Source organism: Betta splendens, chromosome 2 (genome assembly GCF_900634795.4).
Source record: "Betta splendens chromosome 2, fBetSpl5.4, whole genome shotgun sequence".
Taxonomy (NCBI): domain Eukaryota; kingdom Metazoa; phylum Chordata; class Actinopteri; order Anabantiformes; family Osphronemidae; genus Betta; species Betta splendens.
The window spans coordinates 11,127,722-11,413,031 of record NC_040882.2 but is presented as its reverse complement, the minus strand read 5'-3'; the positions used below and the strand labels follow the sequence as shown (position 1 = coordinate 11,413,031).

Sequence of the window (285,310 nt, the reverse complement as noted above, 5' to 3'; positions counted from 1 at the left end):
GTTGTTTAGCTGCAGTGCCAGCAGGTGGCAGGCAAGTCTGCTGGTTTCTGCACTAGATAAATAAATGATGAATACATACATTTTGTGTTTATAACTGTAGCCTAATAATTATGTGAATATTTTAAGACTAATTATTACATATGTTAAGATATTTCCAGATGTTGCCCCTCTAGTAATTCCCTGAACCTGGCACCAAACCAACTATTTTATTTTTTTATTTTATTAGTTTATACTTGTGTGTGTCCTGGGTCCAACCTGAACACTGTCTGGCTGGAAATCGTCTATTCAGTTGGACTCGTCTCTGTCCTGTGTTTTTTATTTTATTTTTGTCTGTCATGCCAAAAAATGCCTCCAGCTTCCCCAGAAAGACACGGAAGGCCGGGAGATAATCCAGAGGAGCAGTAAAGCTCCCTCTAGGCTCGTTGTTTCACGCAGAGGAGCGGGTGGAGGTGTGAGTGTCTGTGAGCATCTCAGGTCAAACTACAGGTGGTGTGTTGGCTACCAAACATTGTGGACAATCAGTGACATGCTATAGTTAATGTAGAACAGGAGCTTTGTTCTTCCAGCTGGTGTTGAGATGTTGAGTTCTGAACCTGGACCTCTTTCAGGTTTCAGACATAGGATGCACTGTTCTGTATATACTGTACCACGACCCAGTAGTTTAGCTGTGAGTCTGTATGATTCTGTTGTTATAGTGGACTAATGTTGTATGAATATTAGCTTGTATTCTCCAGACTTTCCTCCTATGCCATAACCTATAAACTGACTAAGCTCCTCCTGTAATTACAGCAACGTTGAGTCTCTGTAGATCAGTAGGTACAGAACTCCACACAGTACTGAGACAGAAAACACGAGCAGAGGCACATTTGTGTTGGCTGATCTTTACTCCATTTCCATCTCACTGCTTCAAGAGGACAAACTCAGTTAAGCTGTAGAGTTTTCATTGACAAATAATTTGCCATTTTTTGCCAGTAAAACAGCCAAAAATCAGAAGAGCCAATGCCATGACATCAGTAGCATTAGCAGCACAGGACCGTCCCTCATTAAGCTTTTCTTTCATTGTTCTTCACTATAATAACTAAATAAATCTGCATTTCATTTTATACTCTGAGACAAACAGTCAACCACTACAACAGGAGCCCTCAAAAATATTTAGGAAAGTTAAATACAATAAACATCTTTTTGCATCTAATGAAGTACAGCTTACATGATTGAAACAACTGTAGCAAAGTGCTTGATTCTTAAGGTGATGCTGTTAAGCAGCACTGAGCGCCTGAAGGCCCAGGGCTCATGGGAAATGGTGTTTTAAAGGGCTGCTACAAACCGAAATACTGGATTTCTGATGCACGAACTGTGTTACTTCTCTGAAGTGCTGTGATCCCAGGCTTTTGTTTATTTGATATTGGTGATGTTGTACGTATTAGTGTTTTCTTAGTTTTTGGTCACAACCAGAATTTTAAGATTCCACATGTCTTCAGAGATCTGTTTGTTTATTTCTTGCTTTACTAGAAAAAATTGGATAAACCCACGTGTTGGATGAAGCATGATACTAGGAAACAAAACGTTCATATTTCCATTGTGTAGTTATGGTTTGTTACGTGACAAAATGAATTAAAAGTCATCAGCAGTAGTAGGCGTTTACCGCCTTAAGGTCCTTTGGTGTATAAACTCATTCAGTGAAATGTATTGAACCCATTGCTGAAAGCCTTTTGAAACCCAGTCTTTCACCATGCTCACGTTTGCTGTGTTTGTTTATGTTTGATGACGAAGGGATTTCCTACCATTTACTCCAGCTGCCATCTTTAACTTTTTGCCTGATGCTGTACCTCTAATGGAGTTTGTCCTTATAAATAGAAGTGTCTCACCTCTGAGTTCATAACCACACTAATAACACAGAGCTGTTTATCTACTTATTGAGTGAGCAGCTGAACCACATGTTGGATGGTAGCATTAATTTATACTTTTTTTTTCTCACCCTTCTCGTGTATTTATCATTTAACTGCAGTCTGAGCTGCATGTTCTGGCCTTGCTGTATTAAATTTCCATTATTCTCAGCATCTCCAATTTCAGCTCATGCAAAGAAATACAGTTTGCCATAATAAACCAATGTAGTTGAGTTTGTAACCTAACTGTACTATGAACCTACGTATAGTCTGTAAGTACTAGTGCTGTAATGTGATTGTTATGTGTATACTATGTGACTGACTGATGACAAGGTGAAAACACAACCTGAACACTTTCTTTACCTATAGTTCATCTATACCAGACCCAGATGTTCTGTTTAGTGCCATGTTGGGTTTTATAACCCTGTGGTTAGGCACCACTGTGTCTGTATATTGTCATAACTCAAGTTACATTGTGGGTCATCTGTGATTTTAAAGCACTTAAAGGCTGTAGTGTTTAGTTTTGTATTGCAAACTGTTGGTGATTTGATAAAAAACGAGTCTAAACCGAATCATGGATCTAAATATTGGCTACACAGCTGCTGAAGAGCATCAAAAGATTCAGCAGTTAGTTTGAGGCTGAAGGCAAAAAATCTATATATAGGTATGTATCTGTGTAACTCAATATCATGTACAGTAATTGGTGTGCTTATGTACATATATACAGTACATATTTTTCTCGACTAAACACATCTGAATAGATAAAATAAATATGAGTGTTATGGTTTAATTATAACTAGGGCCTCTGTGTGTATGTGTGGTGTTGCCATTTGATGAGTTGTGTGTGTTTGACTTATTGAGATGATCTGTTAAAGCTTGGCAACTGTGTGAGCATGTGCTCATTCTTTGTTGAAAACAAAAAGGAACCAACAATAACAATGTGTGTGTGTATGTGTGTGCGTGTGCTTGTGCTGCTCGTGCCTTATTCGTTTTCCCCAGGGACCTTGTGATCAGCCATCAAAGCCTAAGATGGTGTCCGGTGTCTTTGGTGTTGTATATCTATAGCCAGTGTTTAACCTGTATGTTAGCAGCCTGAAGGTTCAACAGAAAACACAAAGGGAGCAGTCGACTCAGCATCCAAACAAGCATGTCAACATAGTTCAGGTGTGAGAGGCAGGAGTAACTTCATAAAACTAAGCTTCATAAAACCCTGAATTCTGTAACTGATCGTGAATTCCAGTTTACTGTATTTTAATTATTTTTAATAACATTATTGGGTTCAACTAAGTTTCCCTATATATATTTTTTGCACTGTACATTTAACCCAATAACAACCATGTGGCCTGGTAGCTCAGTAGGGAGACCATGGTTTGATTATTTTTAATTAATATTATTATATTCTGTATATACAGTAGATTGTGGCTATAACCATCATTGTCCAACCAGGATTTGGTGTTTTAGACATAATGAGATGCATCTTATTTCTCTATGATGTTGGCTGTTTCCATTAACCAGTACATTTGCTGTTTATTGAATTTAAATCACAGTTTCCCTGATGCTGCTGATCAATTACATCAATGTCTAATCTATGGGTTTCTGTACTGTAGCTGTTGTCATGGTGACAGTGAACAATGTTAGTGTGACAACTGGTTCATTGATAAGTAGTGATTCTATTTATTTATCCTTATTTTTATATGCTCTGAATCCTGTCTCATATGTACAGTATCATATATTGGTAACGTCCTGTAATATCAATGTCTCCCAACAATAAAAGCAGTCAAGAATGAAAGCTTGCCGTTTTGAATATCAATATCAAAATATTTTATTGTAATTATGTTTTTAATAATATTAGAAGTATAAACCGCTATGAGGGCAATGTTTGGGTCTGGTAGCTGAGTTGTGTTACACTGATTTAAGTTCTAAACACATCTGATCAAGTAATTCACTTGATTCAAGGGACAGTTGGAAAACCAGCTGTTGCGGTATGTTCGTATAGGGAACCTGGTGCATCTCTGATCACCAGAGGACGCCAACATCCATCATCGCGTGTCAGCATAAAGGTCCCAGTTAATGTGGCTTTCCTGTCATGTCGGAGGCTTAGACCTAAAACACACCAGGATTTCACTTTAGTGACTAGATGAGAGAACCTGCAACTTGAAAATCAGAATCAAAGTTTGCACAGGACCTCCAAGGAATTAGATGTGGTCTGATTTAATCTTTTTGTTCCCTTGTGTGGCGTGAACATTAATTATTTACATATTTATTATAGTTATTTTCATAAATTTACAGCACACTATATCACATTAATGGTTATTGCATTGACTCATTGATCTATGTGAGGAGCATTTCAGCTCAGACACAGCCTAGGGAAGGAAGCTGACTCTGTGTCTGCTGGTTCTGGTGGCCATTGCTCTGTGACGCCTGACAGAGGGGAGGAGTTTAAACAGTTTGTGTACAGGGTGTGTGGGGTCAGCAGTGACGCTTGATGCTTGTTTTTTGAGTCTGGCCCAGTACAGATGCTCAATAGATGGAAGCTCAGTCCCAATGATCTTTTCTGCTGACCGGACCCCTCTCTGCAGTCTGTGTCTGTCCTGCTTGGTGGCTGAACCAAACCACACAGTGATGGAGGTGCAGAGGACAGACTGGATGATGGCCGTGTAGAAGATGGTCAGCAGCTCCTGGGGCAGATTGAACTTCCTGAGCTGTCTCAGGAAGTACATCCTCTACTGGGCCTGTTTGCAGACTGTGTCTATGTAGGGACAACTTCAGGTCCTGTGAATGACCCACTACTGCTCTCCTCTTTAGTTCAGGTGGATCCAGTGGTTCTGGTCTAAATCTTTTGTAGTTTCAGGGTCCAGTTCCACAGTTTCCACCTGTTTGCTACCATGGTGACAGGTTTTTCTTTACAGTTTAAATTCATGTAGCTACTTTATGGTTCCTTTTGTCATGATGTTTGTTTTCATTAGTCATACAACCAGTTCAGTCAGGTCCACATTCCAGTCAGTTGGTCTCAGTTCATCTCCAAAAGTTAAAAGCCAAAAAATCCAGAGAATGTTTATTCTACTGAAGTGAACATTCAGGTTTGACCAAAGTGACACAGAGAAAAACAGGAAGCAGCAGGAAGTTTGAAGGTCGTGATCTCAGTGAGTCGGTACCAGTGTTCCCAGTAGCAGTGACCCATCTCCGGCTTCTTCAGCGCCACTGACTGGACTCTTTAATCTGTGAGGAGAACCAGGACCCAGAGTGTCTGTTGTCAGTGCCACTGCTGTAAGTCTATGATGATTCACTTAATTTTGGAGCTTTGTGCTTTATTCTAAGTGGTTGATGCTGGTCCCAGTTGGACATTATGATCCTCCTGTGATCACCAGTATGATGCTGCAGCTAAAGTTCATTTTACTGGATGTTTTGGGAGATGTGGGGGCGCTGGGTTAAACCGACACTGACTGAGACACGTATGGCCTACTTCTTAGTATATTCTGTATAAATAATGTTTATACTTTCATATTTTAATCACGAGAACTTTACTCACCTAAGTCTTTCCAGTCACACTGCATATTTTATGATGAAAGTCTGTCTATTGTTACCAGCTCTGGTTTTGTTTTGTTTTGTCTGTGATTCTGTTCATTTCCTGGTTTGTGACTCATCGCTCATCTTGCTCCCTTTGAACATTATTTTCCTTGTTTTTCTTCTGTTTCCCTCCACTTCAGTATCTACCATTTACTGAACTGTATTTCAGTTACATTATGCAGTAAGTGGATTTCTCACGTTATCACCCTTTGTCAGTTTGTTGTGATCCTGTCAGGTTCTATTTCACGTACTTCTTGTTTTATGCAGGTGTACATTTGTTTGCCTGTGCTTTTGACCTTTGTCTATGTTTCTTATGTGTTCTTCGTTTCCTGCTTTTTTGTCCAACTTGCCTTATTTGTTTTACTTAGCATTTTCTCATTTTGCAGATTTTGCAGTGACTTTTCAGTCAATTTTCAGATTGTAGTTTTTGTTTTCTGCTACTGCAGTGACCTTGTGTTATAGATATAGTATACGTTTGTTGCATACTTTGTAATTGTTTCTTTCTTTCTGCTTTGTTCGCTCCTGCTAGTGCTTTACACAGAGTAGTGTTATTTCCAGTTCAGACAATGATTTCTATATATACTTTATTCATCACTAAGGCAAATTCACAAAGGTGGAGCCACACTGACGGAACCCGACTGAACCCAGTTCAGTCTGAAGCTGTGGACTTAGTTGTTTTTTAGTTGAACTTTAGAACCACAAACGCACAAAGCAAATGCTGTTCCTCTCTATAGTTCAGATGGGTCCCGTGGTTCTGGTCTTAATCTTGTCTAGTTTCAGGCTCCAGTTCCACGGTTTCCACTTGTTTGTTATCATGGTGAGAATAATGTTTTTACTTAGGTTTCTTTACAGTGTTTAGAGTTTGAACACATGTAGCTGTGGCTCCTCTGTCATGATGTTTGACATCATTAGTCATTAAACCAGTTGAGTCAGGTCCAAATTTTAGTCAGTCGGTCTCAGTTCACTCAGTTCAACAGTTAAAAGCCTAAATGGCTATGGAGTTAAATTAGGATCACACTAAATTTGTGCATGTGTAACCTGATTTGTGCACATTAAGAAATCAAAGTACAGGAATGTAGGTTTTTCTTTACAGTTTAAATTCATGTAGCTACTTTATGGTTCCTTTTGTCATGATGTTTGTTTTCATTAGTCATACAACCAGTTCAGTCAGGTCCACATTCCAGTCAGTTGGTCTCTGTTCATCTCCAAAAGTTAAAAGCCAAAAATCCAGAGAATGTTTATTCTACTGAAGTGAACATTCAGGTTTGACCAAAGTGACACAGAGAAAAACAGGAAGCAGCTAAGTTTGAAGGTCGTGATCTCAGTGAGTCAGTACCAGTGTTCCCAGTAGCAGCCACTGACTGGACTCTTTAATCTGTGAAGAGAAATCAAAGTACAGGAATGTACTTTGAATAAGGAATGCACTTGGGAACCTTCTTGCACTGACCTCCTCTGTTTGTAAAAAGGTATGCAAGCTTTGCCATGCTTCCTTATGAGGTGCAAAGGTATGACACAGACCGTTTGTAAAGGTACTCTACAAAATCTTTCCCTACAGTCAGTAAAGGTACAGATAAGGTACATCAGTCTTATATGTAATTCAGTTATTAGACAGATAGTTTTCCATCATTTCAATATGTTTGTCTACAAGGTTACAGTGTTGCTGCAGAATCTCTCATGATGAAAGCTTGGTCTCAGAAGGTGTGAATGTTTATTTAGTTTGCATCATGACGCAGACTTGAACAATCACCACCAGCTCAGACCGGCACTACTGGTCACTTCACTTTCTTTTGGAGCTTTATGCTTTATTCCAGTGCTTCTCAATTTTTTTTCTGTTACGTCACCCCAGGAACAAGTAAGCATTTTGTGCGCCCCCTTAAATAATTTGGTAAAAACAAAATACTTTCAGCTTCTTACATTGCAGGTCATATTTAAACCTACAACCTTGACGTCAACAACGTAACACAATAACCACTGCACCAAACAGTTAATACGTTCTCACAATGTAGTACGCTCCCCTACATAATTTTAACAAAAAAGGGAGATCAAGAACTCTGTTACCACTTAAAGTAAATGTAAAAGTATTAACACTGTAATACCTTTTATATGTTTATGTTTGATATGTATGCATCTGGTGCAAGCTCAGGGTGTCTGTCAAATTTTCAGTCAGTGCCTGTCAAAGTCAACCCTGAGGCAAAAGGTTTGCCCCTGGTAGAGACTGTGTCTTCCTCCAAAACCCAAACTAGATCTGGTTCCTACTCTACATTTACAAACTAGGAACCAGTAAGTAACCAGGCCTGATCTGTTGTAACAACTGTTTGTTACTGTCATTTTCTACATGTGCTTGGGAAGCAGGCTCAAACCCACCAGGGCTCCAGGTGTGTCTTTGAGTAAGACATTTCGCCCCACTTTGCATTGCAAGAAAAGGCTTTCTTTCTTAATGTGCAGATGAATGACTTGTGTTTCTTCTCCACATGAAGGTAAGAAGTGTGACTTCAGCAGCATGGATCAGTGTGAGGAGATAGAGGAAGAAGCCCCTCCCTCCAAAACCAAACAAAAGAGGTGAGATGGAGACCATCTGACTGATTCTGTTGCCAAGTCACAGACACTATTTAATATTTATTGTTATTGGTTATTTATTGGTTATTTAAATAAGACATTTTGACTAAATATGTTAGAATCACAATGTTTTTTTATCAGGTCCTATCAGAGACAAGATTCTGCTGAACCTGAATCTGGACCCAACTGTGTGTCCTTAAAGAGCAATGACTCAATGGATATTGTTACTAATCTTAAACAACAGCAACAACCGCAACATGTATCAGAGTCAAAGTGAGTTGTTGTTAGTTTGAATAATGTTGAACAATCCAATGTAAATTTTACATGTTGACAAGTAGTTGTGTTCTCTAGAGTGAACAGTAATTTTTTTGAAGTGTTAATGTGAAGTTTATTTACTGTTCACTTCTAGCAAAAACTCTGATCTCCATCCAGCCAGGCAGCTAGATGGATGGAGATTGGACCTTGACCTTGTGTGTGTTTCTGTGTGGACTCACATTATGTGACTCATACTTCATGGTTCCTCCACAGAGTCGACCAGCAGAGCTCAGAGGTTCCCAGTGCTCAGTCTGTCCAGCAGCACCAAACACACTTGGACTCCATATTTATGGTCTGTACATGTACAACTACTACTGTTCATCTGTTGTGTTCACAATAATCTCATGCTGCACTTTTTAGACCAGTGGATTGTCAGTGTGTCCAACATGAATCTGAGGTTTAACTCCCTGGGTCTAGCTGGAATGTGTCATTCATGTAGTTTCTGTTCTATTTGCTGGGGGAAAACATTGTCACATTTGTGAAGAAGGAGCTGAAGAACATTCAACAGGTTCTGAGTCCAGATTACCCAGAATGTCAGAGGGAGGAAGAGGAGTTGGATGATGAAGATGAAGAGCACAGGAGGAGCAGCAAAGACGCATTTCTGAAGATTACAGTTAACTTCCTGAGGAGGATGAAGCAGGAGGAGCTGGCTGACTGTCTGCAGAGCAGTAAGAGGATTTATAACATTTAACATCACAGACACAATCACACATTTACTGATGTGTCAGATTCTTTTCTTAAATTCTTAGATTCTTTTTCTTAAATTTTAACATATTGATTACATTTATTTATTCAGGAACTGATGCTGTAGTTTGTCAGCATCAACTCAAATCTCAGCTGAAAAAAAAGTTCCAGTGTGTGTTTGAAGGCATCGCTAAATCAGGAAACCCAACCCCTCTGAACCAGATCTACACAGAGCTCTACATCACAGAGGGAGAGACTGGAGAAGTTAAAAATGAACATGAGGTCAGACAGATTGAAACAGCCTCCAGGAAGCGATACAGAGCAGACACACCCATCAGAACAGAAGACATCTTTAAAGGCTCAACTGGAAGAGATGGAGCCATCAGAACAGTGATGACAAAGGGAGTGGCTGGCATTGGAAAAACAGTCCTAACACAGAAGTTCACTCTGGACTGGGCTGAAGACAAAGCCAACCAGGACATGGACTTCATATTTCCATTAACCTTCAGAGAGCTAAATGTGCTGAAAGAGCAAAAGTTCAGCTTGGTGGAACTTGTTCATCACTTTTTCATTGAAATCAAAGCAGCAGGAATCTGCAGCATTGAACAGTTCCAGGCTGTTTTCATCTTGGACGGTCTGGATGAGTGTCGACTTCCTCTGGACTTCAACAACACTAAAACCCTGACTGATGTCACAGAGTCCACCTCAGTGGATGTGCTGCTGACAAACCTGATCAGGGGGAACCTGCTTCCCTCTGCTCGCCTCTGGATCACCACACGACCTGCAGCAGCCAATCAGATCCCTCCTGGCTGTGTTGACCTGGTGACAGAGGTCAGAGGGTTCACTGACCCACAGAAGGACGGGTACTTCAGGAAGAGGTTCACAGATGAGCAGCAGTTCACAACCATCATCTCCCACATCAAGACGTCACGAAGCCTCCACATCATGTGTCACATCCCAGTCTTCTGCTGGATCACTGCTACGGTTCTGGAGGATGTGATGAAAACCAGAGAGGGAGGAGAGCTGCCCAGGACCCTGACTGAGATGTACATCCACTTCCTGGTGGTTCAGACCAAAGTGAAGAACATCAAGTATGATGGTGGAGCTGAGATAGATCCACACTGGAGTCCAGAGAACAGGAAGATGATTGAGTCTCTGGGAAAACTGGCTTTTGAGCAGCTGCAGAAAGGAAACCTGATCTTCTATGAGTCAGACCTGACGGAGTGTGGCATCGATATCACAGCAGCCTCAGTTTACTCAGGAGTGTTCACACAAATCTTTAAGGAGGAGAGAGGACTGTACCAGCACAAGGTGTTCTGCTTCATCCATCTGAGTGTTCAGGAGTTTCTGGCTGCTCTTCATGTCCATCTGACCTTCATCAACTCTGGAGTCAATCTGCTGTCACAACAATCAACATCCTGGTGGTTTAAATGGATTGAAAACCAATCAACATTGTTCTATCAAAGTGCTGTGGACGAGGCCTTACAAAGTCCAAATGGACACTTGGACTTGCTCCTCCGTTTTCTCTTGGGACTTTCACAGGAATCTAATAAGACTCTTCTACATGACCTAATAAGAAAAACAGAAAGCAGCTCCTTGACCAATCATGAAACAGTTCAGTACATCAGGAAGAAGATCTCAGAGTCTCCCTCTGCAGAGAAAAGCATCAACCTGTTCCACTGTCTGAATGAAATGAATGATTGCTCTCTAGTCGAGGAGATGCAACAGTACCTGAGATCAGGACATCTCCCCACAGATGAACTGTCTCCTGCACATTGGTCTGCGCTGGTCTTTATCTTACTGTCATCAGACGAAGACATTGATGTGTTTGATTTAAAGAAATATACCGCATCAGAGGAGGCTCTACTAAATTTGCTGCCAGTGGTTAAAGTTTCCAACAAAGCTCTGTATGTACTATATAGATGTTTGATGTGTTCTTTAGTAAACAATAGTCTATTGTTGTTTACACATGGGAGATAACAAAGTGACATTTGTTTTCTATTTAGATTGAGTTTGTGTAACCTGTCAGAGAGAAGCTGTGAAGCTCTGTCCTCAGTTGTCATTTCTCAGCCCTCTGGTCTGACAGAACTGGACCTGAGTAACAACAATCTGCAGGATTCAGGAGTGGAGAAACTGTCTGTCGGACTAAAGAGCCCTCATTGTAAACTGAAGAGTCTCAGGTCAGAACATTTCAGAATAGTTTGATTTGATAAATGTAGGAAATTAAAGGGGGTTATTATAGAGAAATGTGTTTTTGAGACCTTGTTATCTGACTAATGTTGCGGATTGGCGGGAGCGAACAGGAGTGAAGGACCCAAATGCAAAGCTAGGGACACAGGACTCAAAACAAACAGGGTTTAATAGAATAAACCAAACAACAGGCAAAAACGTGGTCAAGCAGGCAGTAGTCAAAACCAGGAGTTGTTTAAACAGAGATGAATATTTGCAGAAGAAGCTGAAGCGGTTGAATTTCAAATTGAGGAAAATTGAAAAAGATTTGCTAATACTGAAGAAATGCTGTGTGTAAAGGTTAGCCGAATCTACTTTTGTTGAAATATAGCAGAATGTTTCAAAATAGCCAAATAGTTTTTAGTTGGAGCATTAGAGGAAGCATGTGGAGGTAATTGCTAAACAGTAAAATAGTCTCATCAAAGTAAAAAAAAGTGCTAAGTTTAAAACACTCTCATTAACTATTCATAAACCAGTTGAAAGCAGAAGTATTGCTATTTTTAGCAAAAAATCTAGATTGGTTCTTTTATTTTGAAAGCATATGGAGGTAGCCAGTACAGGTAATTGCTCAACAGTAAAATTGTCTCATTACCTACTCATAGTAAAACAAGTTGAAAGCAGAAATATTGCTATTTTTAACTAAAGGTCTGTCTAAAGGTTTGTGCTGTTATTTTGAAAGGGTATGGAGGAAGCGTGTGTGGATAATTGCTTAATTATAAAATAGACTCATTACCTACTCATAATTACCCATTCAAAAGCAAATATAGTGCTATTAAAACTAAAATTGGACTTGGTGCTTTTATTTTAAAAAGATTTAGAGCACGTGTGTGTGTGAGTGAAAATGATTGCTTTGCAGCATTCACTGTGAATATTAACACTGTGTCCAATGATGTCTCATCAGACTTGATAAATGTGAACTCACAGAGAAAAGCTGTGAAGCTCTGTCCTCAGTTCTCAGCTCTGAGTCCTCTAGTCTGATTGAACTGGACCTGAGTAACATGGACCTGCAGGATTCAGGAGTGGAGCTACTTTCTGATGGACTAAAGAGTCGTCATTGTGAACTGGAGACTCTCAGGTCAGGTGAAATTAATGTTTGATTGAATAATCGTAAAAAATTAGAAGAGCTTTATTGTCGAGTATTTTAACATGCAAGTATTTTTTAAAGTTTAAGATCATTATCTTTTTCTGATTGACTTATGTAGTTTTTGTACTTTAGAGTCAACAGTCAAGAGGATGAAAATGTAACTCAAATATTAACTTCTTGTCTCATCAGAATGAGTAACTGTGGCCTCACAGGCAAAAGTTGTCAAACTCAAATCTTAGTTCTCAGCTCTCAGTCCTCTAGTCTGAGAGAACTGGACATGAGTAACAACGACCTGCAGGATTCAGGAGTGAAGCTACTGTGTGATGAACTGAACTGAGTCCACACTGTAAACTGGAGACTCTCAGGTTAGAATTCACAATTCATCTTCCATCTAGCTTTTTCTCTTTGAGACTTTTATTACTCTTTCTGTTGATTATGTCTAATATATTTAATCAATACTATAATAATACTATTTTTTTATATTTAACCCAACCCACTTGATTGTAAATTTTAATCTTACTCAATTTCACTTAACCCGTTCTTCCTATATTAAACAATTCATAATGGCTAATTTTCCAATTTCCATTTTCTTTTTTGAATGTAATCCAATGCATAATGAGCAAATAGAAATACTTACAGTACATGACATATTTGATTCATGTTTTTTTTATCTGCGTTACTCAGAAAAACCTTTTCTTATTCAGTTAACCAGTTTCGTATGGGCCCCATGCCTGTTTTCTGGCGTCTTCTGGGAGAATGGTACACTGTATCTACATTCAAAAAAATTTATCTCTGCAACCACAAAGTCTAGTTGAATGCATCATACTATGGGAGACACTTGTGTGCTGTGATGAGGTGTAAGGTCCGTGTAAGTGTTACTAATGTGATGTTTATTAGTCATGCTGCTTTTATAGAAGCTAAAATAGCAATAGAATTGGTTGATATATTTAGTCAGGAGGGTGGGGTTGGCGGTCGAATCTCTGCCTAGCAACAACTGACTGTGATCAGTGAGGTGTCATTTCACTCTTTAGAAGCTATGAAATTGACCTAGAAACACCAACCCAGGACTGACAGAACTCCAAGCCAGTGAGAGTCACCCAACACGTTTTATGGTCTACAGTCATAGCACTTGAAGGTGTCAGCCTCTACGCAATCTGTTTGCATTTGCAGCGCGGTATCAACGGGTTTTTAGCGAGTTGGAGCTGTGTTACGTTTTTTTGGCCTATAGGTGGCGATCAGCCCCCACACTGGCCTTTATGACGCAGTACGCCCTATACTCTTGTTATATAGGCCCATGTACAAATATGTATTAACACTGTTGTGGTGTAGTGGTTTGTTTATTGTTTAACAGCCTTGATGTGTCAATTTTTTACACCGGGTTCGAATTCCGGTGGAAGCAGAAGTTGATCAGCTGCTTTCAGAATCAGTATCGTTTTTATTCCCCAGGTTTGAACAGGGCAAATATTCTTTTTATCTACAAAAAAAAATCCCATACGGTTTGCACTGTAACGTCACCAAAAATTATGAAAAAACGACAGTACACCCATCTAGTTTTAACAAATGTGCAATAAAAAACTTAATCAGAAAATGCTTGAAAGCGTTTCTGTTTAAATTTCCGTTTATTTCATTATTTTCCCTTTCACCTGTACCACATAAAGTCACTGCAGAGCTACAGCCATGTTCCCAAGAGGTTCACCAGCCGCTTTCAGCGTGACACACGCATGGACGTTGTTCTGCCCGCTTTCATGTAGACACAAAACTCATCAAAGCAAAAGAGCTCTGTGCAGCATTTGCAATTACATTTATAAGAATAATGAAATAAACGGAATGTAAAGTAAAATGCTTTATAGAGTTTTGTGTCTACATGAAAGCGGCTGGTCAACTTTGTCATGTGGAACAGGTAAGTGGGGGAATAACGGCCCAAAGCAACAGGCTAAAGGGGAGGCTGTAGCAGAGGAACACAGGGGTTTGTCCTGTATGTTGATGCGCCCACCCCCACAGTCAGCGCTTACCTTTGCTACGGGACTGATAGCCCCGCCCACTTTTATTTATCAGACAGATATGAAAGTGGGAATAACGAAATAAACGGGATGTAATGTAAAACGCTTTGAAGAGTTTTGTCTAAATCAAAGCGGGCAAATCGCATGTGAACGTTGTAATTTTTTTGTAAACATGTTTGGGGTCATTGTCCTGGAAAAAACAATGCCGTGTTTCAATATACTTTTTAATATATGGCCCCACTGCGCGTTTGATTATGGACTCCTCGAAAAACTGTCTTTCCATAATCCCCTCGAAAATAATTATCGGTCCTGGTCCCCACCTAGAAATCATTCCCAAAACGTGAAGTTTCAGGGGATGCTTAGGTCGCGGTTTGGAAACTAAGTGTCCTTTCTTTGCAAAGCTCATTCTGGCAAAATGCTCCAATGCCACAGTCGATTCGTTTTTTTGCATGCACTCTGACAGGTGATCTAGATGGTAAGCTCAGAACAGGTGGATAGAAAGAGCTGGAGGAAGTGTCCAGGGAGAAGGAATTCTGGAACTCTCTGCTCAGACTGCTGCCCTGGATAAGCGGATGAAAATGGATGGATGGATGGAAGACAAACAATGTTTTTTTACTACACTTTCCACCACCATGCAGAGTATGCAGCAGAAAGATTTTGGAAAACCTCAGGTTGTTTGTAAACCAGCCACGATGGAGGCTGACATTGTGACAAATCAACAACATAGTGAGGCTGCTCCACAGGGTATCAATCTAAAGTTACTGTAAAGAGCAGGCTTTCTGTAAGTACAGCGGCAAGTTTGGCTCCCTGAAGGTTCTGATGATGGAGGTGAAGCCACTCAATTGTGGCTGCACTCGTTGTCCAGCCTCCCTCCTAGTCACCATGGACAAGGACAAAAATTCATCCCTTGTCCTCCTTGTTCTTTTTCTCCTCCTCCTCCTCTATGACCTCTTCAACTTATTCTTTATGTTACGAATGCTCATGATACAGTAGTTATTCAGTGATTAGATAAGAGTCATACAGTAGGTTTCAGTGTTTAAAACAGCTTTTTGAAAAAAAGCATGCAAAAGTAAGTTGACTGGAAAAGTAAAAATACTAGTTTTACCAAGTCCCTTCTTTTTATACACATTTATACTGTAGTAAAACAGTATTAATTAAACTAATTGTTTTAGTAAAAAATATTTCATGAACTTAGATCAAAAGGGCAAAATCACTGAAATATACAGTATAGCATGTTATCACATCCTACACTGACCTGTTCTCCAGCTGCACCATAAGTAGCACAATCCTAAACCTGCGTGTATTAGAGCCATGTGATGTCCATGTCTGCATGTGCTGCTCTGACTCTCTCTTCCTTTCAGGGTGGAACCTGGTCGAGTCCAATGGTTAAGACCAGGTCTGAGGAAGTGTAAGTGTGTTTTTAATGAGGTTGATGAAAACAAAGCAGCAGCATTTAACCATCTTCAAACTGTCATGAGTCCTCATCAAACTGATGATAGATCAATAACTGCAGCTGGATTGTGTCTTCTTCTCTCCATCAGATTTCTGTCAACTTACAATCGACACAAACACAGTGAACAGAAAACTACAACTGTCTGACAACAACAGGAAGGTGACACATATGAAGGATGATCAGTCTTATCCTGGCATAATAATGAGGCAATACACATCTCCTCCTCCTCTGTGTCTAACAGAGTATCAGTGTATGTGGACTGTACTGCTGGTTCTCTCTCCTTCTACAGAGTCTCCTCTGATGAACTGATACACCTTCACACCTTCAACACCACATTCACTGAACCTCTTTATCCTGGGTTTGGGTTTAGGTCCTGGTCTTATGATTCGTCAGTGTCTCTATGTGATTTGTAGACTTAGGATAGGATAGGACTAGACAGGATGATCCTGTGTGAGAAATGTTGTCACGGTTGAGGGGAATTGCTTCGCCCACTTATCTTAATCAGTTCTAAATGAACTTACAAACTTCTTCCTCTTCCTTTAATGATGGATTCTCTGATTATACCAGGTTGGAAATGTTAATGATTTGTTGTAAAGTTGTTTTTTAGTGAATATAAGGATGCTTCTCTTTCTCTGAAGCTCAGCTCAACATGTGACAAACTGTGAAATCAGAGAAGAATCACTGAGCTGAATTAGTGAGAAGCTTCCAGATGTTCACAGATGATTGTTAAATAAAAAATGTCTGATTGAATATATTTTTATCAGTTGCTCAATAAGTCAGCCAGTTGTGTTTGAAGCTGACATTACGACATGTCCGTGAACCCAAATCTTTTTGGGTTCACTCCTATTACAGTTTTTCTCAATGTACAGTATAAAACACTATAACCATGGTTTTACCAGTCATGATGGAATGTCTTCAGGCTGCTCTGTAAATTGTGTTTCTCTTTTTTTATTCTTATAGCATATAATTTTATGTCAGCACAATAAGAGCTTTGTCAAGTTGTTGTCATAACAACCCTTTTCACTTGAAACATTAAAATGTGTCAACATGATCGTTGCAGCCAGTTGGGCTTGTGCATGCATTAAGCTGATTGTCATCATGTTTCTGTGACTGTGACAAGGTGCATTCTGGAGAATTTGTGGTAGAGGACTTTTCTTTTGCAGTGGAAGTTGATAAAACTAAAGATGATATATGGGTCAGGATGAGGTTTATTTTTTGGATACTGTTGGCCCAAGGAAGTGGCCGTTTAGCCCGCTGCTGGTCCTGGAGAGGAGGCTACTCTGTCCTGTTTTGGTTCCAGCGAAGCGACCATTTGGTCCTGTTTTGGCTTCAGGAGTCTCTGGGGGTCCAGGCTGCGTCCCACCGGCCTGTGGTCCCGGGTCTTGTGTTCTTTTCTGTACAGGGGTCTTCCCTGGAGTGCCTGGAGGTGCATGGATAAGCACGGCTGTCCTCGTCCCTGGAAGACCAGTCTCCGGGGGCCAAGTGTAACTGCGCTACTCCTGGTTCCAGGGTGGTGCAGCCTCTGCCGTCACCGGCCGCCTCGGCCCCTCGGCCTCCTAGAGCGCCGCCCGCCAGCTGGACGTCGTCGCTCGTGGTGGGCCACGAAGGTGTCTTGCTCAGATGCCGTCCTCCTTGGACTCCCGCCTGGTTCTTGGGCACTGGGTGTGCCACTTCGGCCCAGCAACTGTTGGGCGGTGACTCTGCTCATCACCACCCTTAATGAGAGGAGGATTGGGACCCTGTGTTACTCAGGTTGTGGACTTTGTGTTGCTTTCCTGTCTTGGTCTTGCCTTATGGACACTTGTATTGATTTGCTGCCTTTGTTGTTGTCCTCCTGTCCTCCCTCCTCCCTCCCTGTTAGTGTTTACTGGGTTAGTTTGGGTGTCTGGGAATCCGCCCTTGAGCAGGGGGTTCTGTCACAGTTTGTTCACTCACCCGTTCAACTCTCTAGCACTCATGTGACGTAGGTCCTGCCATGTGCTGTTTGTGGATCGTGTTTTGACCTAGTCTTGCCTGCTCCCCGTCTGTGCCGTTGCCTTTATCTTGTTAATCTGTGTGCTGACTTTTGCCTGCCTGACCACGAGCCTGAATAAACCTTTGCTAACTAGAGTTCATGCAAGCTGTGCGTGTGGGTCCTTCTTCTTGAACCCTGACAGTTACAGAACCTGCTGTACTACAACAGCACCCACTGGGAGGAGACCCTGTTATGCAACAGAAGTGTAGTACAGTACCACTAAGACGATTAAAACTACAATGTGTTTTACTGACCTAGATAAGGCAGGTGGGGAGAAGTGCAGCTTCTGCTGCAAGCACATGACCTAGAGTAACCTGACCTTGGGAAAGTTAAGGTTTGGAGGGGAGCTGCCCCGCCCTGGGAGAAAAGGGCAGAGCAATAAGTGTCTTCACTTTGTTTGGCATTATGATAGGGTAAAAGTATAATAAAATAATGGTAAAAAACACCCTAAAAAGTTAAGATGATGATCTAACGTCCGGGGAGCTGAATCCCACCCTGTGAGCAACAGGTATATAAGGTGATGTTGTGACCAGAAATTCCCAGTCTGTCTTGTCTTCTGTAATTTTTCTGTGGAATAAACGCTTTGTCGACCCTGGATCTTACTGCTCTGGACTTATTTTCCTCACTTTGGGAGTTTACTAATTTTATGGAACCTTATCTTATTACTATGGATTAAATTATCTTTTTACCTCTTTGGGAAGTTACAAATTTTCTGGAACCTTAATACTGTGGATTTAGTTCATTTTTCTTCTTTTTGGGATTCATCATTTAATCTCTGGAATTTATATATTTAGAATTTCATCATCTCTAAAAAAGAATAATTTTCACCTATTGGATTTATAAAAGCTCAGTCAGATTGGAATACAATATTTAAAGGCTTTAGTGTCAGCAGAAGATCTTCAACAATTAGACAGTTCTGTTAACAGACAGTAGAGTATTTACTGTAGGACGACAGCTTAGTGCCAAAAAGAGACACATTGCACCCTCTCAAGTGGAGGCAATTGTAAAAGCTCCAAAACCACTAACTGTGGGACAAATGTTGTCTTTCTTGGGCATGGCTGGATACAGCAGACCCTGGATGTGTGATTATGCCATAAAAGCAGCTCTTTTAAGAAATATGATACCTGCAGCTGAACAAAATAATCGTTCAGCACCTCTGGTGTGGACAGAGGAAGCTGAAGGAGCATTTCAAATTCTAAAAAGAGACCTGCACACTGCCCCAGCATTAGATAATCCTGATTATAAGAAATCATTTCAGCTTTATGTGGCTGAGAGACGGGGCTATGCATGTGCTGTCTTAATGCAAAATTCCCCTACAGGAAAACAACCGATAGCCTACTAAAGCACCAAGCTTGATAACATTGAAGAAGGGCTGCCGCCTTGCTATCAGGGCTTGGCTGCAGCTGCGTTTGCTTACAAAAAAGCATCAGTTCCAACATAAGGACACCCAGTGACACTGTATACATCACATCAATTACATGCAATGCTAACCAGCCCTCGATTTGTAGTTACACAGGCCAGAAAGACTGGCTATGAAGTTTTACTGTCAGGAAAAGAATTAACAATTCAACGGTGCACCACAATAAATCCAGCAACTAGAATGGTGCAGTCGGCATCGGTTCCTGCGTCCAAGTCTGCGTCGATTTCTGCGTCCCAGTCTGCGTCGGTTTCTGCGTCCCAGTCTACGCCTCAGTCTGTGCCTCCGTCTGCACCCAGCCCTGTCTTGGCCTCAGCACAGCCACCTGGCCCAGCTGAAGCTCCAACTCAGTCACGTCACGCTCCAGCTCCCGCTTTGGGCCGTTCTAGTTCCTGTCGACCCTGAAGAGGTCGTCCAGTCCCTGTCGACCTCCCTGAAGAGGTTGTTCCAGTCCCTGTCAACCTCCCTGAAGAGGTCGTGCCTGCTCTTGTCCACCTCCCTGAAGAGGTCGTTCCTGCTCTTGTTGGCTCTCGTCTCTGGCTGTCCATTCTCCGGTGGTGACCGCTCTGCTTATGGTTCCAGTGTTTTCTGCTTCACTGTGTGCAGGTGCAGCCCCTAGTGGTCGGGTCCCAACCGCGTCCGCCTCGACTCTTGGTGGTCCGGTACCGACCACATCCGCTTCAGTTCCTGGTGGTCCTGGATCCGGCGTCTCGTCTGTCCTCGTCTCTGGTTCCGGCTCTGACACCGCGTCTGTCCTCGTCTCCGGTTCTGGTCCCACGTCTGGCTTCATCTTCGGTTTTGGCTTTGGCACCACGTTTACCCTCGTCCCTGGTCCTGGCGTCCCGCCGGCTCTCGTCTCGTCTGCCTAATGGGTGGTCTGGCCCTTGGCGCATCCTGTGGCAGGGATGGCGCTGCCTCCTGCGTCGTCGGCCACCTCGGCTCTCCAGTTCCGGGTGCGACTCCCTGCCCGGAGGTCGTTGTTTCCTGCTCGGCGGTGACGCTGCCCCGCCTCCTCAGTCTCTTGGTGCGTTGCCCGTCTGGAGAGCACCGTCACGTGCGTTGGGCCACTGTTCAGACGCCGGCCTCCTAAGACTCCAGCCTTGTCCGCGGGCATGGAATGAGCCGTTCCAGCCTGGCGGCTGCGGGGCCGAGGCTCTCCGCACCACCACCCTCCCTGAGGGAGTATATGGACTTTGCACTTCCCGGCATGGTCTCACTCTCATGGACTCTGTCCTCCGCAACTCAATTCTTGTGTTTTAATTCTCTTGTGTTTTGTTCTGGCCGTCACCCATCTTGCTTGGTTGTGTTTTTTGTTTTTCTTGATTTTTGGTTGTCTAGGAATGCTTCCAGCATTCACTGTATTGTTTTTCTAATATTTATATTATAATTCTTCCGTCTGCATCTAACTAGTCCTGCATACTTTAAGCTACAGAAACCATTCAAATATCAAAATTTTTAGCTTCTTAAGGATAAGTGTGCTATTATTTTTCTCATTCCTATGTTTCATATTTTTCAAGTTATTAAGATTTTTTTTTTTTTGAGGGATTCTCAGCTTTTCTATTAGTATGTATTGCGTGAGCTTTAGTGTGTGATGTCACAGCAAGAGTGTAAGAGCACAATTTTTTTAAGACAGAACTTTTCTCTTTAACTCATCACTACAGCCACAGTTTTCCTTCTATGAACATATTTTTTCTCTAAGTCGTAGTACTTCTCTTCTTTCTAATGATGTGTCTGGTTAAGCCCTCAGAGCTATACTTTAGTCTGTAGCTGCCTCAAAGAGAGTTCCAGAAATCCTCCCATAAACTTCAATGGACATGTTTGCCGACTTCTGATGAGAGTTGGCAAACATGAGACTGGCATTTTTAAATTGTGACTGTGGATACAATTTTCACTCCTCAAACATAAAACCCACACTAAAACCATGAGGCTTTTCATAAAACAAAACTCCACTTTATGAATCCCAAGCCTGAATGAGTTTCTAGTTCTGTAAAGTGCACTCTACAGGACCTGGCAATAAAAGTCTTTCTGATTCTAAAGACATCATTTGAACTTTAAATTATTCTTCAACTGTTCAACTATTAATCTTCCAGAAATTTTAAACTGACGGACTGCATTCTCTTGACCACTCACAGAACCAGCTTCGGCCACGACAAGACAAACCTAGACCCCTAAATGTACCTGCAACATTTTGTTTCAGTCACTCACTTCAGTCACAGACAAAAGAAAAAAAAGTCACTCACTGTGACATGAACTGACATGGGGCCATTAGCCAACCAGCATCGCAACCTTTTTATTTTACCGGCGGAGCGAGAAAGAAGAACTTTATGGATTAATTTTATTGTAAATGGACCAGTGCTAGCATTAGCGGCTAGCGCTAGCCTCCACATGACGTTCAGTACAACTTGGGATTGGCTGCAATAGTAAGTTGTGAGAGTCAGCTGTGTTTCTAATTACTACCAAGCCTGTCGTGTGTATGTCGTAGCCCAAGTAGATCTGTGAATTTGGGTTATGGCAAGTTCTATCTAAGTCATACATGTATATTGTTGCTGTCTACATGTGAAATGTAAATGTGACAATATATATATATATATATATATATATATACATACTCTATTCTCACCCTCCGCGGGTGGTCTCCTCCACTTTCCAAGCTCGGGTCCTTTACCAGAGGCCAGGGAGCTTGAGGGTTCTGCGCAGTCTCCTTGCTGTTCCTAGGACTGCACTTTTCTGGACTGAGATGTCGGATGTTTTTCTAGGGATCTGTTGTAGCCACTCCTCCAGTTTGGGGGTCACTGCCCCCAGTGCTCCAATCACCACAGGCACCACTGTGGCCTTCACCTTCCAAGCCTTCTCCAGTGCTTCTCTGAGCCCTTGGTATTTCTCTAGTTTCTCATGTTCCTTTTTCCTGATGTTGCCATCGCTTGGTATTGCCACATCCACCACTACGGCTTTCCTCTGCTCTTTATCCACCACCACAATGTCTGGTTGGTTCGCCATTACCATTCTGTCAGTCTGGATCTGGAAGTCCCACAGGATCTTGGCTCGCTCGTTCTCTACCACCTTGGGAGGTGTTTCCCACTTTGACCTTGGGGTTTCCAGTCCATACTCTGCGCAGATGTTCCTGTATACTATGCCAGCCACTTGGTTATGGCGTTCCATGTATGCTTTCCCTGCCAGCATCTTTCACCCTGCAGTTATGTGCTGGATCGTCTCAGGGGCCTCTTTGCACAGTCTACACCTTGGGTCTTGTCTGGTGTGGTAGATCTGGGCCTCTATGGCTCTGGTGCTCAGGGCCTGCTCCTGTGCGGCCAGGATGAGTGCCTCTGTGCTGTCCTTCAGCCCAGCCCTTTCAAGCCATTGGTAGGATTTGTTGAGATCAGCCACTTCAGTTATGTTCCGGTGGTACATCCCGTGCAAGGGCTTGTCCTCCCATGATGGACCCTCTTCCAGCATCTGATCCTCTGTTCTCCACTGCCTGAGACATTCACTCAGCACGTCATCTGTCGGGGCCTTATCCTTGATGTACTTATGGATCTTGGATGTTTCATCCCGGATAGTGGCTCTCACGCTCACTAGTCCTTGTCCTCCTTCTTGCGGCTAGCGTACAGTCTCAGGGTGCTGGATTTGGGTGGAACCCTCCATGCATGGTGAGGAGCTTTCATGTCCTAACATCTGTGGTCTGTATCTCTTCCTTTGGCCACCTTATTATTCCCGCAGGGTATCTGATCACTGGCAGGACGTAGCTGTTTATTGCCCGAGATTTGTTCTTGCCGTTGAGCTGGCTTCTTAGGACTTGCCTTACTCGTTGGAGGTATTTGGCTGTTGCCGCATTCCTTGTTGCCTGTTCAAGGTTGCCGTTTGCCTGTGGTATTCCAAGGTACTTGTAATTGTCCTCAATGTCTGCTATAGTTCCTTCTGGGGGTGAGACCCCTTCTGTGTGGATTACCTTGCCTCTCTTTGTCACCATCCTCCCACATTTCTCGAGCCCGAATGACAATGTCTGAGCTGTAGATCCTTGTGGTGTGGATCAGCGAGTCGATGTCTCGCTCATTCTTAGCGTACAGCTTGATGTCATCCATGTAGAGGAGGTGACTTATGGTGGCCCCGTTCCGGAGTCGGTATCCATAGCCAGTCTTGTTTATAATTTGGCTGAGGGGGTTCAGACCTATGCAGAACAGCAGTGGGGACAGTGCATCTCCTTGGTATATGCCACATTTGATGGATACTTGGGTGAGTGACTTCCCATTGGCTTCAAGGGTGGTTCTCCACAACCTCATCGAATTTGCAATGAAGGCCCTTAGAGTTCTGTTGATGTTGTACAGCTCCAAGCATTCATTGATCCATGTGTGTGGCATTGAATCATAGGCTTTCTTGTAGTCGATCCAGGCTGTGCACTGGTTGGTGTGTTGCACTCTGCAGTCTTGGGCGACTGTTCTGTCTACCAGGAGTTGGTGTTTGGCTCCTCTGGTATTCTTACCAATGCCCTTCTTTGCTTCGCTCATGTATTGACTCATGTGCCCACTTATCTTAGCTGCGACGATGCCTGACATGAGCTTCCATGTTGTGGAGAGACAGGTTATTGGCCGGTAGTTGGATGGGACTGTACCCTTTGAGGGATCCTTCATTATCAGGATCGTTCGCCCTTCGGTTAGCCATTCAGGGTGAGTCCCATCCCTTAGCAGCTGGTTCATTTGTGCTGCCAGGCGCTCATGGATTGCAGTGAGCTTCTTTAGCCAGTAGGCGTGGATTATGTCAGGGCCAGGTGCTGTCCAGTTTTTCATACCTGAGACTCTTTGTTGGATGTCTGCCACCGTGATAGTCACTGGATTCTGTTCAGGGAGGTTGCTGTGATCTTCCCTCAGATCCACCAGCCACTGTGCATCGCTGTTGTGTGATGCCTCCCTCTCCCATATCCCTTTCCAGTACTGTTCAGTTTCAAGCCTTGGTGGGTCTGCTCTGCTGTTATTACCCTGGCATTGAGAGTACACTTTCGCAGGTTGTGTTGCGAACAGCTGGTTTATTCGTCTGGCTTCGTTGTCTCTGGTATATCTCTTTAGGCGGCTGGCCAAGGCTTGTAGCCTTTGCTTGGCAGTTTCGAGTGCTTCAGGTGTGGGCATCTGGCTGTACCTCTTGGGCATCGGTCTTTTCATTGCACCTCTCTGGGCCTCTGTCATTTGGCTCACTTCCCTCCGAGCTGCCTTGATTTTTGCCTCCAACCTTCGTTTCCACGGTGGATATTGTTTCTCATGAGAAACAATTGTTCCTCATGAGAAAAAAATCAAGGCAGCTCGGAGTGGCTACAACAGATCCCTGGAAAAACATCCGAAATCTCAGTCCAGAAAAGTGCAGTCCTAGGAACAGCAAGGATACTGCGCAGAACCAGTATATATATATATATATATATATATATATATATATATATATAGTATATATATATATATATATATATATACACACACACACACACACACATATATATATACACACACACACACACACACACACACACACACACACACACATATATATATATATATATATATATATATATATATTTAACAGTAGTTGTAGTATTCATAATCTGATCTATGTTATTGTCTATATTTCTATATATTTACTCTGTATGCATTTGGTCAACTTATTTTGACCTTTTAGTCTGTTGACGGGTAATGTGTAATTCTTGTGTTATGGTGCAGATTACAGATGGAGCGGTTCATTTTTGCTGATTTCAGTCGACTGTCAGTCACCTTTCTGACGCTGATCACACACTTATCACACCCTCATCAGCCGACTGTCAGCAGCCCCCCTCCTTGGTCTGTCTGGGGAAGGTGTTAAAAATGTTAATGAGGCCACCCCCATTTTAGCACCAAAGACGCAATTCCAGGGTAAAACCAAAAGGTGGAGCTTTAGTATCTGACCTGTAGAGTTAGGGTCAAACAGCAAGTATAGGCACAGTTCTGAGAACAGGACATAGATCTGATAATGTCAGTTCTACACTGTTTGCTAGGGCATACAGACAAACAGACAGACAGACAATAGTCTGTCTAAACAGTCAACTAAAAAGTTGAGAAAACTTGAAAAGTTGACTTCATTTCAGAATTGAATTTTGTACTAACTTTTTTTTAATCATAGATAAGCATCGGCAGCTCACGCTGCCACAGCTGCCAAACTACCTTCTGGAGGTTTATCAGTTACTGGCTGTATTAGGTTGAGTTGGACTTCACAAATGAAATTAATAAATTCTCATTCTATATATTATTCTTATTCACTTGAATGTAGTGTGTGTCAGTCTGCCTGCTTCAGGAGCTGTTTTAAATTAAAAAAAGAACATTTCAATGTTCTAATCAAGCTTAGATGAACATAACAATAGAGAGCCCCTTTTCAGACAGAACGACCATCAACAGCACCAGTTAGACTGGTTTCACACCACCCCCTTCTCCCCAAAGCACCAGAGTCCTGCAGTGCTGTTACCTGATGTAACCAGATACATTTGTGAACTACTTCATCCATCCATCACTTATAAGAGCCTAGTGGTTAAAGCACACAACTTCTCACCCACAGTTTTTAATTAAACTGTTTTTGTTAGTTGGTGGTTTAAAATAAGAAACTTTTATATCCTAAAGCCATAGACTTAACACTTTCTTTTTAACAAGTTTTATTCACAGATTTTATAAACGTCCAGTTCATTTGACCATTTTCTAAACCAAGTTGTCTGAAAGTTGGGTCACTACATTCTTTTAGAGCAGAAATGTTTCTTAAGGAGCTTCTACATTATATGTCCTTCATGGGGGGCATGGTCTTCACACCTTCTCACAGTCCTTTGTTCAACTGATGAGCCAGTTCTTTACAGGTGTGAAGTGAAGCCTATTGTAAATAGAGGATAGTGCCTAACTTTACTCAGACTGAAGGTTCCTGCACTTTTGGTAATGTTTCTGCTTTAAGAAAAGTCTGTAAGTTAACTTGAAAATGATTGAGCAGTCACAATCAGCCGATTGCAGTGACATTTGGCAGTAAAAGGTGACTGAAATGACACGGAACTGAAAGAATATCAGCTGGCATAACTCATAACACATATGTATGCAGATCTCTGTATTTTGTGTCACTTGAATTTGTGTGGTAAACAAAATACACCAGAGGCAAGTTTACACCAGGAGTCTCTATCTGGGAGCTTCTGTGCCTTAACCACCAGGCTGTTGGTCCTCTGAGGCAGACGTACTGTATGGCCAGTAACTAAATTCCTTCATACAGCATTATGTTAACAGAGCCTTGATTTCAGTGGAACCTTTAAAGTTATGGATCCATGAAGAATTTTCTTTTTAAGCACTTTACAAATATATCTGGTTTTTATGGCTCAGGTGAAGTTGTGTTGAAGTTGAGTCATGTCAACTCTTTCAGTCTGGTGTCCTTCTTGGGGGAGGGTTCATCACACCTACTCCCTTTTGTGTCTTTTGTTCACGTAACGAGCCAGTTCTTTGCAAGTGTGAAGTGAAGCCAAACTGGAGGATAATATGGAACTTCCCTAGGACTGAGGAAGCTTTTGGTCTTTGTCAGTTGTAAAAAAATGCCAGTAAATTTACAGCTAAACAATACAATACAGTAATACATACAATACAGTATAATTAAAACAAATAAAATATCCATGTGGATGTTGACTGAATGTTTGACTAAAGGGCATTGTATTCATAACAGCTGTAATTTTCTACTTCTTGCTTAGACATAAATAACTTTAAGTTCAGTTATAAACTACGCTCATTTCTGTTTTTCTGTCACCAATATATAGTACACAAACCTCATGCACTTCCAATCTGCCTATGGGCCTGCATTACACATCACTGCTCCACCTGGTGCATGAATGTGCAATTGCAGGTCATTTCTTAAAAAAGGTTTAGGGGGCGTTAACAAGGCAGCCACGCATTAAGTACATCACAGTGGGGGGTCATGACTGGTGTAGGGGGGCTTGGTGGAATGATACCTAAGTCATGCTAATGTCATGACAAGATCAGTGTGAAATCCTGCAGCAACGAGGCAACGAAAATTTGCCGCTCCATCTGTATGTGGAAAATTTGATGGAGACCATATTCAATTAAGTCCTGCTGGACCCAGGTCGTTATATGGAAGACCTTGTGAACATCCCTGTCCCACCGGCCCTCTGAGTAGAATTTGAGCAACCTGACAGTAAGGAGGTCATTAATGTCATGCCAAGTTTTACAAACCAGCACTATAAAAGCTAAGTCTAATCTTTCTAACCCAATCAAATTACATGCACCATCTCCTCCCTGTCGCAGTGTGTGTGAAGATATTTACATTCTCACACCTGCATTGCTGACGTTCAACTATCTGTGAGAAAGGAGCACCAAGTCAGAGACACATCTCCCTGACCTTGGGTTTGGGAGCTAGAGTTGAGAGGCAGAGACAACCATTGAACAATCTAGGTGAAATGTCAAATGCATACAGTAAGACAAAACATAAGATATTAATTGCAGAACATAAGTCATTAATCATATAATAACTGCATAGAAATAAGGAAGAAACAAATTTTCCCATAACGCTCCCCCCTTTTGATTACACATTAATCAAACACTAAAAGAATAAAAATTGTCAACATCACATTCTGTAATAATAAAAGACCCTTGCAAATGAAACAATAAGGGTATCAACTCATCAAGATTTAAAATACACCATCACATAAAATGCAAGTAACTTAGGGACAAAAGGTAGTTATACAAGAATAACCTCTCTATTGGCATGTGAAGAAAATAAGCCAATAATCATATTTGTATCAGATTTTATGTTTTGATCCGATAGCCTAAGACCATCGTCAAAGTCATTAAGTGAATTAGAGTTGGGGTTTTTGAACATTGTGTCATTTGATACGAGAGTGTTGCTGAGGTCGCACGCATGATGAGACCTCTAACCAGTGGGATAACGCAAAAACCAAACAAGAGAATCACAGCCATCTCAATGATAAAGGAAACAGCTGCGGACATGAGAACAGATTTCCATTTTCCAGACATTTCGTATAGCCAATTCCAAGGGAAAGAACCTATACCAGAGTTAGCTGAGATTCTGAAGGCCGTGGAGCGCCTTCGCCACAATACCATCAGAATCAGTGTTATTCAGGATGTAAGTACAACATGCCTCGCCAAACATAACACAAACACCTCTTTTCTCTGCTAACAACGTGTCTACGGCCATTCAATTGTAATGTAATAAAGACAATTAATGTATGATAGCCATAGGTTTACGATGGGGTTCTGTTTCAAATAATCTTAAATTAGATTTCATGCTTTCGGATCTTTAATTGTACATTTGCGTCTAGAGCGAATAGGAGATTCAGGGATTTAACCAGAATGATGATGCGTTTTGTCTCATAACCATAAGGAAAAAAGTAATTGTAACAGTGACTAAAGTGACTGTGAGGAAATTAAACACCAAATCAACTTTAGGATATTTAAACTCAGTGTTGTGAATTATGTGAAATTTTCTCATTCCAAAGTAGTGTGTAAAGTTACATAGAAACATTATATGATAAAGGCAACAATCCAAGTAACATAAAATGAAGTCTAACAAAGCATAGTTACAATTGATGTCTCGTAACAATCTGCTTCGTCCTGTTGAACAGTAGCGTTAGATTGTTTTCAACCTGTGTGTTGATGTATTGACAGTTCGTTCGGGTTCTTCAGGTTGTGATCAGTTAGTCATAGAGACACTTGGGATTTGTTACCACCGCCAGGTTTCCTCCCAATGTCATCTGAGTCAATGTCACTTCTCTGATGTGAAGAGTCTACACGTCGTCCAGCGTTGGCAACTCAAGGCTGCTCGTGTGTGTGTTTTCTCAGGAGCATGTGTGTAGATGTATGGTCTGATAGTGTGATTCACCGGCGCAGCTTCAGGCGGCGCTTGGCTCACACCTTTAGCTGAACGGTCAACGCAGCCTCGCCTCAGTGTGTGTGTGAGCACAGCGAGGGTCGTCCTTCTCAGCTCTTTTCGTTAGTGGTGAATTCTCCATGTGGTGTAGATGGAGGGTCGTCTGTTGGATCCGGGACATTCCTGGAGTGGATGGAGTAGATCCAAGTCGCTCTCTCTGCGATCTTTCACAGCCGTGTGGGTCGTCAGCAGGACCTGGAAGGGGCCTCGCCATCGTTTGGAGTCCCAGTGCTTCCTCCTGAACTCCTTAACGATCGCCCAGTGCCCTGGTTGGATGGTGTAATGGTCCTGTCGCCTGTTTTCTCCTGTTGGGAAATCTGAATTGTGGGGAAAAAGTGTATGGGCGGGACGGCTGCCATCAGGCCCAAACCAGACTCCATGGCTACAGGTGGAACCATTTGTCTGCCAGAGTCTGCGTTCCTGTGAGGTAGAAAATGTTTGAAGCACAGGGAGAGATGAGGAAGGAGAGGATATATAGATTTGGAGAGAGGAAATGAGGATGAGGAGAGGAAATGATTGTCGGGCAGCGACCTTCGCAGCAGCGTCTGCAGCTGCATGTCGGCAGAAACAAAGTTGTCACTGTGTCACGGCGCTCTAGGTAGCGGACCCACATGCACGGCGGAGACAAAGCTCGGTGAATAACAAGGGTTTATTTGTACTCGTGGTCAGGCAGGCAAGGGTCGGTACACAAGGGCGGCGGTTACAGTACAGACAGGGATTAGACAGTCGGTGGTCAGAAGGCAGGCTTAGGTCAGACTTACGGCAAGGCGGTATCACAGGTGAGGCGGATGGCAAGGCCAGGAAAACAGGATCGAAAACAAGACATGAGGTAACGCTGGATGCTGGCAATGACACACAAAGACAATCTGGCAACTGGGCAGGGCTAGAGCTGGTGCTTAAATGCGGACTCATGATGACTAGATGGGTGACAGGTGAGTTGATTAGAACCGGAAGTAAGGCTGGCTGACACTAACAATGACTGAGACAGGAAGTGGTGACAAAATAAAACCGGAAATGAGTAATTGCAGTGACTAAATGACATGAGCTGTGACACACTGATGTTGTGAGTCGGACGGTTACAAACAGCATTAGCTGTAGCAAGCAAGACAGCGTCCAGCAAAGCGGCAAACTTATCATCATGTACTGTAAGATAGGTTTGCAATCAGACTTCAAGGGTCAGATCAGGAAGACCCAAAGTAGGAGCCTGAGGTCAGTGAACGTTGTTCAGCCTCAGACGTCCACGTGAGACAAGAAGTGGACGATGAAGACGTCTGCATCAGAACCCTGAGTGGGGCCTCAAAGACAGTAACGTTAGGAATGAAGTCCCTACAATAAAAACAAATACCTAGAAAAGACATAAGCTGTTTATACGTGCACGGTTTAGGCAGGTTTCAAATTGCTTTAACTCTGTTGGGTGAGATGGATTTGCCATCAGCTGTAATTACAATGACCCAGAAAATAACCTTAATTTGAACTAACTGTAATTTAGACAGGCTCTTTGTGGCCTGTAGCATCCAGTGTTTCAGTAGCTTAGTGGTGTCTGTAGTAACACCATCTATGGCTTCCTTTCAGACGGTGTTGTTGTTTACATGGTCTGTGGTCAGATTTAGGTGTGATGACCACTGGTTCACATCCTCTGATCAAACCTACATCATGCCTGTGTGTGAGCCACAGGGAAGCAGGGCTTCCTGTGAGGCTGAGTGTTGGGTCAGAGCGTCCTCTGAAAAATAAAAATAAAAGCATGTAGTGTGTGTCATTAGAATAAGGAGGTACCAAGTTCACTGTTTGTTGCACATGACAGGCAGAATAAAAAAAAAAGTTTTCAAAAAGTATGCGAAGTAGGTGAATATGTCACATGGGGTCGGAAGTCGTTCACCAGTCTCCACCCCGTTGACATCTGTTGACGAAAGGAGCCACGTCCTGCATCTGTCTCCATCATGTTTTCACAGAGGGACGTGTGGAACTGTAGAATAAACATCAAAAATCTTCTTGTTCGTTAGTAAAAGAAATCGCAAGCGCAGACCTGTGTTCATCCCAAAAGAGGGAAGTTGAGGTCAGTTTGTGTGTGTGTGTGTGAAATCATAACTCTTCAAACCTCTCATCAGGACCAGAAGACACATGTGCTGTACAGGACAGGTCAGTGCGTCTCTGGAGGTCGTATCACATGGGAAACAAGCTGTGATACAGCCTGTGTGAGGGCCTCAGTTACAGCCCCCCCTCAGCAGCCAATGATAAGAACACAGCTGAGCTGAAGTTAACACCAACAAAAGAGGGAATATTTAAAATGTCTGTAGATGTAACCTGCACTTCATCTGGAGTGGAAATCAATCAAATACCTAAACTACACATCTCTTCCTAAGAATTTAACTGGGCATAAGTTTGAAAGCAAAAATGAATGTTAAGGTGTCTTGCTGTCAGATGTTGCACAAGACAGTGAAAGAATAAGTTTTTCTTTAATAGTCTGGTACGTACAGTAATTATTATTACTTCTCTCTAATAGTCGTCTTCCCTTTAATAGTCATTAATAGTCTGTTTCAGTCGGTCTCAGTCTTCCTATAGTCTGGTTTTGTTTTTCTATAGTCTGGTTTTGTTTTGTTTTGTTATAGTCTGGCCAGACAAACCTATATTGTGCACAAATCTTTTTAGAAACATGGAGGATTTTATTACTGAATTTGTTGCAAGTTCTTGCAAGGAGATCAGTGCACACACCACGAAGGTGTGATGCAAAGAGCCCACGATCCTCAAGTTGCTTCTGCCTTTTAGCTTCTCTGTCCAACTAGGGTGGAATGTCTTTCTAACCCAATCAAATTACATGCACCATCTCCTCCCTGTCGCAGTGTGTGTGAAGATATTTACATTCTCACACCTGCATTGCTGACGTCCAACTATCTGTGAGAAAGGAGCACCAAGTCTCAACAGACAGAGACACAACTCCCTGACCTTGGGTTTGGGAGCTAGAGTTGAGAGTCTATCAGGCAGAGATAACCATTGAACAATCTAGGTGAAATGTCAAATGCATACAGTAAGACAAAACATAAGATATTAATTGCAGAACATAAGTCATAAATCATATAATAACTGCATAGAAATAAGGAAGAAACAAATTTTCCCATAACAGGAAAACAGCTGCATCCTCCATCTGTACAGCAGCTGCACTGCTTCCGATGTCTTCCAAAACGTGAAGACAAAAAAAAAACCTTAAAAAGAAAAAAAAAGACAAAAAGATCTCCCCAGCCAACTGCCCATGACTGTACCTGTATCACTCCAAAAATAATGCTTTCAACATAACCATGAATCCTACCCATTCATTTTGTGGTCTGCACATTGAGCTGTGAAGGTAACTTATCCAGCATTATAGTACTGGTGCATTGATTGACAATAAAGTTGGCTTTGGCTATTGCTGTTTCACTGAACTATTTTTATGAGGGAAAACAATATTATATATTTATAATATTTCAACTTTTATTGAAGTATTGCCAAGAAAAAAATAATTTAGGTATTTTACAGGTGGTCTAAGTCCAACATAGGTGCCTTGTCCCTCAGGAAACACTGCCCTGAGCCAGACCGGGGAAGATGGGATGACATCTTGGACTCTTCAACCTAGAAGTCCCCAGCACCAGCTGACAAGACTTCTCTAGACTAGATACCTGCAACGACTTGAGATACACACAGACATAGTACTGTCAAATTTGTCACGCCCTCTTCTGTTTTGGTTTTGTGGTTTTGTTCCTCTAGCTGCCTGCAGACAGGAAGTGGTCATCAGAGCAGAGGGGTGGCACCTGGTTAGGTTGCTGAGGCGACAAATACCTCTGCTTCAGTGATTGCAGGCCCCTCCTGCACTTCCCAGTACCTGCGTGGTATGGTTTGTCTATTCTTTTTATTGCATACAATACACACATCTCATTTGTCACTCATCCAAGCACATCATTCACTACTGATATTGAAGCTACTTACATGTTATATTTATGTTATGTTTGCCGGTTACATTTATTGCCTTACAATAAATTTGAGTTAATGAAACCTAACTTGTGTCCCCTCTTTGTCACAAATGTGGAGCCAGTTTGTGACAAATGGGGGCTCATCCGGGATCTAAGGTTTGCCCTTTGAGGTTTGAGGTTGTTGTTGGAGGGGTACTGTCAGGTCTTTGGTTTGTCATGGTTGCTGAGTAGCTGCAGGAGTGGCTAGTTGTGTCCCTGTTCATTTGTTAGATTGGGATTTTTTTCTGGGCTAATTGGACTTGATTTTGGACAGGAGTGCCTTTTTCCCTGTTAGCTTTGGCAGCGGGTTCTAATAAGGAATCTGTGGCGATTTCATGTAGGTGGGAGTGAACGTGGGTAGAGCTTTTGCTCAGGAGCACCTCCACGATTGTGAGAGGGTCGCCATTTTTTTTGTGGTTGCCTTTGTCACATCATTGGTTTCGAGTGCATAAGAACCTCCCATATGTGACTGCATGAAGACTAGGATTGAGTTTTTTAGTTAGTTTCTTCCCTCTAGTCAGATTAGGGAAGGGGAGTGGTTCACCTGTTCAATCTAAAAGTATTCAAGGATGGTTTCTCTGGTGGAGAGTTTTATCCAAAGCCCTTCAGAGTCTCTACTAAAGCAGTGTACCAAAGAGCAACTTCTTAAGATTGCGGAAGCAAACAACAGCTTTAACTGGAACACCTGCGATATGAAGAAGTAGAAACTGAAACTGTAAAACATAAAACTCAGCGTGCCACATTAGATATGCAGCAGTATCGCTTAGAGTTAGTGAAGGAGGGTGAGTTACCAGGTGATGCTGAGGGGATTGAGGGCCAGGTAGATAAAGCAGTGAGGGATGTACATTCTGGTAATGCAGTTTAATGGTGTATCGCTTCTAAGTTTAGCACCTACAGTATGAAGATCTCTGTAACCTTGTGGTTTTAGAACAGTTTAAAAATTCAGTGCCAGACCTTGTTGCAATGTTCATTAACGAACGTAAGGTTCAAACATCAAGTGAGGCAGCAGTTTTGGCAGATGAATTTGCTCTGACACATAAGAGGGCATATGATGTAAAGAACGAAGCTCGCCGTGCATACGACTCTGGTCACAGAGCTTTTAGACAAAAAGCAGTGGCCGATCCGGTTTCCCTGAAAACCGGTGATGGTGGTCGAGGTGTTGGGGCCGGTTCAAATACATGATGAAGGGCCATTGGAAAAATTAATGTCGGGTACTTCAAGCTAAGAAGACTGGTTTAGTTAACTCTGTTGTAATGGCTGCTCCAGCAGTGGCATTGCAAGACCACGGGGGGTTAGCTTGGCAACCACCTGGTCCTGATTTTGTAGAACCTCTGCCCGACTTTTCCGCTTTTATATCAGATGGGTTGGTGTCTTTGGAGGGTAGTAGGACCCAACGACCTATAAAAATCTTGAGAGACACTGGGGCTGTGAACTTGTTTATTCTCGAGTCAGTGCTGCCATTTTCAAAGGAAACCAGTACCGGTCAGTGCATCATTGTTTTAGGCATGGGACTGGTATCCTTATCCGTTCCAGTGCACAAAGTAAGTCTTACCTCTGGTCTGGTGCAGGGTAATGTTAGTGGGTGTCTGTCCACAGTTGCCAGTGTAAGGGGTACACTTGATTCTGGGGAATGACTTGGCTGGAAGTAAAGTGTGGCCGGATGAGGGGTTCCCGCTAGAGAAGAACTGGACTCCTTCTGATGACATCACAGTAAGACCATCTGTACCTGATAAGGTTTTATCAGTCTGTGCGGTTACACGAGCTGCTAGTCGTGCAGTGCAAGTCATAGATGAACAACCGTGTCTAGAGTTACCAAGCAATTTGTTGTTGAATCGGTTAACAGTTTCTCCGGCTGATTTAGCTCAACAACAAAAAGCTGATCCTTCCTTGACGGAGTTGTTTGATAAAACTACTACTAACAGACGTGCGAAACTCCGCAGTGTTTCTTACTGGTAGTCTAGTACTGGTAGCGGGCCCCACCATCACTCATCCCAGTCAAGCTGACATGGATGGTGAGGAGGGGGAGTTGGTGGCTGAGGACTGCTGGTTACAAGGTCGGTTGAAAATTTCAGAAACGTTGAAAAGACTCAATGCCCTTGTCAGCCATTTGGATAGCACAAAGCGTGAAGAACTGGTTAAGTTAAGAGTTATTCATCTCTCTTTTCAGACACTCCAAGTCAAACGCATTTAATAGAGCATGACATAGATGTTCGTAATGCAGAGCCCATCCAGCAGCGTTTTATCGGGTGTCTGCTAAGAAGAGGTCACAACTGGAGAATGAAGTTCAGTATATGCTTGACAATGGCATCGCAGAACCATGTTCACCGAACTGGGCTTCGCCATTGGTTCTGGTTAAAAAAGCAGATTCCAGTTTGAGGCTGTGTACTGACTATCGCTAAGTAAATAATCTCACACAACCTGACTCATATCCGCTTCCGAGAATGGAAGATTGTATTGATCAGGTAGGGTCAGCTAAGTTTGTGAGTAAGTTTGACCTCCTTAAAGGGTATTGGCAGGTTCCGCTCTCAAAAAGCTTTCAGCTTTTATTACTCCTTTTGGTTTGTTCTCCTATACGGTTATGCCATTTGGCTTACGTAATGCACCTTCAACTTTACAGCGATTAATTAATGGTGTGGTGGCTGGCCTCAGGGGTTGCGCTGTGTACTTGGATGATGTGGTGATATTTTCAAACACCTGGGAAGCGCATGTCCAGGATATTCAAGCTCTGTTTGACCAGTTGGTGTGGGTATGACTGACCATCAATCTTGCTAAATGCGACTTTGCTAAAGCTACTGTGACCTATCTGGGAAAGGTCGTACCACAGTTTTTGTAAGAACTTTTCATCCGTTGTGGCACCTTTGACTGATATGCTTAAAAAAAAAGCTTAAAAGTAAATCACCCTTCATTTGGTCCTCACAATGTGAGAAGGCATTTGAGGGGGTGAAGGCATTGTTGTGTTCTGAACCTGTGTTAACAGCCCCTTGTTTTGACCAACCTTTTAAGCTCCAGGTGGATGCCAGCCAGGTTGGTGCTGGAGCAGTGTTATTACAGGAGAACAACGGAGGAGTGGACTGTCCAGTAAGTTTCTTTTCACGAAAATTTAATAAGCATCAACTAAAATACTCAGTAATTGAGAAGGAGGCCTTACCACTGGTTTGGTCTCTGCAACATTTCGATGTCTATGTCAGTGCTGAAGTATAGTTGACTGTTTATACGGATCATAACCCTTTGACTTTTCTGAAGTCAAAGGGTTTTCAGAATCATAATCCCAATCACAGGCTGATGAGGTGGGCGTTGGTTTTACAGCCCTATGACCTCGACATTCGTCTTATTAAGGGCTCAGATAATGTCATCACTGATGCATTATCCCGTGCCCCTGTAGGAACTTAAACCCATGTAACTTCATGTTAACTTCTCAGTTTTCCTTGGCCAGCTTGTCTCCCATCTTAAATTGCTCCTTTGGTACCGATGTTGCTGACGGGATATGACTGAGTGGTGTTTTGGAAGTGTCACCTGAGAGAAGTATCTGCATGGATTGGGGGGGATCACCTTTGTCCAATAAAGGGGGTTGTTGAGTTTCCATTCTTGGCATGTAGGGCCATGTTATGTTTGAGGTTCAGGGTAGAACCTCCCGTTTTATGGGAGAGGGTGTCACGCCATCTTCTGTTTTGGTTTTGTGGTTTTGTTCCTTTAGCTGCCTGCAGACAGGAAGTGGTCATCAGAGCAGAGGGGTGGCACCTGGTTAGGTTGCTGAGGTGATAAATACCTCTGCCTCAGTGACTGCATCAATAAATTAAATTAAATGTGAAATTGCCAGTTAGACGTACCTTGCGCCAGTCGAAGTGTGACAACTTCAATAGCCTCCCATTCGGCTGCAGAGTCAGATTTTGGATCAAACGTATGGTTGAACTTCACTACGAGGACGAAGTAGCCAGTTTCGCTGTTACAATGAATTCGGTGACCGTGACTTTTGATCCCCGCGGCGGATCACTGCTATGTGCTTCCTCAAAGGGGTGTGGCGATCAACTTCACTTGCGACACACCGCTAAAACAGAGCATTGTGGACGAGAGCTTAAAACACACATTTTCAGATGGGCCGTGTGGGCGATCTTACTGAGACATCAAGGTCCAATTCTTTAGCATTGTGTAGCATGAAAAAAGCATATGCATGGACCTTTTAAGACAGAACCTCTGTCTTTAACTTGGCAGCAAGAGTGTTTAATCTATGGAAATATTTTTTTCACTCGTTTGTAGTCATACTTGTCTTCGTTCTAATGGTGTGTCTGGTTAAGACTTTAGACCTACTGTACATTTTAGTCTGTAGCTGACTCAAAGCACAGAGTTTGAGCCTGATTCTCCAGCTTTCGTCTCTGTGACAACAGCGCAGCTGCACCTTTGACTGACAGGTCCAACTTCTGATGCTTAGTGTAGCAACCCTATGCATATTACTGATTAGTTCATTACGCTGTTTGAATTTTTAGTAATTAATCACACATTTCCTCAGAATCCAAATCCAAATTTTAGGTTTTAGCACCAGAATAGCACTTTTTTTTTGAATGGGTAATTGTGACTAGTTAATGAGACTATTTTACAGCTACAGTATTACGCACACAGAACTTTTCCAAATCCTTTCTAAATAAAAGCCCTGATCCATCTTATCCAGATCTTTATTTAAAAATAGCAATGTTTCTGTTTTCAACTGATTTATTACTATTTTATAATATAGCAATTACATACGCACAATTCTTCCCTATCCTTTCAAAATAAAAGGAACAATTCAATTTATTAGCTTTTAATTCATTTTTATTCCTTGTAATCTGTAATGACTGCTAATTAATAAGAATGTTTTATAGTCTAGCAGTTGCTCACACCTTCTCCAATACTTTCGAAATAAAACCACCAATCCGAACCTTTAGCTTTAATAGCACAATTTCTGCTTCTGACTGGTTAATTATGACCAATTAATGAGACTAATTTACTGTTTAGGAATCTTTTGCAAATGCTTCTGTCACGGACCAACGGAACGCAATCGTGATGCAGGACCCAAATGCACAGCCGGTGACCAAACTCAGTCTGGTAATTCGTTTAATAGACAGACTGCACGGTCAGGCACCGGGAATAAAGAACTCTGACAGAGGTACAGACAAAGAGCGAGTAACACAGGTAAGTACAAAGCAAAACAGAAGCTTACTAGGCTGGCGATAAAATGTGGCACGACGGTGTTCTCACAAAACGATCTGACAAAGGAATGAGGTGCATACTGAGGCTAAATAGGGTGACTATTGATTAACACAAAACAGCTGATGATCACATGACTAAACACAGCTGGTGAAACTTTTGACAGAGTGGTAAAACAGAACCTAGAACAGACAGGAAACCAAACAAGGAGTGTCAAAATAAAACCGGAAAGCAAGGTAGAAAATAACAGTGACGACCAGATGCTGATCCATGACAGCACAATTTCCACAACTTTGAGCTATTGTTTCAGCTTTTGAACTCAAAACTATTAAATTATAATAACGTTTTGATACATTAAGCTATATTCCATCAAACTAAACAAACCTTTAAACACTTCCTTGATATTCAGCAGTTCTTTTTGTAGCAATCCATGTCTGGACCTAGGTAACTTAACACAACGTGTGAGCTTCCTTCCCTTCCACAGAGACAAAGCTGCAATTGACCAGAAGATAAGAATACACAGAATTCTTGTCTATTCCACAGGGCACTGTTTCCTCTCACAACAGAACTGTGAGTTTAACATAGACAACATACATATGGCTAAGTGCACATCAAAAGACCATGAATACTTTTAGGTGACACCACCTAAATCTCACCAGGGTCCTCCACCACCTTATCAGTAACCAGACCAAGACTTGTCTCATAATCTCTCTACCAAGACTCACTTCATGGACTCTCCCACTCGCCCAGGAGATCTGGATCATAAACCAGGAATGTGAAGTAATAAAAAGGAAAACTCTTAATTTGGACACAAGTTCTGGTTCAGATGTAGCAGAACTTTCAACTGTCATGAAACCGATACCATGGTATTCTGTGGACAAAATGTTATCATTTGATATTAGATTGGTTTCTGTGTGATGTTTAATGCCTGATCTACAGATTTGCCAGGAAATTCCTCAAGTTACAAAGGGACTTCAACTTATCACCATGCTACCTTTTGTGTGAATGTATAAAGTTGAAATAAAGATACTCACCTTCTTTAGTTCTTTTAATCTGTGCAACATGCCTATAGGCTATGTCCACCAGCTACAATTAGGTATCCTCATTATTGTATTGCATTTCAAGTGTTACAATCATTTAATTAGTAATGTCTAGATTAAGCCATCTATAATTTGATTTTGCTTGCATTTATTATTTGTATATGTTTTAGTGTTTACTTGGTGTTACATAAGACAAGACCAGTCATCATGAATAACATTTCATTTGTTACTGTACAGCGTTTTAAGGGACAACGTATAAAACCTTAATATTCTATACATTTAATATTGCTGTTAACCATTCTGACTTCCCTTCTTATTTGAGTTTCAGTGATCATTACATGTGTACTATATTTGTCAGGGCGGTGTAGATGGCGGACCCACATGCACAGCACAATACAAGGTTCTGGTGTTAAGAGTGCAGTTTATTCCAGTATGCAGCGTCAAATCCAAGCAGGGTCATACACAGGAGATTAAGCAGGTTGAACGGGATCAGGCAGAGGCGTAGTCAGGAGCAGGCACAGGTCATAAACGAGAGGTGAGTACAGTACCAAAACATCAGGCGTTGAATCGTGGTCGGGCAGGCAAGGTCGGCAACGGGCAGTAACAAGCAATCAAGGCAGACAAGGCAGACAAGGATCAAGCAGGCTCAGGCCGGCGGGTCGTTGGTGGGACGGTTTATGCGTCGAGCATGTGGGGCACCCGGCCACGTACTCCTGGACGTCCGATTTCATTGACGGCCACCAGAACCCTTTGCCCACCCTGAACGCGGTGCGGGGTGCCCCGGGGTGGCAGCTGATGGCAGACGCGTGGGCCCAATGGATCACCTCCCCTCTAAGACCTGGGGGAACAAACAGGCGGTTGGGGGGACATGCAGGAGGTCTGGGGAGGCCCTGGGTGGCCTCCTGGACCCGTCTCTCCACCGGCCACGTAACTGCCCCCACCAGGCACCCTGCCGGTAGGATGTGCTCCGGTTCCACCGGGGCGTCTAGATGGTCATGGAGCCGGGAGAGAGCGTCCGGTTTCGTGTTCTTCGAGCCTGGGCGGTATGACAGGTGAAAATGGAAGCGGCTGAAGAACAGCGCCCAGCGGGCCTGGCGGGAGTTCAGCCTCTTTGCGGTCTTTATGTATTCTAGGTTTTTGTGGTCTGTGTAGACCAAGAAAGGCTGCGCCGTCCCCTCCAGCCAGTGCCTCCACTCCTCCAGCGCTGTCTTAACAGTTAGCAGCTCCCGGTTCCCGATATCATAGTTCCGTTCCGCGGGAGATAATTTGCGGGACATAAATGCACAGGGATGTAGCCTACCTTCGGCTGGGTCGCGCTGGGAGAGCACCGCTCCTACCCCCAAATCCGAGGCGTCGACCTCCACCACGAACTGGCACTCTGGATCCGGCATGCGAAGCACGGGAGCGGTGGTGAAACTCCGCTTAAGGTGCTGGAAGGCCGACTCTGCCTCTTCTGACCACTGGAACGGAGCCTTCGGCGAGGTGAGTCTGTGCAGTGGGGCTACGATGCTGCTGAACCGTCTGATGAAGCGGCGGTAGAAGTTGGCAAACCCGAGGAAGCGCTGCACGTCCCTCCGACATTGGGGCGTCGGCCAATCTTCTACCGCCTTGGTTTTTGCCGGGGCCAATTGGATCCGGCCCTGTGACACGATGAAGCCCAAAAATGACACGGTGCTGACGTGAAACTCACGTTTTTCGGCTTTTACGAAGAGTCGATGTTCTAGAAGTTTCTTTAGAACCTGGCGGACGTGGCTCTTGTGTTCCTCCTCGGTACTAGAAAAAATCAAGATGTCATCAAGATACACAAATGCGAATCTGTTAATCATTGGGCCTAATACTTTGTTAACAAACGACTGGAAGACGGCGGGAGCGTTCGGGGTGTTGAATGCCGTCTTCCACTCGTCCCCTTCTCTGATGCGAACCAAGTGGTATGCGTTCCGTAGATCCAGTTTTGTGAACCACTTAGCTCCCGACAGTAGCTCAAACACAGAGTGGAGGAGGGGAAGAGGGTACGAATCCCGAATAGTGATGTCGTTGAGGCCTCGATAGTCAATGCATGGGCGGAGGGTGCCATCCTTCTTTCCCACGAAGAAAAACCCGGCCCCCGCTGGGGAGGAAGATGGCCGGATGATGCCTGTGGCCAATGCTGAGTCCAGATACTCCTTCATCGCCTGTCTTTCGGCTGGAGCCAGCTGGAACAGTCTCCCCTTGGGGGGGTTGGAACCAGGCCGTAGGTTTATGGCACAGTCGTGGGCCCTGTGGGGTGGCAGGGACATGGCCTTGGACTTACTGAATACCGCGGCGAGGTCATGGTAGCAGGCCGGCACTCCGGTCAGGTCCACTTTTTCCTGACCAGTCCCGATCGGTGGTTCCTCCGCCTTCACCAAGGGCTGAAAACAAGTGCTCCTACAGTCCATGTCCCACTCGCTTACCTCACCGCTTCTCCAGTCAAGCCTGGGGTTGTGCCGGCGCAGCCACGTGTGACCCAACACCACCGGGTGGTAGCATGCCTCCACCACCAAGAAATGGATGTGTTCCGTGTGGCCGTCTGCAAACTCCATGGTGACGGCCTCTGTGTGGTGGGTCACCTTCCATAGTTTGCGGCCGTCCAGTGCTGTGGTTTCCACCGGCGCCGCGAGCGGGGAGATGACAACGCCCATCCTCTCCACCAACCTGGCGTCCATCAGGCTGGCATCGGCCCCTGAATCGATGAGGACCGCCTGCTGGAGAGAATGAGAGCTGGACGAGAGCGTGACTGTAGGCAATGAACGGGCGGAGGCGCTACCAAACATGGTTCGGCTCACCACGATCCTCCGTGCTCGTGGTGAGCCAGGTCTTTTAGCAGACATTTATTGGCGAAATGTCCGTGCTGTCCACAATACAAACATAACCCCTGGGAGCGGCGGCGCCGCTTCTCTGACTCGGTGAGACGCGCGCGTCCCAGCTGCATGGATTCCTCTGGTGGTGGCGGCGTACCTGATCCCGGGAGGGGGAACCTCCGTCGGTGAAACACTGACCTCTGGTGGAGACTTCCGCCTTACCGCGGTGCTCACGTTCGCTGCTTCCCAGTCGTCGGTCAATCTGGATGGCCAGTGATATCAATGCGTTCAGGTCGCTCGGCAGATCCCGAGCCGCTAGACAGTCCTTCACGCGCCGCGAGAGGCCGCGGATGAACACGTCGCCCAAGGCGGTTGCGTCCCATCCGGCCTCCGCCGCCAGGGTCCTAAACTCGATCGCGTACTTGGCCGTGGTCCTCCCTCCTTGTCGAATGTTCACGAGTCTCTGCGCCGCTTCCCTTCCAGGCGTGATCTCCTGGAAGATCTGCTTCAACGCCGTTGAAAAAGCTCTAAAAGACGACATGCAGGTTGAACTGTTCTGCCATTCTGCCGTTGCCCATGCCTCCGCTTCCCCGGTCAGGTGCGAGACCGCGTACGCCACCTTAGCCCTCTCGGTGGGAAACGTGGGAGCGTGTAGTTCATAGTGAATCTCACATTGTGTGAGAAATGCCCGGCAGTCGCCCGACTCACCGGAAAAACGGGTAGGCGCACCGAGGCGTGCGTCGGGTGCCGGAGGGAGAGTCGGCGGAGTCGCCGCGGGTGCACTTGCCGCTGCGATCGCTGAAACCTGGATCGGCGCGGTGCCATCGGAGTTTTCTGACGCGAGGCGACCCACCGCCTCCACGAGTCCCGCCACTGCGTTCTCCTGACGGCGGGCGCACTCCGCCAGATTCTGGAGCGCGGAGTTGGTCCTTTCCTCCTGCTCGCTGAGCCGTTGCTCCTGGGCGGAGAGCGCAGCGCGGAGGTTCTCGATGCTGGCTGGGTCCATTTCTGGCCAGATTGTTCAGTCAGGGCGGCGTAGATGGCGGACCCACATGCACAGCACAATACAAGGTTCTGGTGTTAAGAGTGCAGTTTATTCCAGTATGCAGCGTCAAATCCAAGCAGGGTCATACACAGGAGATCAAGCAGGTTAAACGGGATCAGGCAGAGGCGTAGTCAGGAGCAGGCACAGGTCATAAATGAGAGGTGAGTACAGTACCAAAACGTCAGGCGTTGAATCGTGGTCGGGCAGGCAAGGTCGGCAACGGGCAGTAACAAGCAATCAAGGCAGACAAGGCAGACAAGGATCAAGCAGGCTCAGAAACGGAGGTCAGAACGGGAAACACGATACACAACAAGGCTAATCTAGGAACGCTGGAAAGTGGTGATCTCACGCAACAATCTGGCGGCTAACAGGTGTGAAAGGTGGATCTTAAGTACTGAGTGGTCTAATGGCAAATGAGCTACAGGTGTGGGTAATGGTTGCCGGTAAGTGGTGTGTAACAGGAAGTCCTTTCAGAGTAAAAGGGTGGCTGTCAAGCCCGGACGTGACAGTATTATGGTGTGATGGAACTTTGAGCTTAATGAAAAGAGGAAAGCTTAGTTATTCCAGACTTAAGAATTAAATCCAAACAGACAGACCTTAATTGACTCCCTATTTTTGATCGAACTATTAAATTAGATTCCAGCCCAATTCCCTTTTGGGCTAGTTTAATTAGCGCTGACATTTTGAAACACCTTGGAAAGTCCACCCTGGCTGACATCATCACCGCAGATGACGATTCCTGGCCCAGAGGCCGTGGCACCTGGACCAGAGAGGGCACGCCTGCTCAACCAAGCCGGTAACGGGAGACGCTGCACAGTGGCCTACAGCTCCAAACTAAGGCAAGACGAACATCTCTAATCCTCTGAGAAGAATGTTTTTTCTCAAAGCGCTAAAATTGAACATTCCAAATTCATTAGTTGTCCTAATATTTGAATAAGTTAGAAACAAGTACTCTTTTCGCTTGATCAAAGCCATCACACACTTAGGTCTTGATCATTTCTTGTCCTTTCACATGGTTGTTTCACATTGATTCATTCACTGCTGATCATCTCCTTCTGAATGTTTTCTCATTTTCTGTTCTGTTTAATTGAGTATTTCCATATTATGTTATACATATATCCAGTAGTGGTAGATTAATAAAACGTTAAACATTTGGTGTCTGTGATGGGCAGCTGCGGATCCAACCATCCTGCCTGTGGTCTGTTGTTGCTGTGCTTTTCTCCCTCTCTATCCCCTCACCCCAACCGGTCGAGGCAGATGGCCGCCCACATCCAGCCTGGTTCTGCTTGAGGTTTCTTCCTCGTTAGAGAGGGAATCTTTCCTCTCCACTGTTGCTGTCAAATTAAATGCTTGCTGTATGTGGGATTTGTTGGGTTTAGTTGTGTAAGGTCTTAAACCTTACTTTGTAAAGTGCCTTGAGATAACTTTGTTGTGATTTGGCGCTATATAAATAAAATTGAATTGAATTAAAAGGAATCTGGTTTTGTGTGCATTGTTCTTCAGATTTAAGCAGAAGTCACTGAACCGTGACGAGAATTCACAGCATAAGAGACTGATTTGGTTTTATCACAATAAAAGTTGTTAGTGTTGTTCATAACTAAAAACTCACTGAATTGACATCTGGCGTTGACTAGATTAATACAAGTGTGGTTTCAGCTTTAAAACAAACCTGATGCCCTAACTTCGAACAATATTAATGTTTCTGCATTAACATCAAACTATTAATAATTTGAATCTGCTATATTTTATTTTAACTAATCTTTTAAAGTTTCCTGCATTTGAAATTCAACTACTTCAACTTCTTTTGCAAATATTCAGCTCTGTTTAAACAACTCCTAATTCTCTTCAGACATATTTACAGTATCTATGATTTAAATGCTTCAGTTCTTTTCAGCTACTGTTTCAAGTGTTTCAGCTACTTTCAGCAGTTCTTCAGAAATACATTCAGCATGGAAGCATTCACTGCATTTTCTTTAATGCTATCCATCCATCCATCCATCCATCCATCCATCCATCCATTTTCATCCGCTTATCCGGGGCCGGGTCGCGGGGGCAGCAGTCTAAGCAGAGAGTTCCAGACTTCCCTCTCCCCGGACACTTCCTCCAGCTCTTCCGGTGGGACCCCAAGACGTTCCCAGGCCAGCCGAGAGACGTAGTCTCTCCAGCGAGTCCTAGGTCTTCCTCGGGGTCTCCTACCGGTGGGACATGCCCGGAACACCTCCCCAGGGAGGCGTCCAGGAGGCATCCGAACTAGATGCCCGAGCCACCTCAGCTGGCTCCTCTCGATGTGGAGGAGCAGCGACTCTACTCCGAGCTCCTCCCGGGTGACAGAGCTCCTCACCTTATCTCTAAGGGAGCGCCCAGCCACCCTGCGGAGGAAGCTCATTTCAGCCGCTTGTATCCGTGACCTTGCCCTTTCGGTCATGACCCAAAGCTCATGACCATAGGTGAGGGTAGGAACGTAGATTGACCGGTAAATTGAGAGCTTTGCCTTTCGGCTCAGCTCCCTCTTCACCACGACGGACCGATACACCGACCGCATTACTGCAGCCGCCGCACCGATCCGTCTGTCAAACTCACGCTCCTTCCTTCCCTCACTCGTGAACAAGACCCCAAGATACTAAACTCCTCCACTTGAGGCAGGAACTCTTCTCCAACCTGGAGGGAGCAAACCACCTTTTTCCGGTCGAGAACCATGGCCTCAGATTTGGAGGAACTGATTCTCATCCCAGCCGCTTCACACTCAGCTGCAAACTGCACCAGCGCACGCTGGAGGTCCTGTCCTGATGAAGCCAACAGGACAACATCATCTGCAAAAAGCAGAGATGCTATCCTGTGGTCCCCAAACCAGACCCCCTCTGGCCCCTGGCTGCGCCTAGAAATTCTGTCCATAAAAATAATGAACAGAACCGGTGACAAAGGGCAGCCCTGCCGAAGTCCAACATGCACCGGGAACAGGTCTGACTTATTGCTGGCAATGCGAACCAAGCTCCTGCTCCGGTTGTACAGAGACCGAACAGCCCTTAGCAAAGGGCCCTGGACTCCATACTCCCGGAGCACCCCCCACAGGATGTCACGAGGGACGCGGTCGAATGCCTTCTCCAGATCCACAAAGCACATGTAGACTGGTTGGGCAAACTCCCACAAACCCTCAAGCACCCTGCTGAGGGTATAAAGCTGGTCCAGCGTTCCACGACCAGGCCGAAAACCACATTGTTCCTCCTGTATCCGAGGTTCGACTATCGGCCGAATTCTCCTCTCCAGTACCCTGGCATAGACTTTCCCAGGGAGGCTGAGAAGTGTGATCCCCCTATAGTTGGAACACACTCTCCTGTCCCCCTTTTTGTAAAGAGGGACAACCACCCCGGTTGTCCAGTCCAGAGGAACTGTCCCCCTCCTCCACGCGATGTTGCAGAGGCGTGTCACCCAAGACAGCCCCACAACATCCAGAGACTTGAGGTACTCAGGACGGATCTCATCCACCCCCGCTGCTCTGCCACCGAGGAGCTTACTAACTACCTCGGTGACCTCAGCCTGGGTGATGGGCGAGTCCGCCTCTGAGTCCCCTGCCTCTGCTTCCTCAGCAGAAGGCATGTCGGAGGGGTTGAGGAGATCCTCAAAGTACTCCTTCCACCGTCCGATAACATCCCCAGTTGAGGTCAACAGCTCCCCACCTCCACTGAAAACAGAGTTGGTAAAGAACTGCTTCCCCCTCCTGAGGCGCCGGACGGTTTGCCAGAATCTCTTTGAGGCTGAGCGATAGTCCTCCTCCATGGCCTCCCCGAACTCCTCCCAAGCCCGAGTTTTTGCCTCCGCAACGGCACGGGCTGCAGCACGCTTGGCCTGCCGGTACCCATCAGCTGCCTCAGGAGTCCCACAGGTCAACCAGACCTGGTAGGACTCCTTCTTCAGCTTGATGGCGTCCCTTACCTCCGGCGTCCACCACCGGGTTCGTGGATTACCACCACGACAGGCACCGGAGACCCTGCATCCACAGCTCCGAACGGCCGCGTTGACAATGGAGACGGAGAACATGGTCCACTCGGACTCTATGTCTCCCACCTCCCTCGGAATCTGGTCGAAGCTCTCCCGGAGGTGTGAGTTAAAGATCCGTCTGACAGAGGGTTCAGCCAGGCGTTCCCAACAGACCCTCACAATACGTTTGGGCCTGCCAAGTCGTTCCAGCCTCCTTCTCTGCCAGCGGATCCTACTCACCACCAGGTGGTGATCAGTTGACAGCTCAGCCCCTCTCTTCACCCGAGTGTCCAAAACATATGGCCGAAGGTCAGGTGAAACGACTACAAAGTCTATCATCGACCTCCGGCCTAGGGTGTCCTGGTGCCATGTGCACCGATGGACACCCTTATGTTCGAACATGGTGTTAGTTATGGCCAAACTGTGCCTAGCACAGAAGTCCAATAACATAACACCATTCGGGTTCAGATCAGGGAGGCCGTTCCTCCCAATCACGCCTCTCCAGGTATCACTGTCGTTACCTACGTGGGCATTGAAATCTCCCAGAAGAACGATGGGGTCCCCAGTTGGAGCGCTTTCCAACACTTCCTCCAGAGACCCCAAGAAGGCCGGGTACTCCACACTGCCATTCGGCCCGTAAGCACAAATGACGGTGAGTGACCTATCCCCCACCCGAAGGCGCAGGGAAGCGACCCTCTCGTCCACCGGGGAAAACTCCAACACATGGCGACTAAGCTGGGGAGCTATGAGCAAGCCCACACCAGCCCGCCGCCTCTCACCGCAGGCAACTCCAGAGTAGAAAAGGGTCCAGCCCCTCTCAAGGAGTTGGGTTCCAGAGCCCAGGCTGTGTGTGGAGGTGAGCCCGACTATTTCTAGCCGGTACCGCTCGACCTCCTGCACAAGCTCAGGCTCCTTTCCCCCCAGTGACGTGACATTCCATGTCCCAATAACCAGATTGGTTATCCAGGGATTGGGGCGCCCAGGCTCCCGCCTTCGACTGCTGCCCAATCCACTCTGCACCGGCCCCCTACGGTTCCTCCCGCGGATGGTGGGTCCACTTGAGGACGGCCCCACGTCGCTCTTTCGGGCTGTGCCCGGCCGGGCCCCGTGGGAATAGGCCCGGCCACCAGGCGCTCGCATACGAGCCCCAACCCCGGGCCTGGCTCCAGGGTGGGGCCCCGGCTGCGCCATACCGGGCGACGTCTCTGGCCTTGGTGGTTTGTCTTTCATAGGGGGGTTGTGAACCGCTCTTAGTCTGGCCCGTCACCCAGGACCTGTTTGCCTTGGGAGACCCTACCAGGGGCATTTAGCCCCCGACAACATAGCTCCCGGGGTCATTCGGGCACACAAACTCCTCCACCACGGTAAGGCGGCGGTTCAGGGAGGAGCTTTAATGCTATATGTAGTTCAAATATCAGGCATCCTTGCTGAAGGTGATGCAGATGTTTGCATACAATAGATAAAGGAACCAAACTTTCTCCTTTTAAAAACATTAAATAAATAAACAAAGACTGCAGTGGTCACAACCCACAGCTACATTGAACTCGAATTAAATAGTTTAAAGCTTCTTTTGATTAAAACTTTGTCTCTGACTTTAATATAATTCATGAAATTTAAAGCAACATTTTACATTATTCTTGTTACATATGCATTGTTTGTTACAGTATGTTTATATAGGGAATCTGGTGTAGTCAATATTTCTGATCACCAGAGGGCATTAACATCCATCATCACATGTCAGCGTTAACGTCCCAGTTAATAATATGATTTTCTTTTCGGTTTGGAAGTTGGAAGTTTAGACCTAAAACATACCAGGATTTGACTTTAGTGACTAAATGAGAGAACCTGCAGCACAAATAACAGTATGGGAATACAGAACGGGCGGCACGGTGGTGCGGTGGGTAGCACTGTCGCCTCACAGCAAGAAGGTACTGGGTTCGATGCCCGGAGGCGACCCTGGTGCCTTCCTGTGTGGAGTTTGCACGTTCTCCCGCGTGGGTTCTCTCCGGCTTTCTCCCACAGTCCAAAGACGTGCATTAGGTTGATTGGCTTCTATCCATTGCCCGTAGGTGTGAGTGTGTGTGTGAATGGTTGTATGTCTCTGTGTTGCCCTGCGATGGACTGGAGACCCGTCCATGGTGTACCCTGCCTCTCGCCCATAGCCAGCTGGGTTCAGCTCCAGCACCCTCGTGACCGCGCATATGAGATTCAGCGGCTTGGAAAATGGATGGATGGAATACAGAACGAGAATCAGAATCAACTTTTTTTGCCAAGTTTGCACAGGACAACCAAGGAATTAGATGCGTTCTGACTCTGTCTTCCCTCGTGTGGCCTGAACATGTGGAGGAAAATTTGCATGGGAGAGCCATTTGCTCCTCAGGATAGTAGGGCAAACAAAAGGGCTTTGATATTTCCACGGGAAAGACAGAACAAGGAATGTAAGCAAGCATGTGTTGGAGAAAATATATTTTCATCTATTATTCATCTCATTTATATTTGTTGTTTATGGTTTGCATTTGCTGTGCCTTATAACCACATTGACAGTTGCACAGACGTCTAACCACATGCTTAAGTTCTTATACAAGTATTGTCATATACGAAGAACAATTTTGTCACCTTTGCTTTGTGCTTCTATTCAGGCGTAGGTGTTCAAAACCACAAGAGGGGACCTGTTAGTATTGCTATGACTACTTGGTTGTTTCCGCATGTTAACAAGTGCACCAATGATGTGATATTAAAGGTGTGTACAAGCATCAATAAAGTGTTGTGCTTTGGGGAAGTTCGTTGGAGTTGGTAGTCTCTGAGTGAAACGCTTACAATGCTAAGATCTCAGACGAGCTCCCCTTGGCCAAGTAAAAAGTGGTTGGACCTCAGTTGTGCTTTATTGATGTAGTAAGATGTGCCTTACGTCTTACTGTATCACGTACTGTGATTGTGATCCACTCCGTGTCGACATGAAAGTAAACTTTGAGATGGTTTATCACACTGACATTCTCCTGTAGATTTCTTAAAAACAAAGATTTCCATGACAAACATGAATTATTCACATATTTATTATTGGTCTTTACATAAATTTACAGAGCACTATATCACATTAAGGGTTATTGCACTGACTTGTTTTTGTATGTGAGTGGTATGTTCAGTTCTGACACAGCCTAGGGGAGGAAGCTGACTCTGTGGCTTTATGGAACCAGGTTTTTGACTCACCACTGAATATAAACTCACTGAGCATGAACCCAGTTCAGTCTGATTCTCTGGACTGAGCTGGCTTCAGTTGGATTGTGGAACCACAAACTTATAAGCAGACGCTGCTCTCCTCTATAGTTCAGGACAGATCAGTTCAGTCAGTTCATCTCCAACAGTTAAAAGCCAAAAATCCAGAAAATGTTTGTTCTACTGAACTGAACAATCAGGTTTGACTAAAGTGATGCAGAGTAAACCTGAAACCAGGAAGCAGCTCAGTCTAAGGGATCTCAGTGGATCGGTACCAGTGTTCCAGCAGCAGTGACCCAGCTCAGACACCTTCAGCTCCACTGACTGGACTCTTTAATCTGTGAGGAGAACCAGGACCCAGAGTGTCTGCTGTCAGCATCACTGCTGTAAGTCTATGATGCTTCACTTCCCGTTGGAGCTTTATGCTTTATTCTAAGTGTTTGTTGCTTGCCTCAGTTGGACATTATGATCCCACTGTCGTCACCAGTGTAACTGCTAATGTCTCTGTCAACAGCAACAATGCTGCATCTAAAGATAGTTTAATGGAAGTGTTGGGAGAGATGGAGGTTATGGTTCAAACTAACTACACTGACTGAGACATATATACTCTATTTAAATATGTGGCCTCTTTCTTAGTATACTCTGTATAAATGTTTATATTTTCATGTTTTTTCATTACATGGTGACTTGCTTTAATCAGGTTTCTCTACAGCGTTTAGAGTTTAAATTCATGTAGCTACTCTATGGTCCCTCTGACATGATGTTTGTTTTCATTAGTCATACAACCAGTTCAGCCAGGTCCACACTCCAGTCAGTTGGTGTTAGTTCATCTCCAACAGTTAAAAGACAAAAATCTAGAGAATGGAAGTGTTGAGAGATGGAGTTTATTGTTCAAACTAACTACATTGACTGAGACATATATGCTCTAGTTAAATATAATGCCTCTTTCTTAGTATATACTGTATGAATAATATTTATATTTTCAATATGTGAACTTTGCTCTGACTGAGAATCAGTTTGACCAGTCACACTGCATATTTCATAATAAAGGTGTGTCTACTGTTACAAGCTCAATGTTCATTTCCTGGTTTGTTGACTCATGTCGGTCCCCTTAAACATCCAGTTCGTTGTTTAGTTTGCACCATGAAATAGACTTCTACATTCCCTTTGATCCAGACCTGAATCAGACCTGCACTAATGCTCACTTCACTTCCTGTTGGTGTTTTATGCTTTATTCTAACTGGCTTTTGTATGTTCTAGTTGGACATGATCTCACTGTGTAACTGCTGACATCTCTGCTGCTGAAAAAAAAGAAAAAGACACAAAGATATGTTGTACAGTATATGGTGGAAAGTAAGTAAATAGAATATATATAAAAAACCTCCCTTCTCACCCCACGCAGGTGGTCTCATCCACTTTCCAAGCTCGGGTCCTCTACCAGAGGCCAGGAAGCTTGAGGGTTCTGCGCAGTATCCTTGCTGTTCCTAGGACTGCACTTTTCTGGACTGAGATGTCGGATTCGAACCGGAATCTCTCTCTCTCTCGCACCACTGTGGCCTTCACCTTCCAAGCCTTCTCCAGTTCTTCGCTGAGCCCTTGGTATTTCTCTAGTTTCTCATGTTCCTTTTTCCTGATGTTGCCATCGCTTGGTATTGCCACATCCACCACTACGGCTTTCCTCTGCTCTTTGTCCACCATCACAATGTCTGGTTGGTTCGCCATTACCATTCTGTCAGTCTGGATCTGGAAGTCCCACAGGATCTTGGCTCGCTCGTTCTCTACCACCTTGGGAGGTGTTTCCCACTTTGATCTTGGGGTTTCCAGTCCATACTCCGCGCAGATGTTCCTGTATACTATGCCAGCCACTTGGTTATGGCGTTCCATGTATGCTTTCCCTGCCAGCATCTTACACCCTGCAGTTATGTGCTGGACCGTCTCAGGGGCCTCTTTGCACAGTCTACACCTTGGGTCTTGTCTGGTGTGGTAGATCTGGGCCTCTATGGCTCTGGTGCTCAGGGCCTGCTCCTGTGCAGCCAGGATGAGTGCCTCTGTGCTGTCCTTCAGCCCAGCCCTTTCAAGCCATTGGTAGGATTTGTTGAGATCAGCCACTTCAGTTATGTTCCGGTGGTACATCCCATGCAAGGGCTTGTCCTCCCATGATGGTCCCTCTTCCAGCATCTCATCCTCTGTTCTCCACTGCCTGAGACATTCACTCAGCACGTCATCTGTCGGGGCCTTATCCTTGATGTACTTATGGATCTTGGATGTTTCATCCCGGATAGTGGCTCTCACGCTCACTAGTCCTCTGCCTCCTTCCTTGCGGCTGGCGTACAGTCTCAGGGTGCTGGATTTGGGGTGGAACCCTCCATGCATGGTGAGGAGCTTTCGTGTCTTAACATCTGTGGTCTGTATCTCTTCCTTTGGCCACCTTATTATTCCAGCAGGGTATCTGATCACTGGCAGAGCGTAGCTGTTTATTGCCCGGGATTTGTTCTTGCCATTGAGCTGGCTTCTCAGGACTTTCCTTAATCATTGGAGATATTTGGCTGTTGCCGCATTCCTTGTTGCCTGTTCAAGGTTGCCGTTTGCCTGTGGTATTCCAAGGTACTTGTAATTGTCCTCAATGTCTGCTATTGTTCCTTCTGGGAGTGAGACCCCTTCTGTGTGGATTACCTTGCCTCTCTTTGTCACCATCCTCCCACATTTCTCGAACCCGAATGACATCCCAATGTCCGAGCTGTAGATTCTGGTGGTGTGGATCAGCGAGTCGATGTCTCGCTCACTCTTGGCGTACAGCTTGATGTCATCCATGTAGAGGAGGTGACTTATGGTGGCCCTGTTCCGGAGTCGGTATCCATAGCCAGTCTTGTTTATTATTTGGCTGAGGGGGTTCAGACCTATGCAGAACAGCAGTGGGGACAGTGCATCTCCTTGGTATATGCCACATTTGATGGATACTTGGGCAAGTGGCTTCCCATTGGCTTCAACCTCCAACCTCCAACCTCATCGAGTTTGCAATGAAGGCCCTTAGAGTTCTGTTGATGTTGTACAGGTCCAAGCATTCAGTGATCCATGTGTGTGGCATTGAGTCATAGGCTTTCTTGTAGTCGATCCAGGCTGTGCACAGGTTGGTGTGTCGCACTCTGCAGTCTTGGGCGACTGTTCTGTCAACCAGGAGTTGGTGTTTGGCTCTTCTGGTATCCTTACCAATGCCCTTCTGTGCTTCGCTCATGTATTGACCCATGTGCCCACTTATCTTAGCTGCGATGATGCCTGACATGAGCTTCCATGTTGTGGAGAGACAGGTTATTGGCCGGTAGTTGGATGGGACTGTACCCTTTGAGGGATCCTTCATTATCAGGATTGTTCCTCCTTCGGTTAGCCATTCAGGGTGAGTCCCATCCCTTAGCAGCTGGTTCATTTGTGCTGCCAGGCGCTCATGGATTGCAGTGAGCTTCTTTAGCCAGTAGGCGTGGATCATGTCAGGGCCAGGTGCTGTCCAGTTTTTCATACCTGAGTCTCTTTGTTGGATGTCCGCCACTGTGATAGTCACTGGATTCTGTTCAGGGAGGTTGCTGTGGTCTTCCCTCAGATCCACCAGCCACTGTGCATCACTGTTGTGTGATGCCTCCCTCTCCAATATACCTTTCCAGTACTGTTCAGTTTCCAGCCTTGGTGGGTCTGCTCTGCTGTTATTACCCTGCCATTGAGAGTACACTTTCGCAGGTTGTGTTGCGAACAGCCGGTTTATTCGTCTGGCTTCGTTGTCTCTGGTGTATCTCTTTAGGCGGCTGGCCAAGGCTTGTAGCCTTTGCTTGGCAGTTTCGAGTGCTTCAGGTATGGTCATCTGGCTGTACCTCTTGGGCATCGGTCTTTTCATTGCACCTCTCTGGGCCTCTGTCATTTGGCTCACTTCCCTCCGAGCTGCCTTGATTTTTGCCTCCAACCTTCGTTTCCATGGTGGGTATTGTTTCTCATGGCTGTCATGGTTGCTCTTATAGCCAAGCACCTCTAGGATCACTGATGCTGAAGCGTATATCAGCTCATTGGTTTCTGTGATTGTTGTGGTAGGGAGGACCTGAGCTTAGAAAGTGGATGAGACCACCCGCGGAGGGTGAGAATAGAGTGTGTGTGTGTGTGTGTGTGTGTATATATATATATATATATATATATATATATATATATATATATATATATATAATGTCCCTGTGATGGACTGGCGACACACACTCACACACTATAGAAATCATAGTTGTCATATTATGGTTGAATGACCATTGGATTATGTGTTTATTTTGAAAAGACAAATTAACATTGATGGGGCATCGTTCATTTATCGATCAATTGTTGTTTGATGTGTGAATGATCAGCAGATTGTGACAACTTACAGTATGACTCAGGGTATTTTTGGAGTTAAAATGTTTGAATTCACAACACAGTCAATTTTGTCTTCATGCCTCCATCTAGTAACTGATTGACTGCATCCAGCTGACACTGATATGAACCAGAGGAGAAGAGACATTCAGTAGGAGTTGGTGATATTGTTACAGGACTAATGAAGAAAGGATTTTTTCTCGATTTGCAGATGAATAATTTGTGTTTCTTCTCCACATAAAGGTAGAAATTGTGTGTGAGCTGATGTGGATGTGAATTCAGCCGCATGGATCAGTTTGAGGATAGAGAAAAGACAGCACCTCTCCCTAAAGCCGGAACAGAGCAACACAGGTGAGATGACTGAGATCATGTGACTGATTCTGTCTCCAAGTCACAGACACCGTTTTATATTTCTTCCTCACATATTTACTATTATTGATTGGAATTTTTATTTCTGTTAGGTCCCATCGGAGACAAAAATCTGCTAAACATGGACCTTTACCTTTAATGACACACACCTGGTGTGTAAAGTACAACGACTCTATGGATTTTGGCATACATTTTAAAGACCAACCGGTGTCACACCCAGAGTAAGTTGTTGTCGGTTTGAATCATGTTGAATACGCTCATGTAAGATTTGTATGATGATAAACAGTTATAATATTTACATTTTTTTATTTTTCTGAAGTGTGTGAGTACATTTTGTTTGAAGTGTTAATCATCATTATCAAAGTCAAACTTTATTGACAGACTCAAGGTCCACGTAAGCAATAAAACAACAAAGAAGACAGGGGTTATATACACACTCTATTCTCACCCTCCGCGGGTGGTCTTATTCACTTACCAAGCTCGGCTCCTCTACCAGAGGCCAGGGAGCTTGAGGGTTCTGCGCAGTATCCTTGCTGTTCCTAGGACTGCACTTTTCTGGACTGAGATTTCGGATGTTTTTCCAAGCATCTGTTGTATCCACTCCTCCAGTTTCGGGGTCACTGCCCCCAGTGCTCCGATCACCACAGGCACCACTGTGGCCTTCACCTTCCAAGCCTTCTCCAGTTCTTCTCTGAGCCCTTGGTATTTCTCTAGTTTCTCATGTTCCTTTTTCCTGGCTCTGGTGCTCAGGGCCTGCTCCTGTGCAGCCAGGATGAGTGCCTCTGTGCTGTCCTTCAGCCCGGCCCTTTCAAGCCATTGGTAGGATTTGTTGAGATCAGCCACTTCAGTTATGTTCCGGTGGTACATCCCGTGTAAGGGCTTGTCCTCCCATGATGGTCCCTCTTCCAGCATCTCATCCTCTGTTCTCCACTGGCTGAGACATTCACTCAACACGTCATCTGTCGGGGCCTTATCCTTGATGTACTTATGGATCTTGGATGTTTCATCCCGGATAGTGGCTCTCACACTCACTAGTCCTCAGCCTCGTTCCTTGCGGCTAGCGAACAGTCTCAGTGCTGGATTTGGGGTGGAACCCTCCATGCATGGTGAGGAGCTTTCGTGTCTTAACATCTGTGGTCTTTATCTCTTTCTTTGGCCACCTTATTATTCCCGCAGGGTATCTGATCACTGGCAGGGCGTAGCTGTTTATTGCCCGGGATTTGTTCTTGCCATTGAGCTGGCTTCTCAGGACTTTCCTTAATCATTGGAGATATTTGGCTGTTGCCGCATTCCTTGTTGCCTGTTCAAGGTTCTCGTTCGCCTGTGGTATTCCAAGGTACTTGTAATTGTCCTCAATGTCTGCTATTGTTCCTTCTGGGAGTGAGATCCCTTCTGTGTGGATTACCTTGCCTCTCTTTGTCACCATCCTCCCACATTTCTCGAGCCCGAATGACAATGTCTGAGCTGTAGATCCTTGTGGTGTGGATCAGCGAGTCGATGTCTCGCTCATTCTTCACTCGTGCCCGAATGACATCTCAATGTCAATTAGGAGTTGGTGTTTAGCTCCTGTGGTATCCTTACCAATGCCCTTCTGTGCTTCGCTCATGTATTGACCCATGTGCCCACTTATCTTCGATGATGCCTGACATGAGCTTCCATGTTGTGGAGAGACAGGTTATTGGCCGGTACAGTAGTTGGATGGGACTGTACCCTTTGAGGGATCCTTCATTATCAGGATCGTTCGCCCTTTGGTTAGCCATTCAGGGTGGGTCCCATCCCTTAGAAGCTGGTTCATTTGTGCTGCCCGGCGCTCATGGATTGCAGTGAGCTTCTTTAGCCAGTAGACGTGGATCATGTCAGGGCCGGGTGCTGTCCAGTTTTTCATACCTGAGACTCTTTATTGGATGTCTGCCACTGTGATAGTCACTGGATATTTGGGGCTCACCAAGAGCAGACAGGGATGAAGGACCCAAACGCACAGCTCGGGAGACAAACTTAGAATGAGCCAGGTTTATTTGGCATAAAGACGGCAGGCAAAACAAGAATCGGGCAGGCAATTGTCAGAACCAGAAACTCAGGGTTCATGCAACAGTACAGGCAAGGACAAGGCAAGCAGAGTCAAAAAACAGGCACAGGTCAAAACCGTCGACTTACTTTGAGTTGGCTGGGAGACAGACAAACCGGGTGCTCGACAAAGACTAACTGACAGAGAACAAAGGGATGTGCAGGTGCTTAAATGCAGGGAGGTGATTACTGATGGAACACAGCTGGTGATCACATAACGCGCCACAAAGGTAAACTAAGCATGACAGGACAGAACCTTAAGTGCATGAAAATAAAACAGGAAGTAAACACATGACTAAGTGAACCAAACTGAAGCACACAGGAACCAAGACCGGGAACACAAGAATAAAACAGGAAATGAACATGACAAACCAGAAAACACAGAAACAGCCCAGGTTCATGACAGATTCTGTTCAGGGAGGTTGCTGTGGTCTTCCCTCAGATCCACCAGCCACTGTGCATCGCTGTTGTGTGATGCCTCCCTCTCCCATATACCCTTCCAGTACTGTTCAGCTTCCAGCCTCTGTAGGTCTGCTCTGGTGTTATTACCCTGCCATTGAGAGTACACTTTCGCAGGTTGTGTTGCGAACAGCCGGTTTATTTGTCTGACTTCGTTGTCTCTGGTGTATCTCTTTAGGCGGCTGGCCAAGGCTTGTAGCCTTTGCTTGGCAGTTTCAAGTGCTTCAGGTATGGGCATCTGGCTGTAGCTCTTGGGCATTGGTCTTTTCATTGCACCTCTCTGGGCCTCTGTCATTTGGCTCACTTCCCTCCGAGCTGCCTTGATTTTTGCCTCCAACCTTCGTTTCCATGGTGGGTATTGTTTCTCATGGCTCCCATGGTTGCTCTTATAGCCAAGCACCTCTAGGATCACTGATGCTGAAGCGTATATCAGCTCATTGGTTTCTGCGATTGTTGTGGTATGGATCGCTCTCAATGCTGCATTCACATCTTCCATGAGACTGTCTGATGGTACTTCACTTAGTCGTTGTAGTTGGCTTCGGGGTTGTCTGTTCAATCTCGCCATGATCTTATCTTTCAGGTCAGTCGCTGCCTCACTCAGCGTATCTGTGCTCATTGGGGCTTTGTACCCAATTTCCGGTTGGGGAGATGGTGAAACCTCCCCTCTGACCTGGCGTCCTGGCTCCCCCTTGCCGTAGCATTTGTGTTGTACCTCATCAATCTCAAGTTGTGATAGCAGTTGCCATTTGTGGATGTTGGAACACTGAGCTACTAGTTGCTTCGCCGTCAGCCTTGAATGTGGGTTTCTCCGTTCCCATTCACCGCACATTCTTTGCATGTAACCCCTCTGACTAGGGTTTCTTGAGTAGTAGCATTCCAACAGAGCCTTGTTCTCGCACCTCAGCCATCTCTTTCTTGTTCCAGTAGCCCACTTCTCGCCAAGGTGCTCTGGTTCCCCAGCGCCTGACGCAGACCTTGTTAGACCGGACGACGTCTGTGCCAGTATCTCATGTGGTTCATTGTCTCTCATCATGTGAGGTAGGCGGTAGCTTGAAGGGTCTTGCTCAAGGACCCACACTGGATGCCTATTCACTTATTCGCCCTAGAGACTGATTTTAACAGGGTCTAAACAGATGACATTTTCTAACCAACATGTTATCTAGAGCATATAACTCACGACACTGCCTTTCCATATTATTGTCGTCTGCCAGCTGATCAGTAAGTAGGTGCCCCAGATATTTAATTTTGCTACAGACCTGCAATGATTTCCCAGACAGATAGAACTCAAGAAAACTTTCCTGAACAAAGAATCTTTGTCTTCCTTTGTCCTAAATATCATCACCAATCATCACTTCTTAGCATTATATACAACATCATATTTTCAACTCATACTCATATATATGCACTGCTCCATAATTCCTCATTATCAGCTCTCATTGCTTTTTCGTTTTTACAGATGTACCGGACCTAATATTTGTAGCAGCATTTATATCACTGACCACATACAGTACACACTAGTGAAGTGATTAGCTAATATACAGTAAAAGCATTAATAAAAGCAAGCCTATTCATATACATATCTTTGAGCACCTACAGGGAGTATAAAAGTCTAGATTGATGAATTCCTTGTTCTTAGTTCTCAGCTGTAGTGCAACACACCAATCTTCTGAAGTGTGCAGGTCGATCTCTCCCAGTGCTGGTCCGAACTTCGGTCTTTGCATGCCTTTCTTCACCACATAACTCCGTGTTGGGGATTCCGGTGCTACAGCCTCACTCAAACACCCCCTGTCATTCATCATGGACTCCACCCACCTCCTCCATCCCTGGCACCAAAAGGATTGGTTGTGTACACAATCCTAGCACCACCGTGGTACCAGATGCTCTCCAATCATTAGTAGAGATGCCATGGCTGTCGCAGGCTGCTACCTCGGCTTCCCCCTCATGGGAAACCACCGATATACATTCACGACCCACCATTGCTTCACCCAGGGTGGCCGTTCCGCTTGACCTATTTCTGCCATTAGGTAGAAGATGCCATTCCACTGTGGCAACTCGTACAATAGCAGTAGTAATATCGCAAAAATCATCAGACATCAGCCTGACAATTTACTGCATGTCTCAATGTACATTCTTCACTGTACATATACTCCATCTTCCCCAGTAAACTGGTGGTAGTTCATCCAAATAATGCAAAACAAAGCGAGGAATATTCTCTCCAAGCTCATTTCACACTTTTAGGCAGTCAAAGGCTATCTTTTTGATTGCCTTTAAAGGTAACAAAACACTTGATTTTGATCGTCAGGAAGTAGAGAAGCTCATTCCTCAACAACTTTCCCATCCACAGTCTTATAGATTACCGGTTTTGAACAAGGTAAACTCTGACCCAAGCTCTGCTGCCATGTTGAATTTAACATTAATGTGATAATAGAGACGTTTGTTCACTTTTCCAGCAAAAACTCTGATCATTGTTTTAAGTTGTTTTTCTATTACATCCCATCAGAAAATATGTAATGAATCTATCATACTCCACATCAAACATCACAGAGCAGAGCTCAGAGGTTCCCAGTGCTCAGTCTGTCCAGCAGCACCAAACACACCTGGACTCCATATTTATGGTCTGTACAACTACTACTGTTGATCTGTTGTGTTCACAATATTCTCATGCTGCACTTTTTAGACCAGTGGATTGTCAGTGTGTCCAACATGGATTTGAAGTTTGGCTCCATGGTTTTAGTTGGAATATGTCATTCATATAGTTTCTGTTCTAGTTGCTGGAGGAAAACATTGTCACATTTGTGAAGAAGGAGCTGAAGAAGATCCATCAGGTTCTGAGTCCAGATTACCAAGAATGCTTAGAGAGTCAGAGGGAGGATGAGGAGGGGTTGGATGGTGAGAATGAAGAGCAGAGGAGGAGCAGCAGAGACGCATTTCTGAAGATCACAGTGAACTTTCTGAGGAGGATGAAGCAGGAGGAGATGGCTGACTTTCTGCAAAGCAGTAAGAGGATTTATCGACATTTAACATCCCAGATACAATCACACATTTACTGATGTGTCAGAAACTTTTCTCTAATTTTAACACATAACATATTGATTACATTTATTTATTCAGGAACTGATGCTGTAGTTTGTCAGCATCAACTCAAATCTCAGCTGAAGCAGAAGTTCCAGTGTGTCTTTGAAGGCATCGCTAAAGCAGGAAACCCAGTCCCTCTGAACCAGATCTACACAGAGCTCTACATCACAGAGGGAGAGACTGGAGAGGTCAACAATCAACATGAGGTCAGACAAATTGAGTCAGCCTCCAGGAAACGAGCTGTCAGAGCAGACAAAACCATCAGACATGAAGACATGTTTAAAGGCTCAGCTGGAAGAGATGGAGCCATCAGAACAGTAATGACAAAGGGAGTGGCTGGCATTGGGAAAAAACTCCTAACACAGAAGTTCACTCTGGACTGGGCTGAAGACAAAGCCAACCAGGACATACACTTCATATTTCCATTCACCTTCAGAGAGCTGAATGTGCTGAAAGAGCAAAGGTTCAGCTTTGTGGAACTTGTTCATTACTTCTTCATTGAAACCAAAGCAGCAGGAATCTCCCGCTTTGACCAGTTCCAGCTTGTTTTCATCTTGGACGGTCTGGATGAGTGTCGACTTCCTCTGGACTTCAACAACACTAAAACCCTGACTGATGTCACAGAGTCCACCTCAGTGGATGTGCTGCTGACAAACCTGATCAGGGGGAACCTGCTTCCCTCTGCTCACCTCTGGATCACCACACGACCTGCAGCAGCCAATCAGATCCCTCCTCGTTTTGTTGCTATGGTGACAGAGGTCAGAGGGTTCACTGACCCACAGAAGGACGAGTACTTCAGGAAGAGGTTCACAGATGAGCAGCAGGCCACAACAATCATCTCCCACATCAAGACGTCACGAAGCCTCTACATCATGTGTCACATCCCAGTCTTCTGCTGGATCACTGCTACGGCTCTGGAGCATGTGTTGAAAACCAGAGAGGGAGGAGAGCTGCCCAAGACCCTGACTGAGATGTACATCCACTTCCTGGTGGTTCAGACCAAAGTGAAGAACATCAAGTATGATGGTGGAGCTGAGATAGATCCACACTGGAGTCCAGAGAGCAAGAAGATGATTGAGTCTCTGGGAAAACTGGCTTTTGAGCAGCTGCAGAAAGGAAACCTGATCTTCTATGAGTCAGACCTGACAGAGTGTGGCATCGATATCACAGCAGCCTCAGTTTACTCAGGAGTGTTCACACAGATCTTTAAGGAGGAGAGAGGACTGTATCAGGACAAGGTGTTCTGCTTCATCCATCTGAGTGTTCAGGAGTTTCTGGCTGCTCTTTATGTCCATCTGACCTTCATCAACTCTGGAGTCAATCTGCTGTCACAACAATCAACATCCTGGTGGTTTAAATGGATTGAAAACCAATCAACATTGTTCTATCAAAGTGCTGTGGACGAGGCCTTACAGAGTCCAAATGGACACTTGGACTTGCTCCTCCGTTTTCTCTTGGGACTTTCACAGGAATCTAATAAGACTCTTCTACATGACCTAATAAGAAAAACAGAAAGCAGCTCCTTGACCAATCATGAAACAGTTCAGTACATCAGGAAGAAGATCTCAGAGTCTCCCTCTGCAGAGAAAAGCATCAACCTGTTCCACTGTCTGAATGAAATGAATGATTGCTCTCTAGTCGAGGAGATGCAACAGTACCTAAGATCAGGACATCTCCCCACAGATGAACTGTCTCCTGCACATTGGTCTGCGCTGGTCTTTATCTTACTGTCATCAGACGAAGACATTGATGTGTTTGATTTAAAGAAATATACTGCATCAGAGGAGGCTCTACTAAATTTGCTGCCAGTGGTTAAAGTTTCCAACAAAGCTCTGTATGTACTATATAGATGTTTGATGTGTTCTTTAGTAAACAATAGTCTATTGTTGTTTACACATGGGAGATAACAAAGTGAAATTTGTTTTCTATTTAGATTGAGTTTGTGTAACCTGTCAGAGAGAAGCTGTGAAGCTCTGTCCTCAGTTGTCATTTCTCAGCCCTCTGGTCTGACAGAACTGGACCTGAGTAACAACAACCTGCAGGATTCAGGAGTGGAGAAACTGTCTGTCGGACTAAAGAGCCCTCATTGTAAACTGAAGAGTCTCAGGTCAGAACATTTCAGAATTGTTTGATTTGATAAATGTAGGAAATTAAAGGGGGTTATTATAGAGAAGTGTTTTTTTTACAATACATGAGACCTTGTTATCTGACTAATGTCACGGCTTAGCAGGAGCGAACAGGAGTGAAGGACCCAAATGCAAAGCTCGGGAGACAGGACTCAAAACAAACAGGGTTTAATAGAATAAACCAAACAACAGACAAAAACGTGGTCAAGCAGGCAATAGTCAAAACCAGTAATACACACTCAGCAGAGGTACAGGCAGGGACAAGGAAAAAGCACGGTCAACAGACAGGCATGAGTCAAAAAAACAAATTTACTGAGATCGCTGGAAGGCTGACAAACAGGGTAACTGACTAATTAATGACTAATGGAGTGCCGGTGGTAAAATCATGACAGGCTGAACAGGCTGGAACTAAGCAGAACAGAACTAAACCGGAAGTGATACCAAAATAAAACAGGAAGTGTGATACATGACTAGGTAAGTAAACAAGAACTAAGGTAGACGGGAAACAAGACAGGAAATACCAAAATAAAACCGGAAACTAAGCACAACACAAGATCAAAAAGCTGGATCTATGACAACTAATTTATGTAGTTTTTGTATTTAGAGTCAAGATTAAAGGAATCAAAATCTAACCCTGAAAATCTGAAACATTTAAAAAATAGCAGAAAGCGGCCTACACACTTAAAGCATAGATTAATGTATCTATAATAATTGGGGGTTGTTTAAACGAAGATGAATATTTGCAGAAGAAGCTGAAGCGGTTGAATTTCAAATTGAGGAAATTTGAAAAAGATTTGCTAATACTGAAGAAATGCTGAAAATGAAGGAAGTGTGTAAAGGTTAGCCGAATCTATTTTTGTTGAAATATAGCAGAAAGTTTCAAAATAGCCAAATAGTTTTGAGTTGGAGCATTAGAGGAAGCATGTGCAGGTAATTGCTAAACAGTAAAATAGTCTCATCAAAAGTAAAAAAAAAGTGCTAAATTTAAAACTGTCTCATTAACTACTCATAATAAACCAGTTGAAAGCAGAACCAATCCAAAAATCTGGATTCGTTTATTTTGAAAGCATACAGAAGTACTACCTACTCATAATTACCCATTCAAAAGCAAAAACAATGCTATTAAAACTAAAATTGGACTTGGTGCTTTTATTTTAAAACGATTTAGAGGACGTGTTTGTGTGAGTGAAAATGATTGCTTTGCAGCATTTACTGTGATTAACACTGTGTCCATTGACGTCTCATCAGACTCGATAAATGTGAACTCACAGAGAAAAGCTGTGAAGCTCTGTCCTCAGTTCTCAGCTCTGAGTCCTCTAGTCTGATTGAACTGGACCTGAGTAACAACGACCTGCAGGATTCAGGAGTGGAGCTACTTTCTGATGGACTAAAGAGTCGTCATTGTGAACTGGAGACTCTCAGGTCAGGTGAAATTAATGTTTGATTGAATAATCGTAGAAAATTAGAAGAGCTTTATTATCGAGTATTTTAACATGCAAGTATTTTTACAGTTTAAGATCATTATCTTTTTCTGACTAACTTATGTAGTTCTTGTACTTTAGAGTCAACAGCAAAGGGGATGAAAATGTAACTCAAATATAAACTTCTTTTCTCATCAGAATGAGTAACTGTGGCCTCACAGGCAAAAGTTGTCAAACTCAAATCTTAGTTCTCAGCTCTCAGTCCTCTAGTCTAAGAGAACTGGACATGAGTAACAACGACCTGCAGGATTCAGGAGTAAAGCTACTGTGTGATGGACTGAAGAGTCCACACTGTAAACTGGAGACTCTCAGGTTAGAATTCACAATTTATCTTCCATCTAGCTTTTTCTCATTGAGACTTTATTACTCTTTCTGTTGATTATGTCTAATATATTTAATTAATACTATAATAATACTATTTTTTATATTTAACCCAACCCACTTGATTGTAAATTTTAATCTTACTCAATTTCACTTAACCTGTTCTTCCTATATTAAACAATTCATAATGGCTAATTTTCCAATTTCCATTTTCTTTTTTCAATGTAATCCAATGTATAATGAGCAAATAACAATACTTACAGTACATGACATATTTAATTCATGTTTTTTTTATCTGTGTTACTCAGAAAAACCTTTACTTATTCAGTTAACCAGTTTAGTATGGGCCCCATGCCTGTTTTCAGGCGTCTTCTGGAAGAATGGTATACTGTATCTACATTCAAATAAATTTATTTCTGCAACCACAAAGTCTAGTTGAATGCATCATACTATGGGAGACACTTATGGTGTGCTGTGATGAGGTGTAAAGATCAATGTAAGTGTTACTAATGTAATGTTTATTAGTCATAAAAAATGAAATCTTTCAGTTCTGTCTGAAAAAAATGCACTTTCAGGATGAATATCTCTGAGGCCTCAGCAACTTCTAGCCTCTATATATTCATAGCACAATTAGTGAACATTATAACTCATCAAAAAGATGGTTGTGCTGAAGTGAAGCAGGACAGGGTTATAACAATTCTTATGGAAACAGTCAGATGAGGTTATGAGATGACTACAATAGTGTGGATGTGCAATGCCTGCTTTTATAGAAGCAAAAAATAGCAATAGAATTGGTTGATATGTTTAGTCAGAAGGGTGGGGGGGGGGGGGCTTTGTAACATTTTTCCAAAAATATAATTTACTTGAAGACAAACAATGTTTTTTTTTTTTCGACTACACTTTCCACCGCCATGCAGAGAGATGTTGGAAAACCTCAGGTTGTTTGTAAACCAGCCACGATGGAGGCTGACATTGTGACAAATCAACAACATAGTGAGGCTGCTCCACAGGGTATCAATATAAAGTTACTGTAAAAAGCAGGCTTTCTGTAAGTACAGCGGCAAGTTTGCCTCCCTGAAGGTTCTGATGATGGAGGTGAAGCCACTCAATTGTGGCTGCACTCGTTGTCCAGCCTCCCTCCTAGTCACCATGGACAAGGACACGGTACAACTACAGTGGCTCCAAATTCATCCCAGACTGCTTGTCTCCTTGTCCTTCCTTGTTCTTCTCCTCCTCCTTCTCCTCCTCTATGACCTCTTCAACTTATTCTTTATGTTACGAATGTTCATGATAGTTATTCAGTGATTAGATAAGAGTCATGCAGTAGGTTTCAGTGTTTAAAAAAGCTTTTTGAAAAAAAGCATGCAAAAGTGAGTTGACTTGAAAAGTAAAAATACTAGTGTTACCAAGTCCTTTCTTTTTATACACATTTATACTGTAGTAAAACAGTATTAATTAAACTGATTGTTTAAGTAAAAAATATTTCATGAACTTAGATCAAAAGGGCAAAATCACTGTTGTGTTGAAATATACAGTATGTCATGTTATCACATCCTACACTGACCTGTTCTCCAGCTGCACCATAAGTAGTACAATCCTAAACCTGCGTGTATTAGAGCCATGTGATGTCCATGTCTGCATGTGCTGCTCTGACTCTCTCTTCCTTTCAGGGTGGAACCTGGTCGAGTCCAATGGTTAAGACCAGGTCTGAGGAAGTGTAAGTGTGTTTTTAATGAGGTTGATGAAAACAAAGCAGCAGCATTTAACCATCTTCAAACTGTCATGAGTCGTCATCAAACTGATGATAGATCAATAACTGCAGCTGGATTGTGTCTTGTTCTCTCCATCAGATTTCTGTCAACTCACCATCGACACAAACACAGTGAACAGAGAACTACAACTGTCTGACAACAACAGGAAGGTGACACATGTGAAAGAGGATCAGTCATATCCTGATCATCCAGACAGATTTGACTACTGGCCTCAGCTGCTGTGTAGTGATGGTCTGACTGGTCGCTGTTACTGGGAGGTTGAGTGGAAAGGAAATGTTAAAATATCAGTCAGTTACAGAAGTATAAGAAGAACATATTGCAATGATGACTGTAGATTTGGATACAATGATCAGTCCTGGAGTCTAAACTGCTCTGAGGGTGTTTACACTGTCTGGCATAATAATGAGGCAATACGCATCTCCTCCTCCTCTGTGTCTAACAGAGTATCAGTGTATGTGGACTGTACTGCTGGTTCTCTCTCCTTCTACAGAGTCTCCTCTGATGAACTGATACACCTTCACACCTTCAACACCACATTCACTGAACCTCTTTATCCTGGGTTTGGGTTTAGGTCCTGGTCTTATGATTCGTCAGTGTCTCTATGTGATTTGTAGACTTAGGATAGGATAGGACTAGACAGGATGATCCTGTGTGAGAAATGTTGTCACGGTTGAGGGGAATTGCTTCGCCCACTTATCTTAATCAGTTCTAAATGATCCCTTACAAACTTCTTCCTCTTCCTTTAATGATGGATGCTCTGATTATACCAGCCAGTTGTGTTTGAAGCTGACATTACAACATGTCCGTGAATCCAAATTTCTTCATACTTTTACTGTAGTTCAGCTGACACACAGGGAAATTCTGCTCTTATTACAGCTTTTCTCAATATACAGTATAAAACACTATAATCACGCTTTTACCAGTCATGATGGAATGTCTTCAGGCTGCTCTGTAAATTGTGTTTCTCTTCTTTTATTCTAATAGCATATAATTTTATGTCAGCACAATAAGAGCTTTGTCAAGTTGTTGTCATAACAACCCTTTTCACTTGAAACATTAAAATGTGTCAACATGATCGTTGCAGCCAGTTGGGCTTGTGCATGCATTAAGCTGATTGTCATCATGTTTCTGTGACTGTGACAAGGTGCATTCTGGAGAATTCGTGATTACACATTAATCAAACTAAACTAAAAGAATAAAAATTGTCAAACATTGCATCTTGTAATAATAATGGCCCTTACAAATGAAACAGTGAGTGTATTAACTCATCAAGATTCAAAAATACACCTTCACATAAAATGCAAGTGACTTAGGGATAAAAGGTTGGGAGCCGTCTTTGTGGGTAGTTACACAGGAATAAACTTAAAATTATAATTATAAGAAAATATAAACAATGTACTTACCTGGAAGGGGCCTCGCCACCGTTTGGAGTTCCAGTGCTTCCTCCTGAACTCCTTAATGATCACCCAGTCCCCTGGTTAGATGGTGTGCAGTGGTCCTGTCGCCTGTTTTCACCTGTTAGGAAATCTGAATTGTCGGAAAAAGGTATTTGGGCGGCACAGCTTGTCATCAGGCCCAAACCAGACTCCATGGCTACAGGTGGAACCAGTCGTCTGCCAGAGTCTGCGTTCCTGTGAGGTAGAAAATGTTTAAAGCACAGGGAGAGAGAGGAGGAGAGGGTAGAGACAGTTGGAGAGGGAGCGAGGATCAGGAGAGGGAGGGGTTGTCGGGCAGTGACCTTCGCAGCAGCGTCTGCAGCTGCATGTCAGCAGAAACAAAGTTGTCAATGATGTTGTGAGTCGGACAGTTACAAACAGCATTAGCTGTAGGCAGCAGGACAGCGTCCAGCAAAGCAGCAACCTTATCATGATGTGAGATAGGTTTGCAATCAGACTTCAAAAGCTTCCTATGTTTCCACAGAGCACCAAAGTGTCACAAGCATCTGTGGAGTCTGTGTAGATGGTAACAGACTCTCCTTTTGCTAGTTTACTAGCTTCAGTCAACGCGATCAACTCTGCAGCCTGAGCAGAGTAGTGTCTTAGCAAAGAGCCAGACTTCAAGACGGCCTCTTGATAGTAACGTTCAGCATGTTGAGCAAGGTGGTGTTGTATCTAAGCCATCGGGCTGTAGAAAGATGGGATGTTTTCTATTCCAAAAGAATCAAAGACAGCATGAGGAACCAACAAGGTGACGTCAGTGTAGCCAACAGTGTCACATGATGCCAGCACGGCTCTCTCTGCTGCAGCCACTGCTCATAGACACCGTGGACGTTCAGCATCAGCTGGATAAGGCTTAAAAATAGGCTACAGGACAAAATAACAGAAGTCGTACAACCTGATTTCTCATTCACTGTTTGAGTGAAAGATCGCGTAGGGTCAGATCAGGAAGACCCAAAGTAGGAGTCGACTGAAGAGCAAGCATGAGGTCAGTGAACGTTGTTTAGCCTCAGACGTCCACGTAAGACAAGAAGTGGACGATGAAGACGTCTGCATCAGAACCTGAGTGGGGCCTCAAAGACAGTAAAGTTAGGTATGAAGTTGCTACAATAAGAACAAAGACCTAGAAAAGACATCAGCTGTTTATACGTGCACGGTTTAGGCAGGTTTCAAATTGCTTTAACTCTGTTGGGTGAGATGGATTTGCCATCAGCTGTAATTACAATGACCCAGAAAAGCCTTTGTTCAGACCTTAGTCTGAACAAACTGTAATTTAGACAGGCTCTTTGTGGCCTGTAGCATCCAGTGTTTCAGTAGCTTAGTGGTGTCTGCAGTAACACCATCTATGGCTTTCTTCCAGAGGGTGCTGTTGTTTACATGGTCTGTGGTCAGATTTAGGTGTGATGACCACTGGTTCATCTCTGATCAAACCTACATCATGTCTGTGTGTGAGCCACAGGGAAGCAGGGCTTCCTGTGAGGCTGAGTGTTGGGTCAGAGCGTCCTCTGAAAAATAAAAATAAAAACAAAAGCATGTAATGTGTCATTAGAATGTGGGGGTATCAAGTTCACTGTTTGCCGGCGCATGACAGGCGTAATTAAAAACATTATAAAGTATGCAAAGTAGGTAAATACGTCCCATGGGGTCGGAAGTCGTTCACCAGTCTCCACCCCGTTGACATCTGTTCACAAAAGGATCCACGTCCTGCATCTGTCTCCATCATGTTTTCACAGAGGGACGTGTGGAACTGTAGAATAAACATCAAAAATCTTCTTGTTCGTTAGTAAAAGAAATCGCAAGCGCAGACCTGTGTTCATCCCAAAAGGGGGAGGTTGAGGTCAATTTGTGTGTGTGTGTGTGTGTGTGTGTGTGTGTGTGTGTGTGTGTGTGTGTGTGTGTGTGTGTGTGTGTGTGTGTGTGTGTGTGTGTGTGTGAAATCATAACTCTTCAAACCTCTCATCAGGACCAGAGGACACATGTGCTGTACAGGATAGGTCAGATGCGTCTCTGGAGGTCGTATCACATGGAAACAAGCTGTGATGCAGCCTGTGTGAGGGCCTCAGTTACAGCCCCCCCTCAGCAGCCAATGATAAGAGCACAGCTGAGCTGAAGTTAACACCAACAAAAGAGGGATTATTTAGAATGTCTGTCTGTAACCTGCACTCCATCTGGAGTGGAAATACATCAAATACCTAAACTACACGAGACCTCGTCCTAAAAAATTAATTGGGCATAAGTTTGAAAGCAAAAATGAAGGTTAAGGTGTCTGATGTTGCATAAGACAGTGGACAGTAAGTTTTTCTTTAATAGTCTGGTACGTACAGTAATTATTATTAATTCTCTCTAATAGTCATTAATAGTCTGTTTCAGTCGGTTTCAGTCTTCCTATAGTCTGGTTTTATTTTGTTTTTCTGCAGTCTGGCCAGACAAACCTATATTGTGCACAAATCTTTTTAGAAACATGGAGGATTTTATTACTGAATTTCTTGCAAGTTAAAATAGTTTAAAACCATCAGACTGTAAAGTCATGCAGCAGTTGTCATTTAGCTGTTTGTCATCATTTAAAAATATCTCTGTGGGATTTTTTTGAGCAAAAAGCGAATTTTCATTGCGAGCAGATAAGCATGAACATGAATTTGAGCGTGTATCAGCTGTAAGCGTGTTTCTTCATTGCGTGTGTGGAAATGTGTGTGTGTGTGTGTTTGCGGTACCGTCTTCTGTGTCACGTGAAAAGGAACCATCACCTTCCCCCTTCCCCAACCATCAGTTTGGGGCCTTTCGAAGGGACAGTTGTTCCTCGACAGACCTTTCCTCGGTTGCAGCTCTTTTGGGCCAATCACGTCTGAAGCCTCTCCTGTTGTTTCAACCAGTGTCTGTGTCAGAGCACGTCTTCTCACTCTGCTGTTGCTCTGTCCTTGTTTTCCTTTGCTGATTATCATAAGCAGGTGTCTGTGTCAGACACACATGCTTGTAGTAGCTGGTTCATCTGATGAGCCCAGAACGTGATGGCCGCAGACGTTGTGGGAGTTGGTGAGACCTCCATGCTGTGGTCTGTGTCCTCCAGCTGCTGTGGTGTCAGAGCTTCCACCCCGTTCTGGTTGTTGGCGGATCCAGATCCGGATTTACCCTCATCGCGCTCAGTTCTGCATTAGGATAATGAGCAGAAACAATGAGAGCATTTGCTCTTGACATTATGATACCGTGTGTGTGTGGTGTGTGTGTGGCAGAGTGCAAACAATTCTTCCCCAGAGTTGTTATCTCCTTTTTTTCCCGTTACTCTCATTTTTCTTTTGTTTCTTTTAGGGGTTTAGTTTCAATAGTTTTGCTTTTTTCAAGTCTCATCTTTTGTCTCTATTTTTTTCTTTTAAGGTGCAAATGAATGAATGAAAGAATGCTAACTGATTCTCCTTTTGAACCCATAACCAGTTTCCCAGTCATGGAAACATGAAACTCACTAATAACCATATTTACTCATCATTAATGTAAGGTTGCAGTCTGGTGGTGAAGACTCAGATTGCCCCGAACCCGTCATTCAGAGTTCAGCGGTTTCCTGCCTTAGATTTTTTGTGTGTTCTGGCCGGAACCTTCCCAAAATGCCTTTTTATCGGACGTCTCCGTAAAAAGGGAACCAACCTGATCTGGCAACAGAGCCTTTCTCAAAGTATTTAATCAACGTTAGGCCCCTCTAGGCCTATGGGGTGCCAAATGTAAAAGGAGCACCTATAACTAGTTTTCTCACATTTAACTAAATGACACAACATGTTTTCTCACATTTAGTTAAATGTGCAAAAGTCTAAATGTAAATGTTAAATGTTAAATGTAAATGTTAAATGTTAAATGTAAATGTTAAATGTAAATGTTAAATGTTAAATGTAAATGTTAAATGTAAATGTTAAATGCTAAATGTTAAATGTAAATGTTAAATGTTAAATGTAAATGTTAAATGTAAATGTTAAATGTAAATGTTAAATGTTAAATGTTAAATGTTAAATGTTAAATGTAAATGTTAAATGTTGGCCGAGAGTAAAACTGAATATTCATGAATGGACTTTCTCACAAACAGGCCTCAGTTTGTGAGAGCCAGGGACTGTGTGTCTGACACTCTGACCTGCAGTGTGGGGGCCCCACAGGGGACTGTACTGGCCCCCTTCCTTTTCACCCTCTACACGTCAGACTTCAGACACAACACGGACAGCTGTGTTCTGCAGAAGTTCTCTGATGACTCTGCGATCGTCGGACTGATCACCGATGATGACGATGCAGAGTACAGAGGACTCACTCAGAACTTTGTGGACTGGTGCCAGCGGAACCACCTCCTGATCAATGCAGGGAAAACGAAGGAGATGGTGGTGGATTTCCGCAGACAGCAGCCTGCTGTCATACCACCGATGCACATCCAGGGAAGGGACATTGAGAGAGTGGACTCTTACAAGTACCTGGGAGTGCATCTGAACAATAAACTGGACTGGACTCATAACACGGATGCACTGTACAGGAAGGGTCAGAGCAGACTCTACCTGCTGAGGAGACTGCGGTCTTTTGGAGTGAGGGGGCCACTCCTGAAGACCTTCTATGACTCTGTGGTGGCATCGGCCATCCTGTACGGTGTGGTCTGCTGGGGCAGCAGCATCACAGCGAGGGACAGGAAGAGACTGGACAGGATCATCAGAAAGTCCAGCTCTGTCCTGGGCTGCACTCTGGACACGGTGCAGGAGGTGGGTGAGAGAAGGGTCCTGGCTAAACTGACATCCATCATGGACCAGGTCTCTCACCCACTGGAGGACTCACTGTCTGCTCTGGAGAGCAGCTTCAGTAGCAGACTGATCCACCCTCGCTGTGTGAAGGAGAGATATCGTAGATCCTTCCTACCTGCTGCTGTCAGACTGTACAATCAGAACTGTTGACCACATCCCACCACAGTCACTCACCCACTGCATCAGTGGTTTATATAGCAACCTGCTCTGCACAATATTTGTGTAAATCTGTGAACAATCATGTATATTGTTACCGGTACAAATCTTATACCCATTACTGTGCAATAACCCTGCAATGACCTCATACTCACTCTAACTGTACTGTACTGCTTTGTACTGTGCCAACACAAACTGTTCTGTACCTGTATTCTTGCTCATCTGTACTGCTGTTGTGAGAGGTAATTTCCCCACTGCGGGACTATTAAAGGTTTTCTTATTCTTATTCTTATGAATGGGCAAGTAGACTCCATCCCTACCCTCAAACAGCGCTGGTCTCAGATCAGAGACGCGAACTCAATCACCTCAAACAGTGCGCGCAAACCCCGCCCACATCTGATCTGGAAACTTTTGTTTTTAGCCTGGACGTAACTTCGACTAGCTAGTATAGTTAGCCACATAATTCTCCACCGGCGCCACAGAAATATTCTTTTTAAACCTACTTGACTACTCATTAATGGTGTTTACGACAGAACGGCAGTTTGAAGCGGAGCCTCAGCCCGCACACCTGCCGTTACAGCCCGTTCAATCTCCCCCAACGGGAGGGAGTCGGAGCTGGCGGCCATGATGGCTTCGACTTCAAGCTTCTCTCCAGTATTTTCGTGCACCGATCCAGAGTCAGATGTGGGCGGAGCTATGCGTACTGTTTGACGTGTTTGAGTTCGCGTCTCTGATTTGAGACCAGCGCTGTTTGAGGGTAGGGATGGAGTCTTGCCCATTCATGAATATTCAGTTTTACACTCGGCCAACATTTAACATTTACATTTAACATTTAACATTTACATTTAACATTTAACATTTAACATTTAGATTTAACATTTAACATTTAACATTTACATTTAACATTTAACATTTACATTTAACATTTAACATTTATATTTAACATTTAACATTTAGATTTAACATTTAACATTTACATTTAACATTTAACATTTAGATTTAACATTTAACATTTAGATTTAACATTTAACATTTACATTTATATTTAACATTTACATTTATATTTAACATTTACATTTAGACTTTTGCACATTTAACTAAATATGAGAAAACATGTTGTGTCATTTAGTTAAATGTGAGAAAACTAGTTATAGGTTCTACTTTTACATTTGGCACCCCATATAGGCCTGGGTCCCTCGTATCTTGAAAATACTTTGCTCTGCAAACGCGCTCCATCTTTCAGAAGCCGTCCTTTATACTCAGTCCCCCACATGTTGACCACGCACAGATAAAAAAAAACATGTCTGTACCCTCAGTACTGACGAAAGCTCGGTTCCACGAGCCAACCCTTAGCAACCGACGTCTCACCACCCAGAGCAGACTTTGACCTAATTAAGAATATGTATTATTGGGATTATTATTATTATTATTTTTTCGATCGAATTAATTTTTCTATTCAAATTTAGTGTTTCAACCAAACATAAGATTTCTTCTTTCTTTTTTTTTCAACCAATTGAAATGTTTCAGCTAAATTAAAATAAAAGTTCCAATCTTTTGTTTTTTCCCAATCAAATCAATCACCACAAAGAAATCTCTCTCACCGGGCCGAGCCAAGTTAAAATTTGAGTTTGAATTTGAGCTTGTGGATCTCGTCAGAGGTGAATCGGACGGTTGAGCAGTCCTCCCAGCTCTGAATGTCTGTATACAGTAGGTTTGGAGGCTGAGCGACCCTTGTCCTCAGGACTATCGTAGACGACCTGCAGCGAATCCTGTTCGTAGATGCCAAAATTGTGGTGGAAATTTCCCATAAAGAGGCAGATGAGAGAGTTGTCTTTTGTGAGCTTTATTGAAATAATAAAGAAAATAAAAATAATGGGCAAAGCAAATAAAAAGCATGGATGTTGATCGTGCACATCAACAAACCAAAAACCAGCTGGGGAGATCAGTGCACACACCACGAAGGTGTGATGCAAAGAGCCCACGATCCTCAAGTTGTTTCTGCCTTTTAACCCTTCTGTCCGTGTACGTTGGAACGCCTGTGTAGCCCAATCAGACTGCATGCAAACTGCATCTCATCACACATTCTCACACTTGCATTGCTGATGTCCAACTATCTGTGAGAAAGGAGCACCAAGTCTCAACAGACAGAGACACAACTCCCCGGCCTTGGGTTTGGGAGCTAGAGTTGAGAGTCTATCAGGCAGAGACAACCATTGAACAATGTAGGTGAAATGTCAAATACATACAGTAAGACAAAACATAAGCTATTAATTGCAGAGCATAAGTCATAAATCATATAATAACTGCATAGAATGAGGAAGAAACTATTTTTCCCATAACACTGAACAAAGCCGGTATAATGGTCCATGACCACCAGAATGTATTCACAACCGCCTTTACATTGCTTTAGGTGTAGGAAGTCTATTGGCTTTCTTTTCTTTAAACATTCATAAAGATTCCTGACAAAGTGTTCAATGTCTCTTTGCATTTTTGGCCAATAGAAGCGGTCCCTAATGAGATTTAGCGTCCTTTCTGAGCCCAAGTGACTCATATGTTTGTGCAGTTCATTTAAGACAATGGGGTGGTACACTGCAGAGAGAACCAGTTGTTTTTTGTATTGGGTTTCTCTGTACATAGTCCCATCCTCCTTAATTTAAGCGTGATTGTTGGAAAAATACTGCATTTAATCATTGAAACAATGTTGGAATTTATTTTGCTGATCTGCTCAAGCCTCATTAGCTGTGCTATAGCCTTGAAGTTTTCTCCCTTCTGCTCTGCAAGAAATAGGGAGTACCTTATCTGATGTGCCCAATGCTTGCTTTGTGCAGAGAATATTTCCCACGTTCTGTGTGACTACAGTATGCACCTCCCAGAATGCAATACATACTGTATTATGAGCTGAATCCTTTTCTTCTCTTCAGTGAGAGGAAGTTGCCTTTGTTGTAAACTGCTCACTCCTTGCAAGTAAAATCCTGAAGAAGGTCTCAACTAATTGTGTCTGCTCTATTTAAGATTTACAATGGGAACTAACAATTTCCCTAACAGTGATATGCTTGCGGAGGGTTTGAATACAGCCTACATCATTCTCATCCTGAGCAAAACCTTTACTCTCCTCCCTAAGCATTTTTCTTACTGCAGACTGCTGTTCGTTAGTTAAGTGGTCTAAGGCTACAGGAGGTTCCCATGCCTCGCGAATGACCCTTTCTGGAGATGAGACTTTAACATCTGCATCAGTTTCCGCTTCATTGGCTTTTTGTATTTAAGGTTGTAGTCTGCCAGATATATTGTTTTGACTGTCTCCAAGTGTCACAAGATGACACGTGGACCCAGAGTAATACTATGTGTATAGTGTTAGTGACAGATACGGGAACATTGGACTTGTCCGTGCCTCTCTCTCCCCGGTCTCCTCTCGGTCCTGTACCTCTCCGGCACAGCCTGAGGCGTTCAGGGGAAACGTGTAAAATATAATCCTATTTTGACTAATAATGAACGTTGCAGTACGTGACATGAACAAATCTATTGAACACCCTTAGTGCACGCAGTGTAGTCTCTCACATCTGTTTTGATGAGGTGATAATGAGGACAGCTACAGCTTCCATCTGGTAGAGGACTGCTATGCTCATTCTTCCAAATAGTGATAAGAACAAGTATCACTACATCTCCCTGGTCATCTGTCTACAACTATACCTGTCCTGCTGCAGAAACAAATCTCCAACATAACCAAGTTTACCCCTACCCAGGACATGGACTGTTTACCCTACTTCCATCAAGCATTTCATCTGCAAGGCCCTGCAAAAGCTTCTGTCCTCAAACCCCCAGACTTAATTAATTCAGTAACCTATACATTGCACATTGGAGTGTGAAGGTAACAGTTTGTTCTAGCTTTGGAGTAGTGGTGCATTTTTTTTGGTTGACAATAAAATTGGCTTTAACTATTAACTAAAAAAGAAATCTTAATGGAGTATTGCACACACAAAAACTCATTTCTACTCAAATGGTAAAGGCGTTATTCCACAGGTGGTCTACATCAAACATACAGTGAGTGTTTTAGTGTTTTATCCATCAGGAAACTCTGCCTTCATCTACAACCCACACATGAAGAGATGGCAACTCAGATTCTTCACCCCAGGAATCCTCAGCACCAGCTCACTAGCCTCTGTAGAGTAGATACCTGTAACAACTTCAGATACAGAGACATATTACTGTCAGATTTATCAAGAATGATCAAAAAACACAATTAAAAGCAGTAAAAATACATCAGGTCAATATATAATTTGAACCAATGCTTTTTGTTCCCAGGAAGGTCATGCAGTGATTGCTCTGAATATTAATGCACATTTAAAAAATATATATGTTAGAGCAGCAGCACAAGTAAGACAAAAACAGTGAAATGTGTAAATGTAAAATGTATTTATATTATTTCAGCTATGCTCTCAAACTTATTTATTTGTATAATGTAAGCTAAAGTAATGTTTTCTATTAACAAGAGTTTTCCAGGTAAGTCGTGTTGTGAATATTCAAGCTGCACAGGCCATTTAGCATACGCATTAGCAACCGCTAGTCGCTTTGCAAATTACATAAATCAAATAAATTGAAGTAAATGCGACATTACCAATGAGACACATATTGCATCAGCCGAAATGTGGTGACTTCAACAGTCCCTCTTCAGCTTCAGGGTCAGATTCGGGATCGTATAGACGTATGGTTGTACTACGCTACGAACCAGCTGGCTATTGTCGTCTTCTTCTTTTGTGGAGGATTGCATTCTCAATGTCGTACTACTGCCACCTATTGTATCCTAACCATGTGGTGGTTCGTATCCATGGAGCCAATTTTAAAAAAAAAACAACAAAAAAGGTATGCACTTCCGCACAGAGGTGTGGTGAGCAGCTTCGCTTGCGACACACCCAGAAAACACAGTGTTTACTGATGGGAAGTGAAAACCACACACTGACAGGGGCAGTGTGGACGATCTAAAGGGTTTTATGGAATGAAAATTTACCTTACTGAGACATTCAAGTCCAATATTCTTTAGAGTGAAAAGCTGTATGATCAGGCAGCTTTAAATTTATTTTATCCGAATGCAGACTAAAACGCCCATACTTTAGAGTTCCCAATTCTTTGCCTGCCTCAAGTTAAACCTACGTAACTTCTAGAGGTTAAAAGCCCATGTCATTTTTCCCCAAGAATAAGATAGCACACACAAATCAGTTGATTATGCAAAGCAGTTATTTACAGCAATGTAAGCACAGGTTAATTCTCCACAGCCTCTCTTCGTCTCTCCCACACAGATATTTTTCCCAATGCCCACTTTTTAAAGCTCCATGTTTACGCAAGCAGCGAGTGCCTACTAGCCATCGAAAGTTCATGTTTACAGCAGTTTATTTGTTTTGGTGGCCAACCTGACACTCTGACTGTGCACCCAAGTCCACTTGACATTAGTTGCATCTCAAAAACCACCTAATTTCCCAGTCACTAAGGACAGACATAAGAGGATCAGAATTTACCAGATGATGTCAGATGAATCGTCATCTCATACATTCTGGGAGAGCCTCGACCAGATTTCGAGGGCTGGAGACATAGAGTCTGAGTGGACTATGTTCCCCACCTCCATTGTTAATGCGGTCGTTCAGATCTGTGGATGGAAGGTCTCCGGTGCCTGTCGTGGTAGCAATGCCCGAACCTGGTGGTGGACGACGGAAGAAAGGGATGCCATCAAGCTGAAGAAGGAGTCCTATCAGGTCTGAATGACCTGTGGGATTCCTGGGGCGCTGCAGCCGGGTTTTTGTGGAGGCAAAAATTCTGGCCAAGGAGAAGGTCGGGGAGGCCGGGGAGGAGGACTATCAACGCTCTTTGCTAAGGGCTGTCCGATCTCTGTACGTCAGACCTGTTCCCGGTGCATGTTGGACTTTGGCAGGGCTGCGCTTTGTAGCAATCCACGTCTGGACTGAGGTAACCTGACCTACATGTGAACTTAACTCCCTCCTTTGAAGAGCCCCTACGTCCCTTTCAGTCCCCAGAGATAAGGGACCCTGAATCTTTTTCCACAACAGGAGACTGGCTTCTATCACCACAGGCACCAATTGACGCCAACATCTCAAATGTCCATATCAAAGAACCATGAGTCCACTTTGTTGATCTACCTGTAAATCCCTCAGGATTCCACCTCTGCTTATCATGCCAAAAGGAGAGGCTGTCACATTTATCACCAAGAAGCTGTCCCTCCCAGAACTAGGACCACCAGCCATAAAATGTGGAATGTGCTCATCAAAGAGAACGAGAGACTTCATTTGGACACAGGTTCTGGTTCAGATGCACCAGAACTTTCAACTTCCATGAAACTGATGCCATTGTATTCTGTGGACAAAATGTTTTCATTTGGTATTAGATTGGTTTCTGTGCGACGTTTAATGCCTGATCTACAGATTTGCCAGGAAATTCCTAAAGTTACAAAGGGACTTCAACTCATCACCCTGCTTTCCTTTGTGTGTAGGCACAAAGTTGAAATAGAGAGACTCAACTTCTTTACTTCTTTTAATCTGTGCAACATACGCATAGACTATGTCCACCAGCTACGATTAGGTATCCTCAATATTGCATGACATTTTTAAGTGTTACAATTGTTTAATTAGTAATGTCCATATTAGGTCATTTATAATTTGATTTTGCTTTCATTTATTATTTGTGTATGTTTAGTGTTTACTGGCTGTTACATAAGACAAGACTAGTCATGATGAATAACATTTCTGTTGTGAGTCTCCTCCCAACCTCAGAGGGCGGCACTGAGTAACTGTTTCCTTCCGGAACATCATTAACTGGGGGACTATTTAAATGGAGGATGGAGACTCCTCCAGTTGTCAGTGTGTTATGGTGGACTCTCAGTTTGCATCTGGCTTCCTGTATGTAGAGATGGCGAAATCGAAGCCTCATGAATCACTGAGCAACTATGATACAGTTGGGCTGAAATCGACACATTGCTCGACACCATCACGACACAGTTACAACAGCGACATCTGCTGGTTGTGCGTGAGAACTGCTTGAGCAGACTGACCATCAAACCCTCGCTGATACGTGGTTGTTCAGGATCACAGTCTATGTTTTATTGTCAAATAAAAGTTATTTAATCAAAGGTCTGTAATTGTGTTTCTCTCTGGATAATAATGTATAAGTAGCCTTGATGTGGCAAACATGTTTGATGTCCGATGTTATTAGAGCTGTATTTGTTCTTCTGCAACTCTGTTTATTACTACATTGAGGAGACATGTTTTTCAGTTAGTTTAATCAAAGACCTTTTATTTCATTTTATTTTTCCACAGAACATGACTTTAATCACATTCTCACCACCTCTCCAGCTTTGGAGAAGAGCCGTTTGTGCGGCACTGACGTCTGACTAATAAAGATATTTTTTTTGGAATTGCGACTTGTCAAAATGTAGTTTTAGTCTTTAATTACATTTTGAACTTATTATAAATACATTGCAGATATCTTTAATGTCAAACTTGTCTGTCTTATAGATCGTCTATCATCTTATAGATCATCTCCGGACCGCTTGCCACGTCTATAAAGCTCTGACATATTAAAACAACCGTCCGTTCGAACTGCACTTGAGTCCGTCGGCAGTCACGTGACGCATCGACACCTCTCGCTCTCATTGGTCACGTGATTCGGAACGCGCTGAGATTCTGCTCGACGACACTTCCGCTTCAAAAGATCGATGCTGAGTCGAGTGGGAGGTCTCGAGTTGGACATCTCTACCTGTATGACGGTTGGTTTTGTGTTTAGTTTGGATCGTGAACAGCCCTGTTACTTCTTATTTGGCTACTCAGTGCAGCGATATATTGTGTCCTAGTTTTGTTTGATAGTGGCTTTTGTTTTGTATTATTCCTCTGCCTAGTTTGTTTGGTCCTGCTTCACAGTGCGCCTCAGTTTAGTTTATGTACCCTTTGCCTACTCTGTAGTGACCCTTTGTTTTGTGTAGTATAATAAATATATCGTTTTGTATTCTGCCATCCTCGCCTGTTTACTGCTTTTGGGTTCTGTCCTGTCTGGTCTTGGTGTTTGTAACAGTACACACTGACCAAACATGGACCCAGCAGCAGGAGAGGAGGCCTGGCAGGTTCCGAGCCTGAGCAGTGCTCGTTTGTTACTAGACAGCCCACGCACTACAGCCCGAGCTGAGGCCTTGCGTACTCTGCGGGAGATCGGCAGTGAACCAGCGTCTTTAGAGACGATTCCGTCTTCCCAGGTTAGATTAGCCCCTCCCGACAAGTTTTACGGGGATGCCTCTCGTTGCCAGAGTTTCATTACCGCGTTGCGGCTAAAATTTAGAGTAGAAGCGGGGCTGTTCCGATCCGAAGGGGAGAAGGTGGCGTACTGCATCTCGCTGCTAAGAGGAAAAGCGCTAGAGTGGGGTGCGGCGGAATACGAGAACAACGCAGCCTGTGTCGCCACTTTCGAGGGATTCGCAGAGGAACTCACTTCCCTGTTTAACCCCGTCGCGCATCGCCGAGTGGCGGCAGCCAAACTGTTCCACCTGTTTCAAGGACGTTCCTCATTAATGGATTACGTGGTACAGTTCCGCACGCTGGCGGCTGGGTTGGATTGGAGACAAGAGACCTTGTGCGATCGTTTTTATGACGGTCTCGCGGAGGAGATCAAAGATGAGTTGGCGGGGCACGTACTTACGGATAGACTGAGAGATCTTGTGGCGCTGGCGGTGGCGATCGGCCAGCGTTTCGCACAACGCGAGGCGGAGCGGGGAGCGCTGCGTCGCAGCATCAGCCGACCTCCATCGGCAGCAGGGTTTTCACACCACAGCGGAACCGGGCAGGTTCAGCCATTCATTCCAGGACGACGAGCGACGAGCGCAGGGGCCCAATCTGCAGCCGACGCGGGGGAATTCCCTACGTCACGTCCACGTCATCCGTCCCCGCCCACCCGCCAGGTGCCGGGGGCTTTTCCCCAGGGCGCTCTCATGACAGAAAGGGAGGAGCCAATGGAGATCGGACGAGGTCACCTATCGACGGAGGAGAGACAGCGCCGTTTCAACTGCGGACTGTGTTTGTACTGTGGGGGTCCGGGTCATCGCGCTAACCAGTGCGCGTTAAACGGCAACGCTCGTCAGCCGGTGGAGAGGCGCTGACGAGCTCCACCGTGAATTTAATCTCCTTCTCCAAACCATTGTTTCCAGCCACTCTGTCAGGACCTCTGTCGGCGCGAGAGCTTCCCGTGTTTGTGGATTCCGGAGCTGAGGGAAGCTTCATAGACAGGCAATTTGCTCAGGAGCTGGGGCTCAGGCTGATTCCAGTACAGGACCCCGTGGTGGTCCAAGCGCTGGACAAACAGATCATTCACCGCATCACCCATCGCACGGCGCCGGTGAGTTTGACTGTGTCGGGAAATCACAAGGAGGAACTTTCTCTCCATGTTTATGATTGTAAGGAGGTACCTGTTCTGCTGGGCATGCCGTGGTTACGGACACACAACCCACACATTGACTGGGCAGCGGGGAGAATTGTGGGGTGGAGTTCTTTCTGTTTGGCTAATTGTTTGCGGGCGGCGGGGCGGCTTATTAAGAAGCCTGAGGTTGAAACTAATGCAGAGATCGACTTGACCCGGGTTCCTGCATGTTACCATGACGTGGGGGCCGTCTTTGATAAGGCTCGCGCTACTTCGCTTCCGCCTCATCGTCCGTATGACTGTGCGATTGACCTCCTGCCGGGTTCCACGCCGCCGAGGGGGAGAATCTTCTCACTGACTAAACCGGAGCGGGAGGCTATGGACCAGTACATCGCGGAGGCGCTTCGCACGGGGCTCATCCGTCCGTCATCATCACCCGCGGGAGCGGGGTTCTTTTTTTGTAGGGAAGAAGGATGGCGGTCTCCGTCCCTGCATAGACTATAGGGGCCTAAATAAGATTACTGTACGTAATCGCTATCAGCTTCCCCTCATTGCATCCGCTTTTGAACTTTTAGAAGGTGCTACTATTTTTACTAAGTTGGACTTACGTAACGCCTATCATCTGGTCCGTATAAGGGAGGGAGATGAGTGGAAGACGGCATTTAATACTCCCACGGGGCATTACGAGTATTTGGTCATGCCTTTTGGTTTGACAAATGCACCTGCGGTTTTTCAGGCCCTTGTAAATGATGTCCTGCGGGACATGGTCAACAGGTTTGTCTTCGTCTATTTAGATGATATTCTCATTTTTTCCAAAGACCCGCGACAACATGAGGTGCACGTGAGAGCAGTTTTGATGAGACTCTTGGAAAACCAGCTATTTGTGAAGGCTGAGAAATGTGAATTTCACACAGCTAAGACTTCGTTCTTAGGGTTTTGTTTGGAACCAGGGAAGCTGGCGATGGATCCAGGAAAGGTGGCGGCTGTGGCAGATTGGCTGGAGCCAAGGGATCGTAAGCAGCTGCAGCGGTTTCTGGGGTTTGCCAATTTTTACAGACGCTTCATAAGGAACTTCAGCAAGGTGGCAGCTCCTCTCCACGCCCTCACCTCCTCTAAGGCTCCGTTCGTTTGGTCGGCGACCGCTAAGGGAGCCTTTGAGCTACTGAAGTCCCGGTTTACGTCTGCCCCCATCCTCTGTCTCCCCGATCCTCAGAGGCAGTTCATAGTGGAGACGGATGCCTCCAGCACCGGAGTGGGGGCCGTGCTGTCACAACGCAGCGAACAGTTTGGTAAGGTGCATCCATGTGCATTCTTCTCCCGCAAGCTGAACTGCGCAAAGGGGAACTATGACGTAGGCAACCGGGAGCTGCTGGCAGTTAAGCTGGCGTTGGAGGAGTGGAGACATTGGTTGGAGGGGGCAGAACAACCTTTTATGGTTTGGACGGACCACAGGAACCTGGAATATATCAAGACGGCCAGGCGGCTTAATGCGAGACAGTCCAGGTGGGCTTTGTTTTTTGCTCGGTTCAATTTCACCCTATCGTATAGGCCCGGCTCCCAAAACGGGAAGCCGGATGCTCTGTCTCGGACGTTTGAGGAGGTCACAGAGGAGGAGCCGAGGGCAGAGGAGGACCGTATCCTGCGCCCGCTGACAGTGGCCCGCGGATACCTGGGACCTTGAGACGAGGGTGAGATCCTACAAACACGCTGTCCTCCTCGTTGCTTGTTTGTCCCGCCTCCTCTGCGCACCCAGGTTCTACGCTGGGGCCATGATTCGCGGCTGGCATGTCATCCGGGGGGGTCCCGGACGCTGGTGCTGGTCTTGCAGCGTTACTGGTGGCCTTCAATGAGACTGGACGTTCGACGTTATGTGGCAGCGTGCGGCGTGTGCGCGAGGAACAAGACGCCACATCGTGCACCCGCAGGGCTGTTGCGTCCACTGCCAGTGCCGTACCGGCCGTGGTCACACATCTCAATTGACTTTGTGTCAGGTTTGCCACCGTCTGAGGGTAAGACCGTCATACTTACCATTGTGGATCGCTTCTCCAAGCTCATCCACCTCGTTCCACTGACCAAGTTGCCCACGGCCAAGGAGACGGCAGAGCTACTAATTGTCCATGTGTTCCGTGTACATGGCATTCCAGAGGACATTCTGTCTGATCGCGGTCCGCAGTTTGTCGCAGCTGTTTGGCGGGATTTTTGTGCAGCGCTGGGTGTCTCCGCCAGCTTGTCTTCTGGTTTCCATCCTCAAACTAATGGACAGATGGAGCGCAAGAATCAGGACGTGGAGACTATGCTGCGGTGTATGTCGTCCACCAGGCCGGCCTCTTGGGTCCGGCAGCTTCCTTGGGTCGAATATGCTCATAATACCCTTCCTTCCCAGGCGCTGGGATGTTCTCCTTTTGAGGCTGGCTATGGCTATCAGCCCCCGTTGTTTCCCTCTCAGCAGGTCCAAGGGCTGGACGGGTCGGTGGGAGCCTTCATCCGGCGGTGCAAGGCGGTTTGGACCAGGACCCGGGACTTCCTTCTCCGCGGCCAGACGAGAGCGGCCATATGGGCTAACCGCCGTCGGTCTCCAGCTCCGGAGTATCGAGTCGGGGACAAGGTCTGGCTTTCCACCTCGAACCTGCAGCTGAAGGGTGCGAAGCGGAAATTGGCCCCCAGGTTCATAGGGCCGTTTGAGGTGACCAGGGTGGTCAACCCTGCGGCGATGAGACTCGCCCTCCCTCCCTCTCTGCGCGTGCATCCGGTCTTTCATGTGTCTTGTTTGAAGCCGGTGGTGGACTGTGATCTGGCGCCCGCCTCCGACCGCCCTCCGCCCGCCCGGGTTATCGACGGGGGTTTGGCTTATACGGTGCAGGAGTTGCTGCGCTCCAGACGGCGGGGCAGGGGGCTCCAGTACCTGGTGGAGTGGGAGGGCTATGGCCCCGAACACCGGCAGTGGGTGGCGCCGAGGTTCATCTTGGACAAGGATCTCATCAGGGACTTTCATCGGAACCATCCTGCGGAACCTTCCTAGGTCGCCGGGGGACGACCGTTGGGGGAGGGGCTCTGTTGTGAGTCTCCTCCCAACCTCAGAGGGCGGCACTGAGTAACTGTTTCCTTCCGGAACATCATTAACTGGGGGACTATTTAAATGGAGGATGGAGACCCCTCCAGTTGTCAGTGTGTTATGGTGGACTCTCAGTTTGCATCTGGCTTCCTGTATGACGGTTGGTTTTGTGTTTAGTTTGGATCGTGAACAGCCCTGTTACTTCTTATTTGGCTACTCAGTGCAGCGATATATTGTGTCCTAGTTTTGTTTGATAGTGGCTTTTGTTTTGTATTATTCCTCTGCCTAGTTTGTTTGGTCCTGCTTCACAGTGCGCCTCAGTTTAGTTTATGTACCTTTTGCCTACTCTGTAGTGACCCTTTGTTTTGTGTAGTATAATAAATATATCGTTTTGTATTCTGCCATCCTCACCTGTTTACTGCTTTTGGGTTCTGTCCTGTCTGGTCTTGGTGTTTGTAACAATTTCATTTGTTACAGCATTTTAAGGGACCACGTAAAAGACCTTAATATTCTAGGCATTTAATATTGATGTTTAACCATTCTGACTTCTCTGCTTATTTGAGTGTCAAAGTGATCGTTACACGTGTATTGTGTTATGGTGTGATGGAACTCTGAGCTTGATGAAAAGAGGAAAGCTTAGTAATCCCAGATTTAGGAGCGATCCAAATCAAATAGTTTGATTCCTGATCCGAAGAGGAGGAGCTCTTCACCACTGGTTGAGCTCATTTCTCCGCCCTGCAGTGACCACTGCCCCAGGGGTATTTAAACCAGTGACACCCTAGGCGAAATCGGATTTCCCTCTATCTTCAAACTTCTTGGTTGGCTGCGATAGTAAGTTGTGAGAGTCAGCTGTGTTTCTAATTACTACCGAGTCTGTCGTGTGTATGTCGTAGCCCAAGTAGACCTATGAATTTGGGTTATGGCCAGTTCTATCTAAGTCTAACATGTATGTTATTGCTGTCTTCTCATATGTGTTGCTTATCTAGTCAGCTACTGTAGCTGTAACTGTGACAATGTTTTTTTTTATATTTTATACAGGCTGACACATGCCAGCTACCGAAACGCGAGGAGGTTTTTTCTCAAACTAACTCCACTGCAGGCTGTGGGCACACATCTTGTAGAAGAGTTGTTGCTCACCTCAGGAGCAAAGGTATGTACATTTAACAGCAGTATGATAATTTGTTGGCCAATAGGCAGTTTTATTTGACAGATTTTGCATTTCACATTTCAATAGTATTCATATTCTGATCTATACTATTGTCTATATATTTACTCTGTATGCACTTGGTCAACTTATTTTGATATTTTAGTCTTTTGACAGGTAATTTGTAATTCTATGGTGCAGATTATGTGGAAAAGCTGATGGAGAGAATCTTCAATAAAGTCCTGCTGGACTCAGGTTGTTCTATGGAGGACCTTGTAAACATCCCTGTCCTACCAGCCCTCTGAGCATAATTTGAGCAACCTGACAGTAAGGAGGTCATTAATGTCATGCCAAGATTTAACAAACCAGCACTATAAAAGCTAAGTTGAAAACGTGTTTGCTCCAAACACCATTACAACTGATCTAACTACCTCTATATATTGTTTACGTTTGTGAAGGTTGTGAGATAAATAGGAAATACTGGACATTTAATTAATCTGCTATTCTATTCTTTATACCTTCTCGAGTGGTGTCAAGGAAAACAGCTGCATCCTCCATCTGTACAGCAGCTGCACTGCTTCCGATGTCTTCCAAAATGTGATGAATACAAAAAAGATCCTCACATCTCCCCAGCCAACTGCCCATGACTATACCTGTTCCACTCCAGAAACTATGCTTTCAACATAACTATGAATCCTACCCGTTCATTTTGTGGTCTGCACATTGAACTGTGAAGATAACTTATCCAGCATTATAGTGCTGGTGCATTGTTGACAATGAAGTTGGCTTTGACTATTGCTGTTTCACAGAACTATTTTCATGAGGGAAAACAAACAAATGTATAAAATGTATTTATAATATTTCAACTTTTTGTTGAGGTAAACAATAATTTAGTTGGTCTAAGTCCAACATAGGTGCCTGGTCCCTCAAGAAACACTGCCCTGGTCAAGACCAGGGAAGGTGGGATGACTTGGACTCTTCGCCCTAGAAGTCCCCAGCACCAGCTGACAAGACTTCTAGGCTAGATACCTGCAACAACTTGAGATACACACAGACATAGTACTGTCAAATTTATGAAGAAAAAAACAATAACTACATTTCTATTAGTTATATATTAGCACTTGATATATCATACACCGTACTAAAAGCAATTAAAAATATATTAGGTCAATATGTATTTAGAACCAAAACTATGTTTGTAAACGAGAGTTCCCAGGCACGTTATGATTAATCTGTAAATAGTAAAATCTATCTGTTCTAAAATTGTTTAATTTCGGAGACACAGATTAATTCCACGCATGTGTAATTGTCTGATATACTGTATATGAAATGTGTTCTGTAATGAATACACATTCAATCATACTGGCTCCAGTCCTGGATCATCATCCATACATGACAGTAGGTTTGGCAACTGGTTCAGGCGTCTTGAGGTAAGAATGATCAAAATTTTAATTTAATTTAATTAATAAAAGTAATAAACACATGCAAAATCTTGACAGCAACAGTTGCTGTCCCACCATGCCTCTGTAGGCATTCACCGTTCCCACATTGGCACCTAATTACAGACAAATACGGCAAAATATAAGATGCAGCTGAAGACCCTGTTATGGAAAAATTATTTTGACACAGCAGCAGAACGAGAAAGAAAAAAACATGTAAAAATGAGTTTATATTAGCAGTTTAACAAGCAGCATATATTACGCTGAATGCCATATTGTGATGGACAGCTTTGCTTTAACAAGAGGGGTATATATAAAAAATATATACTTTTCTTGATTAATAGTTTATTTAAGGTTTTTTTTAGCTAATCCAAAATATGTGTGATGTTGCTGTGTTGGTGGACAGGTTACGTTTCTGCTTCGGGGTGTGTGTGCGGGAGGGAGGGTAGGGGTGCAACCAGCTGCTGAAACCAAGCTAATCTGTTAAGTAAACAATTGGTGCAAAATAAATAAGAAGCAGGGATGTACCTTAGGCTAACACATTCATAACTAAACAACTGTTGTACTGTGGTTTAACTTGGAGATTAATACTAATACCAATAATAGTGTTAAGGTATGTGCACTTACTCATACAAACCTATACAGTCGTAGCACTTAAAGGTGTCAGCCTTTACGGCAAACTGCCTTCATTTGCAGCGCGGTATCACCTGGTTTTTAGCGCGTTGGAGTTGTGTTACGTCTTTTTGGCCTATAGGTGGCGATCAGCCCCTACACTGGCCTTTATGACGCTGTTCTATACTCATGTGTCAGGCTTCGGCAGGAAGCCTGACACATGGGCTGATGGGGGCAGACGTGTAACGGACACGGTGATGAATTATCAAACAGTCTTTATTTTACACGTAGTCAGGGCAATCCAGGTCATACATGATAGTTCTCAGGCTAAGGCACAAAAGGAGCAGGCAAAACTCTGTTCCGGGGGCAGGCAATGGTTCGGCAACTAGTGAGCTCGGCAGAGGTACAGACAAGGAGTAGACTAGATCGAGGTAGAGGTGTCCAACTCGAGACCTCCCACTCGACTCAGCGTCGATCTTTTGAAACGGAAGTGTCGTCAAGCAGAATCTCGAGCGCGTTCCGAATCACGTGACCAAAGGAGAGCGAGAGGTGTCGATACGTCACGTGACTGCCGAGCGGCTTAAGTGCAGTTTGAACGGACGGTTGTTTTAATATGTCAGAGCTTTATAAACGTGGCAAGCGGTCCGGAGGTGATCTATAAGATGATAGATATATAAGGTAGACACGTTTTACCTTACAGATATCTGTATTTATGACAAGTTCAAAATGTAATTAAAAACTAAAACTACATTTTGACAAGTCGCAATTCTAATATCATATATTTATTAGTCAGACATCAGTGTCGTGCAAACGGCTCTTCTCCAAAGCTGGAGAGGTGGTGAGAATGTGATTAAAGTCATGTTCTGTAGAAAAATAAAATGAAATAAAAGGTCTTTGATTAAACTAACTGACAAACATGTCTCCTCAATGTAGTAATAAACAGAGTTGCAGAAGCACCAAATACAGCTCTAATAACATCGGACATCAAACATGTTTGCCACATCAAGGCTACTTATACATTATTATCCAGAGAGAAACACAATTACACACCTTTGATTAAATAAGTTTTATTTTACAATAAAACACAGACTGTGATCCTGAACAACCACGTATCAGCGAGGGTTTGATGGTCAGTCTGCTCAAGCAGTTCTCACACACAACCAGCAGATGTCGTTGTACTGACTGTGTCATGATGGTTTCGGGTAATGTGTCGATTTCAGCCCAACTGTGTCATAGTTGCTCAGTGATTCATAAGGCTTCGATTTCGCCATCTCTAGATCGAGGTCAGACGGTCAAACACTTAAGTAAAATCTCCAGGCGTAGGTCAAGCAGTCAAGGTGCAGGCAGTTATCGGCGGTCAGGTACAAACGGGAACTATAAACAAGGAAAGCATTACTGGAAACGCTGGAAAGTGGTACGGAAACGCAACAATCTGGCGTCTGACTGCTGGTTGAGGTGGTGCTTAAATACTGGATGTGATTACTAACTACTGACAGGTGTGCTTGATAAACCGGAGATAACAGGAAACATATGTGATCTGGATGAAACAGGAACTAGGACCGGATCATGACATTATGTAGAATTAGGTAACAACGCCCCCGTGGTGTAATGGTTTGTTTATTGTTAACAGCCTTGATGTGTCAATTTTTTACCCTAGGTTCGAATCCCGGTGGAAGCAGAAGTTGTAATTACTGAACATTTTTATATTTTCGCATACATGATAGGCTGCCTGTATTATTTATCAGAGCTACAGCCATGTTCCCAAAAGGTTCACCAGCCACTTTCGGCAGTGAGTCATAGACGGATGTTGTTCTGCCCGCTTTCATGTAGACACGGAACTCTTCACAGTTTTTTCAAACGTAGATTTTGTTAATTTCGTTATCCATATACAACATGTAAATGCAAATGCTAAAAATTACAAGAAAGATAACAAATGTGCAGAAAAAATATAAACAGAAAACGCTTGAAAGCGTTTCCGTTTTATATTTCGTTATTACTCCTTTCACTTGTACCACAAGTCATTGCAAACCTACAGCCATGTTCCTATGAAGTTAAGCAGCTGTTTATTTCGTTATTCCCTCTTTCATGTTCGTCTACATAAAAGCGGGCAAATCACATGTGAACGTTTTAATTTTTTTTGTATAAAATAAAAATAATGTTTGCCCTGTTCAAACCTGGGGAATAAAAACGATTCTGATTCTGAAAGCAGCTGATCTACTTTGTAGGAACACATTTCATATGGTACAGGTGAAAGGGAGACTAACAACCCAACGCAGCGAGGCTGTAGCAGCAGAGAAACGCAGATCTTTGTCCTGCGTGTTGATGCGCGTTCCACCTTCCCCCAGTGTCCCTGCTCTGGGACGTGGATGGCCCCGCCCACTTCCATTCACCAGACGGACATGAAAGAGGGAATAATGAAATAAACAGCTGGTTAACTTTGTAGGAACACGGCTGTAGCTCTGCAATGACTTTATGTGGTACAGGTGAAAGGAGTAATAACGAAATAAACGGAATATAAAACGGAAATGCTTTCAAACGTTTTCTGTTTATATTTTTATTGAACATTTGTTAAAATTTGATGGGTGTCTCTCTTTTGAGTTTTGTCTTCGGCTGAATAAGTGTAAAACAGTCCTTATTACTCATGCAGAATCAGTATATGCAGAACAATCTGCTGACTCCTGGCGTTCTGGCATACCACAGAGAGAGTTTATTACAATTTATTTTTATTATATAATATTCTCTACAAGTGTGAAATACCATAAGAAGAGCGTTTAAAAAAAATCAAGTAAAAGGTTTTGGCGTCTCACAGCTACGTAGGTGCAGTGATCACGCTGCCCGATCTCCCATGGAGCTTTTTCTTTGTCTCGGAGCTAAAGTATTTTACACCTATTGACCTAGTGGAGACAATATGTTAATGTCTCTGTGCCAATACGTAGTAGGGGATGGGATGTGAAGTTTGCTTATCGACTGAATCAACATCAGACGCCGTGTTTACGGCGCAGAGCGAGTTCCAAATCCACTGTGTTGCCTGTGTAATAAAATTTTGTTTTTCTGCAGATATTGTGGTAAATGTCATTACGGTAAAGTATAACGTTGCAGCTTCCGTTTAAAGAACACATTGACTATGTCTTACTGGTTTACAGTAACTGTTTAATTTGACCACCTTAGAAGTGGTCAAAGTGGTTTATGTGTTATGAGTTATTTTCGTTTTCATTCAGTAAAAAACGTTAACATTTATCGTGAGTAATAAGCACATGTAAAACCAACAAGCTGATGCATTAATGCGTTGTTGATCTGCTGACTCCTGATGTTGTAATGGAAAAATTGTGTCTTTGTGCTATTTCTTATCCAACACAGTCGTTATGTGCTGGTTAAGAGCAATACTGAACATTCTTACACAAACAACTAATCTCTTGCGCCCTGTCATACATCAAGTCTAAACATCTAAATGTTCCATTTGACTGACTAATTATTTATGATATATGTTTGTCTTTTACACCCGGACTCTGGCTCCATCCTATCTGACTCCCCACCAGACCCAAGGCTGTTCAAGCGAATGCATCTCGTCTTGGAAGCTCGTGGGCTCTTTGCATCACACCTTCGTGGTGTGTGCACTGATCTCCCAGCTGGTTTTTGGTTTGTTGATGTGCACGATGGACATCCATGCTTTTCATTTGCTTTCCCCAATATTTTATTTTCTTTATTATTTCAATAAATCGCACAAAAGGCCAACTCTCTCTCAGCAGAAGAACCGAAGGAGAAGAAGCACCTGACCAACAACCAGAACAGGGTGGAAGCTCTGACACCACAGCAGCTGGAGGACACAGACCACAGCATGGAGGTCTCACCAACTCCCACAACGTCTGCAGCCATCACGTTCTGGGCTCATCAGATGAACCAGCTACTACAAGCATGTGTGTCTGACACAGACACCTGCTTATGACAATCAGCAAAGGAAAACAAGGACAGAGCAACAGCAGAGTGAGAAGACGTGCTCTGATACAGACACTGGTTGAAACAACAGGAGAGGCTTCAGACGTGATTGATCCAAAAGAGCTGCATCTGAGGATCCAGGAAAGGCCTGTTATCGAGGAACAACTGTCCCATTGAAAGGCTTCACCCACTGGCGCTCACATCAGACTGATGGTTGGGGAAGGAGGAAGGTGACGGTTCCTTTTCATGTGACGTACAAGGCGGTACCGCAAACACACACACACATTCATACACGCAATGAAGAAACACGCTTACAGCTGATACACGCTCAAATTCATGTTCATGCTTATCTGCTCGCAATGAAGAATCGCTTTTTGTTAAAAAAAATCCCACAGAGTGATTTTAAAATGATGACAAACAGCTAAATGACAACTGCTGCATGACTTTGCAGTCTGATGGGTTTAAACTATTTCAATTTACAACAACTTCAGTAATAAAATCCTCCTTCTAAAAAGATTTGTGCACAATATAGGTTTGTCTGGCCAGACTGTAGAAAAAAAAACAAAAAAAAAACAAAACCAAAACCAGACTATAGGAAAACAAAACAAAAACAAAACCAGACTATAGGAAGACTGAAACAGACTATCAATGACTATTAAAGGGAAGACGACTATTAGAGAGAAGTAATAATAATTACTGTACATACCAGACTATTAAATAAAAACTTATTCTTTCACTGTCTTGTGCAACATCTGACAGCAAGACACCTTGAGATTTATTTTTGCTTTCAAACTTAGGCCCAGTTAAATTTCTAGGAAGAGATCTCGTGTAGTTTAGGTATTTGATTGATTTCCACTCCAGACAGAGTGCAGGTCACATCTACAGACATTCTAAATAATCCCTCTTTTGTTAATGTAACTTCAGCTCAGCTGTGCTCTTATCATTGGCTGCTGAGGGGGGGCTGTAACTGAGGCCCTCACACAGGCTGCATCACAGCTTGTTTCCATGTGATACGACCTCCAGAGACGCATCTGACCTGTCCTGTACAGCACATGTGTCCTCTGGTCCTGATGAAAAGTTTGAAGAGTTATGATTTCACATGATTTATTTGGGTCATTGTAATTACAGCTGATGGCAAATCCATCTCACCCAACAGAGTTAAAGCAATTTGAAACCTGCCTAAACCGTGCACGTATAAACAGCTCATGTCTTTTCTAGATCTTTGTTCTTATTGTAGGAACTTGATTCCTAACTTTACTGTTTTAAGGCCCCACTCAGGGTTCTGATGCAGACATATTCATCATCCAATTCTTCTCTCACGTGGATGTCTGAGGCTGAACAACGTTCACCTACCTCAAGCTTGCTCTTCAGTCTGCTCCTACTTTGGGTCTTCCTGATCTGAACCTATGTGACCTTTCACTCAAACAGTGGATGAGAAATCAGGTTGTACGACTTCTGTTCTTTTGTCCTCATGCTGTGACTTTGATTCTTTTCGAATAGAAAACATCACATCTTTCCACAGCCCGATGGTTTAGATGCAACACCATCTTGCTCAACATGCTGAACGTTACTATCAAGAGGCCGTCTTGAAGTCTGGCTCTTTGCTAAGACACTATTCTGCTCAGGCTGCAGAGTTGATCGCGTTGACTGAAGGTAGTAAACTAGCAGAAGGAGAGTCTATTACCATCCACACAGACTCCACAGACGCTCTGTGGAAGCATAGGAAGCTTTTACAGTCTGATTGTAAACCTATCTTACATCATGATAAGGTTACTGCTTTGCTGGACGCTGTCCTGCTGCCTACAGCTAATGCTGTTTGTAACTGTCCGACTCACATCATCAGTGACAACATTGTTTGTGCCGACATGTAGCTGCAGACACTGCTGCGAAAGTCGCTGCCCGACAACCCCTCCCTCTCCTGATCCTCATTTCCTCTCTCTAACTCTCTCTATCCTCTCCTTCCTCATGTTCCTGTGCTTTAAACATTTTCTACCTCACAGGAACGCAGACTCTGGCAGACGAATGGTTCCACCTGTAGCCATGGAGTCTGGTTTGGGCCTGATGGCAGCTGTGCCGCCCAAACACTTTTTCTCCCCACAATTCAGATTTCCCAACAGGAGAAAACAGGCGACAGGACCACTACACCATCCAACCAGGGCACTGGGTGATCGTTAAGGAGTTCAGGAGGAAGCACTGGGACTCCAAACGATGGCGAGGCCCCTTCCAGGTCCCTCTGACGACCCACATGGCTGTGAAGATCGCAGAGAGAGCAACTTGGATCCACTCCATCTACTTCAGGAAGGTCCCGGACCCAACAGACGACCCTCCATCTACATCCCACGGAGAAAACCACCACTAAAGAAAAGAACTGAGAAGGACGACCCTCGCTGTGCTCACACACGCACTGAGGCGAGGCTGCGTTGACCGTTCAGCTAAAGGTGCGAGCCAAGCGCCGCCTGAAGCTGCGCCGGTGAATCACACTATCAGACCATACATCTACACACACGCTCCTGAGAAAACACACACACGAGCAGCCTTGAGTTGCCGACGCTGGACGACGTGTAGACTCTTCACATCACGGAGTGACAGTGACTCAGACGACATTGGGAGGAAACCTGGCGGTGATAACAAATCCCAAGTGTCTCTGTGATCAGCTGATCACAACCTGAAGAACCCCAAAGAACTGTCAATACTTCAACACACAGGTTGGAAACAATCTAACACTACTGTTCAACAGGAAGAAGCAGATTGTTACAGACATCGATTGTAACCTTGTTGTGCTAAACTTAATTTTATGTTACTTGGATTATTGCCTTTTATTGCCTTTATTGATGTTTCCATGTAACTTTACACACTATTTTTGAATGAGACATTTTCACAACAACACTGAGTTTAAATATCCTAAAGTTGACTTGGTGTTTAATTTGGTCACAATCACTTTATTCACTGCTACAATTAGTTTTTATCCTTCATCTACAGATGAAAGACAACACAAGCGGAAATATGCATCATCATTCTGGTTAAATCCCTGATTCTCTTATTCATTCTAGACGCAAATCTACAATTAAAGATCTGAAAGTTATCCTACTGGTTAAAGGTCTAATCATGCGTGCGACCTCAGCAACTCTCTTGTATCAAATGACACAATGCACTATGTTCAGAAACCCCGACTCTAATTCACTTAATGACTTTGACGATGGCCTTAGGCTATCGGATCACAAAATATAATCTGCTACAAATATGATTATTGGCTTATTTTCTTCACATGCTTATACTGTACAGAGGTTATTCTAGTACAATTACCCACCAAAAACAGCTCCCAACCTTTTGTCCCTAAGTTACTTGTGTTGTGACTCGGCTTCCACGCCACCAGGGGCAGCCTGGTTTCACCCTTTTGGTTTTGTGTCCTTGTTTCCTGTCTTGTGTTTCCTGTATTAAGTTTGATTGGGTTCACCTGTCTTGTCTTGTATTTAAGGTCTCAGTTTGTGCACAGTCTTTGTTGGTGCATTACGTGTTACTCGTTATGTGTTACTTGTTAATCGTTACCGTGCCATCGTGCTCTGTCCAGGTTTGTGTGTTTGTTCGCTGATTACGTTAAATACTGTTGTTTGCATGTTTTGTGTTTTAGGATAGTTATTTAGTTTCCTGCTCTGCAGCGATCTTTAGTTTACCTGTGAGTTTTATGTGTTAGTTTGCATGTTTTGTTTTCTGGCTTATCCTGCATACGCAGCGTCCTTAGTTCGTATTGTCCTCTGTCTGTATGTTTAATATATTAAATCATTATTTGTCAGTCCTGTCTATGGGTCGTGCATTTGGGTCCTCCCAGTTCAGTTTGGTGGCCATTGTAGCCTGTTTCCCACTCGTGGTGAGTGTGTGTGTGGTGGAAATTTTCCATAAAGAAGTAGATGAGAGAGAGTTGTCCTTTTTGTGCGATTTATTGAAATAATAAAGAAAATAAAAATAATGGGGAAAGCAAAAAAAAGCATGGATGTTGATCGTGCACATCAACAAACCAAAAACCAGCTGGGGAGATCAGTGCACACACCACGAAGGTGTGATGCAAAGAGCCCACGATCCTAAAGTTGCTTCTGCCTTTTAGCTTCTCTGTCCGACTAAGGTGGAATGTCTTTCTAACCCAATCAAATTACATGCACCATCTCCTCCCTGTCGCAGTGTGTGTGAAGATTTTTTACTTTCTCACACCTACATTGCTGACGTCCAACTATCTGTGAGAAAGGAGCACCAAGTCTCAACAGACAGAGACACAACTCCCCGACCTTGGGTTTGGGAGCTAGAGTTGAGAGTCTATCAGGCAGAGACAACCATTGAACAATCTAGGTGAAATGTCAAATGCATACAGTAAGACAAAACATAAGATATTAATTGCAGAACATAAGTCATAAATCGTATAATAACTGCATAGAAATGCATAGAAATAAGGAAGACACATAAAAATAAGGAAGAGACAATTTTTCCCATAACAGTGTGTTAGAATATTGTCCAGTCCAGTTTGACCCTTGTCTGTAACAACTTGCATTTTATTTGAAGGTGTATTTGTGAATCTTGATGACTTAATACACTCACTGTTTCATTTGTAAGGGCCGTTATTATTACAAAATGCAATGTTGGACAATTTTTATTATTTTAGTGTTTGATTATTGTGTAATCAAAAGGGGGGAATGTAATGGAAAAATTTTGCCTTTGTGCTATTTCTTATCCAACAAAGTCGTCATGTGCTGGTTAGGTGCAATACTTAACTGAACATTCTTACACAAACTTATGTTTGAAAAATTAGAAAATAAAATAATAATAATAATAATCTGTGTGCGTTTTATACTCTACGCAGGTTGTTGTTTTTGTTGTTGTCAGTGTAGTAACACTATTTACAAACAAATTTTAATATGTAAAAGAAAAATAATTAATAAATTTAAGCAAAGCATTTGAATTTGGGTATTTTGTCTTTCTTGAATCATCTCGGGACCGGTCCCCAGTTCATCCAACTTCCTCCAACCTGGGAATTTCTCTGGGAAATCTTCCAACTTGGAAACAACAACGTCAGGGCTTTGTAATCACACACACACACACACACACATGCATGCACACACACCAACCTGGGAATTCCCCATCCTCCAACCTTTGGACCCGCTTACATCCGGTGTCCTCCTGGGGTCTTGCTTGACCCCCACCCCCCTCCTCCTAACCTGCACGTTAAGTGTCCTCCTGGTGTCGAACATGACCCCCTCCTCCCCTCGGTGTCCCACTTATGTTCGGTGTCCTCCTGTTGTGCTTCTCCCCTGCTCTCTCACTCTCCCCCACTCTGTCCTCACCTACAGGTATCATCGGACTCAGAGCTATGTGTCTGTGATGGGCAGCTGCGGATCCAACCATCCTGCCAGTGCTCTGTTGTTGCTTGTTGTTGTTGTTGTGCTATTCTCTCTCTCTATCGGTCCCCTTTAAGCTCCAGTACTCACCTCAGTGTCAGTTGCCAGATTGTCTTGTATACATGAACTAACATTTACAGCATTTGTGGGACCAAGACATAATTAAACCTCTGACTTTTTACATTTTACATTGGGTCCTTCCCATGGGCGCCTGGTGACACAAATGAATAAGCAGATGGAACTCACCCTGAATGGAAGGACGAACAGTCCTGCTCCTTAAGGCGCCCCCAGAAGGGAGCAGTCCCATCCCACTACCTCCCAGGCTTGTGGTAGAGGACCCGAATTTGTAGGAATAAGACCACTTTAAGGAAAAGGTTGTGTAGTGTTTTCTGTTCTGTTCTGTTTCTGTTCTGTTGAATTTAAATATTATTTGTTTCCTTATTAGCTCAGGCGTTCCTGCTGACTTGCAGTCACTTTGGTTTTTTTTCATTGTTTGGTTTCAATATTCTGTCCTGCTTGCTGTAATCCTTAGTTCCTTGTGTTAGTAATCCTGTGCATGTCACAAATATAGCCTGTGTAAATGTTGCCTGCTGTCACTTGCATTTGGGTTCAATACTAGTCTGATTCAGTTGGGTCTAACACTATAAATCACTATAAATTAAAGTTTAAACATAAGTGGTTTCAGACTGTCACTCAATTCTCAATCCAAGCCATAATCTACTGGTTGATTGCAATTGATGTATCAGCCACCTCTATTTTAATGTTTACAGTTTAAATACATGCAGCTGTGGCTTTTTTGTCATGATGTTTGGTTCATTAGTCATTAAATCAGTTCAGCCAGGTCCACATTCCAGTGAGTTGGTCACAGCTCATCTCCAACAATTAAAAGCCAAAAATCCAGAGAACGTTTGTTCTACTGAAGTGAACATTCAGGTTTAACCATATGAAGCAAAAGAAAATATGAATATTCATTTTCTTGTTCTTCACAAAGAGGTGCTTCAGAATAACATGAGCTCTGACTATAAACTAGATAGTCCGCTTCAGTTGGATGTAACACTATAAGCCACTATGAATCCAGAAGTTTAAACATGGTTTCAGACTGTCATTCAATCCTTAACTGTATTGTAAGCAAACCAGGTGATAATCTAAATCAGATTTTTTTAAGACACAAGATCAACCCTCACTACAGTCGTAATCTACTGGTTGATTGCAACTGATGTATCAGCCACCTCTATTTTGTAATGTTTAGAATTTGAATACATGTAGCTGTGGCTTCACTGTCATGATGTTCGGTTTCCTTAGTCATGAAACCAGTTTAGTCAGGTCCACATTCCAGTCAGTTGGTTTCAGTTCATCTCCAACAGTTAAGAGACAAAAACCCAGAGAACACTTGTTCTACTGAAGTGAACCTTCAGGTTTTACCAAAGTGACACAGCTCACTCCTGATCTTAGTGGGTTGGTACCAGTGTTCCCAGCAGCAGTGACCCAGCTCACCTTCAGCTCCACTGACTCTTTAATCTGTGAGAAGAACCAGGATCCAGAGTGTCTGTTGTCAGCACCACTGCTGTAAGTTATATTTACATTTGGAATCATTATTTACTGTTCAATGACTAAATATGGAAGTTTACGTAACTTCATCTTAGAAATAATTTTTTGAAATAGAACAGTTATTAAATAAGTAAAGTTGTTTACATCATACAGTTATTCAAAATAACAACATAGTGTGTTCATCTACCTTAGTATTAAACTTAGTATTAAACACTTATTACTGCTTTTTATAATTATTTAATATCTTATTTGACTTTATTGTATTTATATTCTACATAATGTGTATACAATGAATTGTTTTGTTCTTTATTTTATAATAATTACAGTAACACCCTGAAGACTTTATACAATGTCAGAGTTTCTTGGTTTAAATTGACCACTGTGCATTTAAAATACAACAGCTTTGAAGGTTTCGCAGAAATGACCAGGAAATAAAGCTGTGCAACACTGAGACTCAGTCCAACCAGTCACACTACATATTTTCATAGACACAAAAAAACAGAAGAAGCTGCAGTGTGAAGACGTGGATGGGGAAAAAGCTGAGTTATTGCAGCTTGACTGGTTTGATGAGTCTCAAGTGGGATTTGTTGTAGCTGCAGAAACATTTGTTGTGTTTTCTAGTTGGATTTGGTTTAAATCCTGATGTGTTTTAATTAGTCGTTGTTTCAAAGCCACATACACTATCAGTTTTGTAAACTTGTAAAAAAGTAAAGATGGCATTGCCTTCTCATGTGTGCATCAGCAGCAACACAAACTGTGAAGAATCATAGTGTTAAAGGTTAATCTCCATCTACTGTTAAACAGTACAGTAGATGGAGAGTTGATCTGAATGATATATGATGTTGATGAAGAGAGAAGAGCAATATATATGTCTCTGTCACATCCTCTTAATTCTGTCTGTTGCCCTGCTTACACTTCTGTGTTTTCTGTTGTTTGTGAATGACATCCAGATAATATAATAAGAAAACATATTTGTTCATACATCTCTCAATCTGTTTGTTAAAAGAGCTGTAAAATGTCAGATTAGAGACAAATAAATGTATATATATTATACATTATGTATCTATAACTATTAGTTGTTATTATATAGTTTGGTTATATAGTTATTTTAGTCTTGATAAGAATTGAATTAGAAATTAACCTATAACTAAAAAAATAACCTACATTTCTTATCTTGTTTACAGAGTACACAGAGAAATTATTGGGAAAATCTGTTCCTGCTTGCTTTCCAGCCGTAGCCTTTGGTTTATTTTGCTGTGTCGTTATTTTATGTTTTGATAATATTAACAATAACTGTTGTTAGTTATTGTCTGTCCAATTAAACCCAACTAACTGTTACTGTAGCAGTGTATGCAAATAAAATGCATGCAAATAAAACATAAAATTTAGGGGTAGCCCTGTTTTTAGTCACTATTCTTAACAGTATACGGACATGATGAAAAATATCATGGCTGTGGTGGGTTATAGAAAAGCTCCTTTACTTGTAACTGGATTGTCATCGTAAAAGATTGTAAACACTACATTACAAGTCAGAATGCTGTAATGCTGAAAAAAAATTGAATAATAACAACAACAACAACAACAACTTATTACTTGTTATTGTACGATTTATCTCTGGATACTGGATACCTTGGTATGATACTGTATGACCTTAGGTTTGGTCAGGACAGGTTTAAATAACTTATTACATAATAAAGGTTCTAAGAATAACACTTTCTTCATACATGTATCTCCATCTAGTGACCTAGTCTAGTTCCTCTGCCTCCCAGTGAATGCATCCAGCTGAACCTGATATGAACCATAGAAAAAGAGACAATCAGTGGAGGAGCAGCTGATACTGGTACAGGACTAATGAAGAAGGGAGGATTTGAATTGATATACAGATGAATGCTTTTTGTTTCTTCTCCCGATGAAGGTAGAAAGAGTGAATTCAGCAGCATGGATCAGTGTGAGGACAGAGAGGAGGAAACCCCTCCTTCTAAAACCAGTCTGTGTGGGGACCATGAGAGCCAGAACAAAGCTCAGAGGTGAGATGACTGAGACCACTTGACCGATTATGTCTCCAAATCACAGACACTATTTATCATTTCATCATCACATATTTTCTATTATTGGTCATTTATGAAAGAAACTTTTACTGAAAATGTTCACGTCACCTAAGTCACCTTTTTTTATCAGGTCCCAACAGAGACAAAAATCTGCTGAAAATGGATCTGAACCTGAACCCAGCTGTGTGTCCTTGAAGAGCAATGACTTTATGGATTTTGACATAAGTTTTAGGCTTCTGTCAGACCCAGAGTGAGTTGTTGTCAGTTTCAATCAATCTGATGTAATGTGAAGAAGCGTCATTCACTGTTTTTCCTGCAAACACTTTGATCATCAATGAAATTTCCATCACCAGTAGCTAAGGCTTTGATCTTATAGAAGGTCAGGGGTTGCTCCTCCTCGAATGAAGTGCTGACTCAAATGATGCACCTGATACAAATGTTTAACTGTGATCATTCAGTTCTGTTTATTGACGTACCTACATTATACTTTTGGTCAAATGTCTTAAAGCATCTTCATTCCAGTAGAAAGTATTACTACTGGGAGGAATTTAATTGTGATGTTGTTGATGTAGACGACTGTTGATCCCAGTGTTGGCACCACAGCCACAATGAATGAATGTAGAAAGTAGGTAAATGTTCCTAATGTGAGCAGCAGTTCTGCTTCATACTCACAGTCCAACATATCTACACTGGGAGCTGCCCAGTGCAACCAGTCTGATCCCAGCAGACTCTGTACCTCACTGTTCCAACACTGCAGCCTTTTCAGTGATGGAGACAGAGATTTATGTTCAGAGCTGCTGAGACTGAACCAACTGACTATGACAGTGAACCTTCACCACTACAGAGAGTCTCTGACTCACTGCTCACATCCAACATCACTTCATGGACCTTGACCTTGTGTGTGTCTCTGTGTGTGGACTCACATCATGTGACTCATTCTTTAAGGTTCCTCCACAGAGTGGACCTGCAGAGTTTAGAGGTTTCCAGTGCTCAGTCTGTCCAGCAGCACCAAACACACCTGGACTCCATATTTATGGTATGTACATGTAAAACTACTACTGTTGATAGGTACACAATAGGTGTTCACAATAATCTTGTGCTGCACCTTTTAAACCACTGGACTGTCAGTGTGTCCAACATGGATCTGAAGTTTGGCTCCATGGTTTTAGTTGGATTGTGTCATTTATATAGTTTATGTTCCAGCTCCTGGAGAAAAACATTGCCATGTTTGTGAAGAAGGAGCTGAAGAAGATGCAAAAGGTTCTGAGTCCAGATTACCCAGAATGCTTAGAGAGTCAGAGGGAGGATGAGGAGGATGATGAGGATGAAGAGCAGAGGAGGAGCAGCAGAGACGCATTTCTGAAGATCACACTGAACTTCCTGAGGAGGATGAAGGAGGAGGAGCTGGCTGACTGTCTGCAGAGCAGTAAGAGGATTTATTACATTTAACATCACAGATACAGTCACACATTTAATAAACTGTTGGTGAATTCAGTTGTTAAATGTGGAGCAGACTTAAAATGTCATGAATCATATATTTATTATTATCATTCAGGATCTTTTACTTCAGCTTCTCAGCGTCAACTTAAATCTCAACTGAAGCAGAAGTTCCAGTGTGTGTTTGAAGGCATCACTAAAGCAGGAAACCCAACCCCTCTGAACCAGATCTACACAGAGCTCTTCATCACAGAGGGAGAGATTGGAGAGGTCAACAATGAACATAAGGCCAGACAGATTGAAACAGCCTCCAGGAAACAAGTCAGAGCAGAAACAACCATCAGACCAGAAGACATCTTTAAAGGCTCAGCTGGAAGAGATGGAGCCATCAGGACAGTGATGACAAAGGGAGTGGCTGGAATTGGGAAAACAGTCCTAACACAGAAGTTCACTCTGGACTGGGCTGAAGACAAAGCCAACCAGGAAATACACTTCATATTTCCATTCACCTTCAGAGAGCTGAATGTGCTGAAAGAGCAAAAGTTCAGCTTGGTGGAACTTGTTCATCACTTCTTCACTGAAACCAAAGCAGCAGGAATCTGCAGCTTTGAACAGTTCCAGGTTGTTTTCATCTTGGACGGTCTGGATGAGTGTCGACTTCCTCTGGACTTCAACAAGACTAAAACCCTGACTGATGTCACAGAGTCCACCTCAGTGGATGTGCTGCTGACAAACCTGATCAGGGGGAACCTGCTTCCCTCTGCTCGCCTCTGGATCACCACACGACCTGCAGCAGCCAATCAGATCCCTCCTGGCTGTGTTGACCTGGTGACAGAGGTCAGAGGGTTCACTGACCCACAGAAGGACGAGTACTTCAGGAAGAGGTTCACAGATGAGCAGCAGGCAACAACAATCATCTCCCACATCAAGACGTTGCGAAGCCTCCACATCATGTGCCACATCCCAGTCTTCTGCTGGATCACTGCTACGGTTCTGGAGGATGTGTTGAAAACCAGAGAGGGAGGAGAGCTGCCCAGGACCCTGACTGAGATGTACATCCACTTCCTGGTGGTTCAGACCAAAGTGAAGAACATCAAGTATGATGGAGGAGCTGAGACAGATCCACACTGGAGTCCAGAGAGCAGGATGATGATTGAGTCTCTGGGAAAACTGGCTTTTGAGCAGCTGCAGAAAGGAAACCTGATCTTCTATGAGTCAGACCTGACAGAGTGTGGCATCGATATCAGAGCAGCCTCAGTTTACTCAGAAGTGTTCACACAGATCTTTAAAGAGGAGAGAGGACTGTACCAGCACAAGGTGTTCTGCTTCATCCATCTGAGTGTTCAGGAGTTTCTGGCTGCTCTTCATGTCCATCTAACCTTCATCAGCTCTGGAGTCAATCTGCTGTCACAGAAACAATTAAAGTCGTGGTTTTCTAAATGGTTAGGAAACCAATCAACATTGTTCTACCAAAGTGTTGTGGACAAGGCCTTACAGAGTCCAAATGAACACTTAGACTTATTTCTTTATTTTTTCCTCGGACTTTCACTAGGGACTAATCAGACTCTACTTCAAGGTCTGATGAGAAACACAGGAAGTATCTCCTGGACCAATCAGGAAACAGTTCAGTACATCAAAGAGAAGATCTCAGAGTCTCCCTCTGTAGAGAAAAGCTTCAACCTGTTCCACTGTCTGAATGAAATGAATGATTGTTCTCTAGTGGAGGAGATCCAACAGTACCTAAGATCTGGACATCGCTCCAGATATAAACTGTCTCCTGCACATTGGTCTGCTCTGGTCTTCATCTTACTGTCATCAGACGAAGATCTGGATGTGTTTGATTTAAAGAAATATACTGCATCATATACTGCATCAGAGGAGGCTCTACTAAAACTGCTGCCTGTGGTTAAGGCTTCTAAAAAAACACTGTATGTACTATATGGATGTTTGATGTGTTCTTTATTAAACAATAGTCTATTGTTTTTTACACAGGGGTGATAAATAACAAAGTGACATTTGTTTTCTATTCAGACTGAGTGACTGTAACCTGTCAGAGAGAAGCTGTGAAGCTCTGTCCTCAGTTCTCAGCTCTCAGTCTTCTAGTCTGATTGAACTGGACCTGAGTAACAACAATTTGCAGTATTCAGGAGTCAAGCTACTGTGTGATGGACTGAGGAGTCCTCATTGTAAACTGAAGACTCTCAGGTCAGGACGAGTTCATTTGATTTCATACATGTAGAAAATAAGAATAGCTTTATTTTTTTTACAATACATGAGATCATTTTGTTGTTCTGACTGATTTATGTAGTTTTTGTACTTTAGAGTCAACAATAAGAGGGATAAAAAGGAAACTCAAAATCTCAACATCATGTCGATTTTTGTTTCATCAGACTGGATAACTGTGAACTCACAGAGAGAAGCTGTGAAGCTCTGTCCTCAGTTCTCAGCTCTCAGTCCTCTAGTGTGAGAGAACTGGACCTGAGTAAGAACAACCTGCAGGATTCAGGAGTGAAGCTACTGTGTGATGGACTGAAGAGTCCTCACTGTCAACTGGAGACTCTCAGGTTGTACAAAGTAGTACATTATGGTTTGTTTTCTTGATACATTTCATGTCATTATACACTGTAACACATGTTGGTTTCTACATTACTGCCTCATCAGACTGAGTGGCTGTAACCTGTCAGAGAGAAGCTGTGAATTTCTGTCCTCAGTTCTCAGCTCTCAGTCCTCTAGTCTAAGAGAACTGGACCTGAGTAACAACAACCTGCAGGATTCAGGAGTGAAGCTACTGTCTGATGGACTAAACAGCCCTCACTGTAAACTGGAGACTCTCAGGTCAGGATTCATTAATCTACGTACAATACTTATCTATTATAGTAAATAATTTATACTCCTTATAATTATTGTTCCTAAGTTACTTTTTTTCAACCAGCAAGTTGTTTTGACAAGAATTGACACAGGCTTCTCTCAAAAGACAATAAGACGATGTATAAGAGACATTACTGTGAAAAGAAACATTAGTTATCTTTTATTCAGGAGACCCTCCAACCTGAATTCTGGTGTTAAAAGATGAATGGGCAAAAATACTAGTGGAGACATACAAAAGGCTGGTCAGCAATTATAGGATAACAAAGGCTTTTCTATTGATTATTGAGAAGACAACACTCTTCAGCTTATCCTGTCAGGGTTCTCTCTCCCTCCTCTGGGGGGATTGAATGTGCAACCTGGGCGACAGGAGCGTGACGCGCTAACCTTTGCACCAAATGGATTATTGAGAAAGGTATGAATAATTTGGAATGTGCCACCTTTTATTCAAATATAATAATAATAATAATAATAATAATAATAATAATAATAATAATAATAATAATAATAATAATAATAATAATAATAATAGATAAGTAACAATTTTTTCCTCAATGATGCCTCGTACATTATCTTATCTTTTGGGGAAAGCCTGCAAAGAAAGCCTTGCTGGTTGACTGAAAGTAACTAGGTCAGAATGTGACAAGGGTATGAAGAATTCTGGGCTCGACTCAATAGACGTTTGTTTTTTTATATTAAACCCAACAACAAAGATATTAAAGCACAAACCACTTGATTTTTCCAGTATATGGGGACCCCAAATGATGGGGTGAAACTATAGGTTCTAGGTTCACAACAGGAATTCTTAGGGATGAGGTGGTCAACTACTCAATAAATCAGATGAGATAAAATCTATTTAAGTTAATCAGCTTAATATAACTAGACCCCCCCCCTCAACTTCGTGCTCCTCTGCTTTTTCCTCATCTTCTCTTTTACATTACTATATACAGTACTATGCAGCCTTCTGCCTTTGCACTTCATGCCCCACTCTTCTTGGCATTCTTTCAAAATATTCATCCAAACTATACCTTTCCCCATCTCCTTTCGATATTTTGATACTTCCTTCAATATTGTCCATTGCTTTATTTTGCCACCCTATCCACCCACTCATTACCTGCAACACCCACATGTCATGGATCCCATTAGCCTCATCTCCATATCATTTAACCTACGGTACTACTGTAAATCTAAACATCAAACAACTACCAAACACTTGTCAATGAGTCTGAGTCACTGTTAGACATTTCTGTAATTTAAACAGTATTTTACCCTATATGTCATGGATCAGCACGGTGAAGGACCCAAACGCACGGCACACTCAGACTTCGGGTTTATGTACATTTAAGCTTGTGGTCAAACAAGCGCAAGTTGGCATGAGGATAGCAGCACAGACAGTCTAATCTCCAGGCAGGGTTCAAAAAAACAAGGCTGAGTCCAAAAGCCAGAATCAAAGTAACAGGCAACGAGGCGGTCGAAACACAATCCAGATCTGGTACATGAGAAGGACTCACTGGGTATGAAACGCTGGAGAGACAGGAACGTGATCAAACAATCTGGCAACAAGTGTGGTGAGTTCCGGGTGTTTAAATGCTTGACTTGATTACTGATTGACAACGGCTGGTAAATTACATGATGGGGAAAGCAAAACAGGAGAAAACTAGGGCAGACCAAGAACTAAACAGGAAGTTAACAAAAATAAAACAGGAAACTACTAAGAAAAAACATATCCTGAGTTGTGACACTATATCACAGAGAGATTGTCTTTTCAGTATATAACTAGTTTTCAGTGCATCATGGGATTTTTAGATAACATTACCGTTGTATACAGTGATTTACCTAATTATTTTTAAATTATAGCGTGCCACTGTATTTACTTTTGGCGCTAGTAGGTGGTTTTTTTTTCAAAGGTTAGCAGTAACCTTTGAAAGTGACAGGCTCTACGGGACAATTAGCAACTTGCAGACTGATTGAATTATTACCCAGGAGTAGGAATAACAGAAAATGTGATTGGTTCACCAGTAAAATAAACAAAATATTGAAGAAATGTTGAGCTACATCAAGTGAAAGTGTACAGTGAGTGTTGTTCTCTCCACCTGTACTGTCTACATTTTTTGCATGAAGTATCGTAGTGGAGGAACCAAAAAAGCGTCATGTGTGCTAAATTAGGTGGCGCTAGAGAGAATCAGTTGTTGTATCATGTTTTTGATGCGTCTTAAATATATTTATAAAACATTGTAGCCCAGACTCTGCTGTTTAATTTGATGTTGAGCATGTCTGTATTCCTTCATATTTAACACATTCTGGCTTTGTTTAATGTGTGCCAGGTGTCTACCCCTTTTTACTCTCTTTTTGCTTCTCGTCTTTAATTGGAGTCTCTCTCCTCCTCTTCTCTCTCCACTACCATCACAGCGTCGAAAAGAGATATATTCTTAATTTTCTTTCACCCACTGAACCCTGGCTTCCCTGTTTAGGGTAGAAAATACAGTAATTTCAGTGAAAATAAAAAAATAAGTCTATTACAAATATTACGCACCTATATATAAAGTATCTCTTTACAACAGCCCTCACTAATCACAGGGAGAGTTTCAAAACCCGCAGCTAAACTTGTATTCTTTCCACCTCAACTCTTCATGTTAGTTATTCATTGTTTAGTTATGAGTTGACTGTTCACTCTAAGCTGCGCGCGTGCGCAATGCTGACTCAGTTGACGCGTACAGAAAATCTGACTGCGCACACAAAGAACTCCAACCTGAATTGAAAATAAAATAAACACATCACAATTAATTCTGTTATTTTGCAAAGTAAGTCAGTGAGTGACTGGCTGCTCCGGCCAATGATGTCATTTAAAGACGTATTTTCGCAGTTGATCAACGTAAATGACATCCGCTGTCAAATGAGCCGCTGTTCGCTTTTCTGTGGTCAAATCAGCGTGACTGGATGAAGGACACTTAGGGTGCTTTCACACCTTAATTCGCTTTCTTTGGTCCATTTGTCAGTTGATGAGTTTGTAAACTTGTAGCAATTTCTCCTTGGTTCGGTTCAGTTTCACACAGAAAAATCCAAGCAAACCAAAACGCTTCACTTCAAACCAAATATGTGTCTCTCTGCCGTGGGAGCAGAAAAGTAAATACTGTACTGTATAGGAAGAAGGTCTCGTGTTGTGGAGTACTTCACATTGGCAAGAGAGACAGTTTTACGATGGAGGTCAGCCTACGTGGATTGGTCCTCGCCCTGCTGATTTTTTTCATTACATTCCTTGCATTTACCACTTAACGCAAATCTTACAGTTCTCTGACAGAGGCAGAGAGTGCCCAGGAAGAAGCGATGAGGGGGAGGGGTTGCCATTTTTATTAACAATAAGTGGTGCCATCCTGGACATTTGACGGTCAAAGAGCAAACCTGCAGCCCTGACATCGAACTGCTGGCTGTGGGCATCCATCCATATTATTTACAAATATCCAATATTTATATTGGAGAGTTTCCACACGTTATCCTCATCGCTGTTTACACACCCCCCCCTCAGCAAACGCTGCCGCGACAGGCGGTCATCTCAAACCTGCAGTCCAGACATTCTGACACTTTCTTTATGATCTCCGGTGACTTTAATCACACCAGCCTCGACAAGTCACTTCCTACATTCACCCAGTTTGTGAGCTGTTCCACCAGAGGTGGGAAGACACTGATCTGATGTATGCTAACACTAAGGATGTCTACTCTTTCACTGCCCTTACCCCTCTGGGAAAGTCAAATCACAATTTGATTCATCTGCTGCCACAATACACACCTCAGGTTCAAAGGCAGTCGGCCACAATTAAAACTCTTAAAAGGTGGACAGATGAGGTGTTGCTCTGCAAAGCTGCTTTGAAGACACTGACTGGGAGACTCTCTGTGAAACTCAAGGGGAGGACATTGATGGACTGACTGATTGCATCACAGATTATATAATTATCTGCGTGGACACCCATGTACCTGATATAACTGCTTTCCTAACAACAAGCCATGGGTTACTCAATCATGAGCCACCCTGAATGAAAAGAAGAAAGCATTAAGGCTTGGGGACAGGGAGGCAGCTAGGAGTGTCCAGCGTGAAACCACGCTTGTATCAATCTAGTCAACGCCAGATGTCAATTTAATGAGTTACTAGTTATGAACAACAATAACTTTCTTGCGATAAAACCAAATCTCTCTAATATCGTGAATTTTCGCAGTTCAGTGACCTCTGCTTAAATCTGAAGAACAATGCACACAAAACCAGATTCCTATAATCGTTTTAATCTAATACTATTCAATTCAATTCAATTCAATTCAATTTTATTTATATAGCGCCAAATCACAACAAAGTTATTTCAAGGCAAGGCTTCAAGGCTGTACAAAGTAAGGTTTAAAACCTCACACAACTAAACCCAACAAATCCCACATACAGCAAGCATTTAATTTGACAGAAACAGTGGAGAGGAAAAACTCCCTCTCTAACGAGGAAGAAACCTCCAGCAGAACCAGACTGGATGTGGGCGGCCATCTGCCTCGACTGGTTGGGTTGAGAGGATAGAGAGAGAGAAAAGCACAGCAACAGCAACAAGCAACAACAAGCAACGACAGAGCACAGGCAGGATGGTAGGACCAGGGACTGGATGCAGGCAGGATGGTTGGATCCGCAGCTGCCCATCACAGACACCAAACTTTGAGTCCAATGATACCTGTAGGTGAGGACAGAGAGGGAGAGAGAGTGGGGGGGAGAGAGAGAGAGAGAAAGGGAGAGAAGCACAACTACTGGAGAGAAAGAGACAAGGTTAGTTAAACATGGGACAATGATGGGAGGTTATTGGACAGAGGAGGTAGAAGGAAACAGAGGAGCTCAGTGTATAAATTAAGTCCCCCAGCAGTCTATGTCTATTGCAGCTTAACTAAGAGATGGTTCCTGTGACTAACAATAATTGCCAGTGACCTGAACCATCTCTAACTATAAGCTTTATCAAAAAGGAAGGTTTTAAGCCTGGTCTTAAAGGTGGAGAGTGTGTCAGCTTCTCAAACCAGAAGAGGGAGATGGTTCCAGAGGAGAGGAGCTTGGTAGCTAAAAGCTCTGCCCCCTGTTCTACATTTAAACACTCTAGGAACCACAAGTAGCCCTCTGAGAACGAAGTTTTCTGCTGGGAGCATAAAGAACTATGAGGTCTTTAAGATAAGAAGGAGCTTTATCATTGAGTACTTTGTAGGTGAGTAGGAGAATTTTAAATTCTATCCTACATTTTACAGGCAGCCAGTGCAAAGAAGCTAATGTAGGAGAAATGTGATCTCTCTTTCTAAGTCCTGTCAGAACTCTGGCTGCAGCATTTTGAATAAGATGTAGGCTTTTTAAGGAGCTGTTAGGACATCCTATGAGTAAGGAGTTACAGTAGTCCAGCCTAGAGGTAACAAATGCATGGATCAGTTTCTCTGCATCGCTCTGAGAGAGGATGCTTCTGATTTTAACTATATTTATATCCATAGCTAATCCTTGTGCATGTGGAGAATTCATCATTAACATGAACAAACTGGAATCTATTCAACAAAAAGGATTTAAATCATCCCAATGCTGTTCCTTTAATCCCGATTCTATGTTCTAGTGTCTGTAATAGAATGTTATGATCAATTGTATCAAATGCAGCACTAAGATCTAACAGGACAAGGACAGAAACTAGACCATTGTCCGAAGCTAATAGAAGATCATTAGTGACTCTAACCAGAACTGTTTCTGTGCTATGATGTTTTCTAAATCCTGACTGAAAATCTTCGTACAGGTTATTCCCACTCAGGTGGTCAGATAATTGTTTAGCCACGATTTTTTCCAGAATCTTGGAAATAAAGGGTAAATTTGAAATGGGCCTATAGTTGGCTAGTTGTCCAGGGTCAAGGGTTGGTTTTTTCAATAGAGGTTTGACCACAGCCACCTTAAAAGCCTGTGGTACATAGCCTAGTTGTAAAGATTGGTTGATTTGATTTAATATGGACGAGCTGATTAAAGGTAGAACTTCTTTGAGTAATCTGGTTGGGATTGGATCTAAAAGACAAGTGGATGACTTGGAAGAGTTAATTATTGAGGTTAACTCCATAAGAGTTATGGGGAAGAAGAAGCTGTCTAGGTAAGACAGAGGATTTCATAAATTTAAAGTTGATGGATCTCCGGGTTCTCCGGCTTCCTCCCACAGTCCAAAGACGTGCATTAGGTTGATTGGCTTCTCTCCATTGCCCGTAGGTGTGAGTGTGTGTGTGAATGGTTGTGTGTCTATGTGTTGCCCTGCGATGGACTGGCGACCCATCCAGGGTGTACCCTGCCTCTCGCCCATAGCCAGCTGGGATAGGCTCCAGCACCCCCGTGACCCCGCACTAGGGAGTAAGCGGACAAGAAAATGGATGGATGGATGGATCTAGACAGTGCTTTCTGTCATTTGGAAGAAGTTGCTGCTGAATGTTTTTTCTAATGATGATAATTTTATTAGTAAAGTAGTTCATAAAGTCATTGCTGCTGAGATTTAAGGGGATAGAAGACTCAACACAGCTATGACTCTTAGTCAGCCTGGCTACAGTGCTGAAAAGAAACCTGGGGTTGTTTTTGTTTTCCTCAATTAGGGAGGAATAATATGTTTTTCTAGCAGCACAAAGTGCTTTTTTATATTTCATTACTACTCCTACTACTGGATATAGGAATAAAATAATATGAAATTACTCAAATAAACAGAACAGGAAATGAGCAATCAATCAGAATGAAATCATCAGCAATGGATGAACATTGAGTATTGATGAACGAGGACCTGTGTGTGTTGAAAGTATGACATATAATGTTAACGGCAATTAATGGAACAGCAATAAATGAATCATTGAGTGAAAGGACAAGGAATGGTCACGATCTAAGTGTGTGATGGACCAACATTTAGACATAGTTTGACATGGCTGCTAACAACATGGCTGCTGTAATGAAGTGCTAAGCAGGAGAGAGAGAGAGAGGGAGGAGCTTGTCAGGGCTTTTACACTTTAGCCTTCAGGTGACACCAATGGGCCAAGAAAACAGGAAGAAGTCAGTCCAGGTCACCTGCAAATCGCCATTCAAAAATATTTGATGAAATCAGACTAAAAGGGCAAAATCACTGCTATCTGTTGCAATATACAGCATATTGTCACCTCCTACCCTGACCTGTTATCCAGCAGCAACATAAGTAGCACAATCCTAAACCTGCGTGTATTAGAGCCATGTAATGTCCATGTCTGCATGTCGCTGACCCCCTCCTCCTTTTAGGTTGGAGCCTGATGGAGTCCGATGGTTGAGACCAGGTCTGAGAAAGTGTAAGTGTGTTTTTACTGAGATCAGCAACATTCAACCATCTTCAAACTGTCACGAGTCATCATTAAACTGATGATAGATCAATAACTGCAGCTGAATTGTGTCTTGTTCTCTCCATCAGATTTCTGTCAACTCACAATTGACACAAACACAGTGAACAGAAAACTACAACTGTCTGACAACAACAGAAAGGTGACACATGTGGAGGAGGACCAGTCATATCCTGATCATCCAGACAGATTTGACCACTGGCCTCAGGTGCTGTGTAGTAATGGTCTGACTGGTCGCTGTTACTGGGAAGTTAGGTATAATGGAAAGGTTGAAATATCAGTGAGTTACAGAGGAATCAGAAGGAAAGGAGAGAGTGATGACTGTGTATTTGGATACAATGATCAGTCTTGGAGTCTGAGCTGCTCTGAGACTACTTACACTGTCTGGCATAACAACAAAGCAAAACGCATCTCCTCGAAAATTATCCCCCAGGTTAGTAGGTCTTACAGATCAGCATTCTTTTTACCCCCTGTGTCTAACAGAATAGCAGTGTTTGTGGACTGCTCTGCTGGTTCTCTGTCCTTCTACAGCGTCTCCTATGAAGAACTGATACACCTTCACACCTTCTACACCACATTCACTGAACCTCTTTTTCCTGGGTTTAGGTTCTGGTCTCCTGCTTCCTCAGTGTCTGTGTGTAAAGATGCAATTCAGGTCTTGCCTTTTCATCCTCGGGTCTTGTTTCGTAAGAGAAGAAAAACATTGATCCAGAAATAGATTCAGAATAATCGGTCCTATTTTTACCCATTAATGATTATTTACTGTGAAGTATTGTTTTTCGCAGCATGGGTAATGCACCCTAACAGTGTGTGAATGAGTTATCCTTGCAAAGATTGATACAACATTTTCTTCATTTTTTACATTTACATCAAAACTGTAGCTTGTTGAGTGTTGCAACATTCAGCTTTTTGTTCAGTTACCACTATCTTGATTATGTTAATGATATTAAACATTTACATAAATTACTTATTAATCCAGAAAAGGCTCTTAACCTTCGCCTTTTTACTTTTATAGATATATCCAGGAGTTCCATTTTGTATTAACCACTTTCAGCTATTCTTCAAACTGTTAAATTGTTGTTTCTTGAGAAATAAAGTCAACATTAAAGCATTCAGTATTGTGTGCAAATTAGATCGCAATGCATTATGGTTCGTGAATTGTGAACAATTGTGGCACCCTAATAGAAACCTGTGTGAGAAAGAGTGACCCTTCCAATGATTGACATTGAAGTTTTTATGTTTCGCAAGTCTACTTTTGTGAGCTGCATCCTGTGATAATTGCATTTTCACATTGTTTTATGAGAATTAAACCTTACTTTGTAAAGTGCCTTGAGATAATCTTGTTGTGATTTGGCGCTATATAAATAAAATTGAATTGAATTGAATATGGTGGTGTTTGAGCTTACCAATCTTAAATTTTCTGATGCCTGTAATAAATATGCATAATCGCTTTTAAACTTTATGCTTAAAGCTGTTCATTTTAGAGAAGGCTCTTTACCTTTCATCTTACTTACTGTATAGATACAATGATTGACACATGATTTTGTACTAAAACATTGACATTTGACTTAAAGGGCTCATATCATGCAAAATCCACTTTTTAGACATTTTGGAGCGTTCCTATGACTCTATGGGTCACATATACACACACTGAGCACGGTAGAAATGCATTTCCTGCTTTTTTCACATTTTGAAAACGTAAATTTTCTCATCCAATGGAGAGAGATATCTACTACTCTGAGGCCGTTCCCCAGGTTTCGTCACAGTGGTTGAAAGTTCTCCTTGCAAATCCTGAACCACCACCCCCACAATGATCCCGAACCAAAACTGGACTTCCGCCATTTCCCCCTCTCACTCACCGTGAACAGACGAACACGGCAGCGCCCAAGTCCTCCCATAGAAATAGTTCAGTTTTTGGGCGTTCTAACCAACACTAAAGTCTATTCACTTTACCAAGGGATCAACAAGTGAGGACTTTGTGAGTCACTTTTATTTTTAACGGACCGGTGCCAGAAACACTGCCTCAGCATTTTTACGTATGTGCATTTCAAACAGGGTGCGTACAATGCTGGATTTGTTTCACGGCTCATGTTGTAAAAAAAGGATCTATTCCTACAGTCCGTCATCCACTCACTGAAGTAAGTACATGCTCGATATTTATAATGTTTTAAAATGTTAGTTTGTCCGTTTAAAATGTAGTAACCCATGTGTGAAGCAAGTTAGTAGCTGGCTATGCTAACGGCTACAGCCAGTCGACCGAGCTTTGGTCCCCTTCAAATGTGCTCATGTGGGCTCCTGCAGCCACACACCTGTGTGGAGAAAAGCTAATGGCTAACGGCATCGAGCGGCTACAGGCAGGGAGCGATGGGTCCAGCTTTTGGTCTTTTCTGTAATCGCATACACCTGCGGGGAACAGCTGATAGCTCTCAGCCTTCGAGCGGCTACAGCCAGGGAGCGGTGGGTCTAGCGTCTGTCCTTTTTCTGTAATCTCATACACCTGGGGGGAACAGCTGATCGTTATCGCCCTTCCAGCGGCGACAGGCAGGAAGCGGTGGATCTAGCTTGCTGTAGTAAGTTTGTGCTTGATACTTGTGATATCTAAATAAGTTAGTTGGGTCTGTTTAAAATGCAGTAACCCACATGTGAGACAAGCTAATCGCTAGCGTTGCTAACGGATACAGTGAGTCAACCGAGCCTTTGTCCATTTCAAATGTGCTACTCTGAGTTGGTGCAACCACACACCTGTGTGGGGAACAGCTAATAGCGATGGGCCTTCGATCAGCGACAGACAGGGAGCGGTGGATCGAGCTTTTGTCCTGTTGACGTGCTGCCGCTCCTGTTTGTGTGTTATGTTAGCCGTTAGCATGCCTTTAGGCCTTTGCACTTTAGAGCTACAGCTGGTCGATTGCTACAAAAAGAAACTGCAGATGAACGCGGTTATGTTTGTTATTACCCCGTCCTGTGTCACAGCCTAAATCAACTTGTGATTTGGGGTTATGTCATTGTTCTATCAAATTCTAACATGATTAGTTGGAATGATTACTGTCTTGTGTTGCAAGCTTAGTTGCTAATTAGTCACATCTCTACAATACCTGCTGATTATCTGGTCAGTTACCTATAGCTTGTACCATAGCCATTATATTTGTAGGACCAATACAATTTACAGTAAATGTAACAGTCTTTTCTATACTGTAGGGAGCCACATCCCAGTTACCCACATGCAAGGAGGCTGTCAAACAAAGAAATCACTGCAGACTGTTGGTACACGGACATCTGCTGCCCAGCTCAGGAGTAAAGGTATGTTAGTTTGTATGTACCAACAGTAAGATAGGCAATAGAAGATTTTAATTGGTATATACTGTTTAGATTTTATATTTGAATTGTAACAACTGTTTATCTGTTTGTAGCATGTGAACTACGATGTTTTATATTTCACCAATTATCCATCCATTGTTTTTTGTTTTATGTCATATTTTTGTATTATGTGCATGGTTTATGTGATTTTTATTTTGAGGGAAATTTTATTTATTTATTATTTTTTGAATTTATTTTCTTTGTGACCTCTGCCCTTTTGGCTATGTAATTTCCGGTCAAGTCGCGCTTCTTTCCTCAGTCGGCTTCAAGCCTCGTTGAGGTAAGGCGAATTTATGCGGGTGCTCCTGTATATATGTTAACACATGTCGTTGATAAACGATAATTCTAAACTTGCATTTCGAAGTTAATTAAATTATTTTCGTTTTAAGCGTCAGTATTTATTTATATGTATTTTGTAAGACTGTACAGCACTGAAATGAAATGCTAAAGTTAGCTGTTCGTAAGCTAGGTTTGGGGAGCATGTGGTCGGTCTTTCATGCGATGATTCTGTGTTTTTTTGAAGGGTGTGTATGTGAGAGACCGGTTGATGGAGTCGCTGTACTGTTTATTTTATTTTACACAGGTATGTTTATTCCCTCATTGTCCTTTTTATCTTTGTTTTCATTAAGAGTTTTATTTCTTTTTTGTATTTACTGTTAACATTTGGTGTTGTCCAATGGAAACATATTATAAAAGTTGCCACTGGTATGTTAAAGAGTAATAGTAGATTGTTTGAAATAAGTATATGTATATTAAGCTATATGATCACCCTGTGATTTATTTTTGTTCATTTTAATTTAGTAAAATGTATAAACGGTGTGATGCTTCTTGCCTCAGTCGGCTTCGAGCCTCGTTGAGGGTGTGTATGTGAGAGACCGGTTGATGGAGTCGCTGTACTGTTTATTTTATTTTACACAGATTTGCAAATAAACCAGTCGGCAAGGCAGCAGTCGTCCTGTTCTCAATATAAGAAAACACAACGCAGAAGATCTTTTCGGCCAAGACTAAGAGTCAGGATAGGCCGGCTACATGTTGTTTTAGCACAGACAGGCCTGTCCTCTTGTTCGGTTTAATTTTTTGTCTGGTATTGTGTATTCTTACATTAGAGAAGGTTTTGACCTACATAATACTGAACATTTCACTAATCTACAATTCTGATTGCAGTACCTTTTTGTTTGATGAGGTGATGGTGAGGACAGCCACAGCTTCCATCTGGTAGAGGACTGCTTCCGCTCAGTCTTCCAAATAGTGATGAGAACAAGGATCACCACATCTCCCTGTTTACCCTACTTTCATGCATTTCATCTGCAAGGCCCTGCAAAAGCTTCTGTCCTCAAACCCCCAGACTTCTTAATTAACTCAGTAACCTGTACATTGCACATTGGAGTGTGAAGGTAACAGTTTGTTCTAGCTTTGGAGTAGTGGTGCATTTTTTTGGTTTACAATAAAGTTGGCTTTAACTATTATGTATTTCACTGAACTCTGTTTCTGAAGGGAAAACACTTTTTATTCAGGAAATCATAGTATTGAAATTACATGTTTTTCTCTTTCTAATATGGTAAGCTATAAAGTTGAAGCGGCCATAAATAAAAAGCATATAAATTATATATAAAAAAAAAAATTCTTAATGAGTATTGCACTCACAAAAAACACATTTTTACTCAAATGGTAAAGGAGTTTTTCCACAGGTGGTCTACATCCATCATACAATGACTGTTTTAGTGTTTTATCCATCAGGAAACTCTGCCTTCATCTACAACCCAAGCATGAAGAGATGGCAACTCAGATTCTTCACCCAAGGAATTCTCAGCACCAGCTCACTAGCCTCTGTAGACTAGATACCTGTAACAACTTCAGATACAGAGACATATTACTGTGAGATTTATCAAGAATGACAAAAAACATAATTAAAAGCAGTCAGGTCAATATATATAATTTGAACCAATGCTTTTTGTTCCCAGGTAGGTCATGCAGTGATTGCTCTAAATATTAATGCACATTTTTTAAATAAAATTATGTCAGAGCAGCAGCAAAAGTAAAACAGTGAAATGTGTAAATGTAAAATGTATTTATATTTCAGCTATGCTCTCAAACTTATTTATTTGTATAACGTGAGCTAAAGTAGTGTTATCTATTAACGAGAGTTTTCCAGGTAAGTCGTGTTGTGAATATTCAAGCTGCACAGGCCATTTAGAATACGCATTAGCAACCGCTAGTCGCTTTGCAAATTACATAAATCAATTAAATTGAAGTAAATGCGACATTACCAATGAGACACATCTTGCATCAGCCGAAATGTGGCGACTTCAACAGCCTCCTCTTCAGCTTCAGGGTCAGATTCGGGATTGTAGACGTATGGTTCTACTACGCTACGAACTAGCTGGCTGGCTAATGTTGTGCAGTCCTGTAGTGGGTCTTCTTCTTTTGTGGAGGATTGCGGTGGATTGTATTCTCAATGTCGTACTACTGCCACCTATTGTATCCTAACCGTGCGGTGGCTCGTATCCATGGAGCCAATTAAAAAAAAAAAAAACAACAACAACAAAAAAGGTATGCGCTTCCGCACAGAGGTGTGGCGAGCAGCTTCGCTTGCGACACGCCCAGAAAACACAGCGTTTGCTGATGGGGAGTGAAAACAACATATTGACAGGGGCAGTGTGGACGATCTAAAGGGTTTTATGGGATGAAAATTTACAGAGACCTTACTGAGACATTAAAGTCTAATATTTTTTTGAATGAGAAGTATGATATGTCTCCTTTAAGTTAACACCTTTGAGACTGTTGCAACATTCAAGTCTTTGTTTAATAAAGTAAACATCATAACAGTACTTTTAGACACAACAAGTGATTGACTCTTTTCCTCACTCCCTCAGCAGATTGCAAATCCTATTCATTTTTCACACATCTAATATATCACTGCGCCCTAAGGGTCACTCACGCGCAAATTCTCCTCCCTTAGAGTGCAGCACACAAAAAACAAGAACACAATACACATGAACAAAATGCTAAATTAATTTAACCAAAGTTATAACATTACTTAAATCCTAACTTTAAGTATAACACTACAAACACAAGAACGATTACTTTACCCATAGGCCTTAGCGGTTCAGGACAGGAATAGCCCCCCTGGGCTACTACAACATGTAAAAGTGTTTTTCTCCATGTATAGAAAGCTCTTCAGCTTTGTCCTTCCCTGCATTGTTATCCTGTGGCTCAATTGCTTAAGTCCATGACTTTGGTGTGGGAGACCTGGGTTCAACTTTCGTCTAAGACATGTTAATGCTACAACAATAAAAGTATAAATATACATACAGTATATCCCAAAAAAATGACTTATATCATAATGCATCATCAATATTCAACTATATTATTGATGTTTTAAGAGATTTTCAGTTTTTCAAATATATGTGCTGCTGTGGTGGAAATTTCCTATAAAGAGGCAGATGAGAGAGTTGTCTTTTGTGAGATTTATTATAAAAATAAAGGAACATAAAAATAATGGGGAAAGCAAATCAAAGACATGGATATTGATCGTGCACATCAATAAACTAAAAACCAGCTGGGGAGATCAGTGCACACACCACGAAGGTGTGATGCAAAGAGCCCACGATCCTCAAGTTGCTTCTGCCTTTTAACCCCTTTCTCTGGCTCTGGTGGAATGTCTCTCTGCACCAATAGAATTGTTTGTGCCACTTTATCTCGCTGTGCATCATCGTGTCTTGTTATCCAAAGGTAGGAACACCAAGCTTCCAAGACAAGATGCATTCGCTTTAACAGCCTTGGGTCTGGTGGGGAGTCAGATAGGATGGAGCCAGAGTCCGGGTGTAAAAGACAAACATATATCATAAATTATTAGTCAGTCAAATGGAACATCAGATGTTTAGACTTGATGTACGACAGGGCGCAAGAGATTACTATTACAAGATTACTATTGTAATCAAAGAACTGGGACAACTTTCTTGTTCATTAGCCAATCAGAGCGTGGAGGCAAATTAAGGTCACAATATTTTACTTGTAAATGTAGCCGTGATTTGTCCATAATTTTAACGCCTCAAAGTAAGCATGGTATAGCCCCACTAAGTCTACAAGTACAAATCTGGTTACGCACGCACAGATAAGTTTACGCACGCACAAATCTAATGTGACCCTAATTTGACTTCATAGATGCTGTCATTCATATAGTTTCTGTTGCAGCTTCTAGAGGAAAACATTGTCACCTTTGTGAAAAAGGAGCTAAAGAAGATGAAAAAGGTTCTGAGTGTAGAATACCCAGAATGCTTAAAAAAATCTAAGGGAGGATGAGGAGCTGTTGGATGGTGAGGATGAAGAGCAGAGGAGCAGCAGCGATGCTTTTCTGAAGATCACAGTCAACCTTCTGGGGAAGATGAAGCAGGAGGAGCTGGCTGACTTTCTGCAGATCAGTAAGAGGATTTCTATAAACTTTTGCAATCAAACATTTATTAATATGCTTTATATTTTGTCCGTTTTAACATATTGCTTATCAATAGGATTTATTGTTTTATTTAGGAAGTCATGCTGCAGTTTGTCAGGCTCAACTTAAATCTCAGCTGAAGCAGACGTTCCAGTGTGTGTTTGAAGGCATAATTAAAGCAGGAAACCCAGTCCCTCTGAACCAGATCTACTCAGAGCTCTACATCACAGAGGGAGAGACTGGAGAGGTCAACATTGAACATGAGGTCAAACAGATTGAAACAGTGTCCAGGAAACAATACAAAGTAGAAACAACCATCAGACCAGAAGACATCTTTAAAGGCTCAGCTGGAAGAGACGGAGCCATCAGAATAGTGATGACAAAGGGAGTGGCTGGCATTGGGAAAACAGTCCTAACACAGAAGTTCACTCTGGACTGGGGTGAAGACAAAGCCAACCAGGAAATGCAGTTCACGTTTCCATTCACCTTCAGAGAGCTGAATGTGCTTAAAGAGCAAAAGTTCAGCTTGGTGGAACTTGTTCATCACTTCTCTACTGAAACCAAAGCAGCAGGAATCTGCAGGTTTGACCAGTTCCAGCTTGTTTTCATCTTGGACGGTCTGGATGAGTGTTGACTTCCTCTGGACTTCAACAAGACTAAAACCCTGACTGATGTCACAGAGTCCACCTCAGTGGATGTGCTGCTGACAAACCTGATCAGGGGGAACCTGCTTCCCTCTGCTCGCCTCTGGATCACCACACGACCTGCAGCAGCCAGTCAGATCCCTCCTCGGTGTGTTGCCATGGTGACAGAGGTCAGAGGGTTCACTGACCCACAGAAGGAGGAGTACTTCAGGAAGAGGTTCACAGATGAGCAGCAGGCCACAACAATCATCTCCCACATCAAGACGTCCCGAAGCCTCAACATCATGTGCCACATCCCAGTCTTCTGCTGGATCACTGCTACGGTTCTGGAGGATGTGATGAAAACCAGAGAGGGAGGAGAGCTGCCCAAGACCCTGACTGAGATGTACATCCACTTCCTGGTGGTTCAGACCAAAGTGAAGAACATCAAGTATGATGGAGGAGCTGAGACAGATCCACACTGGAGTCCAGAGAGCAAGATGATGATTGAGTCACTGGGAAAACTGGCTTTTGAGCAGCTGCAGAAAGGAAACCTGATCTTCTATGAGTCAGACCTGACAGAGTGTGGCATTGATATCAGAGCAGCCTCAGTTTACTCAGGAGTGTTCACACAGATCTTTAAGGAGGAGAGAGGACTGTACCAGGACAAGGTGTTCTGCTTCATCCATCTGAGTGTTCAGGAGTTTCTGGCCGCTCTTCATGTCCATCTGACCTTTATCAACTCTGGAGTAAACCTGCTGTCACAACAACAATCAACATCCTGGTGGTTTAAATGGATTGAAAACCAATCAACATTGTTCTATCAAAGTGCTGTGGACAAGGCCTTACAGAGTCCAAATGGACACTTGGATTTGCTCCTCCGTTTTCTCTTCGGACTTTCATTGGAATCTAATCAGAGTCTCCTACACAACCTAATGACAAAGACAGGAAGTAGCTCCCTGACCTATCAGAAAACAGTTCAGTACATCAAAGAGAAGATCTCAGAGCCTCTCCCTGCAGAGAAAAGCTTCAACCTCTTCCACTGTCTGAATGAAATGAATGATTGCTCTCTAGTCGAGGAGTTGCAACATTACCTGAGATCAGGACATCTCCTGTGGTGGAAATTTTCCATAAAGAAGTAGATGAGAGAGAGTTGTCCTTTTGTGCGATTTATTGAAATAATAAAGAAAATAAAAATAATGGGGAAAGCAAATAAAAAGCATGGATGTTGATCGTGCACATCAACAAACCAAAAAACCAGCTGGGGAGATCAGTGCACACACCACGAAGGTGTGATGCAAAGAGCCCACGATCCTCAAGTTGTCTCTGCCTTTTAACCCCTTTCTCTGGCTCTGGTGGAATGTCTCTCTGCAGCAATGGAATTGTTTGCGCCACCTTATCTCGCTGTGAGTGAGAATGTTTGCTTTCTCACTTCTGCATCGTCATGTCTTGTTATCCAAAGGAAGGAACACTGAGCTTCCAAGACAAGATGCATTTGCTTTAACAGCCTTGGGTCTGGTGGGGAGTCAGATAGGATGGAGCCAGAGTCCGGGTGTAAAAGACAAACATATATCAGAAATTATTAGTCAGTCAAATGGAGCATCAGATGTTTAGACTTGATGTACGTCAGGGCACAAGAGATTATTTGTTTGTGTAAGAATGTTCAGTATTGCACCTAACCAGCACATGACGAGTGTGTTGGATAAGAAACAGCACAAGGCAAAATTTTTCCATTACACTCCCCACAGATGAACTGTCTCCTGCACATTGGTCTGCGCTGGTCTTCATCTTACTGTCATCAGACGAAGATATTGATGTGTTTTACTTAAAGAAATATACTGCATCAGAGGAGGCTCTACTAAATTTGCTGCCAGTGGTTAAAGTTTCCAACAAAGCTCTGTATGTACTATGTGGACATTTGATGTGTTCTTTAGTAAACAATAGTCTGTTGTTTACACATGGGAGATAACAAAGTGACATTTGTTTTCTATTTAGATTGGGTTTGTGTAACCTGTCAGAGAGAAGCTGTGAAGCTCTGTCCTCAGTTGTCATTTCTCAGCCCTCTGGTCTGACAGAACTGGACCTGAGTAACAACAATCTGCAAGATTCAGGAGTGGAGAAATGGTCTGTCGGACTAAAGAGCCCTCATTGTAAACGGAAGAGTCTCAGGTCAGAACATTTCAGAATTGTTTGATTTGATAAATGTAGGAAATTAAATGTGGTTATTATAGAGAAGTGTTTTTTTTACAATACATGAGACCTTGTCATCTGACTAATGTCACGGCTTAGCAGGAGCGAACAGGAGTGAAGGACCCAAATGCAAAGCTCGGGAGACAGGACTCAAAACAAACAGGGTTAAATAGAATAAACCAAACAACAGGCAAAAACGTGGTCAAGCAGGCAGTAGTCAAAACCAGTAATCCAAACTTAGCAGAGGTACAGGCAGGGACAAAGCAAAAGCACGGTCAACAGACAGGCATAAGTCAAAAAAACATAAACTTAATGAGATTGCTGGAAGGCTAACAAACAGAGTGCTTGAACTAAACAATCTGGCAAAGCAAGGGGGTAAGTGCAGGAGTATAAGTAACTAACTAATGACTAATGGAGTGCAGGTGGTAAAATCATGACAGGCTGAACAGGCTGGAACTAAGCAGAACAGAACAAAACCGGAAGTGATACCAAAATAAAACAGGAAGTGTGACACATGACTGGGTAAGTAAACAGGAACTAAGGCAGACTGGAAACAACAGGAAATACCAAAATAAAACCGGAAACTAAGCACAACACAAGACCAAAAAGCTGGATCTATGACAACTAATTTGTGTAGTTCTTGTATTTGAGTCAAGATTAAAGGAATCAAAACCTAACCCTGAAAATCTGAAACATTTAAAAAATAACAGAAAGCAGCCTACACACTTAAAGCATAGATGAATGTACCTTAAATATTTTGTTTCTTTAAATGAAGATGAATATTTGCAGAAGAAGCTGAAGTGGTTGAATTTCAAATTGAGGAAATAAAAATGATTTGCTAATACTGAAGAAATGGTTAAATAAATAAATAAAGGTTAGCCAAATCTATTTTTGTTGAAATATAGCATAATGTTTCAAAATAGCCAAATAGTTTTGAGTGGAAGCGTTGGAGGAAGCATGTGCAGGTAATTGCTAAACAGTAATATAGTCTCATGAAAAGTAAAAAAAAAGTTGGCTTAAAAGTTTGGCTAAAAATATGGATTTATTTTGAAAGCATATGGAGGAAGTCTCAACAATAAAATTGTCTCATTAACTAACCATAATAAAAACAGTTGAAAGCAAAAATATTGTTTTTCTTAACTAAAGGTCTGGATTTGTGCTTTTATTTTGAAAGTGTATGGAGGAAGCGTGTGTGGGCAATTGCTAAATTATAAAATAGACTCATTACCTACTCATAAATACCCACCGTATTAACACCGTGTCCATTGTTGTCTCATCAGACTCAATAAATGTGAACTCACAGAGAAAAGCTGTGAAGCTCTGTCCTCAGTTCTCAGCTGAGTCCTCTAGTCTGATTGAACTGGACCTGAGCAACAACGACCTGCAGGATTCAGGAGTGGAGCTACTTTCTGATGGACTATAGAGTTGTCATTGTGAACTGGAGACTCTCAGGTCGGGTCAAATTTGTGTTTGATTGAATAATTGTAGAAAATTAGAAGAGCTTTATTATCAAATATTTTAACATTCAAGTATTTTTTACAGTTTGAGATCATTGTCTTTTTCTGACTGACTTATGTAGTTTTTGTACTTTAGGGTCAACACTAAAGGGCATGAAAATGTGACTCAAATATTAACTTGTTGTCTCATCAGAATGAGTAACTGTGGCCTCATAGGCAAAAGTTGTCAAACTCAATTCTTAGTTCTCAGCTCTCAGTCCTCTAGTCTGAGAGAACTGGACCTGAGTAACAACAACCTGCAGGATTCAGGAGTGAAGCTACTGTGTGATGGACTGAGGAGCCCTCACTGTAAACTGGAGACTCTTAGGTTAGAATTCACAATTTATCTTCCATCTAGCTTTTTCTCTTTGAGACTTTATTACTCTTTTTGTTGATTATGTCTAATATATTTAATCATTACTATAATAATAATACTATACTATACTATTTGTTTTATTATATTTAACACAACAATCAGAAACCCAACCCACTTGATTGTAAATTTTAATCTTACTCAATTTCACTTAACCTGTTCTTCCTATATTAAACAATGCATAATGGCTAATTTTCCAATCTTCATTTTATTTCTTCAATATAATCCAATGTATAATGAGCAAATAACAAAACTTACTGTACATGACATATTTGATTCATGTTGTTTTTATCTGTGTTACTCAGAAAAACCTTTACTTATTCAGTTAACCAGTTTAGTATGGGCCCCATGCCTGTTTTCTGTCATCTTCTGGAAGAAAAGTATACTGCATTTACTGTACATTCAAATAAATTTATCACTGCAACCACAAAGTCTAGTTGAATGCATCACAATATGGGAGACACTTGTGTGCTGTGATGACAAGGTTATAGCAATTCTTAAGGAAACAGTCAGATGAGGTCATGAGACGACTACAGTACTGTGGATGTGTAATGCTTTTATAGAAGCTAAAATAGCAATAGAATTGGTTGATATATTTAGTCAGAAGGGTGAGGGGGGGGGCTGAATCTCTGCCTAGCAACGACTGACTGTTATCAGTGAGGTCATTTTATTCATTAGAAGCTATGCAATTGACCTAGAAACACCAAACCAGGACTGACAGGACTCCAAGCTAGTGAGAGTCACCCAACACGTTTTATGGCCTAGGTGCAATAAAAAACATGACCAGATGGGGGACCAATAAATCACTTCAGACAAGCTCTGTGGGAGGGCTAGAAAGTCACAGAGTGATTGGCTTTCAGAATGTAGGAATAAAATTGGCGTTGGTTGACCAGTAATATGGACTTTATATGACAATATTTTAATGTTTATGTTGTTTATTTAGCTCGCAATTAGCATTTATCGTTCTTGGCCAGGTAGCATGCTTTGGTGCATGGCCTTGGATTGGATAGATTCTTAGCTTTCATGTGAGCCACAGATTAATAGGTTTGGGTCTAGGTCTTGTTTCTTATTGAGGCTGTGTTAGATACACGTAAAATACATTTATATAGCACTATAGCCCCGACTTTACTATTCAATTTAATGTTAAGCATGTCCTTTTGCCTTCACATTCAGTGAAGTTGTGATGCATTCAAACCACTGAAGATCATCATTCGAGCCTAGAAAGTCATCAAGAAACTCTGTGAAACTGAAACTATCACAACCAGTCCTTAATTGACTCGCTATTTTTGATCGAACTAGTTAAATTAGATTCCAGCCCGTTTCCTTTTTGGGCTGGTTTAAGTAGCGCTGACGCTTTGAAACACCTTGGAAAGTCCAGCCTGGCTGACTGTTACTTCGCTGAACCCGAGCCGTCATCATCACCGCGGGCGACGATTCCTGGCCCAGAGGCCGTGGCACCTGGACCAGAGAGGGCACGTCTACTCAACCGAACCGGTAACGGGAGACGCTGCACAGCGCTACAGCTCCAAACTAAGGCAAGACGAACATCTCTGATCCTCTGAGAATTCTGGTGTTTCTCAAAGCTCTGAAATTGAACATTCCAAATTGATTAGCTATCCTTAGATTCGAATTAGTTAGAGACAAATACTCTTTTCGCTTGATCAAAGCCATCACACACTCAGGTCTTGACCATTCTTTGGGTTTTCACTCATTGATTCATTCACTGTTCATCATTTCATTCTGATCGTTCTCTTCTTCTCCCCTCCTCCTCCTCTTTCTATTCTGTTTATTTGAGTATTTCCATATTATGTTATTCATATATCCAGTAGTGTTAGATTAATAAGACGTTAAAAGGAATCTGGTTTTGTGTGCATTGCTCTTCAGATTTAAGCAGAGGTCACTGAACCGCGAGAATTCACGGCATAAGAGACTGATTTGGTTTTATCACAAGAAAGTTGTTATTGTTTTTAATAACTGGTAACTTATTGAATTGACATCTGGCGTTGGCTAGATTGATACAAGCGTGGTTTCAGCTTTAAAACAAACCTGGTGCCCCAACTTCGAGGTATATTAATGTTTCTGCATTAATATCAAACTATTAATAATTTGAATCCGCTACATATAATTGGTGCCTCGTGTGAGGCGCTATTTCATACCTTTGCCTGTCTGAGAACGTTGTGAACCATAGGTCGGTTGAGTAGAATCAGTTGTTGGTGCATTTCTTGTTTGACTTTCGAAAAAGCTTGATCTGAAGCTTAGTTGGTTTACAATAAAACGAGTGTACACGGCCGTGCGCTGTGGAGTGTAGTTGTTTAAGTCCGCGCCGAGAGGGGCGCGCAGATAGTAAAGCGTTGCTGACGAAGTCAGAAATACGTAGAAGAGGAATATTGTTTTGATTGAAGTGTGTTTGCAAACATTGTTATAACTGAGCGTCGCCGTACGCTTGTGTGAAATTAAAGGCCTTGTTGGCGAGTTCCTTGGTTGCTACGTGTTCCAGAACTAAGGGCTGCGCCCTGGATTAAGTCGATTCTCTGCGTGTTCCAGTTAATTCACCTCTGATCCAGACCTTCCCTTTAGAGCAGCTGGATTAGCTACCCAGCTCCCGATAAACTGTTAAAACGAACTGTTTGACAGGGGAAGAGTGACGTTTATTGCGCATTATCTTGGTGATTCATACAGACTCCTTGTTGTTACTGAAAAAAAAACGGTTAAATAGTGAAAACGTTGAAGTTGCCCACTGTGCAATGTTGGCGAGTTCCTTGGTTGCTACGTGTTCCAGAACTAAGGGCTGCGCCCTGGATTAAGTCGATTCTCTGCGTGTTCCAGTTAATTCACCTCTGATCCAGACCTTCCCTTTAGAGCAGCTGGATTAGCTACCCAGCTCCCGATAAACTGTTAAAACGAACTGTTTGACAGGGGAAGAGTGACGTTTATTGCGCATTATCTTGGTGATTCATACAGACTCCTTGTTGTTACTGAAAAAAAAACGGTTAAATAGTGAAAACGTTGAAGTTGCCCACTGTGCAATGCCAAGTGGGAAATAAATGATCCGAAGTTGTTAAGACTTGGTACTGTTGAGTTCAAACGTTGAACTGTTGCTAGGCCTTGGAGCCCAAAGCGTGTAGCCGCCGTGCTAAACTTAAGTGTATGAACTAAGTGCTCTGACCCGCAGCCAGAGCGCAACTGACCTAAAACTTTACCTGCAGCGAGCGCCTTTCAAGGGGCGTGCCCAAAAGTTGTCGGTGCTGACGTCACCGTCTTACAGCGCCTCCCAGTCGAGAGCACCCTGTCGTCCTTAAACGGAATTAAAATCTGAGTGATTACTCTCTGCCTCCACCCAGTGGCCGATTTGGTTAACTGAGTCAGAAAGCAGGCATTCCAGCAGAGTAGGCCCCAGTGCATTTCATAGTTGGATTTAAATAGCCTTCATTGTTAATAAACGTTGTTTTTCTTATGACTAGTCACATTTAATCCTATTTACCCACCTTTGATTAAATCATACATTGTATGACTTTAATGAGTTCTCCTTTTTTTAAAGTTAAAATTAATTCATAGGTAACTGCTGATCTTTGAATATAGACTGCAAATACTTTGATATTGCAAACTATTATTGAATTTTTTTTTTTGAGTGGGCTAAATTACCTTTGCAATTTTTTTTTTTTGCTTATTCTATTTGATTGATTTTTACCTGTTATCTTTGATTGCCATATTGTGTATAGAACTTTTAGGAAAAAAAAAAAAACTTCCATAAAGAATTTAATTCCACTCCAGTTAAAGAAGCGTTTGAATTTAAATAACTGAACTTCTTCCACGGAAGAAGCATTAAATGAGCTGACCCAAGCTTTTATTCCTGGATACATGACAGAAATCCAGGGATCTACGGTGAAGGAACTTGACAACCTGTTAATAGACTTCACTGCTGACGCCCTAACCCAGTCCTTGAACGAAAAGGATAAGATAACAATGCTGGAACGGATGGCCATGATAATGTGCATCCAGTTAAAACAAACACACCTACTACTAGAGGAAGTAGGAAGGAACAACTAATCCAACACTTGCACCATCAATTGGTTGTTGCTAAAAACAAAACATGCGAAATGAAACGCCTCCAAGAAAAACATGAGAAAGAGTTAGCTAAGGTTAGAAAAGATCCTGATTATTCCTTTGAAATAGGGAAGACACACACTTCCCATGATGCCTCCTACCAACAAACAAAAAGGGAAGCAATCCCTCCCAAGAAGGAGGAGCCGCCACCTGCCGTGCTCCACTCCTACCTCCCACCTGAACCACTGAGAGCACAATACTCGCACAGAAGCTCCTCACCAGTGGTTGCAAACGCATTGCCTTCTTCCCCTCTAGGTCAAAACGCATCACAAAGACCTTCTATGAGAGATTTGGATAAGATAGCACGCAACATCAGTTGTCCTGGTGGTTCTCATGATACCACCGGCTACTTAAAGGACATCAGCTTTTACCTGCAAAGGTATCCACAGTCTACAACCTATGATAAGTTATATCTTATCAAATTAACCTCGAGTCGTGATGTTAGCAATTTCATTGAACGACAACCCAGCATAATCAGAGATGATTATGACCTGCTATGCGATGCTCTAGAGCGGGAATACAGTGATACTGTCTCCCAATCTGGACTAATTGCAGCTGTTGCTATCAAGCAAGCCCGACAGGAAGACCCACAGGCGTACTACCGACGCCTTCTTCGAGCCTACTTCGGCTCTAGAAATGAACCAGGAATGGAGGAAGACTTAAACTTCAAAACACTTTTTATCAAAAACCTCCATCTTGCTACTAGCAGTCATCTTGGCATTTTGGCCAATCCGCGCAACTCCACTAGCCAACACCTACGTGAACTGGCATCTTTGGGGTTCGCAAAACACAAGGAGATTCATCCAAAGAATCCTGAACCTAACGCTGTGTTTACCATTAACGCTAAGCATTTACCTCTAACACTAGAAGGAGCACATAACGGTGAATCGAAGAACACTGAGAAAAGCTCTAAGCCCCCTCTAACCCAAGACAGCCGGAAGCCATCGAGGTTTCCTAAGACAAAGTTACAGCAAGATTTATCCGGACCCTATGAGCCTGATAGAAGACCCAATTACGAAAGGCATGAAGGGAAATGTCCTCCCTCCGCTTCTTTTCAAACTCAACACCGCACTGACTTCAGGGGGAATAGATGGGACACGAGGGCAAGACCACACTCACACAACCACCGCCCTCGTGATCAGAGGGTTCCGGGTTCCTTCCAACGAAAACCTTTTAACCAGAATAGCAAACGCCATCGCTCTGATAACAATAACCCACGTCAGCCCACCGTCAACACCTCAGGCCTTGATGAACAGGACCTGGAGACACTTGAACAAATGGCCCAAGGCCTCAGAAAGAAAAGGAATGCAACAGCCGATGTCGTTGCGGTGAAGGCTGTAAAACTAAGCTCTTCACCTGATTTGATTAGGGAAGAAGCACCATACCTAGGCCCATCAGAACCCAAGCGGCATGACCACCCACTGAGCTTCTGACCCAGCGAGACACCTTCTTATGCACCCTGGCCAACCCCACTTTTCCTCAAAGAGTCCTCAAAGGCGTGAAGCTTGAAAGTCATCAGGTCGATGATGTAGCTCTTGCTCTTTGGGTAGACAAGTCCGCCATCAGCGCAGACCTATATGACTCTCTCTCACACACAAATCAAAACATCCTGTTTGTAACCAAAGCCAGTCGTTTCCCCATCGATCCTACTCCAAAGGTGGTGAAATCAGAGTCTGTGCACTCAAAATACAACGGAACAGGCGTGACCTGACAGACTCCTTTCTGGTCATACCTAATCCTCCACACTCCATCTATGTTGGTAGCGATCTGCTTGTCCGCATGGATGTCCAGGTAGATACCGTCAATAACATCTTTTGGTCGCTTACCGGTGTGAACACCTCTGCAACCATTGATGACCCAGATGGTCTGAAATCAGGACAAATCCAGAAGCATGTCAAGTAGCTACAGCACAACCAGTAGTGATACCAGCTCATACTAAATACAAGTCCATACGGATTACCATGAAACCCGGACAACACGTAAATCATTCCCAAGCATTCTTTCAACCTTCTAACTTGTTCTTTGCCCTAGGACTCAGCCTAGATGCCACTCATTTGTTGGAAGTACAAAACAGAGCTACAGTTATGACTCTGTTGGTGCAAAACGATGGGACAGAAGATGTCCTGATGTCCTCATGCGAAGCCCCACCCTTAACTCCCACCTGGAAGAACTTGACCAATGTGCTCTGTCAGTTGACGACTGCAGGTGCAAAGGTCTCTCTGTCCAAATGTCAATGGTGCAGGACCAAACAAAGTAAACTACGTAGGCCTCCTTGTAGGCCCCACCGGAGTGGAACCCCAAGTTAGTTGCGTACAGGGAGATCTCACATCAAAGCATCGGAAAACGTTTCGCAACTTCGCAGCTTCCTAGGTATGTGCAATTACTCCCGTCAGTTCATAGAAGACTATGCAGACCTAGCTAAACCTCTAACAGAGCTCCTTAAGAAGGAAACCCCTTTTGTCTGGGGTGTAAAACAGGAAAGAGCGATGCAAGCCCTGACAGCACTAAAGAATTCCACCTGCAGGTGGGGTTCTCAACACATTGCCTAAGTGCTGGTCTCTACCAAGCTCATGGCCAAGACAAACATGTGGTAGCCTACGCTAGCAAACACTGGCACCTCCAGAACTTAAGTATTCAGACTGTGAAAAAGCCCTTTTAGCTACAGTGTGGGCTATAAAACACTTCTCTAACTATTTGGGTGGACAGAAGATAATCATTGAAACGAACCCCCAACCTGTCTCTTTTCTGAACAGCCAGCGGATTAGAGAAGGCGTTGTGACAAACGCACGTGTGGCCGCCTGGTTAATGTCGTTGCAGAGTTTTAATGTGGAGGTGCGTTATGCTCAAAACCGTCTGTCCCCTCTGGGAATGGATCTTGCCGCATGTCAACGTTGCACCTCTGAACCCTTGACTGATGTGCCTCCAATCATCAACCCATTGGTTCCTGAACCTACGCGCCACCACTACTTTGATCAAAATGCGTGTTTAAATATGATCACTGCTTATGTGGCTGGTTGCTCATTCCATCACCAAACCCAAGTCCGTGCTGGGGTTGGTGTGGTGTGGACCAATGATGAGCCCAGTGATCCTCAGACCTTCCTCTTAGGTGCTCAGTCATCTCAATATGCAGAAATTGCAGGTATTGTAATCATGCTGCAACTAGCTGCTGAACATCAGATCCACCAGCTGGTCATATGCACTGACTCCAACTACACGCGTCTCAGCTTCGCATGCCACCTAGCATCGTGGAAGCGCAAGGACTTCACAAGCTCGAAGAGGAAACCAGTCAAACATAAAGAGCTCTTCATCGCTTGTGACCATTTGATTGACACCCAAGACATACAGGTGTACGGGAAGAAAGTTAAAGGCCACTCCCGTGTCCCAGGACTCGACAAACAACTCAATGACCAGGCTGATGCTTTAGCCAAACGTGGGGCCACCCCTTCGAGCCACAAGGCACCTCCCATCCTAATGCCCATAGCCTCTGTGCCATCACCCGGGCATGATCCGCTTTATCTAAACCGGTGATTCTGGCCTCTGCTGCCTCCACGCCGGATTTTATGTACAATGATCTACTGTCTCTCCAATCTTTGGATCCAGCTATCCAGGCTGTGATCCTCTTCCTGACCGATCCTTTAGCTCACCCTATCTCGGATGATGACCTTGATTCTATCCCTGAATTGAAACCTCTTTACCGGGTACGCGAACACCTGCTGGTTATCAAGGGCCTGCTCATGTATGTCTCCAAGGCCCTCACTCCGCCTCTGCTTGTGGTGCCTTGTAGCCACAGGGGGGTGATGATAATGCAGGCCCGTGACACTCCATGTGCCGGACACAGAGGAGTCAAAGCTACATGTAGCATACTCCAACAGGTGGCATACTGGCCACACATGAAGAAAGATGTAGTAGACAATATCAAAGGCTGCTTAGTTTGCTGTCAGTTCCAACCAGCAAACCCAATCCACAGAGCCCCTCTACAACGAAGAGGCATCTCCTTTCCCTGGTCAGATCTTCAAATTGTCTGGGTTGGACCACTCACCAGATCTACCAGAGGTAACAAATACTTCCTCACAGTGACATGTGCATTCACCGAGTGGGTTGAGTGCTTACCAGCCCCTAACAATACGGCACAGACAACTGCCTGCTTGCTCATGAATCATGTCTTCTCACGGTTTGGCTTGCCGACCTCTGTCAACTCAGACAGAGGAACACACTTCACAGCAGAAGTAACACAACAGCTATGGCAGACTTTAGGCGTGAAAGCCAACCTCCGTCACCACCCTCGAGCCTCAGGCCAGGTGGAACAAGCCAATCGGACTGTTGTTGAAATCCTCAAGAAATATGTAGCTACCAATCACAAAGACTGGGATGTCAAACTGCCATTGGTCTTGATGGCCATCAGAGCCACACCTCATGAATCCACGGGGGTCTCCCCTTTTGAGATGATGACAGGCAGACAAATGACACTGCCTTTACACTTGCTCTACCAGCCAGGAGAGGCTGGCCTCATAACCTCATACACTACACATCAATATATAGAGGATCTGAACAAACACCTCAAAGCAACATTTGCTTTTGCCCAAAAACACCTGGAGAAAAGTGTAGAAGGGCGCAAAGCCTACTATGACCAAAAAGCTTCCCACCAAGAGTTCCAAGTGGGGGACAAGGTGTGGTACTACATCTTTACCCAGCCAACACAGGAAAAGAATAAAGGTACAGGGAAACTCAGTTGGAAACTCCTGCCCCACTGGTCAGGCCCATACCTGATCACAGACAAACTGTCCCCTGTGACCTACCAGATAAAAGTCACTAAAGGTCAGAAGGAACCTACGCTCAAATGGGTTCACCGAAACCAAATCAAGCTACACAAACTCTCCATGAGACTTGTAAAGCACCGATCTGAATCCAACTAATAGCGCAAAACCTAGCACAAGGAACATCCACAAAGAGTGGAGTCCTCACATGTGCTGTGGTCATCGGTTCAATCAGGACCTTCCCAATATAGCAATCATTGAACCTAAACCCGGCTTGTTCGTTTGCTCTTATAAAATGCTTACCCATGAGGGACCAACAAAGATTCCCTAAGACAGTGAATCATAAAGTACTAATTATACTGACCAATGCCGTGCCATAAACTAAGTCTAATTAAAGTGTCTCTCTCTTCCCAGGATGTTGTGGCCACTCATCTTAACGCTAGAGTCTCTACGGGCGGGTACAACCTGAAATCGTCTAGCCCCTAGGATCTCTGTTCAGCCTGGGGGTATCATCAGTTAATGCCATAAATATGGCCACAGTGAAACGACACATTTCAGAGTTACAGAACGAAATCCCTGAGATACAGACTAAGATGGAGCAACAACAGAGACAATTGCAAACAATTGGCAAAACCGTTCGGGAGACTTTCCTAGTACTCAACACCCAGAACAACGCCCTGATGAAAACTATAGCCGCAGTTAACACTTTGTTGTCGGCCGTGCAAGGAGACTACGCCCATGTGCAAATTACGAGTATGCTGATGTCGGACCTCATACGAGATGTAGGATAATCAATAGACAGTTTAGCCATAGGTAGAATCCCGCCTTATCTCATTCCTCTCTCCCTAGTCCAGGACATCTTGGCCGCAGCTACAAAGGACTTAGTCACACCCCTCCAGGCACATTTGGCTTACACTTTGGGCAGTGCAGTACCCATACATGTTAACCCTGAAGCTAGAGAGCTAGCGTTTCTTGTCAATCTTCCAATAATCTCCCCACAGAACATCTATAGACTGAAAGATGTAGTAAACTTAGGAACTTGGCAGGGGGAGATACACGTGAAGATCAACACCCCTCCTGTTGTAGCCTACCATGATAATAATCCTGAGTTATACCTGACCCCTAACTTACGGATGTGTTCCCTAACTAAAGATATCCACTACTTGTGCCCCAGTAAACCGTTTGTTAGAGACAATACTGCAGGCATCTGTGGTCTTCATGCCATGACTAAAGACTCACAGTGCCCCGCTACGGTAACTCCCCGTCGCCAGGTAACCACTACTCAAGCAGAGATAGTGGGCAACAGATGGCTGTTAAACACTCCAAAGAGCTTTGCCACCTTAACCTATGACCAACACGATACTTCCTCTCGTATCGAATTGCCCAGCCAAACTCTATAGGTAGATGTACCGGTATAAGACCAGTCATTGATGATATGATAAAAGCAGGCATTATTATAGAATCCCCAGATGCTCAGTGTAACACTCCGATTTTTCCTGTTAAGAAAGCAGAATCAGGGGCATGGAGAATGGTTCAAGATCTAAGAGCAGTGAACCAAGCAGTTGAGAGCCGTGCTCCGTGTGTGCCCGATCCCCACACATTACTTAATTAGCTAAAACCAGATAAGCAATGGTTCACAGTTGTGGATCTGAGCAATGCATTCTTTTCCATACCATTAGCTAAAGAATCACAGGGATGGTTTGGGTTCACTTATCAGGGAAAGAAATACACCTACACCAGGTTACCACAGGGATATTGTGACAGCCCAACCATCTTTTCTACAGAAATACAGAATTGTCTTTCAGACTTTGAAATGCCAGGCCATAGTCAGTTATTAGTTTACGTGGATGACATTTTAATTGCTTCTGATACTAAGCAAAACAACGAGATTGCTGCACTTGCATTATTCCGTCATTTAGCAAAGACGGGAAACAAAGCTTCGCTTTCAAAGTTGCAGTGGGTCAAACAGACAGTGACCTTTTTAGGACATGAACTGTCACCTTGCGGTCGCAGCTTGACGGTCGTCAGAAAAGCGTCTATTTTAAATGCTCCTAAACCGCAAACGAAACAGCAGATGATGCAGTTTCTAGGGTTATGCAACTACTGCAGATTATGGTTGCCGAGCTATGCACAAATAACACAACCGTTGTTAGATGTGATCTACTCCCAACCCATGTCCATGAAACAGAATATAGAGTGGACTTCAGAAGCTGAAGAAGCTTTCACTTCACTGAAACAAGCTCTTACTGGTGCTACAGTATTGAGTTTACCAGACTATTCAAAACCGTTTGTTCAAACAGTTGATCGTAAAGGCCATTTCATGACTTCTATGTTGGCCCAACAAACAGGAGGCCGCTACAAGCCTGTAGCTTACTATTCCAAGCGTTTAGACACTGTTGCATGCGCTTTACCATCCTGTGTACGAGCAGTGTGTACAGCTGCCCTTGCAGTGCACTGCTCAGCGGAAGTGGTGTTGTTTCACACCCTCGAGCTGCTAGTACCACACGCTGTAGACATGCTGTTGACGCAGACCAAGATGTCCTTCCTGTCACCTGCACGACACCTTTCGATTTTGTCAACACTTATGTCACAGTCGCATATCACCATCAAGCGGTGTAACACACTAAACCCTTCTACACTAATTCCAACACAAGAGGAAGGGGAACAACACAGCTGCGCAGAAACCACTGAACAGCAGTGTAAACCACGGGCAGACCTGAGAGACACAGCTTTGACATCGGGTGAGGTCTGGTTCGTTGATGGTTCGTGTTCACGGACATCTACTGGACAGACTTAGACAGGTTTCTCAGTCGTGACCCAAGAAAGTGTGATTCGCGCAGGAAAGCTTCCGTCACATTTTTCAGCTCAAGCTGCTGAGATAGTAGCTTTGACTGAAGCATGCAAAGCAGGCCGAGATGTTGATGTAACAATTTATACTGACAGCCAATATGCATTTTCCACACTCCACTATTTCGCAGCTCAATGGGCCCGTAGAGGGATGACGACCTCTACTGGCAAGCCAGTGGAGCATGCGGATTTGTTGAAAGACTTGCTACAAGCCGTGTTATTACCTAAGTCTATTGCTGTGTGCAAATGCGCTGCACACACCAAATGGAAAGACCCTGTTTCACAGGGCAATGCTTTTGCTGACAAGATAGCTAAAGAGGCTGCGGAAGGCAAACATGGTGTTTTGACCTTAACGGCTATTTCACAAAGTCCTTGTGGTGGAAATTTTCCATAAAGAAGTAGATGAGAGAGTTGTCCTTTTGTGCGATTTATTGAAATAATAAAGAAAGGATAAAATAAAAATAATGGGGAAAGCAAATCAAAAAAAAAGAAAACCAGCTGGGGAGATCAGTGCACACACCACGAAGGTGTGATGCAAAGAGCCCACGATCCTCAAGTTGCTTCTGCCTTTTAACCTTTTTCCCTGGACCTGGTGGAATCTCCTTATCACACTGTGGGTGAAGTTGTTCATATTACACAGGGAATACACAAGGCTACAGCCTTGGGTCTGGTGAGGCATCAGACAGAAAGGAGCCAGAGCCAAGGGTTAAAAGGCAGTCTCAGGCCATGAACCATCGGTCACCTTGAGAGGGAGATAGATTGTCTGTCTGAGAATGTTCAGTTCTGGGTCTAATCAACAAGTACAGAATGCATGGTCACTATACAGAGTCAGAAATGAACACAAAAGCATTAAAGTACAATTTTTCCATTACATTTCCCCCCTTTTGATTACCCATTAATCAAACATTAAAAGAAAAAAATTGTCAATCGTGGCATTCATTCTATAGTAATAATGAGTGAATCGGTGTCCGGATTCCTGAATGTAGTGCATTGTGTCATTTGGTACGAAAGCGCCGCTGATATCGCGCGCATGATGAGACCCCTAATTAGAGGAATAACACAACAACCAAGCAACATGATCACGGCCATGAAGATGATAAGCGAGACTATTGCCGACATAAAAACTGATTTCCATTTTCCAAAAGTTTGGTCTAGCCAGCGCCAAGGGGACGGATCTATGCCGGAGTTTCTCTAAGACTCTCAAGGCCCTCGATAGCCTTTGTCACAGTACCATTAGAATCAGTGTTGTTGGGGATAAAAGTACAGCACGCTTCTCCAAACATAACGCAGACACCTCCTTTCTCCGCTAGCAACATGTCCAGGGCCATTCTATTCTGCCAAGTCATCTGAGACGTGGGAGCCAGCTGCCCAGACATGCCTCTCATACCGCCCGCAGTTTTGTTGATGAAACGCTGTTGATTGTAATAAAGGTAGTTGATCCAGGCCGAATTCTTGTTAACCTCTATTATGGGGCCCATAAAGGGTATAGCACTCGTCCACCCCACCGCATGCTCGTTGCGAGCCTTAAACTCCTCCGGCACCCCTCGTGGTACGCCTATTGCATCTATGTAAAGGTCAGGATCCAAGGAACCTCCTGGAGCCCTGCGCCTGATGCGTGAGTGTTTTTGTGGAGCTGAGGACAAAAGGTGTATTCCCCCTGTGAGGAACACTACCTGAGTACAGGTGCCGGTCCAATTGGTTGGTAAGGTGGCCCTGGGGTGATCCCCACAGAGCCACCACATGTCGGACAAGGGCTTCCTTTGCTGGACAAAGTCGGGTTAGGATGGGGCAACGTGTGAGACATTATTGATCCTATATGTATATGAGGGTAAAGGGGCAGCATCGGTGTGAGTTGGAATCGCAAACCGGATTACATGGTCTTCAGGGTTAAGCCCGTGTGCGTTGGAGACGTCCCACGTCAGGTGACAATTGGGAAAGTGGCCTACATCTATTCCTCCGTCGAGGCTGGAGGTGAGCATTCAAACTGACATGTGGTACACACCGTGTAATACAAGGGAGCCGCGGGCTCCTTTTTCGTTACCTTGATGTCGGCCACCTCTACTTTCTTATGTGTGACGGGACTGTACATCTCCATACCCTTGCCCAGATTGTGCAAGGCGCGCATTTTGCAAGACGGATCACATCTTGGAATGCTGGGGTCCGCAGTGTACAGTATCTACACCCGGTGTCTTTATTGTGCAGTTGTCGCTCGTTGTAACACTCACTGCTGTTAAAGGGAGTGGGCACAGCCATGAGATCGGGTCTGGCGACAGCACATGCTACACATGAATTGTTTGTGAGGGTTTTAGAAGTGTACTTGAGGTACGCTAACCATAAGTTCCCTGTGGGGTTCTGATTTACGTAGTTTTGGGCAAGCTGCCAGGCTTTAGGGTCCTTAATGTCGCGTTTGGATCTATAGTGAACAAATGTGTGAGTTCTCCAGAAGTACGGGAAGGTCACACATGTCACCGCAATGGTTGATATGACAATCATTTTTATCGTGTTTCGTTTGGTGAATGTCATTTTGTGTCAGTGGAAGATAAAAATTTGTGTGTAAGTGTGAATCAAGTGAAAGCATAAAATGCTTTGTTTAAGAATAGTGGATGAAATCACAGAGAGGTATACATGTAAATCAATCACATAATTTAGAGCAAATATTAAAGTAACATATCAAAAACAACAGGGTCACAATCAATGTCTTCTTCCTGTTGAACAGTAGCGTTAGATTTCCAACCTGTGTGTTGAAGTATTGACAGTTCGTTGGGGTTCTTCAGGTTGTGATCAGCTGATCACAGGGACACCTGGGATTCGTTATCACCTCCAGGTTTCCTCCCAATGTCGTCTGAGTCACTGTCACTCCCGTGATGTGAAGAGTCTACAGGTCGTCCAGCGTCGGCAACTCAAGGCTGCTCGTGTGTGTGTTTTCTCAGGAGCGTGTGTGTAGATGTATGGTCTGATAGTGTGATTCACCGGCGCAGCTTCAGGCGGCGCTTGGCTCACACCTTTAGCTGAACAGTCAACGCAGCCTCGCCTCAGTGCGTGTGTGAGCACAGCGAGGGTCGTCCTTCTCAGTTCTTTTCGTCAGTGGTGGTTTTCTCGTGTGGTGTAGATGTAGATGGAGGGTCGTCTGTCGGATCCGGGACCTTCCTGCAGTGGCTGGAGTGGATCCAAGTCGCTCTTTCTGCGATCTTCACAGCCGTGTTGGTCGTCAGAAGGACTTGGAAGGGACCTTGCCACCGTTTTGAGTTCCAGTGCTTCCTGCGAAGCTCCTTAATGATCACCCAGTCTCCTGGTTGAATGATGTGCAGTGGTTCTGTCGCCTGTTTGGGCAGAGCCGCTTTCACCTGTTTGGAGATTTGGGACAGAACAGAGGATAAGTTCTTACAGTACTGTAGCATTGCGTCTTCGCACATTTCAGTAGGTGGTAAAATCCTAGTCTCGGTCTCAGGGTGGAGTCCCATCATAGGAGGTCTACCAAATAGGATCTCATACGGGCTGAGGTTTGTTCTCATCCTTCTCCTCATTCTCATGTATGAGAGCACAATGGGAAGAGCCTGAGTCCACTTGAGACCAGTCTCTGAGCAGCATTTAGCCAGTTTGTTTTTCAAAGTGCCATTCTCTCTCTCTACCGCCCCTCCGCTTTGGGGGTGGTAAGAGCAGTGCTTTCTGATGTCGATGTTCAGAAACTTTCCCACTTCCTCTAGGGCTTGGTTTGCAAAGTGTGAGCCATTGTCACTGCTGATTTTAGATGGAATCCCCCATCTGGGAATTATTTCTGTCAGCAAGGCTTTGGTAACTGCATGGCTGTTAGCATGTTTAGCTGGGAAGGCCTCCACCCATTTTGACCACATATCAACAATCACTAAACAATACTTTTTACCTTCTGCTGGCGTTAGTTCGATGAAGTCCAGCATTAAATGGTCAAACGCCTGTTCCGGTGGTGGGTGAGCTGCCAGTGGTTTGGCAGTCGTCTTACCTGGGTTGTGTTGGGCGCATGTCATACATGCTTCACAGTATTTTTGTGCATAAATTGAAAATCCCTTAGTGTACCAATGTTTTGTGAGATCATCTAACATTCCCCCCTTTGATACATGGTCTAATCCATGTGTCAACTTCGCGAAATGAGGGAAAAAGTGTTTAGGTAGGCAAGGTTTGCCGTCGGGCCCATACCAAACGCCATGGCTACTGGTGGCGCCATTCGTCATCCAGAGCTTGCGTTCCTGTGGGGTAGAGAATGTCTGAAGATCAGGCAGAGCAGAGGGAGGAGAGGGAGGTTGGGTAGAGGTGGAGGATAAGAGGCAGGGAACAAAGGGAAGGGGAAGTCGGGCAGCTGCCTTTGCAGCAGCATCAGCGCGTGCGTTTCCAGCAGAGATGGGATCAGCGCCCCCAGTGTGTGCAGGGCACTTACATACAGCAATTGCAGCTGGTAACAGAATTGCGTCGAGCAGATCAGCAACCTTATCATGATGCAAGATAGGTTTGCCATCAGATTTTAAAAACTTTCTGTGTTTCCACAGAGCACCAGAGTCGTGTGTGACGCCAAAAGCGTATCTGGAGTCTGTATAGATAGTAACAGACTTCCCTTCAGCCAATTTACAGGCTTTGGTCAGTGCAATCAACTCCGCAGCCTGAGCAGAGTAATGTCCTGGCAAATGGCCAGACTGTAAAACAGTATGAGAGGTGCAGACTGCATATCCAACCTGACAGTGGCCCGAAGCAGGGTCTCTAGAGGCGGAGCCATCAACAAAAAAAAACGAGGTCACAGTTAGGAATTGGCACCTCCGATAGATCTGGGCGCGGAGTGCAAACCTGGTTCCAGACCGAAACACAGTTGTGAGGCTCACCATCGTCAGGGCCTGGAAACAAAGTGGCTGGGTTAAGCACATTGCACCTTTTGACAGTGATGTTTGGCATTTCCAGTAGGATGGTGTTGTATCTAAGCCATCGGGCTGTAGAAAGATGTGATGTTTTTTGTTCCAAAAGGATCAAAGACACGGCATGAGGAACCAGCAGGGTGACATCAGAATAGCCAACAATGTCACGTGATGCCAACACGGCTTTCTCTGCCGCAGCCACTGCTCGGAGGCATCGTGGGAGCCCCGCAGCGACTGGGTCAAGCTTAGCAGAGAAATAGGCTACAGGGCGTGGACGCCCTCCTTGATCCTGTAGAAGGACAGAGGTCATACAACCTGATTTCTCATCCACTGTTTGGGTGAAAGGTCGCGTAGGGTCAGGCAGACCCAAAGTAGGAGCTGACTGAAGAGCTAGTTTGAGGTCGGTGAACGCCTGTTCAGCCTCAGACGTCCACATGAGGCGGGTGGTGGATGCAGAAGACGTCTGCATCAGAGCTCTAAGCGGAGCCTCCAAGACGGCGCAGTTAGGAATGAAATTCCTGCAATAAGAGCACATACCTAAAAAGGACATAAGCTGTTTGTATGTGCACGGTTTAGGCAGGTTCTGAATAGCTTCAGCTCTTTTAGGTGAAATGGATTTTCCTTCAGCGGTGATGATGTGACCTAGGAAGGTAACTTCAGTCTGAACAAACTGTAATTTAGACAGACTTGCTTTGTGGCCTGCAGCATGCAGGTGTTTCAGCAGCTTGATCGTGTCTGCTGCGCAAGTTTCCTGATCCTCACTGCAGATCATCAAGTCGTCAACGTACTGCAGCAGGGCGGTGCCTGGAGACAAGACAAGATCATCCAGGCTGTCTTTCAGTGCCATATTTTAGATTGTAGGGCTTTCTGAATACCCCTGGCACAGTCTGGTAAAGGTGTATGACTTTCCGTTGAATTCAAAAGCAAACCAGAATTGACTGTCTTTGTGGACGGGCACGCTGAAAAAAGCATTGGCCAAATCAATTACTGAAAAAAATTTAGCCTTGGGCGGAACCTGAGAAAGAATGGTGTAGGGGTTCGGTACTGTAGGCGCGCGTGGTTGGACCGCCGCATTTACTGCTTGCAGATCCTGGACAAACCTCCATTCTGTTGGCTGTCCTTTGTCTCTGATTTTCTTAACTGGGAAGAGTGGAGTCCTCACTGGAGAGTTGTCACATGGGACAACGACTCCTGCTTTCAAAAGAGAGTTAAACACCGGTGTTATTCCTTCAATTGCTTCTCTCTTTAAAGGGTATTGCTGTTTGCATGGTCTGTAGTCAGATTTCTGCGTGATGACCACTGGGTCACACCCTTTGATCAAACCTACATCATATTTGTGTGTGGCCCACAGGGAAGCTGGAACTTCCTGTAAGGCTGGATACTGCGTCAGAGCGTCCTCTGACAAAAACACGTGGTGTGGAGTGTGTGTGGAATGTTGAGGTACCAAGTGCACTGTACGCTGCGCATGAAAGTTAGACTGAAAAAGTTTTTTGTAAGCATGCAAAGTAGGTGAATACATCACATTCGGGTCGGAAGTAGTTTGCCAGTCTCCTTCCCGTTGACATCTATCCACGAAAGGACCCAAGTCCTGCCATCTGTCTCCGTCATGTTTTGACAGAAGGACATGTGGATCTGTAGAATAAGCATCAACAAATCTCTCTTGTTCGTTAGTGAGAGAAATCGCAAGCGCAGACCTATGTTCATCCCAAAAAAGAGAGGTTGAGGTCAGTTTGTCCGCATGTGTGCGTAACCATGATTTTTCAAACTCCTCATCAGGACCAGTGGAGACATGTGCTGTACAAGACAGGTCAGATGCGTCTCTAAAGGTCGTATTCTGTGAGGAAACAAGCTGTCGAGCAGCCTGTATGAGGGCCTCAGTTACAGCCTCTCCCTTCAGCAGCCACTGATAAGAGTAGAGCAGCGGCTCTGAGCTGAAATTAACACAAACAAAGGAATAATTATTCACATTGTCCGTGGTTGTGACCTGCACTCCCTCAGTGGAAATCAGTGAAATACCTAAACTACACATGAGATCTCTTCCTAATAAATTAACTGGGCATAAGTTTGAAAGCAAAAATGAATGTTTGAGTGTCTTGCCGTCTGATGTTGTGCAAGACAGAGGCACAGTAAGTTTTTCTTTTATTGTCTGGCCAGACGAACCTATAGTGTGCACAAATCGTCCACTCATTTTAGGTGGATTGGAAAACATGGACGATTTTATTACCAAATTTGTTGCTCCTGAGTCTACTAAAAACACCATACGTTCACCTAGAACCGTCAGAGCAAACTCAGGAAATTGTTTGAAACCATTTGACTGTAAAGTCATGCAGCAGTTGTCATTTAGCTGTTTGTTATTCTTTTCAAAATCACTCTGTAGGATGTTTTGAGCAGAAAGCAAGTCTTCATTGCAAGCAGGCAAGCATGAATTTGAATCAGTTGAGCATGTATCAAGTGTGAGCGAGTGTGTGTGTGTCTGTGCGGTACCGTCTACGTCATCATGTGAACGGAAACCTTCGCTGGGCTCCTCCTCTAGTCAGTCTGACGAGAGTGCCCGGGAGGGTGGAACCTGACGTAGCCAGGGGCAGTGCTTCTTCCAGTGTCCCATCTCGCCGCAGATGTTGCAAGCGTTTCCTGGATCTCCAGATGCGCCTCCTGTGTCTCTGTTGGGCCAATTCCGTCTGAAGTCTCTTCTTCCTCGCCCGCGAAACCTGCCTGCTCCTCTGTTGTTGTTATGCATTGCAGAGAACATCTCCAAGGATGGCAGATACAATTCGCTCTGTTGTTTTTCCTTCTTTGCCATCTTCCTCTGCTGGAGAGTGTCATAAGCATGGCGTGCGTGTCTTGTGAGGTCAGACAGACGTGCTTCTTCTTTCCATCCGATGTATGACTGCTTCACGGCGTCAAAAACTTCAGGGAGTAAGCCTTTCATCACCAGTTCACACAGGTGACTCTCGTATGTTGAACAGATGAGTCCTCCCACTCCTTCAGGGGGAGGATGAACTCCTCCGTGTGTGTTGTATGCGGTGGTGAGGCGGTGAACAAAGTCATCAACTGATTCCTCTGGTTGTTGTTTGCATGTGGTGACTTTAATCATACAGACTTTGTCAGGGAACGCAGTTTCGAGGTGGGAAACAAGCGTCCTCACTGCGGTAACGAATCCATCATTTAAGTTGTTTGTCCAGTCTTTGTGTTTGAGAGCAAGTGTCACATCAGGCAATTGTCTAGCCAGCTTTTGGTATTCACAAGGTGCAAGACATTTGGCCAGGATGCGACGGATCTCAGCTCCAGTGGGTCTGTACTCCTGGCAGAAAGCTAGAAGATTGGCACCAAATGTCTTTCCTGATACAGTGATGTCTGGGAGATTTTGAGCAAAGTCAGCTATGTCAGCACTAGTCCATGGTCTGTGCACTAACATGCTTCCTTCAGGGCCGGCCACTTCCACCATGGGCAAGCTGATTTCTGGAGCTACTGGTGTGTTGCTCCTCAGGGTACGAACGCTGGTAGTTGCAGAGGCAGCACTCGTAGTGGCGGTTGGTGCATGGGCACAGCTTGTGGCAGTGGATGATGTAGGAATGAAGTCGATAGGTGAATTGGCCCAGAACGTCCGTGCCTCCATTCCAGGAGTTGGTGTGAGATTTACACTGTCCTCCACATGCTCTGACTGCTCTGCAGCTGATGTTACAGCTCCTGATGACAGAGGTTGGCCAGGCTGTTGCTGTGGGTCAGGCTGTTGTTGTTGGTCAGGCTGCTGGTGTGGTGCAGGCTGTTGCTGTTGGTCAGGCTGTTGGTCCTGCTGTGCGGGCTTCCACAGAGTTGTTATCTTTTCTGCCAGCTACGTCACCACTCTCGTCCTTTCTCCCTCCTTTCGCATTTCTCTTTTTGGCATTTCAGTCTTTCCCTGCGTTCTGATTCTTTAACCCAAATTTCAAGGCAAGGCAAGGCATCTGTTGTTTAATTCAATTTCTTGTAAAGTTTTAACTTTGATCGTTCTACTTTTACGGAGCTGTTTCTCCTTCTCTTCTAATTTTTCTTTTAAAGCGTGTATGTCCTTCACATTGAGTGAACCACCTTCTTGAAATCCGTAATGTTTTGTCCAGTCGTGAAGACATGACACGCACTCATCACCATATTTACATCTCATTAATTTTGTAATGCTGCAGTCTGGTGGTGGAGACTTAGATCGCCCCGAACCCATCTTTCAGAGTCCCGGCGGTTTTCTGCCTTAGACTTTTTTGTGTTCCGGCCGGAACCTTTTTTCGAAATTTCTCTTCCACGGACGTCTCCGTAGAAAGGGAACCGCTCAGATCAGCGACAGGGTTCTCGGAAGTGGTCCCTCACCGTCAGGCCCCTCTAAGACCCGGGTCCCTCGTATCTCAAAACCACTTCCCCCTGCAAACGCGCTCCGTATTTCAGAAGCCGTCTTTTATTTCCTTGTCCACTCCCTTTGGACTGCGCTCAGATCTGCACACTGGTCTGTATCCTCAGTACAGACAAAACAAGCTCGGTCCCAGGAGCCAACCCTTAGCAACCACCGTCTCGGCCACCAGGGCAGACTTTGACCTAATTAATTTTACCCGAATATTAAATTAAAAAAAATTAAAAATTTTGTTTGGTCCTAATTATTATATTTTAGATGGTTTTCAGCCACATAGTCGTTTTAGAAATATTATTATCTCTAGTCCTAATTATATTTTTCTTTTGTCGTTGTTTGTTTTAGTCTAGTTGGGGATGTTTTAGAATTAATTGTTACTGTACTTGCCTTACTTTCCCTAAACCAAATGATCAGAGCCAAGTACCCCGAATACCTGAAACCAATTTCAACCCGTTTCTCTTTTTTTTTTTTTTTTTTTTTTTTCTTCAACAAGTTGCAACAAAACGGAATCTCTCTCACCGGGCCGAGTAGAGGTTGGATTTTGTGTTCGTTGGATTTTGTGTTCGTTGGATCTCGTCAGAGGCGATCCAGACGGGTGAGCAGTCCTCCCACTCAGAACAGCTGTAGAGGTTTGGAGGCTGAGCGAACCTAGTCCTCAGGATCGCCGTCCCTGATCACACCGTCCAGACGACCTGCAGCGGATCCTGTTCGTAGACGCCAATTTCTGTGGTGGAAATTTTCCATAAAGAAGTAGATGAGAGAGTTGTCCTTTTGTGCGATTTATTGAAATAATAAAGAAAGGATAAAATAAAAATAATGGGGAAAGCAAATCAAAAAAAAAGAAAACCAGCTGGGGAGATCAGTGCACACACCACGAAGGTGTGATGCAAAGAGCCCACGATCCTCAAGTTGCTTCTGCCTTTTAACCTTTTTCCCTGGACCTGGTGGAATCTCCTTATCACACTGTGGGTGAAGTTGTTCATATTACACAGGGAATACACAAGGCTACAGCCTTGGGTCTGGTGAGGCATCAGACAGAAAGGAGCCAGAGCCAAGGGTTAAAAGGCAGTCTCAGGCCATGAACCATCGGTCACCTTGAGAGGGAGATAGATTGTCTGTCTGAGAATGTTCAGTTCTGGGTCTAATCAACAAGTACAGAATGCATGGTCACTATACAGAGTCAGAAATGAACACAAAAGCATTAAAGTACAATTTTTCCATTACATCCTAAAGAACCTTTAGACATCCAGGTGATTAAGGATATGCAATGCCAATCACCGACTTCTGAACAGAAACGATGGATTAAGCTGGGCGCAGCTTTAATTGATGGAATTTACAAAGTAAATTCCAAACCGGTTTTACCACGAAACCTGTTCCACACCGTTGCCGTGCTGAGCCATGGCCCTTGCCACGTCTCGACAGGGGGAATGATGAGAACGGTGGAACAGCACTTTTTCACACATGGGTTTAATTCCTTTGCCAAACAGTTTTGCAGAGCGTGTTTAACATGTTGTAAACATAATGCACAAGGGAATGAGAGGCCTAAGAGAGGACAGTTTCCTGAGGCTTCTCACCCTTTTCAGTTCCTGCATATGGACTTCATTGAGTTGAACAAGTGCAACAACTACAAATACTGCCTTGTGTTGATATGTCAGTTTTCCTAGTGGGTTGAGATTGTGCCAAGCAAGAATGCTGATGCACTGACAGTTGCTAAAGCATTGTGCAAAATCATTATTCCTGTACATGGCATTCCACAGGTCATCTACAGTGATAATGGGCCACACTTCGTGAACGAAGTGATAAGACAAGTGGCCACCCACTTAGGCATCACGTTGAAAAATCACTGTTCTTACCACCCACAGAGTGCAGGGCTGGTAGAACGCACAAATGGTACATTTAAACTTAGACTGAAGAAAACTATGGAACAGACTGGGAGGTCCTGGCCAGAGTGCCTGGACCTAGTAAAACTGTACATGAGAATCACTCCAACAGGGAATGGTTTAACACCTTTTGAGATCATTTATGGTAGACCGTTTGTGTTACCTACAGTATAATGACTGATGTCAAAGAAAAGAAGGAGAGCCAGACACTAGCAGAGTGGATGGCTAACCTGTTGAAGGAAAAAGAGATTGTGAATGCAAATAAGCTGCCAGACGCTGCTTCGTCTCAGCAGGAGGAGAAGATCAAGCCAGGTGACCAGATCCTCATCAAGGCCATCAAACGAAAGACGTGGTCAAGTCCGCGGTGGGAGGGGCTATACACTGTGGTACTCACTACACCGACGGCTGTAAAGATCGAGGAGAGAGCTACGTGGATCCATCAAAACCACTGCAAGAGGGTGATTCCCCTGGTTGGCACTGAGTAGGGGTGGAAGTCAACCGGTATCAAGACCTTTGGTCGCCGAAGAAACCAACTGATCCTCGCTCCCAGCTATGGCACCAGTGGGTAAGCTCCGGGTAGTGGTCTGTGTCACAATCTTCATGATTGGTTTGTTTGCTCTCAATGTACTGTGGGATAGCCAGATGCTGAATCTGTTTAGAGTGAAGAAATGGACTGGTACGCCAGTGGACGACTGGAACTGGAAGAACTTGGACCCCAACCACAAGCATCCGTTCGAGACCAACATGTGGTATCGTTATGTCAAGGTGTTAGCTAAAGCATACAATAAATCGAATTGTTTTGTGTGTTCTCACATGCCGCATTCATCTTCTCACCTGACTCTCTATGCTACACCCATGCCTTACCATGCAGCATTGTGTTTCTACCGAATGTCTGTTTATGGTCGTTTACAGAATTCATACTTTTACGAGCCATACACTACTGAACTTCTCCAGAAGATGTTTCAGAGAACGTATGAGTACAACTTTACCGCTGAGGGATGTTGTGTAAAAATTCATAAAGTTTATAAAGTAAATACTGTTGAGATTTCAGGAGACAATGTTACAAAATAATACGGCACCTGCTGTACTACAACAGCACCCAACAGCACCCACTGTGGCAGGTGTGGATAATAGCACTCACGGGGTCATGTGTGTAAGGAGGAGACCCTGTTATGCAACAGAAGTGTAGTAGCACCAAGACCATTAAAACTACAGTGTGTTTTACTGACCTAGATAAGGCAGGTGGGAGGAGGGCAGCTTCTGCTGCAAGCTCCTGACCTACAGTAACCTGACCTTGGGAAAGTGAAGGTTTGGAGGGGAGCTGCCCCGCCCGGGGAGAAAAGGGCAGAGCAAGTGTCTTCACTTTGTTTGGGATTATGATTGGGTAAAAATATAATAAAATAATGGTCAAAAACACCCTAAAAGGTCAAGATGATGATCTAACGTCCGGGGAGCTGAATCCCACACCGTGAGCAACAGGTATATAAGGTGATGTTGTGACCAAAAATCCTCAGTCTGTCTTGTCTTCTGTCACTTTTCTGTGGAATAAACGCTTTGTCGACCCTGGATCTTACTGCTCTGGACTTAGTCATTTTTTGAGACCCTGCGGTTGGGACTTGGGAATAATTTTGGGATCTGGCTACTGGGACTTAGAATAATTTTAGGATCTTGCTTTGGACTTAGTTTATTTTCCACACTTTGGGAGTTTTATTTCTTCACCTCTTTGGGAAGTTACTAATTTTCTGGAACCTTACTACTGTGCATTTAGTTCATTTTTCTTCTTTTTGGGATTTACCATCTAATCTCTGGAATTTATATATTTAGAATTTTATTATCTCAATAAAGGATAATTTACACCTATTGGATTTATAAAAAGCTCAGTCAGATTGGAATACAAAATTTAAAGGCTTTAGTGTCGCACACGACAGGGAACTGATGTTTCTTGTGCTGATGTTCAAGTGTCTTCACTGAACTGGACTCCGAAAGGACCTGTTGCCAGTGACAAAGTGATCATCCCTCGAGCCTTACCTAGTTGTGCACACGGCCCTGGTACCGGCTTCCCTTGGTGCTTAGAGAAGCGAGCGAGGAGGGGGGCCGAACCCATAGGGATTTTACCTGTTAACGTGTTGTGTTGTTCTCATAGCTCTCGACGAGGGAAAAAGCAATCCTTTTGTCGTAGTCGATGGAGGCTGGTGGCTCTGTGGCACTAAGGTTTACATGTCACTGTCACTGGTCAGGTCGATGTGCGCCAGTTAAAGTGTCTGACCACACCTTTTTTGCAGAGGCCCACGAGATTGTAGCTAAAGTGCGTGCTAGACAAAGCGTCTTCCCAACCTTTAAACCACATGACGATATGACGGGTTCGGACATTCCGCAAGAATTCAAACATTGGAACACCGCTTCCAAGATTGCTCTTTGTCTTGTCCTACACACTGTGTGTGGGTAAGAATATGCTAAGGTTAGAAACCGTTGATTACCGTTTCCAGGTTTGGGTTAACGCATCTATCACTGTGAATGAGGGACAGAACCGTGAGATCGATGCCCTGAGAATTTTTGACATGCAGAATAGGATGGTGTTAGATTTGCTCACAGCTGGTGAGGGAGGTGTGTGTGTGAAGATTGGTACTGCATGTTGCACTTATATTCCAGACGAAGTTAACACCAATGTTACAGCAGCCATGGAAGTGATGAAGAACCTGAGGAAGACCATGTCACAGGATGCACATCCAGAATCTCGTGATCCCGACTGGTTGAATTGGCTCCTCTCAGGAGAATGGTGGCATAAATTGTTGATGGTTTTTGCATTGATAATTGGTATATTCTCCCTTTTCTTCCTTTTTCTGATCTGCTGCATTCCATGCCTGAGAGCGATGGTCTCTTCAGTTGTTTTAGACAGGATGTATGCAAATTTAACTGCTATGACTGAACTCGACTTTGACTTTGAATTTGATTCTAGACTTTAAAGGTTTTTACAAAAGCTCTTACAAGGTTGATACAATGTTTTGACGTTCACATTAAAAACTGTTTCAGAGAGATGTGATACTGATGTTTAATTGTCCTTGTAATGACAAACAGGGGGGAATGTTGGAGAAAATATTTTTTCTCTATAATTAATCTCATTTATCTTTGGTGTTTATTCTATATCATTTAACCCATATAATCATATATATTCATTTCATTTATATTCATTTATGTATTATTTACCTTTTTACATTTTCCATTTATGGTTTGCATTTGCTGTGCCTTATAACCCCATTGACAGGTGCACAGACTTCTAACCACAGGTTTTCAAGTATTGTCATATACGAAGAACAATTTTGTCACATTTGCCATTTGCTCTGTGCTCCTACGCAGGCGTAGGGGTTCAAAACCACAAGAGGGGTTGGAGGAGTACTGCTATGCCTAATGTGTGTGTTTCTGCATGTTCAGCAATGATGTGATGATGTGATGATGGAGGCGTGTACAAGCTTCAATAAAATGTTGTGCTTTGGGGAAGTTCGTTGGAGTTGGTTCGTCTCTGAGTGAAGCGCTTACAACGCTAAGATCTCAGGCGAACTCCTCTTGGCCAAGTAAAATCTCTGGTTGGCTCTCAGTGTGCTATATTGTTCTCATCTCTGTGTGTATCAGTGCTGTTGTGGTATTTTTAGACCCAACAACCACCTGTCCTTAACTGACTCGCTATTTTTGATCGAACTAATTAAATTAGACTCCAGCCCGTTTCCTTTTTGGGCTAGTTTAGTAGCGCTGATGCTTTGAAACACCTTGGAAAGTCCAGCTTGGCTGACTTCGCTGAACCCGAGCCGTCATCATCACCGCGGGCGACGATTCCTGGCCCAGAGGCCGTGACTCATTGATTCATTCACTGTTCATCATTTCATTCTGATCGTTCTCTCATTTTCTATTCTGTTTATTTGAGTATTTCCATATTATGTTATTCACATATCCAGTAGTGTTAGATTAATAAAACGTTAAAAGGAATCTGTTTTTTTGTGCATTGCTCTTCAGATTTAAGCAGAGGTCACTGAACCGCGACAAGAATTCACGGCATACAGTAAGAGACTGATTTGGTTTTATCACAAGAAAGTTGTTATTGTTGTTAATAACTAGTAACTTATTGAATTGACATCTGGCGTTAGCTAGATTGATACAAGCGTGGTTTCAGCTTTAAAACAAACCTGGTGCCCCAACTTCGAGGTATATTAATGTTTCTGCATTAATATCAAACTATTAATAATTTGAATCCGCTACATCTACTTCACTGTGTCCAGGTGCAGCTCCTGGTGGTCCGGACCGGACCATGTCTGCCTCAGTCCCTGGTGGTCCGGCCCCGACCACGTCTGCATCGGTTCCTGGTGGTCTGGCTCCGTCCACGTCTCTGGCTCTGGATCACCCAGCAACGTCCATGTCAGTCATGGCTCCACGTTTGGGTTTGTCTATGGTTCTGGTTCTGGCTCCTCGCCGGGCCTCATCTCATCCACCAGACTGGTGGGCTCACTCTTGGCGCACCCGGCTGCAGGGGTAGTCCAGCCTCTGCCGTCGCGGGCCGCCTCGGCCTCCTGGAGCGCCGCCCGCCGGCTGGACGTCGTCGCTCGTGGTGGGCCACAGGAGGCGTCTTGCTCAGATGCCATTCTCCTTGGACTCCCGCCTCGTTCTTGGGCACTGGGTGTGCCACTTCGGCCCAGCAACTGTTGGGTGGAGACTCTCCTCGTCACCACCCTTCATGAGAGGGGGATTGAGACCCTGTTTTACTCAGGTTGTGGACTTTGTGTTGCTTTCCTGTCTTGGTCTTGCCTTATGGACACTTGTATTGAATTGCTGCCTTTGTTGTTGTCCTCCTGTCCTCCCTCCCTGTTAGTGTTTCCTGGGTTAGTTTGGGTCTCTGGAAATCCGCCCTTGAGCAGAGGGTTCTGTCACAGTCTCAGCATTGTGTCTGTTTTCCGGTTTTATTTTGATAAGTTCCTGTTTAGTTCACCTGTGTTTTTCTGCCTCGTGACCACCAGCTGTTTCCGTTTAAAAGAATTAACAATTCAACGGTGCACCACAATAAATCCAGCAACTAGGATGGTGCTACCAAGTGAAGGAATCCCACATGACTGCATTCAGGAGACAGACAGATTTATGTAAGTACGAGAAGATTTGCATAATCAACCGATCCCATCAGAATTAACATTATTTGTTGATGGGTCTTGTATACAAATGAATTTGGCTATGGTGTTGTTCAGTTAAAACCTGATGGCACATGTTTGTAACATTCAGCCGCGCGCCGTTAGAGGCGCTCTTGTGTTTTGTTGTGGGTAAACACCTGAGTTTTATTTCCTGTCTGTGTAATGAGTTGATGATACCCACCTGCGTTTATGAGTATTTAAGTAATGTCTCTGTTTTGACACATCGTTGGTGTGTATCCAGCCACCGGTGGTGGCTGGATGCTACGCCAATGTTACAGTTAAAGAGAGTTTTCGATGCAGTGGAGCTTTCGTTTTTTTTGGATGTCTTGTTCCCTGTCAAGGTTTGTGAGTGTCTTGTGTTCATGTTTAGGTTTTGCCCGTAGTGTTACGGAGCGTTTTAGATTTATGTAAGTGATAGTGTTTTCCTGCATTGCAGTGTTTTTCAGTTCTTTCGTTTTGTGTTGGAGCTGAGTGCTGCTTTGCAGTGGTTTTGTGTTTAATAAACTGACTTATGTAAACTGTTAATTCTGTGTTTTGGCCATGCACTTGGGGTCTACCTCTTGTTTCCCTGCTACCTGGTCAGCCAGTTGTGACCATTAAAACAACCACCCCACATGCAGATTTATAGAGGAGTAGTCAGGGACCTTTTGTGTTGCCTTTGTCACTCTTACCTTTTGCTATTAGGAAAATGCCAGAACATTCTTCACGAGGCCAAGTGTTGAAGAAATTACAAACTGTGTGGTGGTCACCTTATATGGCACCAATGGTAGATAGACAACTGGCTTTCTGTCCACAGTGTCCTAAATATAATGTGAGAAAAACCTTCACCCACCCAATAACTCACATACCAGTTCCTGAAGGGCCTTTCAGACATCTGATGATGGATTATGTGGACATGATAGACAGAGTGAGAGGTAAGAGGTACCTCTTTGTGGTGGTCTGTCGATTCAGCAGGTGGATAGAAGCTTGTCCAACAGCCAATCCAGACCACAAAGCAGCAGCTAAGTTCTTGTGGACAAAAGTCTTTCCTAGGTTTGGCATGCCAATATATCTTCTGATAATGGTCCTCACTTTGTGTCAAAAGTTATAAGAGAGATGTTTCACATCTTAGGAGTTCAGCAGAAGTTTGGATGTGTCGACCCTCAGTCGCAGGGTTCAGTAGAACGAGCGAATGGAGCGCTTAAAGCTAAAATCTGTAAAACAATGGCAGACAGTAAAAACAAGCTAACATAGGCCGATGCATTATCACTGGCATTAATGTATATGCACTTACAAACTAACAACACGTCATGAAAGGCTTACTGGCCGACAAATGCCTCTTACACAGTATCGTGGTCCGATAGAGGGACCAACACTGCACCAGGTTGGAAAAGGATTGGGGGATTATTTAAGGGGTTTGACTAAAATCCACAGACTTATCTACCAACAGGTGAAAGAGGCCAACGGTTCAGGAGAGAACAGAATACCACTGGATGTGAGAAACATCCAAGTAGGAGACCAGGTGTTCATGCGCGTGTTCAAAAGACAGTGGAATCAGCCTCGCAGAGAGGGGCCGTTCAAGGTTGTGTTAACCACACCCACTGCTTTAAAAGTAGAAGCTAAGGACTTCTGGTACCACCTTAATCACTGCACACGTCAGCGACCACCTAACCCACCGGGGAACCTACCAGCCCCAGTGCATGCTGAAGGGGATGCAGACAGCACCCCACAAAGTAGAATACCAGCTTTACTTCCTTATAATGGGAAAAGACGCTCAGACGCTCAGACGCTTTGCTAACCCTTTTAGGCTTAGCAAAGTGGGAGCTACCACTGCTACAGTACATGACACTGCATCTGAGCTACTCAACACTGAAAAAGCCCAACACCCACTAGCTGCTTGTGTGCTGGCCATGATTACACTAGCCATTCATAAAGGCATAATAGAACCACAGAGTAACCACCACTACGCATATTTAAAGTCTAGTGCATATGAGTTCAAGAATACCCCAAATTAAACCACTGCCAGGAAGTGAAATAGGAAACTGTCCTGATTTGTCAGTATGTTTTGCACACTGTGCATTACACATGGCAGGAGATTTGCAGCAATGGAGTGATGTACTAGCAGTTTGCCCATCTAGGTATAGCCGAAAGTACAGAGAGTTTGACCATAATAACTCCAACTGTAAGAAAACCTGATTCCATGACCTTTCCTATCTGTATAGTACAGGGGGAGGAATTGGAGCAGGTGACAGGCAGAAGATTACCAGAGATGGAGGATGCAGCAGGATAGGTGAAATGCAGCAAGGAAATATGGTACCCAGGAAGAGCAACAGGTAATGTGACAGCCACCATCAAAATGTGCACCACCAGCCCAAAAGCCCGCTTGAACTGCGCCCAAGTAGTTTCAAACTACATGTAATATATGAGAAAAACCTCACTACAATCTCTCAATGTACACGATTAGATTTTGCTAAAGGCACAGCTCCATTAGGAGACATCTTCTGGACCTGCGAAAACAATGCCACAATAATGCCCCAATTACCAAGAAATTGGATGGGCATATGTGACCCAGTAATGCTGATTGGACAACTGATGCTAATCACCCAGAAAAATGCACCAGCTAGTACCCGACCAAAAAGAAATGTACCACAGCAGTACACCCTAGGCAATTGGACATGGACATACCAGCCAGCAGAAGTATATATCCCATGGGACCAGGTACCAAGTGGAATCCCAGGTGAATATGAGGCAATAGGCTCAGATTGGATACAGTCATGTAGAGTGGCAGGAAGCATCCCGCTCACTGGTCAAATACCCAATGGTCAATACATAGCAAGAAATAGTCGATGGGTTAATTACTTATTGTACAATCAATAGAGGTTAATATATTTCATCCTGTTAGGTTTTGAACTGGTAAAAGACCAACTGTATCCCACATCAGTTATGCGATTTGTGATTGAATCCATAATGGCTACAGATCAAGGAGTATGTGAAGAGTTTGGAAAAGAGTGTTGTACCGTAATACCTCTCCACACATCAAAGGAGGGTGACTTGACACGAGTATTTAAATGCAATGAACAAAGTGCGGGACGAACATGTTAATAACTCAAACTGGAACACAAGATTGGCAAGTCTGTGGCACTGGCTTAGCAAAATGAGCTGGCTGAGGTGGCTTAAAATGATAGGACTGATAGGAACAGAATAGGGAGATTCTTTTTGTCGATTTTAATAATAATCTGCTGCATCTTGCCACTGCTGCGCATCCTGATCTCCAGAGTGTTGCAATGTGTGAAAGGCCAGGTCCCATTACAGGTAAGAGATAATGATGAATTTGCTTTGACGGAATTTGATGACAGCATTAGGGACTTCAGTAACAGCACAAGGGATATAGATAATAAAAACTAAAAACTACAGTAAGAAGGTCATCATCCCTCTCTATGAAGGTATGTACAATGTTCAAAATCAGTATAAAGAACAAGAACAACACAAAAGTAACATATGTATGGACATATGTAAATACACAACTATAACCATTTTATCCATTCTCCATAAAGACTATACAATGGCTGAAGCTTTCTGGACCTGGCAGGCAGCCATGGCGTCTGGCAGTCAGGTTGATGGCAATAACAGACCAGGCCCATCACACATGTTGTGAGCACCTTATCACATAGCCACATCATCCAGGGAAACACCTATTGTGACCACCATGATACCGTGAGGGAGGCCCTCACTGTAGAACTTACATATCAACATACCAACATATAATCCTATGTTTTGTTTTTTAATTGCATGTATGTTAATAATGGATGGTCCTTTAGGACCAAAGGGGGAAAATTATGTGTAAAGATTCATGAAGTTTATGAAGTAATTACTGTTGAGATTCAAGAAGACAATGTTACGGCATGTGCTGTACTACAACAGCACTCACGTGTGTAAGGAAGAGACCCTGTTATGCAACAGAAGTGTAGTACAGTACCACTAAGACGATTATAACTACAGTGTGTTTTACTGAGCTAGATAAGGCAGGTGGGGAGGAGTGCAGCTTCTGCTGCAAGCACCTGACCTACAGTAACCTGACCTTGGGAAAGTGAAGGTTTGGAGGGGAGCTGCCCTGCCCTGGGAGAAAAAGGCAGAGCAACAAGTGTCTTCACTTTGTTTGGGATTATGATTGGGTAAAAATATGATAAAATAATGGTAAAAAACACCCTAAAAGGTCAAGATGATGATCTAACGTCCGAGCTGAATCCCACCCCATGAGCAACAGGTATATAAGGTGATGTTGTGACCAGATATTCCCAGTCTGTCTTGTCTTTTCTGGAACTCAATAAAGAATGATTTACACCTATTGAATTTATAAAAGCTCAGTCAGATTGGAATACAAAATTTAAAGGCTTTAGTGTCGGACACGACAATGACCACACCAGGTTTACTTGAAGAGAAGGTCTTCTTTTATTAGTCACTTACGTTGTGCAAGCAGTAACCAGATAACATCCATCTGCGCATGCTCTGACTACGGCAGCCCTCAAGGGAACAGCACCTAGTGCTACTGTAATATCATTACAAAGTCTACTGTCATCCACAGTCTTGAGTGTGTTGAGCTCCAGCTGGTTTGGACTGGCCACTAAACCAGCTGCTCCACCTTCCATCTGTATGCCGACTCATCACTGTCCTGGATAAGCTTAATTACGATCATGTCATCTGCATACTTCAGGAGTTTTGCAGTCGGGTTCCCTGAGGTGCAGTTGTTAGTATAGGGAAAATAGCAGTGGGGAGAGGACGCACTCCTGTGGTGCGCCGGTGCTGATGGTGCGAGTGCCGGATGTGATGCTGCCCAGCCTCACCTGCTGCCTCCGGTCAGTCAAGAGGCTCCTGATCCACTGCCACGTGGGGTTGGGGTCGGTGAGCTGGGTCAGCTTGTGGTGGAGTATTCCAGGGGTGATTGTATTGAAGGCAGAGCTGAAGTCCACGAATAGGATCCTGGCATATGTGCCAGGGAGATCTCAGGTTTACTGCATCAGCTGCTGACCTGTTTTCCAGCAAGCGAAATGCAGGGGGGCAAATAGGGGGTCTCTGATGTCCTTCAGATGCTTCAGCACTAGCCTCTCAAACGACTTTATGATCACAGACGTTGGGGCGACAGGTCTGTAGTCGTTCAGGGTGGTGATGGTAAACTGTCTGAAGCAGGTGGGCACTCTAGGCAGTGGCAGAGAACAGTTAAATTACTGTATGAAGATCGGCGCCAGCTGGTCAGCACAGACTCTTGTCAGGATCCTGGGCTGGCTCTGCCAGCCATTCTGTTTGTTTTCTTTTTTCACCCTGGACCACGCCTTCTCCCTCACTATGCCACGCCTCAGCTCTGGACCATTCCCACTCCCTCTCCTTCCCTCTGTAGACATAGTAATCAGTTCAACTTGCCACACCTGCACTTGCCCTCTGGATCCCTTCAAAGACACCTGCAGCACAGCACTCTGTGCTGGGTCATTGTCATACGCCACTCTGTCCTTGTTTGACCATTGCTTCATGTCAGGTTGGTCCATGTGTTAGTTCATTTTTGTTGCCATGTCTTAGTTAGCCTTGTTGCCATGTCTTACTTAGCCTTGTTGCCAGGAATGAGATGATGAACAGTGAATGAATCAATGAGTGAAAGCACAAGGAACGGTCAAGACATGAATGTGTGATGGTGTTGATCAAGCGAAGAGTATTTGTTCCTAACTTATACAAATCTAAGGACAACTTAGAATGAATATTAAATTTTAGCGCTTTGAAAAAAACACCAAACTTCTCAGAGGATTAGAGATGTTTGTCTTGCCTTAGTTTGTGTGACAACTGTGGTGTGCTGCCACGCCACGAGGCGTCGCTGCTGCATGTTCCTGTCGGCAAGCTCTGTTTTCCTGTTGCAACAGGTGGACTGCATTAAGGGGTTTTGTATTAAAGGAGCAAATTGACATTAGCCTAGTCGCTGGTGTGTTTGCGTAAGCTGAAGAGGTCCTCAGTGATTCCTAGCCATCTTACGAACCTGACCGTGTATTGTACGAGTTGTTCTCTGTAGGTATTCTGCCATGCTCCACGCGTTGCATGTGTTTTTGCTGTTATTCGTACTCCGCTAATCGTTACGTTGAATGTATTCCTGCCATTTGAGCAGCATTTTGGTTCATTCCTGTCCTGCCGTTTGAGCAGCGTTTTGGTTCATACCTGTCCTGCCGTTTGAGCAGCGTTTTTGTTTATACCTGTACTGCCGTTTAAGCAGCGTTTTTGGTTTATATCTGTCCTGCCTTATGTGCAGCAGGTTTTGTTTTCCTACAGTTATTCCTGCCAGTGTTGCTGCGGGTTTACAGTAGTTTGTAGTAGTTTGTCTACTTTGGTGTGTACATTAAATCCCCATAACTGTGTATATTGTCCTGCTTTTGGGTACCAGTCTCAGTAGCCCGACCGCCCGGGCGTAACAGTCTGGAGCTGTAGGCCGCTGTGTAATGTCTCCCGTTACCGGCTTGGTTGAGCATAGCGTGATCCAGGTGTCACGGCCTCTGGGCCAGGAATCGTCGCCCGCAGTGATGATGATGGCTCAGGGTCAGCAAAGTTACAATCAGTCAGGCTGGACTTTCCAAGGTGTTTCAAAACGTCAGCGCTACTTAAACTAGCCCAAAAAGGAAGCGGGCTGGAATCTAATTTAAATACTTAGATCAAAAATAGCGAGTCAATTAAGGACTGTTTGTGATAGTTTCAGTTTCGCAGAGTTTCTTCATGACTTTCTAACGTAACAAAATTTGTTGCTCGTTCGTATTTCTAAGTTTAATATAAGTTTACAAAATTTAAGAACAAAGGAAAATTAAAGGAGTCATATCATGCTTTTCATTCTAAAAAATATTAGACTTTAATGTCTCAGTAAGGTCTCTGTAAATTTTCATCCCATAAAACCCTTTAGATCGTCCACACTGCCCCTGTCAATGTGTGGTTTTCACTCCCCATTAGCAAACGCTGTGTTTTCTGGGCGTGTCGCAAGCGAAGCTGCTCACCACACCTCTGTGCGGAAGCGCATACCTTTTTTGTTGTTGTTTTTTTAAATTGGCTCCATGGATACGAGCCACCGCACGGTTACGATACAATAGGTGGCAGTAGTGCGACGTTGAGAATACAATCCACCGCAAACCTCCACAGAAGAAGAAGACCCGCTACAGAACTGCACGACATTAGTCAGCTGGTTCGTAGCGTAGTAGAACCATACGTCTACGATCCCGAATCTGACCCTGAAGCTGAAGAGGAGGCTGTTGAAGTCGCCACATTTCGGCTGATGCAAGACGTGTCTCATTGGTAATGTCGCATTTACTTCAATTTAATTGATTTATGTAATTTGCAAAGTGACTAGCGGTTGCTAATGCGTATGCTAAATGGCCTGTGCAGCTTGAATATTCACAACACGACTTACCTGGAAAACTCTCGTTAATAGAAAACACTACTTTAGCTTACATTATACAAATAAATAAGTTTGAGAGCATAGCTGAAATAATATAAATACATTTTACATTTACACATTTCACTGTTTTGTCTTACTTGTGCTGCTGCTCTGACATAATTTTATTTAAAAATGTGCATTAATATTTAGAGCAATCACTGCATGACCTACCTGGGAACAAAAAGCATTGGTTCAAATTATATATTGACCTAACGTATTTTTACTGCTTTTAATTATGTTTTTTGTCATTCATGATAAATTTGACAGTAATATGTCTCTGTATCTGAAGTTGTTACAGGTATCTAGTCTACAGAGGCTAGTGAGCTGGTGCTGAGGATTCCTGGGGTGAAGAATCTGAGTTGCCATCTCTTCATGCTTGGGTTGTAGATGAAGGCAGTTTCCTGATGGATAAAACACTAAAACACTCATAGTATGATTGATGTAGACCACCTGTAGAATAACTCCTTTACCGTTTGAGTAAAAATGTGTTTTTTGTGAGTGCAACACTCATTAAGAATTTTTTTTAACTTTATTTATATATAATTTATATGTGTTTTATTTATGGCCGCTTCAACTTTATAGCTTACCATATTAGAAAGAGAAAAACATGTAATTTCAATACTATGATTTCCTAAATAAAAGTGTTTTCCCTTCAGAAACAGAGTTCAGTGAAATACATAATAGTTAAAGCCAACTTTATTGTAAACCAAAAAAATACACCACTACTCCAAAGCTAGAACAAACTGTTACCTTCACACTCCAATGTGCAATGTATAGGTTACTGAGTTAATTAAGAAGTCTGGGGGTTTGAGGACGAAGGAGAAGCTTTTGCAGGGCCTTGCAGACGAAATGCATGAAAGTAGGGTAAACAGGGAGATGTGGTGATCCTTGTTCTCATCACTATTTGGAAGACTGAGCGGAAGCAGTCCTCTACCAGATGGAAGCTGTGGCTGTCCTCACCATCACCTCATCAAAACAAAAGGTAGTGCAATCAGAATTGTAGATTAGTGAAATGTTAATTATTATGTAGGTCAAAACCTTCTCTAATGTAAGAACACACAATACCAGACAAAAAATTAAACCAAACAAGAGGACAGGCCTGTCTGTGCTAAAACAACAGATAAACAGTTGTTACAATTCAAATATAAAATCTAAACAGTATATACCAATTAAAATCTTCCATTACCTATCTTACTGTTGGTACATACAAACTTACATACCTTCACTCCTGAGCTGGGCAGCAGATGTCCGTGTACCAACAGTCTGCAGTGTTTTCTCTGTTTGACAGCCTCCTTGCATGTGGGCAACTGGGATTTGCCCTCCTACAGTATAGAAAAGACTGTTACATTTACTGTAAATTGTATTGGTCCTACAAATATAATGGCTATGGTACAAGCTACCGGTAACTGACCAGATAAGCAGCAGGTATTGTAGAGATGTGACTAATTAGCAACTAAGCTTGCAACACAACACAGTAATCATTCCAACTAAACATGTTGGAATTTGATAGAACAATGACATAACCCCAAATCACAAGTTGATTTAGGCTGGACAGGACGGGTTAATAACAAACACAACCGCGTTCTTCTGCAGGTTCTTTTTGTAGCGATCGACCAACTGTAGCTCTAAAGTGCAAAGGCCTAAAGACATGCTAACGGCTAACGCAACACACAAACAGGAGCGGCAGCACGTCAACAGGACAAAAGCTCGATCCACCGCTTCCTGCCTGTCGCCGATCGAAGGCCATTGCTATTAGCTGTTCCCCACACAGGTGTGTGGTTGCACCAACTCAGAGTAGCACATTTGAAAGGGACAAAGGCTCAGTTGACTCACTGTAGCCGTTAGCGACGCTAGCGATTAGCTTGTCTCACATGTGGGTTACTGCATTTTAAACAGACCCAACTATCATATTTAGATATCACAAGTATCAAGCACAAACTTACTACAGCGAGCTAGATGCACCGCTTCCTGTCTGTCGCCGCTGGAAGGGCGATAACGATCAGCTGTTCCCCGCAGGTGTATGTGATTACAGAAAAAGGACAGACGCTAGACCCACTGCTCCCTGCCTGTAGCCGCTCGATGCCGTTACGATAATCATTAGCTTTTCTCCACACAGGTGTGTGGCTGCACGAGCCCACATGAGCACATTTGAAGGGGACAAAGGCTCGACTGGCTGTAGCCGTTAGCATAGCTAGCTAGTAACTTGACTCACACATAGGTTACTACATTTTAAACGGACAAACTAACATTTTAAAACATTATAAATATCAAGCATGTACTTACTTCAGTGAGTGGATGACGGACTTTAGGAATAGGTCCTTTTTTTCCAACAGGAGCCGTGAAACAAATCCAGCATTGTACGCACCCTCGTTTGAAATGCACATACGTATAAATGCTAAGGCAGTGTTTCTGGCACCGGTCCGTTAAAAATAAAAGTGACCCACAAATCCTCACTTGTTGATCCCTTGGTAAAGTGAATAGACTTTGGTGTTGGTTAGAACACCTAAGAACTGAACTATTTCTATGGGAGGACTTGGGCGCTGCCGTGCTCGTCTGTTCACGGTGAGTGAGAGGGGGGACATGGCGGAAGTCCAGTTTTGGTTCGGGATCATTGTAGGGGTGGTGGTTCAGGATTTGCAAGGAGAACTTTCAACCAGTGTGACGACAACTGGGACACGGCCTCAGAGTAGGTCGTGGCTGTTTTCATTGGATGAGAAAATTTACGTTTTCAAAATGTGAAAAAAGCAGGAAATGCATTTCTACCGTGCTCAGTGTGTGTATATGTGACCCATAGAGTCATAGGGACGCTCCAAAATGTCTAAAAAGTGGATTTTGCATGATATGGGCCCTTTAAAGAAAAGTAATGCGACGCAAAAAGAAAAGGTAAAAGAAGTTGAAAGATAGAGGGAAATCCGATTTCACTAGGGTGTCACTGGTTTAAATACCCCTGGGGCAGTGGTCACTGCAGGGCGGAGAAATTAGTTCAATCAGTGGTGAAAAGTTCCATCTCTTCAGATCAGGTGTCAAACTATTTGATTTGGATTGCTCCTAAATCTGGGATAACTAAGCTTTCCTCTTTTCATCAAGCTCAGAGTACCATCACACCATAACACAATACACATGTAACGATCACTTTGGCACTCAAATAAGCGGGGAAGTCAGAATGGTTAACAGCAATATTACAGTAAATGCATTGACTATTAAGGTTTTATACGTGTTTTTTTAAAATGCTGTAACAAATGAAATGTTATTAATGATGACTGGTCTTGTCCCTATGTAACACCAAGTAAACACTAAAACATACACAAATAAGAAATGCAAGCAAAATCTAATTTTAAATGGCTTAATCTAGACATTACTAATTAAACAATTGTAACACTTAAAAATGCTTAATACAATAATGAGGATAGCCTATATGCATGTTGCACAGATTAAAAGAAGTAAAGCAGGTGAGTATCTGTATTTCAACTTTGTACGTTTACACAAAGGAAAGCATGGTGATAAGTTGAAGTCCCTTTGTAACTTGAGGAATTTCCTGGTAAATCTGTAGATCAGGCATTAAACATCACACAGAAACCAATCTAATATCAGATTTTGGGCATTTTGTTCTCAGAATACAATGGCATCAGTTTCATGGAAGTTGAAAGTTCTGGTGCATCGGAACCAGAACGTGTGTCCAAATGAAGAGTTTTCCTTTTTATTACTTCACATTCTGGTTTATGATCCGGATCTCCTGGGCTAGTGGGAGAGTCCATGAACTGAGTCTTGGTAGAGAAATTATGAGACAAGTCTTGGTCTGGTTACTGATAAGGTGGTGAAGGACCCTGGTGAGATTTAGGTCGTGTCACCTAAAAGTATCCATAAACCTAAAAGGTCTTTTGATGTTCACTTAGCCATATACAGTATGTGTTGTTTATGTTAAACTCACAGTTCAGTTGTGACAGCAAACAGTGTCCTGTGGAATAGACAAGAATTCTGATTTTTGCAAATCTGACCCTATTGAACCTGTTTTCAGACAAAACTGATCCAAATGTGAAAAAAATCAAACCAATGATCAAATCAAATAAATTAAAAATCAAATCAATGATGCTTCCAGCATTCACTGTATTGTTTTTCTAATCTCTATATTATAGTTCTTATTTTTCTCATTCCTATGTTTCATATTTTTCAAGTTATTAAGATTTTTTAATTTTTATTTGAGGGATTCTCAGCTTTTCTATTAGTATGTATTGCGCTAGAGTGCGCGATGTCACAGCTAGAGTGTGAGAGCACGTTTTTTAAGACAGTACTATTCTCTTTAACTCGTCACTACAGCCACAGTTTTCCTTCTATGAACATATTTTTTCACTAAGTCGTAGTACTTGTCTTCTTTCTAATGGTGTGTCTGGTTAAGCCCACAGAGCTATACTTTAGTCTGTAGCCGCCTCACAGTGTAGAGAGTTCCAGAAATCCTCCCATAGACTTCAATGGACATGTTTGCTGACTTCTGGCGAGAGCTAGAGTGCGTGATGTCACCGCTAGAGTGCGTGATGTCACCGCTAGAGTGCGTGATGTCACCGCTAGAGTGCGTGATGTCACCGCTAGAGTGCGTGATGTCACCGCTAGAGTGCGTGATGTCACCGCTAGAGTGCGTGATGTCACCGCTAGAGTGTGAGGGCTCGATTTTTAAACACAGAACTTCTGTCTTTAACTTTCACTACGGCGAGAGTTTTTAATCTATGGTAATATTTTCTTCACTCGTTTGTAGTCATACCTGTCTTCTTTCTAATGATGTGTCTGGTTAATACCTCAGACCTACATTTTAGTCTGTAGCTGAGAGTTTGAGCATGATTTTCCCGCCTTTCGTCTCCGTGACAACGGCGCAGCTGCACCTTTGACTTACAGGTCAAACTTCTGATGCTTAGTGTAGCAACTCTATGCTTATTACTGCCTTGTAATGGGTACCGACTGCTAATTAATAAGAATGTTTTATAGTCTAGCAGTTGCCCACACCTTCTCCAAATACTTTTGAAATAAAAACACCAATCCGAACCTTTAGCTTTAATAGCACAATTTCTGCTTCTCACTGGTTAATTATGACCAATTAATGAGACTATTTTACTGTTTAGGAATTTTTTGCAAATGCTTCCACCAAAGCGCCAACTTTTTTTTATAATTTAAAACTTAACTACTTCCTCTGCAGCTAATTTCAGCTATATTGAAAATTTCCACACCTGTGAGCTTCTTTCAGCTCTGGAACTCAAAACTATTTAAGATATTGTTTTAATACATTAAGCTGTATTCCATCAAACTAAACAAATCTTTAAACACTTCCTTGATTTTCAGCAGTTAAATTCTTCAGAAATACATTTAGCATGGAAGCATTAACTGTGCATTTTCTTATAGAAATGCTTTATCTAGTTCAAATACCAGGCTTCCTTGTTGAAGGTGATGCAGATGTTTGCATACAATAGATAACGGAACCAAACTTTCTCCTTTTTAAAAACATTAAATAAGCAAAGACTTGAGGTTGTAAAACTCAGTAATTCTGCAGTGTTCACAACCCACAGCTACAGTACACTGAACTCAAATCAAATTCTGAGCTTCTTTTGATTAAAACTTTGTCTCTGACTTTATTATGGTTCATGAAATTTAACGCAACATTTTACGTTATTCTTGTTATATATGCATTGTTCGTTACAGTATGTTCATATAGGGAATCTGGTGTAGTCAATATCTCTGATCACCAGAGGGCATCAACATCCATCATCACGTGTCAGCATTAACGTCCCACTTGATAATGTGATTTTCTTGTCAAGTTGGAAGTTTAGACCTAAAACATACCAGGATTTCACTTTAGTGACTAAATGAGAGAACCTGCAGCACAAATAACAGTATGGGAATACAGAACTAGAATCAGAAGCGAGAATCAGAATCAGCTTCATTTGCCAAGTTTCCACAGGACAACCAAGGAATTAGATGCGTTCTGACTTTGTCTTCCCTCGTGTGGCATGAACATAAATTATTCACATATTTATTATTGGTCTTTACATAAATTTACAGAGCATTATATCACATTAATGGTTATTGCACTGACTCATTTTTGTATGTGAGTGGTGTGTTCTGTTCAGACACAGCCTAGGGGAGGAAGCTGACTCTGTGTCTTTATGGAACCAGGTTTTTGACTCACCACTGAATCCAAACTCACTGAGCATGAACCCAGTTCAGTCTGATTCTGTGGACTTCAGTTGGACTGTGGAACCGCAAACCTATGAGCAGACGCCGCTCTCCTTTTATAGTTCAGGTGGATCCAGTGGTTTATGGTCTTAATCTTTTACAGTTTCACAGTTTCCACCTGTTTGTTACCATGTTTTATTCAGGTTTTCTACAGTGTTCAGAGTTTAAATCATGTAGCTACTGTATGGTTCCTTTGTCATAATGTTTGACATTAGTCATTAAACCAGTTCAGTTAGTTCATCTCCAACAGTTAAAAGCCAAAAATCCAGAGAATGTTTGCTCTACTGAAGTGAACATTCAGGTTTGACGAAAGTGATGCAGAGTAAACCTGAAACCAAGAAGCAGATCAGTCTGAAGGCTGTGATCTCAGTGAGTCGGTACCAGTGTTCCCAGTAGCAGTGACCCATCTCCGGCATCTTCAGCTCCACTGACTGGACTCTTTAATTTGTGAGGAGAACCAGGACCCAGAGTGTCTGTTGTCAGCGCTACTGCTGTAAGTCTATGATGCTTCACTTACTTTTGGAGCTTTGTGCTTTATTCTAAGTTGTTGATGCTGGTCCCAGTTGGACATTATGATCTTCCTGTGATCACCAGTATAATGCTGCAGCTAAAGTTCATTTTACTGGATATTTTGGGAGATGTGGAGGCGCTGGGTTAAACCAACACTGACTGAGACATATACAGCCTATTTCGTAGTAAATTCTGTAAAAATAATGTTTATACTTTCATATTTACATCATGTTAACTTTACTCTGACTGAGAATCAGTCTGACCGGATGATTCAGATGGGTCTCGTTGTTCTGGTTTTAATCTTCTAGTTTCAGGCTCCAGTTCCACAGTTTCCACCTGTTTGTTATTGTGGTGAACATAATGTTTTTACTTAGGTTTCTTTACAGTGTTTAGAGTTTGAACACATGTAGCTGTGGCTCCTCTGTCATGTTGTTTGACGTCATTAGTCATTAAACCAGTTGAGTCAGGTCCACATTCCAGTCAATGGGTCTCAGTTCACTCAATTCAACAGTTAAAAGCCTAAATTGCTATGGAGTTAAATCAGGGTCACACTAAAATTGTGCATGTGTAACCTGATTTGTGCACATTAAGAAATCAAAGTACAGGAATGTACTTTGAATAAGGAATGCACTTGGGAACCTTCTTGCACTGACCTCCTCTGTAAAAGGGTATGCAAGCTTTGCCATGCTTCCTTATGAGGTGCAAAGGTATGGCACAGACTGTTTGTAAAGGTACAGTACAAAATCTTTGCCTTCAGTCAGCAAAGGTACAGATACGGTACATCAGCCTAATATGTAATTCAGTTGAAGCTGCAGAATCTCTCACGATGAAAGCTTGGTCTCAGAAGGCGTGATTGTTTATTTAGTTTGCATCATGACGCAGACTTGAACAATCACCACCAGCTTAGACCTGCACCGCTGGTCGCTTCACTTCCATTTGGAGCTTTATGCTTTATTCCAGTGCTTCTCAATCATTTTCTGTAACACCCCCCACGAATAAGTAAGCATTTCAACAACGTAACACACTAACCACTGCACCAAACAGTTAATATGTTCTCACAATGTGCTACGCTCCCCTACATAATTTTAACAAAAAAGGGCGATCAAGAACTCTGTTCCCACTTAAAGTGAATGTAAAAGTATTAACACTGTAATACCTTTTTATATGTTTATGTTTGATATGTATGCATCTGGTGCAAGCTCAGGCTGTCTGTCAAATTTTCAGTCAGTGCCTGTCAAAGTCAACCCTGAGGCAAAAAGTTTGCCTCTGGTAGAGACTGTGTCTTCCTCCTGAAGTAACCAGGCCTGATCTGTTGTAACAACTGTTTGTTACTGTCATTTTCTATATGTTTTGATTTTTATAGTTTGTGAGCAACATTTTATAATTTCACTGATGAAATGAGCTTAAGAGTTTCTTATGTCTCCTGTTCAGAACTCTACTTTTTTCTAGTATGTTAAGTTTGGTAAAAATGTCTACTGACAAACAGGCAGTGTTTAAGCCGTTTAGCTGCAAATGTTTGTAGCAGTTGTTCAAATTTTTTTTACCTAAAAGATTCAATATATGATTGACTGTAATCAAAGTGTCTGATTGTTAGATTATGATGATTTATGACTCAAGATACAAGTCGATTTTTGGAGTTAAAATGATGTTTTCCTACTGTAAACTCAGTGATTCACTGACAGTGAATGTATATGTTGCTCCATCATCTGTTCGCTGGGCTGCAGCTTCATGTCTCCATCTAGTGTCTAATAGTAGAAGTAGAGCAGCTGGTGGCAGCTTTCTCTGCCTCCCACTCTATGAATGCATCCAGTTGACACTGATATAAACCAGAGAAGATGATGAGTGAGAGTATGATGAGAGAGTAAACAATGAGTGGAGGAGCCGCTTTTGTTACAGAACTAATGGCAGCCCATTGCTCCCCCAGAGATGGGTTAAATGCAGATGACCATATTTTTGTCACATTGAAATCAAGGCTTTCTTTCTTAATGTGCAGATGGATGACTTGTGTTTCTTCTCCACATGAAGGTAGAAAGTGTGAATTCAGCAGCATGGATCAGTGTGAGGAGAGAGAGGAAGAAGCCCCTCCCTCCAAAACCAAACAAAAGAACAATGCTCAGAGGTGAGATGGAGAGCATCTGACTGATTCTGTTGCCAAGTCACAGACAGTATTTAATATTTATTGTTATTGGTTATATAAATAAGACATTTTCACTGAATATGTTAGAATCACACACATTGTTTTTCTATCAGGTCCTATCAGAGACAAGAGTCTGTTGAACCTGGACCCTGCTGTTTGTCCTTAACGAGCAATGTCTCAATGGATATTGTTACTAATGTTAAACAACAGCAACAACATGTATCAGAGTCAAAGTGAGTTGTTGTTGTTGTTGTTGTTGTTGGTTTAAATTATGTTAACCAATCCAATGTAAATGTTACATGTTGATAAGTAGTTGTGTTCTTTAGAGTGAACAGTGTTTTTTTTGAAGTGCTAATGTGAAGTTTACAGTATTCACTGTTCACTTCTAGCAAAAACTCTGATCTCTTTCCAGCCAGGCAGCTAGGTGGATGGAGATTGGACCTTTACCTTGTGTGTGTGTCTCTGTGTGGACTCATGTGACTCATTCTTCATGGTTCCTCCACAGAGTAGACCAGCAGATCTCAGAGGTTCCCAGTGCTCATTCTGTCCAGCAGCACCAAACACACCTTGACTCCATATTTATGGTCTGTACATGTACAGCTACTACTATTCATCTGTCCTGTTCACAATAATCTCATGCTGCACTTTTTAGCTCAGTGTGTCCGACGTGGATCTGAGGTTTGACTCCATGGGTCTAGCTGGAATGTGTCATTCATGTAGTTTCTGTTCTAGTTGCTGGGGGAAAACATTGTCACATTTGTGAAGAAGGAGCTGAAGAACATTCAACAGGTTCTGAGTCCAGATTACCCAGAATGTCAGAGGGAGGAAGAGGAGTTGGATGATGAAGATGAAGAGCACAGGAGGAGCAGCAAAGATGCATTTCTGAAGATTACAGTTAACTTCCTGAGGAGGATGAAGCAGGAGGAGCTGGCTGAGTGTCTGCAGAGCAGTAAGAGGATTTATCACATTTAACATCACAGACACAATCACACTTTTACTGATTTGTCAGATTCTTTTCTAATTTTAACACAACATATTGACTACATTTATTTATTCATTCAGGAACTGATGCTGTAGTTTATCAGCATCAACTCAAATCTCAGCAGAAAAAGAAGTTCCAGTGTGGGTTTGAAGGCATCGCTAAAGCAGGAAACCCAACACCTCTGAACCAGATCTACACAGAGCTCTACATCACAGAGGGAGGAACTGGAGATGTAAACAATCAACATGAGGTCAGACAGATTGAAACAGCCTCCAGGAAGCGATACAGAGCAGAGACACCCATCAGAACAGAAGACATCTTTAAAGGCTCAACTGGAAGAGATGGAGCCATCAGAACAGTGATGACAAAGGGAGTGGCTGGAATTGGGAAAACAGTCCTAACACAGAAGTTCACTCTGGACTGGGCTGAAGACAAAGCCAACCAGGACATACACTTCACATTTCCATTCACCTTCAGAGAGCTGAATGTGCTGAAAGAGCAAAAGTTCAGCCTGGTGGAACTTGTTCATCACTTTTTCATTGAAATCAAAGCAGCAGGAATCTGCAGCATTGAACAGTTCCAGGCTGTTTTCATCTTGGATGGTCTGGATGAGTGTCGACTTCCTCTGGACTTCAACAAGACTAAAACCCTGACTGATGTCACAGAGTCCACCTCAATGGATGTGCTGCTGACAAACCTGATCAGGGGGAACCTGCTTCCCTCTGCTCGCCTCTGGATCACCACACGACCTGCAGCAGCCATTCAGATCCCTCCTGGCTGTGTTGACATGGTGACAGAGGTCAGAGGGTTCACTGACCCACAGAAGGAGGAGTACTTCAGGAAGAGGTTCACAGATGAGCAGCAGGCATCAACAATCATCTCCCACATCAAGAAGTCACGAAGCCTCCACATCATGTGCCACATCCCAGTCTTCTGCTGGATCACTGCTACGGTTCTGGAGGATGTGCTGAAAACCAGAGAGGGAGGAGAGCTGCCCAAGACCCTGACTGAGATGTACATCCATTTCCTGGTAGTTCAGACCAAAGTGAAGAACATTAAGTATGATGGAGGAGCTGAGACAGATCCACACTGGAGTCCAAATAGCAAGAAGATGATTGAGTCTCTTGGAAAACTGGCTTTTGAGCAGCTGCAGAAAGGAAATCTGATCTTCTATGAGTCAGACCTGACAGAGTGTGGCATCGATATCAGAACAGCCTCAGTTTACTCAGGAGTGTTCACGCAGATCTTTAAGGAGGAGAGAGGACTGTACCAGGACAAGGTGTTCTGCTTCATCCATCTGAGTGTTCAGGAGTTTCTGGCCGCTCTTCATGTCCATCTGACCTTCATCAACTCTGGAGTCAACCTGCTGTCACAACAACAATCAACATCCTGGTGGTTTAAATGGATTGAAAACCAATTAACATTGTTCTATCAAAGTGCTGTGGACAAGGCCTTACAGAGTCCAAATGGACACTTGGACTTGCTCCTCCGTTTTCTCTTGGGACTTTCATTGGAATCTAATCAGAGCCTCCTACACAACCTAATGACAAAGACAGGAAGTAGCTCCCTGACCTATCAGAAAACAGTTCAGTACATCAAAGAGAAGATCTCAGAGCCTCTCCCTGCAGAGAAAAGCTTCAACCTCTTCCACTGTCTGAATGAAATGAATGATTGCTCTCTAGTCGAGGAGATGCAACATTACCTGAGATCAGGACATCTCCCCACAGATGAACTGTCTCCTGCACATTGGTCTGCGCTGGTCTTCATCTTACTGTCATCAGACGAAGATATTGATGTGTTTGACTTAAAGAAATATACTGCATCAGAGGAGGCTCTACTAAATTTGCTGCCAGTGGTTAAAGTTTCCAACAAAGCTCTGTATGTACTATGTGGACATTTGATGTGTTCTTTAGTAAACAATAGTCTGTTGTTTACACATGGGAGATAACAAAGTGACATTTGTTTTCTATTTAGATTGAGTTTGTGTAACCTGTCAGAGAGAAGCTGTGAAGCTCTGTCCTCAGTTGTCATTTCTCAGCCCTCTGGTCTGACAGAACTGGACCTGAGTAACAACAATCTGCAAGATTCAGGAGTGGAGAAACTGTCTGTCGGACTAAAGAGCCCTAATTGTAAACTGAAGAGTCTCAGGTCAGAACATTTCAGAATTGTTTGATTTCGTAAATGTAGGAAATTAAAGGGGGTTATTATAGAGAAGTGTTTTTTTACAATACATGAGACCTTGTCATCTGACTAATGTCACGGCTTAGCAGGAGCGAACAGGAGTGAAGGACCCAAATGCAAAGCTCGGGAGACAGGACTCAAAACAAACAGGGTTAAATAGAATAAACCAAACAACAGGCAAAAACGTGGTCAAGCAGGCAGTAGTCAAAACCAGTAATCCAAACTTAGCAGAGGTACAGGCAGGGACAAAGCAAAAGCACGGTCAACAGACAGGCATGAGATTGCTGGAAGGCTGTCAAACAGGGTAACTAACTAACTAATGACTAATGGAGTGCAGGTGGTGAAATCATGACAGGCTGAACAGGCTGGAACTAAGCAGAACAGAATAAAACCAGAAGTGATACCAAAATAAAACAGGAAGTGGGATACATGACTAGGTAAGTAAAAAAGTAAGGCAGACAGGAAACAAGACAGGAAATACCAAAATAAAACCAGAAAAGAAGCAAAACAAGATCAAAAAGCTGGATCTATGACAACTAATTTATGTAGTTTTTGTATTTAGAGTCAAGATTAAAGGAATCAAAATCTAACCCTAAAAATCTGAAACATTTAAAAAATAGCAGAAAGCAGCCTACGCACTTAAAGCATAGATGAATGTACCTTAAATAATTAGGAGTTGTTTAAATGAAGATGAATGTTTGCAGAAAAAGCTGAACCAGTTGAAAGCAGAACAATTGCTATTTTAGCTAAAAGTCTAGATTGGTTCTTTGTTCTTTTATTTTGAAAGGATATGGAGGTAGCCTGTACAGGTAATTGCTCAACAGTCAAATAGTCTCATTAACTACTCATAATAAAACAAGTTGAAAGCAGAAATATTGCTATCTTTAACTAAAGGTTTGGATTTGTGCTTTTATTTTGAAAAGGTTTGGAGGAGGCTTGTGTGGGTAATTGCTAAATTATAAAATAGACTCATTACCTACTCATAAATACCCATTCAAAAGTAAAAATGGTGCTATTAAAACTAAAATTGGATTGGTGCTTTTAATTTTAAAAGATTAAGAGGAAGTGTGTGTGTGTGTGTGTGTGAGTGAGTGAAAATGATTGCTTTGCAGCATTCACTGTGAATATTAACACTGTGACCATTGTTGTCTCATCAGACTCGATAAATGTGAACTCACAGAGAAAAGCTGTGAAGCTCTGTCCTCAGTTCTCAGCTCTGAGTCCTCTAGTCTGATTAAACTGGACCTGAGTAACAACGACCTGCAGGATTCAGGAGTGGAGCTACTTTCTGATGGACTAAAGAGTCGTCATTGTGAACTGGAGACTCTCAGGTCAGGTCATATTCATGTTTGATTGAATAATCGTAGAAAATTAGAAGAGCTTTATTAAGTATTTTAACATTCAAGTATTTTTACAGTTTGAGATCATTATCTCTTTCCGACTGACTTATGTTGTTCTTGTACTTTAGAGTCAACAGTAAAGGGGATGAAAATGTAACTCAAATATTAACTCTTGTCTCATCAGAATAAGTAACTGTGGCCTCACAGACAAAAGTTGTCAAACTCAAATCTTAGTTCTCAGCTCTCAGTCCTCTAGTCTGAGAGAACTGGACATGAGTAACAACAACCTGCAGGATTCGGGAGTGAAGCTACTGTGTGATGGACTGAAAAGTCCTCACTGTAAACTGGAGGCTCTCAGGTTAGGATTCACATTTTATCTTCCATCTAGCTTTTTCTCTTTGAGACTTTATTACTCTTTCTGTTATGTCTAATATATTTAATCAATACTATAATAATACTACTATACTATACTATACTATACTATTTGTTTAATTATATTTAACACAACAATCAAAAACCCAACCCACTTGATTGTAAATTTTCATTTAACTCGATTTCACTCAACCTGTTCTTCCTATATTAAACTGTGCATAATGGCTAATTTTCCAATTTTTCTTTTCTTTCTTCAATGTAATCCAATGTATAATGAGCAAATAACAATACTTACAGTACATGACATGTTTGATTCATGTTTTTTTTTTATCTGTGTTACTCAGAAAATCTTTTACTTATTGAGTTAACCAGTTTAGTATGGGCCCCATGCCTGTTTTTGGCCGTCTTTATGGAAGAAAGGTATACTGTATTTACTGTACATTCAAATAAATTTATCACTGCAACCACAAAGTCTAGTTGAATGCATCACAATATGGGAGACACTTGTGTGCTGTGATGAGGTGTAAAGATAAATGTAAGTGTTACTAATGTGATGTTTATTAGTCATAAAAAAATGAAATATTTCAGTTCTGTCTGAAGAAAATGCACTTTCAGGATGAATATCTCTGAGGCCTCAGCAACTTCTAACCTCTATAAATTCATAGCACAATTAGTGAACATTATAACTCATCAAAAAGATGGTTTTGCTGAACTGAAGCAGGACAAGGTGAGAGTCACCCAACACGTTTTATGGCCTAGGTGCAATAAAAAACATGACCACAAGGCGGACCAATAAATCACTTCAGACAAGCTCTGTGGGAGGGTTAGAAAGTCACAGAGTAATTGGCTTCCCAGAATGTAGGAATAATAGTGGTGTTGGTTCACCAGTAATATGGACTTTATATGACAATATTTTAATGTTTATGTTGTTTATTTAGCTAACAATTAGCTTAGCATTTATCGTTTCTGGCTCATAACTCACCAAACGTGATAGGTAGCATGCTTTGGTGCATGGCCTTGGATTGGATAGATTCTTAGTTTTCATGTGAGCCACAGATTAATAGGTTTGGATAAAGTATCGTAGTCGTAGTGCCACTAAAGCTTGATCTGGGCTAACCCTGGCGGGGCCTGATACTGTTGGCTATGGTCTAACATTCTTGTTTCGTATTGAGGCTGTGTTAGATACACGTAAAATACATTGATATAGCACTATAGCCCAGACTCTACTATTTAATTTGATGTTAAGCCTGTTGTTTTGCCTTCACATTCAGTGAAGTTGTGATGCATTCAAACCACTGAAGATCATCATTCAAGCCCTGCGGGGCTACGTCAGAGCTAACACATCAAACTTATGGTAAACATTTTACTCTGGTGTGACATGGTACAATAGAATGAAGCAGCTAATAACAGCTTATTTCTGAAACTTTTAGAGTTCAATTTATGGTTGGATTAGAGGGGATAATCTTGTAGCTAAACTGGAACTGTACTGCCCCCTGCTGTTATGGTATTGCACTTTGACAGGTGATCTAGATGGTAAGCACAGAATATGTGGATAATGTTACAGTTTAGATTGGTTGGAGCAAGCATGGACCCTATGGAAAAAAGCTTTGTAACAATGTTTCCAAAAATATAATTTACTTGAAGACAAACAGTTTTTTTTATTACACCGCCATGCAGAGCATGCAGCAGAAAGATGTTGGAAAACCTCAGGTTGTTTGTAAACCAGCCACGATGGAGGCTGACATTGTCACAAATCAACAACATAGTGAGGCTGCTCCACAGGGTATGCAATCTAAAGTTACTGTAAAGAGCAGGCTTACTGTAAGTACAGCGGCAAGTTTGCCTCCCTGAAGGTTCTGATGATGGAGGTGAAGCCACTCAAATGTGGCTGCACTCGTTGTCCAGCCTCCCTACTAGTCACCATGGACAAGGACACGGTACAACTACAGTGGCTCCAAATTCATCCCAGACTGCTTGTCTCCTTGTCCTTCCTTGTTCTCCTCCTCCTCTATGACCTCTTCAACTTATTCTTTATGTTACGAATGTTCATGATAGTTATTCAGTGATTAGATAAGAGTCATACAGTAGGTTTCAGTGTTTAAAACAGCTTTTTGAAAAAAGCATGCAAAAGTGAGTTGACTGGAAAAGTTAAAATACTAGTGTTACCAAGTCTCTTCTTTTTATACACATTTATACTGCAGTAACACAGTATTAATTAAACTGATTGTTTTAGTAAAAAAACATTTCATGAACTTAGATCAAAAGGGCAAAATCACTGTTGAAATATACAGTATAGCATGTTATCACCTCCTACAATGACCTGTTCTCCAGCTACAGCATAAGTAGCACAATCCTTAAACCAATGTGTGTATTCGAGCCATTTAATGTCCATGTCTGCATGTGCTGCTCTGACCCTCTCTTCCTTTCAGTGTGGAACCTGATCAAGTCCAATGGTTGAGACCAGGTCTGAGGAAGTGTAAGTGTGTTTTTAATGAGGTTGATGAAAACAAAGCAGCCGCATTTAACCATCTTCAAACTGCCACGAGTCGTCATCAAACTGATGATAGTTCAATAACTGAAGCTGGATTGTGTCTTGTTCTCTCCATCAGATTTCTGTCAACTTACAATCGACACAAACACAGTGAACAGAAAACTACAACTGTCTGACAACAACAGGAAGGTGACACATGTGGAGAAGGACCAGTCTTATCCTGCTCATCCAGACAGATTTAACTACTGGCCTCAGCTGCTGTGTAGTAATGAACTGACTGGTCGCTGTTACTGGGAGGTGGAGTGGAAAGGAAATGTTAAAATATCAGTCAGTTACAGAGGTATCAATAGAGCATATTACAAAGATGGCTGTAGATTTGGATACAATGATCAGTCCTGGAGTCTGAGCTGCTCTGAGGGTGTTTACACTGTCTGGCATAATAATGAGGCAATACGCATGTCCTCCTCCTCTGAGTCTCACAGAGTAGCAGTGTATGTGGACTGTCCTGCTGGTTGTCTGTCTTTCTACAGAGTCTCCTCTGATGAACTGATACACCTTTACACCTTCAAGACCACATTCACTGAACCTCTTTATCCTGGGTTTGGGTTTAGGTCCTGGTCTTGTGATTCGTCAGTGTCTCTATGTGATGTGTAGACTTGAGAGATGATCCTGTGTGAGAAATATCACGGTTGAGGGGAATTGCTTCGCCCACTTTTCTTAATCAGTTCTAAATAATCCCTTACAAACTTCTTCCTCTTCCTTTAATGATGGATTCTCTGATTATACCAGGTTGGAAATGTTAATGAATTGTTGTGAAGTTGTTTTTAGTGAATATAAGGATTCTCTGAAGCTCAGCTCAACATGTGACAAACTGTGAAATCAGAGAAGAATCACTGAGCTGAATTAGTGAGAAGCTTCCAGATGTTCACAGATGATTGTTAAATAAAAAATGTTTGATTGAATATATTTTGATCAGTTGCTCAATAAGTCAGCCAGTTGTGTTTGAAGCTGACATTATGAGATGTCCGTGAACCCAATCTTCTTCATACTTTTAGTTGGGCTGACACAACACAAATTCTGCTCTTTTACAGTTTCAATGTACAGTATAAAACACTATAATCACGCTTTTACCAATCATGATGGAATATCTTTAGGCTGCTCTGTAAATTGTGTTTCTCTTCTTTTATTCTAATAGCATATAATTTTATGTCAGCACAATAAGAGCTTTGTCAAGTTGTTGTCAAAACAACCCTTTTCACCTGAAATATTAAAATGTGTCAACATGATCGTGGCAGGCATGATTCTGGAGAATTCGTGGTAGAGGACTTTTCTTTTGCAGTAACCAGCAGTAACCAGCACATGACGACTGTGTTGAAAAGAAAAAGCACAATTTTTCCATTACATTCCACCCTTTTGATTACACATTAATCAAACTTAACTAAAAGAATAAAAATTGTCAAACATTGCATTTTGTAATAATAACGGCCCTTACAAATGAAACAGTAAGAGTATTAACTCATCAAGATTCAAAAATACACCTTCACATAAAATGCAAGTGACTTAGGGATAAAAGGTTGGAAGCTTGAAGATTATCCCAATAAAGTAACTACCTATTTTAGTCTCAGCATCATCGTTGTCATCACCAGAGAAACCAAGATCATCGTCAAAGTCATTAAGTGAATTAGAGTTAGGGTTTCTGAACATAGTGCATTGTGTCATTTGATACAAGAGTGTTGTAAAAGACCCCTGCAAATGAAACAATAAGGGTATTAACTCATCAAGATTCAAAATACAGCTTCACATAAAATGCAAGTAACTTGGGGACAAAAGGTTGGGAGCTGTTTTTGGTGGGTAATTGTACTAGAATAACCTCTGTACAGTATAAGCATGTGAAGAAAATAAGTCAATAATTATATTTGTATCAAATTATATTTTGTGATCGGATAGCCTAAGACCATCGTCAAAGTCATTAAGTGAATTATAGTCAGGGTTTCTGAACATAGTGCATTGTGTCATTTGATACAAGAGTGTTGCTGAGGTCACACGCATGATGAGACCTCTAACCAGTGGGATAACGCAAAAACCAAACAAGAGAATCACAGCCATCACAATGATAAAGGAAACAGCCGTGGATACGAGAACAGATTTCCATTTTCCAGACATTTCGTCAAGTAAATTTCAAGGGGTAGAATCTATACCAGAGTTAGCTGAGACTCTGAAGGCTGTGAAGCGCCTTCGCCACAGTACCATTAGAATCAGTGTTATTTGGGATGTAAGTACAACATGCCTCTCCGAACATAACACAAACACCTCCTTTCTCTGCTAACATGTCTATGGCCATTCGACTGTAATGTAATGTAAAAGACAATTAATGTATGTTAGCCATAAGTTTCCGGTGCGGTTCTGTTTCCTATAATCTTAAATTTTCAGATCTTTATTTGTACATTTGGATCTAGAGTGAATAGGAGAATCAGGGATTAACCAGAATGATGATGTGTATTGGTGCTTGTGTCGTCTTATAACCTCTATCATCTGCAGATGAAGGATAAAAGCTAATTGTAGCAGTGAATAAAGAGATTGTGAGCAAATCAACCACCAAATTAACTTTAGGATATTTAAACTCAGTGTCATTGTGTTTCTCATTCAGAAATAGTGTCAAAGACACTTGGGATTTGTTATGACCGCCAGGTTTCCTCCCAATGTCGTCTAAGTCACTGTCACTCCCCGTGATGTGAAGATTCTACAGTCTACAGGTCCAGTGCTTCCTCCTGAACTCCTTAATGATCACCCAGTCCCCTGGTTGGATGGTGTAATGGTCCTGTCGCCTATTTTCACCTGTTCGGAAAAAGGTACTGTATTTGGGCGGCACAACAGCCATCAGGCCCAAATCAGACTCCATAGCTACAGGTGGAACCATTCGTCTGCTAGAGTCTGCGTTCCTGTGAGGTAGAAAATGTTTAAAGCACAGGGAGATGAGGAAGGAGAGGGTAGAACGAGTTGGAGAGAGGAAATGAGGATGAGGAGATAAAAACGAGGATCAGGAGAGGAAACGAGGATCAAGAGAGGAAACGAGGATCAACAGAGGGAGGGGCTGTTGGGCAGGGACCTTCGCAGCAGCGTCTGCAGCTGCATGTCGGCAGAAACAAAGTTGTCACTGATGGTGTGAGTCGGACAGTTACAAACAGCATTAGCTGTAGGCAGCAGGACAGCGTCCAGCAAAGCAGAACCTTATCATGATGTAAGATAGGTTTGCAATCAGACTTCAAAAGCTTCCCATGTTTCCACAGAGCACCAAAGTGTGACAAGGATCTGTGGAGTCTGTGTAGATGGTAACAGACTCTCCTTCTGCTAGTTTACTAGCTTCAATCAACGCGATCAACTCTGCAGCCTGAGCAGAGTAGTGTCTTAGCAAAGTGCCAGACTTCAAGACGGCCTCTTGACAGTAATGTTCAGCATGTTGAGCAAGATGGTGTTGCATCTAAACCATCGGGCTGTAGAAAGATGTGATGTTTTCTATTCCAAAAGAATCAAAGACAGCATGAGGAACCAACAAGGTGACGTCAGTGTAGCCAACAGTGTCACGTGATGCCAGCACGGCTTTCTCTGCTGCAGCCACTGCTCATAGACACCATGGACGTTCAACAGCAGCTGGATAAGGCTTAAAAATAGGCTACAGGACAAAAGAACAGAAGTCGTACAACCTGATTTCTCATTCACTGTTTGAGTGAAAGGTCGCGTAGGGTCAGATCAGGAAGACCCAAAGTAGGAGCCGATTGAAGAGCAAGCATGAGGTCAGTGAACGTTGTTCAGCCTCAGACGTCCACGTGAGACAAGAAGTGGACGATGAAGACGTCTGCATCAGAACCCTGAGTGGGGCCTCAAAGACAGTAAAGTTAGAAATCAAGTTCCTACAATAAGAACAAAGACCTAGAAAAGACATCAGCTGTTTATACGTGCACGGTTTAGGCAGGTTTCAAATTGCTTTAACTCTGTTGGGTGAGATGGATTTGCCATCAGCTGTAATTACAATGACCCAGAAAAGCCTTTGTTCAGACCTTAGTCTGAACAAACTGTAATTTAGACAGGCTCTTTGTGGCCTGTAGCATCCAGTGTTTCAGTAGCTTAGTGGTGTCTGCAGTAACACCATCTATGGCTTTCTTCCAGAGGGTGGTGTTGTTTACATGGTCTGTGGTCAGATTTAGGTGTGATGACCACTGGTTCACATCCTCTCATTAAACCTACATCATGTCTGTGTGTGAGTCACAGGGAAGCAGGGCTTCCTGTAAGGCTGAGTGTTGGCTCAGAGCGTCCTCTGAAAAATGAAAATAAAAACAAAAGCATGTAGTGTGTGTCATTAGAATGCGTAGGTACCAAGTTCACTGTTTGCCGGCGCATGACAGGCGTAATTAAAAACATTATAAAGTATGCAAAGTAGGTAAATACGTCACATGAGGTCAGAAGTCGTTCACCAGTCTCCACCCCGTTGACATCTGTTCACGAAAGGACCCACGTCCTGTCATCTGTCTCCATCATGTTTTCACAGAGGGACGTGTGAAACTGTAGAATAAACATCAAAAATCTTTTGTTTGTTTGTTTGTTTGTTTGTTTGTTAGTAATAGAAAACGCAAGCGCAGACCTGTGTTCATCCCAAAAGAGGGAAGTTGAGGTCAGTTTGTCAGTGTGTGTGTGTGAAATCATAACTCTTCAAACCTTTCATCAGGACCAGAAGACACATGTGCTGTACAGGACAGGTCAGATGCGTCTCTGGAGGTCGTATCACATGGAAACAAGCTGTGATGCAGCCTGTGTGAGGGCCTCAGTTACAGCCCCCCCTCAGCAGCCAATGATAAGAGCAAAGCTAAACTGAAGTTAACAACAACAAAAGAGGGATTATTTAGAATGTCTGTAGATGTGACCTGCACTTTCAATCAATCAAATACCTAAACTACACATCAGATCTCTTCCTAAGAATTTAACTGGGCATAAGTTTGAAAGCAAAAATGAATGTTAAGGTGTCTTGCTGTCACATGTTGCACAAGACAGTGAAAGAGTAAGTTCTTATTTAATAGTCTGGTACGTACAGTAATTATGATTACTTTTCTCTAATAGTCGTCTTCCCTTTTAATAGTAGTTAATAGTCTGTTTCAGTCGGTTTTAGTCTTCCTATAGTCTGTTTTGTTCTTTTCTTTTATAGTCTGGTTTTGTTTTTTCTATAGTCTGGCCAAACAAACCTATATTGTGCACAAATCTTTTTAGAAACATGGAGGATTTTATTACTGAATTTGTTGCAAAATTAAATAGTTAACCCATCAGACTGCAAGGTCATGCAGCAGTTGTCATTTAGCTGTTTGTCATCATTTTAAAATCACTCTGTGGGATGTTTTGAGCAAAAAGCGATTCTTCATTGCGAGCAGATAATGCGTGGAAATGTGTGTGTGTTTGCGGTACCGTCTTGTACGTCACGTGAAAAGGAACTGACACACACATTTTTTATGACAGTTTCACAGCCTCTGAAGCTTCAGACACAGTCCTTTCATGCTGGTGCAGGGTCTGTAGTAGCTGGTTCATCTGATGAGCCCAGAACGTGATGGCTGCAGATGTTGTGGGAGTCGTTGCGGCATCCATGCTGTGGTCTGTGTCCTCCAGCTGCTGTGGTATCAGAGCTTCCACCCCGTTCTGGTTGTTGGCGCTTTTCTCCTTCGGTTCTTCTGTTGATGGTGGGAAAGGAGTCCAGATCCGGATTTACCCTCATCTCAGTTCTGCATTTGGATAGAGAGCAGAAACAATGGGAGCATTTGCTCTTGACATGATATGTGTGTGTGTATGTGTGTGTGTGTGTGTGTGTGTGTGTGTGTGTGCGTTGGTACATGTGTAGTCTCTGTGTGTGTGTGTGTGTGTGTGTGTGTGTGTGTGTGTGTGTGTGTGTGTGTGTGTGTGTGTGTGTGTGTGTGTGGCAGAGGGCAAACAATTATTCCCCAGACTTGTTATCTCCTTTTTTTCCGTTACTCTCATCTCTCTCTTTTGAACCCATAACCCGTTTCCGACTCATGTAAACATGAAACGCACTAAAAACCATATTTACTTTTAATTTTTAATTACTTTTAATTTTCTAAGGTTGCTGTCTGGTGGTGGAGACTTAGATCGCCATCTTTCAGAGTCCGGCGGTTTACCTGCCTTAGATTTTTGTGTGTTCCGGCCGAAACCTTTCCAAATTTCCTTCTACGTACATCTCCGTAGAAAGGGAATTGCTCAGATCCAACGACAGAGTTTTCACGGAAGTGATCCCTCACCTTCAGGCCCCTCTAGGCCCGGGTCCCTCGTATCTCAAGAAAACTTCCCTCTGCAAATGCGCTCCGTCTTTCAGAAGCAGTCTTTTTTTTTTTGTCTCCCACTCTCGATGTGGACTGTGCTCAGATCTGCACACTGGTCTGTATCCTCAGTACAGACGAAAGCTTGGTTCCACAAGCCAACCCTTAGCAACCAGCCAGAACAGACTTTTACCTAATTAAGAACATGTATTATTGGGATTATTATTTTTTTTTGATCTAATTAATTTTCCTAATCAAAGTTAGTGTTTCAGCCAAATAGAAGATTTTTTTTTTTTCAACCAATTGAAATGTTTCAGCCAATTTAAAAAAAAAAGTTCTAATCTTTAGTTTTTTTCCAAATCAAATCAATCACCACAAAGAAATCTCTCTCACCAGGCCGAGCCAAGTTAAGATTTGAGTTTGTTCCTTTCTGTGTGGAGTTTGCATGTTCATTTCAGAATCAGAATCTGAAGTTTGCACAGGACAACCAAGGAATTGTGTGGTCTGACCTCTTCTTTGTTTCCTCTTTTGGCAAAAAATACAAATTATTTACAAGTGTAAGTAAAGTTATTTACACAAATAAATAAACAAATAAACTGCACCTCGCTATGTTACATTTAGCAGTGGTTAGTGTACACATTTATTTCCTTGTGTTGTGTGACCGGTAGAGTTCAGTCACATCCTGGTTCTGCTGGTTCTGGTGGCCATTGCTCTGTGACGCCAGCCAGAAGGGCGTTTAAACAGTTTGTGTGCAGACAAAGTTTGTATGTTGGTACAAATCTTCTTTATACACTTGATTTAATTCTTGGTGAAAAGCATGACAAACTACCATCTCTGGATTGGGAGTAAGACGTCCTACCTCTAAGCCACATTGACTGGTAATGGTATGAAGCACAGCAGACTTAATGTTCAAATTTAGTAAAACCTGATCTTTTGACAGCTGCACCGTACACTTTGGGCCACCAGAGGGCGGTCGTGCACTTCTGGTGAACTCGGGGGACACACAATGTGGCGGCCTTAATAATTAATAACTTTCGATCGGCTGCACGTAGGCAATAGTGATTAAAAAACGATGAAATAGCACCAGAATCCTGGTTAAGTAGTCTGTCAAAGCGTCAGTAGATGTAGGACGAGTATTTATACGAGATTTTAACCACTGAGTCACATCTGAACAGAGGTGGGTAGAGTAGCCACAAATTGTACTCAAGAGTAGCTATACTTTAAAATTATATTACTTAAGTATAGGTAAAAAGCAGCCATCCAAATTATTACTCAAGTAAGAGTATTATAAAGTATTTTTGGTGAAAAGACTACTCAAGTACTTAGGAACGGTTTCATTGTAATGTCTGATTTATTTAATAATTTCTTTAGAAGTTATGTAAGCACTGCAACAAAAGCATAATGCAGAAATTCCAAATTATAAATAAAATGAATGAAATAATTAAAATAAGTAGGTAAAAACATACAGTATCACAACATAAAGCATATATTTCTGAACAATGTAAACTTCACCAGTGAATATTGAGTTGCCCACCAAATGGCACAGCAGGGTGAACAGAAAACAACAGACTAACAAACTGTGTCTGCATGTTTGGCTTCTTCACTCAGTGAAGTGACGGTTAAGCTCCAAAAATAGTTGGCTTTCAAGGTTTCTGTAGTGAAGCTGTGATAGTTTAGCAGTGAACAGGAGCCCTGCATGACCATTCTGACGTCTCTGCTCATTTGAGTGTCAAAGTGATCGCTACATGTTTATTGTGTTATGGTGTGATGGAACTTTGAGCTTGATGAAAAGAGGAAAGCTTAGTTATCCCAGATTTAGGAGCGATCCAAATCAAATAGTTTGATTCCTGATCTGAAGAGGTGGAACTCTTCACCACTGGTTGAACTCATTTCTCCGCCCTGCAGTGACCACTGCCCCAGGGGTATTTAAACCAGTGACACCCTAGTGAAAGCGGATTTCCCTCTATCTTCAAACTTCTTTCACCTTCTCCTTTTGCGTCGCATTACTTTTCTTTAATTTTCCTTTGTTCTTAAATTTTGTAAACCTAAGTTAAACTTAGAAACACGAACGAACAATGATTTTGTTATGTTAGAAAGTCATCAAGAAACTCCGCGAAACTGAAACTATCACAACCAGTCCTTAATTGACTCGCTATTTTTGATCGAACTAATTAAATTAGATTCCAGCCCGTTTCCCTTTTGGGCTAGTTTAAGTAGCGCTGACGCTTTGAAACACCTTGGAAAGTCCAGCCTGGCTGACTGTTACTTCGCTGAACCCGAGCCGCCATCACTGCGGGACGACGATTCCTGGCCCAGAGGCCGTGGCACCTGGACCAGAGAGGGCACGTCTGCTCAACCAACCGGTAGCAGGAGACGCTGAACAGCGGCTACAGCTCCAAACTAAGGCAAGACGAACATCTCTAATCCTCTGAGAAGTCTGGTGTTTCTCAAAGCGCTAAAATTGAACATCCCAAATTCATTAGTTATCCTTAGATTCGAACTAGTTAGAGACAAATACTCTTTTCACTTGATCAAAGCCATCACACACTCAGGTCTTGACCATTCTTTGGGTTTCACTCATTGATTCATTCACTGTTCATCATCTTATTTTGATCGTTCTCTCATTTTCTGTTCTGTTTACTTGAGTATTTCCATATTATGTTATTCATATATCCAGTAGTGTTAGATTAATAAAACGTTAAAGGATTCTGGTTTTGTGTGCATTGTTCTTCAGATTTAAACAGAGGTCACTGAACCGCGACAAGAATTCACGGCATAAGAGACTGATTTTGTTTTATCACAAGAAAGTGGTTATTGTTGTTCATGAGTGGTAACTCATTGAATTGATATGTGGCGTTGACTAGATTGATACAAGCGTGGTTTCAGCTTTAAAACAAACCTGGTGCCCCAACTTCGAGGTGTATTAATGTTTCTGCATTAATATCAAACTATTAATAATTTGAATCCGCTACAAAACTAATAAATGTGCAGCTGATTACTCTTTGTAATGGTAAAAGACTACATCAACATACTGTAACTATATATATATATATATACAGAGTTGAACATAACCAGAACTAACCAGGGCATTGACCTGAGTGACCTCTAACCTTCTACCATGACCTCTGTCTATATATATATATATATATATATATATATATATATATATATATATATATATATATATATATATATATATACATATATATATATATATATATATATATATAAACACTCTATTCTCACCCTCCGCGGGTGGTCTCATCCACTTTCCAAGCTCGGGTCCTCTATCAGAGGCCAGGGAGCTTGAGGGTTCTGCGCAGTATCCTTGCTGTTCCTAGGACTGCACTTTTCTGGACTGAGATTTCGGATGTTTTTCCAGGGATCTGTCGTAGCCACTCCTCCAGTTTGGGGGTCACAGCCCCTAGTGCTCCGATCACCACAGGCACCACTGTGGCCTTCACCTTCCAAGCCTTCTCCAGTTCTTCTCTGAGCCCTTGGTATTTCTCTAGTTTCTCATGTTCCTTTTTCCTGATGTTGCCATCGCTTGGTATTGCCACATCCACCACTACGGCTTTCCTCTGTTCTTTGTCCACCACCACAATGTCTGGTTGGTTCGCCATTACCATTCTGTCTGTCTGTATCTGGAAGTCCCACAGGATCTTGGCTCGCTCGTTCTCTACCACCTTGGGAGGTGTTTCCCACTTTGACCTTGGGCTTTCCAGTCCATACTCTGCGCAGATGTTCCTGTATACTATGCCAGCCACTTGGTTATGGCGTTCCATGTATGCTTTGCCTGCCAGCGTCTTACACCCTGCAGTTATGTGCTGGACCGTCTCTGGGGCCTCTTTGCACAGTCTACACCTTGGGTCTTGTCTGGTGTGGTAGATCTGGGCCTCTATGGCTCTGGTGCTCAGGGCCTGCTCCTGTGCGGCCAAGATGAGTGCCTCTGTGCTGTCCTTCAGCCCAGCCCTTTCAAGCCATTGGTAGGATTTGTTGAGATCAGCCACTTCAGTTATGTTCCGGTGGTACATCCCGTGTAAGGGCTTGTCCTCCCATGATGGTCCCTCTTCCAGCATCTCATCCTCTGTTCTCCACTGCCTGAGACATTCACTCAGCACGTCATCTGTCGGGGCCTTATCCTTGATGTACTTATGGATCTTGGATGTTTCATCCTGGATAGTGGCTCTCACGCTCACTAGTCCTCGGCCTCCTTCCTTGCGGCTAGCGTACAGTCTCAGGGTGCTGGATTTGGGGTGGAACCCTCCATGCATGGTGAGGAGCTTTCGTGTCTTAACATCTGTGGTCTGTATCTCTTCCTTTGGCCACCTTATTATTCCCGCAGGGTATCTGATCACTGGCAGAGCGTAGCTGTTTATTGCCCGGGATTTGTTCTTGCCATTGAGCTGGCTTCTTAGGACTTGCCTTACTCGTTGGAGGTATTTGGCTGTTGCCGCATTCCTTGTTGCCTGTTCAAGGTTGCCGTTTGCCTGTGGTATTCCAAGGTACTTGTAATTGTCCTCAATGTCTGCTATTGTTCCTTCTGGGAGTGAGACCCCTTCTGTGTGGATTACCTTGCCTCTCTTTGTCACCATCCTCCCACATTTCTCGAGTCCGAATGACATCCCGATGTCCGAGCTGTAGATCCTGGTGGTGTGGATCAGCGAGTCGATGTCTCGCTCACTCTTGGCGTACAGCTTGATGTCATCCATGTAGAGGAGGTGACTTATGGTGGCCCCGTTCCGGAGTCGGTATCCATAGCCAGTCTTGTTTATTATTTGGCTGAGGGGGTTCAGACCTATGCAGAACAGCAGTGGGGACAGTGCATCTCCTTGGTATATGCCACATTTGATGGATACTTGGGCAAGTGGCTTCCCATTGGCTTCAAGGGTGGTTCTCCACAACCTCATCGAGTTTGCAATGAAGGCCCTTAGAGTTCTGTTGATGTTGTACAGCTCCAAGCATTCAGTGATCCATGTGTGTGGCATTGAGTCATAGGCTTTCTTGTAGTCGATCCAGTCTGTGCACAGGTTGGTGTGTCGCATTCTGCAGTCTTGGGCGACTGTTCTGTCTACCAGGAGTTGGTGTTTGGCTCCTCTGGTATCCTTACCAACGCCCTTCTGTGCTTCGCTCATGTATTGACTCATGTGCCCACTTATCTTAGCTGCGATGATGCCTGACATGAGCTTCCATGTTGTGGAGAGACAGGTTATTGGCCGGTAGTTAGATGGGACTGTACCCTTTGAGGGATCCTTCATTATCAGGATCGTTCGCCCTTCGGTTAGCCATTCAGGGTGAGTCCCATCCCTTAGCAGCTGGTTCATTTGTGCTGCCAGGCGCTCGTGGATTGCAGTGAGCTTCTTTAGCCAGTAGGCGTGGATCATGTCAGGGCCAGGTGCTGTCCAGTTTTTCATACCTGAGACTCTATGTTGGATGTCTGCCACTGTGATAGTCACTGGATTCTGTTCAGGGAGGTTACTGTGGTCTTCCCTCAGATCCACCAGCCACTGTGCATCACTGTTGTGTGATGCCTCCCTTTCCCATATACCCTTCCAGTACTGTTCAGTTTCCAGCCTTGGTGGGTCTGCTCTGTTGTTATTACCCTGCCATTGAGAGTACACTTTCGCAGGTTGTGTTGCGAACAGCCGGTTCGCTTCCATGTTGTGGAGAGACAGGTCCTAAGAAGCCAGCTCAATGGCATATATATATATATATATATATATATATATATATATATATATATATATATATATATATATACACACACTATTCTCACCCTCCGCGGGTGGTCTCATCCACTTTCCAAGCTCGGGTCCTCTACCAGAGGCCAGGGAGCTTGAGGGTTCTGCGCAGTATCCTTGCTGTTCCTAGGACTGCACTTTTCTGGACTGAGATTTCGGATGTTTTTCCAGGGATCTGTCGTAGCCACTCCTCCAGTTTGGGGGTCACAGCCCCTAGTGCTCCGATCACCACAGGCACCACTGTGGCCTTCACCTTCCAAGCCTTCTCCAGTTCTTCTCTGAGCCCTTGGTATTTCTCTAGTTTCTCATGTTCCTTTTTCCTGATGTTGCCATCGCTTGGTATTGCCACATCCACCACTACGGCTTTCCTCTGCTCTTTATCCACCACCACAATGTCTGGTTGGTTCGCCATTACCATTCTGTCAGTCTGGATCTGGAAGTCCCACAGGATCTTGGCTCGCTCGTTCTCTACCACCTTGGGAGGTGTTTCCCACTTTGACCTTGGGGTTTCCAGTCCATACTCCGCGCAGATGTTCCTGTATACTATGCCAGCCACTTGGTTGTGGCGTTCCATGTATGCTTTGCCTGCCAGCATCTTACACCCTGCAGTTATGTGCTGAACCGTCTCTGGGGCCTCTTTGCACAGTCTACACCTTGGGTCTTGTCTGGTGTGGTAGATCTGGGCCTCTATGGCTCTGGTGCTCAGGGCCTGCTCCTGTGCAGCCAGGATGAGTGCCTCTGTGCTGTCCTTCAGCCCAGCCCTTTCAAGCCATTGGTAGGATTTGTTGAGATCAGCCACTTCAGTTATGTTCCGGTGGTACATCCCGTGCAAGGGCTTGTCCTCCCATGATGGTCCCTCTTCCAGCATCTCATCCTCTGTTCTCCACTGCCTGAGACATTCACTCAGCACGTCATCTGTCGTGGCCTTATCCTTGATGTACTTATGGATCTTGGATGTTTCATCCTGGATAGTGGCTCTCACGCTCACTAGTCCTCGGCCTCCTTCCTTGCGGCTAGCGTACAGTCTCAGGGTGCTGGATTTGGGGTGGAACCCTCCGTGCATGGTGAGGAGCTTTCGTGTCTTAACATCTGTGGTCTGTATCTCTTCCTTTGGCCACCTTATTATTCCTGCAGGGTATCTGATCACTGGCAGAGCGTAGCTGTTTATTGCCCGGGATTTGTTCTTGCCATTGAGCTGGCTTCTTAGGACTTGCCTTACTCGTTGGAGGTATTTGGCTGTTGCCGCATTCCTTGTTGCCTGTTCAAGGTTGCCGTTTGCCTGTGGTATTCCAAGGTACTTGTAATTGTCCTCAATGTCTGCTATTGTTCCTTCTGGGAGTGAGACCCCTTCTGTGTGTATTACCTTGCCTCTCTTTGTCACCATCCTCCCACATTTCTCGAGTCCGAATGACATCCCGATGTCCGAGCTGTAGATCCTGGTGGTGTGGATCAGCGAGTCGATGTCTCGCTCACTCTTGGCGTACAGCTTGATGTCATCCATGTAGAGGAGGTGACTTATGGTGGCCCCGTTCCGGAGTCGGTATCCATAGCCAGTCTTGTTTATTATTTGGCTGAGGGGGTTCAGACCTATGCAGAACAGCAGTGGGGACAGTGCATCTCCTTGGTATATGCCACATTTGATGGATACTTGGGCAAGTGGCTTCCCATTGGCTTCAAGGGTGGTTCTCCACAACCTCATCGAGTTTGCAATGAAGGCCCTTAGAGTTCTGTTGATGTTGTACAGCTCCAAGCATTCAGTGATCCATGTGTGTGGCATTGAGTCATAGGCTTTCTTGTAGTCGATCCAGGCTGTGCACAGGTTGGTGTGTCGCATTCTGCAGTCTTGGGCGACTGTTCTGTCTACCAGGAGTTGGTGTTTGGCTCCTCTGGTATCCTTACCAATGCCCTTCTGTGCTTCGCTCATGTATTGACTCATGTGCCCACTTATCTTAGCTGCGATGATGCCTGACATGAGCTTCCATGTTGTGGAGAGACAGGTTATTGGCCGGTAGTTGGATGGGACTGTGCCCTTTGAGGGATCCTTCATTATCAGGATCGTTCGCCCTTCGGTTAGCCATTCAGGGTGAGTCCCATCCCTTAGCAGCTGGTTCATTTGTGCTGCCAGGCGCTCATGGATTGCAGTGAGCTTCTTTAGCCAGTAGGCGTGGATCATGTCAGGGCCAGGTGCTGTCCAGTTTTTCATACCTGAGACTCTATGTTGGATGTCTGCCACTGTGATAGTCACTGGATTCTGTTCAGGGAGGTTGCTGTGGTCTTCCCTCAGATCCACCAGCCACTGTGCATCTCTGTTGTGTGATGCCTCCCTTTCCCATATACCCTTCCAGTACTGTTCAGTTTCCAGCCTTGGTGGGTCTGCTCTGTTGTTATTACCCTGCCATTGAGAGTACACTTTCGCAGGTTGTGTTGCGAACAGCCGGTTTATTCGTCTGGCTTCGTTATCTCTGGTGTATCTCTTTAGGCGGCTGGCCAAGGCTTGTAGCCTTTGCTTGGCAGTTTCGAGTGCTTCAGGTATGGTCATCTGGCTGTACCTCTTGGGCATTGGTCTTTTCATTGCACCTCTCTGGGCCTCTGTCATTTGGCTCACTTCCCTCCGAGCTGCCTTGATTTTTGCCTCCAACCTTCGTTTCCATGGTGGGTATTGTTTCTCATGGCTCCCATGGTTGCTCTTATGGCCAAGCACCTCTAGGATCACTGATGCTGAAGCGTATATCAGCTCATTGGTTTCCGTGATTGTTGTGGTAGGGATCGCTCTCAATGCTGCATTCACATCTTCCATGAGACTTTCTGATGGTACTTCACTTAGCCGTTGTAGTGGGGTTCGGGGTTGCCTGTTCAATCTCGCCATGATCTTATCTTTCAGGTCAGTCGCTGCCTCGCTCAGCGTATCTGTGCTTATTGGGGCTTCGTACCCAATTTCCGGTTGGGGAGATGGTGAAACCTCCCCTCTGACCTGGCGTCCTGGCTCCCCCTTGCCGTAGCATTTGTGTTGTATCTCGTCAATCTCAAGTTGTGATAGCAGTTGCCGTTTGTGGATGTTGGAACACTGAGCTACTAGTTGCTTCGCCGTCAGCCTTGAATGTGGGTTTCTCCGTTCCCATTCACCGCACATTCTTTGCATGTAGCCCCTCTGACTAGGGTTACTTGAGTAGTAGCATTCCAACAGAGCCTTGTTCTCGCATCTCAGCCATTTCTTTCTTGTTCCAGTAGCCCACTTCTCGCCAAGGTGCTCTGGTTCCCCAACACCTGACGCAGACCTTGTTAGACCGGGCGACGTCTGAGCCGGTATCTCATGTGGTTCATTGTCTCTCATGATATGAGGTAGGCGGTAGCTTGAAGGGTCTTGCCCAAGGACCCACACTGGATGCCTATTCGCCCTAACGGGGATTCGAACCGGGAACCCCCCGCATGAAAGTCCTGTGACTTTACCGATTGAGCTATCCAGCGAGCCATATATATATATATATATATATATATATATATATATATATATATATATATATATATATATATATATATATATATATATATATATATATATATTCATTTTCGCTGATTTCAGTCGACTGTCAGTCACCTTTCTGACGCTGATCACACACTTATCACACCCTCATCAGCCGACTGTCAGCAGCCCCCCTCCTTGGTCTGTCTGGGGAAGGTGTTAAAAATGTTAATGAGGCCACCCCCATTTTAGCACCAAAGACGCAATTCCAGGGTAAAACCAAAAGGTGGAGCTTTAGTATCTGACCTGTAGAGTTAGGGTCAAACAGCAAGTATAGGCACAGTTCTGAGAACACGACATAGATCTGATAATGTCAGTTCTACACTGTTTGCTAGGGCATACAGACAAACAGACAGGTAGACAATAGTCTGTCTAAACAGTGAACTAAAAAGTTGAGAAAACTTGAAAAGTTGACTTCATTTCAGAATTGAATGTTGTACTAACTTTTTTTTTAATCATAGATAAGCAACCGCAGCTCATGCTGCCACAGCTGCCAAACTACCTTCTGGAGGTTTATCAGTTACTGGCTGTATTACAGTAGGTTGAGTTGGACTTCACAAATGAAATTAATAAATTCTCATTCTATATATTATTCTTATTCACTTGAATGTAGTGTGTGTCAGTCTGCCTGCTTCAGGAGCTGTTTTAAATTAAAAAAAGAACATTTCAATGTTCTAATCAAGCTTAGATGAACATAACAATAGAGAGCCTCTTTTCAGACAGAACGACCATCCACAGCACCAGTTAGACTGGTTTCACACCACCCCCTTCTCCCCACAGCACCAAGAGTCCTGCAGTGCTGTTACCTGATGTAACCAGATACATTTGTGAACTACTTCATCCATCCATCACTTATAAGAGCCTAGTGGTTAAAGCACACAACTTCTCACCCACAGTTTTTAATTAAACTGTTTTTGTTAGTTGGTGGTTTAAAATAAGAAACTTTTATATCCTAAAGCCATAGACTTAACACTTTCTTATTAACAAGTTTTATTCACAGATTTTATAAACGTCCAGTTCATTTGACCATTTTCTAAACCAAGTTGTCTGAAAGTTGGGTCACTACATTCTTTTAGAGCAGAAATGTTTCTCAAGGAGCTTCTACATTATATGTCCTTAATGGGGGACATGGTCTTCACACCTTCTCACAGTCCTTTGTTCAACTGATGAGCCAGTTCTTTACAGGTGTGAAATGAAGCCTATTGTAAATAGAGGATATTGCCCAACTTTACTCAGACTGAAGGTTCCTGCACTTTTGGTAATGTTTCTGCTTTAAGAAAAGTCTGTAAGTTAACTTGAAAATTATTGAACAGTCACAATCAGCCGATTGCAGTGACATTTGGCAGTAAAAGGTGACTGAAATGACACAGAACTGAAAGAATATCAGCTAGCATAACGCATAACACATATGTATGCAGATCTCTGTATTTTGTGTCACTTGAATTTGTGTGGTAAACAAAAGACACCAGAGGCAAGTTTACACCAGGAGTCTCTAGCTGGGAGCTTCTGTGCCTTAACCACCAGGCTGTTGGTCCTCTGAGGGAGACCTACTGTATGGACAGTAACTAAATTCCTTCATACAGCATTATGTTAACAGAGCCTTGATTTGAGTGGAACCTTTAAAGTTATGGATCCATGAAGAATTTTCTTTTTAAGCACTTTTAAGCACAAATATATCTGTTTTTTATGGCTCAGGTGAAGTTGTGTTGAAGTTGAGTCATGTCAACTCTTTTAGTCTGGTGTCCTTCTTGGGGGAGGGTTAATCACACCTACTCACTTTTGTGTCTTTTGTTCACGTAACGAGCCAGTTCTTTGCAAGTGTGAAGTGAAGCCAAACTGGAGGATAATATGGAACTTCCCTCAGACTGAGGAAGCTTTTGGTCTTTGTCAGTTGTCAAAAAATGCCAGTAAATTTAGAGCTAAACATTACAATACAGTAATACATACAATACAGTAATAATAACAATACAATAACAATAATTAAAACAAATAAAATATCCATGTGGATGTTGACTGAATGTTTGACTAAGGGCATTGTATTCATAACAGCTGTAATTTTCTACTTCTTGCTTAGACATAAATAACTTTAAGTTCAGTTATAAACTACGCTCATTTCTTATATATATATATATATATATATATCTGTATATATATATATATATATATATATATATATATATATCTGTGTATATATATATATATATATATATATAGATATATATATATATATATCATATATATATATATATATATATCTATATATATATACTATATATATATATATATATATATATATATATATATATATATATATGTGTGTACCATTGTTTACACCACCAAGATCATATGTGATTACAGATTACCGGGATAGAAGGACAGAGATGTGATTTGCCGTAATGTCTCAATCAACCATCACCACCAATTAAAGTAAATGAATAAATGCAAATCATAATTTATTTGGTTTTCTTCATTTGCTACAAATACAAAGGCAATTGTCAGATTTTATGATTCTTCCAATAATTCATACAATTCATCTTTAACTATAGACTCACCTCCAGCTTGTGTTTGAGAATTTCAATTTCTAGATCTGTCTTTTCAATCTGGCGGTTCAAGTATAACATTTCCTCAAGATTTAGTTTATGCAACTCCTTAACCGGTAACTGAAAATAAGATTTAGAGTTACATGACATAGTTCCTCATTACTTTTACACAATTGAACTTAGGCATTTACTGAACATCACTGAACTGTGTGCATCTGTGCAGCAGAATGTGATGGACCCTCCTCCTGCTGTTCTTCCACACTCTGGGGCAGGGGGAAGATAATAATGTCAGTATACTTGGAGATCAAGTTGCGTTATTTAGGCTACGTAACACAAACATCAGAAATCATGTGTATAAACTGTATCAATATTACACTTTATAATACTGCTTATCATAATTTAAGCTTTATTTAGTAGTACAGTATACTTACAATATCCTGGGCCTCTGTTGTGACAGGAGGACAGGCAGAGATCACGGTATCTCCGGTACACGGAGAAGCAAGATGCAGGCAACGGTACAGACAGGGATCAGGGAATGGTAGTCAGTCTCCAGGCAAGGTTCAATCACGAGTCAGTTCCAAACAGCACAGACGGGGAGCAGGCAAGGCACGGTCAAAAACAAGATCCAGGGTTGATACACAAAAGAGTTATTTGGCTGAATGCTGGAGAGTAGATGCAAAAACATGAACTACCAATCTGGCAAAGCGAGATGGTAAGTGCAGGAGTATAAGTAACTAACTAATGACTAATGGAGTGCAGGTGGTGAAATCACATGACCGGCGGAACAGGTTCGAACTACAGTAAGACAGACAAGAAGCAAGTAATAATAAAAAATAATACTGTACTGGTGAAGAAATACTGTACCAAAATAAGCCCGGAAACTAAACACATGATCAAAATGCTGGATCTATGACAGCCATCCTGGACATGTGACGGTCAAAGAGCGGATTTGCAGCCCTGACATCGAACTGCTGGCTGTGGGCCTCCATCCATATTATTTACCCAGAGAGTTTCCACACGTTATCCTCATCACTGTTTACATCCCACCCTGCGTGAACGCTGCCGTGTTATGTGAAGTTGTACAGACGGCCGTCTCCAACCTGCAGTCCAGACTGTCCTGATGCATTTTTTATGATCTCCGATGACTTTAATCACACCAGCCTCGACAAGTCACTTCCTACATTCACCCAGTTTGTGAGTTGTCCCACCAGTGGTGAGAAAACACTGGACCTGATGCATGCAATGTTAAGGATGCCTACTCTTCCACTGCCCTCCTTCCTCTGGGAAAGTTGGATCACAGTTTGATTCATCCACAATACACACCTCAGTTTCAAAGGCAGTCGGCCACCATTAAAACTGTTAATAGGTGGACAGATGAGGACCGTGTTGCTCTGTAGAGCTGCTTTGAAGACATTGGCTGGGAGGATCTCTGTGAACCTCATGGTGAGGACATTGATGGACTGACAGACTGCATCACAGATTAGATGTCAAGACTGACCCATGGGCCATGGGTCATTCTTGACAACTGGCATTCCTATATGAAAGAGTGACCATGTTAACTGGTGACCGACTTCCGGTAAGTTGTTTTACCTGGGTGACATCCTGTTAGCTGTCCCTGTCAATGCCTTGGTTTACGTTACCTATCTGTGAGAGCGTGCGCTCGCCGTGACAGAGTAATTTATGGACGGAGCGTAGCGTTTAACTTGCGTTTTGTGTCATGTTTTTGGTGAACGATCAGCAGCGTCTTGTCCTATACTGACTCACCTGTTACCTGCCGGCAGGCGCTGTCAGCGCCTACAGTAAGTAAGCTGTAAGTGAAGCGAAGCAGAGTCAGAGCGGTGCAGGTCTCAACTGGCGGTTGAAAGTGAATGCTGTGAACTAAATAAACAATTGCGATTTCTCAGACCAAACTTTCTGCTCGTGTCTTTGGTATCGGTGACATCTTGAGAGATTCTGCCGCAACACTGGGCGTCTGTCTCCTTGTAGATGTTGTTGATCAGCAAGAGGCACCAAGATCCTGCACTGAAATCCAAGCCTGTCTAACAACTGCATTACGTATGAGGCTGTTCAAAAGCATTGTTAAAGTAAATGTGTTTATTGTGGTCTGATAAACGATCACACAGAATCACAACGGTAGCATTACTGAAGCCACTTTAATTCCAGCTGCATCATAACATAGCATGGCATTGCTAATAGCCTATTGGCTAACATGCTACATTGACATACGGTAGAAACACCAGTTTAATGTTGCAACTGCATCACCTCCGCAAATCACGAGAGTAACGTCACACTTCACACGCATGAATATGAGCAGTCATGTCTGTCTGATCATTACATATAATTAAAGTCATCAGTCAGTGGACTAGCTTGTGGAGCTTTCAGGATCTGCTGTGCCACATCAAAGGACTGCGACATCTTCCTTCTTGATTAGAAGGAAGAGCATGGACGCAAATTAAGGTTGCGTAATTTTAAGTGCTATACCATGTGTAAGCATGGTATAGCCCCACCAAGTCTACAAGTACAAATCTGGTTACGCACGCACAGATTGGTTTCTATCTATCTAATGTGACCCTTATTTGACTCCATACCCTACTACCCCTGCTCTGCATCTGAGTTGCATAATTACGCTTTCGGCTGTGCGCACACACGGATCTGTGTGGATAACAGTAACAAGTTTTTATTTAGTAGATGGTGAATGAAAGTAAGAGAAGCCACATAATGGTGGATGTTGCTACGACTTTCATTTACAGTTTTCTAGATTACGTTCTGTAACTACGTCAAGGCTTAAAGTTAACAAATGCTTAAAGTCAATGGCTCTTTCTTATACTTTGTCAGGGTTTCAGAGAGGGCGGACCCACATGCACAGCGATGGAGCCAGGTAGGAAAGTATAAAGGATTTAATGACACTCTCTCTGGTCAGGATACAGGCGAAGGTCGGTACACTGGTCATCAACAGTCGATGGCACACATAAGGAGCAGGCAGAGAGAGGTAGGTAGCAGGCTAAGGTTGGCAGCAGAGTTAGCTCAGCAAAGGTACAACACAGGCGAGGCAGGCGGTCAAAACCAGTAACATGCAAGAGGTCAAAAACACAAGGTAGGATCAAGGTAGAAATGCTGGAAAGTGGCAGAGGAATGAGGTGAGTACTGGAGACTAAATACCATTCCGGACTAATTATTGACAACAGCTGATTGCCTAATGGAACCGGAAGTAAGGCTGAAGAGAGCATGGTGGGGCAGGAACCGGAAGTGAGTGCAAAATAAAACAGGAAATGGCACAAATAATGATTAGTTGTGACATACTTGGGTTCTAATGTTTTATACAAATGCAAATCAACTATATTGAAAACACTTACAACTTCTTATAAAACATTTCCCATAACATCGGGTATAACTAATTCACCGTTCACATATTATGTGTATCACCGCCACAAGATGGAGCCATACGCCCACAGCGAGTCAACCAAGCCTTTGTCCCTTTCAAATGTGCTACTCTGAGTTGGCGCAATCACACACCTGTGTGGGGAACAGCTAATAGCGATGGGCCTTCGATTGGCGAAAGGCAGGAAGTGGTGGATCGAGCTTTTGTCCTGTTGATGTGCTGCCACTCCTATTTGTGTGTTGCGTTAGCCATTAGCATGCCGGTAGGCCTTTGCACTTTAGAGCTACAGCTGGTCGATCGCTACAATAAGAAATTGCAGATGAACGCGGTTATGTTTGTTATTACCCCGTCCTGTGTCACAGCCTAAATCAACTTGTGATTTGGGGTTCTGCCATTGTTCTATCAAATTCTAACATGATTAGTTGGAATGATTACTGTGTTGTGTTGCAAGCTTAGTTGCTAATTAGTCACATCTCTACAATACCTGCTGCTTATCTGGTCAGTTACCAATAGCTTGTATCATAGCCATTATATTTGTAGGACCAATACAATTTACAGTAAATTTAACATTGTCTTTTCTATACTGTAGGGGGGAACATCCCAGTTACCTACATGCAAGGAGGTTGTCAAACAGAGACTGCACTGCAGACTGTTGGTACACAGACATCTGCTGCCCAGCTCAGGAGTGAAGGTATGTAAGTTTATATGTACCAAAAGTAAGATAGGCAATAAAAGATTTTAATTTTAATTGGTATATACTGTTTAGACTTTATATTTGAATTGTAACAACTGTTTATCTGTTGTTTTAGCACAGGCAGGCCTGTCCTCTTGTTTATTTTAATTTTTTGTCTGGTATTGTATATTGTTACATCAGAGAAGGTTTTGACCTACATAATACTGAACATTTCACTAATCTACAATTCTGATTGCAGTACCTTTGTGTTGCTACTGGGTCAGACACAGAAGAACAGTCAAGTTTTGCTCTCAGGTTGACTCTTATTTTTAGCTTTCAACCTTCTAAAAACATTTTACGAACATCACTCCCACAATCCACCGTGCCTCTCTCTTCCCGGTCTCCTCTCCATCCTGTACCTCTCCGGCACAGCCTGAGGCGTTCAGGGGAAATGTGTAAAATACAAACTTGCCGGAAAACGTAAATTCAGCAGTAACGTAGAATAACAACAAAATTAAACATTGTGGGGTGTCTGCAAATCCTATGTTGACTAATAATGAACGTTGCAGTATGTGAAATGAACAAAACTAATGAACACCCTTAGTTCACGCTCTGTAGTCTCTCACATCTCTCACATTTGTTTTGTAGCAATCCACGTCTGGAATGAGGTAACCTGACCTACATGTGAACTTAACTTCCTCATTGAAGAGCCTCTACGTCCTTTCCAGTCCCCAGTGATAAGGGACCCTGAATCTTTCTCCACCACAGGAGACTGGTTTCTATCACAACAGGCACCAATTGGCGCCAACATTTCAAATGTCCATATCAAAGAACCATGAGTCCACTTTGTTGATCTACCTGCAAATCTCACAGGATTCCACCTCTGCTTATCATTCCAAAAGGACAGCCTGTCACATTTATCACAGAGAAGCTGCCTCTCCCAGAACTGGGACCACCAGCCATAAATGTGGAATTTGCTCATTAAGAGAACAAGAGACTTCATTTGGACACAAGTTCTAGTTCAGATGCACCAGAACTTTCAACTTCTATGAAACTGACGCCATTGTATTCTGTGGACAAAATGTTTTTATTTGATATTAGATTCGTTTCTGTGTAATGTTTAATGCCTGATCTACAAATTTGCCAGGAAAATCCTAAAGTTACAAAGGGACAACTTATCACCATGCTTTCCTTTGTGTGAAGGCACAAAGATACTCACCTTCTTTACTTCTTTTAATCGGTGCAACATACACATAGACTATGCCCACCAGCTACAATTAATGTAGGTATCCTCATTATTATATTACATTTTTAAATGTTACAATTGTTTAATTAGTAATATCCAGATAAGGTCATTTATATTTGATTTTGCTTGCATTTATTATTTATGTATGTTTTAGTGTTTACTGGGTGTTACATAAGACAAGACCAGTCATCATGAATAACATTTCATTTGTTACAGCGTTTTATGGGACCATGTATAAGACCCTAATATTCTATGCATTTAATATTGCTGTTAACCATTCTGATTTCTCTGCTTATTTGAGTGTCAAAGTGATCGTGTGTTATGGTGTGATGGAACTTTGAGCTTGATGAAAAGAGGAAAGATTAACTATCCCAGATTTAGGAGCAATCCAATAGTTTGGCACTTGATCTGAGGAGGTGGAACTCTCACCATTGGTTGAACTAAATTCTCTGCCCTGCAGTGACCACTGCCCCAGAGGTATTTAAACCTAGGCGACATCCTAGTGAATCGGATTTCTTTCTACCTTCAAACTTTTTTCACATTTTCTTTTTGCGTCGCATTACTTTTCTTTAATTTTCCTTTTTTTCTTAATTTTTGTAAACCTAAGTTAAACTTAGAAACACGAACAAACAACAAATTTTGTTACGTTAGAAAGTCATCATGAAACTCCACGAAACTGAAACTATTACAACCAGTCCTTCATTGACTCGGTATTTTTGATCGAACTAGTTAAATTCGATTCCAGCCCGTTTCCTCTTGGGCTAGTTTAAGTAGCGTAACGTTTTGAAACACCTTGGAAAGTTCAGCCTGGCTGACTGTTACTTCGCTGACCCCGAGCCGTCATCATCACCGCGGTTGATGATTCCTGGCCCAGAGGCCGTGGCACCTGGATCAGAGAGGGCACGCCTGCTTAATGAAGCCGGTAACGGGAGACGCTGCACAGCGGCTACAGCTCCAAACTAAGGCAAGACGAACATCTCTAATCCTCTGAGAAGTCTGGTGTTTCTCAAAACGCTAAAATTGAATATTCCAAATTCATTAGTTATCCTTAGATTTGTACAAGTTAGAAACCAATACTCTCTTATCTTGATCAAAGCCATCACACACTCACGGCTTGACCATTCGTTGTGTTTTCACTTATTGATTCATTCACTGTTGATCATCTCATTCCGATCGTTCTCTCATTTTCTGTTCTGTTTATTTGAGTATTTCCATATTATGTTATTCATATATCCAGTAGTGCTAGATTAATAAAACGTTAAAAGGAATCTGGTTTTGTGTGCATTGTTCTTCAGATTTAAACAGAGGCCACTGAACCGCAACAAGAATTCACGGCATAAGAAACTGATATGGTTTTATCACAAGAAAGTGTTTGTTGTTCATAACTAGTAACTCATTGAATTGACATGTGGCGTTGACTAGATTAATACAAGCGTGGTTTCAGCTTTAAAACAAACCTGGTGCCCCAACTTCAAGGTATATTAATGTTTCTGCATTAATATCAAACTATTAATAGTTTGAATCCGCTACGATTTTGATGAGGTAATGGTGAGGACAGCCACAGCTTCCATCTGGTAGAGGACTGCTTCCGCTCAGTCTTCCAAATAGTGATGAGAACAAGGATCACCACATCTCCCTGGTCATCTGTCTACAACTATACCTGTCCTGCTGCAGAAACAAATCTCCAACACAAGTTTACCCCCTACCCAGGACATGGACTGTTTACCCTACTTCCATCAAGCATTTCATCTGCAAGGCCCTGCAAAAGCTTCTGTCCTCAAACCCCCAAACTTCTTAATTAACTCAGTAACCTATACTGTACATTGCACATTGGAGTGTGAAGAGTTTGTTGAACCCTGTTTTTCTGAGGGGAAAACACTTTTATTCATGAAATCATAGCAAAAACAGTGAAATGTCTAAATGTAAAATGTATTTATATTATTTCAGCTATGCTCTCAAACTTATTTATTTGTATAATGTAAGCTAAAGTAGTGTTATCTATTAACGAGAGTTTTCCAGGTAAGTCGTGTTGTGAATATTCAAGCTGCACAGGCCATTTAGCATACGCATTAGCAACCGCTAGTCGCTTTGCAAATACATAAATCAATTAAATTGAAGTGAATGTGACATTACCAATGAGACACATCTTGCATCAGCCGAAATGTAGTGACTTCAACAGCCTCCTCTTCAGCTTCAGGGTCAGATTCGGGATCGTAGACGTATGGTTCTACTACGCTACGAACCAGCTGACTAATGTCGTGCAGTCCTGTCTTCTTCTGTGGTGGATTGCATTCTCAATGTCGTACTACTGCCACCTATAGTATCCTAACCATGCAGTGGCTCGTATCCATGAAGCCAATTTAAAAAAAAAAATAAAAAACAACAAAAAAGGTATGCGCTTCCGCACAGAGGTGTGGTGAGCAGCTTCGCTTGCGACACGCCCAGAAAACACAGCGTTTGCTGATGGGGAGTGAGAACCACATATTGACAGGGGCAGTGTGGACGATCTACAGGTTTTTTTTGGGATGAAAATTTACAGAGACCTTACTGAGACATTGAAGTCCAATAATCTTTAGAGTAAAAAGCTGTATGATCAGGGAGCTTTAACACTCAGGTTTGTGACGATAGGTTTAAAAAATTGTTGTAAAGGGCCCAGGTCTACAAGAGAGGACCCACTGTTGGCGCTCGAACCAAAGACAATGACCTCTGTCGTTTTCTCATTAAAATGGAGGAAGTTTAGAGCCATCCAGGCTCTTACTTCATCTAAACATGTCATCAATGAGCCCATGGCAAAGCCATTCTTCTGTTTTACTGGTACATACATCTGGGTGTCATCAGCATTCCAGTGAAAGGGACAATTATACTTTCTAAGAATGGAGACGAGGGGAAGCAAGTACAGGCAAAAAGGCAGAGGCCCCAAAATTGAGCCCTGTGGGACCCCACAGAAGAGGAGCAAAAGAGGACTGGACATGATCAATTTGTACACAAAATGTTCTCTCTTTCAAGTATGACCTAAACCACTGAAGAACAGTGCCACCGATGCCTACACATTTTTCTAATCAAGAAGTCAAGATACCATGGTCCACTGTGTCAAAAGCAGCAGTTAGGTCCAGTAGAACCAAGACCACATTGTCTCCAGCATCTGTAGCTAAAAGGATGTCATTAAAAACCCTCAGCAATGCTGACTCAGTGCTATGAAGAGGTTTAAAACCAGACTGGAAAACAAGTGTGCCATTTTGGTCTAGAAAATTCTTGTTGTACATATACAGTTTTTTCCAGAATTTTGGAGATAAAAGGGAGTTTGGAAATAGGCCTAAAATTCGAATCGCGGCAACTGGATCCCCACTCAACCACCTCTCCGGTCCTACAGTCGAGACGAGGATTGTGTCCACAAAGCCAGGTGTAACCAAGAACCACAGGATGATAGGAGGACTCGACTACGTGGAAGTGGATCTGCTCGGAGTGGTTAGCAGAAAACGTTAAGGTTACAGGACCGGTGCAGTGAGTTACCTTCCACAGGCGGTGTCCATCCAAGGCTGTTGCCTCCATCGAGATGGGTAGGGGCAAGGTGCTAACGCCTAGACGTCTCACAAGGCTGGAATCCATGAGGCTGGTGTCAGCACCTGAGTCCACCAGAACCGCTTGTTGGACTGAGATTCCATGGATAAGTTGACGTGGGCATGTGATGGGCGGAGGCATGACACATAGATGACCGGCTCACCACTATCCTTCGGGCTAGTGGTGAGCAGGAGCTTTTACTGGACAGGACACTGCTATGTGGCCAGGCTGGCCACAATACAAACACAAGCCGAGCGCCCTTCTGCGGCTTTTCTTGGCTTCGGGCAGCCATATCCGCCCCACCTCCATTAGTTCAGCCATGGATCCTGACGTAGCCGCTTCTATGGGTTCCGCCAATCCGGGGGCATAGGGCGTTGTCCGACGCGCGGGCTGCTGCGGAACCCCTCGTACCGCCAGGTTGGGAGGGGCTGCCGCGTTGCGAGACGGCGGCCGAGGGTGGCGTGGCCCGCTCCTCCTCTCTGCGTTCGCAGTCGCTGCTCGAGAACCGGCGATTTACCTTGATGGCGAGCGCGATGATCTCATCCAACTCGGATGGAAGCTCGGGGGCCGCCAGGCTGTTCTTGACCCGCCGCCTGGAAAATGCGCTTCAGCGCTTGGGAGAAGGCAGTGAAAGTGCTTAGACAGGCGGAGTTATTCTGCCATTCGGCCGTGGCCCACAGCTCCACTCTGCCCGACAAGTGGGAAACGGCGTACACTACCTTGGCTTGCTCGGTGGGAAAATCCGGCGTGTGCAGCTCGAACTGTATCTCGCACTGCGTTATAAATGCTCAACAGTCACCTGAGTCTCCGGAGAAGCACGCGGGGGCTCTCAGGTAAACGTTTGGTGCAAACGTTCCGCGACCCATTCCCAGATAAGCTTCGATTAAAAATTAAAAGCAGAGGTTTTTTGTTTTTCGTTTTTCTCTAAACAAAAAAACAGTTTCAAATCAAATTCCGTGTTTTTGTTAAAAATATTTTTGCTCGGTTTATTGGTTTGTAAGGCGGTGCGTTTATTCAAATCTGTTTGCTGTAGCAAGAGAAAGGAGAAGCCGGTGAAGGTGGATGGATGGGCGAATGGGAAATCAAAGTTTTGAAACGTACACGGCCGAATAAGTCACATCAGCCACTCATTCAGTTACAATTACACGCACAGTCAAAAACAAATTCTTGCTACATCTAGTGCGCCACTCCCCCGTTTCTCTCGTAGCCTGCATTTGCACATCTATACATTTGTGTATTGGTCACTCTCTGTCTGGACACATGACTCTGAAACACGTCACGTGTTTGTGTAACTTTTAAGACCAAAACAAATTATAAGCACAGGTTACGAGAGAACAACTTTGTGTTTTTCGTTTGTCTCTAAACAATAAAAACATATTAACTCAAATTCCGTGGCTTTTTGTAAAAAAATAAAAAGTATTGTTGCCCGGTTTATTGGTTTGTAAGGCGGTGCTTTGATTAAAATCCGTTTGCCGCTCATCGCAAGAAAAACGTAAACGCATGAAAATGTTGAAACGTATACGGGCTGATTAAGATTGATCTCAGCCACTCAGTTACAATGACACGCACAGTCATAACAAGTCAAACTACAGTTGCAGACACAGAGTAAACGTGTAGGAACAAACATGTTGCTGTAATGCGTCGCTGTAGATCTGCTGAGATCTGGCGTCCTGTCAAAGTTATGATCGACAACTGCTGTAAAACAAATTCCTATGATTATTACGGTTATTTACGTAAAATCTACAACTATTGGAAAACATTCATTAACAAGTTGTGGAAGTTTAAAACCAAATAAGTGGCTGTAATCGCAGATGGACTGCGCTCTACGTCTTTACTTGCGCATTCAAATTATATTAATTAAACTGCGACGCATAACCACGGAATTATGTGAAGCCAATATGTTGTGTCAGATGTTAGAGCGGTGGGTGTGTAAATATTCTTAAGAGACGCCTGCTTTTTAAAGACACGAAAAAGCTGAGGAGAACGAAAACAAGAACGTTTTGCTGCTGTGGCGCAGGTCTGTTCTAAACCACACACAACCATTATAACTTTGCAGTGAACAGAAAATAACTAAGCCACCAACAAGTTGTTGCCCTTCATACTCCCCACATTTGAGCACACAACAGATACTTAATAGTAAAAACTTATAGTAAAATAGGTCTGGTGTAATATATGTGTGTTACTGGTAGAAATGAACAGTTGGACCTCAGTTACACTGTAGTGCTTTAAAGGCTTCTAATCAATGCAATTGATATAGCACAGGCAGTCCTGTCCTCTTGTTTGATTTAATTTTTTGTTTGGTATTGTACATTAGAAAAGGTTTTGACCTACATAATACTAAACATTTCACTAATCTACAATTCTGATTGCAGTACATTTGTGTTGCTACTGGGTCAGACACAGAAGAACAGTCGAGTTTTGCTCTCAGGTGACTCTTTTATTTTTCGCTTTCAACCTTCTCAAAACATTTTTATGACCATCACTCCCACAATCCACCGTGCCAACGGTAACTCAGTAACCTATACATTGCACATTGGAGTGTGAAGTGTAATGGAAAAGTTGTACTTTTATGCTTCTTGTGTCCATTTCTGACTCTGTATAGCAATCATGCATTCTGTACTTGTTAATTAGACTCAGAACTGAACTTTTTTAGACAAACAATCTATCTCCTTCTCAAGGTTCTTTTGCACATTAAGTGCTGACATCTAATGTTGTGTTTGATTGACCGATTGTTTATGGTCTGTGTCTGCCTTTTACCACTGGTCTCTGGCTCCTTTCTATCCAATGCCTCACCAGACCCAAGGCCGTAAACCTTGTGCATTCTCCGTGTCCCTTCCCTTCTGATAGCATGGCACCCAGGATGCAGGAGTGAAAATGTAAACATCTTCATCCACAGTGTGATAAGGAGATTCCACCAGGCCCCGGGAGAAGGGTTAAAAGGCAGAGACAACCTCAGAACGGGGTGATGTCAGCATTATACCTCCGTGGTGATCAGATCTCCCCAGCTGGCTTTTTGATTTGCTTTCCTTATTATTTGTCATTTTCTTTATTATTTGATAAATCGCACAAAAGGTCAACTCTCTCATTTGCCTTTATTCCAAAATTTCCACCACAGAAGATAACAGTTTGTTATAGCTTTGAAATAGTGGTGCATTTTTTTGGTTGACAATAAAGTTGGCTCTAACTATTACATATTTTACTGAACTGTTTTTCTGAGAGGAAAACACTTTTGTTCAGGAAATCATAGTATTGAAATCACATGTTTTTCTCTTTCTGGTAAGCTACAGTAAAAAGGTGAACCGGCCATAAATAAAAAGCATATAAATTATACATATATACATCTAAATATCTTAATGGAGTATTGCACTCACAAAAAACACAACAACACATTTCTACTCAAATGGTAAAGGAGTCATTCCACAGGTGGTCTACATGCATCATACAGTGATCATCATTCAGTGTTTTATCCATCAGGTAACTGCCTTCATTTACAACCCAAGCATGAAGAGATGGCAACTCAGATTCTTCACCATTACATAAATCAAATAAATTGAAGTGAATGCGACATTACCAATGAGACACATCTTGCATCAGCCGAAATGTGGCGACTTCAACAGCCTCCTCTTCAGCTTCAGGGTCAGATTCGGGATCGTAGACGTATGGTTCTACTACGCTACGAACCAGCTGGCTATTGTCGTGCAGTCCTGTAGTGGGTCTTCTTCTGAAGAGGATTGCGGTGGATTGCATTCTCAATGTCGCACTACTGCCACCTATTGTATCCTAACTGTGCGGTGGCTTGTATCCATGGAGCCAATTTAAAAAAAAACAACAACAACAAAAAAGGTATGCGCTTCCGCACAGAGGTGTGGCGAGCAGCTTCGCTTGCAACACGCCCATAAAACACAGCGTTTGCTGATTGGGGTGAAAACCACATATTGACGGGGGCAGTGTGGACGATCTAAAGGGTTTTATGGAATGAAAATTTACAGAGACCTTAGTGGGACATTGAAGTCCAATAATCTTTAGAGTGAAAAGCTGTATGATCAGGCAGCTTTAAATTTATTTTAACCGAATGCAGACTAATGGTCATGTAAAAGCTTTAACCGCTACTTACCTTTAGTGATGACGACGTTCGTGCGTCCAGACCAGTGTTGGGGGACCTCATCTGTATAATCTGTTATTAACAGAATTATTATTAAGGTTCCACATGCTCAGACAAAAGAAATACTGTGGCCTGCATGTAAAGTCCTCATCCTGATAGTAGTGAGTGAGAACAAAGAGATTTCAAATCTCAGCGCCAAAACCAGGCGCCAGGCTGGGGACCCATACCTGGCTCCCCCGCTGACATCCAACTCCCGCTGACACAAGCGACAAACGGCGGAGAAATTTGGACGTCAGCCATCCTGATTGGACCAAACAATAGGACGGGCGTGACCAAAAACACGGTTATAAAAGTCGCCGTGACCGAAGACTCGTCCCTTGTTCTCTTCGATCTCTCCTTTTTGTTCTTTCCGACCCTGTCCCGTTTCCCCTTCTTCTCTTCGACCCTCTCGCTGCCCCACCTGGAGCTTCCCTCTGCCCCCGGCACGCCTGGAGCCTCCACCGCAGCCAGCAGCTGAACCAACGGAGACGTCGTCACAGAGAACGGGCCTGATCACCCATCTACTTCCAGCCACACGGCAGGAAACCGCCAGCGTAACCGCCTCACTCGCCGCCGCATCAGCTGATCACGACGCGATCACCGAGACGCACACCTGGACCGGACCGGAACGCAACAGCGCAAGCACGCACGCACGCACGCAACGCCGGAGCTTTTCACCAGGATTGAGCAGTAAGGCAGAGGCATTCTTAAGTCTGAGCAGAGTAGAACTCTTAGGGTATCAGTAATTGTCTTATTGTTGTGTTGTTTCTTTTCCTGCACACACGATCTGACCGCTGTGTATTTCCGCGATCACGTGACTGTAACGCTGTTACCGATCTACGTGAATCTAAGAGGTGCACATTGAAGTGTTGTAACCTGTGATTTCGCTAGCTTAAGTGCTTTATTGTGGTACTGTTGCGGTGCTGTTTCTTCTGCGACCACGCCAAGCGCACGTTTCAACCACTGCACGCTTCCGCGATCACGTGACTATATCGCAGAATATAGTCCCATGTGTTTGTGTGACCGCAAGCCTTATCCACGCTAGTCCCACTTCACACTCCTTTACACGCGTCTTTCCCTGTGAGCGCCAGACACGCGCGCTCCATTCAAAGGGCTCACCGGCACACGCGCGCAGCTGTACCATCTCACCACGCCCCTAAAGGGGGGGCGCTCTCCCTCCTCCTTTCTCTTTCTCTCTCTCTCTCACACACACACACACACACACACACACACACACACACACACACACACACACACACACACACACACACACATCATAAGATTAAGTTGTGATTTGCTGAGTTATTCAAGATAGTGTTGACACTAGAGTTAATATTAACTGTTTAATAAAGCGTTCATAATTTAATTGGTCGTTGTCTGTGATTATTTGTATATGGTTTTGCAACACTAGTGAATTGAGTCGGCTATGGTACGGAGTTCATCCTTCAACTAACTTAAATACAAATGAGACTGTATTGGCTATTCCAAATCGGTTATTGGTCCCTGGAAACAGGGTGGTGCCCCGTAAACTAAGTAATTATTAATTCAATTAATAATTATTAAATCAATAATAGTAAGTGTTTCACTTGCCAAACTATAGACATTTGTCGTATAGTTATATATATTTAAGCTAATAACCAAGATTTGTGAATCTAAATTATAAACATAATTGGTATCTCCAATCAGGAGCTATAAATCCAATTATTATAATTTGTGCTCCTCGCATATCCCCAACACCAGCCCAGACAAATGTTGGCTCTGGACTCATCTCCTTTTCCCCTGCCCTTCGTGACGCCAAACTGTTGTGTATTTGATGTTCCAACCTTGTCAGAGACTTCACACGGACTCAACTTTTAAGTGCAAATCAACACAAGAATTTATTAGATATATTGAAACAGTACAATCACAGAATAATCATGACAGAGGTGGTGGCCGAATTCACCCGGTGGTTCATCTGCAGAACAAACTGAGAGGTCGAAAAAGGTCAACTGGGTGTCTTCAGCAGACCTAAAAACACATCTCCCAATGTTCACTTTTTAAAGCTCCATGTTTACACAAGCAGCGCGTGCCTACATGTCCATCGAAAGTCCATGTTTACTCAGCCCCAGCAGTTTATTTGTTTTGGTGACCATCCTGACACTCATTTCCCAGTCACTAAGGACACACATAACCCCATAAGAGGATCAAATTTTACCACACTGTCATTTGTGCTTACAGGCCAAATGGTATTGTGGAGTACCCGGCCTTCTGGAGGTAGTGTTGGAAAGCATTCCAACTGGGGACCCCATCTTTCTTCAGTGGGATTTCAATGCCCACGTGGGTAATGACAATGATCTGAGAGGCGTGATTGGGCGGATTGGCCTCCCTGATCTGAACCTGAGTGGTTATTAGACTTCTAGACCAGATTTCGAGGGCTGGAGACAGAGTCTGAGTGGTCGATGTTCTCTACCTACATTGTTAATGCAGTCGTTCAGATCTGTGGACAAAAGGTCTCCAGTGCCTGTCGTGGTGGCAATGCCAGAACCTGGTGGTGGACGCTGGAGGAAAGGAATGCTATCAAGCTGAAGAAGGAGTCCTATCAGGTCTGAATGACCTGTGGGATTCCTGCGGCAGCTGATGGTTACCGCTGCAGCCGCTGTAGCCGGGCTGTTGTGGAGGCAAAAATTCTGGCCTAGGAGGAGTTCGGGGAGGAGGACTATCGTTCGGACTCAAAGAGATTCTGGCAAACCGTTCAACGCCTCAGGAGGGGGAGGCAATCCTTCACCAACTCTGTTTTCAGTGGAGGTGGGGAGCTGTTGACCTCGACTGAGGATGTTATCGGACGGTGGAAGGAATACTTTAACACTAGAACACCTAAAGGACGTACACCTTTACATATACCCCTAACAACGTCTGGGTGTTCATTTGTCCAGCACGCTTCAGCTAGCACCCTGCCAAGAGCCACTTTTGTTACGTAAAGAGGGCCATCTCCGACGCACTCTGTGGGGTGGGACGAATGGGCTTGCTGACCCTGCTGCTGCCTGCAGCAGCAGCCAGAAAAGACGACAGTACACCCATCTAGTTTTAACAAATGTACAATCAAAAATATAATATAAACCAAAAACGCTTGAAAGCGTTTTGCTTTTATATTCCATTTATTTCGTTATTTCCCCTTTCACCTGTTCCACATAATATGTCATTGCAGAGCTACAGCCATGTTCCCAAGAGGTTCACCAGCCGCTTTCAGCAGTGAGTCTTTGCCCGTTTTCATGTAAACACAGAACTCTTCACAGATTTTTCAAATGTAGATTTTGTTAATTTCGTTATTCATACACAACATGTGAATGCAAATGCTAAAAACTACAGAAAAGATGACAGTACACCCATCAAGTTTTAACAAATGTGCAATAAAAAATATAAACAGAAAACGCTTCAAAGCGTTTTCGTTTTAAATTCCATTTATTTCATTATTACTCCTTTCACCTATACCACAATTCATTGCAAAGCTACAGCCTTGTTCCTACGAAGTTAACCAGCTGTTTATTTTGTTATTCCCTCTTTCATGTCCGTCTGGAGAATGAAAGTAGGCGTGGCCATCCACGTCCCAGAGCAGGGACACCGGGGGGAAGGGGAAACGCGCATCAACATGCAGGACAAAGATCTGCGTTTCTCTGCCTGCTACAGCCTCGGCTGTGTTGGGTTGTTAGTGTCCCTTTCACTGTACCATATGAAATGTGTTCCTACAAAGTTGATCAGCTGCTTTCAGAATCAGAATAGTTTTTATTCCCCAGGTTTGAACAGGGCAAACATTATTTGCACGTCTTTGTAGGTTTTCCCCTCTCCAATCAACTTTTTAATCAAAATACGCTGTTCTTCTGAACATTGTCTTGAACGACCCATTTTCCCCAGGCTTTCAAATGCATGTTCAACAAGTGCTGGCTTCATCCTGTTTCACACCCGTTTTTTCACAAAATTGATGATCTCACTGATTGAATGCCACACTGCTATTTTTTTAGGCAGAAAGAGAGTTTCTGAAAAAAGGGGACAAGCAGGTTGGGCTGGATGTCACTGAAAGGCTCGCTGGGCCTCCCAACGTGACATGCGACAACTTTTTCACCTCCTGCGAACTAGGTCAGTGGCTCCTGTGCAGGGAGCTCACCATCCTCGGTACAGTTAATAAGAACAAGCCAGCAAACCGGCGGTCCTCTCGGTCCAGGGCAGGAGCACCTCCTTCTCCATGTTTGCCTTCACTCCAAGCACCGCCCTGGTGTCCTCCATGCACAAGCAAAACAAGAACGTGATCCTCATGAGCACAGTATACTTTGCCACGGCAGCCATCGACAAGGTCTTACTTGTTGATGCCGGACGGCTGGACAAAAAACTATTCACCATCCTCTCATTCTCCTCCTGCTTTGTGGCGGCTTTGTCGCAATATTCCGACGCAACATCTCCCCAGCCCCACTTTGGACATTTCAGGCACAAATCCAGATTGTTGAGGATCTCTTGAGTAGTTCCTGGGTTTTAGGCAAAATCTTGATCTAGCGTGGCGCAGAGTCCCTCCTGCTCCTATGACCTTGGCCCGTTCCGGTTGTAACACTCCATCATGGCCTCGTCTTCGTGAGCTCTCAGATCAAGCATTGCTTGATACTGTATAGCGTGCTGTTGATCGATTGCACACGAGTGATTGGGTGATTGTATCCTAGCTTCTCCGTGTCCTTGTCGGTGACTTCTGTTCAGTCTTTGCGGTGGGGCTTACTGTGTGTTTAGTGGGGTATGATTCTGAGGGCGGGAAGGTGGCAGGGCAGGCGGGGAGCCGATCTGACGCCAACCTTATTTTTTCCTGTTTTCTAATGCGCCATACCTCCATCCCTGCCACAGGCACCAAACGAAAATCATCAAGCGAGGGAATCATCTTATCAGAGAACTCGGGACCGGTTCCACTGGTTCATTCAACCTGGGAAATTCTCCTACCAGGAAGATCCTCCAACCTGGGAAAGGTGGGACCGGTCCCTGGTTCACCCAACATGGGAAAATCCTCCAACCTGGGAAATCCTCCAACCTGGGGAAGGTGGGGCATGTCACCGGTTCATCCAACTTGGAAAAATCCTCCGACCTGGGGCCTTCCCCAGGTTACAGTAGTCACACACCCACACCCAGATTGTTGCCTTGTAACTGTTGCAGATAAATGAACTGAGAAGAATGACTTGAATGTGGACCTGGCTGGACTGTGTGACTAAAAACCAGTCCAGTCAGGTCCACATTCCAGTCAGTCGTCTCAGTTCATTTGCAACAGTTAAAAGCTAACATTCCAGATAATGTTTGCTCTACAGAAGTGAACATTCAGGTTTGACTAAAGTGACACGGAAAACTTACCAAGAAGCAGCTCAGTCTGAATGTCCTGATCTCAGTGAGTCAGTACCAGTGATCCAGGTCGAGCACCTTGCTCCACTGACTGGACTCTTCTAATTTGTAAGGAGAACCAGGAGTGTCTGCTGTGGCATCAATGGTGTAAGTCTATGATAGTTCACATTTTGAGCTTCGTTCAAAGTTGTTGTTGTTAGTGCCAGCTGGAAATTATGATTCCACTGGTGTCACCAGTGTAACTGCTGATGTCTCTGTCAGCAGAAATGATGCCGCAGCTAAATGTAGTTTTACTAGAAGCTTTGGGAGAGGTGGAAGTTATTGTTCAAATTAACAACACTGACCAAGACACATCGTGAACAGTCTCTGTTGTGACTCAGTGACAATATGTCTGCACTTCCTCCTTTTGACATAACAAACAAGAAAACAGTGTAATAATAATGTTCTTGTTTATGTACAGTAGTAATCATGATAACTGTCTGGCTTAGTGTTACAGAGCTAAAAACTTCTGTTCTACACATGGAGCAGCTCACTTTTGATGATTTCAGTCAACTGTCAATCAACAGTTGCTGATCAGGTGTGAAAAATGCTAACGTGGCTTATACAAATATAAACTGATATCAGTACTACACTGTTTGGTAAGACAGACAAACAAACCACAGCCACATGACTGCTTCAACTAAAAAGTGCAGAAAACTTTGTAAGAGTTGAATTCATACCAGAGTTGAATATTGTATTTACTTTATTTTTCATTGATAAGCATAGGAATAGCAGCTCATGCTGCTGCAACTACCAAACTACCTCCTAGTTTAACTGTTACTGTGTTTTAACGTCAATTGACTTCACAAGCGTATCTAATAAAATTCACTAATTCTAATGTAGCTATATGGCCATATCCACTTAGATGTAGTGTGCGTCAGTCTGCCTGCTTCAGGAGCTGAAAGGACATTGGAATCTTCCAATCAAGCTTAGATGAACATAATAGAAGCTTCCTTTCAGACAGAACAACCAACCTACAACCTAGTCCTTTAACTTCAGAGCCAGTTCTTTACACGTGCGAAGTGTAAATGAAGGATATGTACACAACAGGATGTGTAACTTTACTCAGCACTTTTCGTAGTGTTTCTACTCTAAGAGATCCAGATGCCATGACCCAACTTTCAGAATCTGTGGAATGTTTGTTTTTATTCTTGTTGTTATTCCTGGCTGGCTGTAAAAAATGTTAGTACATAAGTACATGCAAGTAGTATAAGAAGATATTCATTTAGTAACATTTGACTGGAGGGTGCTTTATTCATTATTAACAGGACACACCAAAATTTCCTCTTTGTTTTAATTATAGTGGCATCAACATCACAACTATATGTTGGTTTACTTGTTTCTTGTTTCTGTGAGCTGGTTAATTGGTTAACAAAGTCCCTTCCCAAAATCGCTGCACAGCCATGGACTCTGGGCTCTAACATTTCACAGCTTTTGTGCCTTTAGCACACACTTCCTCTCAATCCTTTCAAAATAAAAGCACCAAGGCAAATTATCAGCTTTAATAGCAACATTTCTGCTGTCGACTGGTTAATTATGACAATTCAAGGACTAATTGACATTTTAGTAATTACCTCACAGACTTCTTCTAAATTCTTTCAAAATAAAAGCACCAATTGAATTTATTACCTTTAATAGCTCAAGTTTTGCCTTTGAATTGTTAATTATGACTATTTAAATGCCTAATTAACACTTTAGTAATTACCCCAACACACTTTCTCTAACTTCTTTCAAAGTAGAAGTACCAATGAATTTTTTTAAAAATCTTGAATAGTATTATTTTTGTTTTTGAATGGTTATTTATGACAATTTAAAGACTGATTGAAATTTTAGTAAATACCCAACACACTTCCTCCAAATTCTTTCAAAATAAAAGTACCAAGCCAAATACGTAGCTTTAATAGCAATATTTCTGTATTTGGCTGGGTAATTATGACTATTTAAAGATTGATTAACAGTTTAGTAATTCCCCACACATGATTCCTCTAAGTCCTTTTAAAATATAAGCACCAATGCAATATATTAGCTTTAACTGCACTGTTTTTGCCTTTGAATGGATAATTAATTTGTTGTTTTCATCATTTTGTCAAAGTCAACTTTTTGACATCAGCAGCTTAATCAGTGTTTGGCATTTCTTTGGCAACAGAACAGCTCTCCCACGTAATTTCTCGAGAATGTTAATCTTTCTATTTATCAGGATGGCGACCCCTCTTTGTTTGGAATTGTAACCGGCTAAATAAGCATGTGGGAACTTTGGTGGTGCCAGAGTGTAAACTAAAGTTTTGGGAATATGAGTTTTTTTTTTCCCGGCGCCGGTCAAGCTAGCTGCTGGTTACAACAGCTCCTGTCTTCTTACTTCTATTTATTACTTTCTTCACTTATTTAAGTTTATCTCTCTAGTGTTTTGTTAGTAGCACTAGTGTACACAACCTGTACACAACCTTTATATAGTTTTTCTAAGTTTGGCGCAGTACAAACGCTGTTTTAAAACTATGATGCGTGTCAAGGCCAGAGCACGCATTGTTTACACCACAGAGCAGCTGATCGCGCTGCGCAGCTCCGTAGTTCCGCCCAGAGACAGACACGAGATCACCGCTGAGGTGCTGGTGAAGACCCGACGTGGGCGCTGCGTCGGAAAACTACGACGGGAGAAAACAAGACGCTTCAGGCCCGCTGTCCCCTCCGTCATCATGGGGAATGTGACATCTCTCCCCAACAAGATCGACGAGCTCGCGGCGCTCACACGGTACCAGCCGGAGTACAGAACGAGCAGCGTCCTGCTGTTCACGGAGACCTGGCTGACGTCACTCATCCCGGACTCGACTGTCGCACTGGACAATTTTCATCTGCTGCGTGCGGACAGAACGGTGAACAGTGGTAAGAGGAAGGGATGGGCCCTGGCTGTATTTGTGAACATGAGGTGGTGTGTGCCAGGACAATGCACTGTCAGAGAGAAGCTTTGTAACATTGCTTGAGAAATTCAAGCTGTTAGCAGTGGGCATGAGGCCATTCTACCTGCCACGGGAGTTCACACACGTTATATTAATTGCTGTGTACGTCCCACCCTCCGCTAACGCTGACACAGCTTCTGAGACCCTGCTCTCAGTCACCAGCAGGCTGCAAACACAGCACCCACAGACCACGCACCTCCTTCAGCTGCTCTGCCTACATACACCCAGTATGTGACCTGCCCCACCAGAGAAAATAAGACCCTGGACGTATTCTACGCCAACACCAAAGAGGCCTACACTGCATCCTCCCTCCCACCACTGGGCAGAGCTGACCACAACATCCTGCATCTCCTGCTTGTGTATAAACCTGTTGTACACAGGCAGCCGGTGGTGCCCCGCACAGTGAGGAGGTGGACAGCTGAGAGCAAGGAGGCTCTCAGGGACTGTTTTAACACCACTGTGTGGACGGAGCTCTGCGACCCACATGGGGAGGACATTAACGCAATAACAGACTGTGGAACGGATTACATTAACTTCTGCTGTGAAAACACTGTTCCCTCCAGGCGGGTTCAGTGTTTCACCAACAACAAGCCGTGGGTCCCCCCTGATATTAAAGCTCTGCTAAAGGAGAAGAAGAGAGCATTTAAACAGGGGACAGGGAGGAGCTGAGGAGAGTGCAGAAGGAGCTGAGGAGGAAAATCCATGAGGGGAAGGCCAACTACAGGAGGAAGATGGAAGAGCAGCTGCAGCAGAACAATGTCAGTGGGGTGTGGAGAAGCCTGAAAAACATCTCAGGCTTCAAAGCTCCACACCCACAGGCTGAGCGGGACCTGAACTGGGTCAACAAGCTGAACTCCCACTTTAATAGGTTTGACCAAGCACCCACTTACCCCCCCCCCCCCCCCAGCAGCTGCCTCCAATCCTTTTGTCACCTCATACCTCTGGATTACCACCACCCACAGTCCTTCACACCTTTACACAAAGCCCTTTACCCTCAGCCCTGCAGACTGGTGACTCATCCCAACAATACCCCCTCACTTCACACCACACTATGACACTCCTTTAACCCCCATCCTTCTCCAGTACCCAGGTGAGAATAGAGCTCAGGAAGATCAAGGCCAGCAAAGCAGCTGGACCAGACGGCATCAGCTCTAGACTCCTAAAGTCCGGCGCAGGCAAACTGTGTGGACTTATGGAGCATGTCTTCAACTTGAACCTTAAGATGAGGGTGGTACCGCAGCTCTGGAAGACCTCCTGCATGGTACCAGTGCCTAAGACACTGCACGCCAAAGACCTCAGCAGTTTCAGACCAGTGGCTCTGACATCACACCTGATGAAGACACTGAAGAGACTGGTCCTGGGTCATCTCCGCTCCGCGGTGGAAACCTACCTGGACCTGCTGCAGTTCGCCTACCGACACGGCATAGGAGTAGACGACGCCATCATCTTCCTCCTACATCGAGCTCTTTCCCACCTAGAGAAGCCCGGCAGCACTGTGAGGATCATGTTCTTTGACTTCTCCAGTGCCTTCAACACCATCCAGCCGATGCTTCTGAAACACAAACTGGAGGAGGCTGGTGTGGACCTCCATCTGACGGAGTGGATTATGGACTATCTCTCAAACATGCCTCAGTTTGTGAGAGCCAGAGACTGTGTGTCTGACACGCTGACCTGCAGTGTGGGGGCCCCACAGGGGACTGCACTGGCCCCTTTTCACCCTCTACACATCAGACTTCAGACACAACACGGACAGCTGTGTTCTGCAGAGGTTCTCTGACGACTCTGCAATCGTCGGACTGATCACCAATGATGACGATGCAGAGTACAGAGGGCTTACTCAGAACTTTGTGGACTGGTGCCAGCGGAACCACCTCCTGATCAATGCAAGGAAAATGAAGGAGATGGTGGTGGATTTCCGCAGAAGGCAGCCTTCTGTCATCTCACCGATGCACATACAGGGGATGGACATTGAGAGAGTGGACTCTTACAAGTACCTGGGTGTGCATCCGAACAATAAACTGGACTGGACTCCTAACACGGATGCACTGTACAGGAAGGGTCAGAGCAGACTCTACCTGCTGAGGAGATTGTGTTCTTTTGGAGTAAAGGGGCCACTCCTGAAGACCTTCCATGACTCTGTGGTGGCATCAGCCATCCTGTACGGTGTGGTCTGCTGGAGCAGCAGCATCACAGTGAGGGACAGAAGGAGACTGGACAGGATCATCAAAAACTCCAGCTCTGTTCTGGGCTGCACTCTGGACACGGTGCAGGAGGTGGGTGAGACTTGGGTCCTGGCTAAACTGACATCCATCCTGGACCAGGACTCTCACCCACTGGAGGACTTACTGTCTGCTCTGGAGAGCAGCTTCAGTAGCAGACTGATTCACCCTTGCTGTGCCAAGGAGAGATATCGTAGATCCTTCCTACCTGCTGCGATCAGACTGTACAATCAACAATGTTAGCTACCTTACCTGCAAAACTGATAAACCACCCATTGCATCAGTGGTAATACGGACATTTGTGTGGTGCAATACTTGTACAAACTGTGCAATATGTAGATTATAGCTCTGACATTTTTACCCACTCTGACCACTGTAATATACTCTGCCATCTCAAGTCAGGTTCACTGTATTCCCTGCTATATTTTTCGTCACCTGTATCGTTGTGTTGTTGTGAGACCAAAGTTCCCCATTGTGGGACTATTAAAGGTTTTCTTATTCTTTCTTTTCTTAAAGTCCCCAGAGATTAGAATCAGGGCCTATGGGCGCTTTGTCTGCAGCTGGGACATGGTGCTGTGCGCGCGTTCACATGCGACAGCAGCGTCCGCCAACTGAGGGATGTAAGCGGTGACTACCAACACATGAGAGAACTCCCATGTCTGTCTGTCTACCAAACAGTGTGTGATAATGATTGGGATTAATCAGTAGAAGATGGATGGATGGATGGATAGATGATGATTAAAGCTCCACCTTTTCGTTTTACCCTGGAATTGCATGATTAGTGCTAAAAATGGGGGTGGCCGTATTAGCATTTAACTAGCTGATAACTAGCTGGAAAGGCGCTGGTACAGTATATATACACACCATGGTAGCAATTAAAAAAGTGTCAGCCTTGACTGTGATTTGTTTCCATTTCTCACACCGTTATTAAGTTTTCTACGCGTAGGAGTGTTACGTCTTTTGGCCTGTAGCTGGTAATCGACTCCTATTTTGGGCTCTACAGCGCTTTAGTTAACCCTGTTATATAGGCTCATGTAGAGACTATAGTTTAAGTCTTGGATAGCATAGTGGGTGACATGTATGTCTTGAGTGTTTTTCCCTGGGCTTAAGTCTTAGTGGAAGCAGTCTGTGGTGGAAATTTCCCATAAAGAGAAAAATGAGAAAGTTGTATTTTGTGTGATTTATTATAAAAATAAAAATGGGAAAAGCAAATCAAAAACATGGATGTTGATTGTGAACATCAACAAACCAAGAAGCAGCTGGGGAGATCAGTGCATACACCACAAAGGTGTGATGCAAAGAGCCCACGATCCTCAAGTTGCTTCTGCCTTTTAACCCCTCTGTCCGACTACGATGGAATGTCTGTGTAGCCCAATCAGACTGCATGCACCATCTCATCCCTGTTGAACAGCCTGTTCTCAACAGGCACTCTGGCAGGTGCAGCCAAGGTGGGAAATGCGCATTTACATACAAGTAGCTGTAGGGGAAGGCATCACATCACAAAGGATCTTAACCAAAAAACCCAAGATCCCCCATTTTGCAGGTTTAGGGTTTTTCCCTTACATGAGATTTATTGATAACATTAGTACAAAAATATTTTTACACATATTTGTAAATAATTATAAAAAGGTGAGTGCCAAAATGTGCCAGTATGAGTCTGCCGAGTACATTTGTCTGTGGTGCTGTTGTTATGCCAGGTATTTAGTGCCTCTAGTGAGCGTTACAGGATTATCTGCTGCAGCTTGGAAAGGTAAAGCAGGCCGTCATCTTTACAACTTTTAGCGGTCACTCACTTCACTACGTCAGTAGCCTAGGTGAGCAGTAAGCATTTACATATGAATACATAACCGTGGGGGAGCCATGAGGTGAGTTGATGGAGGTGCCGTAAGTAAAAGGCAGAAACGCTATGAGTTGTACCTTTGCTACACTAACTTTTTCCAGCAAAACTGTGTGGTCACAAAATAAACCACATGTTGGCAACTGGTGGGAAATCTATGTATGAGCATGTAAAACTATATCAACCGCAGCGAGTTTTGCTATAAGCTGCCTCCTCACTCCTGCAACACAGAGTAAACATTCAGGAACAAACACGTTGCTGCAGTAATAAGCAACAATGAGCTGCAATAATGAGTCAATTATTGTTGAGTGCGGAGTTCTTTCATCATGTCATAGAGTTCAACCGTTGACGACTTGTCAGGCTTTACTAAACGTGGACCCACATGCACGGCTCACGACGATCACGGATGACATTAAGTGGATTTATTTAGACAACAAAAATTCAGGATCAATTTCAGGCAAGGTCAATCACAGATGAGCAACGGTTTACAGAACAGTGGATCAGGCAGGCTCCGTTCCGTGGACAGGCAGGGTTCGATAACATGAAAGCTCAAAATACAGTACCGTTTAGGGTGAGGCAATCTCATGGTCAGAATAGCATGCAGGATCATTACCAGGTGAGCTTGGTTGACATGGCAGACAAGGAGTAGACAGTAGTCGTTCACGGTGATCAAAACAAGGTTCAGGTTCACGAAGCTAGGCAATGACAAAGACGCTGGAAGGTGGTGGAATGCACGCAACAATCTGGCAACTGACTGGTGTGTGAGGTGGGAGCTAAATACTGAGGCTGATCACTGATTATTGTCAGGTGTGTGTAATAAGAACCAGTGGTGACAGGGAAAACAGCTGTGACGTGAACAAAACAGAACGTACTTCAAAATAAAACCAGAGACTAGAATCAAGACTTCAAAATAAAAACCGGAACATGACCAAAAAACTAGATCGAAACTGTGACACGACTGCTGTAAGGCAAGTAAGTTGATGGACAGCTGAGGCCATGTGCGCTCAAATTATATTACTATTAGTTATATTTTTTAATCCCCTTCTGTACTTATACCTTAAATAATAGAAACACAATCAACTGCATCCTTTTAGGAATTTTACTTGTAGTGCAGTGGGTAGCACTGTCGCCTCACAGTGAGAAGGTCCTGGGTTCAATACCCAGGGCAGAGCAGGTGCCTTTCTGTGTGAAGTTTCAATGTTTGTGTTTGTGTGGGTTCTCTGAGTTCTCCAGCTGTCTGAAAAGCACTAGGTTGCTCGTAGGTGTTAGTGTGTGTGTGAATGGTTGTCTGTAGTGATGGGTCCGTGAAAGTGTATTAATAAAATAATTAATTTAAAAACGTTTTCACTTGATCTATCGGAATTCAGATTAATTTCATAGTGACTCTTAGTTTACTAATATTATTTTATGCAGGTTAAATGTGACACTTGCTTTGACAGAACTTTCTATTTATTTACCTCACACTGTGTTGCTGGGGTCAACACACTGTGAGGTGGTTTTGTTTAACCTTCTAGACCTTCTAGACCCTAACTTTAAATCACTGGTTCCGCAGTTCCTCCAAGCGCAATGAGGCCGTCAGTAGACTGCAGGCAGAACAGCTGTTTACACCCACTTCAGGCATGTTATTCAGCATTATTTGTTTCTTGTTGTTTGGAAATCATGTACTAAAATCCCAATTTGTTGGCAAAAAGGCATCCTCCTTTAAAACCTGTTCACTTAGATTTTAGACGTTATGATACATGTCCACTTTATCAACTGTATCTAAAAATATCAATTTTAAATTTAAATGAAGATATGAAATAATACTATATAAATTACAATGGTTTAAATCACATTATTGTATATATTAAGTCATCAAATTAGTGTCAGCTGAGTCTGTCAGCTAGGTTGCCTGTAGGAATTTTTAACGTCCAGCAGGTATCAGTATTTAGTGACACAGTATCGGCACAGTATCAATACAGTTTTGCAAAGTGTCGAAACGCTTCATGACACCTTATCGACCCATCACTAGTTGTCTGTCTATGTGTTGCCCTGCGATGGACTGCACCAATACAAGCACCAAGCACATCAGAAAACTTCAAGGCACAGCTAACGAGGTTACAGCAAATCAGCAAAATATGTTTCAATGATTAATGCAGTATTTTTCCAACAGCATCTGTAATGCTGAAAGGAGGATTTAAGTTGAAGTGCAGATGATTTACTTGTTTTTCTTTTCCACATGAAAGTAAGGTGAGGGTGAGCTGATGTGAAAGTGTGAATTCACTAGCATGATTCAGTGTGAGGACAAAAATAAGGGAGCCCCTACCTTTAAAACCAGTCTGTGTGGGGACCATAAGAGCCAGAACAAAGGTCAGAGGTGAGATGACTTAAACCATCTGACTGATTCTGTCTCAAAGTTACTTACACTGTTCAGTATTTCTTCATTATATGTTTACTGTTATTGGTAATAAAGTAAACTTTGTATATGTGAGAGTCACCAAAATAGTTTTTCTATCAGGTTCCATCAGAAACAAGAATCTACTGGACCCGGACCTAAACCTAGCTGTGTATCCCTTAAGAGCAACGACTCAAAGAATTTTGAAATTAATTTCAAAGAGCAACCTGTATCCGAGTCAAAGTGAGTTGTTTGAATCATGTTAAACAATTTGATGTAAACTTTATATGATGATGTACTGTTGTGTGATTTATTTGATTTTTCTGAAGTCATAATGTTGATTTAGCTTGTGGTGTTAATGTGAATGAGAAGCTTTATCCACTATTCTTCCTAACCAAAGCTCTGATCCTGTAGAGCAGTGATTCTGATTCTGTTATTGTTCATAAAGTAAACTTTGAATATGTGAGAGTCACTGAAATTGCTTTTCTATCAGGTTCCATCAGAAACAAGAATCTACTGGACCCGGACCTAAACCTAGCTGTGTATCCCTTAAGAGCAACGACTCAAAGAATTTTGAAATTAATTTCAAAGAGCAACCTGTATCCGAGTCAAAGTGAGTTGTTTGAATCATGTTAAACAATTTGATGTAAACTTTATATGATGGTGTACTGTTGTGTGATTTATTTGATTTTTCTGAAGTCATAATGTTGATTTAGCTTGTGGTGTTAATGTGAATGAGAAGCTTTATCCACTATTCTTCCTAACCAAAGCTCTGATCCTGTAGAGCAGTGATTCTGATTCTGTTATTGTTCATAAAGTAAACTTTGAATATGTGAGAGTCACTGAAATTGCTTTTCTATCAGGTTCCATCAGAAACAAGAATCTACTGGACCCGGACCTAAACCTAGCTGTGTATCCCTTAAGAGCAACGACTCAAAGAATTTTGAAATTAATTTCAAAGAGCAACCTGTATCCGAGTCAAAGTGAGTTGTTTGAATCATGTTAAACAATTTGATGTAAACTTTATATGATGGTGTACTGTTGTGTGATTTATTTGATTTTTCTGAAGTCATAATGTTGATTTAGCTTGTGGTGTTAATGTGAATGAGAAGCTTTATCCACTATTCTTCCTAACCAAAGCTCTGATCCTGTAGAGCAGTGATTCTGATTCTGTTATTGTTCATAAAGTAAACTTTGAATATGTGAGAGTCACTGAAATTGCTTTTCTATCAGGTTCCATCAGAAACAAGAATCTACTGGACCCGGACCGAAACCTAGCTGTGTATCCCTTAAGAGCAACGACTCAAAGAATTTTGAAATTAATTTTAAAGAGCAACCTGTATCCAAGTCAAAGTGAGTTGTTTGAATCATGTTAAACAATTTGATGTAAACTTTATATGATGATGTACTGTTGTGTGATTTATTTGATTTTTTTGATGTCAGAATGTTGATTTAGATTATGGTGTTAATGAGAAGCTTTATCCACTACTCTTCCTAACCAAAGCTCTGATCCCGTAGAGCAGTGATTCTGATTCAGTAATTTTAATAAAGTTGTGCCGTCTATAGTACATTCAACTGTAGCCGGGATTATGCCCTGTAATGGAAACTGGCACCTGCCGTTTGGTCGCATACTACAGGGGTCGGTAACCCGCAGCTTCGGCTTTTTCATTCTTATACTTTTAATTGTAGTCCTGAATTTGAAGATTATTGCGATCTTGAAATATTTAAATAACATTATAGCTTATTATTTTTCGTCGTTCAAACTCTCCTTCACCTCCTTGCTGGTGTACATGCCAAATGTGTCCTTACTGCTGTGTCCCTGCTGCTTGCTGTGCTGCTCCATTTGGTTCCTCTCCTCGTGTATCTTGTGCGCAGGTGTGCGTTGCCCTTTATCTGTGCCCCTGTCTTCTCTTGTGTGTTCTCGGGAATGCTCTTCCCTGCACTTGTAGTAACCAAATCTCAAACCAGTCTCTGACTCACTGCTCACATCCACATCTCACTCTGTGTGTCTCTGTGTGGACTCACATCATGTGACTCCTCCACAGAGTGGACCAGCAGAGCTCAGAGGTTTCCAGTGCTCAGTCTGTCCAGCAGCACCAAACACACCTGGACTCCATATTTATGGTCTGTACATGTACAACTACTACTGTTCATCTGTTGTGTTCACAATAATCTCATGCTGCACTTGACTTGTCAGTGTGTCCAACGTGGATCTGATGTTTGGCTCAACGGTTTTAGTTGGATGCTGTCATTCATTTAGTTTCTGTTCCAGCTGCTGGAGGAAAACATTGTCACATTTGTAAAGAAGGAGCTGAAGAAGATCCAGAAGGTTCTGAGTCCAGATTACCCAGAATGCTCAGAGAGTCAGAGGGAGGATGAGGAGGAGTTGGATGGTGAGGATTTAGAGCAGAGGAGGAGCAGCCGAGATGCATTTCTGAAGATCACAATGAACTTCCTGAGGAGGATGAAGCAGGAAGAGCTGGCTGACTGTCTGAGTATGAGGATTTATCAGCATTTAACATCACAGATACAATCACACATATACGGATACCTTGTGATTCTAAGGAAAACATAGTACAGTTATTGTATTAATAATATATGTTGCACTTTCATTCAGGAGCTTTTGCTGCACTTTATCAGCATCAACTTAAATCTCAGCTGAAGCAGAAGTTCCAGTGTGTCTTTGAAGGCATCGCTAAATCAGGAAACCGAACCCTTCTCAACCAGATCTACACAGAGCTCTACTTCACAGAAGGAGGGACTGGAGAGGTCAACGATGAACATGAGGTCAGACACATTGAAACAGCCTCTAGGAACCGAGACAGAGCAGAAAGAACCATCAGACCAGAAGACATCTTTAAAGGCTCAGCTGGAAGAGATGGAGCCATCAGAACAGTGATAACAAAGGGAGTGGCTGGAATTGGAAAAACAGTCCTAACACAGAAGTTCACTCTGGACTGGGCTGAAGACAAAGCCAACCAGGACATACACTTCATATTTCCATTCACCTTCAGAGAGCTGAATGTGCTGAAAGAGCAAAAGTTCAGCTTGGTGGAACTCGTTCATCACTTCTTCACTGAAACCAAAGCAGCAGGAATCTGCAGCTTTGAACAGTTCCAGCTTGTTTTTATCTTGGACGGTCTGGATGAGTGTCGACTTCCTCTGGACTTCAACAAGACTAAAATCCTGACTGATGTCACAGAGTCCACCTCAGTGGATGTGCTGCTGACAAACCTGATCAGGGGGAACCTGCTTCCCTCTGCTCGCCTCTGGATCACCACACGACCTGCAGCAGCCAATCAGATCCCTCCTGGCTGTGTTGACCTGGTGACAGAGGTCAGAGGGTTCACTGACCCACAGAAGGACAAGTACTTCAGGAAGAGGTTCACAGATGAGCAGCAGGCCACAACAATCATCTCCCACATCAAGACGTCACAAAGCCTCTACATCATGTGCCACATCCCAGTCTTCTGCTGGATCACTGCTACGGTTCTGGAGGATGTGTTGAAAACCAGAGAGGGAGGAGAGCTGCCCAAGACCCTGACTGAGATGTACATCCACTTCCTGGTGGTTCAGACCAAAGTAAAGAGCATCAAGTATGATGGAGGAGCTGAGACAGATCCACACTGGAGTCCAGAGAGCAGGAAGATGATTGAGTCACTGGGAAAACTGGCTTTTGAGCAGCTGCAGAAAGGAAACCTGATCTTCTATGAGTCAGACCTGACAGAGTGTGGCATCGATATCAGAGCAGCCTCAGTTTACTCAGGAGTGTTCACACAGATCTTTAAAGAGGAGAGAGGACTGTACCAGGACAAGGTGTTCTGCTTCGTCCATCTGAGTGTTCAGGAGTTTCTGGCTGCTCTTCATGTCCATCTGACCTTCAACAATTCTGGAATCAATTTGCTGTCAGAAGAACAATCAAAGTCCTGGTTGTTTAAATGGCTCGAAAACCAATCAACATTGTTCTATCAAAGTGCTGTGGACAAAGCCTTACAGAGTCCAAATGGACACTTGGACTTGCTTCTCCGTTTTCTCTTGGGATTTTCACTGGAATCTAATCAGACTCTTTTTAATGACCTAATGAGAAACACAGATATTAGCTCCTTGACTAATCAGGAAACAGTTCAGTACATCAAAAAGAAGATCTCAGAGTCTCCCTCTGCAGAGAAAAGCATCAACTTGTTCCACTGTCTAAATGAACTGAATGATTGTTCTCTAGTTGAGGAGATCCAACAGTACCTGAGATCAGGAAGTCTCAACAAAGAAAAACTGTCTCCTGCTCATTGGTCAGCTCTGGTCTTCATCTTACTGTCATCAGAAAAAGAGCTGGATGTTTTTGACCTAAAGAAATACAATGCATCAGAGGAGGCACTTCTAAGGCTGCTGCCTGTGGTAAAGGCTTCAAAGAAAGCTCTGTATGTATATTGATAGTTGATGTGTTCTTTAGTAATGATAATCTGCTACTTTTACATTGGAGAAAAAAATAGGTTTTGACATTTATTTTCTCATCAGACTAAGCGACTGTAACCTCTCAAAGAGAAGCTGTGAAGCTCTGTCTTCAGTTCTCAGCTCTCAGTCCTCTAGTCTGAGAGAACTGGACCTGAGTAACAACAACCTGCAGGATTCAGGAGTGGAGCTACTGTCTGATGGACTGAAGAGTCAGCACTGTAAACTAGAAAGTCTGAGGTCAGGTAAACTTTATATTTTTAACAACTGTAGATGTTTCAAATAATGAAACAAGTAAAAAGTGATTAAACTTCGTAGTGTTTCAGAAGATCTTCATAACAGTTACATATCCTCATAATAGAAGACAATTTCTTTTTGCTTATTTACCTTAAAGTTCACATTAAATGTGACCAAAATTTACCACAAATCATTACTATTGTTTTTATTTTTGTAGACTAAGTGGCTGTAACCTGTCAAAGAGAAGCTGTGAAACTCTGTCCTCAGTTCTCAGTTCTCAGTCCTCTAGTCTGATTGAACTGGACCTGAGTAACAACAACCTGCAGGGTTTAGTTGTGAAGCAGTCATCACCTACCCTGGAGAGGGGAATTCACAGGTTAGGACATTAAGATATTACTTTTGGCCTGCAGATGGCAATTGGCCCCCACTTTTGGTCCTAAAACACTTTAGAGAACTGTATTATATAGGCTTGTGTCAGATGCCTGCTGTACAAGTCCTTCAGCAACTGTAGATGTTTCAAATAATGAAACAAGTAAAAAGTGATTAAACTTCGTAGTGTTTCAGAAGAGCTTTATAACAGTTACATATTCTCATAATAGAAGACAATAATTTTTTTTTGTTTATTTACCTTAGAGTTCACATTAAATGTGACCAAAATTTACCACAAATCATTAATATTATTTTTATTGTTGTATCATTAGACTAAGTGGCTGTAACCTGTCAGAGAGAAGCTGTGAAGCTCTGTCCTCAGTTCTCAGCTCTCAGTCCTCTAGTCTGATTGAACTGGACCTGAGTAACAACAACCTGCGGGGTGTAGTCATGAAGCAGCCCTCACCTACCCTGGAGAGGAGAATTCACAGGTTAGAACATTAAGATATTACGTTTTGGCCTGTAGATGGCAATTGGCCCCCACTTTTAAAACACTGCAGTGAACTGTATTATATGGGCTGATGTCAGAAGCCTGCTGTACAAGTCCTGGATAGTGTAGTGGTTAAAACTTTTTGTGCCGGGTTTGAGCAGTCTTTCAATTTAAATTATTGGATAAACAGCATCATTATCATTTGGGCCACGAGACAATATGTCCATATTATTTAATCCATGGATTGATAAGACTACGAAATGATGGTCATCTGTGGCAGACGATTATGATTATAGTATTTAATATACATTTACAAGTTATGGTATTTTAAAACCGAAATAAGCAGCTGTGCTATATGCTTAGATAGACCGAACTTTACTCTTTGGTGCGCACTTTTGCATGCAGCGTTTGATTTGCGTCAAACAAGATGCTCACAGACACTGTGCTGAATGTAGCCGTGTGCGTTAGCTTTTGACAATGTTTTCTGCTGAAATTCATAAAAGTGTATTAGGATGTTCTCAACAGTCTCTTTGGCTAGTGCAGCCAATGTGGGTAATAAGCGTTCACATATTAATACGTAACCATGGAAGAAGGCATCAGACACCCCCCATGCGCCACCATCAATGTGATGGTGCCAGTCACCCTAAATGTTCTTAGGGTGACTAAGAACATTTACACAAACCCTACACAAATCTACACAAAAATCATGAGCAACGATTCTTAGAGTTTGTCACATGTTGAACTGAGCTTTACAGAATAAGAAAAACAACTTCACAACGAGGCATCAACATTTCCAACCTGCGAAAAAGAGCTTCAATCTTTAAAGGGGACCAATCATGCAAATTCCACTTTTTAGACATTCTGTAATGTTCCTATGATTCTATGGGTCACATTTACATACACTGAGCACAGTAGAAGCGCATTTACCCCCCCCCCCCCCCCCCTTTTTTTACATTTTGTGACTTTATCCAATGGGGTCAAAGCAAGTCCAGTTCCGAAATGTCGTCCACTGCGATGTCACGATGGAAAGACTCCTCCCTGCAAATCCTAAACCACCACTCCCAAGATGATACTAAACCAAAACTGGACTTCTGCCATTATCCCCTCTTTCCTTCACCGTGAGCAGACAAACATGGCAGCACCCAAGTCCTCTTATTAAAACAACTCTTGGGTGTTTTAATCTACACCAAAACCTATTCAACCTACCAATGGATCAACACGTGAGGACTTTTTGGGTTTCTTATTTTTTAACGGACCAGCGCCGGCAAACACTGCCTCAGCATTTGTATGCACAAACAAATGCTGCCTCAACATTTGTACTGTATGTACATAAAAATGCCTAAATGCATACAAATGCCTACAAAGGCCTAAATCAACTTGTGATTTGGGGTTATGTCATTGTGTAACATAGCCATTATATTTCTAGGACCAATACAATAATACAATTTGTAAAAAATTTAAAATTGTCTTTTTGTATACTCTAGGCAAGGACCACCGGCAAGGACCACTGCAGGCTGGTGGGAGGCATTTTTTAATCAGCTCAGGGGTGAAGTATGTACATTTACCAACAGTAAGATAATTTCCCGGGCAATAGAGGATTTTAATTAGTATACTGCTTGGATTTAATTTTAATTTAGAAGTTGTGTTAAATTGCAATTTAATTAGGGATTTAATTTAGTTGTGGTTTAATTTTTTGTGTTGTATTGTATATTGTTACATTAGAGAAGGTTGTGACCTACATAATACTAAACATTTCATTAATCTAGAATTCTTTTTTGATAAGGTGATGGTGAGGACAGCTGCAGCCTCAGTCTGGTAGAGCACTGCTTCTACTCAATGTCTTCCAATAAATGATGAGAACACAGATAACCACACCTCTTCGGTCACCTGTCTACAATTATACCTATCGCTCTACAGAAACAAATCTCAGTTTGATTCAATTTATTTTTATTTATATAGCGCCAAATCACAACAAGGTTATCCAACATAACCAAGTTTACCACCTACCCAGGACATGGTCGGTTTACTCTACTTCCATCAAGCATTTCATCTGCAAGGCCCTGCAAAAGCTTCTGTCCTAAAACCCTCAGACTTCTCAATTTGCTCAGTAACCTATACAGTACATTGCACATTGGAATTTGAAGATAAGTTTTACTTCCAGCTTTGGAGTACTGGTGCATTTTCTAGTTGACAATAAAGTTTGATTTTACTATTATATATTTCACTGAACTCTGTTTTTATGTATGAGGGAAAACACTTTTATTCAGCAAAACACAGTATTGAAATAACGTGTTTTTCTCTTTTTAAAATGATAATAATAATCTATAAATATTAATATGAGCTATTAAAGTGAACCACCTATAAGAAAGAAACATGTGAATATAAATGAAAATACAATTGTTTAGATTCTTGATGAGTATTGCACAAACAAAAAACTACTTCTTCTACTCAAATAGTAAATAATGAGTTATTCCAGAGGTGGTCGAAATCCAACATACAGTAACTGTTTTATCCATCAGGAAACTCGCATGAAAAGATGACAATTAATATTCTTCACCCCAGGAATCTCGAGCACCAGCGCACTAGCCTCTATAGAGTAGATACCTGTAACAACTTGAGATACGGAGACATATTACTGTCAGGTTCATCAAGAATGATCAAAAAGCTATATGTCTATTAGTTATATACTGTAGTAGTACTAAAATCGACCCAATTGACTCATAATAGTGGATATACCAATCATTACTAAAAGCAGTAAAAATACGTCAAGTCAATATATAATTTGAACCAATGCTTTGTTTGTTCCTAGGTAGGTCATGCAGTGATTACTCTGAATATTAAAGCAATTTTTTAAATAAAATAATGTCAGAGCAGCAGAACAAGCAAGACAAAAACAGTCTAAAATGTATTTATATTATTTCAGCTGTGCTCTCAAACCTTTATTTATTTGTTTGTATAATGCAAGCCAAAGCAGAGTTTTCTATTACAGTAAGTAGAGTTTTCCAGGTAAGTCGTATTATGAATATTCAAGCTGCAGAGGCCATTTAGCATAAGCATTAGCTTTAGCAACAGCTAGTCGCTTTGCAAATTATATAAATCAAAATAAATGCGACTTTACCATTGAGACACAGTCGAAGTGTAATTACTTCAGCAGCCTCCTCTCAAGCATCAGGGTCCGATTCTGAATCAAACAAATGTGATTGGACACCAACACTGAAAGAACTGAACAATATTATTGCTCTCCTGGGGTCCATGTTCTATCATCATCTTCTTCTGTGGAGAATTATAGTGGCTTACATGCTTAATGTTGCGCTATTGCCACGTATCCTATCCTAAGAAAAGGCATTTGCTTCCACATAGAGGTGTAGTGAGCAGCTTCGCTTGCAATACGCCCTAAAATCAGGTTGTTTACCACACATTGACAGGGGTAGTGTGGACGATCTACAGGGTTTCATAGAGTGAAAACTTACTTGATATTGAGACATCGAAGTCCAATATTATTCAGTGTAAAAAGCAGTATGATCAGTCTTCTTTAAGGGACTATAAGAAGGAGTTCATGAGGTATGGGGCCAATTATTGTGAGATTCTGAATAACAACCTCCTGCCCTCAGTCAGAGCACTGAAGATGGGTCGTGGCTTGGTCTGCCAACATGACAACAACCCAAAGTTTACAGCCGGGATAACCAAGGAGTGGCTCCTTAAGAAGCATATCAATGTTCTGAAATGGCCTAGCCTGTCCTCAATTCAATTGAACATCTTTGGAGTGAGTTAAACTCTGTGTTTCTCAGCTACTGCCCCGAAACCTGACCGTGTGAAGGAGTGGGCTAAAATCCATCTTGCAATGTGCGCAAACCTAGTCTGGAACTACAGAAAACATTTGACCACATTTGTAATTGCAAACAAAGGCTTCTGTACCACATGTTAACACTGATTTTCTCAGGTGTTCATATACTTATGTTCAGCAGTGCAGAACAAATAAATTCTTAAAAAATTATACAACGTGATTTCCTGGAGTTTTTTTTATTAATCACAAAGACATAACCTTTTGTAATACTACCACACTGAAATGGTTAGAATTCTTTTTACCTTACAGTGGTAGCGGTTCAAAGTGACTAGCGTTTTTACTGCAGTACCGACGCGTCGCCACGGTGCAGCGGGTGCGTCGCTGACTGAAGATTTTTAATCCTGCAGCTGGCCGGAAAAAATCCGGACGCTAGTCTCGTTTTAACCACCAGGTGGCGCAGCGTTGATTAGAAGCCTCCAAAGCACTACAGCGTAACTGAGGTCTGACTGTTCATTTCTACCTGTAACACAAATATTACACCAGACCTATTTTACTGTTAAGTATTTGTTGTATGCTCAAATGTATGGGGTGCCGAATGTAAAAGTAGCACCTATAACTAGTTTTCTCACATTTAACTAAATGACACAACATGTTTTCTCACATTTAGTTAAATGTGCAAAAGTCTAAATGTAAATGTTAAATGTAAATGTTAAATGTAAATGTTAAATGTAAATGTTAAATGTTAAATGTTAAATCTAAATGTTAAATGTAAATGTTAAATGTAAATGTTAAATGATCGAACTGAATATTTAAGTAGACTCCACCCCCTATTATCCTAGATCAGTGACGCGGACTCAAACACGTCAAACAGTATAGCATAGCCCCGCCCACATCTGACTCTGGATCGGTGGATGACAATACTGGAGAGAAGCCTGAAGTCGAAGCCATCATGGCCGCCAGCTCCAACTCCCTCCCGTTGGGGGAGATTGAACGGGCTGTAACGGCAGGTGTGTGGGCTGAGGCTCCGCTTCAAACTCCGCGTCGTAAACACCATTAATGGGGAGTTAAGTAGGTTTAAATAGAATATTTCTGTGGTGCCGGTGGAGAATTAGTTGGCTAACTATACTAGCTAGCCGAAGTTACGTCCAGGCTAAAAACAAAAGTTTCCAGATCAGATGTGGGCGGGGTTTGCGCGCACTGTTTGAGGTGATTGAGTTCGCGTCTCTGATCTTAAACCAGCGCTGTTTGAGGGTAGGGGTAGAGTCTACTTGCACATTCATGAATATTCAGTTTACACTCATTTACAACATTTAACATTTACATTTAACATTTAAACTTAACATTTACATTTAACATTTAACATTTACATTTAACATTTACATTTAGACTTTTGCACATTTAACTAAATGTGAGAAAACATGTTGTGTCATTTAGTTAAATTTGAGAAAACTAGTTATAGGTGCTCCTTTTACATTTTGCACCCCATACATATATGCATATACTATTAGTACTTGGTTAGTATTAGGTGAGAATAGAACCACACAAGGGGTTTAGGCGGCATACAGGCTGCTAATGGTCTATGTCTTGTGTGCGTCTTGGTTATGCTTTAAAACTCTTGTCTGCTGGTATTTCTGTCAGTTTGTAGAGTTTCTACTTTTTCATTTTCAGTTTCCTTTTCGTCTGGTTCTAGGTTAATTGGGCTAAGTTAATAAACATTCGTCAATTTAAATCAAGGGTCTTTCTTTGCTTATGCAGCTATTGTATGGTTAGGGAGTCGGTGTGTCAGCTGTAGCAGCTGCAATCTTATGAACAAGAATACTATTCACGATCTAATATGGGTTTGGCACAGCATGTGACATCACTATCATGGTAGATCAAGGGTTTTGATTAGGTTGATGTTGTATAAGTACAGTAACCTAAATAAAGCACATGATCATCTCCAAATAGACACTAATATTATTTTTTCAGCAGTTGCTTTGAAGTCGGGGTTTCTGTGGTGGTTTGGTTTATCTTCAGACTCAGACTTACTCTTTTATCCAGAACAAATCAAAACTCATCAGCTCGACATTCACTAGGAGTTATTATCGGGCCAGTTGCTTAAAACAGAGGCCAAAACAAGATATCCGGAAAGAAAGAACGTCTAATTACAATTAGCTGGTTAATATTTATGTTGCTTTTCACTAGGTTCACAATAGGTCATAAAGACAGGGAACTTACATCGTTAGTAAACACTGATTAGGAGTTGAAATCATATCTTTAGTAAAGGTACATAATAAATAATGAGATCTGTGGATGGGAACATGTCTCCAGTCGAGGTGTTGATGGAGGAAATTCAGAAGTGTTCACACGAATGGAGCGAGCAGACACAAGGATCTACGTCGCCCTGGCCTTCAGAGGGGACATTTGATTTGAGGCAGTGTGCAGAGATGGACGGTTTAATAAAAACAAGATAAAGATAAACAAGACTAAACACTACAAGCCCACCACTATGTTAATGTTTAAACAGATATATCTTAAATTTCCTCCTTCCACCATGACAATGCACCGGCTCACACCTCCGCCCTCGCCATGGCCAAATTGGGCCCATTCACCATATTCTCCAGATTTGGCGTCTTCTTTTTGTTTTCAAACTTAAAAAATCACTCGCCGGGCAGAAATTTGAGTCGACCGAGGAAGACTTGCCGCCACAGAAGCCTTCTTTGCAAAACTCGAGAAAATGTATTTTTCAGATGGGTTAAAGAAGATGGAGCATCGCTGGGTCCAGTGTATCGAACTAAAAGGAGACTATATTAAAAAAATAAATCGCCACTTTTCCAAAAACTTTGTTTTTTCTTGTAGGCTAAGTAACCATCTTTGTATGTTGATGATCAAACACTACACCACTAAAGTGGATCAGTTCATCAGAGGAGACTCTGTAGAAGTACAGGGTTTTACAATTCAGCATTTCTGTATGGTCATTTCCTATTTTATTCATTACCGGTCTGTCACACTATGTTTAGCTCTCACTTTACTTCCGGCCACATTATCCTCCAGCTGCCACCTATCAGTATTTAGTCCAGCCAGTAATCACTCCAGTCCTCTGCCAGATCGTTGTTTTGTTTTGTACCTTGTTTGCAGTTCTTGTTACCAAAGTCCATCCATCCATTTTCTGGACCGCTTACTCCCTAGTGCGGGGTCACGGAGGTGCTGGAGCCTAACCCAGCTGGCTATGGGCGAGAGGCAGGGTACACCCTGGACGGGTCGCCAGTCCATCGCAGGGCAACACATAGACAGACAACCATTCACACACACACTCACACCTACGGGCAATGGAGAGAAGCCAATCAACCTAATGCACGTCTTTGGACTGTGGGAGGAAGCCGGAGAACCCGGAGAGAACCCACGCAAACACGGGGAGAACGTGCAAACGAACGTGCAAAGAGAGGGCACGCCTGCTCAACCGGTAACGGGAGACGCTGCACAGCGGCTACAGCAAACTAAGGCAAGACGAACATCTCTAATCCTCTGAGAATTCTGGTGTTTCTCAAAGCGCTAAAATTGAACATTCCAAATTGATTAGTTATCCTTAGATTTGAACTAGTTAGAGACAAATACTCTTTTCGCTTGATCAAAGCCATCAAACACTCAGGTCTTGACCATTCTTTGGGTTTCACTCATTGATTCATTCACTGTTCATCATCTCATTCCGATCGTTCTCTCATTTTCTGTTCTGTTTATTTGAGTATTTCCATATTATGTTATTCATATATCCAGTAGTGCTAGATTAATAAAACGTTAAAAGTATTCTGGTTTTGTGTGCATTGTTCTTCAGATTTAAGCAGAGGTCACTGAACCGCGACAAGAATTTACGACATAAGAGACTGATTTTGTTTTATCACAAGAAAGTGGTTATTGTTGTTCATGAGTGGTAACTCATTGAATTGACATCTGGCGTTGACTAGATTGATACAAGCGTGGTTTCAGCTTTAAAACAAACCTGGTGCCCCAACTTCGAGGTATATCAATGTTTCTGCATTAATATCAAACTATTAATAATTTGAATCCGCTACATATTATTGGTGCCGTCCGTGTAAGGCGCTAATTCATACCTTTGCTTGTCTGATTACGTTGCAAACCATAGTTCGGTTGAATAGAATCAGTTGTTGGTGCATTTCTTGTTTGACTTTCGAAAAAGCTTGATCTGAAACTTAGTTGGTTTACAATAAAACGAGTTGACACGGCCGTGCGCTGTGGAGTGTTGTTGTTTAAGTCCGAGCCGCGCAAGTCCTCCAGCCGAGAGGGGCGCGCAAATAGTAAAGCGTTGCTGACGAAGTCAGAAATACGTAGAAGAAGAATATTGTTTTGATTGAAGCGTGTTTGCAAACATTGTTATAACTAAGCGTCGCCGTACGCTTGTGTGAAATTAAAGGCCTTGTTGGCGAGTTCCTTGGTTGCTGCGTGTTCCAGAACTAAGGGCTAAATTCACCTCTGATCCAGACCTTCCCTTTAGAGTGTCACGGCGCTCTAGGAAGCGGACCCACATGCACAGCGGAGACAAGGCTCAGTGACAAAAGGTTTAATGGTTCTCGTGGTCAGACAGGCAAAGGTCGGTACACAGCAATCCAGAAACTCCAGCAACGGTACAGACGAGGGCAAGGCAGAAGACACGGTCAAGACGGCAGACAGAAACTGGTACACGATAAACTTACAGGCTGAACGCTGGAGAGTTGTCACGGGTGGATGAGCAAACAATCTGGCAAGGTGCTGGGCTTAGAGGTGGTGCTTAAATACCAGGTGAACTAATAGCAGATGAAGTGCAGGTGTGAATAATGCGGACCCGTACCGACAGGGAACAGCTGTGATGTGACGTAGCAGGAAGTCCCTTCAACATAAAAGCGGATCTAGAACCAGGACGTGACAACTAAACAGGAAGTATTACAAAATAAAACAGGAAACAAGAAACAAAACCCAGATCGTGACATAGAGCAGCTGGATTAGCTACCCAGCTCCCTATAAACTGTTCAAATAAACCGTTTGACAGGGGAAGAGTGAAATTTATTGCGCATTATCTTGGTGAGTCATACGGACTCCTTATTGTTATTGAAGAAAACCGGTTAAATAGTGAAAACGTTGAAGTTGCCCATTGTGCAATGCCAAGTGGAAAATAAATGATCCGAAGTTGCTAAGACTTGATACTGTTGAGTTCAAACGTTGAACTGTCGCTAGGCCTTGGAGCCCAAAGCGTGTAGCCGCCGTGCTAAACTTAAGTGTATGAACTAAAGGCTGTGACCCGTAGCCAGAGCGTAACTGACCTAAAACTTTACCTGCAGCGAGCGCCTTTCAAGGGGCGTGCCCAAAAGTTGTCGGTGCTGACGTCACCGTCTTACAGCGCCTCCCAGTCGAGAGCGCCCTGTCGTCCTTAAACGGAATTAAAATCTGAGTGATTACTCTCTGCCTCCACCCAGTGGCCGATTTGGTTAACTGAGTCAGAAAGCAGGCATTCCAGCAGAGTAGGCCCCAGTGCATCTCATAGTTGGATTTAAATAGCCTTCATTGTTAATAAACGTTGTTTTGCTTCCTATTTACTCACTTTGGATTGAATCATACATTGTATGACTTTAATGAGTTCTCCTTTTTTTAAGTTAAAATTAATTCATAGGTAACTGCTGATCTTTGAATATAGACTGCAAATACTTTGATATTGCAAACTATTATTGAATTTTTTTTTGAGTGGGCTAAATTACCTTTGCAAATTTTTTTTAGCTTATTCTATTTGATTGATTTTTACCTGTTATCTTTGATTGCCATATTGTGTATCGAACATTTCTTTTAGAAAAAAAACTTCCCCAAAGAATTTAATTTATTTGATCTACTCTAGCTAAAGAAGCGTTTGAATTTGAATAACTGATTAGGTGCCTCCTCACCTGTATAAAGATACAATTAGGAAGATGTCAAATTTAATTAATTGAAGAACCACTAAATTCTAGGGAACTGCTGACCAACCTCAGTAACCAAACACTTGTAAGATGGAGCCAACCAATGAGTTGAAAAACCCGAATACCAGCATGTCCACTGACCCTAGCATAGATATCCGGGTCACCACGGAAGAAGCATTAAATGAGCTGACCCAAGCTTTTGTTCCTGGATACATGACAGAAATCCAAGGGATCTACGGTGAAGGAACTTGACAACCAGTTAACAGACTTCACTGCTGACGCCCTAACCCAGTCCTTGAACGAAAAGGATAAGATAACAATGCTGGAACGGATGGCCATGATAATGTCCATCCAGTTAAAACAAACACACCTACTACTAGAGAAGGAACGACTAATCCAACACTTGCGCCATCAATTGGTTGTTGCTGAAAACAAAACATGCGAAATGAAACGCCTCCAAGAAAAACATGAGAAAGAATTAGCTAAGGATAGAAGAGATCCTGATTATTCTTTTGAAATAGGGAAGACACACACTTCCCATCTTGCCTTTTACCAGCAAACAAGAAGGGAAGCAATCCCTCCCAAGGAGGAGGAGCCGCCACTTGCCGTGCTCCATTCATACCTCCCAACTGAACCACTGAGAGCACAATATTCGCACAGAAACTCATCACCAGTGGTTGCAAACGCATTGCCTTCTTCCCCTCTAGGTCAAAACGCATCACAAAGACCTTCTATAAGAGATTTGGATAAAATAGCACGTAACATCACGCGCTTTGATCCTAGTCCTGGTGGTTCTCATGATACCACCGGCTACTTAAAGGACATCAGCTTTTACCTGCAAAGGTATCCACAGTCTACAACCCATGATAAGTTATATCTTATCAAATTAACCTCGAGTCGTGATGTTAGCAATTTCATTGAACGACAACCCAGCATAATCAGAGATGATTATGACCTGCTATGCGATGCTCTAGAGCGGGAATACACTGATACTGTTTCCCAATCTGGACTTAATGCAGCTATTGCTATTAAGCAAGCCCGACATGAAGATCCTCAGGCGTACTACCGAATGTAGGAAGACTTGAACTTCAAAACACTTTTTATCAAAAACCTCCATCCTGCTACTAGCAGTAATCTTGGCATTTCAGCAAATCCACGCAACTCCACCAGCCAACACCTACGTGAACTGGCATCGTTGGGGTTTGCAAAACACAAAGAGATTCATCCAAAGAATCCTGAGCCGAGTAATGTGTTCAACATTGACACCAAACATTTGCCTCTGAGATTACAAGGAGCCTATGATGGTGGCTCAAAGGACACCGAAAGAACTCCCTGGAGATCCCATCGACCTCAAGATAGTCATGAACCATACAGGTTTCAGAAAACTAACCCATGGCGTAGCCACCCCAAGCCATCTTGGTCTGACAAAAGGCCAAATTCTATGAGGTCTGAAAGGGAACATCCTTCCTCTGCTTCCTTTAAAGATCAACCTAACCCTCAGCACAGAAGTGACTTCCGAGTGCAAAGGGGGGACATAGGTGAACGACCACACGCACAGAATGCTTACCGTCGAGATTACACATCTCAGGGTCCTTCTTGGCGCAAATCCTTTAAGAAGGAGAATAGAAATGGTTATGTGGAGAACAGAAATACCCCACATGAGCCCCACTTTGATGCCTCGGGCCTCGATGAAAAGGACTTGGAGAAACTTGAACAAGTTGCCCAAGACCTCTGAGAGAAAAAGAATAGGAAAGCCGATGTTTTGTCACTGACAGCTGTACAGCCAGATCCTCAGCTAGATCTGATTATTCAGAAAGAACTTCCACTAAGCCCAACAGGGACTGGGCTACTCACACATTCCAGCCCAAACACCACATGTGTGGCTGAGTCTTCCAGTCCAGTCATGGTGGTTCAGCTGGACTCTAATGGGTCCCCCAATGATGATGATCTGCTCGTTCCAGGTGACCCGCCCTTCTTACAATTTCTTGGTAACCTCACCAAAAATGGGGTTGCACGAAAACCTCACTTAGCAGTCACTCTGGAAGACACTTTAAACAGGAGGCTCTTCTTGACACAGCTTCAGACATCACTTTAATATCTACTGCACTGCTTAACAAACTGACATCAATGATGCAGCAAACAGGCAAACAGCTTACACTGCATCCATGCTCCCTGAAGATTCATCCTTTTGCTCCTACCATTCTTACAGCCATGGCTTTGATCCATATGTCTATTGGTCCAATGAAGTTTGTTCATCCAGTATACGTGTCATCCCTGGAAACGGTTCCTCTATTGATAGGCCAAGACCTACTCAACCGCTTGGAACCAGTAATAGACCTCAAGCATTCCAGAATCTGGGCACAAGTCCGTGACCCTGTGCCCCTCCCGCACAACCAGCCCACAGAGGCCCAATGCTGCACCCTTACCATTGTGGCACCCTCCGACCCCACTAATCAGGCTGATCCATTGACCAAACAAGGCGCCATTCTGGGCCTGCCTGTACATTCGATCCAGAACTGGTTGGAACATTTTTACAGCATTTGCAAATCATTGCACTTTATCATGTGCCTACTATAGTATGGCTCTGACGCCCTCACTATCCTTTGGTCGTGGTGCCTCATAGCCACAGGGGGGTAGTGATGACGTAGGCCCATGACCCTCCACGCACAAAACACAGATGAATCAAAACTTCAAAACAACACTTTTCAACAAGTGGCATACAGGCCACATAGGAAGAACGATCTAACAGATTATAACCAGAAACCTTCCCACCAAAAGTTCCCGAGTGGGGGACAAGCCCACTAAAAAACCCAAAATAATTCATTAGTGGTCATTGTGTTGTTTTGTTGTTTGATTTTGTGAACTATTCACTAAGTGGGGGACACGCAGACAATCCATCAAAGTTGATTAAAGAATAATAATGATACAACATGCCACCATCTTTGATCTGAACAATATGAGCAATGTTGAAGTCATGAAACTACAATAATACCTGAAACTTTATTGCTGCTATCTGCTTCCAAGGACAATGTCCTATCTACTGGGCTACCAGGCCACTATTTCTCTGCATTTACTGTAACCTCTCCCCTGGGGGGGCAGTGGTGTAATGGAAAAATAGTTTATTACTTATTCTATGCGGTTATTAAATGATTTATGACCTATGTTCTGCAACTAATATCTTGTGTTTTGTCTTTTATGTATTTGACATTTCACCTAGATTGTTCAACGGTTGCCTTTGCCTGATGCCTGATGCCTGGACTCTAGCTTCCAAACTCAAGGCCGGGGAGTTGTGTTTCTGTCTGTTGAGATTTAGCGCTCCTTCCTCTTTGATAGTCAGACTCCAGCGATGCAGGTGTGAGCATGTAAACATCTCCACACAAACGGCGACAGGGATGACATGGTGCATGTAATTTGATGGGGCTAGACAGACATTCCACCGTAGACAGAGAGGTTAAAAGGCAGAAGCAACTTGAGCATTTTGGGCTCTTTGCATCACACCTTCGTGATGTGTGCACTGATCTCCCCAGCTGGTTTTTGGTTTGTTGATGTGAACAATCAACATCCATGCTTTTGGTTTGCTTTTCCCATTATTTTTATTTTCCTTTGTTTTTATAATAAATTACACAAAAGACAACTCTCTCATCTGCTTGTTTATAGGAAATTCCCACCACAGAGATCAGTGCATACACCACGAAGATGTGATGCTAACCTGTACAAAGATTTTCAGTCAGGATTTAGAAAACATCATAGCACAGAAACAGCTCTGGTTTGAGTCACTAATGATCTTCTATTAGCTTCGGACAATGGTCTAGTTTCTGTCCTTGTCCTGTTAAATTTTAGTGGTGCATTTGATACAGTTGATCATAACAATCTATTACAGAGACCAGAAGATAGAATCGGAATTAAAGGAACAGCAATGGGATGGTTTAAAGGTCCATGTACATGCAAAATTCACTTTTTGGACATTCTGGTACGTTTATTTGAATCCCTGGTTCATGTTAAGACACTCCTGGTGTGTTAGAAGTACACCCCCTACTTATTTTCACATTTTAGTGGTTTAGTTTATCCAATCCAGTTTAATTCAATTCAATTCAATTTTATTTATATAGCGCCAAATCACAACAAAGTTATTTCAAGGCACTTTACAAAGTAAGGTTTAAAACCTCACACAACTAAACCCAACAAATCCCACATACAGCAAGCATTTAATTTGACAGCAACAGTGGAGAGGAAAAACTCCCTCTCTAACGAGGAAGAAACCTCCAGCAGAACCAGACTGGATGTGGGCGGCCATCTGCCTCGACCGGTTGGGGTGAGAGGATAGAGAGATAGAAAAGCACAGCAACAGCAACAAGCAACAACAAGCAACAACAGAGCACAGGCAGGATGGTAGGACCAGGGACTGGATGCAGGCAGGATGGTTGGATCCGCAGCTGCCCATCACAGACACCAAACTTTGAGTCCAATGATACCTGTGGGTGAGGACAGAGAGGGAGAAAGAGTGGGGGGGGGGGGGGAGAGAGGAGAGAAGCACAACTACTGGACAGAAAGAGACAAGGTTAGTTAAACATGGGACAATGATGGGAGGTTATGGGACAGAGGAGGTAGAAGGAAACAGAGGAGCTCAGTGTATAAATTAAGTCCCCCAGCAGTCTATGTCTATTGCAGCTTAACTAAGAGATGGTTCCTGTGACTAACAATAATTGCCAGTGGCCTGAACCATCTCTAACTATAAGCTTTATCAAAAAGGAAGGTTTTAAGCCTAATCTTAAAGGTGGAGAGTGTGTCAGCTTCTCGAACCTGAAGAGGGAGCTGGTTCCAGAGGAGAGGAGCTTGGTAGCTAAAAGCTCTGCCCCCTGTTCTACATTTAAACACTCTAGGAACCGCAAGTAGCCCAGCGCTCTGAGAACGAAGTGTTCTGCTGGGAGCATAAGGAACTATAAGGTCTTTAAGATAAGAAGGAGCTTTATCATTGAGTACTTTGTATGTGAGTAGGAGAATTTTAAATTCTATCCTACATTTTACAGGCAGCCAGTGCAGAGAAGCTAATGTAGGAGAAATGTGATCTCTCTTTCTAAGTCCTGTCAGAACTCTGGCTGCAGCATTTTGAATGAGCTGTAGGTTTTTTAAGGAGCTGTTAGGACATCCTATGAGTAAGGAGTTACAGTAGTCCAGCCTAGAGGTAACAAATGCATGGATCAGTTTCTCTGCATCGCTCTGAGAGAGGATGCTTCTGATTTTAACTATATTTCTAAGGTGGAAGTAGGCGGTTCTGGAGATTTGTTTAATGTATGATGTAAAAGAGAGATCCTGGTCAAACATGACACCAAGGTTCCTCACAGTAGAATCTGAAGCTAATGTTATGCCATCCAGGGTGGCTATCTGACTCAATAGTGTCTCTCTCAGATTTTTAGGCCCAACAATAAGAATCTCGGTTTTATCTGAGTTTAGTTGAAGGAAGTTTTGGGACATCCAGGATTTGATGTCTTTTAAACAACCCTGAATTTTGACTAGTTGATCTGTTTCATTTGGTTCCAAGGACATGTATAGCTGAGTATCATCTGCGTAAAAATGAAAATTAATAGAATGCTTTCTAATAATCTCACCTAGAGGAGACATGTATAAGCTAAACAGAATTGGACCCAGCACAGAACCCTGTGGAACTCCATAGCTAATCCTTGTGCGTGTGGAGAATTTATCATTAACATGAACAAACTGGAATCTGTTCAACAAATAGGATTTAAACCATCCCAATGCTGTTCCATTAATCCCGATTCTATGTTCTAGTGTCTGTAATAGAATGTGATGATCAATTGTATCAAATGCAGCACTAAGATCTAACAGGACAAGGACAGAAACTAGACCATTGTCCGAAGCTAATAGAAGATCATTAGTGACTCTAACCAGAGCTGTTTCTGTGCTATGATGTTTTCTAAATCCTGACTGAAAATCTTCATACAGGTTATTCCCACTAAGGTGGTCAGATAATTGTTTAGCCACGATTTTTTCCAGAATCTTGGAAATAAAGGGTAAATTTGAAATGGGCCTATAGTTGGCTAGTTGTCCAGGGTCAAGGGTTGGTTTTTTCAATAGAGGTTTGACCACAGCCACCTTAAAAGCCTGTGGTACATAGCCTAGTTGTAAAGATTGGTTGATTTGATTTAATATGGATGAGCTGATTAAAGGTAGAACTTCTTTGAGTAATCTGGTTGGGATTGGATCTAAAAGACAAGTGGACGACTTGGAAGAGTTGATTATTGAGGTTAACTCCATATGAGTTATGGGGGAGAAGCTGTCTAGGTAAGACAGAGGATTTAATAAATTTAAAGTTAATGGATCTAGACAGTGCTTTCTGTCATTTGGAAGAAGTCGCTGCTGAATGTTTTTTCTAATGATAATAATTTTATTAGTAAAGTAGTTCATAAAGTCATTGCTGCTGAGATTTAAGGGGATAGTAGACTCAATACAGCTATGACTCTTTGTCAGCCTGGCTACAGTGCTGAAAAGAAACCTGGGGTTGTTTTTGTTTTCCTCAATTAGGGAGGAATAATATGTTTTTCTAGCAGCACAAAGTGCTTTTTTATATTTCATTAGACTGTCCTTCCATGCAATGCAGTTTACATTTATTTTGTTGGAACGCCACTGTCTTTCTAGTTGTCTAGTCCTTTGCTTTAGACTGCGGATGTCTGAGTTATACCACGGAGCTAACCTCCTCTGATTCACTGTCTTCTTCTTCAGAGGAGCCACTGTGTCTAACATTGTACGTAGAGAAGCTGCAGCATCATCTACAAGACAGTCAACCTGTTCATAAGGATTAAGGTGACTGTTCTCTGTGTATCTGCAAGACATTGAGGCAAAAGATGATGGAATCATCTGCTTGAATCTGGCAACAGCATTGTCAGATAAACATCTGCTATAGTAACATTTCTTTCCAGCTGTTATAGGGTCAGTTGTGCTAAATTCAAAAGTTAATAAGAAATGGTCAGATAACAGAGGGTTTTGGGGAAGAACTATTAAATTATCAATTTCAACTCCATATGTCAGGACAAGATCTAGAGTGTGGTTAAAACGATGAGTGGGTTCATTTACCTGCTGTGTAAAACCAATAGTGTCTATTAAGGAGTTAAAAGCAGTGCTGAGACAGTTGCTGTCAACATCTACATGAATGTTAAAGTCTCCCACTACAATGACTTTATCTGTGCTAAGAACTAAGTCAGATAAGAATTCAGAGAATTCAGTTAAGAACTCTGAATATGGAGCAGGAGGACGGTAAACAATACAAAACACAACTGGTTTCTGAGTTTTAGAGTCTGGGTGAGAAAGGCTCAGAGTGAGGCTCTCAAATGAGTTATAACTATGTTTAGGTTTAGGAGTAATTAATAAATCTGATTTATAAACTGCTGCTACTCCTCCACCTCTACCTGTACTTCTTGGAACATGATAGTTGATGTGACTCATTGGAGTCGACTCATTTAAAGTAACATATTCATCCTGCTGCAGCCAGGTTTCAGTGAGACAGAACAGATCTATGTGATGGTCACTTATCAAGTCATTTATTAAAAAGGATTTAGATGAGAGAGATCTGATATTTAATAAACCACACTTCATTAGCTTACTATTACTTTGTTCCGTAAGAGGAACTGTTTTGATGTTTATTAAATTCTGGTAAGTCACTCCTCTTTGATTTGTTTGTGACTTGTATAGTTTAGGTGGTCGAGAAGCAGACACAGTCTCTATGCGATAACTAAGACTAAGAGTGGGTCGCGGCTGTAGAGAACATGCAGAGAGGCGTGTAAGACTGCGACTCTGCGTCCTGGGCTCCACTCTGAGTTGTCACGGAGTGGGGGGACTAAGCAACATGGCCATGTTACTAGAGAGCAGAGAGGCTCCGTTCAACGTGGGATGGACGCCGTCTCTTCTAATCAGCCCAGGTTTTCCCCAAAAAGTGCTCCAATTAGCCACAAAGCCCACATCGTTTGCAGGACACCACCTAGACAACCAGCGGTGGAGCGATGACAGCCGGCTATACATGTCATCGCTGGTCACATTGGGGAGGGGTCCAGAGAAAACTACGGAGTCCGACATTGTTTTGGCGAACGAACACACCGACTCAATGTGCACAGCGAGATAGTTTAAGAACCATTGTTTCAAATTTGGTGGACTGGGAACATCTGCATTCTCTTGAACACTCACAGAACCAGCTTCAGCCCTGCCTAGACAAACCTGGACCTTTAAACGTACCTGCAACATTACATTTCAGTCACTCACTTCAGTCACAGACAAAAGAAAAGAGAAGTCACTCACTGTGCACTCTAGCATAGGTGGTAATGCACCTTTCAGTTGGTTGCCACTCGCCATTTAAAAGACTAAAGAAGAAGTCACTCACTGTGACACAAACTGACATGAGGCCATTAGGGTTCAGAAAGTGCTCTGTTGTTGGTTATTCCAACCAGCATCACAGCTTTTTCATTTTACCGGCGGAGCGAGAAAGAAGAACTTTATGGATTAATTTTATTGTAAATGGACTGCCTAAATGCTTCTTTGTGTGTGGAAACCATTTTACCTCCGTTTGAAAGCGAGGATATATTTATTACTGGGCTTGAGCTTGAAGAAGCGCTTGTAATGAAAAAATTTTGCCTTGTGCTATTTCTTATCCAACACACTCGTCATGTGCTGGTTAGGTGCAATACTGAACTGAACATTCTTACACAAACAACTAATCTCTTGTGCCCTGTCGTACATCAAGTCTAAACATCTGATGTTCCATTTGACTGACTAATAATTTATGATATATGCTTGTCTTTTACACCGGGACTTTGGCTCCTTCCTATCTGACTCCCCACCAGACCCAAGGCTGTTAAAGCGAATGCATCTTGTCTTGGAAGCTCGTTGTTCCTCCTTTGCATAACAAGACATGACGATGCAGAAGTGAGAAAGCAAACATTCTCACTCACAGCGAGATAAGGTGGCACAAACAATTCCGTTGTTGCAGAGAGACATTCCACCAGAGCCAGAGAAAGGGGTTAAAAGGCAGAGACAACTTGAGGATCGTGGGCTCTTTGCATCACACCTTCGTGGTGTGTGCACTGATCTCCCCAGCTGGTTTTTGGTTTGTTGATGTGCACGATCAACATCCATGCTTTTTATTTGCTTTCCCCATTATTTTTATTTTCTTTATTATTCCAATAAATCGCACAAAAGGACAACTCTCTCATCTGCTTCTTTATGGAAAAGGAAAATTTCCACCACACGCTCCATTCCTACAAGACGTCATCCACTTGCTGCTTCCCCAAACGTACATTAAGTACATGCTTGATACTTATTTGATGTATGTACTCCAGAAGTTTCTCTGTTTATAATGTAGCTTCCCTCCTGTGTAAGGAATGCTAATTGCTAGAACCGTTGAATCTAACAGCTACAGCGACAGAGAGAGACAGTGTTGCAAGGTGCTGACACGCAATTTGGATGAGTCCAAGCCTCTCCAGCATTCGTCTGGTTCGAATTGTGTGATATATGGTACTGAGGTCATTCACTCAGCTCACGTTTTAGCTGCTAGCGTCATGTTAGCCGCTAGCGCGATGGTAGCGCAGCGTTAGCGGCTAGCGCTAGCTTCCACATGACATTCAGTACAACTTGGGTTTGGCTGCGATAGAAAGTTGTGAGAGTCAGCTGTGTTTTTAATTACTACCAAGCCTGTCGTGTGTATGTCGTAGCCCAAGTAGAGCTGTGAATTTGGGTTATGGCAAGTTCTATCTAAGTCTAACATGTATGCTGTTGCTGTCTTCTCGTATGTGTTGCTTATCTAGTCAGCTAAATGTAAACGTGACTGTTGTTTTTTTTATACAGGCTGACGCACCCCAGCTACAAAAAGGCAAGGAGGCTGTTCCTCAAACTGATGCCATTGCAGGCTGTGGACACGCGGCTACCTTGTAGAACAGTTGTTGCTCACCTCAGGAGCAAAGGTATGTACATTTAACAGCAGTATGATCGTTTGTTGGCCAATAGGCAGTTTTATTTGACAGGGATTTAGCATTTCATATTTCAGTAGTTGTAGTATTCATAATCTGATCTATATTATTGTCTATGTATTTACTCTGTATGCAGTTGGTCAACTTATTTTGACATATTAGTCTGTTTTTGGGTAATTTGTAATTCTCGTGTTATGGTGCAGATTATGTGGAAAATGTGATGGAGACCATCTTCAATAAAGTCCTGCTGGACTCAGGTTGTTCTATGGAGGACCTTGTAAACATCCCTGTCCTACCAGCCCTCTGAGCATAATTTGAGCAACCTGACAGAAAGGAGGTCATTAATGTCATGCCAAGATTTAACAAACCAGCACTATAAAAGCTACAGTAAGTTGAAAACGTGTTTGCTCCAAACACCATTACAATTGATCTAAATACCTCTATATATTGTTTACATTTTTGAGGGTTGTGAGATACATAGGAAATACTGGACATTTCATTAATCTACTATTCTATTCTCTACCTTCTAGAGTGGTGTCAAGGAAAACAGCTGCCTCCTCCATCTGTACTGCAGCTGCACTGCTTCCGATGTCTTCCAAAACGTGATGAAGACAAAAAAGATCCTCACATCTCCCCAGCCAACTGCCCGTGACTGTACCTGTTCCCCTCCAAAAACTATGGTTTCAACATAACCATGAGTCCTACCCATTCATTTTCTGGTCTACACATTGAGCTGTGAAGGTAACTTATCCAGCATTATAGTGCTGGTGCACTGGTTGACAATAAAGTTGGCTTTGACTATTGCTGTTTCACTGAACTAGTTTTTATGAGGGAAAACAGACAAATGTTTTATAATATTTAAACTTTTATTGAGGTATTGCCACGAAAAAAATAATTTAGGTATTTCACACGTGGTCCAACATAGGTGCCTTGTCCCTCAGGAAACACTGCCCTGATCCAGACCAGGGAAGATGGGATGACAACTTGGACTCTTCACCCTAGAAGTCCCCAGCACCAGCTAACAAGACTTCTAGGCTAGATACCTGCAACGACTTGAGATACACACAGACATAGTACTGTCAAATTTTTGAAGAAAAAAGCAATAACTACATTTCTATTAGTTATATATTAGCACTTGATATATCATACACCTTACTAAAAGCAGTTAAAAATATGAGGTCAATATGTATTTAGAAACAAAACTATGTTTGTAAACCAGAGTTTCCAGGTACGCTATGATTAATCTGTAAATAGTAAAATTTTCTAAAATTGTTTAATTTCGGAGATACTGATTTATTCCATGCATATGTAATTGTCTGATATTGTTGCGTATTATATAAATCAATAAATTGAATTACCTTGCGCCAGTTGAAGTGTAACCACTTCAACAGTGTAACCACTTCAACAGCCTCACATTCGACTTCAGAGTCAGATTTTGGATCAAATGTATGGTTGAACTCCACTATGAGGACGAGGTAGCCAGTTTCACTGTTACAATGGATTCAGTGACCATGACGTTTGATTCCCGCGGTGGATGACGGCTATAGAATGCCTTTATTAGTCCCACAGCGGGCAAATTCTCATCAGCAGCCAGCTTGACCGGCGCTAGTCCGACAGTGGAAGCAATTGCAGTACAAACAATAAAACACACGCACATACAGTGGCACACAGTAAAAGTGGAAACCTTGCTTGAATTTTTTCTTGGGTTCATCAGGACAGATAGATAAGGTCGGAGAGCAGACAGACAGATGCAGACTGTAAGGTGGGGGGGGAGGGGGGTGTATCTGAATCAGTGTAGTGAAGTGTTGTTTATAGAAGTATGACCGAGGCCGACCAAGATGTTTACATGCCAGTCCAACAGTTGTCCTTGAAGGGAGTCCCAACAGGGGAAGAGGATAGATAGAGGCACAGCTGGTGAGCTAGATTGTACCCAGGAAGGGAGGGGTGAGAGAGAAGGGACAGAATCATACACAGCCAATTCTAATACATTTTAACGATCCACGACTAATTTGTCTAGATCAATACTCCAATCGGTCAGAACTCAGGGCTTCATCGCCTCTTGTGGGACCATGGGTCACCCGTGACATCTCCTCAAGCCTGTCAGACAAGGCTGTCACCATAGTAACCAAGTGTTCAGTCTGTCTGCAGATGTTATCCGCCTGTCTCTTGTCTTCCTCCGAACGGGCTGAGATCTTATTTTTCAGTCCTGCAATCCGGGCATCCGAACGGGCTGAGATGTTGCTAGTCAGTCCCTCCATCCGGGTCATCCTCTGATGCAAATCATCCGAATAAACTGAGATGTTAGTTGTCAGTCCTTCAATCTGGGCCATCCTCTGGTGTAGTTCCGTCAGCCGAGTAACCATGGCCCCCACCGGCGTTTGTAGCTCCACGGCCGGTGGACACGCCAATGAGCCGGCCGCAGATCTTCCAATCTTTCCAATCCTCCGATAAAGCAGGGCACCACCAAAGCCAATCATGAGTAGCCCTGTTATCAAAGTCCAAAATATGAATAGATCCTCTGCATCCTCGATGGACAGAGGCTCCAGACACACGGAGCACCAGGAATCCGAAAATAGAACATTGTGGACGAGAGCTTAAAACACACATTTTCAGACGGGCCGTGTGGGCGATCTACAGCGCTTTTTGGCATTAAAAGTTACAGACACCTTAGTGAGACATCAAGGTCCAATTCTTTACCATTGTGTAGCATGAAAAAAGCGTGTGCATGGATCTTTAATTACTATTTATTGAACAGATTCCAGTTTGTTCATGTTACTGACAAATTTTCCACATACCGAGGATTAGCTATGGAGTACCACAGGGTTCTGTGCTTGGTCCAATACTGTTCATGTACTGTACATGTCTCCTCTAGATGAGATTATTCGGAAACATTCTACAAATGTTCATTGTTCACAGCTATACAGTATATGTCTTTAGAACCAAATGAAACTGATCAACTAGTCAAAGTTGTTTAAAAGACATAAAATCCTAGATGTACCAAGACGTCCTTCAACTAAATTCAGATAAAACTGAAATTCTTATCGTTGGGCCTAAAAATCAGAGAGAGACACTATTTAGTCAGATAGCCACCCTGAATGGCATAACATTAGCTTCGGATTCTACCTTGGTGTCAACTTTGACCAGGATCTCTCTTTTACGTCATACATTAAACAAATCTCCAGAACTGCCCACTTTCTAGGCTGGTCTACTGTAACTCCTTACTCATAGGACAAGGAGGACCAAAACACACGGAATGAGTTGCGGGGAACAGAACTGAGTCCATGAGGGGAAGTCCATACGGGGGAGTGCAAAGTCGATATACTCCCTCAGGGAGGGTGGTGGTACGGAGAGTCTCGGCCCCGCAGCCGCCGGGCCGGAATGGCACATTCTATGCCCGAGGACAAGGCTGGAGTCTTAAGAGGCCGGCGTCTGAACAGGACGCCTCCAGTGGCACAACGCACGCTCTCCAGACGGGCAACTCTCCAAGAGACTGAGGAGGTGCGGAGGTCGGTGACGGCAGAGGCCGCGCCACCGCCGTGGCAGGAAGCGGCAATCTCCGGGCAAGTAGGTGCCGAGGTGGCCGACTACGCAGGAGGCAGCGCCATCCCTGCCACAGGATGCGCCAAGGGCCAGACCACCCATCAGGCAGATGAGAGGACCGCAGAGACGCTGGAACCAGGACCGGAGACGAGGACAGACAAGACGCCAGAGCCAGGACCAGAGAAGAAGACAGACAAGACGACGGAACCAGGACCACCGCCGAGGGTAGACAGGCCACCAGGACCAGGACCAGAAACAAAGACAGAAGAGGTGCCAGAACCAGAGACGTCCCCCGTGGAGCCTGGGTGGACACCATGAGTGCTGGACCATCAGGGACTGAGGTAGGTGTGGCCGGGGCTGGGCCACCAGAAATCACTGCGGATGCGGTCGGTGCCAGACTACCAGGAGCTGAGGCGGACGTGGCCAGTACCAGACCACCAGAGGCGGCACCTGCACACAATGAGGCAGAGACGGGACCAGCGGTGCTCACCAGAGCACCCCCAAGTCCTTCGGGATCGACACCTGCACAGAGAAGAACAGAGGGCTCGAAGCCCCAGACCGGCGGAAGCCAGTCTGGAACCTCAGAACCCGCTGCCAGGACTGGGGCGGCCGCCTGGAGGCCGACAGGGACTGCGGCAGGAGCGACCGCCACCTGGAGGCCGACAGGGACTTTGGCAGGAGCGGCCTCCGCCTGGAGGCCGACTGGGACTTTGGCAGGAGCGGCCTCCGCCTGGAGGCCGACAGGGACTGCGGCAGGAGCGGCGTGAGGTGCACACTGGCTGGCCCAAAGCGGGAGCTTGAGCGTGGTGCGGCTGAGCTGGAGCTTGAGTGTGACACGGCTGAGCTGGACCAGGTAGCTGTGCTGAGGCCAAGACAGGGTTGGTGTGACGCAGGAGCCGATGCAGGCTGAGACGCAGGAGCCGATGCAGGCTGAGACACAGGAGCCGATGCAGGCTGAGACACAGGAGCCGATGCAGACTGAGGTGCAGGAACCGATGCAGGCTGATGTTCTATCCGCCCACCACTGTTCTATGTTTAACTAACCTTGTCTCTTTCTCTCCAGTAGTTGTGCTTCTCCCCTGCTCTCTCTCTCTACCCCACTCTGTCCTCACCTACAGGTATCATCAGACTCAGAGCTATGTGTCGGTGATAGGCAGCTGCAGATCCAACCATCCTGCCTGTGCTCTGTTGTTGCCTGTTGTTGTTGTGCTTTTCTCTGTCTCTATCGGTCCTTGTTGGCGACTCTCCCAGGCTTCAATATTTCCAGAGTCGCCAAGCGGCTGATTGAGGGAAGCTTGTCCGACGCGCTCTATACAAATACTGACGGACTCGGATTCAATATATTTGTATTCCGTTTATTGTTTTAACCATTAATAATGACATCCAAATACGTCATCCAGTAGTCCCCAGAGTAACGTATTGTATCGGTATAATACAGCAGTCAATGAAAATAGGCTTTCCCCCATCACCCGCTTACTACAAACTGGCAAACACTAAAATTGCAGGTGATGCACTTTAAGTCATTACCACCATTGGTACTGTACCATGTGACCTTGTGACAATTTATCATCAGGTGTTCCCCCCAAGCCTGTCCGCTACTGTCCCCTTTAAGCTCCAGTACTCACCTCAGTGTCAGTTGCCAGATTGTCTTGTGTACATGACCCAGCATTTGCAGCATGCTCCTCAGTAAATCTAGTTTGAGTACTGTTCTTTTATTGACCTTGCCTGCTCCCTGGATTTTGTTATTGGACTCTGCCTTGTCGTGTTTGCCACCATCATGTGTCTAATTCCTACCTGTCCCTCAACCTGTGAATATTTGTATACTAACCTCTGTTTGTGGGACCAAGACATAATTAAACCTGTTTTTACATTTTCTCCGTGCTGTGTGTTTGGGTCCTTCCCAAGCCTCGCTTCATGAGCGCCTGGCGACACAAATGAACAAGCTACTAGTGGATGGAACTCACCCTGAACAGAAGGACGAACAGTTCTGATCCTTAAGGACCCCCAGAAGGTCGAGGACCCGAATTTGTAGGAATAAGACCACTTTAAGGAAAAGGTTGTGTAGTGTTTTCTCTTCTGTTCTGTTTCTGTTCTGTTGAATTTAAATATTATTTGTTTCCTTATTAGCTCAGGCGTTCCTGCTGGCTTGCAGTAACTTTGTTTTCTTCATTGTTTGGTTTCAAGATTCTTTCCTGCTTGCAGTAATCCTTAGTTCCTTGTGTTAGTAATCCTCTGTCTGTCACAAATATAGCTTGTGTAAATGTTGCCTGCTGTCACTTGCATTTGGGTTCAATAGTAGTCTGGTTCAGTTGGGTCTAACACTATAAACCACTATAAATCCAGAAGTTTTAACATAAGTGGTTTCAGACTGTCACTCATTTCTCAATCCAAGCCATAATCTACTGGTTGATTGCAATTGATGTATCAGCCACCTCTATTTTAATGTTTACAGTTTAAATACATGCAGCTGTGGCTTCACTGTCATGATGTTTGGTTTCCTTACTCATGAAACCGGTTCAGTCAGGTCCACATTCCAGTCAGTTGGTCACAGTTCATCTCCAACAATTAAAAGCCAAAAATCCAGAGAATGTTTGTTCTACTGAAGTGAACATTCAGGTTAAACCATATGACGCAAAAGAAAATTAAAAACCAGGTGTCATGGACTCAGTCACTGCACCATTGTTTATGTTCATTTCCGGTTTTATGTTCTTGTCACGTCCTGCCTCTGTCATTATTAGTTGCTGCCAGCTTTACTTCCTGCCCCAGACCACACACCTGTTTCCCATCTAGCCATCATTTGCCACTACTTAAGCACCACCTCTTACCCCAGCCAGTTGCCAGATTGTCTACGAGCATTAGCCAGCAATCCAGCGTTTGTATCCATGATCTTGAAACCCGTGTATGACCCTGCTTCTCCTGACCCTGATTCTTGTCTTGCCTACGATCCTGTCTTGCCGTGAGTTGACCCATGCCTGCCTTGTGACTACTGCTTGTCTAACCCTGCCTGTACTGTACCTGCCTACTCTGTGTATCGACCTTGCCTGCCTGACCACGAGAACTAGTAAACTGCGTTACCACCCAGTCTTGTCTCCGCTGTTGCATGTGGGTCCGCTACCTCGAGCGCCGTGACACCAGGAAGCAGATCAGTCTAAAGGTCTTGATCTCAGTGAATATGTACCAGAGATCCCAGCAGCAGTGATCCAGCTTAGACACCTTCAGCTCCAGTGACTGAAGTCTTTAGTCTTTGAGGAGAACCAGGACCTCTCTATCTCTGTGAAAAGCTAGTTTCAGTGCTATTTTCATCATGTGACATTTACTCTAACTCAGAATCAGTGGAATCAGTCTTGAAGGTGTGTCCTCTTCCCACCAGAGGGTGGTTCTTGTGTTTGAATCTGGTTCCCTCATATGTCAACTGTTTATTATTTCCCCTCGTTATGCAATGTATTTATATACTCTCCATCTGCGTTGCTCGTGTGTCTATCATGATTCCAATGTCTCCTTGTCCTGCTCTCCTTTTCCCTGACCGCTGGATTTTGATAACCTTTTTGGTCTTTAAGTTATGTGTATGTTTTGCTCCTGTCTGAGTTTCCAAACTGCAGTGTTTTTGTTTTGTATTGATAATTTTTTTTGGTACTGGTAGTGATTCTGTTAATTTCCTTTTTTTCTGTGACTCTATTTGACCCGATGGATATTAATTTTCTTGTTCTTCACAAAGAGGTGCTTCAGAATGACATGAGCTCTTACTATAAACTACATAGTCCGCTTCAGTTGGATGTAACACTATAAGCCACTATGAATCCAGAAGTTTAAACATGGTTTCAGACTGTCATTCAATCCTTAACTGTATTGTAAGTAAACCAGCTGGTAATCTAAATTAGATTTTTTTTTTAAACACAAGACCAACCCTTACTACAGTCGTAATCTACTGGTTGATTGCAATTGATGTATCACCCACCTCTATTTTATAATGTTTAGAATTTGAATACATGTAGCTGTGGCTTCACTGTCATGACGTTTGGTTTCCTTAGTCATGAAACCTGTTAGTCAGGTCCACATTCCAGTCAGTTGGTCACAGTTCATCTCCAACAGTTAAAAGCCAAAAATTCAGAGAATGTTTTTTCTGCTGAAGTGAACATTCAGGTTAAACCATATGACGCAAAAGAAACTTAAAACCAGGAAGCAGCTCAGTCTAAAGGTCTTGATCTCAACGAATATGTACCAGTGATCCCAGCTGCATTGATCCAGCTCAGACTTTAGTCTTTGAGGAGAACCAGGACCCAGAGTGTCTGCTGTCAGCATCACTGCTGTGAGTCTCTGATGTTACAATTTCTGTTGGAGCTTTATGCTTTATTCTAATTGATTGTTGCTGTTGGATCCTACTGTGTTCAGCAGTGTTACTGCTGACCAGTGTCATCTCTTGACAAAGAGATGCTTTAGAATGGCATAATCTCTGAATATAAAGCTTATCAACTAGGAAGCTTTGAATCCCAATCTTACAGTAGAATTTGTGTATCTACTTCCGAAAACCTGAACTGAGCTGGTTCTACAGGAGGAGATTGGTAGCTAAAGGCTCTGCCTCCTTTTTTAAATTTAGAGACTCTAGGAGCCACAAGTAAAACAGAATTGACTTGTTGTAACAATTGTTGTTACTGAAATTATCCATGTGCTTTGATTTTTCGTGTGAGCAGTAAGTTATATTTCACTGATATCCACATCCCTTTACAGTACATTCAGAGGAATGGAGATGAAGACCAATGCTCAGAGGTGAGAATATCTGACTCACTGCCTCCATGTCACAGATACTATTTAATATTTCTTCATCACATTTTTACTATTATTGGTCATTCATGAAATACACTTTGACTGAAAATGTGAGAGTCACCTAAATTATTGTTTTGACCATATCATCATTTTATCTATAATTTCAAACTCCAAGCTGTATACACTTGAATTCTTATTGGATTTAATGCATATCAGGTGGAGATCAACACCCTATATCAATGTGTCATCCAACTTCCAGCGCCATTCGAGCTGGCTGCTGGTCACAACAGCTGTCCTTCTCTTCATTCCTCTTGGTTTATTAATTATTTTAAGGTACAAAAAATTGTACACAACTTCTATATAGTTTTTCTTTGTACAGACGCTATACAAACACTATTAAAGAGCAACAATATGCATCGGGGCCACAGTGCGCATCGTTTTACAGTGCAGATCAGCTGCTCGTGCTGCGCAGCACCGTTGTTCACGAGATCCCCACTAAGCTGCTAGTAACAAGCAGTTGAGGACGGCGCGCGGTCAGAAACCAATGTCGGGGAAAGACAAGACGCTTCTGTTTTCCCCTACATCATTATGGGAAACTTGAGAACTCTGCCCAATCAGATGCATGGATCTCACACGGCATGAACGGGAGTACAGGACGAGCAGCATCCTACTGTTTACAGAGATTTGTCTGACTTCATTCATCTAGGTGATTAATGTGTTTCTGGATTAACTGGTGACCAACTTCCGAATGCTGCACTGGTTGCCCTTAGTTAAGGCAGATGTTTTTTGTTTTTTGTTTTGTTCTGTCCAGCAGTTTAACAAGCAGCATATATTACGCTGAATGCCATATTGTGATGGACAGCTTTGCTTTAACAAGAGGGGTATATATAAAATATATATACTCTTCTTGATTATTGGTTTATTTATTGGTTTATTTAGCTAATCCCAAATATGTGTGATGTTGCTGTGTTGGTGGACAGGAAGTTTCTGCTTTAGTGTGTGTGTGTGTGTGTGTGTGTGTGTGTGTGTGTGTGTGGGGGGGTTAGGGGTGCACCCATCTGCTGAAACCAAGCAAATCTGTTAAGTAAACAATCGGTGCAAAATAAAAACAGCAGGGATGTACCTTAGGCTAACACATTCATAACTAAACAACTGTTGTGCTGTTGTTTATCTTGGAGATTAATACTAATACCAATAATAGTGTTAAGGTATGTGCACATACTCATACAAACACATACATACCATATACATACACATTAGCATTGTTCCATGTTCACACATTATTGATATTGGTAGTGATAAGTATCAGTAATACTTACAGTTGGGTTTAGAAAGCCTGTTTATCAGCTTAGGTGTTGAGTGTCCCACTACAAGGTTAGTAAAGCTGTAGCTTAACATTGTTCACCCAAAGGGTGAGGCAGACGTTGGTGCATGAACAATGCCATTTGTGGAAGTCAGGGTGATGTGAGGGGCTCGGCCACTACGCCCATCCAACAAGCAGAGGAAAGAATCCTAGCAGCCAGGGAGCCCACGCACCTTCAGCTCCAGGAGGGCAGGTGTTGCGACCCAAGCCGCCCACACAGAGCCCCCCAGGCAGAGCTGCAGCAGCCACAGAGACAGCACCCGAGGCCAGAGTGGGCCACCGTGGGTCAACGCTGTCCACCCCATGAGAACCAGGGGCAAACACTCCCCCCGGTGGGAGGGTCGGCCTGAAAGATTGGAGCCCGAGGACCCACGGTCCATAGGAGATGCCCCCGCGCCCAGAGTGGGGCCCACCCCCAGACCACCACCCCCACACGAGCAGAGCGGGGCCTACCCCATCGGCCCGACCACATCCCCTGGCACCACACTGGGCCACAAGGCCAGCAATTGGTGGGGGTCAGCGAGACCAAGAGACCACCCAGGCAGACGTTCAACGTACCCCTGACGTAAAACCGGACCCCACACACTCCAACCGCACCACACGTATACAGACTCACACTGTTAAGACTCACAGTTAAGGCAGATGTTTGAAGCGGGAAAAGCGGGTTAGCTGTCCTCGTCGATGCCTTGTTTTGTCAATGTTTACAGTTTGACAAGGCATAATCTGATGCAGTTTGACTGTTGCTTGTGTTGTAGATGCGGAAGTAGCTAAAAGGAAATAAGGACTGAATATGTCTGTTGTTGATAGCTAGGATGTTTTGTTTATAAATTATAAAATGTTGACCCTCTGCGTCCTCTCTGTGGAGTCTTGTCTATTAAGCTTTACTTATTAAAAAAAAAAGCTCAAATATTCTGTGGCATAAGAACGCATTATTTACTTTTAGCTACTTCCACATTTACAACACAAGCAACGATCAAACTGCGTCAGATTATGTCTTGTCAAAAAGTCTGTTTACATTGTATACAGACGACAAAACATTGACAAAACATTGTCAAGCCATCGACGAGGACAGCAAACCCGCTTGTCCCTGCTTCCAACAGCTGTCGTAACTAAGAGCAACCAATGCGGCATTCGGAAGTCGGTCACTAGTTAATCCAGAAACGCATTAATCTTAAAAAACGGACTCGACAGGTTAAATTTTCATCTGCTGCGAGCAGACAGGATGACAGACAGTGGTAAGAGGAAGGAAGGGGGCCTGTCTGTGTTTGTGAACATGAGGTGATGTAAACCATCATGTGACCTTTACCTTGTGTGTGTCTCTGTGTGGACTCATATTATGTGACTCATTCATCATGGTTCTTCCACAGAGTGGACCAGCAGAGCTCCGAGGTTCCAAGTGCTCAGTCAGTCCAGCAGCGCCAAACAGACCTGGACTCCATATTTATGGTCTGTACATGTACAACTACTACTGTTCATCTGTTTTGTTCACAATAAACTCATGCTGCACTTTTTAGACCAGTGGATTGTCAGTGTGTCCAACATGGATCTGATATTTGGCTCCATGATTTTAGTTGTAATGCGTCAATTAATATAGTTTCTGTTCCAGCTACTGGAGGAAAACATTGTCACATTTGTGAAGAAGGAGCTGAAGAAGATCCAGGAGGTTCTGAGCCAAAATTACCTAGAATGTTTAGAGAGTCAGAGGGAGAAGGAGGAGTTGGATGGTGAGAATGAAGAGCAGAGAAATAGCAGCAGAGATGCATTTCTGAAGATCGCACTGAACTTACTTAGGAGGATGAAGCAGGAGGAGCTGGCTGACTGTCTTCAGAGCAGTAAGAGGATTTATCAACATTTAACATCACAGACACAATCACACATTTATTAGGTTAAATTTGTTAAAGGAGACTGATTATGCAAAATCCACTTTTTAGAAATTCTGGAACATTTATACAACTTTATAGTTCACGTTTACACTCTGTATTGTAGAAGTGCATTTCCTATTTTTTTCACATTTTGCTACTTTGTCCAATCGGGTCAACACAATATGATACAATACAACTTTATTTTATCCCACAATAGGGAAATTTTTGTGTTTATAGCAGCAGTCGACAGGACAGAAAAGTAAAAGCAAACATGGGCTACAACGCCGCCTGCTGTAAATGAACAAAATGAATGAATGACTCAAAATGATTTGTTCACATTACTGTTTGAGAGTTAAAGATCCATGTTGGTTAAAAGAATCAAACTTCCCATCTCCAGTCAGAACCTGTACAGTGTGGTGCAGGGGGTGGGAGGGGTTCTCCATGATGGATGTTAGTTTGACCAACACCCTATTGTCCGCCACCTCCTCCATAGACTCCAGTGTGCAGCGCAGGACAGAGCTGGATTTCTTAACCATCTTGTTAGGTCTCTTTCTGTCTCTGCCTGTATAGGATATAAGATTGCTGAGGCCACCACAGTATCATAAAAAGTCCTTAGCAGCTGTCTGCCTCCCCAATACACAGCCAGCATGGCACTGTCACCTGAGAGCTTCTGTAGGTGACAGTGGTGGGAGTTGTACTGGAAGTCTGATGTGTATAGTGTGAACAGAAAGGGGGAGAGCACCATCCCCTGAAGTGCCCCCGTGCTGCAGATTACCACATTGGAAACACAGCCATGCAGCCTCACAAACTGTGGCCTGTCTGTGAGGTAGTTGATGATCCAAGCAGTCGGACATTGGTTTACACATGCCACCTTCATCTTCCTCATCAACAGTGATGGCTGGATGGTGTTGAAAGCACTGACAAAATCAAAAAACATGCATGATGCTGCAGGTAGATGATGCTGTCATCCACCCTGATGCCTGGTCGATAAGCAAACTGGTACTCTCTCCAGGCCAAGGCTCAGGTAGAGAGGATGACCTCACTGAACTGGTCTGCACACTCCCCAAGGACCTTGGAGCTGATGTTATCAGGGCCTGTTGCCTTCCTGGCCTTTGTCCTCCTTAACTCCCCTCTAACCTGGTTCAGAGTGAGGCAGAGGGGGGTGGGCGGTGGCTTGTCTGGAGCTGTGGGTTGTGGGCCCCATTGTTGCTGTCGGAGGAAGGGCAGAGTGGACTGTGTGGTGCCGAGGTGTGAACAGCTGCAGCTGGGAGGAGAGGCCTGGACTGGAGATATGTGAAGAGGGGGGTAGTGTGGTTGGAGACTGGGGGCTGGGCAGAATCAAATCTGTTAAAGAACTGATTTAGGTCATTCGCCTAGACTTGGCTACTGATGGTGGGCAATACTGCAAACTTTGGTGTCGATCCGATACCAAGTAAATACTGGACCAGCATCGCCGATATCAATATGGTGTTTTGTTTTAAATTGTATTATAAAGCCCAGACAAAGTTCAACAGTAAATATAAATATATTATATAAATTGGTGGTGTTGCCACTGTATTTAATGGCCTTTTTCGCAGATTGTACAGGTTTTCAGCTTGTCTCTGTCCTCCTCATGCTATCAAGATAGGATGGAGATATCAAGGGGGAATGGATGAGGAGCGGAGGGGTGTTGGTGCCTACTGTATCCGCGCTCTGGCATATCGGCACAGGCACGTGACCTACACACAGGCTCTTAGAGATTCAGACAGAAAAGATAGAAAATTTTATTTGAAAGAAAATGGCAGCAGTACATACGGGAGTAAAAATTTAAGCAAAGTATAGTTGTTTTGGTTAGGGTATCAATACGAGTGGGACGTTACAAGTCTGTATCTTTCTAGCTAAAATTGTTTGGCACGGAGCTCTACTCATTGCCGCCTTAAGTGCAGCTCCTGGAGAGACGGGAGGTGGCAGCCAATCATCTTCTCAGCAGAGTGTATGACATGCTGTAGCTTGGCTTTGTTTTTGCCCGTGGCGGCAGCGAACCAGACTGTGATGGAGGATGTGAGGATGGATTCAATGATGGCAGTGTAGAAGTTTACCAACATCTTCACAGTCTTTGAGTTTTTGAGGTAGGAGGGGATGAGGCGGGGACTTCATGACTACCAAGGTCAGGGCCACGAATCTATAGTCATTCAGTCTTGTGATTCTGGTCTTTTTGGGGACAGGGATGATGACTGAGGATTTGAAGCAGGCTGTCATATGACATGTCTCCATGGTGGACATAGTCTATGTGTATGTTGCACAGATTGAAAGAAGTAAAGAAGGTGAGTATCTGTATTTCAACTTTGTGCCTACACACAAAAGAAAGCATGGTGATAAGTTGGAGTCCCTTTGTGACTCTAGGAATTTCCTGGCAAATCTGTTGATCAGGCATTAAACATCACACAGAAATCAATCTAATATCAAATGAAAACATTTTGTCCACAGAATACAATGGCATCAGGTTCATGGAAGTTGGAAGTTCTGGTGCATCGGAACCAGAACGTGTGTCCAAATGAAGTCTCTTGTTCTCTTGATGAGCACATTCCACATTTTATGACTGGTGGTCCCAGTTCTGGGAGAGGCAGCTTCTCTGTGATAAATGTGACAGGCTGTCCTTTTGGAATGATAAGCAGAGGTGGAATCCTGTGAGATTTGCAGGTAGATCAACAAAGTGGACTCATGGTTCTTTGATATGGACATTTGAAATGTTGGCGCCAATTGGTGCCTGCTGTGATAGAAGCCAGTCTCCTGTTGTGGAGAAAGATTTAGGGTCCCTTGTCTCTGGGGACTGGAAAGGACGTAGAGGCTCTTCAATGAGGGGGTTAAGTTCACATGTAGGTCAGGTTACCTCAGTCCAGACGTGGATTGCTACACACTTTTTTCAACAATTAATCTTAACTCCAGTGTCAACACTATCTTGAATAACTCAGCAAATCACAACTTAATCGTATGGTGTTTTCGTCTGGAGGTACTGTATGTGTATGCGCGTTACCTGAGATAAAAGGTGTGTGTGTGTGTGTGTGTGTGTGTGTGTGTGTGTGTGTGTGTGTGTGTGTGTGTGTGTGTGTGTGTGTGTGTGTGTGTGTGTGTGTGTGTGTGTGTGTGTGTGTGTGTGTGTGTGTGTGTGTGTGTGAGAGAGAGAGAGAGGAGGAGAGGGGGAGAGGGAAGGAAAAAGAAAGAAGGAGGGAGAGCGTGTTACAGTCACGTGATCGCGAAAATACACAGTGATCAGATCCCGTGTTCAGCAACAGGAAAAGAAAACAACACAACAATAAAACAATTACTGATACTACTAAGAGTTCTACTCTGCTCAGACTTAAACGAATGCCTCTGCCTTACTGCTCAATCCTGGTGGGAAGATCTGGCGTTGCGCTGTTGCGGTGCGGTCCGGTCCAGGTGTGTGACGCGGTGATCGCATCGTGATCAGCTGAGGCGGTGGGACGATTAAGCTGGCCGTTTCCTGCCAGGTGGCTGGAAGTAGATGGATCATCAGGCCCGTTCTCTGTGACAATGTCCACGTTGGTTCAGCTGCTGGCTGCGGTAGAGGCTTCAGGCGTGCCGGGGGCAGAGGGAAGCTTCAGGTGGACGGAGAGAAGAAAGGTCTGCAGTGGACTCGAGGTAGAGAGAACAAGGGTCAGAGAGAAAAGGGGAAGGGACAAGGGTCGTCTTTGGTCACGGCAGCTTTTACTGTATAACCGAGTTTTTGGTCACGTCTGTCCTATTGTTTGGTCCAATCAGGATGGATAATGTCCACGTTCCTCCACCATTTGTCGCTTGTATCAGCGGGGAGTTCGGACGTTTCAGTGGGGGAGCCAGGTATGGTTCTCCAGCCTGTTGCCTCGTTTTGGCGCTCAGATTTGAAATCTTTTTGTTTACACTTACTACTATCAGGATGAAGACATTACATGCAGGCCGCAGTACCTCCTTTGTTTGAGCATGTGGGACCTTAATAATAAGTCTGTTAATAACAGATTATACAGATGAGGTCCCCCAACAAGAGGTTGGTTTTATTAAGAATAATAAGAATAAGAATAAGGAAACCTATAATAGTCCCGCAGTGGGGAAATTACCTCTCACAACAGCAGTACAGATGAGCAAGAATACAGGTACATGACAGTTTGTGTTGGCACAGTGCAAAGCAGTACAGTACAGTTAGAGTGAGCATGAGGTCATTGCAGGGTTATTGCACAGTAATGGGTATAAGATTTGTACCGGTAACAATATACATGATTGTTCACAGATTTACACAAATATTGTGCAGAGCAGGTTGCTATATAAACCACTGATGCAGTGGGTGAGTGACTGTGGTGGGATGTGGTCAACAGTTCTGATTGTACAGTCTGACAGCAGCAGGTAGGAAGGATCTACGATATCTCTCCTTCACACAGCGAGGGTGGATCAGTCTGCTACTGAAGCTGCTCTCCAGAGCAGACAGTGAGTCCTCCAGTGGGTGAGAGACCTGATCCATGATGGATGTCAGTTTAGCCAGTACCCTTCTCTCACCCACCTCCTGCACCGTGTCCATAGTGCAGCCCAGGACAGAGCTGGACTTCTTGATGACCCTGTCCAGTCTTTTCCTGTCCCTCACTGTGATGCTGCTGCCCCAGCAGACCACACCGTACAGGATGGCTGATGCCACCACAGAGTCATAGAAGGTCTTCAGGAGTGGCCCCCTCACTCCAAAAGACCGCAGTCTCCTCAGCAGGTAGAGTCTGCTCTGACCCTTCCTGTACAGTGCATCCGTGTTCCATGGGGTCATATCATGCAAAATCCACTTTTTAGACATTTTGGATCATTCCTTTGACTCTATGGGTCACATATACACACACTGAGCACGGTAGATATGCATTTCCTTTTTTTTACATTTTGAAAATGTAAATTTTCTCATCCAATGGAGACAGACCTCGTCCTACTCTGAAGCCGGGTCCCCAATGTCGTCACAAAAGCAGGAAGTCCTCCCTGCAAATCCTGCCCCCACAATGATCCCAAACCAAAACTGGACTTTCGCCATTTCCCCCCTCTCACTCACCGTGAAAAGACAAGCATGGCAGCGCCCAAGTCCTTCCATAGAAATAGTTTGGTTCTTGGGTGTTTTAACCAACACCAAAGTCTATTCACTTTACCAAGGGATCAACAAGTGAGGACTTGGGTTATTTTATTTTAAACGGGCAGGTGCCAGAAACACTGCCTCAGCTTTTGTTTTACGGCTCCTGTGAAAAAAGGATCTATTCCTACAGTCCGTCATTCCCTCACTGAAGTAAGTACATGCTTGATATTTATAATGTTTTAAAATGTTAGTTTTTCTGTTTAAAATGTAGTAACCTATGTGTGAGGCAAGTTAGTAGCTAGCTATGCTAACGGCTACAGCCAGTCGACTGAGCCTTTGTCCCCTTCAAATGTGGTCATGTGGGCTCCTGTGTGGAGAAAAGCTAATGGCTATTGGCATTCGAGCGGCTACAGGCAGGGAGCGGCTACAGGCAGAAGTGGTGGGTCTAGCTTGTCCTTTTTCTGTAATCACATACACCTGGGGGGAACAGCTGATCGTTATCGCCCTTCAAGCGGCGACAGACAGGAAGCGGTGGATCTAGCTCGCTGTAAAAAGTATGTGCTTGATACTTTATATGTTGGTTGGTCTGTTTAAAATGTAGTAACCCACATGTGAGACAAGCTAATGACTATTGACCTTCGAGCGGCTACAAGCGGGGAACGGTGGGTCTAGCTTTTGTCCATTTTCTGTGATCGCAGACACCTGGGGGGAACAGCTGATCGTTATCGCCCTTTGAGCGGCGACAAGCAGGGAGCGGTGGATCTAGCTCGCTGTAGTAAGTTTGTGCTTGATACTTGTGCTACAAGTCGCTACAATAGGAAACTGCAGATGAACGCGGTTATGTTTGTTATTACCCTGTCCTGTGTCACAGCCTAAATCAACTCGTGATTTGGGGTTATGTTATTGTTCTATCAAATTCTAACATGATTAGTTGGAATGGTAACTGTGTTGTGTTGCAAGCTTAGTTGCTAATTAGTCACATCTCTACAATAACTGCTGTTTATCTGGTCAGTTACCTATAGCTTGTGTACCATAGCCCTTATATTTGTAGGACAAATACAATTTACAGTAAATGTAACATTGTCTTTTTCTTATATATTATTTATTATACTTATATTTGAATTGTAACAACTGTTTATCTGACTTCTTAATTAACTCAGTAACCTATACATTGCACATTGTAATGTGAAGATAAATAGATTTGTTATAGCTTTGGAGTAGTTGTTCATTTTTGTTTGACAATAAAGTTGGTTTTAACTATTACATATTTCACTGAACTCTGTTTTTCTGAGGGGTAAACACTTTTATTCAGGAAATCATAGTATTGAAATTTTCTATTTTTTCTTTATCTAACATGGTAAGCTATAAAGAAGAACCGTCCATAAATAAAAAGCATATACATTTTAAAAAAATCTCAATGGAGTATTGCACCCACAAAAAACACATTTCTACTCAAATGGTAAAGAAGCTATTCCACAGGTGGTCTACATCCATCATACAGTGATCATCATTTAGTGTTTTATCCATCAGGAAACTGCCTTCATCTACAACCCAAGCATGAAGAGATGGCAACTCAGATTCTTTACCCCAGGAATCCCCAGCACCAGCTCACTAGCCTCTGTAGACTAGATACCTGTAACAACTTAAGATACAGAGACATATTAGTGTCAGATTTATCAAGAATGATCAAAAAAGACAATTAAAAGCAGTAAAAATACGTTGGGTCAATATATAATTTGAACCAATGCTTTTTGTTCCCAGGTAGGTCATGCAGTGCTCTGAATATTAATGCACATTTTTTAAAATAAAATTATGTCAGAGCAGCAGCACAAGTAAGACAAAAAACATGTTTAATGTATTTATATTATTTCAGCTATGCTTTCAAACTTTTTTTTATTTGTTTAATCTAATCTAAAGTAGTGTTTTCTATTAGCAAGCGTTTTCCAGGTAAGTCATGTTGTAAATATGCAAGCCATTAAGCATTTACATTAGCAACCGCTAGTCGCTTTACAAATTACATAAATCAATTAAATTGAAGTAAATGAAATGTGGTGACTTCAACAGCCTCCTCTTCAGCTTCAGGGTCAGATTCGGGATCGTAGACGTATGGTTCTATTACGCTACTACTATGTCCTGTAGTGGATCTTCTTCTTCTGTGGAGGATTGCGGTGGATTGCATTCTCCCACTACTGCCACCTATAGTATCCTAACCGTGCGGTGGCTCGTATCCATAAGCCAATTTAAAAAAAAAAAACAACAACAAAAAAGGTATGCGCTTCCGCACAGAGGTGTGGTGAGCAGCTTCGCTTGTGACACGCCCAGAAAACACAGCGTTTGCTGATGGGGAGTGAGAACCACATATTGACAGGGGCAGTGTGGACGATCTAAAGAGTTTTATGGAATGAAAATTTATAGAGACCTTACTGAGACATTGATGTCCATTATTCTTTAGAGTGAAAAGCTGTATGATCAGACAGCTTTAAAGTCTCTCAGGAGGATGACTAAAGAGTCTGGGTTTGTTCGTTCTGCGCTCAGAATCTGGAGAGAAGTTTAGAGTTTTATGGAATGAAAACCTACAGACATCTTATTGAGTCAAAGTCATATTCTATAACATGAAAATAAGTATAATCGGTCCTCTTTATATGTGGACTATATTTAAAAATTCATTGATCTGTACATGAATGATATTTTCTACTTTTTTATTTAGGAGTTCCAGTTGCAGTTTTCCAGCATCAACTTAAATCTAAGCTGAAGCAGAAGTTCCAGTGTGTGTTTGAAGGCAACCCAACCCTTCTGAACCAGATCTACACAGAGCTCTACATCACAGAGGGAGAGACTGGAGAGGTCAATGATGAACATAAGGTCAGACAGATTGAAACAGTGTCCAGGAAACAATACAAAGTGGAAACAACCATCAGACCAGAAGACATCTTTAAAGGCTCAGCTGGAAGAGATGGAGCCATCAGAACAGTGATGACAAAGGGAGTGGCTGGTATTGGGAAAACAGTCCTAACACAGAAGTTCACTCTGGACTGGGCTGAAGACAAAGCCAACCAGGACATACACTTCACATTTCCATTCACCTTCAGAGAGCTGAATGTGCTGAAAGAGCAAAAGTTCAGCTTGGTGGAACTTGTTCATCAATTTTTCACTGAAACCAAAGCAGCAGGAATCTACAGGTTTGACCGGTTCCAGGTTGTTTTCATCTTGGACGGTCTGGATGAGTGTCGACTTCCTCTGGACTTCAACAAGACTAAAACCCTGACTGATGTCACAGAGTCCACCTCAGTGGATGTGCTGCTGACAAACCTGATCAGGGGGAACCTGCTTCCCTCTGCTCGCGTCTGGATCACCACACGACCTGCAGCAGCCAATCAGATCCCTCCTGGCTGTGTTGCCATGGTGACAGAGGTCAGAGGTTTCACTGACCTACAGAAGGACGAGTACTTCAGGAAGAGGTTCACAGATGAGCAGCAGGCATCAACAATCATCTCCCACATCAAGAAGTCACGAAGCCTCCACATCATGTGCCACATCCCAGTCTTCTGCTGGATCACTGCTACGGTTCTGGAGGATGTGCTGAAAACCAGAGAGGGAGGAGAGCTGCCCAAGACCCTGACTGAGATGTACATCCACTTCCTGGTGGTTCAGACCAAAGTGAAGAACATCAAGTATGATGGAGGAGCTGAGACAGATCCACACTGGAGTCCAGAGAGCAGGAAGATGATTGATTCTCTGGGAAAACTGGCTTTTGAGCAGCTGCAGAAAGGAAACCTGATCTTCTATGAGTCAGACCTGACAGAGTGTGGCATCGATATCACAGCAGCCTCAGTTTACTCAGGAGTGTTCACACAGATCTTTAAAGAGGAGAGAGGACTGTACCAGGACAAGGTGTTCTGCTTCGTCCATCTGAGTGTTCAGGAGTTTCTGGGTGCTCTTCATGTCCATCTGACCTTCACCAACTCTGGAGTCAATCTGCTGTCACAGTCAACATCCTGGTGGTTTAAATGGATTGAAAACCAATCAACATTGTTCTATCAAAGTGCTGTGGACAAGGCCTTACAAAGTCCAAATGGACACTTGGACTTGCTCCTCCGTTTTCTCTTGGGACTTTCATTGGAATCTAATCAGAGTCTCATACACAACCTAATGACAGAGGCAGGAAGTAGCTCCCTGACCTATCAGAAAACAGTTCAGCACATAAAAGAGAAGATCTCAGAGTCTCCCTCTGCAGAGAAAAGCTTCAACCTGTTCCACTGTCTGAATGAAATGAATGATTGTTCTCTAGTGGAGGAGATCCAACAGTACCTAAGATCTGGACATCGCTCCAGATATAAACTGTCTCCTGCACATTGGTCTGCTCTGGTCTTCATCTTACTGTCATCAGACGAAGATCTGGATGTGTTTGATTTAAAGAAATATACTGCATCATATACTGCATCAGAGGAGGCTCTACTAAAACTGCTGCCTGTGGTTAAGGCTTCTAAAAAAACACTGTATGTACTATATGGATGTTTGATGTGTTCTTTATTAAACAATAGTCTATTGTTTTTTACACAGGGGTGATGAATAATAAAGTGACATTTGTTTTCTATTCAGACTGAGTGGGTGTAACCTGTCAGAGAGAGGCTGTGAAGCGCTGTCCTCAGTTCTCAGCTCTCAGTCCTCTAGTCTGAGAGAACTGGACCTGAGTAACAACGACCTGAAGGATTCAGGAGTGAAGCTACTGTGTGATGGACTGAGGAGTCCTCATTGTAAACTGGAGACTCTCAGGTCAGGACGAGTTTGTTTGATTTCATACATGTAGAAAACTAAAGTAGGTTTTTTTTTTTTTTTTTTACAATACATGAGTTTATTATATTGTTCTAACTGATTTATGTAGTTTTTGTACTTTAGAGTCAACAATAAGGGGGATAAAAATGAAACTCAAAATCTCAACATCATGTCGATTGTTGTTTCATCAGACTGGATAACTGTGACCTCACAGAGAGAAGCTGTGAAGCTCTATCCTCAGTTCTCAGCTCTCAGTCCTCTAGTCTGATAGAACTGGACCTGAGTAAGAACAACCTGCACAATTCAGGAGTGTATCTACTGTCTGATGGACTGAAGAGCCCTCACTGTCAACTGGAGACACTGAGGTTGTACAAAGTAGTACATTGTGGTTTGTTTTCTTGATACATTTCATGTCATTATACGCTGTAACACATGTTGGTTTCTACATTACTGCCTCATCAGACTGAGTGGCTGTAACCTGTCAGAGAGAAGCTGTGAATTTCTGTCCTCAGTTCTCAGCTCCCAGTCCTCTAGTCTGAGAGAACTGGACCTGAGTAACAACAACCTGCAGGATTCAGGAGTGGAGCTACTGTCTGATGGACTAAACAGCCCTCACTGTAAACTGGAGACTCTCAGGTCAGGATTCATTAATCTACGTACAATACTTATCTATTATAGTATATCATTTATACTCCTTGCAAATTATTGTTTCTAAGTTACCAGCAAGTTGTTTTGACAAGAATTGACACAGGCTTCTCTCAAAAGATAATAAGACGATGTATAAGAGACATTAATGTGGAAAGAAATATTAGTTATCTTTTATTCAGGAGACCCTCCAACCTGAATTTTGGTGTTAAAAGATGAATGGGCAAAAATACTAGTGGAGACATACAAAAAGCTGGTCAGCAATTACAGTATAGGATAACAAAGGCTTTTCTATTGATTATTGAGAAGACAACACTCTTCAGCTTATCCTGTCAGGGTTCTCTCCCTCCTCTGGGGGGATTGAATGTGCAACCTGGGCGACAGGAGCGTGACTCGCTAACCTTTGCACCAAATGGATTATTGAGAAAGGTATGAATAATTTGGAATGTGCCACCTTGTGTTCAAATAAAATTAAAAATAATATATATAATAAAATAAGTAACAATCTTTTCTTCAATGATGCCTCGTACATTATCTTATCTTTTGGGGAAAGCCTGCAAAGAAAGCCTTGCTGGTTGACTGAAAGTAACTTTAGGTCAGAATGTGACAAGGGTATGAAGAATTCTGGGCTCGACTTAATAGTTGTTTGTTTTTAATTTTAAACCCAACAACAAAGATATTAAAGCACAAACCACTTGATTTTTCCAGTATATGGGGACCCCAAATGATGTAATATATACTGCATGAAACTATAGGTTCTAGGTTCACAGCAGGAATTCTTAGGTGGTCAACTACTCAATAATCAGATGAGATAAAATCTATTTAAGTTAATCAGCTTAATATAACTAGATCCACCCCCCAACTCCGTGCTCCCCTGCTTTTCCTCACCTCTTTTACATTAGTATATACTATGCAGCTTCCTGCCTTTGCACTTCATGTCCCACTCTTCTTTTATTATAATCATCCAAACTATACCTTTCTTCATCTCCTTTCGATATTTTGATACTTCCTTCAATATTATCCATTGCTTTATTTTGCCACCCTATCCACCAACCTGCAACACCCACATGTCATGGATCCCATTAGCCTCATCTCCATATCATTTAACCACGGTACTAAATCTAAACATCAAACAACTACCAAACAATTGTCAATGAGTCGCAGCAAATAAGAATCCTCTTACTGTAACTACATTCTACACTGTTAGACATTTCTGTAATTATTAGTAATTAGTAGTTTACCCTATATGTCATGGATCAGCACGGTGAAGGACCCAAACGCACGGCACACTCAGACTTCGGATTTATGTACATTTAAGCTTGTGGTCAAACAAGCGCAAGTTGGCATGAGGATAGCAGCACAGACAGCCTAATCTCCAGGCAGGGTTCAAAAAAACAAGGCTGAGTCCAAAAGCCAGAATCAAAGTAACAGGCAACGACGCGGTCGAAACAAAATCCGGATCTGGTACATGAGAAGGACTTACTGGGTATGAACCGCTGGAGAGACAGGAACGTGATCAAACAATCTGGCAACGAGTGTGGTGAGTACTGGGGTTTTAATGCATGACTTGATTACTGATTGACAACAGCTGGTAAATTACATGATGGGGAAAGCAAAACAGGAGAAAATTAGGGCAGACCAAGAACTAAACAAAAAACAGTTAACAAAAATAAAACAGGAAACTACTAAGAAAAACCATATCCCGAGTTGTGACACTATATCACAAAGTTTAATACTGTAGATTGTCTTTTCAGTATATAACTAGTTTTCAGTGCATCATGGGGTTTTATTTGTTTTATATTTATTTTAAATTACAGCGCACCACTGTATTTACTTTATTTACTTTTGGCGCTAGTAGGTGTTTTTTTTTTCAAAGGTAAGCAGTAACCTTTGAAAGTGAACCAAGCTAGTAATGTTTCTTTTTAATTTTCTGTTTATTTATCTATTCTTGTTTTAAGACATTTAGGTTTTCACGCAACACACTGTAGCTAATATTCTTTACCAGTAACAATGTAATGTAACGTTAATGACAGTGATAATAGAAGCTTGTAACGCAGTTAGCATCGGGGTCGGTATTCTAGCTAGCTAACTGCTAACGGTAAAATTAGAAGTTTGCATTGTCAAAAGTTATTTGCATAATTGAGTTGCTGAGTGAAGAAGTACACTGTCAGTGAGTCACGTTTACAATTGCATGGCAGAATATGAAAAAATATATAACTTTAGATGTTTCATGTATTGATCTGGGGTGGCAGCAGCATTTGGGGTGAAATGATTCTTAAGGGCCAGTGTTACAGTAGCTGCTCAGCACCATTAGGCCTCAGTATTAAACGTTTGTAACATGGTTCCATGGTTTGGTGATAGAGGCTGAATTGATGCTGTGTATCTACTGTAACACTTGACTTTAACCAGTATTTACCAATAAATGCTGATAGTTGAAAGAAATTTGAATTTATCTTAACCTTTATTTTATTTTGCTTATAGATCCCCGGGGTGGCACAAAATGCACTGCTAAAACTGTGAGTGAGCCAGTGAGACCAAACGATGAAGAGAAAGACAACAGAACAACAGTGTCATCCTTCCCTTCACATCTAACTTGAAGTGGAAGAGCTCAAATTAGTAAGTTCATCTGAAGGTGGTTACTGCCATTATTATTGTTATTCCTGACTTGATAGTTTAATGAGATCTGAATGTGTCTTATCCTATATTTAATTTTGCTTATAGAGTCCCTGTGAGAATGAACCCAGAGGATTTGCACTATTAAAACCATGGTGAAGAGACCAGAGAGACGGTGAAGAGAAAGACAACAGAACAGGAGTGTCATCCTTACTTTGTTATCTACTTATAGTTAGTTACTTATAGTTAGCTACTTGTAGTTAGCTTATATCTAGTACTGTAATACTGTATATTATTATTATTATTATTATTATTATTATAGATACAGACACTGTATGTCTGCTCAACTGATTGAGGGCTCGTTTAATTTGTTACAGCCTATAGAATAGCTCTATATGCACCAACATGAGATTGACAGCACTACCTGCCAGTCAGATTTGGCCAAACATCAATCAATGCAATGTCACAATGCGGAAAATATGGGACCATATGTCCAGCAAATAAAATACTTTAGACAGGCTCTACGGGACAATTAGCAACTTGCAGACTGACTGAATTATTACCCAGGAGTAGGAATAACAGAAAATGTGATTAGTTCACCAGTAAAATAAACAAAATATTGAAGAAATGTTAAGCTACATCAAGTGAAAGTGTACAGTGAGTGTTGTTCTCTCCACCTGTACTGTCTACATTTTTTGCATAAAAATAAATGGATAAAATGGATAAAAATATCCAATATTTATATTGGAGAGTTTCCACACGTTATCCTCATCGCTGTTTACACCCCCCCAGCAAACGCTGCTGCGACAGGCGGTCGTCTCCAACCTGCAGTTCAGACATTCTGACACTTTCTTTATGATCTCCGGCGACTTTAATCACACCAGCCTCGACAAGTCACTTCCTACATTCACCCAGTTTGTGAGCTGTTCCACCAGAGGTGAGAAGACACTGGATCTGATGTATGCTAACATTAAGGATGTCTACTCTTCCACTGCCCTTACCCCTCTGGGAAAGTCGGATCACAACTTGATCCATCTGCTGCCACAATACACACCTCAGGTTCAAAGGCTGCCTGCCACCATTAAAACTGTAAAAGGTGGACAGATGAGGTGTTGCTCTGCAAAGCTGCTTTGAAGACACTGACTGGGAGGCTCTCTGTGAAACTCATAGGTAGGACATTGATGGACTGACTGACTGCATCACATATATAAATTTCTGCGTGGACACCCATGTACCTGATAAAACATTTAGCTGCTTTCCTAACAACAAACCATGGGTCACTCTTGACATCAAAGCCACCCTGAATGAAAAGAAGGAAGCATTAAGGTCTGGGGACAGGGAGGCAGCTAGGAGTGTCCAGAGAGAGCTGTTAGTCAAAACCGGGGAGAAAGCTAACAGGAGGAATTTAGAACACAGGCTTCAGAAAAACAACTGTACACCTCAGACTTCAGATACAACTCAGAATTCTGTCATCCCCAGAAGTTCCTGGATGACTCTGCTATTGTAGGATGTATCCAGGGTGTTAATGAAATACCAAGGAGTGTTGGACAGCTTTGTGGACTGGTATGGACAAATCAGTAAAACTAAGGAACTGAATGCTTGACTTTAGCAAACCTGGGAGTGCTGTCACCCCTTTCACTAATAAAAGGGAAAAGGTGGAGGTCGTGAACGAGTACAAATACCTGGGAGTGTACTTGGACAATAAACTGGACTGGAAAAAGAACTCCTCAGCTGTGTAGCGGATTTAAATTAATAGTTTGATATTAATCCAGAAACATTAACATTCCTCGGAGTTGGGGCACCAGGTTTGTTTTAAAGCTTAAATCACGCTTGTATCAATCTAGTCAACGCCAGATGTCAATTTAATGAGTTACTACAGTAGTTATGAACAACAATAACAACTTACTTGCGACAAAACTAAATCAGTCTCTAATGTCATGAATTTTTGCAGTTCAGTGACCTCTGCTTAAATCTGAAGAACAATGAACACAAACCAGATTCCTTTAAAGGTTTTAATCTAATACTACTGGATATAGGAATAAAATAATATGAAAATACTCAAACAGAACAGGAAATGAGCAAACAATCAGAATGAAATGATCAGCAATGGAGGAACAGGGAACAGAGTGTTTTATATGACATATAATGTTAACAGCAATTAATGAACATATGTGACCCCCAATCACAGAAAACACAGCAATCAGCAATGAATGAATCATTGAGTGAAAGGACATGGAATGGTTACGACGAAGTGTGTGATGGAACAACATTTAGACATAATTTGACATGCTAACAACATGGCTGCTGTAACGAAGTGCTGAGCAGGAGAGAGAGAGAGGGAGGAGCTTGTCAGGGCTTTTACACTTTAGCCTCCAGGTGACACCAATCGGCCAAGGATACAGGAAGAAGTTAGTCCAGGTCACCTGCAAATCACCATTCAAAAATATTTGATGAACTCAGACTAAAAGGGCAAAATCATTGCTATCTGTTGCAATATACAGCATATTGTCACCTCCTACCCTGACCTGTTATCCAGCAGCAACATAAGTAGCACAATCCTAAACCTGCGTGTATTAGAGCCATGTAATGTCCATGTCTGCATGTCTCTGACCCCCTCCTCCTTTCAGGATGGAGCCTGATGGAGTCCGATGGTTGAGACCAGGTCTGAGAAAGTGTAAGTGTGTTTTTATTGAGATCAGCAACATTCAACCATCTTCAAACTGTCACGAGTCATCATTAAACTGATGATAGATCAATAACTACAGCTGGATTGTGTCTTTTTCTTTCCATCAGATTTCTGTCAAATCACAATTGACACAAACACAGTGAACAGAAAACTACGTCTGTCTGACAACAATGGGAAGGTGACACATGTGAAGGAGGATCAGTCATATCCTGATCATATAGACAGATTTGACCACTGGCCTCAGGTGCTGTGTAGTAATGGTCTGACTGGTCGCTGTTACTGGGAAGTTAAGTATAATGGAAAGGTTGAAATATCAGTGAGTTACAGAGGAATCAGAAGGAAAGGAGAGAGTGATGACTGTGTATTTGGATACAATGATCAGTCTTGGAGTCTGAGCTGCTCTGAGACTACTTACACTGTCTGGCATAACAACAAAGCAAAACGCATTTTCTCGAAAATTATCCCCCAGTTTATGTCTGCCACACCAGCATCATTCTTCTCATCCCCTGTGTCTAACAGAGTAGCAGTGTATGTAGACTTTTCTGCTGGTTCTCTGTCCTTCTACAGAGTCTCCTATGATGAACTGATCCACCTTCACACCTTCAACACCACATTCACTGAACCTCTTTTTCCTGGGTTTAGGTTGTGGTCTCCTGCTTCCTCCGTGTCTGTGCGTGAAGACATATTCTCCTATTCTGTCAGTTTTTTTCCTCATTGGAACATTTTTAATGACTTTGATGAGCCATATATACTTGCATATTAGAATCAGAATCAGAAAGAGTGCTCCCACTTTTATCCATCAAAGATTATTTACAGTACTGTGGAGAGTTGTTTTTCACGGCATGGGTAATCCGCCCTAACAGTGTGTGAATGAATTATCCTTGCAAGGATTGATACAGGATTTTGCCATTTTTACAACATTTACATCAGAGCTGTAGCTTTAAAAGTGTTGCAACATTGAGCTTTTTGTTCAGTTACCACTATCTTGATTATGTTAATACTATTAAACATTTACATAAATTACTTACTAATCAAGAAAAGGCTCTTAACCTTCGCCCTTTTACATATATAGATAAAACAGTTGTTCCCTTTTGTATTAACCACTTTCAGCTATTCTTCAAATTGTTAAATTGTTGTTTCCTGAGAAAAAAAGTCAACATTAAAGCATTCAGTATTGTATGCAAATTAGATCGCAATGCATTATGGTTAGTGAATTGTGAACAATTGTGGCACCCTTACAGAAACCTGTGTGAGAATTAGTGACCCTTCCAATGATTGATATTAAAGTTTTTATGTTTTGCAAGTCCACTTCTGTGAGCAGCAACTTGTGATAATTGCATTTTCACATTGTTTTATGAGAATTAAACCTTACTTTGTTGAAGTGCCTTGAGATAACCTTGTTGTGATTTTATGAATAAAATTGAATTGAATATGGTGGTTTTTGATCTTACCAATCTTACATTTTCTGATATGTTATGGGAAAAATTGTTTCTTCCTTATTCTATGCAGTTATTATACAATTTATGACTTCCATCCATCCAAGACCCCCCCCCCCCCAAGACATTCCCAGGCCAGCCAAAGACGAGACGTAGCCTCCCAACGAGTCCTGGGTCTTCCTCTGGGCCTCCCACCGGTGGGACATGCCCGGAACACCGTCCAGGAGGCATCCAAACCAGATGCCCGAGCCACCTCAGCTGGCTCCTCTCGATGTGGAGGAGCAGCGACTCTACTCCGAGCTCCTCCCGGGTGACAGAGCTCCTCACCTTATCTCTAAGGGTAAGATTTTCGTTTATTTATGTTCTGCAATTAATAGCTTATGTTTTGTCTTACTGTATGTATTTGGCATTTCATCTAGATTGTTTAATGGTTGTCTCTGCCTGATAGACTCTCAACTCTAGCCCCCAAACCCAAGGTCGGGGAGTTGTGTCTCTCTGTCTGTTGCTCCTTCCTCACAGATAGTTGGACGTCAGCAATGCAAGTGTGAGAATGTAAACATTTCCACACACACAGCGACAGGGAAGAGATGGTGCATGCAGTCTGATTGGGCTAGACAGAGGGGTTAAAAGGCAGAAGCAACTTGAGGATCATGGGCTCTTTGCATCACGCCTTTGTGGTGTGTGCACTGATCTCTCCAGCTGGTTTTTGGTTTGTTGATGTGCACTATCAACATCCATGCTTTTGATTTGCTTTCCCCATTATTTTTATTTTCCTTTTATTTTCATAATAAATCTCACAAAAGACAACTCTCTTATCTGCCTTTTTATGGGAAATTTCCACCATAGATGTCTGTAATAAATATACATAATCGCTTTTAAACTTTATGCCTAAAGTGAGAAGAGAAGGCTCTTTAGCTTTCATCTTACTTACAGTATAGATACAATGATTGACTCATGGCTATCAGTCAGAAACGGGCACGAGTCAAAAACCATAGACTTACTCTGAAATTGCTGTGGGGCTGACAAACCGAGTGCTTGACAAAAACTATCTGGCAGAGAACAAAAGACATGCAGGTGCTTAAATGCAGGGAGGTGATTACAAATGGGACACAGTTGGTGATCACATGACAACAAACCAAGGTGAACTACGCATGACAAGACAAAACCGGAAGTGTAGGAAAACAAGACAGGAAACAAGACAAGATACCAAAATAAAACCGAAGGCTTAAGGTAACACAAGATTAACAGCTGGAACCATGACATTGACACATGATTTTGTACTAAAACATTGACATTTGCCTTAGATTTACACTTTTGAGAGTGTTGCGACATTCAAGTCTTTGTTTAAACATCATAGCGGTATTCTAGACACAACAAGAGATTGTCTCTTTCCCTCACTCCCTCAGCAGATTGCAAATCCCATTCATTTTTCTTTTTTTTTTTTTTTTTGTTCTGTCCAGCAGTTTAACAAGCAGCATATATTACGCCGAATGCCATATTGTGATGGACAGCTTTGCTTTAACAAGAGGAGTATATATAGAATATATAATATATAAGGGGTGCAACCAGCTGCTGAAATCAAGCAAATCTGTTAAGTAAACAATCGGAGCAAAATCAATAAGAAGCAGGGATGTACCTTAGGCTAACACATTCATAACTAAACAACATTTGTACTGTGGTTTACCTTGGAGATTAATACTAATACCAATAATAGTGCTAAGGTATGTGCACATACTCATACAAACATATACATATAATATGCATACATATGTGCATTATTATACATGTCCCATACTACTTAATAAAAGTCATGACATACAACACCACAAATTCCATATTGACACATTATTGATATTGGTAGTGATAAGTATCAGCAATACTTACAGTTGGATTTGGAAAGTGTCCCACTACAAGGTTAGTAAGGCTGTAGCTTAATATTATTCACCCAAAAGGGTGAGGCAGACGTTGGTGCATGAACAATGCCACTTGTGGAAGCCAGGGTGATGTGAGGGGCTCGACCACTACGCCCATCTAACAAGCAGAGGAAAGAATCCTAGCAGCCAGGGAGCCCACACACCTTCAGTTCCAGGAGGGCAGGTGTTACGACCCAAGCCGCTCACACAGAGCCCCCCAGGCAGAGCTGCAGCAGCCACAGAGACAGCACCCGAGGTCAGAGTGGGCCACCGTGGGTCAACACTGTTCGCCCCATGAGAACCAGGGGCAAACACTCCCCCCGGTGGGAGGGTCGGCCTGAAAGAGTAGAGCCTGAGGACCCACGGTCCGTAGGGAGCCCGCCAGAAGATGCCCCCGCGCCCAGAGTGGGACCCACCCCCAGTCCACCACCCCTACACGAGCGGAGCGGGGCCGACCCCATCGGGCCGACCTCATCCCCTGGCACCTGTTATGGGAAAAATTGTCTCTTCCTTATGGGAAAAATTGTCTCTTCCTTATTTCTATGTCTCTTCCTTACTTCTATGCAGTTATTATATGATTTATGACTTATGTTCTGCAATTAATATCTTATGTTTTGTCTTACTGTATGCATTTGACATTTCACGTAGATTGTTCAATGGTTGTCTCTGCCTGATAGACTCTCAACTATTGCTCCCAAACCCAAGGTCGGGGAGTTGTGTCTCTGTCTGTTGAGACTTGGTGCTCCTTTCTCACAGATAGTTGGACGTCAGCGATTCAGGTGTGAGAATGTAAATATCTTCACACACACTGCAACAGGGAGGAGATGGTGCATGTAATTTGATTGGGTTAGAAAGACATTCCACCCTAGTCGGACAGAGAAGCTAAAAGGCAGAAGCAACTTTAGGATCGCGGGCTCTTTGCATCACACCTTCGTGGTGTGTGCACTGATCTCCCCAGCTGGTTTTTGGTTTGTTGATGTGCACGATCAACATCCATGCTTTTTATTTGCTTTTCCCATTATTTTTATTTTCTTTATTATTTCAATAAATCGCACAAAAGGACAACTCTCTCTCATCTACGTCTTTATGGAAAATTTCCACCACAGAAATTGGCGTTGTCGGCAGGATCCCGCGGCAGGTCGTCTGGACGGTGTGACCAGGGACGATAGTCCTGAGGACTAGGGTCGCTCAGCCTCCAAACCTCTACAGACATTCAGAGCTGGGAGGACTGCTCACCCGTCTGGATCACCTCTGACGAGATCCACGAACTCAGATTCAAACTCAAATCCTAATTTGGCTCGGCTCGGTGAGAGAGATTCCTTTTGATTCAGGAAAAAACAAAAAGATTGGAACTTTTATTTTTAATTTAGCTGAAACATTTTAATTGGTTGAAAAAAAAAAGAAAAAGAAAAGAAATATTCTATTAGGTTGAAACACTAAATTTGATTAGGAAAATTAATTAGATCCAGGAAAAAGAAAAATCCCAATATTACATGTTCTTAATTAGGTGAAAGTCTGCTCTGGGTGGTGAGACGTCGGTTGCTAAGGGTTGGCTCGTGGAACCAAGCTTCCGTCTGTACTGAGGATACAGACATGTTTTTTTGATCTGTGCGTGGTCCACATGTGGGGGACTGAGTATAAAAGACGGCTTCTGAAAGAGGGAGCGCGTTTGCAGAGTGAAGTATTTTCAAGATATGAGGGACCCGGGCCTAGAGGGGCCTAACGTTGAGGAAATACTTTGGGAAAGGCTTTGTCGCCAGATCAGGTTGGTTCCCTTTTTACGGAGACGTCCGATAAAAAGGCATTTTGGGAAGGTTCCGGCCGGAACACACAAAAAATCTAAGGCAGGAAACCGCTGGACTCTGAAAGACGGGTTCGGGGCAATTTGAGTCTTCACCACCAGACTGCAGCATTACAAAAGTAAAACTAATTAAAAGTAAAAAGTAAATATGGTTATTAGTGCGTTTCATGTTTCCATGAGTGGGAAACTGGTTATGGGTTCAAAAGGAGAATCACTTAGTGTAAAAGACATATGAACCTTTAAAAGAAAAATTTGATACAAAAGAAAAGATCTGAAAAAGCAAAACTATCAAAACTAAAGCCCTAAAAGAAACAAAAGAGAGAGAGTAACAGGAAAAAAGGAGATAACAACTCTGGGGAAGAATTGTTTGCACTCGCCACGCACACACACACACTCGCCACACACACACACACACACACCACATACCACACACACACATGTCATGCCAAGAGCAAATGCTCCCATTGTTTCTGCTCTTTGTCCTAATGCAGAACTGAGCGCGATGAGGGTAAATCCGGATCTGGACTCCTTTCCCACCATCAGCAGAAGAACCGAAGGAGAAGAAGCGCCGACCAACAACCAGAACAGGGTGGAAGCTCTGATACCACAGCAGCTGGAGGACACAGACCACAGCATGGACGCCTCAGCGACTCCCACAATGTCTGCAGCCATCAAGTTCTGGGCTCATCAGATGAACCAGCTACTACAAGCCCTGCACCAGCAGGAAAGGACTGTCTCTGAAGCTTCAGAGGCCGTGAAACTGTCATACACGCATGTGTGTCTGACACAGACACCTGCTTATGACAATCAGCAAAGGAAAACAAGGACAGAGCAACAGCAGAGTGAGAAGACGTGCTCTGACACAGACACTGGTTGAAACAACAGGAGAGACTTCAGACGTGATCGGCCCAAAAGAGCTGCATCTGAGGATCCAGGAAACGTCTGTCATCGAGGAACAACTGTCCCATTGAAAGGCTTCACCCACTGGCGCTCACATCAGACTGATGGTTGGGGAAGGAGGAAGGTGACGGTTCCTTTTCACGTGACGTAGAAGACGGTACCGCAAACACACACACACATTCATACACGCAATGAAGAAACACGCTTACAGCTGATACACGCTCAAATTCATGTTCATGCTTATCTGCTTGCAATGAAGAATTGCTTTTTGCTTAAAAAAATCCCACAGAGTGATTTTAAAATGATGACAAACAGCTAAATGACAACTGCTGCATGACTTTACAGTCTGATGGGTTTAAACTATTTTTAACTTGCAAAAAATTCAGTAATAAAATCCTCCATGTTTCTAAAAAGATTTGTGCACAATATAGGTTTGTCTGGCCAGACTAGAAGAAAACAAAAACAAAACCAGACTATAGGAAGACTGAGACTGACTGAAACAGACTATTAATGACTATTAAAGGGAAGACGACTATTAGAGAGAAGTAATAATAGTGACTGTACGTACCAGACTATTAAAGAAAAACTTATTCTTTCACTGTCTTGTGCAACATCTGACAGCAAGACACCTTGAGATTTATTTTTGCTTTCAAACTTGTGCCCAGTTAAATTTTTAGGAAGAGATCTCATGTGTAGTTTAGATATTTGATTGATTTCCAGCAGGTTACATCTACAGACATTCTAAATAATCCCTCTTTTGTTGTTGTTAACTTCAGTTTAGCTGTGCTCTTATCATTGGCTGCTGAGGGGGGGCTGTAACTGAGGCCCTCACACAGGCTGCATCACAGCTCGTTTATGATTTCACACACACACACACTGACAAACTGACCTCAACTTCCCTCTTTTGGGATGAACACAGGTCTGCGCTTGCGATTTCTTTTACTAACGAACAAAAAGATTTTTGACGTTTATTCTACAGTTCCACACGTCCCTCTGTGAAAACATGATGGAGACAGATGCAGGACGTGGGTCCTTTCGTGAACAGATGTCAACGGGGTGGAGACTGGTGAACGACTTCTGACCCCATGTGACGTATTCACCTACTTTGCATACTTTTAGAAAACATTTTTTTTATTCTGCCCGTCATGTGCAGCAAACAGTGAACTTGGTACCTCCACATTCTAATGACACACTACATGTTTTTATTTTCATTTTTCAGAGGACGCTCTGAGCCAACACTCAGCCTTACAGGAAGCCCTGCTTCCCTGTGGCTCACACACAGACATGATGTAGATTTGATCAGAGGATGTGAACCAGTGGTCATCACACTTAAATCTGACCACAGACCATGTAAACAACAACACCCTCTTGAAAGAAGCCATAGATGGAGTTACTGCAGACACCACTAAGCTACTGAAACATTGGATGCTACAGGCCACAAAGAGCCTGTCTAAATTACAGTTAGTTCAGACAAAGGTTATTTTTCTGGGTCATTGTAATTACAGCTGATGGCAAATCCATCTCACCCAACAGAGTTGAAGCAATTTGAAACCTGCCTAAACCGTGCACGTATAAACAGCTTATGTCTTTTCTAGGTCTTTGTTCTTATTGTAGGACTTTCGTTCCTAACTTTACCTTCTCTGAGGCCCCACTCAGGGTTCTGATGCAGACGTCTTCATTGTCCACTTCTTGTCTCACGTGGACGTCTGAGGCTGAACAACGTTCGCTGACCTCAAGCTTGCTCTTCAGTCGGCTCCTACTTTGGGTCTCCCTGATCTGACCCTACGCGACCTTTCACTCAAACGGTGGATGAGAAATCAGGTTGTACGACTTCTGTTCTTTTGTCCTTATACTTTGATTCTTTTGGAATAGATCACATCTTTCTACAGCCCGATGGCTTAGATGCAACACCACCTTGCTCAACATGCTGAACGTTACTATCAAGAGGTCGTCTTGAAGTCTGGCACTTTGCTAAGACACTACTCTGCTCAGGCTGCAGAGTTGATCGCGTTGACTGAAGCTAGTAAACTAGCAGAAGGAAAGTCTGTCACCATCTACACAGACTCCACAGATGCTTGTGACACTTTGGGTTTCTGTGGAAGCATAGGAAGCTTTAGAAGTCTGATTGCAAACCTATCTCACATCATGATTAGGTTCTGCTTTGCTGGACGCTGTCCTGCTGCCTACAGCTAATGCTGTTTGTAACCGTCCCACTCACATCATCAGTGACAACTTTGTTTCTGCCGACATGCAGCTGCATACGCTGCTGCGAAGGTCGCTGCCCAACAACCCCTCCCTCTCCTGATCCTTGTTTCCTCTCCTGATCCTTGTTCCCTCTCTCCAACTCTCTCTATCCTTTCCTTCCTCTCTCCCTGTGCTTTAAACATTTTTTACCTCACAGAAACGCAGACTCTGGCAGACGAATGGTTCCACCTGTAGCCATGGAGTCTGGTTTAGGCCTGATGGCAGCCGTGCCGCCCAAACACTTTTTTTCCCCACAATTCAGATTTCCCAACAGTTGAAAACAGGCGACAGGACCATTACACCATCCAACCAGGAGACTGGGCGATCGTTAAGGAGTTCAGGAGGAAGCACTGGGACTCCAAACGGTGGCGAGGCCCCTTCCAGGTCCTTCTGACGACCAACACGGCTGTAAAGATCGCAGAGAGAGCGATTTGGATCCACTCCATCCAGGAAGGTCCCGGATCCGACAGACGACCCTCCATCTACATCTCACGGAGAATTCACCACTAACGAAAAGAACTGAGAAGGACGACCTTCGCTGTGCTCACACACGCACTGAGGCGAGGCTGCGTTGACCGTTCAGCTAAAGGTGTGAGCCAAGCACCGCCTGAAGCTGCGTCGGTGAATCACACTATCAGACCATAGATCTACACACACGCTCCTGAGAAAACACACACACAAGCAGCTTTGAGTTGCCAACGCTGGACGACGTGTAGACTCTTCACATCACGGGAGTGACAGTGACTCAGACGACATTGGGAGGAAACCTGGCAGTGATAACAAATCCCAAGTGTCTCTGTGATCAGCTGATCACAACCTGAAGAACCCCAACGGACAATCAATACATCAACACACAGGTTGGAAACAATCTAACGCTACTGTTCAACAGGAAGAAGCAGAATGTTACAAGACATCAATTGTGACCTTGTTGTGTTAGACATTTTATGTTACTCTGATTATTGCCTTGATCATATGATGTTTCCATGTAACTTTACACAATACTTTTGAATGAGAAACTTTCACATAATTCACAACACTGAGTTTAAATATCCTGAAGTTGACTTGGTGTTTAATTTGCTCACAATCACTTATTCACTGCTACAATTCGTTTTTATCCTTCATCTACAGATGACAGAGGTTATGAGACAAAACGCATCATCATTCTGGTTAAATCCCTGAATCTCCTATTCGCTCTAGACCCAAATGTACAATTAAAGATCCGAAAGTATGAAATCTATCTTAAGATTATATGAAACAGAACCCCACCGGAAACCTATGGCTATCATACATTAATTGTCTTTATTACATTACAATTGAATGGCCGTAGACACGTTGTTAGCAGAGAAAAGCGGCATTTGTGTTATGTTCGGAGAGGCATGTTGTACTTACATCCTGAATAACACTGATTCTAATGGTATTGTGGCGAAGGCGCTCCACGGCCTTCAGAATCTCAGCTAACTCTGGTATAGATTCTTCCTCTTGGAATTGGCTAGACGAAATGTCTGGAAAATGGAAATCTGTT

At 43.1% G+C, this 285,310-nt stretch overlaps 4 protein-coding genes, 4 long non-coding RNA genes and 1 pseudogene across 8 annotated transcripts; 7 read left to right on the top strand and 2 right to left on the bottom strand.

The window, feature by feature from the left end:
- Positions 1-7,785: 7,785 nt before the first annotated feature.
- On the top strand, positions 7,786-16,200 carry LOC114866596 (NLR family CARD domain-containing protein 3-like). Its single transcript, XM_055502258.1, is given in 11 exon segments — positions 7,786-7,825; positions 7,928-8,009; positions 8,148-8,279; positions 8,535-8,613; positions 8,761-8,989; positions 9,118-10,912; positions 11,012-11,185; positions 12,136-12,309; positions 12,508-12,652; positions 12,655-12,683; positions 16,185-16,200. Coding segments are annotated over 11 exon segments (2,895 nt in total).
- Positions 16,201-60,152: 43,952 nt separating this feature from the next.
- On the top strand, positions 60,153-113,704 carry LOC129603000 (NACHT, LRR and PYD domains-containing protein 12-like). The gene is made up of 11 exons (XM_055502247.1): positions 60,153-60,257; positions 60,411-60,639; positions 60,754-62,551; positions 62,651-62,824; positions 64,092-64,265; positions 64,463-64,636; positions 104,788-104,961; positions 105,147-105,320; positions 105,418-105,591; positions 112,892-112,938; positions 113,058-113,704. The coding sequence occupies exons 1-11, from the start codon at positions 60,153-60,155 to the stop codon at positions 113,702-113,704; spliced, it is 3,870 nt and encodes a 1,289-aa protein (XP_055358222.1).
- Positions 113,705-115,798: 2,094 nt separating this feature from the next.
- On the top strand, positions 115,799-117,806 carry LOC129603838 (uncharacterized). Its single transcript, XR_008694065.1, has 2 exons — positions 115,799-116,283; positions 117,505-117,806. It is a non-coding gene; the product is annotated as an uncharacterized LOC129603838 (long non-coding RNA).
- Positions 117,807-119,569: 1,763 nt separating this feature from the next.
- On the top strand, positions 119,570-130,991 carry LOC114866595 (NLR family CARD domain-containing protein 3-like; annotated as a pseudogene).
- An 8,910-nt stretch (positions 130,992-139,901) lies between these two features.
- Positions 139,902-141,202, bottom strand: LOC129603833 (uncharacterized protein K02A2.6-like). The gene has a single exon (XM_055507073.1). The coding sequence runs from the start codon at positions 141,158-141,160 to the stop codon at positions 140,228-140,230; it is 933 nt and encodes a 310-aa protein (XP_055363048.1). The 5' UTR covers positions 141,161-141,202; the 3' UTR covers positions 139,902-140,227.
- Positions 141,203-160,263: 19,061 nt separating this feature from the next.
- Positions 160,264-161,538, top strand: LOC129603837 (uncharacterized). Its single transcript, XR_008694064.1, has 2 exons — positions 160,264-160,737; positions 161,169-161,538. It is a non-coding gene; the product is annotated as an uncharacterized LOC129603837 (long non-coding RNA).
- A 19-nt stretch (positions 161,539-161,557) lies between these two features.
- LOC129603836 (uncharacterized) lies at positions 161,558-163,445 on the bottom strand. The gene is made up of 2 exons (XR_008694063.1): positions 163,163-163,445; positions 161,558-162,201 (listed from the first exon to the last, which is right to left on the bottom strand). It is a non-coding gene; the product is annotated as an uncharacterized LOC129603836 (long non-coding RNA).
- Positions 163,446-169,653: 6,208 nt separating this feature from the next.
- On the top strand, positions 169,654-276,747 carry LOC114866542 (NACHT, LRR and PYD domains-containing protein 12-like). Its single transcript, XM_055502236.1, has 14 exons — positions 169,654-169,724; positions 170,248-170,326; positions 170,475-170,691; positions 170,805-172,602; positions 172,699-172,872; positions 174,063-174,236; positions 174,430-174,603; positions 227,487-227,660; positions 269,377-269,550; positions 269,742-269,915; positions 270,013-270,186; positions 275,436-275,482; positions 275,602-276,191; positions 276,736-276,747. Exons 1-14 carry the CDS (start codon positions 169,654-169,656, stop codon positions 276,745-276,747), a joined length of 4,032 nt encoding a protein of 1,343 aa, XP_055358211.1.
- Positions 276,748-281,048: 4,301 nt separating this feature from the next.
- On the top strand, positions 281,049-284,282 carry LOC129603835 (uncharacterized). The gene is made up of 2 exons (XR_008694062.1): positions 281,049-281,701; positions 282,524-284,282. It is a non-coding gene; the product is annotated as an uncharacterized LOC129603835 (long non-coding RNA).
- Positions 284,283-285,310: the final 1,028 nt, after the last annotated feature.

What these genes read in the sequence shown, in the direction of transcription:
- LOC129603000 (XM_055502247.1), top strand. Translation starts at nt 60,153, where the DNA reads ATGAATCTATCATACTCCACATCAAACATCACAGAGCAGAGCTCAGAG. An exon ending in ACCTGGACTCCATATTTATG is followed by an intron (nt 60,258 to 60,410) that starts GTCTGTACAACT and finishes TTTCTGTTCTAG; the next exon opens with TTGCTGGAGGAAAACATTGT. An exon ending in GGCTGACTTTCTGCAAAGCA is followed by an intron (nt 60,640 to 60,753) that starts GTAAGAGGATTT and finishes TTATTTATTCAG; the next exon opens with GAACTGATGCTGTAGTTTGT.
- LOC129603833 (XM_055507073.1), bottom strand. Translation starts at nt 141,160, where the DNA reads ATGACATGCGCCCAACACAACCCAGGTAAGACGACTGCCAAACCACTG.
- LOC114866542 (XM_055502236.1), top strand. Translation starts at nt 169,654, where the DNA reads ATGGATCAGTGTGAGGAGAGAGAGGAAGAAGCCCCTCCCTCCAAAACC. An exon ending in ACCTTGACTCCATATTTATG is followed by an intron (nt 170,327 to 170,474) that starts GTCTGTACATGT and finishes TTTCTGTTCTAG; the next exon opens with TTGCTGGGGGAAAACATTGT. An exon ending in TGTAAACTGGAGACTCTCAG is followed by an intron (nt 269,551 to 269,741) that starts GTCAGGACGAGT and finishes TTGTTTCATCAG; the next exon opens with ACTGGATAACTGTGACCTCA.